This window comes from Cygnus olor, chromosome 2 (assembly GCF_009769625.2).
Source record: "Cygnus olor isolate bCygOlo1 chromosome 2, bCygOlo1.pri.v2, whole genome shotgun sequence".
In the NCBI taxonomy this organism is placed as follows: Eukaryota; Metazoa; Chordata; class Aves; order Anseriformes; family Anatidae; genus Cygnus; species Cygnus olor.
The window spans coordinates 16,330,558-16,566,901 of NC_049170.1; the positions used below are offsets into that span (position 1 = coordinate 16,330,558).

Sequence of the window (236,344 nt, forward strand, 5' to 3'; positions counted from 1 at the left end):
CAACATGTAGGGTCTTTAAAATAGGACTTGGTGAGGGGGCTGATGGATTTTATTTGTTTTGTTTTGTTTTTCTTTAAATTGTGAACATGAAAACAAATGTTTGCAGGTCAGTGGAAGCCACGGTGGGACCACATGTGTTTCTAACCAAAGGCCAGGAAGATATGTGTGTGTGTGTCTGTGTGCTGGGCAAGCTTTGTGCCAGGTGGCAGCTGGGACTGAGGCATTTTTCTTAGGATTTTTTTTGCCTCAGGCCCTCAGACTGCTGGGGTTGGAAGAGTTGCTGGAGTAAGAACACGAGGTGAAAGCTCTGGAAAGCACAGCAAGGTCCCACAGGTTTAATTTGAACCTTCTCAAACCACGTGAATTTGGCAGGTTGAGTTTCCAAGTTCATCTGGCTGAGACACAGAGGAATCAAAGAGAAAGAAATCTCCTTTTTAGTTGTTTCCAGGTGGAGCGAGATAACTTGTCTGGCAGCCTCTCAGTGTCCCAGAAACGTGTGATGATCGGTGCCGAAGTGCTTGCCCCTACCCTCTGGGGGAGAGTTCAGCATCTGCAATAAACTTGCGTTGCCTAAAACATGCCCAGAACAAGAGGATGCTTTTTCAAAAGAAGCTGGCGAGTTCTCACCGCTGCCTTCAGCGGCTGCAGTTCAGCCAGCTGATTTAATAGGGGACTTCAGTGTAGGCTCTGCTTCCAAAAGAGCAGACCCCCCTTCCCATGCAAAAGGCAACAATCAACCTAGGGGGAAAAAGGTGTTTGCAAACACGACCGTTTCCTTCGAACTGTGGGCCGCACGGCTTTCATTCTCAGCTGGCGCTGCTTTGACAAGCGCATGTGACTATTTAACGTGGTAATTAAATGCCCTGTGCCACCAGTGCTGGCCCCTCTTAGCACTGATCTGAGCGCTCCCAACGGAGCTGGTGCCTGTGAGAGGTGCAGGGAGCAGCACGGTGCAGCCTGAGCTGGGCACTGTCCCCCAGGGCAGCGGCCCCATCCCGAATCGCAGCAGCTGCCAGCTCCCTTCAGCTTCTCCAGGAAATGTCTAGCCCAGCAGAAAATGAGAGCTGAAGCAGGAGCATTAACTCTTTGCTTTTCTTTGGGGAAATCCCAGGGAAAAAAAAAAAGTTAATTCCTCGGTCATATCCTGGAAGAGTGGTTCGCGTAAGGGATGTTTAGCGATACTGAGAGACATTTACACTTCCATACGTGATAAAATATCATGATGATTTATTACATGAAGAACCTTTTGATTATATTTAATGAGCTCCCATTATACCCATTTATTAGAAGGCAGTCCTCATTAAAATAATTTCCAGAGTTGAACTGGAAACATTATTAGACATATTGGGGGATATAGAAGTGTCATATATGGGAAACGAATGTGTTCACCTGAATGTGAAAGTATGGGCATCCTATTAGATGTGAGGAAGGCAATAGACAGCAATCACTCAGCTTCCCAAACTTAAATTTTAGCTCTGGTCAATGCTTATTTTCGGGTACTGCATTATTTCTGCGAGCAGCCTTGTTTTCACATTAAGAAATATGTTAGCTAAGGTTTGGAAGTAAAAGGATCCCAGCTGCAAGTGGATAAGCAGAGTTTGTAGTAGATGTTAATTCTGCAGCCTGAAAATAAACGATGGAAGGGTTTTTGTCCCAGGGAAGCAGAGTGACAGCTTTGTGCCTGGCTCTCAGAGCACCTTGGGCTTCTCTCAGAATGATTTATTTTTCACTTTACTCTGTATTTATTAAATGCTTTGTATGATGCATTAGAAAAGCTGGAAACAGCAGAAAAATCCATTTTCCTCATGCACTGCAGATCGCCAGCTACAGGAACACTTTGAAACCCAGCGTTACCGGAGCAGGGGTGAGTGTCAAACACACTTTTGTTTCCTGAGTTACACAAGAAGGGAAAACTCATTGAAATGTTTGCGTGTTTATGCTGGACAGGACAGCCTGAAAACTTGGTTTAATGACACAAGAGGAGTTTAATGTAATTTAAAGACACTGATCAGTAATCACATTATAAAGAAAGTCGTGGTTTTTTTTCCTACTTCCCCAGCTCCCACTGACTTCATTGTCCACTGCTGTCAACAGGAATGAGTGCACTGTGTCTGCAGTGCTGAGTCTGACATTTTAATGAGCCGAAGTACAGGATTTGAGCAGCACCGAATACCTCAGGCTCTATAGATTACACAGATTTGGGGGAGTGGGAGAGGAAAAGAGAGAGAGAGAGGGGGGAAAAAACACTCTTTTTTCGGCTAGCTCTACACCAACTGGAGTTGAGAGAGACATCAGCAGGTGATAGGATCGGATCCAAGTCTGGAATTTTTCCTTCAAAATGCCTGTAAAAGCCACAGCTTGCAAAGGGGCTGAATAAAACATGAGGAGAAACATTGTGCCTGCCTCACTTCTACTGTGAAGAGAAACTAGTGGTGGAACTGGGGTGCCACTTCCCTGGTGTCTTTAGTAGGTGCAGTCCCAGAAATCACAGCTTGGCCACTCCATAACTGACCAACAGATGCTCTCAATACACTGGAAAGCTTATTTGAAGATTCCTTTAATTGTCTCACAACTATTTTTTTCTAACAAAAGTATTGCACTTGAACCACACAGTGCCTGGACATTGGTTTCATTTGGAAAATAAATAATTACAGTGGATGCTTGTGCTATACGTGTTAGACAGCCATGTTGCAGTACAACTTGGAGCACCTGAAATGAAGCACCTGAGTTGTCTGTGTGGTCATGGAACCACAAGTGACGTCCACAGGCTGACCCAAAGCGTCCAAGATAGGTGTTGAAAGGTGGGAGGTGTGACCTCACCTTGCCTGCATCAATTTGAGTGGGAGGTGAAGGGATCTATGCTCCTCTCATGAACCACCTTTTCATCTGTAAGGTGAAGTAAATCTCTTTGATGGTCTTTTTTTCTTTTTTTCTCTTCTTTTTTCTCTTCATTTTTTTCCCTTTCCCTTCCTTTCCCTTCCTTTCCTTTCCCTTCCTTTCCCTTCCCTTCCCTTCCCTTCCCTTCCCTTCCCTTCCCTTCCCTTCCCTTCCCTTCCCTTCCCTTCCCTTCCCTTCCCTTCCCTTCCCTTCCCTTCCCTTCCCTTCCCTTCCCTTCCCTTCCCTTCCCTTCCCTTCCCTTCCCTTCCCTTCCCTTATCCCTGACACCACAGTGCCAGGTGTGTAGGATTTTCCTCTCCATAGCTCCGTGGGATGGTCCTCCCATTAGAGCAGTGTATGTGTATCCTGCCTCTCTAAAATAGTTTCCCTCCATTGCTTCATTTCCCAGAGGGCGATCAGCTGCCATGGGTTAGGAGAAACATTTTGCCACTATCACCTGACTTAATTTGGGTTTCATCTCCAGGAAGACTGCAGGGTGACGAAACCACCTTGCCACTGCTGACATGCTGCCAGTGGTGCAGGGATAACCGACCGTAGCCAACTCCCCCTTCTTGTGTCCTGGCTGTGCTCGACAAAGCCCACGCAAAGCAGGCGCTGTGCCTCCCAAGCTGTACGAGCCTAACGTAGGACAAGTTTCTGGTTATGACGCACATTATTTTTATACCCGGAGCAGTTTTGTATAGGCCAAGGGGACTTCCACGACCACTCTGGGCAACTCCCAGCTTCTGATACTTCTCACCGTTCAGAGCGGTGTGTCTTCACATAACACACATTTTTTCCCGTCCACAAATTCATCCCATTACATCTAATCTTATCCCAAAATGAGCCACCCTTGGTGTTTATAGCTTTCGAATACTTGCGGAGGGTTATCATATCCTCCTCCTTTAGTCATCGCTTGGGCAAGCTGCTTGTGCTGGATTCTTTCAGGCTTTCCTCATCCAGCCGTTCCCTCCCACCTCTCGCTCGTGGGGGTGTCCTCTGAAGGCTCTCCGGGCTGCCTGCAGCACCCCAGGCCTGAGGAGCACAGAAACGATGCCAAGAGCCCAGGTGCATGCCCCTTGCCTGTCCCCAGCACGTCCTCACCCTGCCAACCTCTGTGGGCAGCCCCAGATCTTGTCCTCTTCTGCACTGCAGCAAGGGGACGTTAACTAACGCACCTGCTGTCAGTGGCCTGCTTTCCAGATTTCTCTGTCCTTTTGATGAGCAGAGTTTGGGATTATTTCCCCCAAATGTCTTAACTTCACTTTTCCCAGGCACAGTCTAATTTTGTTTAACAAACACCCTTTCTTTTTCCAGCCTACCTGGTCACACAGGCAGGAGCCGCAGCGGTCGCCAGCTGACCCACGTGGTCATGCAGGGTGAGGATTTCCAACTCCTACAGTGACCTGCAAGGTGCCCCCGGGTCCTCAGGGGAGATGATCAGGGGTTATTTCCGCGCAGTTCTTTGAGATTAGACACAAAAAGGAATGTGTCCTGATTTTTAGATGTTGAGCGCTTGTAGTTTTTCCACCAGTGATTCCGGCCATCCCACTGCCTAAAGAACGGAGCTCTGGGCATGACTCGACCGAGAGCAGAAATGTTCACCACTCTTGAATTTCACCTCTGAAATTACTTTTGCGGAGGTGACCAAATTTCAGTGATTTTGGAACCGCTTGCAGGCACGTGTGTGCGTTACTGCGTGTGTGCCTGTTCTGGTTTTGGAGACAGAGACCAGGCAGAGGGGCACTGGTACTCCCCGAGAGCACAGGGGGGAAGAGAGGCGTCACTGGGAGCCTGTGGCCTTGCTTGGGAGTGGGGGGGCTGTGCTTCAGCCAGCAAGCTGCTGCATATTTTCCTTCTTCAGAAATAGCCTGAACCGTCTCACACCTCCATAAGCTGCTTTCCAGGAGGTGACCTGCTTTCCCGAATCCAACCATTTAATCAAACTGGGCTTTATTTTTTCATTCTTTATGTAAAGTTACTCCTGGTTCACGAACATTTTCAGCAGCTGTTCTTAGCCTTTCATCATTGCACCTCTTGCTTCCTCGGGGCTTTTTCCCACTTGACAACGGAGGCATCGTGTCTGCCAACACGAAGGGAGCATTCTTAATTTCACTGCCGTGAGCCTTTAGAAAACTGGCTCTTCAGCAGAGAATGGCTTACGTTTCACTAGACTGCAAACGATCCTGCAAACTCATATTTACTAAGTCAGACTTAATCCGTGGAAGGTTTCCCACACCCAGCTGTCTGGCACCTGGGCAAGCAGGGCCAGCTCCACAGAGAGGCTGACGTGATGTGACCAGCCTGCAGATGACACAAAGGAGTCACACATGCACGTTCCCCCTGCGTCAGCCTTCTCCCTTCAGCTCTCCCCCTTCCAGCTTCTCCAGCACGCAGGGGAAGAAGGTCATCACACGGTCAGCACCAAATGGTTGGGGAGATGACCTAGAAGAAAAAGGCTCCGCAACTCCTCATGCTGGACATCACACCCAAATCTCTCCACAGCTCTAACTAGTGTTACAGGGTAAAGGCAAGCCCGTGCTGCCTCCACCAGCTCTGCTTCAGCACGAGAGCAGCCAGGGCTGGTGCGCCTTGTGCAGAGCTACTAGTGGAGCACCAGGTGTCTTGGGGTCCTTCAGGGAGGGAAGGAGGACCTTCAGCTCCTGCACAACATTAGATGGGAAGGTGAGGCGTCCTGCTGCAATGGCAGGGGTTCAAGGCAAATTCCCCATGTATAGCCCTGGGTTACTGGGAAAACTTAAGCACCTGTAGCAACAGTAGGATTCCTCTCTCTTCACTCAGACTGCCCTAGTGGAGTCATACACCCCGGGCTCCTTCAAAGTCAGTGGGGAAAGGGAAAAAACATTTGGATACAGTTCACTTGGTTTGCCTACCTCTTTACAGATGAGACAATTCAAATACTAGAATCCAGCAGCTGAGCTCAGTAGAGCTCTGCTGGCTACAGATCTCACCCATGGTGAATGCTTCTCCAAAGCATGGAGCCATGAGGTGGGCTCAGATGCAAACATCTCTCAAGTCTGAAGGCTGAAAATGAACAAAAGAAGGGGTAGGCAGGGCATCGCAGTGGTCACAGTGACAAAGCCATTTATAGCTGGTTCCATGCCCTCTCTTATCTTACCCATTCCTGGTCACCTCCTCTGTAGGCAGGAATAAAAGCTGAGGAATTATTGGGCTTTCAGCTTCAGCAAGTGCCACAAAAACTGAGGAGAGGAGCCCGAATAATGTAGCTACCCTGGCTTTCAAGTCTGTGCTTACCCAACACCAGAACCAGGGGAAACAGCCCTGAGGCATCCTTTTGGTGGGCTGAAAGCCAGTGCATGTCCCCTGATGTCAGTGCAGTGCTGCGCCCAAGCTAACAAATCCAGGGCTTATTAGCTCAGGTGCAATGCCAGCAAATGCGTCAGTACCGCCTTCAGACCCACACTGCCATGTCTGTGCAACACAAGGCTGCACGTTGTGCTGTTACCAGCTCCCTGCGCATGGGCAGCTCTGGGCTGCTTGTTTCAGGGTGTATATGGTTCATAACCACTGCTTGCTTCAGGCCAAATGTGCAAGGCTCACCTCCCTCTCACTTCTATATACACAGTAATAAACTCCATAAATAAGTCATAGCAAATGAGAGAGAAGAAAGTCCAAGCCTGGTTTGGTCACCCATTTGGATCTGTGCTTTGGGAATGAGCAGACTGCCAAAACCCCACTCTTGCTGCTTCCTTCGGGGTGAGTGGCTTCACCTTGGCCACAAGCATCCTGTCCCCCTGCCTGTCCACATCTCTTCCAGTGCACCACATTTGTCCCACCACTTCTGCCCTCCCTTTACACTTGCCTATTTTTAGCCTTCAGATTTCTGGAGACACCCGTGCCTGTACCTCATTACCTCTGCTAGGAGGTTTTTGGGACATGTGTTGCTCTGCCATGCATGCCCCTGAGTGCCTGATGCTCTCAGAGAAGGAGTTGGACTTGGTCAGCCTTGCTTGAACTGAGGGCTCTCAGTTCGACCTCACTCTCTTAGTTCTCATGTCCTAGACAAGGTACTAAAAGGCGTCTCACAGGTTGAAATTGTTGTGGTCCCAAAATACTTTCAAGAGATATAATGTCCATATGTGAAAACACACACTGTCACCAGTGCAACATGACAGGAATACTGCTGTTGGTTAGTCCATTTAGTCCTTTCTAACAGCTTTCCCATTGCAACGTGTGAAGCACTTGAGTATTGTTACTACTCAAGTATAAGTTACTTGAGTAAGCACATGAAGTGCTTAAAAATAATAGTTTTGTGTGTGTGATGGGGAAATAGTTTTGTGTGTGTGATGGGGACCAGTTTCTCTGCGAACTGCTGTGCTGCTATGATCTGGTTGTGGAGTAAAAGCCCCCCCAACAGCTCTGTCGCCGGCCACCTGCAGGAGGAGGTATTCAGCACCAGCCCTGCTCTGAACCCAAGCCCCACACGCCAGCAGGCGTTTCGCTCTCTCCTTTTATCACCTCAGCCGAGCTGACATTTCCTGCACATTTCCAAAGCTTGTGGACACGAGGGTGCCATGGGGTGAAGCGGCTGGGGGGGTGGCAGCAGTTGGGCACAGGGAAGCATGCCCCGGCTCGGTTTGGTGAGGTGAGAGGTGCCTGTCAGGATAGGGGGTGACCTCGCCAGCTCTCCTCGAGCAACTCTGGGAAGAAGGGAGGAAGGAAAGAGGACAGCAAGTTCAGAGAGAGCCATCTGGGAGCCTGAGAGCCACGGCTGATCCGTGCCAGGGGCAAGCCACCGCTCTGCCCGCCAACGTGCCAGATATCCTGCCAGAGCAGGCAGGACGGAGCCACCAGAAACATGCACTCATGGGATGGATGGAGGAGGGCTGTGTGGGTGTACAGAAGTGCCTCGCTGCAGCGACCCACGCTCAACACAACCTCTCTGAAGCCCTGACCAGCCCAAACTCCCAGCTGGGGCAGGAGAGGGGAAGCGAGTCCGTGCTCCCCGGCCCCAGGAGCCTGCTCACACTGGCTACCAGACGAACAGCCGGCAAGGGGACGTGCTCAAGGGCCCACACAAAGCCCCCTCGCCTCGCCCTCAGGGCCCGCTGTAGGGCCGCCGCCCCGAGGGGGAGCCGGGGCACGGGGCCGGCCATGAGGCCGCGGGCCGGGCTGGGCGAGGCGGAGGTGCCACCTGCCGGCCGCGGGGCTCCATGGCAGCGGGCCCACGGGCTCGGACCCGGGGCTCGGCCCACGGCAGGGCGGCCGGCCCCCGAGGCAGCGGGTTGCCGAGGGCCCAAGGGCGCCGGGAGGAAGGGGAGCCTCACAGGAGGCCCCAAAAATATGGGAGCGGCGCCAGGGGCTGTGAGGGCACCCAGCCATTTCCGCCGTCTCACTGCTGCACCTCAGACTTGCAGCGTGTTTTTTTGTGGTGTGGTTTGGTTTGGTTTGGTTTGGTTTCTAACCATGTTTTTTTGCGTGCCTGAGGTGCAGAGGAGGCACGGTGTCGGCGCCGTGCGTGTGGTGCAGCCGCCGCTCATCTGCCCGCATGAGGTCCTGTGACCGCGGCTCACATGATGTGGTGTGATGGTGAAACAAGAACAATCTGCCATTAAATTCAAACAAGGCTGGCAGCCTTCTGCTGCTGCTTCATATAAAATGGAAACGCATTTTAGTCACTCAGTGCTGGCATTTCCCCAGCAGTTTTTCCTTGTCTCTCCCCTTCCCAGAAGGTACGATCGTTATCCCATCTACCAGGGGCATCTTCTCATTAGCAGGCATCCTCGGCCTGCCTTCCCTGGGCTCTGCTGTCCTCCCCACACACAGCTCGGTCCTGATCTGGAACATGCTGCTTTAAGGGGTTTAAACATTTCTTAATGAGTTTGGCTAAGCGAGGGGAAGATTTGGTGGATACCATTTGGGGGGAACAAGGCAATAGAAGACTTGCTGAGGACAAGTGAGGATGCTGCACGCACTGGTGTATTCCCAGAAGGTCCACTTTTACACTCAGTCATATCCAACATGGGACATCTTGCTTTAGAGACATACGTGGAATCAAATCTGCTGCTACCAGCATCTCACAGACCAGTGCCTGTTCTGTGTTATTGTAAATGAGGCAGCTGCAGGAAGATCCTCAAACGCAAAAATGCATGTGCTTCTGGCACTCAGTCTTGAACACCAGCAAGTAGGGTTTATTGGAAAAGGTGGTACCTTATTTGACGAACCTATGCAGGCTCCTCAGAAACCTCACCTTATGAAGTCTTTGCACATATTTTATGGACAAACTGTAGCTCTTCTTCTGCAGAATGTACTCTGTCCAAACTAGTAGCAAAACATATACTGGTGACCTTACTGAGAGAAAACAAAATATTAAAAAAAAAAAAAAAAAGCAAAAGGATTTAAAGCAAAAGGATTTTATATTTGCTGGTCAGTACCCCAGCTGTCAGAGGTCTAACACACTCTGCTCTCCTTGCCTGTGCACATTCCTGCTCCCCTGCACACAACACACACCCGGGCTTTTGCCTGCTTGCTGGTGTGAACCACCTGAATAAGGAAGCAGGGAGCCTGTGGAATCATATTTTCTTGGGTTTGGTTAATTATTTTTCCCCAATGGCCCAGGCAATGAGATTGACTTGGTGATGGTTCAGAGGATCTCATCTTCACAGGTCATTCCTGGAGGGCTCTAGCTTGTCTCTCTGTTTTTCAGGCTCTGGACTCCCAAAGTTTGTTCCTGTGCTCTGTAATTTTGGTGTAATTTTGGCCAGTTTTTCTGTGCCTCACAGCACTCAAGAGTGTTGAGTGTTGCATCTGCTTTTGCAAAGTTCATCTTGCAAATCTTAATTCATCCAGTAATCATGTGTTGGCAGAATGTCTGGCTCTATCTAAACCAAAAAGCATTATAAAAATTAAGTCTATTTTGCTGGAAATCTTGATTCTAAAGTAAACCAGAGGCTCCTGGATAAAGGCAAACCCCAGGCTATTTCTGGTAGTTTTCTTTTTGCAAAGTGTGCTAAACTGCTTAGTTTTTATTCCTCTGGTGTGGTACAGTGTGGCACAGTTCTGCCTCTGGTCTGCAGCCAAATTTTAAAAATCCTTTCTGAACTAGAGAATCATCTTTCCCAGATCACTAATAAATCACGTAGAAAGAATCAGGGAAAAAAAGAAAAAAAAAAAGAAAAGTTTTAACTGTGCATAAAGACACCAGCAATCATACTCCTGAAAGAAAAAAAAAAAAAAAAAAGGCAAGATTTCAATGAAATGAAGGTAGCAATCAGAGTTGGAAAAAGGAAAAGTATTAGAACTAGTTTAGATTTTTCTTGGAAACTACTTGCATAAATGACTGAAGTTCAAAAAGCTCTAAAAGTAAAAGAATAAAATATTGCCTGGGCCCCCATAAATAAGCCAAGCCAAATCAATTACTTTTCTCTCTATAAGTCATGAGCAATTTATAAAGCGCAGAATGAACAATGATTTCTGTGAGAACAGAGGCACTTATAATAAAGTGTTACCACTTCAACAACATTATTATATACAGCATCCAATTTATGGAGCTGGGAAGCAGGAACCTTTCGTTGCAGTAAGTTGCCATTACCGAGAGTAGCGATCATATCAAGGCTACTATATGTTTATTGGCTGCATAAAGACAATTAATAACCACACAAGTAAACAGTTACCAGTTTGCATAGTAAATACCTAAATTAAAGGGCTTAAATATGAGTGCTGCTATCACAGCTCAAGTGGCTCAGCAATTGCCGCAGGAAAACTGATGTGCTGATTACTGCAGCCTGGAACCAGGGGCTGCAGAGGGGGAGGCCGAGCAAACACAGCCCCCTTGGTAAGTGCGAAATTGAAGCCAAGCAGCTTCAACTCTAAGTTAATTCATCAGGCATGAGGCAGCATTATGGAAAATGGGGACACGACAGGTTGCTTTCTCCTCCCTCCCCTTGCTTTCCCAGCATTGCACATTGTCCAGGACTTTTGTCTAATTCACTCGGCTGGTGGTCAGGTCTGTGTCCAGGTCCCTGCAGAGGAGAGAGCAGAAGTTTGGGGGGGGGGTGCAGGTCATGTTTGTAGCATTGGCATCAGCAGCCAGGCTGGGTAACCCCTCACGGCCTCTTCCAGCTTGGTTGGGGTAGTTCAAGTGAAGCCCTTGGTTGGGGCTTCAAATACGCTATTTGAAGTTTTCTTCAAATGCCCCAGTTGCTTATTGTGAAGAGAGAAGACAACAGAACTGTTCCTTATGCGTAAATATCGTGTCTTTTAGCAACAGGATGTAAGAAACTTGTCCTTGCTGTGGAAACATATTCCTGCTCTAGCCTAAGGGGTGACCCCGAGCAGGAAGGCTTTACAAAGCTTTGTACAGGCTGGGCTGTAGGGTCTTGCCAAGAGAAACTGGTGCTTTCTGCTGTTTGTCGGTGAGTCGGGACTGCATATGAACCTCGAGTCTTGGGGCTGCCCTTACATTATGACTGTGGCTGTAGAAGCAGGATGGGGCCATCTTTGCTCCTTGGGCTTAGGGAGAGCACAAGATTTGGGGTGGAAGAGTGTGAAGATGCAGCCCCTGCTGCAGATCCTGTGTGCCTGCCTTGGCTGCTGGGCACCTTGCATGGGTTTCCTGAGGAACTGAGGGCAGGGAGCACACGAAGGCAAAGCAGCCCAGCTGCAGGAAGGATGATGATGTGCATGCAGCGTGTGGTGCTCCCTCCTTTGCCCCCTTTGAGTGCAGAGGAGCATGCAAGAGGGCTGTCCTCCCATGAGACAGGGCTGCCAACTCCATGGCCGATGAAATACTGCCCCTTGACCACGTATCCCCATCCCCAAGTACCACAAAAACAAACTGCACAAGCTGTTGGTACAGAGCAGGGCTGGGGGCTGCCAAAGGGGGAGTTTAAAACCACGTGCAAGTTGCAGAGCAACTGCAATGCCTTGTGAACAGCAAAACAGCACCTTTGGTAAATGAGGAGTGCTTGCAAGAAGCCAGCACAATGTGTATGCTAAGGCTTAACATGAAGAGGAAAAATAGGAAAATATTTCAACTCTTTTTGTTGTTGGTTTTTTTTTTTTTTTTTTTGGTAATACTATTATTATAGGGTCAGGACACTTTGCTTAGAGAAAAACTAATGCTGTGACTACACTACCCCAGTACAGATACAGGATATAGCAGAAAGCCGCAGATCCAATGCAAATTAGGAAATTAGAAAGGTTAGGAATGTTCATCTGTGCATGGCAGCATCCTGGACTCATATGATCTGCCACATGCTGCTGCCCCATGAGAGGCAAAGGGGACCCTGTACCCAAAAGGGATTCCCTGCAGCATCAGCCATCAGCTGCCAGCACTCCCAGCACTGGGAGAGCAGAACAGTGAACACGGGCCTCGTGTTTGAGCGATGACCTGGGTGTGCAGGCTGCTTTCTCCTATTTCTGGGCTGTGATAAGCTATTCTGCTCCCACCAGAGCACCACAGGCTTTCAGAAGAGTTCAGAATCAGCTTTCACCATACTACATGTGGGTCCCCAGCTCCTGCCCCACTAAATACATGTTTGTGAGACTGGTGGTGTACAGAAACAAGCCTCCCAAACTGTGAAAATTAGTTTTTAATCTCCGCTGCCTCCCTTCTATCTTCCTTCCTCTTCTGGCTAAAGCATATGGGCTGCAAATTTTTCAGACAATGTTTTATTTGCTGTTTTGGCACGCTAATGCGTTCTAGTGTCCAGCCCATTTCACTGCTAGCAAAGCCTTACATGTGCAGGAATGTTTGTGAAATCGAACAGCTGTATTTTTAAGTCAGTACCATCAGTTTTAAACCACAGGAGATAAGATTCGGAATCCTGGCTCGAGACCTGGAAGCTGCGAGATCAACAGAAAATCCAGAATGCCGTGTTCAAGGTACTGCCTTTTTCCAAACACAGAGCCCCTGCGCCGGATACTTTGCCTTTGAATTCACCCTAGACATTAAGTGGGGGTCTATCTGAAACAAGCATACAGCATTAAATACCCCAAGCACACAAACAGCTCCCCCTTCCTTCCCCCCTGCCCATGCTGTATTTCCTACATGGGGTTGTAAAATCCATTCAAGACAATCGTAGAGGCCCCTTCCAATTTCTAGCCATAAACAGCATCCCCACGATGGAGAGAAATGGCAGCAAAAATTACAGTATAACCCCACAGTTCTGACTGAGGCCTTGCACTGACTTGCTTTCTACTGTCAGCTCTGCATTTCAGCAAAGCGTGTTGATAAATAACAAGTATATTAAGGACAATAAAAATATTTTATTTTCTCCACAGCTTTGAGTTGCCTTCGAAGCTTTCCTTTACAAAGTTAGGAACAAAGCACTAAGAAAGAAGTTGGGTTCTGCTCCAGTTCCAGGAACTGGGACACAAGATACCAAAATGTTTTAAAATTACGGGAACTCCAAAAGCTGACAACACTTAATTATATTTCACTGCCTGCAGGCCTCTGTGCCTGCTGTCACCCTTTTTAGCTGGGTTTCCAAAAGCTTTAGAGGTGGATGTTGCCCTTCAGCAGCACTTGGAGGACTGATAGTGTTTTCAAAAAAAACAGAAATAAATGATGCTACACTGACAGAGGGAAAAACAAGGTCAATCACGCTATGCAAATCAGCTCTGTTAGAGAGAAAATCAAAACAGAGGAACCTGCTACCCTCACAGTATAGATTGAACATGAATAAACAAAACTTAATTCCTGCTTGATTTTATCACCAGAGAGGGTGAAAGAGAAAAACACATAGGTGCAAAAGTACTTAGACAATAGCATGAAGGCAGCAGTGACTTTGGAAACCTCTCAGTGCTTGAAAAAATATCTTGTCACTATAAAGCCCTGCATTTTCAAACTAAGAGTGTTATCTCTTCCAGAAGACATAGTTGAGGATTTCTGAGGAAACAGCAGTATAGGACACTGTATAGGAAGAATCCTGGCTCTAAATATTGTTGCTGCCCTTTTATTGTGTTATTTTCAGTTCTTGACAGAAACCAGTATGAAAAGAAATACACCAGTTCTGAAAATTCACCTGTGATATCTCGCATCAGCTGAACAGTGTTTGTGTGTTTCTGTACTTTTGATTTATTTAGTTAAAGGCTAGCTTAATTTCTTAACTGATCTTTCAGAACAAGACTAATTTTAACTACGGAGTAATATTTACTGCAGACCTTGAGTAAGTTTACACCTTCCACACTTAGAGATCCTACTTCATTCCCTTGGGCCTAGGAGGAGAACTACAAGACCAGCAACAGTCCCCCCTCCAGGTGGTCACTTTTCAGCGAGGCAGGAGGAGTTTCAAATGGCTGCACTGCAGAAGACAACTTATTCATGCTGGCAGGAATCAAAATGTGAAATCCACTAGGCCACCAGAGGGGAACCACACAAGTTGTTATAGAAATGCCAAAAGCCTGGGAAACATTTCAAACAATAAAGATTTTTTTTTACTTGATATTTACCCAATATGCTAATTAGCTGAAAGAAAACAGTTCGGACTTCAGTGCTAATTGAAAAGAATGAACACAATGCCACGCTCATTTTCAGTTCAAGTTTTACTCCCAATTGCACAAAGGTTGAAAAGGTTTTTCAAAGGTTGAAAATCAGCATAATAATTTTGGTTTCATGTATAAAACAGGGCAACTCAGAAGATACAGGAGTTGTGTGACTGTTCCAACATGCAGCATTGAAGTGTTGTACAACCTAGTTTTATCTCATACAATGTATTTTTTTTTGATTATCTGCTTCCCCAGTTATAACTCCGTACAACACCCGCAGACACCTAAGGTTAAAGTATTTTGATAAAATACCATGTTATGGAAGATTCCAATGAATTAGTACAGTTTACAGTACAAAATAATGACAAGTCAGAGCATCGCTAAGAGTTTATTCAGAAGCTTTTACTTTCAGTTCTTATATCACAAAAGACATGTTTAATGTTTACAACAAGTATTAGAAACTGAGATGTTTTTATTTCTACTGTTATAAAAGTAATGTAGGAGACCGTTCTAAGCCATCTTCAAAATGCAGACCAATCTTTTTTTGTATATAAACTGTACACAAAAAACAAGGCACTATACATTTTTGGATATTAAAGTATAAAGGTTGATTCGCATAGTTTCTCAAGAAATCCATGCTATAAATACAAACGCTTTGTTCAGTTTAGCACCTGAAGCAGCACTGAGAACAATTCATTACCTATTGCAAAGAGAAACTTTTCAGAATGCATAAGAGATACATGTTGGTGGTATAGCTAATTCAGTACAAGCAACTGCCATCCAGCTACTTTTCTGTATTTCTGACATGAAAGTCTCGAAAGTGAATATATATTGCATTGTTAAATACATACTTGTTCTATGTGTTTATATAAATATAAATTCTTTGTAATCCACAAACTAACAAAATAACACTTTACAAAGAGAACTTCTTCAAAAACAAAATGGCAAGTATTGTATATAGCCAAAGGACAGCTACAGCAGTAGCTCAAGAAACTACTGTTTAAGTGCATAGGAGAGCAGAGCTTAAACACATTACCTTTAAGAGTCAAAATCAAATTCCATTTCCAAAGAGTTCTCTTGGCCTTTTATAATATTACACACCTCCAGATAGGTAGTCACTAATAACTTCAGATTATTTCTATTTATTTTGTAAATGTGGGGTACAATTCTGCTAAAGGGCATAGAAAGTGAAAACAGACATCCCTTTAGAGCTCACTCCAATAAACACAGCTTAGAAAAGTCCTTTTGCCTTCTTCAGATTAACCTGCTTCCAAGATGGCAGTGCATTGTACTCTTCTCTCGTCATCTCTAATGCAACCTGCATTTAAAACAAGAGGATACGCTATTAGTAAGAACACCTACATGTAGCAAAACTGCCAAATGACTTAACAGCAAGGGTAGACATACATGCACAGAGTAACAGTGCACCCCTTCTCTCCTTACCTCGAAGTCCTCATCTGAAAGATAAATTTCAAGCTTCAGTGGGTCAACTCCCTCAGGTAAAGGCCTAGCCAAGAGATCTGCTAGTGGATACACAGTTTTACACAGCTTGGCCAGCACATCCTCTACAAGGATTATCTGATTAGAAACATCGGCATCCTGTGGGGAGAAAAGGGAAAACAGTAAGTTCAGGATCACAGTACTGAAACCATCCGATAAAAGCAACTGTCTGTAGGTGCCATGGGATCAACCCATACCACAAAGCTATACCTGCAGATCCACACAGCTTACCAGCCTTTGCCTACAACAATTTCACAAAAACGCCTGTGCTTTGCAGAAGGACATTGTGCACTTTAAGAATCCCAGTTTAAGGCTGAATTCTGTGTTTAGTCATAAAGCCAGCATTTTCCTCCAAGGATGGCTGCAGAAGCAGCAAATGTCATTTGCCTTGAGATGACCCCTCACTGAATGCTTTTAAAGCAGTCACGTGTAATTCGGTGTGAGTGTGCTTCCCAGATGGGGAAGTCAGTGCTGGAGCAATTCGAGCAGCTGGTTCTTTGCATGGCATTTCGCTCCTCAGCTCTTCCAGCTTGGAGGACTGAGCAGAGCTGCAGGTCGGTGCCTGTTCCACAAAGCCGAAACAGCTGTTCTGCTAAACTCTAGCACATCTGTTTCTAAGAAATGATTCAGGCACCACTTCTCTCTAGTCCCCATTTTTAAAAAAAAGCAGTATTAGAAGTTACATGGAAAACAACTGGAAATGCCTCTGATAGCCACACTACCAGTCAGAATTCAGCTATGTTTGTTGTTTGTTTGTTTGTCTGTTTTCCCCTGAGCAGATTCCTAAACTGTACTTAATAGGTTTATCCTCTGGATTTTGGGGCTTGACAGCACAAACCAGCAATGCTACTGACAACACAAGACACACTTACAAGCAATAGGCAACAGTGCATACAATGAAAAGATTTACCATTTCTGTGATCTCTGCAATGTCTTCCCTGTGTTCCCAACTTGGGAACATATTAGTGAAGGTCAGAGGCTCTAGGCCAGCATGAATTAGGTAGGATTTTGGGGGCTTCTTAACATTTTTTCCTAAAAAGCCAAAACACAAAAAAGAGAAATTAAAGATTGTACCACATTTTCTGGGGTCACCCACTACACAGAACTACTTTGTAAGTATGTTTAATGGATTGTCTCCTAAAAAGCTGAAGTAATTTAAGGCCTTAGGAATAAATTTCACCAGGATGTTTTTTTTTAATCTAGTATGGCATCTTTTAACATATTTTTCAGTATTTTTAAGTAAGTTTTTCACTTGTATCTGACCACAAAGATCAAACGATGTACACTGAAAAAAGAAATCCACATTTTCTTCCTAACCCAATCTATGTCTTATCTTACAAGAACAGAGCGAGAATAGAGCAAGCAATCTGGTCTGAAATTAGTCAAATTCAGGTAAATAAAACCTCCTAATATGCTCAGCAGAAGTGTCCTGCCAGCAAATCAAACTTAAGCTTGAAGGCTTAAGTAAGAATGTGTAATTGCCCTTAAATCAGGATGCTGACATCATTTTGTTACTACAAATTCAAAGGAACAGGATCTGAAGAATACCAACGGTATTGCAATAGCTGGTTGGTAATTACTGGTGATCTTCAAAGGCAGTCCCATTTCTATAAAACAGGTACGTGTGTACACTACATAGGACATGGCAATAGCCCTGACTGGGAGAGAGGCCCTATCAGAGAAGTAGTTGAAGTCATTACACCCAGTACAGCAGAATAAAGGCCCTGTTGTTGGTCGAATTAATTCATACCACACGGATTCAAAAGCACTGATAAACTCCAAATGTTACTGGAAAGAGGCAGACAAAACGGTTAGTGCTGGGAGGAGCTACTGTTCTAAAAACTCTTATACCTTCATCTTAGCTGGATTCAAACTCAATCAAATCGTATCATTCTTTCAGACAGGAGAAGGAAAATCTGAACATGTTGCTAAGTCCAGAATCAAAGCAGTATTGCTAACAGAGCAATATTACACCAACTTGCTTCTGAAGGCTGTAACTTCATGCAAAATTCTACATTCAGTCTCAGAACATCTTTACTACACTAAGATTTCCTCAAGAGTATACAAATCTACTAAAGATGAGCTTGCTTACTGTAAGCCACCTACACTTCATTTGTGTGGGCTGCGAAGTGTGAAGATCGAAAAGAACAGGGCCACCTACCCACTGCCAGGGAGCACCCCATGGAACTGATGTAACACCTATGCTGAATGCAAAGAGAGAGCCTGGCTGGACATCATTGTTCCAGTTAGTTGGCAAAACCTGAACATAACAGGTTTGGCTTAACATCAGATATTAGTAGCAAACTGTTCAGAGAGAATATGTTAGCATGAAACTCTGAATACTAGAGATAAAAGCTCTGTGGAGTAGTCAAACAAATGTATCAGAATGTGAATGTTTTAACTACATAATTTAGACAGATTTATCATCTCCCACGTAAGTCCTCTCTTCCACATATTTATTTTCCCCTATGGTTTATTTGTTCATTCAACCATGAACGATTCAAGAAGTACTTAAAAACATTGTGTTCAAAAAATTCTGCTCTAATTGAACTGCTCCAGTCTCAGTAATTTAACCAAGAGATAAAAGGGAAGTAGCATTTGATAATGGTCCAGTATAGGTGTAACCCTCTGGTAAGACTGACTTCATACATAAGCAGAAAAATATTTTCATTGCATGAACTCTGCCCTCATCACAAGCTGATCTCCTCAGTAAAAATCCGTAATGGTCAAACCAGATTCTTCCTTCTCTTAGCTGTCTGCGGCTCAGCTCTCCAGACTGCTGATTTAGCAGATAAAAACACACAAAAAATTTCAATACATTTTGACAAGTTAAATAAAATTTATGCACAAGGAGAATTGATAAGGTATATTCCAGGGGTATTCAGAGTTGCTAATCAATCTTTTTCATATCATCATGTAGATAAAGCCAAGAAAAAGAAAAAAGTGAGACAGAGGACAAAAGAAATGGAAAGAGAAAAATAAGAGAAAAGTCTTTTAATGCTTTTGATCACTCTTCTACATTCTGATAGTCAAAATATTTGCAACATTGGTATCTCCTGGTGTTTATTTTCTCCACCTTGATAAGTTAGTCAGCCCCGATAGCCTGATACAATGAAATTTTGAATTGGTTGACAGAACAGCCCAGTGGCAGATCATGAAAGGACCAGCAAAACAACACAGCTTGAACAGTGAAAAACTGCCAAAGATCATGTTCTGTGACTGTGACATCAACTTTGCAATTGACATAATGCAAACAGAATTGGTTTTTTAAGAGTAGCAAACTTGCTTTGTACCTATCCAACCACATAGCTCCAAGCTCTTGAGAACAACCCCAAGGCAAAGAGGGAAAAGCCATCACTGCTGCAAAGTTATGGCCAGGGGCTAAAAAGTTAGTAGCCAGAAAAAAACAATGATATGTATGCTAAACTTCAGACCCACGAGGACTCACTGAGGAGCTTTCCACTGTGCAAACTCAGACGCAGCAAAATTATCCCAGTGCAGAAGGTAGGTGTTAATCCATCTTCCCATCATCTAACTCAGTGATGTTCAAGCAATGTGGGAAAGTATCCAAACCTCAGCATGTGTATCAGATTCCAGCTTTGCTTGGGCCAGAAAATACGATTTTCTTTACCATAAGATGACAGCTCTACATGAGGAATACAGACTGGGGGATTCTTCCCTCTCTCTCACCAGCCTGCTGGGCAACTCTAGGCACTTCATTGTACAGGCTCTGTTCCTCTGTGCTGACATTTGCTTCTGCTGTGAAGACCACTGTATGAAATGATCTCAGAGACACATCTTATTGCTCCTCTGGACTTGCAAAAAAAAAAAAAAAAAAACAACTGGGGGGGATGTAGGAGGAGAAGGAAGTAGCTAGCTTCTTCTTTAGGAATTTAGCAGTCACTGCCGAAGACTTTTCCAACTACTACCTTGTCTTTAGCACCCCATTCCTAAAAACCTGCTGTTTTCGATCAGAAGGTGAACTACACAGGTTAGTAATATAGTCTCATAAGGATCAAATTTCAGTGTCTCCACTACTGGTTTTCAGCCATCTCCTGCGAGGTATTACCAATTCCCCTCAGTGACAAGAGCCAGCTGAACAGAAACACAGCAATTGCTCCTGCTCTTATTGGACATGCTTGGGAAGTAGAGACTGGCTTTATCCTCATAATGGTGGAATCCAGCAAGGATATCGTTTTCTCTCTTCAAACATACCAATGTCCATGTGAGAGGATGACAGTTGCCAACAGCTGTGTCACAAGTTGTAAAGCTTTTGCTACAGAAAAAAAATCAGTATCATCATGAGGTCTCAAGGTCTCTAAGAGATACGCCTTTCCTTGCAAAAGGACATAGTTTGCACCAATTAAGGCCTAGCAACTTATTCACAGTGAGAATTGCTCTGAACTAACAGAACGTGGCTGTTACTGTGCCTTCTTCCCTGGACAGTACCCCCACACCTTTCTTTGCTCATCCGCCACTGGAAGTTGCAAGGTCTGTTTCCAGTCTCACGTAACCTTAGATGAAATGAAAGGAAAGCATTACAGTGTCCCAGGGAAACTACACTAGTGCAGAAGAGAATCTGGTCAGAGTACCCTTACATGATCATCAACTGCAGCTTGAATCACTGCTCACTGAGCAGCAGTAGCTCTGCCTTATAGAAATTAATCTAGGAAGCTACTGAGAAAATGCCTTAGCTCTGTGCTCCAGCTTTTCCAGCAGCCACCTGTTTCTGTGTGAGACTTGCTCTGGATCTTCAAAGACTTTCCATCTGTCCCACTAAATCAAAACCCAGTTACATCAGCAAACAGTATTTTCCTTCAGTCTTTTGACACACAGAAGCTTATGAAATCAAAGAAGAGCTAGACAGAAAGCATCAGGTTTAAGCAGCTCCGTTCTCAGAATCCACTTTTAAAAATCTGATGTCTGAACTATGCTCCCACAATGAGGGCACAGAGGGGAAAAAAGCTTTTCAGAAATGGGTCACCAGAGTAACGTGGCAACTTGGGAATAATGCCATTACTGGGCAAATGGTTTGCTAATGAAGAGTGGAGAATGTACTTTCAAATACACTTGTGCTTATCAACACCATTGGGGGAGCACCTGAGCGACTACCTTGGGACAGCAATGCGTGGAAAGGCACGACACACTCAGAGCAGCCAGGCACAGCAATCTGTTACCTTTGCAGTACTGGAGCACTGTCTCCATCGCGCTTTTCCTGTCTGTAGCCCACCTGATTCGAGCTGATCCAGCAATTTTGTTTTCCACAGGCCACCAGCCTTGCCACAGGTACACTTCATGGTGATTGTCAACAAGGAACAGTGCTATAAAGACAAAAAGCAACAAACCCACCATTAGCCACTTATTAGTTCTCTGAATTCTGCAAACAAATTCAGCCTTACATGTTCGTCAGCATCAGAACAGGATCATTTCAATGCTTACCAATCCCTTTTGTTATTCATCCAGCTGAACTTCAGCTGAACCCAGATTTTCTGATATAAACAAGGTATTTTTATAGCAAGCTTTTGGTATACGTGCACGTTTGATTAGTTCTCAGCATCTTTATTGGGGAAAAATTACTTTTATTGCTTAATGCTGTATAAGCATCACATACGCACATTTTCCTGCTATGAATTGAGTTAGAAGTGATTACAGTAACTGAATTGCTGCCCAAGGCACGATACAGTTACCTATTTGCTTGTTACTGACATATATTAAAACATATACCTGGCTGCGGGGCAGTGTAAAGATCCTCTTGCAAGAATGGCATAGAATTGATGACAGCAGGGTCTCTTGAAGGGTAGACGAACTCGGTGGCTGAGAATTCTCCCGATGAACTACTGAGGCTGAACAGGCGGGGGGTGAAATTAAACTTTCCAGGATCTTGAAAGAACAAAAAATTAAAAAAAAGATTTCCAATAGAAAATGATGGAGATGAATGTTAAAAAAAATAAAAATCAACTTTTAGAGTGACTGTAAGTTCTCAGTTTTTTGAAAAAATCAAGAAAGATAACCAGATGTCCTGGGGGACTGGCAGCAGCTGTGATGAACTTGAGCTAAAAGGCTGGCTGCCATCAGCTTGAATATGATCCTGGCTACTTGCTATCAGCCGTTTCATAACTGGCTGTTTTGCAGTTCAAGTAAAGCAAGCCCATCTCAGAGTCTACTTTTCAGCTGACAAATTTTTCACTTTATAAATCAATCCCCCTGCTACCTTTGCTGGCAGTTCCGAGCAAAGACTGGACAAGAATGTATGCAGAACCACTCCCTAATCCCTTCAGAAGAGAAGGAAAATGTGTTGTTAACAGCGTTAAGTGTTGCTCTGTGCTGCTTGAAAACAGAGGGGCTGCAGAAGGGGGAGAGAAGAAAATGAAACACTTTGTGTTCCAGCACTTTCCTTCTGCCTTCTTGAACAGTATTACTCGACTCAGTGGAGGGTGGCTGCTTTTGGGTGTTTTTTTGGAAGCATATCTCTGAAAGGATCACCTCAACTGCTGAGAAGTTCTTCAAAAGCTTTACATTAAATCTCATAGCACTGTAGACCAGCAAAGTACACAGTAAGTCCAAACCCAGAAACGCAGGCCTACCTTGCAACATGCAGTCATAGGCCTTTCGATCTCGCCTTCCCAACGCATCCCAGAATCCCAACGGCTCTGACCCCTCATCACATTCATGTATTGTCACCTTGCTGCTGCTGTGCAGCCCTGCTTCCAGCGGACATCTACGAAACACAAAGAAATAGAGTGAACCCAACTTTCCTGCCCCAGTCACCACTACACACACCTGCTGACCCCTCGTATTATTAGAGCCCCAAACCACCCTATAGGCTTGTCATACATTCCATGTCAATAATCTTTTGGAAAATTACGACAAAAATTATCAATAAACAAGGCAAAGAATTTCAACAACCATTCTCATAGCATTTCTGATCACATACCCAAGGAGGAAGAGATGCTTGCATGAATTCACTCGAGGGATTCTCACTGTACAAATTTGTAACTACTGCTGTCCTCACATGCTTTCTTAAATTCATTTCCTCTCCCTTATTCACAAGGTTCATCTCCCTTGGTTCTAATCCTCCTATCAACTGGGCTTTAGTTCGCTACTCAAACATTGAGCATCTCCCTCCAAATGGAAAGACAGTATTTTTGCAACTGTAATTAGTACAGTAGGATGAGTAAGTGCATTTGACGCCAAGTGAAAGTGATCACAGAACATGTGTTTTCCCCATTCCAATGAATAGACTACCTGCCATTCCTCCTCCTCAGCAAGCATGTATATGCTACAATTGTACTCAGAGGACAGCTCTTCTTCATTTTTTCTTTGAGGCAGACAATTTTAGTCTGTATAAACATCTCCAAAACATAGGTTAGACACTCACTGTTCTTTTATTTTATTGGCTGCTGTTCTTCCTACGTCCTTGGTGTGAGATTGTGCTTTGCAGCCATGCCACAGGTAGATAAGAGCTTTATTTATATTGAGGACAATCATGGATGTCCGGGAACGCAGGCTGCTGCAGTGACATGCTACTTCAAGTAAGTTTCCTTCATTGGGAACTTCTCCTCGCACGCAATATAGTCTCCAGTCACCTGGAGCAGACAGGAACAGCGCAGCGGTATTATACAGTCATGTGGAACTGAAAATTCAAGACCTCTGCTCTGGAACATTTGTTCTGATACTGGGTGAATTTCACATACTGTACATCTCTATTGTCACAGAATAAACTAGCTAAGCATCAGGTTTGGCTAACATTTCTTGAGAAACTCTGCTGCAGAAAAAAATGCCCTATGAAGCCTTGCTAGTAGAGAGACTTGAAGAGTCACGTCTGCTCTGTTATGAGCAGAAGAGTCAAGTTTTTTTTCTGTTGTTCCATACAGGAACAAAAAGGGAAATAAACCAAGTAGTCCTTCTATTCAGCTTCGCTTCCTCTGTGCACCTTAGGCACAGCAGGTCACATTCAGATGTGAGCTGGAACATTTCCAAGCTCCATCTGCTTTGAAATTCCCCTACCTTAACTGTAGCATTCAAGCAATATGTTGCAAAGTGCAATGAATGGGTAACAAAAACTTAGTTTTGCTTTAGTCACAGAAGAACTGATCATAAAAATGATCTTTTTCCTAGACTATGTAGAAAAGAACATACTGCAAACAGGCACTTTGCTCTATTAAAAAACATCTAGAGCAATTTATACATGTATCAATACAACAAAGTCAGCTTGCTCTTGACTGACAAAATCCACTCAAAGCTCAAGGAAGAAACAAACGACCTTGAAAGCAAGGCAGTCTCATCGTTTTCATGGCATTCATTGCTCTTTTCCATAGAGTATGGAAGTTGAGACTTTCACAATAGGTAAAAAGGGATTTGGGGGCAGAAACTCTAACAGTAATTTACTTTGTGCATTTTCTTCCTCCTCTTCCCTTCTTCCAGCATGCACAATCATTCCTCCTTGGAAGCACTGCAGGAAGCATGGTGGTTCTTTCCCTTGAAGCACTTGTACCTGAAAATTGAAAGCACCAGTACTCATTAAAAAAATGAAGCAAGTATATAGACTTAAAAAAACTACTCCCTGTGGTTTATTAAAATTTATATAGTTGTGGCCAACCTCGAAGATGGCTTTCCTTGTACTTTGAAACTGCTGACTATTGTTTAAGTTACCATGTATATCAACATGCAATGAGTTTCATATGTGACCTGCATATTAAAAGAAACCTCTATCTGGAATCCAACAATCCAGAGTTTTAGAGGATAAGAAACACCAAATAAACTTTAATTTGGATTAGATTAAATTAACTGTTGTTTGAATTCTTTATAGGACTAGGCCATACTGCCTAATATTCTTTGAAACTATTATGGACATAACATAGGAACTGAAGTAGGTTTAAAATTTGCTGCAAAACTGGCTTATGTGACAACTGCATATTCTTTGCTTATTAAATTTTATATATAGCTAATCTGCTACAGCCAATCATTAAATCAGCTAGCTTGCACAGCATCGCACACACTGGGCCAAGTGTATTTGTACATCTGCCCTGTGAACTACTGGCTTACTAGGCATGTTTATACTGCTGTTGAAGAATTAATTACAGCTTTATCAAGGTACTAACTTTAAATCTCCTATTTTGTGTGCTAGTAACAGTCAAGCCACAGCAACAGTTAGCTCAGCCTAAAGACAAAGCAAGCAAGCCTGTGCTCTGTCTGATCTAAACTGTCTGTATCTGCAGTTGCTAGAATCTCTGCAAAACAAGGCAATCTCCGCCATAATTACAGAGGAAAGAAATTGAAAATTTGATTTCAAATGTATTTTCATGTCTTAGCCCAACAGAGAGAGTGCTTCTGACAGAGTTCAATGAAACAGAGTGCTTCTCCTGTTCTCAGTGCTGGGAAGACAGTCCTGTTACCTGAATATGTACTGGAAGGAAAGGCACAAATTTCTTTCACTGTGCTTCACCTATCCCTAAGTGGGGAGGAGAGAAGACTTCTTCAGCCATTCCCAGAACCATCTTCTTCATAAGAAGGATTGGGAAATAGCCATCCATAAAGGAGGCTGATGTGTCTCTGGAAGTTGGACTAAAGCTAAAAGTAATTTTGAGGGCTGGCTATTTGTACCTGCAAGGACACCTTAACAGAAAGAGAGCAGGCAAAAAAGATAACCCACGTTTACTGCCAGTGGCCACTTGGGCAGGCAAATCTTACCAGGACTTCCACCCAGGTCTGCAGGAAACTCACCTGTGCTCCTCTTTCTTCATCAAGCTCCACTGTCATCAGTGCTGATGTCCCTTTCTCACTCACTGTGGAGTGTCTTCCTTGCCAAAAGAAATATACACATTTCTCCTTTCCAACAGCCCTTACTTGTTGCTCTCCTTTTTGCCTGCTTCCAACTGTAAAACAGAAAGCACATGCTGAAGAAAGAACACTGGCTATAAATTTAAATAACACGTGGTTTAATCTCATCTGCCAGCTCAGCACTATCCCAGCCAGAACAGGAAAGATAAAATGTCCAATTGGAGGAACATTAGGTCACCAAGCCAGTATAGTGTGCCCTTGTGCAAAGCTGGTATTGTCTCTTCAGGTGGAGGTAAGCCCATGTGGGCCAAAAAGAGCATTAAGGAAGAACTGGTAGTATCTGGAGAAAAATAACTGACAATCACTTAAGCAAATTAGCCTGTGAAATGGTATGTCCCGTCATGTTACCAGAAGAGTGCATTATGGCTCATTTTCCACATTACACACTGTTCTTTGGCAGCAGACAAAGTAGCTGGCTGCTGAGTGATACTGGAAACAGCAACAGTTGACAAAGCTACAGGTATAAAAGAAAAATCTTTCTTGGTAGAAAACCTACAGAACAAAAGAACACCAAAGCAGGATTTTGCAGATTTTGCAGCTGTAAAAAAAAGTTAGGATCGGGTAAGCTTCTCCCTTGTTCCCCTCCCTCTCCTTTTAAAATTAACTCAATATTTCATGTTGGTTTGGAAACAGGGTTAGCAGCAACATTTTTTTAGAGGAACGTTATTTAGTTGTTATAATAAGCAAACAATGTTTAGAGTAAGTGAAGTTCAACAATAAAAACAGTTATAGAATATTTTACTCTTTCCAGTGAATACTACATAAACAGATATAATTAACTGAAGATTTTCAAAACCAAGGAGCTTTCAACCAGATTCCTAAAAAATCATTAAAACTTCAGCAGTGCTGACCAGCATCCAACTGAAATACTTAGGAGAGAGCATCCTGTTTTTTTTCAAGTTGAGAATACTCAAACTACTAGTCATTTCTAAAATATATGGTTTCACTGTGAACTGTACATCCAAGCCCATAAAAGTACAGACTCTTACATAAAAATGTATTCTTTTTTGGAGTGATGGAATACGTTTTCATCCATTTGCAATAAAAATCTGTTTACAGTTCAGTATTAGTGTTACCCACTTCTCCTAAGGCTTACAAGCTATGGTATTTTTCGTGGATTCACAGTATCTGAACTCAACGATCCTGAATAAGGCCTACATTTTTTGGCTAAAAGCCTAAAGCTGTATAGCTGTTTTACTCCTTTGAACCAATTTTGATATTTTCCTACTTGGAGCAATCATTTTTTAGGCTATTTCTATTTTACTTACCACAAAAGCCACTTCTTATTTTAGTGCCAGAAGGGAGAGTTCCAATGAGCATACCAAGTTGACTGACTCTCAACATTTACCTGCTGCTCTCAGGCATTTTGTCAGGACACAGTCAAAATTTTCCACTTGCGACTGAAACCCATAGCAAAGGGTTTCCAGAAACAGCAAAAAGGACAGCAAGGGCAATGAGTTGGTATGGGCTTTTCCTGTCATTGTTACTGTTCTCTATTACCCAGCAAAGGCTTTCCTTGTTGCTAAGCCTACCTCTCTTATAAGACATTCAGCCTCTGTCATTAGCCCAGCTGCCTAATTATTTTGGTGTTAAGTTATGGGCACAATTCTGGCTTAATGAGCTGTCTTGTGAACATGTACAACACCACCGTCTGGTAAAAGCAGAGATGGACAGTATTACATTTGACGTATGAAAAGTAACTACACTTTTTTTTTTCCCTTAAAAAATAAAAGTTCTACTACTTAACAGCCTAGGAAGGCTAAATTAGCATTTCTAACCTTTGAAACAGTTTCACATACAAGGAAGTCTAGGTCTGGATCTTGCCACTAACGGCAGCAGTTTTAGCTGCACTTATCCATGTTTCAGCAGGATGAAATGGAATTGTTCACTAACCTGTAGTGCTCACCATGTACTTCCACTTCACAACATATGTGTCTCCCTCATGGAATTGTCCTATGCTTTGTTTAGGCAGTCTACTATAATCGAATTCGAGGATGTGCCAGACATCCACAGATGCAGTGATAATTTCAAACTGCCTTCCATCTTCTCCTTCTACAAGTCCATAGCCCCGGCCAATGTTCATTCCATCTAAGACCGTGCCTACAGTAGTCTGAGGCACAGCTACCATTAGCATGACATCGTATGGTTTAGTCTCAGATCTGGATTCTTCCTGTGAGAAAACACAGAACAGATTTCTTTGAGCATAGCTTTTTTTTTTTTTTTCCCCTTACCCCACAGTTCCACCCAAACAGTTTGACTCCTGCATATTTCAGTACTTTGATACATTGTCATCACTTGATGCCTTGTCAAAACCACCTTGCCAGTCTTAACTGAATTGCTCAGCACTAATAAAAAGTAACTCTGTGGCTTCACTATAGGTGGTGATGCTCTGACCTCAGGTCAAAGCCAGCAAGATAAAAAGAAGTGCTCTGAATCCTTAAGAACAAGCTTCCCTGGCTTCCATCCCAGCTAGGCCATCTAGTTTGAAATACCTATCATGCTTATTAAATGCACCTTCTGGTGAAGGGATTCGCTAGAATTCTTCTCATTGAGTTTCTTCAGCTCTGTCCAATCAAGAAACTTTTCTTTGAACAGTATGGTCTCATTATGTTCTGTGAGTCTGCCAAACACAGCCCAGTCTGGACGTCCTTGTCCCTTTCTGTACAAGGGAATAAAAGAAATAGAATAAAATTAAACACTGGGCGATAAGGTAAGCGATAAATAAGGGCAAGAAATCTATGTTTCCGCAAAGATTAAACTTGAGTTTTGGTACCTGGGTATGATGGGATTGCATTCTCCTGGGTCCAGAGGATTTATGTCACAGTTTGAGTAGTCAAAGGTGCCATTCCACAAGTGTTTTGCCAACTGGAATGCCACTTTTCTTTGTGCTAAAGTAACTTCCTTTCCATGCCACACATACACTTCACTGCCAAAATCAAACACCAGCACCTAAAAAACAAACCAAACCAAAACCAAACCAAAAAAACAATTTAGTAACATACAGTTAGGTTAGCTGATGCCCTGTTCCTCCAGTTTCCTGACACTGCAAGCTGACAATGTGTCCAACACAAACTCCTCCGAATATCTGCATTTCTGCAGTAACAGTAACTGCTAGCACTATAATGAAAGTAAGGCCAGGGCAGTGGTCTGCACCATGATGGCTACTTGTTGCTGATACTAGAATCATAGAATATCCTGAGGTGGAAGGGACCCACAAGGCTCATCGAGTCCAACTCCTGGGTCTGCACAGGACCACCCAAAAAGATGACTAAAGTAAATACTGGGGATGCTGTGAGGTGTGTCATTAGGTGATAGCTAAGTCACTAGCAGACTAGAGAGCTCTGACTTCTTAAAAACTGATTCTGATGCATGACTGAATGCTGTCCAACTACAGCAAGCTTCTCTGAGGTGTAGACCTGTACTTCATCCCAGAACAGGAAGGCTGACAGAACATACAGCCTGGGTAACTGGCTCAGCAAACAGGCTGCAACTTGAATGTGTTCAAAAAAGTACATCATGCCTTTATTTCAGAAATCTGCTCTAATTTGCACTTAGAGGAGTGAAATGGTTCTTTGAAAGAAAAAAGGCTACTAAGGATATAAATAAAAATGCTTGAAATGGGAAACAGTTTTTTATTTTTTGCTTTTCTGAAGTGCTTCTTGTTTTCTACTTCATAATTTTGGAGTGTTAGAAGCCACCGTTGACAAAAAGATCTACACTTCCTAAAATAGTATTTCACTTTAAATATAACATGCTTAAGTTTCTTGAGACCTGCAGCACACTCTATGCAGCAACATGTTCAGAAACACAGAAGAACCAATTTTCAGTGAGCCTCTCCATGAGCATTTGCAGTTACTGAAAGTCTTATCAGCTGTATGTTCCTGCACTTACCACAGGAGCAGTAAGTGGCACGATACCTCTTTTGGTTGTAGCAGGGTACATTTTGGCATCTTTCCCCAGTAGTCATCCTCAGGAATGAGTTTGTCCTCTACAAGGCGGTAAATGCAATTTGTTTCTATTATGGCAGCTTCATACATTTCATCTTCTTCAGGACTTCCAGCGGCTTAAGGGAAGGATTGTCAAACATAATCGGATATTAATTTTTTATATATATTTTTTTCTAGACAGAACCAACTCAACTATTTTATTGTGGTAAAACAGCAGATATCGTAACCATAAGAATGCTTACACTGGTAATTTGTCTGGCCACCAAGGAGTTTCCAGAAGTCTTTGGCTGCATGGGTATGGGTATTTATTCCTTCTTCAATAGTCTGTATATAAGAAGCTCTACAGCCAAGTTCCCTCTTTGTTTGAATTAAAGTTGCAAGTTCTGAAGCCTAGGAGATTAAGAGTTATCTGAACAGGATTGCATAAGCCTTTGGAACACTCATGCATATGGCATTCAAGGAGAAGGCAAAAGTAGATAATATATAATACCTGAAATAGCAGTAGAAGTAGTTATTATTTATTGCACTAAATAAACAGACACTAGAGAAAAAGTTACAGAAATACATTCATTCTTTCATTTGCCTTAAAACAAGACTTGATCTTAACGAACATGGGAATAAAAGGACATCCTGCAATTCAGACTATTTTTTGTTTGTGTGCAAATTCATTTCCTGAGGATATCCTCTTTTCTCTTGCAGCTTTGCAACCTACACACTCCTATGTCAGCTTTCATTCAGTACACAGGCTAAAACATGTTTATGGGAAACCTGCATATCTACCTGACTTTGTAACACACAAATTTATTGAGACAACTGGCACCACGGCTCAGTTACATCAAAGAGATGTATGCTGTGATAGTTCTAAAAATAAATAGTAAAAAAAATGAACTAGTACTTACCTTTGCTTTTTCTATGACATTTGCAAACTCTCCTACCCACAAGAAACAGAGATGTGGAGTTAACAACAGGAAACAGTCTCCACTGTTCAGTGATGAGGCCCTTGGTTCAACTAATCTTGTTTGAACATGTCTTCTTCCTAAAGATAAAACAAAGCTAATTATATTCCTATGAATAATGCCATCAAATGCCAAAGTCTAATTGTTCTGAATGAAAGACAAACACTCCTGGCACATTTAGCAAACTATATGGAAAAGAACTGTTAAAAAAGAAGAATTAAAAAAACATTATGGTGGAAGAAGGGTTTACTCATAGGAAGCAAAATTTGTTGCCTCCTATCAGCTAATAGTTCTATTATTTCCTGTTCTTGCTTTAACAACTTTATGCCCTTCTGGAAAGAAATCAGTTGTAAATGGCAGAGGAGCAGCCAAATTCTAAAACCATTTACATATGCTTAAGTGAAGGTATGAGACAGTTTCAGAAGTCAGTAAAAAGTTTTAAGGATTTTACTTTGCCAAAAAAACTAGCTATTATTTTGCAGAATCAGACACATTGCTATGTCATGTAAAAGGAAGTGGAGCAAAAACATTTTCAGTTCACCTCCAAATTACACTGAACGCTAGAAAAATGGAACAGTTCAACAATTTCCACGGGAGATAGCTATAATTCCTGAAACATTCTGTTTTCTCCTTAGAAAACATACACCAGTAATGAAAATGTAAACCTATTTCTAAGGTTTTGCATTTGTCACACAGTTTTCACTTAGTGTGAAAAGCTAAAAGCTTTTGTGCATAAATCTTGACCTGGAGATCTCCTAGAGCAAACTAAGCATTCAATTGTGATGGCAACTCCCACATAGTGCAGTCAGCCCAGAATGTACAGAAAGTAAAAAAAAAAGCTCTAGCATACCTTTAATTTGCAGCAGCATTAGCTTCTTGTATGGCACAGCACTGTTGTTAGAATTTTGCTCTGTTAGATTAACACTCCGCAGGCTAACATTGCTGAAGTTCTCCTTGCTTGCCAAGCCAGCAAGTGCTACTTCTGAGAAATTTGAGTTTGTAGACACTTGCACATTAAAAAAAAAAAGTTGGAGAAAAAACACACAAAAAAGACAAAATTATATTCAAAATAGCTTTGGTTGCTGTATTACAAAAAATATTTTCCCTCAAATATTTCCAGGTTTCCCTTCCACAATAGCAATGGTAAAAAACAGGTTGAACTTGCATTAACTGCTACCCTCAAAGCTTTGTGGGTTTAGTAGTACCTAAGTCTCCAGATACCATCCAAAACTAAACTGTCAGTGTCAGAATTATGATCCTTGGCAGAAATACTAACTTCCGTAGGAAACATGACTTACCCAATGTTTTGTGAAGTACTGTGTAGATCTTCAATGCCATATACGTGATTAATGATGAAAGAGACCCAAGTAGCCAAAGCTAATGAACTCAAATTCACTTCAGATTTGTCTCGGCTAGTGTGACGCAACAGCCATTTATATTTCAAAGAACTAGTCATGTTTTACTGTAAACTTAAAGCCTTAAATTCTTGGCTGCTTTTGCTTATTTCGCAACCAAAGACAAAGCAGTTTATGAATTTATAATTCAGGGAAATGCTTCTCATCAAATTGCAATAAAGTATTAGACATATAATTAGTGTTTCATCAATACAGGCAAATTTTAGAAATGATCTCCCTTTATTCAAATTTAATGAAGAAAACTTGGACCCCAAATTTTAAAAGTGGCTTGACAAACCTTTGATAAATTTTTACAGTATCATCTCTTGCTGTCAGTCTGGTTCTCAGGACAGAGCAATGTCACAAGCAAAACACGAAGACCTGCTACAGAGCACAGATCCTTTATGGAAATTAACCTTTGGGAGTCAAGAAGGCTAGTTCCAGTTTGAGAGAATACAAGGACCCAAAATTGAGGCTAGTGTACTCGAACAAAAATTTACCTATTCTTTCCAGCTCCCCCTAACCCTCACAGCATAATATTTTGCTAGATTTGCTTTGCTTGTTCTTCTGCCCTCACCCTGCAAGTGTAACAATGGTACCTCTGCACAAGGTGACTGCTAAAAATAAATAAATATGCACAAGAGGAGGCTGCAGGTAGCTTTCCCTGAGGAAATAAAACATGCCCTTTTCTCCAGACCTCCTAGGCCAACCTACATTCAACCTTATACCTCAGGTAATTTATGGTCTCTTGGAGAATATGTTTTATTCCTTCTATATTTTTTCTTTGTTTTGTTTTTAATTAAATTAGCATGACAGTGGCTTGTACAAACCATCCTGTTAGCTTACTTTTTTCTACTTTCATTCGCTTTGACTCCATGAAGGCAACATTCAGTCTTTGTTCAGTGTACTCATGAAGTATATCTTCTCTTGCTGCCAGCATTTTCAGGGGATTTCTTGAAGACTGAACTCTGCGCATAGGCCTCACTGCACGTTTGTGCTCTGCTACAGAAGATATTAACCTGAAAAACAAACAGTGTTTAAAATCATTAGTTGAGTTTAAGTTGCTAGACAGAACATCTAATGACAGGAGATTTGCTTTGATTTGGGGTGTGACATTTGTAATGAAATCATAATCAGTTTACCAATCCAGACCAAAGGGTGTTTTCAAAAATATGTAGAAGAAATGGACATGCCCAGTACTAACATATCTACTACAATATCTACTAAAATATCTTAAAGCCGAATTTGTGACCACCACCCCTATATCTCCTTTCAAAACAATGAAAATAATAAATCTTACTTTGGTGCATAGGGATCAAAGATGGCATCAAAGTCCTCATCAAGGTCCAAAGGCACTGAGGAGGAAGGGAAATCCACATGGCGATAAAATTTGGAAAATGTTTCATCATCATCCAGCTTCATCACCTCTTTCACAGATTTTCCTGTAACTGTCAGTACTGTCTCTGGCATCCCAGCAACTACAGGAAAAGAACCCATGCATTAAATAATTGAATTAGAGTTTCTAACTGTAGAAGAGGTTAACATGGTCATTGTGGTTTTGTTTTGGTTTTCTTTGATTGATAGAATTTAAGGGAAACATGGTAGAAATGTCTGTAGGAAAAGAAATGATAAAGTGGGACTGTAAGTGCTACTGATATGCAAAGATCTTTGTTACAAAATGGTTGAAAAAATGGCTAAATACAAAGATAGGTGCTATCAAAAATTAGTTGTTTTGGTAGGATGTTATATGCATTTTATGGTCTTGTGTATTCCATGGTGCCTCTGACCAAATAAATCCTTCCCTTGAAAAGATCTACTAAAACTACAAGTGGAAAGTCACTGCTTGAGATTAGTTAGTATAGTGCAATCATTATACAATGCTAGTGCCTCTGCTGCTGAAATGTGAATACATTTATTTTCAGTATTTGACACAATTCACAAAAGAATTTTTGTCGTACAACATGGAAGACCGACATATGAGATGGAAACAGCTAGAGGACTCTAGACAGCTTCATATACGGCCAACAAATTGTTCAAGGAAGCTGTATGAGCTGCTACAGAAAATCAATTTTCAAAACTCAGGAAGGTGGATGAATTGTGCTTGGGAGCAGCTTAGTGTCATATCTTCAATTTAGTAAGTTTAAAAAACATTTAAAGCTGTTTCATGGTATATGTTCAATGCGGTTCAGAGTGTCTTGAGTGTGTAGATTTCAGAAATTTTGCTCTCAAGAAGAATGTGTACATCGTATGTGGAGAAAAAAGAAAGTTGCATTTTTTTGCATTTGTGATTTATTCTGTTGTATATGTGTAAAGCAATAGCTTTTTTTTTTTTTTTTTGATAAAATTTAGCAAAGACTGAATCAGGAAAACAAGCTGTATAATCAGAAAGTATTGTCTGAACAAAGCAATATTCAGCTTCTGTTACCAGATATTTTAACTTAGAAGTACTTCAAGTGATTTAGTGACGTCTGAGTGAATACATTGCCTTCTTTGGTAATTGTACTGACCTTTGTTATTCAGCCTTCCCAAGAACGACTCCAGCTTGTCGAGCTTCATATCGGATTCCAATTGCATATCAGGCCTGGCTTCAATTTCTAAGCAAAACAGAAAGTAAAACTGGTTAAGTCAAGGGAAGTAAAAAAGTCTGAACTTATTTCAGCCATTTTTGTTCCTTACCTTCCAAGGGCTTTGTCACTGGAGTGGTAGACTTCTGCCTGTTACTGAAAGGGGATGCTACTGGTGTTAGTGCACTTGGAGAAGCCAGGCCTGCATAACAACAGAGAACATAAGAAACACAGTCTCATGTCAGACCACATCTGAACAATAAGAGAGCAAGCCATATAGGGAAAAGAGATGAGCCTTGCCATTTCCTACAGTCCTTTATACTACCCCAGCCTCCACAACTGTTTTATCAGTGATGTTGGGAGTGTGCTGCCCTGCCCATTCCTTAAATCAACAGCAATCTCAGAAACTGCCCCATTCACAAGAACAAAGCTTTGTTTCCAACTGTCACTTGGTTTACATTTTGGACTCGAGTTCTACCCAGGCCACACTCTAGAAACATGCAACCATTCTGAACAAAAAGATACAAAAAAAGAGCAAGGAAATTACCCAGACCTTGGTGTTGTCTCCCCTACCTGGACCCTTTTTTAACCAAAATTTTTTTTAACAAACATAGCAGGATGCATCTGACCTGTGAATACAGTCCCTGGATTAAGCAGTAATTCTTGCGCACAGCTGTTTTTTTGCGTGTGTTTTTGTTTTGTTTTGTTGTCTTAGAGCACATGGAAGCAGAAAAGTAGAAATGGAAGAATCCCCACCATATACAGCAAAATTGTTGAATTTGTACTCTTCTCCCTCCTCAGTAACTATCATGAAGCAATTCATTTTCGACTCAGTAGATAAAAATCAAAGGACATTTTTGTTCTTTTGATACGAATCTGTTGCTCTAGTTAAACAAATTGTGCTCTATGGATTTAGTGCTTTTGATTAGGTGAAAAAGCATACTGTAGTGAAGATTATATCTATTAACCATTGCTGCCTAGGTTTTCAGTGAGGGAGGAAAATGATATTTAAGCCTTCCTCTAATAGCTGTTCTCCATTTAGCCATAGCTTACTAATTACTGAGTCACATAAGTTTAAGTCATTAGTTGTTTTGATCAGATAAACCAATGCTGTGCTGAGAGAAACTACGCTAACCATGTTTCCACCATCTTTACTGCAAGTCCTAGCAAGTCGTAATTGCCAAACACCAGCACAGATTTAAAATATAATCAAGTAGTTTTTCCACAAACACACTTTTCCCTGTTACCTAAGAGACTCAATTATTCATCAGGTTTTAAGTCAATTGGTAAAGCCTTCAACAAGATGTATTTGAGAGGACACAGCTTTTAAGCAGCTCTCCCAGGACTTAATCCACAAGACCACAACGAGATCTGCTTCAGATGTTAGTCAAGAATCACCTTCCGAGTAGGACTGAAAAATTTTAAGCTGTAAGAAGCAATTAAAATACAGCATCTGTGCACCCGTATGTAACAAGGATTTAATTTTGCATTGCTTTCTCATCATCCCTTAAATTAAAAACCTATCATGATAATTTCTTCTTCTAGGCAACAAAAATAGCACACATCTGCATAAAATCCCACTCGGACTACTTTTATTGATGTCACTGTCACTGGATTACCTTGTTTCTCCACAAGACTGATCACAGTACCTAAAGAGATCCTTTCAGGATATTTGTCTTTTCATATTAAGAACAAATGCTATCACCTTCTCTTCCTTTTGAAAGATCAATGTATTTGGCAAAATATCTCATCCAGCAGTCTGTGGGCAACTGATCACATTTTATTGGTGACCCTCCAAAGCAGGTTAGTCTTGAAACACTGACCACTAGCATTTTTCGCAGCAAAACAATGTAAGCAGAAGCTAAAGTACACTGCTAATAGATGCAATTGCCAGTATCATCTATCTGTCATATCCGTAAACAGAGTATGTTCTAGATTGCAAATAGCTTTACTCCCTGTTGCAATGCTGCTTTCACTCCACAATGAGTTTCTTGGGTGGTTGTCATGAAACTCAGGGTTCATTGTTGTTGCGTTTAACAACCAGTTTCTTGTCACAGAGCAAACTTTAGTATTCTCTACTTACAAGAGATCAGTTTAGGTACCTTCTTCCAAAACTATCATCTTCCCAGAACCACTGCATGAACAGCTGTATTCTACCATGGACAACCTTCACATATTTCTCTCCACTTCAAGAGAATAATTGCATCTGGAAACAGTGACGGGCTGAATTCAAGAGATCCCAAAAATGTCAGCATTGCTCCCATGTCATTTCTACTCCCTGGTTCTACGCAGAAATCTGTTCAGTGATTTCTTGAGCCAAACACAACACTTAAGTTGTCGTCCAAAACAGCATCCATAAAAATAACACGTTTGCTAAATATTCCCAGAGATCCTAGGAGTGGGGCAAGTGCCAGCAACAGCAATGGCTAGATTTCACAACTTTTCTCTAGAAACTGCACCTGGGTTTTCAAATGAGAAATAAATAAGAAAGAATAATCCGACTGTGCCCTCTGGACTGTATTCGAAGGAAAAATGAAACATATGAACATTGAAGTGATTGATGATCACCAGTCAAGACAGATCCCGGTAACAACTGGATGGTAGTGCAGTAGTGCAGAAAAAAATGGATCAACACCAACAGCCACAAGAAGCTAGAGAGAACAGCCTTATGGTGTGATATTTGGTTGAATATAAACAGCCTTCCTCTTGCTAAACATGGATACTGTTTCTGCTTAGCTTTAGCCTGACTTTATTTTGACTAGACAGATAAGCAGCGGCTTGTTTATATTGGGATCATTTCATCACTGACCTTTTTTAACCATTCGGCCAGCTACAGTGAACTGCGTGGAGTCATTGGCTGCTCCTTTACCCTTGGATTTCCAGGCTTCCTCTCGAGCTGTAATCAGGTGTTTTCTTTCTTCAATGGTCATTTGACTCTCCTGATTATCTGCTAGCCTCTGATTTTAAAGGGGGAAGAGAGAAAGAGATGTTTAACAATAAGTAAGCCGACCAGAATATAGCAAAGTACTGGGTGAACATTTCAAACGCCAGCTGTAGAGGCAAGAGAACAGGAGTAACAAGCTACTAAAGGAAAGTCACAGATAGAGCTTAGTGACCCTGGCCCTTACAAGCCTCATTGTTTTGCTTCCTCATTAGACTGTGAAGATAAGGTTTTGGTCTATGTTCTTTGACCTTTTCTTGAAACCACCAGCCAAGGCAAATGGCATCCCTCTAAGCAAAACAAACCATTTACTCTGGATGTGATATAATTTTCCAGACCTTGTTCTCTTGAAATGTGACTTGCTACACTACTGAGATCACTAATCTGACTTTCAGCAAATGTTTTCCAGTGTGCAAATTTGCAGGTGGCACAGGGAATAACAACTAAGAACCGGAACCTCAGTTTGTCATTTCTGAATCACTCTCTTACTGCAACTTAATTTTCCAGGCAGGATTAGCTGCCTTATCTCTCCAGAGGCTGCTCACTTTAGGTCCTAGGTCAGTTTGCTCTTCTGAATATTTTTCCAATGACTGTGATCATTTCCTCCCTCACCTTTTTTTATGGGTCACCCTCAGCTTTTCTTGCTTTCTTTACAGAGTAGCACCAAACAGCTTGAGCGATTAGATGCAGCTAGGAGCATTAAGCATCTTAGTGCCCTCCTAACACAAAGGATTGATGAAGGTACATTAAACAGGAAGGAATTTACATACTAAGCTGTAGCTAGGTTAGGCCATGGAAACATTGCTTCAATGCACTTTGCTTAAGAAAGTAGCAACGTTTCAGGGATTATATGGCATAGAAATCATTCTAGTCCATGGGGCTGTCAGCTCTAGAATTACTTCCAAGTTGTGTGCTATTTGACATTTTTTTTCATAACTTAACTGCTAGATTTGAAAAACCACATGAAAATGTAAAGCTTTAGCAAAGCACTAGCTCATACAACTACAGAAGAATTGAAGTGAAAAAGAACCCAAAAGCTTGTGAATGTGAAGTAAACACTTTTCTTGATGTCAAGATACAAGGAAGGGATATAAACCCAGATATTTATTTATTTTCCTTAAATCAACAGCACTGAAGAAATCGATCCAAGGTTAACACTGTAAATAAAACTAAACAAGAACTGTTGTGACTACAGGGGGCACAGGGAAATAGAGACTTTCTTATGGCTTTCAGCATGTACCATGGGCAGCATCCATCAGGCAGAAGAGTAAAGACAAGCCAAGAAGTGGCTTGTACAAGGACTAGAACATGCAAGCCTCCCACTCCTCCCTCTAGTTCCATGTACATTTACAGCCTTCTGCAGTAATGTTTGCACCCAAGTTATCAGGAAAGATAGTTGGGCAGCCAGACACTATGCCAATCGTGATAATCAGGATAAAACACTCAGAATTTTCCCTAGAATTCCAAAATGTTCAACAGAAATATCAAAATGCAAGTCTATTCAAGTAATGCTTCCTCTTCTGTAAAAGCCTCTGAATACTTTAAATGAAAACACTGAAAGCAACCCCTATTTGTTTTCCTCAATCTCCACTCATTCCAGTGTTGGAAGCACAGCCACCTCTGGGATGAGCAGCTGGCAGAAAAAATCATAGCAACACATTACAGGAGATCTGGTGAGGAAATTAATGAACACCCTCCAATGAAACCACAAGTGAAATTTGAAACACAAAACAAATATTTTTAATTTAGCAAGGATGCTGTCTTTGATTACAATACGAAAGGAAGTGAAGAAGAGGCAAGACGACGTAATATGGGTTCTTTTATATGTTGGTGAGTTTTGTTTGTTTGTTTTCTCTCTCAAGTGATAGGGGGCTTAATTTCACATTTTCCTTCCAGAGAATACATGAAGAATGTGCAGAGCTACCGGAAATTCTGAAGGCACAGATCTGGAATGTGTCTGCATTAATCACTGCACACATAAATTTTAAGAAAGGTCATGAGTAAATCTGGAGCAGTGTCAAAGAACAAAAGAGAGTAAGTAGCTCTCTAACAGCATAAACAAACTTCTTCTTAATGGAAGATTTAAAGCTGCTCCATTGGGCAGAACATCCTCGAGTTCCTAAAAATCAGACTGGATGCGTATATCACAAAACCTGAAGCAATTTCATATCAGATCTCTTCCTAATGCACAAAGACTCCCACCTTCCCCTATTAATGAACAAATGAACTTAAAAAATGATGAGCTGAATAGAAAGCAAGCAATCCCTAACTCATATAACTCACCATAACAGTCCTGGTGAAAAACAAAAGCATATGCTGTACTTAAAAGAAAGAACTATTTTCTATAGCTAGAAAACTAGTTTGAGCCAAGGCAATTGTCAGTAAAAATTTCATAACAAATACCCTTGGTAATTGGGAGTAGTTTAAATAGCTTGCACAATTGCCAAAGGGCAGCATTTCTGGAGGAATGAGCTGGCTAAAGCCCATTCTGCTCGAGAGAAGATGTTGTGAGAAACATAAGCCTTGCCAATCTTCAAAGTGCAAATTTTATTTCCAAATAGAAAACAAACAAAAAAAAAAGAAGAAGAAAGATATAAAATAAATAAAAATCTCAAATTCATACCTGTGACTTTTTGATAAAGGATGCTGGAGACCCCAATAAAAAAAAAATAAAATAAGTAATTATTTTAGAGTATCAGGAATAAGTTAAAGCTTTGGAAGACAACAGATCTAATGCTGCTTTTCCCATTAAACAAAACAAGTACTTATATACAATGAAACATTCTAATTTGTAGTGAAAAATACGTCTATGTTTTCACTGATACCTCTTGTTACAGAGAAATGATAGAATCTTAAAATCAAGTTAAATACTGAAAGGGTCAGAAGAATTGGCATCCAGCAACATGAAATAACAGGAATAGGAGATGCCCCAAACAAAAGCACTGATTAAAAAACAACACTAAACCAAACAAACAAAAAAAAAACCTTTGAAAATGGGAAATGGCGTAGGATTGATAAAAGCTAAGATGGGAATAATCTTTAGCAGAAGAACTGAAGAGTGTAAGTACAGGTCACGTAAGCTGTGTTTCGTTCCAGACAATCATGGGAAGACTGCTGTAAGACAATCAATAAAGAATCAAAGCACAGTTGCATAATTAATGCCGTTCCACATGGCATTATGGAAAACAGGTTTAATCAAAATGGTAAGTTTGATGAGATCAAGTATGATTAAATATGTTAACACGGTTACCTCTGATTTCTTTAATATATTTGACTTAATCACAGATGACATTCGGAGCTTTTTTTGAGCAATATAAAAATATCACTGCAGCTTGCAGACTACATACTAGTTAACTGACAGAAAAAATACTTCTAAACAGGACATGGCCATGCAGCAATCTGATTCATCCCAACCCTGACCAGTATGGTTTCATGCACGTGGAACAAAAATCAGTTCTGCTGAGAAGAACCTCGGGGTGTCACCAATGCACAGAAGAGAAGGGTGGGCGATAAAGATGAAGAAAAAATAATCACACAGGTTTAAAAAAGGTTATGAGAAAAGCCAGGCTTTTAAGAGCACTATCAGCTGAAAAGAGAATCAAGGAAAAAAAAAAACCAGCCATTTAGAAATATAGAAGATGAGGAAAAACGTGGAGCAGTAGTTCTGAACAGATAATTAAATGAAAAAGGGATTACATACAATGGTAGCTAAGAACCGGTATCATCTGCCATTACTGTATAAACAAGAATACTGAGGAGAGGAAGAAGATGGTGATTCTCCATACTGAGATCTTTACTGAAATAACTCATCCCATTTCCAGCATCTACACTTCTATCCAGGATCCCAATAGTTTTGGAAGGTTTTAGAAAAGATCTGAAATAATTTTTCAAGATTTGAAAAAAAAAAAAAAATCTACCTCATATTAAATCAGATTGCAGTGCATTTTTCATGTTTGGACAGTCAAGAATAAAGACCACATATTTAAAGACCACATAGTCTGAGGGAGAGTTATAGACTTGATGTAAGAACAGCTAGATAAAGGGATTACTTTTCTTGCACTGCTTGCCTGGGCTGGTTGATGACACTGGTCTCTTCCAGCACTGCAACACATCTAGGCAATGCTCCATTTTGTACCCTAGGATTTTCTAGTCTAAGTAGTGCCACATCGGGTCACAAGAACACAATTCACAGTGGTCTTTGAGCCTGCCTTATATTTTTAAGCTTCTTTTCTTTTTTATTTCTATTTTATAAACACAAGAAATACAAGTATTGACAGTTTTCTATGTTAAGGTCTGTGTTGGACCCTAGCTGGAGGAGTCCAAACCAAAAATGGACACTAAAAATGTATTTTTCAAAGTGGGAATCCATTTAAAACCAGTGTTATGAATTATATAAAAGAGGTATGTATTTGCCTTGTAATACAAATAACTTCTCTGCTTTTGGGGGCAACTGATCCTCATTTAAGATAAATGAGGTGAACAGCCACTGAAGGACTTTCTCTCTCCGCTGACTGTTGAGGGGATATTAAGTTATTAAGTTAGATGATACATTTACGTTCTTGATATATAGAGCTGGTGAACTCCATCATGACAAAATGAATAGGTCATCTTAAGTCAAATAGTAATAAAGCTATATTAAATTCAGAGCTTACAGAGTAGAGGTAACAATAAGCCCAAAATTTAATTTTTGATTAAAAAAAAATCGGAGTAAACATCCCCAGAAACTTCTATGAAGGTGAATGTGGAAATGGTAAATATCAGTAGTCAAAATATTTTAACATTGTTTCAGTAGTATCTACCATAATCATCATCCTCTGTTCTAGCAGTGAGTAACTAACTGTTCCTGGGGTTCATTACCATTACCCACGCTAGCCAGAGTGCTCCTGACGTGCGACACATGCTGTATTTTGGCAGGGGGGAATTGAGAACAGAGTGGATTCCTGGTAGTACTACCACCACAGATCTGAGCTGGGAGGCAAGGCAATAAAGCAGGATTAGATTTGCATAGATCTATCAAGACCTTCCACTGAACTCTCCTTGTTTTCTTGTGTACAGCTTGCTTCTTTGCCCACTCCTGCTACGTTTCTTTAAAGCAGCATTTATTAAGCTGGTTAATCAACTAAGAGGATTATTAATTCCCTATGTAAAAAGAAAAAAAGTCAAAATGTGTTTACTTGATATTGTTGAGCATTTAAACTGTGCAGACTTTTGCTCACCTGATTAATAGGTAGAAAAGGATGAAATTTATGGACAGCGGGTATAACAGGAGAGTAAGTAGAAGCATATACAGGTTCCTATGACAAGGACAGAAGCAAAGTAAAGGAATTAGAAAAGAAGTGGACTGCCAGAGATGAAGATGGGGGAAAACACACTCGTTTTCCCCAGGATCTTGAGATGGAGTAAATCTCAATCGTTTAATCTTCTAGAAGCATTTTCCCTATTGGAAAGCCAGAGACCAAAAAATATTTTCACAACACAACAGCATGTTTACCAAAGCCAATCCATGCAAGAATTAAAGATGTTAGTAACAACATCACTACAAGTCAACACAACACTAAACAGCCCAGGCAGGAGATATACATTTTGTATGCTGGTAATCTTTATCACTCTGCTTTCATGCACCAATAAAGTGATGAACCATGTCAGCCATGATGGAAACAATTCTGCTGCAAGTTTAATCAACCAACAAACCACCTATGTTCAGGACAAAAGGAAAGAACATCTACTAAAACTGAGATACTCAAAAACCATCTGGAGGCAACTACTAAGCCCATGGCGCTTAGCAAAGGTGAGTTTACCATTCTAAACGAAGCCTACAAATAACCCCTGCCTCAGAGCTGGGCTTACCCAAAGCTGATTAAGACATGGCTTTAACAACGATAATTCTTCTTCCTTTCTCTAGGTTAAAGCAAATACAGAACATTGCACAGCATGGGACAACTGCAGCTCGTTAGAGTGGCCCAAAATGAAGCCCAGCCATTAAAGCTTCAGCTTTGATTAGAACTGGGTACAAGCACTTGGTGGCTGCCTTATCTGAAATGGAGAAAACTCTTACCACAGGAGGAGACTAATATTTTGCCTAAAGGTCACTTTTTAAAGGCCTACCCCCTTTAAGATTTTTATACACTTCATCTCTGAGTAATCTGGAATTGACTGCTCCGTTCTGGCCTTTAACACCAGTACTGAGCTGCAATACAAGCTTGCCATAAGAATTAAGTGCATTTCAAATGTCATTCACTGCTTCAGTGCTACTGCAGTGCAGCTGGTAATCCCATTAATCAGGGACACCGTTAAAATGGCCAACTATAAAACAGGAATTTTCATTCCAGTAAGTCTCACTCTTTTGATACTAAGGAAAGACTTTAAAGTTAGTTATGTTTTCTACATAGAGAAAAAAATATATACCAAATCCAAAATATTTTTCCAAAATAAAATGGATTTTTTTCTTTGCTAAGACATTCCACAGCCTACAGTTTTCCCCTGACGATAGAGCAATTCTTTAAATTGTCCAAGTATGTTTTAGCGTACATGTAAGTAATTTAAGAAGTCTCACATCTTCCAACAAATTTTCCTCCTATATGCAGCAATCATTAAAACAGATGCTGGACCTCCATGTAAATCTCAACTTTTTTTTCTCCCTAAGTCTGTATCTCTTTGAGTTAATTCCTTATTCTACTTTTTTTTTTCCCCCATGTTAAGTTGCTCTGTCAGCTTTTCCATGAATTTTATGGCTTTTCTACAGTTTAGCCTACATATAAATGATTATAGTACCTTTAGAGAGAGATATCAACATGAATACACTGTGAAGAAGCATTTTGACTAGAAGTGATCAAACAGCACTATTTAAAGTAACTATTTTAGTAATATCTTTCAACTTTTGTTGATTACAAGAAATCTAAATGTACTCTAACTTCTATTTTATATAGCTATGCTTCAATAATTAAGCCTCTAGAATGAGTTAAACAGCCTTTCTAAAGACAAAAAAAAAAAAAAACTAAAAAGGTGAGCTTGACCGCATTAAGAACAGTGACATACCACAACTAGAAAAACTTCTGTTATGCCCTGCTGGTTAACAATAATGCCTGAAGTGTACACACTCTTGCTGCCAATGCATGACTGGCATGTGTGGAAATTGTATTTTAACTAGCTCAAAACACAGTAGTCAATTCAGATCCTGCACTTTTATTGCAAATTCAGCAACAGCAAGCAGTAAGATTCTTAAGTACGCTGTAGTCTCAAAGCTCTTCTACAAGTAGGTACTTCAGTGGCATGCTGCTTTGTGGTCCTCACAGGGTAATAGCCACCACACTGAAGACTTATAGATAGTAATATTTCCAGATGTAAGGACATCTGACAGTGATGTGTTGAAAGCAGTGTGGTCAACTTGGACAAAGCTTTACATTATTTGTCACGAACATAATGAATCAGCATCACAAATATCAATATGGTTGTGTGTCTGACAAGACTACTGACATTTTTTTCTTATATATCCAAGATTCCACCCACATTTTGGCAGAAGTGCAAAAATCCTCTGGCTCAGGCTCTAAATGGCCAAGAGCTAACATGAACCAACACAGTGGGTGACCCTGTGTCACAGAAGCTCCCACTGCTAGCATTGTCACATCAAAGCTCGTACCCTTCAAGCACTTCATGCTCTCTTACTTTAAAAGCCTAACTTGTGCTGTGCTGAGTGATGTTGCTGCACATGGTAACACAACAGGGAGGATATGGGGGCCAGGGAGTAAAAAGAGAGAACAAAGGTTTCATCTCTGCCTAAATCTTGGCAGCTACTTAAAGCTTTTTCTCAGCCCCATTGTCTTCAGCTTCAGAACATTTGTAATCTGACCTCAACAGTTGTCATTTTGAAGACTAGCCTGTTAAAAATGTGACCACAATTTTGCTTTCCTCAGTGAAACTATTTGTGTTTTAGGACATCTTCAAACTAGCGACTGAATTTGTGAGCAAGTCCACACAGCAAATAGAAAACAAAACCCACAGACCAAACTGTAAAGATCAGTTTTCTTGATTTTCTGTACAGTTAACACACAACCATTGATGAACTGCAAGTTGAGGCACAGATATATCCCCAGTAAGAACAGACTGTAACAACACCTTTTTTGTAATATACTGATGGAAGAAGTAGTCTTTTTACTGTTTGCTTACCTATACTATTCAATAGAAGCAGTATTTTCACAACTAAATGATTAGATCCCAAGATTATTGTTCCCAGTGGTAAAATTTATAATACAAATTTTATCTTCACTTGTCCTCTGTGGAAATATTCCTTGAAAAATTAAATGCTTTTGGAACAGCCATTTTATCTAACACTGTAATTTCTGAAATACTAGACTCAGTAGAGAAGCGAATCTACATTAGTTGGAACTGGGAGTCCATTCTTGAAGCAAATCTCTCAGTAATCCATCCATACCTTTCTACCCATCTCCTGCTCTACTCACTAACACCGACAAGACAGATAACATCCTTGTCCAGGAGGTTCTGGCTATCCACAAACACCAAAGATCATGCAAGATAATCAAAGGACGAACTACTCATGAATGCTCTGATACCTGCATTTCCTTAGTGCTTCTAGGATCCAAAATTATCGCTCAAAATAAGCATATGCACAGAGGCAACACACCTTTAGGAACATGAAATTCTTCCAAGGTCACCCTTACTACAGAAAACGCTTCAAGTCTTAAGCCAGTTTCTCATACATTGGTGCGTGTGTAGGAGAACCTTAATCATTATACCTGTAAACATTCCAGAAGCCTTACAGGCCAACTTACTGCTCCACAATCTGCTGATGTAAAGGCATTCTAACCAATATTGTATGCACCAAGACAGTGAAGGCATTCTTGTTTAAAGAGCTCTCATGTTGGGAGAATTGTGTTTTAAACGTGCCTTTAAACAAAAGGAGTAGCAAGAGCTAGTAGCTAATATTAGGCATGCCTGTCTTGTTGGATGCATCATCAAAGCTGAAGCAATTCAAGCAATATGTTTTTTCAAAAAAAGGATAGAATTACCTTCTTCAACAGCTGCTCAACTTCTTGCATTTGTGCACTACGATCAGTGGCAGACACTTTTGCATACTCTTGCTTTTTGCTGAGCCTGCTCTTCCAATCCTCTTCACCACTCTTCTTCAGCAATGCCAACCTAGAAGAAAAAACATGCCAACATAGTATCTTTACCTCCCATCATCCTTAGAAACTACCCTTAGTACCTCACTAATGATGCATTCAAGAAAATCTGAAATTAAGTTTTCTAGCTAACCATAGTTATTTACATTTCATACACATATACAAAGCTCACCAATGAACAACAAGCCTTTACTGAACATGTCGAATGGGAATCATCTGACAAAACACAGACATCTAGTCTGTGACAAGCACTCCAGTTAATTTGTACAGTCAGTGCAAATTGCCAATACAGTCAAGGGAGGCCAAGGTATAATGAAGATCATCCTGAAGTAGACATAAAAACAGTTAGATGAATCACTGCTCTCTTCCCCTCCTTGTCGATAAGGCACAGAGATTGACTAGCTCAGCTATGGATGCTTCTGTTGTAGATGTCCGAAGTTAATGAGATGAATCCTATCACTGCTGTTTATTAGTCATTAAAAAAAATAAAATTTATTTCCTTTAAAACCCAAGAAGGAAGAGGTTTATTAAGAGCAGGCAGCCATCAATTAGGTCTCATCAGGCACATCAAATGATAACTTTGCAGTTAATGCTTGGACTACAACTCTGATGACTGAAGTTACTATCAGACTGCTAGGGATCATTTAGTATCTCCTTGGTCATTTCAGGCATTGCTGTCATATAAATCAGTAGTACCAACCCACTAACAACTTGGTGCTATGATACTACAGCTGTGAAACCCATCTGCAAGATTCAACTGGTTTAAAGGAAGCCTTATATTTAAAATGTAGATTACCATTCATCTCAATTAAGCAGGATCTTGTAAAAGTACTATTTTCTAATCTTAAGTAAAATTCTGAATGCAGCACAAATGGATGCTGACTGGCCCAGCGGGCACAGCATGTAGATTTGTTTTGCTGGAATTAGAACCTATCAGTCCATACAAACTCTGAGGTGATTAGTTTTGGGGTCAGGGGAAATCAGTTTGGAATATAAGGTCCACAGAGGCATGATCTTCAGCTTACCTCCCTCAGAAACTAATATTTGAATTGATATATGAATTTGAATTAATATATGAATTTTCTAGCTTTTAGAAATCATTCTTAGCATTCCTTAAATGTGTATCTGTAGCAATTATGTAAACAGTTGTGCTGGTCCACTAAATCATTTTTATTTTAGCTGAGTTGTTAAATTTTGTTATATAACTTTTATTAATCTAGGGCATTTCAGTAAGATTATACCAAGACCCTTAACCCTATTAATATTTGCACAGGTTCAGTAGGCTGGCAACTTATTTCCATCACAAGATATGGAGATGTGTTTTCAGAGATGTGATTACTGTCCAAGTTTTGTCCTGTAACTATGAAAAGGAAGAGATAGGACTGTTTCAGGCAGTTGCTTCCTGCAAAAATCCAGGGAGTGTAACCGTGCTACTGACTTCCTCAAGGAAACCCAACTGGTCCTAAGGCAGTCAGCTGAGAAAAACTCAGAATGCAGAAGACAGTAAATCCAAAGAATACAATGGCAATAAGAATGCTAGTGTTCAAGAAAAGGTGGCTAGTGTTCAGTTATTTCCTCTCTTTCTCTTCCTGCCCATGCAGGCACCGCTGGCAGGCTTCACGTTGCCTGGCTTCTTCGTACCTAACAGCACAGCATGGGTAGGGGTGAAGAGGACCCAGGATAAAGAGCTGAGGCCATGGTCATTGCTTCCAGCACGTATACAAGATTTCACTGCCCAGAACTTATCTTCTGGAGTATGTCCATGCATGTGTGAAACTGTGGAGGAGACCAAGATCGGACTGAATTGCCACCACACTGCTGAATTATCTTCAATAGTCACATTCTCTCAGGTCAGCTTTGCTTAGAAATGATCTGCACTAATTGAAGCTGTAAGGCGTTTTGGTCAGCTTTAGCCTAAAATGGGTTTGTTTTTAAAAATGTCCATAGCTGCACAGCATAGTAGGCAGATAAGATCTGCCCTGTTTTTGACCCTGCAGTTTGACATTACTGCAGGGTATTTGCCCTAGACCTTTGGCCCAAACAGCTTGGCAGATCAGAAAGGGAAAATCTCTAATTCTGAGACTGTTTCTGTGTCTCTGGAGACTGTTCTCTTCTTCATCGTAAGGATGGATTCATCCCCTCCACTTGTATATGCAATGAAAGAACTCATTCCTACAGTAAGGTCATGTGTCTGTCTGCCTCAAGCGATTAAATAACACCTTTAAAGGGATAAGCATGCCCAGCATGCCCTTGAAAACTTCACTGCTGCGCAAAACCTAAAGCCGTGCATTTGTCTCGAACCATGGAAACAGCAATAAATACAGGCCACCTTGACTCAGCAGCCTTTGAAGGGCATCCTTTTGTATAAATAAAGATGCAAGAAATGCTGAATTGGATCACCCAAGCAGGCCCACCAGATCAGTAGCTTTACTCTGAGAGTATAGAGCAGCTGATTCTTTGGGAAGTTTGAAAAACAATAAAAAAATTGTGGTCTAACGTTTGGATTTATTTAAGGCCTGCTGCCTACTAGTTTCATTGCATCTCTAGTTTGATTCATTATTCACCTTCATAGTTCTTTTCATACAACTTCCTCCTTTGCATCCCAAAGTTCATTTTCCAATCTGAAAAATCAGTATTACACTGTTCTCGGAAGGAACATCTTTACTATTTATCTGTCCATCTTTGTCAGCTTGCTCAGTGTCTTTTTTTTTTTTTTTTTTTTACCTGCTACTCAGGTACTCAGATAGAATGATCCAGAGGTGTTGAAGGAAAAATGTCAGATTAGTACTGAGGGGAAATACAAGCAAGATTCGAACAGTGGTTTTGCCTAAATAAGGAGCATTGTCTGGTAAAAGCCCAGGCAAAAATGAAAAAAAAAAAAAAGACATCTTTCTTCTGTGGCAATATTTTAGTGTCTTTGCTGCTAGCGTCATCGTTGAGATGACATGAACTGGACACGGGTTTGGCTTTCACATGGACTCCATTGGCTGCACTTGACCAGTTCTTTTTAGTTGCCTTTCAGCTGCCTGGAGGCCAATTTGAGTGCAATAACTACAGAAAGGAAGCCGATGGTCAAAGAGTTCATAAATTCACTATATATGTGTACTAGCCTCCAGAAGGTCTTGTTCAGGCATCCATTCACCAAAAAAGGTTGAAACTAAATTTTAGATTGGGTTTGTCCTGACAAGGACTAGATGAAGGCTGGAGGTCCACCAGCTACTTATCTGTAGTTTTTGAAAATGGTGTTCATGGTGCACAGCTGACTTCTGAAGAGGAGCAGGCAGGGTGGCTTTTGAGAAACTCTGGTCTCTGTAAATGTACAAATACAGGTAGCTACATGTAAATGACACTCTGTTCAAAGTCCTCCAAGACATTCCTCTTCCTGAAGGCCTCTCCCAAACTCCTAATTTGTCTGGCTGAATACAAGACAATTATAAAAAGGTTTCCAGCGCTCATATATAACACATCAGTGGATTGGCCCTGTCTGTCTAACAAAAAACACAGCCTACTGTAAGATATGAGCCTTTGCTCCCTCCCACCTCCAAGTGTCATGTTTGCAGAAGAGAGGATAGGCATATTTTCTTTCTTGAAAAATCATGGTTTTCATTCTTCCATAAAATATAGGTGATTTTGAAAATGCTAGGTATGCACTCACCCCACAAGGATAATACTACTTCAGTGAAATAAGTCTTTGTGGAAAATCACTTTCATCCAGACCAACATGCATGCATCCTGCCCAAATATCATTACATCTGTGGAAAAGCTGTTCTTCCATAAGGTGAAAGAATGTCTGACACAGCCAGAAAAATCCACTGGATGGGAAGATGAAGTTAGTGAATGTAAAAAGGAAAGAAAACAATCCAACCCAAAAAAGCAAAGTGTAAAAGTTAATCTTTAGCAGAAATGTTCTTTGAGGTTTATGAATAGTTGGCATCAGAAACAGTCAAGCAAAAGAAAAAAGAATACAACCAGTCTTTTTTTTTTTTTTTTTTTTTTTTTTTTTTTTTTTTTTAATTCTGGGCCAAGAAGTAGACTACTGTAGTATTTTGGAATGCTAAAACGTTTTGATAGCAGCTCTGCCATTTACAGATGTTTGCAGAATCAGAATACACGAATTCGTGACAAGAGAACAGGTATTTTCTGGTGTTGGCTTTCGTATTGAATAGACAGTCTTGGAGGCCCAATGAAAGCAATTCCTGATTGTGAGTGTGATTGACAGTCTGACAGGAACATCAGTTCTTCAAGAGACTAACTCAACTGAAGCATTAAATTTAGGATTGAAACAGCTGCTAATACTTGGATCTTCCCCCTCCCTCCAATCTCTTTTTCCCCACTAGGCTCAGGGAAGGTAGATCATTTACTACCCATAAACCAGAATTTACTGGATTTAAGTCTTATCTGTCCAGACAGTTGACATATTTGCAGAAGGATGAGGGATGAAAGGTTGCTTTAAAACAAACAAACAAAAAACCTGAAATGCTAAGTACATCTTTCAGAAAGGGGACTAAGACTGTTACAGCTGTTTTAGTCACTCTGCTCTCCTTATATTAAATAGATAACAGAGAGTGGGAATGCTAAAAATGAGGATGACTCACACACCTCCTAGAAATACATGAAGCATGCTTTGGTATCTTGTTGAAAAAAATGGGTTGGAGTACCGAATATCACACCCACCTCACAAAGTGATGGAATACTTTGACACAGTGAAAGTTCGATGAAGCAGCTACTTTGATTTATCAGTTCTACCTTCACTGAACAAAAACTGAAGTATGAATAAGTCTATTTGTCAACCTGAAGCAAACCATCATCATTTTACTCACTGGACTGCTACTGCAAGCACAGAATAATTAACATTTGATTTCATTTTTGAATGATCTTGGGCTGGAAAAAATGCTTCTAATACTCCCACAAACCTGTCCAGCTTATTATCCTTTAAAATTCCTGAGTAAGTTCTCAGACATCAAAACAGAAACTATATATTTCTGAAGTAAAGTGTGAAATATCACAGTCTATCCCTGATTCTCTGTACTTGGCTTACTATAAAGAGACTATTTCCACAGAGCAACAATGAGACAGCTAATTAAAAAATAAAATTAAAAAAAAAACACATTATAACTATTGTAACTGAAAACAGAACCTGATGAAATATATTGAGTAGAACAAACGTAACTAGAATAAGTATTTTACTACTTTCATTTTCTGAAGCTCTTATTGATTATTCAGGTGGCTGTTTCAAAATCAGATCATCATGTTCTCTTCAACAGTAATTCTCATTCATCATGAGATGATAACGCTTTATAAGCATGTCAGTCAGATTAACTGCATGTTTCTGCTGTTAGTTTTTGACAGCTAATAGAGCCCAATAAACATGGCTTAGCTTTTTCAGAAACTGGCTTAAAGCTTCTTTTTATAATCATCACTCTAATAACTGTATTTATAGAGACCATTTCAATAAAGTGAAATTTAAGTACCTTTCCTTAATTGACATCGTTTTGCTGGAACTATCAAGGACATCTTCAGCTGCTTGTGTTTTATTCTCTCCAACAGAAAACATCTCACAGGAATTCTTATAAAATTTTCCTTCCAATTGTTCGGAGAGCTCCTGCAGTCTACAGGATGCCACAGCTGCAGTCTGTGAAACAGTCCTCGTTGCTGATGTGCTGGTGAGTTCAGAAGTAGACTCAACATGGTCTGCCCGGTCAAAAGAAATGTGCTGAATTAGACTTAGTGCTATCTCAAACTAATTTTACATTACCTACACTGAAGCAGTAGATCTGTTTTTTAATATTCAAATCACAGATCATATGCTATCCCAAAAGAGAAAACAATTCTGGCTGAGCTAGCACAGAAAGATTAATTGTTCAATATTATCTGCTGAATAGACTCTCCCTTTTTGACTGAAGTTCACATGAAGCCACAGAGCTTCAGTGTTCAATACACAATCCTGAACTTCATATGGATGAGGCACAAATTGCTGCTCCTTTCATCATGCCAACAGGAAAAAAAAAAGGTCAGATGAAAGAGAGAAGAGAAAAAAGGGTAGGGGAAGAGAAGCAAAATTTAAAGAAGAAATTAATTTACTGGTTAAGCATTTAATGCATAAGTACTATACTAGGAGAATAATTTAATATGTTTAATAATTTAATGAAGATCTTATTTTCTAGGAGGGTGTTAGGGACTTTTTTGTTGTTGTTTTCTTGAGCTGCAATTAAACCACAGGAAAAACTGCCTTGAGAAAAAATAAATGCACCATTAGAGCTATCCTGAAGGAAACAGAAGTTATCTTCACTCTTTTTGAAATTTTACAAGCACAATACCCCCGATACACTACTGCTCCTGTTTTACTCCAGTCTCCATCTCCTCTGTAGTCACAGAAAGCTAATTAGATAGAAGGGACACTGCTTTTGATGAATACAAGCAGAACTATACCTTCCTCCCTACATCTGTTTGGAGACCATTTAAATTCAAAATGAATTAACTTCACGGGACAAAGAAAAAAATATTTCTAGCACTATAGGACACATTGGTCCTGTACCCCCAACTTAAAACAGAAAACTGCTCTGGAATTACTCGGTTTATATTTTGTCACAACATTGAAGGGAAAATAATAGTAGTGTTTCAAAAATCATATAGCACTACTTGCTATATATGTACATATGTAGTTAAAATATAATATAGCTATATATGCAGAAGGTGGCAACAATTCAGAACAAATACTTGACCCAGAGCAACAAGTTCAGCTTGTTCAGTATTTTGGAGTGCAGAGGCACGGGCAGCAGAGGAAACAACAAAAAAATTTAACTTCAGTATATACTACCACTTCTTTAAAGGTAAGAAAATCTCAATAAAATTGAGCCATCTGTAAGGCCTGAAGAGTTACAAGAATAGCTAAGAGAAAATTGTACTTGCAAAACTTAAGTTGTCACAACTTTTTCTCTACCTTTAAGCAGTGTTAAAAAAGAAAAACTGTCTTGATAATATTTGAAATGAAGATGTTTAAAAACTGAGAAACTCTGCTGTTTGGTGAACTAGACTACACCAACAGCAGGCATATACTGCACTTCTTTGCAAAGTCTTGCTTTGCTCATCACATTCCAAATCCATGTTTTCTTCAAAGGACTGGCCTTCTTTGGCTTCCCACTTACCTTGCATGCTAGTATCCATTTCCTTATGCTCAAGAGGCTGAAAAAGTGCTTGTGAACTAAACAGTTCCATGCTGCCCTTCCTCAGGAAGCTGTATGTTGATTCTTTATGGTAGTCCCCTGTTTTTTCAGGAACAGGATGTGTGGTTTCTTCCTCAAAGGAGCTGTACTTTCTAATTTCATTAGCCTCATGTGCCAGAAACCTCTTTCCCTCTTCTTCATGCTTCTTTGATGATCTTTTGCTTTCTAGCACTTCTGATGAAGGCTGCCACTGTTCTGACTTCTGCATGTGTTTTCCTGAAGACTCTGAGTTTTCTGCTGAAGTGTGGAATCTCAAATCAGCTTTTGTGGCGGCACTCACGCTTCCATCTCTAGCTGGCTTCGCATGCAGGTCTCCAGCAAACAGTGCAGAAAGGGCAGAAGCCATTGTTGCCACTGATGTTGCGACTGCAGTTGGCAGGGGAGCAATTTTTCCACTTTCATTTTGCACCTATGGACAAACATAAAAATAAAAAAGGACCTGAGAGCTCCAAAATCATCCATTCCCAAGAAAAGTCTGTCATATAAGTTCTTCAGAGCAGAAGGTATGCTTCCACATGAATACAATGCTCTACAAATATACACTCATAACAGTTAGGGGGAGCAAGAATGCCCCATCATTTGGCTGCAAATGGGTGATTCCACCCAGGGTAAAAATGACTGCATATGAACAGCAAAATCTTCAGCAATAGAGGGCAGGTGTGTAGCATGCAATATGACATTGTGTCGGAGCTCCATGAAAAGGTCCGTACTGACATGGTACTGCACAGCACCGGGAGAAGGAATTAGTTCAGGTTCCAGATGCCGGATGACATGCCATGTGCTCAGGCTAATCAACAGGACTAATTAGCTTTGGCACAGCTCTGCTCTGATATGGTTATGCAGCTTGCAGCTCCAGAGCAAGCTCAGCACCGAGAGAACGCTCCGTGCTGTCTTACATGGGGCACGCATTCTTGCCACTTTCGCCACATAAATCACCTTCACACAGGACTGTTACTCTTAACAGTTTTTCAAATATCAAACATTTGCTGTCTCATACATCTCTGAGAAAAGTATTTGTATCTAAGAATTACATATATATTTTTTAAGTCCAAATTTGCTTTGCCAGCCTCTACAGAGGAACAATTAACTTTCATTACTCGAACGTTATAATTTTATACAGTTTACTTAGAGACAGTTAAGATGCAAAATTTCCCTGAAATGGACAGCTTGGGTTTGTCTTCTCCAAAGGGGTAAAAGCCATGAAATAGTGACAAATATGCCTTTATACAAATCAGGAGATGTTTTTTGTTTGACTTTTTTGTTGTTTTCTTTAACTGCAGGGCTAGTGAACAGCATGCAAAAGGAATAGGCAAACTCACACCAGTAGGAGTAAGTCAACTAAAAACTTAAAAAGCACATGCAAATTCCATAAAGCATGGACAACACACTCATATATTAAACAAATCAGAAAGCTGAGCAAAGACTACTACACTAGCTCAAAGATTCCAAAGAAACATTAATAACATAGTTACCGGTTTACTCTTTTTCCATTGCATCTATTAGAATTAGAAATTTAGAGGAGATCAGCAAAGGGATTTCAGCTTCAATTACACGATTACATTTGCAATTATGTATTTCGGTAATTAAACCTCTAGTTGTCTATTTTCTTACCTTCCTTTTGTTTCTTTCTACAACAACCATAACTACATCTCAAAACTCCAAATGCACAGCTCACTATGTAAGGTCGTTTTGACAGTACATTCCCACTGTACTCTGTTCAGAGGCAACTCTGGTTTCTTTTGCTAGGTTCAAAAGGATATGACAAAACATGCTTCCTCTGCATTTTCTTGCTTGAAGCGTAAGTTCATCTTGTAAAAATCTGACAAATTAATGTGACTGTCACTGGCTTCTTTCCTATCTGCTTCAGCCCATTTCTGTTGATCACCTTCCTGGCTCCCAAACAAGTTAGTGACATGATCATTAAAGCGTTCAAACTGTGACAGTGGTTGGCATGTGGAAAATGAATGGAAATTGTACTCTGTAATGTCTGGAAATCTTGTTAAGATAAATATGCCAAATATTTACTACTACTTTAAGCCTAAGTAAAGTAAGCATAAGGCACAGTTATGTATTCATGCAGATTTGCACCAATATACTTAAAGAAATCCTACCTTCCCACAATTCTATTATTATATGGAAAATGTAGAAAGATGAATGAAGCATTATAGAAAGAGTACGTAGGGCAGGAACCTTCTAACACTCAGATCAATCCAAACCCTTAGAAATATAACATGCAAAGGAGTGATCCTTCACTGTTAAAGTGATTTCTTCTAAAGCTGTAGTGCTAAGGGACTGATGTTTCTGTTGTTGCGAACATTAGATCTGAAAGATTACTGCTTGGCCATCCTGTTCTCAAGCTTCACTAAAAAGGCATTCCTTTTCAGTTCCAATTATATGAAGGATTCCAGACTGAGAAGCCCAATTCACTGCAAGGTTTAAACCACTTCATTTTGACTGTGAATTTCTGAATTTCAGAAGTATTCTGTTTTGGTGAAACAAAAAAATTAAAACCAATGCCCCCTCCCAGTGGAAAACAACAGAACGATGTCATAATACTGGAATAAATAGTGCCTTCAGGAACAGATTTGAAAGATGCACATGACAAAGCTCCAAAACGAGATGCACCAGTTTTCACCCTTTTGGTCAGGAATTTACTTTTAGAAGTTGAAAAAGACACCGGAAAAGACAGAGACTGTGAAACGTACAGCGTGCACTCATCAGGAAGATGATATACCCCTAAATTACTTAAAAAAGGAAAACACATCAATGAACTTGAGCATTTTGGAGGATGTTGTTTCTCAGTGTCAGAAGACTGCTTCCTGAAGCTTTTTCCTGTGAATATGTCATGACCCCACTGTGTAGCTCGGAGCAAAGAAAAGGGCAACTGTCATGGCATCTCACACTAAAGCTCTTTCTTCCAATAAAATAAACAAATGAAAAAGAGCTAAGATTGCACTTACCTGCTCAACTTCTCCAAGAGTGACAGGCTGGGTCTGGTAACGAGCATTCATCCTCCTGTGCCTAATATCTCCTCGACTCCTCGTGGAGATGGCCCTGGATACTGGTTGAGACAGTTTGTTAAACAAAGCCATCTTTTCTGCCAAACTTAATGTGGAAGAATCTGGTTCATCAGATTGATCTTGCCCCATCGCCTCTTTGGCTGCTCTTATCTCCTCTTTAGCTAAAATTTTTTGGTGTGCTGATGCCTGCAAGCTGAAGAAACAGAACTGGAAATGAGTTTTAAAGATGCTGTTATAAAGTTTTAGAATCTTAACCTGATAGAAGCAGAAGAACTGCGTATGAAGCACAATAGCCAATGTAATATAGCAGCCTAAGTGATTATGCAGTGGTTCAACATTGGCATGATGGGTTCTAATTTAACAGCTGAAGATTTAAAAAAAAAGTTAAAATTTTTCATTCGCAAATTCATTTGATTATGACATAACAACTTTTTGAAAGGAGAACTCAAGATTGAAGACAGACTTTTCAGACCAATCGCTTCGTACAGAATACAGTTAGAGACATTTACAATGCTGCTGTAGAACAAACACTTGTCCTACAATGCAATTTATGTAAAATTCAGTTTTATTAGAAATAATTTGTGGATCATATATGATAAAAACATGTAGAAGATGGATTTAAATTCCAAGTTAGGGCTTCTTTTAGGTTGGCATAAATTGTAATGCCTCTGATAATTTGAAGGAGAATAGAGTTCAGTTTTGTTTTTTGTTTAGAGTTATTGGGGGTGACTCTAAAACAAAAAATAGTTTTGCAATATACTCCATTAATTTTGAAGATTTTTTGACCAATGCTGAAGGCAGACACATTCATTCATAAAAGCTGTAACTGCATTTGTCTCTACAATAACATTTTATTCACCTCTAGCTAGATTCAGCCACATTTATGGAATTAGTATTTTTTTTCTGTCGTGCTCTCTTTGCTAAAATTCTCTTGTTCAGAACGTAACAGTATTCTGCAACTTTACCTATAGGTGGTGCAATTTCTTATCTTTCCTTCAATTTTGCAAACTAGAAAAAAAATATATGTAGAGACAGACAAAGAGGATATGTACTGCTTGTGAAATCAAGCACCCAGCTTTGGTATTTTCACGTCAAGACGACATCGCTATATATAAAAGTACAAGAGCAAAGAGGGTTCTGCCAGGTTTGCTCACATGCATATTCATTTCTTTCACATATAATACACTTCTAGAATAGGTGAGTGTGGTTAGAGAGGTCCTAAAAACAGATGCTTGACCAAAAAAAGCTGCGATGTTTTATCATGCAAACGTAAATGAAGTTGACAAATGTTTTAAATATTCTTGAAACAAGTATTGACTTGACACATTGAAAAGGCATTCAAGATTTTAAAGATGCATCTGCTATTGAGGAATCTTGTGCTCCATGTAACATGCATGTTTATCCCCCCCAGTACCTGATAGGTTGTACAGTGCTCTTAACTACAGTGGGACTAGGTACTCTTGTCACTACTGTGTGGGTATTCACAGAACGTGAAGCAGGGGTAGGTTCACTTTAAAGAATTGCCAAGGAGGGAAAATTCACAGGGAGAGAGAAGAAAAAAGCATTAAGAAAAGCAATACATTAAGTGTTAACTACAGAAAAGACCAAAAACAAAACAAAACAGAAAAAAACAAACAGCAATGATTTTTAATTAACTGCTGTGAACTTTGCAAAATAACATCAAATACTTTGAAAGAACTAAAAGCCTAGAGGAGCAAACAGGTTGTCTCTTGAAGATGCTGTTACCCATAACATAAGCCATCTTTTAGCAGATCATCAGATGAACATCCATTCATCTTTTTCTCCATTTTCCCCCAAAAACTTTTTTTTTTTTTTTTTTTTTTAGGAAAATTTCATGATGTATGACCAAAGTGCAAGAAATGTTTTCAGGAAGTACATTTGAGATTTCAGAGTTTAAAAGGCTTTTCCCAATACAAACACATTCCATAAGAAATAGTGCAGATTTCCCTCAGTGCAAAGTATCCTTTTCGTTTGAGTTACAAACCAATGCTATGATTAATGCCGTTTACCTAATCTACGGCTTCATAAACCTTCGGCCAAATTACAGTTCATGCAATTTATGCTTTACTATTCCCTCTACTTCTAATAAGGAATTTCAATATAGCTTCCCTTGTGGTTCTCAAGGAAGTTGGCCCTTAACAATAAACATTTTCCCTGCTACAAAGCTGTAAACACCACATATATGGTACTTATTCCCAGATTTAAAAGCAGGAACCAAAGTTAGAGCCAACACATGAACAAGACTTACGAAGCTGCAATCACCACTTCCTCACTGGTAATTGGTTGTGTGTGCGATCTATCCTGCAAACGCCGCAGTCTTCTCTCTACTGCTGAACTTCTTGTAGGAGGTTTAGGAATGTTCTTTATTTCGAATGATTTTTCCATTTCCTAAGTGGGCATATGTCAATTAAAACCATGAAAAAAAGTTCTAAAACACTACTTTCTTTTCAGCTTTCCTGGATGCAAAGTATTAATTTTCCTGATTGTCTACTTCTGAATTAGAAGCAGGATATAATCACACAGTAGCCATTATGGAGTTAAAATTAAATGCACGTTTCTTTAAATGTTGTTCTCAAAGATGGCTTTAAAGCAACAGGTCTGCTGTGTAGGTAGACGAGATGAAGTTAAAAAAAAAAAGTATGTGCTTGGACTTGGTTAACTGCATTACACTTCATTCTAATGAACCTAACGATCTTCAGCATCTTGAATATGCAATGTTTAGCTCTGTTTTCTATTAAGAAAATGTAATACTTACTCTAAAAAGCAGCCTCTTTGCAGCTACACTTAGTTTGGCTCGGTCATCTAATTTTTCTTCATCTACAGAAAGAAAAAAAAAAGCTGAATGTAATGAATGTAATGAATCAGGCTCATAGCTTGTACTAAGTGAAAGTTTTTCTGACTAAATGATTTCCAAACTCCCCCAAAATAACATTTTACTAATAAAAGAAGCATTTGCAGCAAATAAATTGGCTGTACTCCCTTTTAATGAAAGATATATCATGAACCAAATTGCATAAACTTTTACTTATATTTACATATACTGCATCAGAGAAAAATTCTGAACAGGATTTTGAGAGCAAAAGGTTTTTCTTCAGGACAGTTCATGTGATTTCAGATTAAGTAAAGAAACTTTTATTTATAATCATATATGTATTAGTCTATGACAACACATTGACTAAGAAAATACTTTAGACTGAGAGATCAACCACTGTCTTAAGCTCAATATTCATCCTGCTGAACAGGACACCTATTTTCTCTCAGTTGACCAGACAAGAGAGTCTCTCCTGGCAGCTGGTCATTCTGATTACCATCTTGTATCCCCATATTTTAAAAGTTCAACTGGTATGCTTAGGAGCTGAAATCAGCATCCTCCAGATCCAAGAGCCAGCATCTCAAAGCTGCAGAGTATCAGCTTTCAAATAGCATAAGGCATTAAAGTCTAAATTTAGCTACTCATGAGATTAGCTTCTTAATTTGTGCCAGAGTTGCCAAGAGTGACATGAAGAAAAGAGAAGCAAGATGGCAGACGATTATATAATTTAATAACCAGCATCTTGCAACATCCTTAGCTGGAAAATACTTTGCTAATGTCAGTTTCCTACTATAGTGAAAGCTTTTTAGTTATTATTCCTAAACTACTGATTAAAATGTGTATTTTTTTCCAGCTAGCAGTCAGATAAAAGCAATTAAATTAAAAAAGCATGCCACTCCACCCTCTACTCCCTGTATATAGTTAGGAGTCCACAGATAGACTTCTGGACTTAAATTAATCTGAAATTAAGTCTGTAGCAGACACGGCCCAAGGAAAAGTAGTACTTCAAACATATTATAGGAATTGATGCTTATATTCCGGTGGACTTTGTTTGCATTATCAAACACCACTTCAGTTAAAAAAAATACATTTGTTCCCATGTCTTCCTTAGAAAATTGTATAGTGACATACCATCAGCAGTTGGTATTTCTGCACTCAAAAATGACCTAGTGAAAAATAATCAAACAGGAAGAAGTTAGCTTGAAACGAGACATCAAAAATGAGATTCAAACTCCATCTGAAGCAGCAAGACATAAAAAATTCTTAAGAATACGAAACTTGTCTATTTTTCAAGTTTCAACAGTTTCCACTTGTAACATCCTTCAATAAAGCAGAAAGGCAAGCAATCACAGCCACACTTACATAAACTAAAAGTAAATGATTTCCAGTTCATCTTGCAGAAGATCTAAGATTTGATGCCAGGTCTTTTAACACAAAATCTGTAGACTTTTTTAATAGTAAATGATAAAGCAGGGTAGATGGGCTCTTTATTTTATATAACTCTTCATATAAAACCAGACAAAAGCTTTTATCATTAGACAGAACCAGACAGCTGTAATACTTTATGATTCACTGTTTACCATTTTACGCAGGGGGATTTGCAGCAAATTGGTTTTTGTTGGTTTTTATTTTATAAGAAACTGCATACTCAAGTCAATTGGAATTTATCCTATAACCAATACTCGATTATTTTTAAAGAGAAACGATAACCTTGTAAAATATTTATGCTAACAAATGAACACATTTTCTTCACAAGCTTGTTCATGCCTACCTGCACCAGAACACTACACAGAACCACATACATGCCTACCTATCCGTCTCCTTTCGTTCTGCTGACGTTATAGGTTGAGTTTTAAATCTCTCAGAAGTCTTTCTATTTTCACCAGGAGTAAAATAGCGCCTCGGCCTTCGTGGCCCTCTTTCACGATCACCATTGGCAGACAAAGCGCTACCTGACGTTGACATCTCAAACCGAGATTCGCTTTTAAACCACATGATAGAAAGCGCATAGAAAAGAAAATAGAAGAGAGAAGTAAAGCATAGATGTAAGCATCTCTACAATCCACTAGAGATCACTCTGCATGCTCCTCCAGTACCATGCATGGACGTACACATCCCAGCTACCCCCATCACAACTTGGACTAGCAAGCAGAAGCACAGAAGCGGCCTTCAGACCATCTCAGCCTCCAATACACACTGGTGAGAGCTAAGCTGTGTGCTTTAAGTGCCCAACACAACTGACAACTGATGTTGAGTGTGTGTAATTTTGCCAAGGACGTGCAAGTTTCACACGAAAATATGTCTGAAATGTCACCTACAGGTCTGTTTTCTTGTTGGCATTAGCAGTTTCCAGAAAGACATTACGGAGCTGGGCAACAGAGACTTTTGTGTCAACCATGCCAATCTCACCATTTGCTGCGTTTGCTTCCGTGCTCTCCTTACTATGAAAAGATGCTAGCTTAGGAGCCACCGTATAGTCAGACATTGAGCGAGTCAGGACTTTATGCTTTGCTGTTGACACTTTCCAGACGGGACCTTTTGCCTTGGCAGGCTGCGATACAGACCCGCTCTGTATGTACATAACAGCTTCGCTCCTTTCTATGTTCTCCGGGGCCTTCAGGGGCTGCTCAGGACCCTGTCTCCTATTGCACTCTAGCTCTCTCTGAACTTCCGAGTTAACCTTCGGCTTGCTTGCTGAAGAGGAGCTCCCCATGGTGGTATCCAGTTCTCCTCCTCCAAAGAGGCCTTCGTGGCTCTTCCCTTGCTTGCGAATCTCAGATGGCAAAATCGGCCTTCTGCCTTTGGAAGCCTGCTCACCCTCCAAGGACTCCTCTTCATCAGGCTTTGCTCCATAACCGAGCGCCTCTTTCTTGTCACTCTCCGATGCAGGGGCTGCTGCTGATTTTGTTAGCAGGCTGACGCTGTCTGCTAGGAGGCGGCCGCCAACAGGGAGATTTTCTGGTTCTTCTGTTGCCATCAGCTGAGCTGTGTGAGCAATGCCAGCAGGCTGGATATAGCCATGTATTGGTTGGCGGACCGCGCTGACGGGCTGATTTATAACCCTATCAAAGGCAGACGTTTCTGTCTGAAGAGGCATGTAGTGGGCTGGCACTGGATGGGATTTTCTCTGAGGGACACTGTCTGTGACAGGTTCGGGGCTTCCACGCGCGCTTTCCTCTTTCACCAGTTTCTCTCTAACTTTTACTCTTTAAGAAAGAAAAAGGATCAAAGCTGTGAACGGCAATACCCAATCTGGGAAGGAACACAGACCGAGGGTACAGACAGCAATATCATATTAAAATAAAAAGCAATCTATATAAAAAAGAGAGCAATATTACGGTGCTACCCCTTCCTACCCCCCAGTATTAGCAGTAATATTGCTCAAAAACATTCAGGTGATTCACAGGCCCTTGAACATGCATGGCTCCTGAGAGGTAACCGAGCAAGCCCTGAAAACGGCCAGCATCTTCCCATTCGGTCACAACTGCATTTGGCCAACAGCACATACCCATAGTCTCAAACAAATAAAAAAACAAGATAATCAAACTCATGTTTATGTTATTAAAGTGTTGGGTTCATATTCTGTTGACAATCCTATATTTATTCAGATTTGTAAAGGTTTCTAAACATTGGGCAGCTTACTTCATACTGAGATACTGTTGCATACTTGGGGAGAGGACAAGAACACATGTTGGTATCTCCACCTAAACCTTCTGATGTTGTCTGAGATTTTGTTTACTTTTGTGTATCATGTAACATTTAAGATGTCTTAAATGTAGTATAACTTAGTACAGTGAGAAAAACATTGGAAGTGCAAGCCTTGAAGCCCCAGGTGAAACTATGGCATGGCTGCTGTTGTTTAGTGGGCTTGCAGGAGATCAACAGATACAAAAGAAAACCAGAATCAGGCATTCTGTTTTAAAATGTCTCACTACATTCCAACATGCAAAACCTACAGGAATGTTCCCAAAGGTTACCTTACTCCAGTATGTTTTCTAGAAACACTTCTAGACTTGTGGAGCACACATGCAAAACACAGAGCCATGTTCTACCTGTAGACACTTAATGCAACTCCGCTAACAAAAAAAACAAGCATGCGCACCTGGAGGCAGCCTTTGCTTTACAACTATACAAAATTATATACATATTATAACATATTATTAATATATTATATTATATTATATACAAAGTTATTTTATACAAAATAACTGCAGCTCCACTCTCTAGCAGTTTTACAGCCACACCAGGTGGTCATACAGCTTACAGGGTGAGTATTAGTAAATATCACATACACATTGCAAATGGGTGTCAAGAATGATTTTAACTCTGAGCAAGGTTAGAAACCCTTTGGTCAACAGTAATCCAGCTCAAAGTACGTGCAATTCCAGGTTTGCTGCTATGGGACTTTTTGAAGCTTATATTATTAAAAAAGCACCACTTACATAAAATGAAAATTAATGTCTGAGAGGATTAATTCAGGATATCCAAATTTATCTGAAACACTGACCTTTCTAATATTTTGGTGTTTCTTATCTCTTAGTATTGGTGCACTTACCAGGGAACCTTCTCAAGTTTACTTAAACACAGAAAGTTTATTCACTGTTAAAAAGTGATTCTGTAAACTATAATGCATGTACCAAGCATGCTCCAGAACATCCACAATGATGTTAGTAACTGGGTTATAAGAATTATTTTAACCAGGAACATGGGAAAGAGTCTTCCTGCAATGCTTCGCATGGTGGGCTAACAGCATGTGTTACCAAAGTGGGAGAAAGCAGCTGCTTGTAGCTCTGATCAAGATCTTGCTTTACCTTCCAATATTAAATTTTTACTTTTCTTGCACTATGCCTTTGGAATTCAAGGATTTTATTGTAAGGAATGCTAATGCAGATTGGGTTGTGGTAGAAAAATCTGTTGGTTTGCAGAGTGCAAAACGAGATAGAATAAGGAGTTACAAAAAGTAGTGGAAGCCAGTATGATAATAGCAGTGGAAGAAGTGAGGGGCATTTTGTACTCCTCCATCAAAATATCAGTTGGTTGCAAGTCACAATAAAAGCAGATGCTTCAGAAAAGTTTCAACAGCTGTTTATCCGCAAGAACTGATACTTTCTAACTCACTGCTGTTAAAGGAAAATAAAGGACAAATGTTAAATGATGCCAGGGTAAAGGGGAGGAAAAGGGAGGTGTTCAGTCCGATTGTTAGCCACACAGCTACGTTTTATGATACCTGGAGGGCCAGCTGATAAGTGAAGGTGTGTCCCCTTCCGAATCTTTCTGAAGAAACCACTCAGGTTTTGATTTCCCTGCACTACTACAGAAAACAGAACTTCAGGTAGTTTTGGAGAAAATCTCAACATTTGCTCACTCTCATCTCCCACTCTTCCCTCCCCCCGTTTGAGCTCAAAACCCTTTCATTTTTAAACAAAGATGCAATTACGTAGTTACAGAGAACTGTTCAGGAAAATAAAAGTACAGCACATTAATCAAATTACAAGGTGACAAACTGTGAAGCAGACTATCGTGTTATTTCCACAAACAGCTAAATGGTGTTCTGAACATTAATTTTTTGTTGTTGTTGTTGTTTTCAAAGGTAAATGTGCCAAGTGTACGCTGTCCAGAATTTGAGAAGGGAAAGCAACTCTACAATGTCACATTTGCCATTTGCCACTGCAGGTCAGTTTGGAGGATAGATTTAAGGACAGCTCTAAAAGTTGCTCATATCACTCCTTTAACTTGTGATTTACAGTGGTAAAAACCTTTCACTACCCGGTGGGTCCAAAACACAGAAGTAATATGAATTTAATGAAATTAGAAACTTAAATGGCTCTATCGTACTTCCTAAGAAATTCTCTGGAACAGCTGGAATCCCTCCCTCTTTTTATGACACCGTAACACGGCAGCTTCAGCAATGCAAACCCTGTGAGCTCTGAGACCCATCAGGTAAGACGTGCTGTGTCACTGCATGACTGGGGAAACAAAAAGCTTAAGAAACAGGCAAAATAATCCCCAACCTTGATCTGGTCTTCATTTCATCCTGTTTCCTCACTGGATTTAAAGGCAAAAAAGAAACAAAGGCACTGCAGACTCAACAGCCCTACAGGAAACAGCGGTTGCGGGCTCCCTACCCATAGTTTCTTGAATGCTTTCCTCCTGTCCGCTTTAGTTCCCAGCCCCTAGCAACAGCAGGTCCTGGCAAATGCTTTTAACCTTCCAACCACAGCCTGCCCGGCCACACTCATGTTTACAAACAAACCCCTGGAGGTGACAACAGGGCAGGCTGCTTCCCATTACATGTAGCTAACTCTGAAGGAACTCCTCACATTACACTAGAGCCATTTGGCATCAAAAATCCCACCAATTGTCGAATTGAGCTGAGGGTACTCTACTTTGGTTTTTATTAGCTGGTCATTTAATAAGAACGGTTGGAAAAGATCAAATCAGAGATTCTTAAGATAAATTGATTTGCAACAAATTCTCTGTTGAATTTGAGGACTCACCCACAGCTGTCACCAAATCCAAATCAAGCTCAGAACAAAGCCAAGCACTGACTGTAGAAACAACTTTCATTTTCTTTCCCCAAATGTTTTTGAATTCTTCAAGGAGCTGACCAAACAGGAGGTTTTCACAGGAGCTTTACCAGGAGCTGGCCCAGTAGCTGAAATTGCTCAGTAGAAAGCAAACTTCCCATTTGCTTCTTAACGTGTACTTTGGCACATTTTATAGTGGGCAGGGCGCAAGCAGGAATTATTTGTATTTGATCATTCATCCTTTGAAGAGAGCAGTCAGAAGAATGCAAGCCATGTTTTGAATCTAATCAGCCGCTTTATTCAGCAGCAAACTGTACAAAATGTCAACTGCTACTTCCTCAGCACTTTGTTGTCTTCTCAATGATGGACAATAGGATTGATTATTGATACGTAGGAGACTGAAGTCATAGGAAGACCAAAGGCATAAAGCTCCTGTGCTTACTAAGCTGCATTTATTTTCCAGTTTGAATTCAGCACACTAAAATTTAACAAAAACAAGTTTGCCATACATATAATGGGAAGCTGCTGTCAAACTGGCACCCATCTGGAAATTGGGCTTTACTGTGCTTGTGTAAATGGCCTTGTGAGAGACATTAACTTCAAACAGACCACGTGGAAACAGGCAATGACTTCTTTACCATTCGGAAACAGGAACAAGTGTTTCTGAGGGTTATCTGTAAATCTCTGAGCATCACACAGTGGATACACACTAGCACAGAAGTTGTCAGGGCATTAAAACAAAGAATGGACTTTTGGCAACTTGGCCTTTAAAATACCACCTAATGTCTACACGTGTATCCAAACAAGAAGCCAAATCCTAAATTCAAGCTTTTGGCTGCTGTAAGAGCTACACCATGTCTTTGCAGGTGCAGACGGTTTCCTTTAAAAGATATGAAAGACAGTAGTTGAGGGAAACCTGTTGTACGCTAATACTGACCCAAGCCTTAGCTAGAAAGAATCTGATATTCTTTTGCAGCCAGCATTGTAGTAAGCTCCACTTTCTTTCTCCCACTTTTGCCCCAGTCTCTCATTTGTTAGTACAGAACTTCTGCAGAGCAGCTTAAGTGAAAACCAACCACACTACAAAAGGGATGGAACTGTTCAGTTTAATCTCAGGAACTGCGCTAACAGCAGGATCCACCTGAAAATGGATTTTACCACTTTATTACTTGGAAGGGGAAAACAACTAAGTCCCCCCAAAAAGAAAAACCTTGCAGATGGGGCCTGTCTCCAGTTCTTGCCAAGCACAACTGATCCCATAGTGCTTCACACAGCACTAGATCTCACAGGGACATATAACTTCTAACAAATGAAAAAGTATATCCCCATTAAACAGACTGCTTCCTTAGTTATTTCTCTTCAGCCCAACTTTTGCAGTACCTTTTGTCATAGAAGGAGGTAATGCTTGAGGTGGCAGCTTTAATAAGAAGCAGCTGGAATTAGTGAATGATGTGATAATGCTTTTGCCCTGCTCAGTCTGAATTTGTAACTGGTTTATAGAGCTGCATTAGAAAAGCACATTGGGCTAGCTCTGATTCCTTTAAGGCACAAATTTTGGTAAACTGCTTCACGAGAACAAATCCTTGCTCTTCAAAAAGCAGAATTTAAAAGTGAAAAGATCTTTTTAAAGATACCTGACTTCTCCATTCTGAAAGTTCATCTCTGAATGAGCTCATTGAGGTGGTTCTCTACAGCCAGTATGATGTTTTGCCAGGACAACTGCCACCCCACCAATGCTGCCAGCAGCCTAACTTCTCTTGAGCTGGAAGAGAAAATTATCTACAACGCATTTCATTGTTCTGCGTCTCATTGGTTTCCCTTTACAGAAAGGGAGACTAGGGTTGCTTTATGAAAGTAAAGAAAATGAAACCCCCTTTTACACTGCAGCAGACACGTTCTCGGCTATAAAGTTTGATAGGCTACTCTCTTTGATTTCCTAAGGATGAAAACTTGGTCCCTTCCTTCACCTTATAAAACAAAGAAAACAACTTATAAAACTAAGAAGGAATCAGCCAAAACACTTCCTCCCAATTTTCAATACCCCTTCCTATCAGTAATTGGAATAGTCAAGAGATTTATCTCAAATTGACTGTCTGAAGCTAAGGAATAGTATTTTGTAGTATTTGAGTTGAGGCTGCTTCAGAGACAAGTTTTTGCAGTCTGGAATAACCCAGTCAGCTCAATGAGTTTCAGTACAACTCTGTTCTCAGTTCTGTGGATGATTTTGCAATGATTATTTTCCTTACTATAGTAGCAGAATTGTAAGATTACAATATAAACTAAATAAAATATAGTACTTCCTAAGTATGCTGGCTTTCCTCTGAGGGCTTTTTGTTGTTTTTTTTTTTTTTCTTCAAATAATTATATTCCTTTAAAACTTCAGTTGAATTGTGGGATTCCAGTGATATCTCATACATACATCTATCCATGCAAAAGAAGGTGAACAGATTACAAATCACCTGAATAATGAAAGGATATGAAAAAAAATATTAGAAGACTCTCAACAGTGTGTCCTATTCAATAAAGTGAAATTAAAAAAAAAAGAAAGCGAAAGTACCTTTCAGCAGTTTACAAGCACTGTAAATAGGTGATTTGATCAATCCACCACGTTGTTAACCTTTGACGTGGAAGATTGCTTCCTCATTCAAACTTTAAGGGAGTTAATAAGAAAAGTTGCAACCATTTAATGACTTTTAAATAAGGATCAGATTTTGTGATTTTGATGGAAAGGATAAAGAAGTCCAGTCAAGGTAGTTTGTTTCTGAACTCACTGCTTCTGTGGTTAAGATGGAAAAAAGTCTAAACTTTTCAGCTTATGCCAGTTCATCTCAGCTTAGAAACACTTCTGTTTAGAAACTGTCAGCAAGTCTCTGCATGATGGAGATGTGTTTGCAGTGGAATTCCTACTACAATTGGTATCCTTTTTGACTGCAACACTCCAACATATCTTCTTTTTACACCTGTTATTTTTCGTATATGCGATGATCTAGAAATTGAAGAATCAGACTTAAAGAAAAACATAAGATTTAAAAACTCTTAGTCAAGTGTTGTTTTTCAGTTACCGTAACACCTTGATAGTCTGTTTTTGCATTACCATGTGGAACTACAATGTAAAATTAATGAAAGCTTTTCTTTTCCTCTTGGAAAAATCTGGTTGCCCTACCGCTGGATTAAATTAGTCAAATCTGAAGTAATTCAGCATACCAAGAAAGAGACTATGTTTTCCTATTTCAGCATGGAATTTTAACTCCCCCTTCTGCCCCTTCACACATGTACCCTGATACAATCTGAGGGATCAACTATCACAGTTCAAAAGGGTTTTCACATTTCACAGCAAGAAAACAAGTTGTCTATTTTTTCAACTAACCCAAGACACTTTTCAGTTTTTAACTCTGAGACCTGTTTTATCTTGGCAGAAACTGTCATAAAGCTATTCAAATCTTCATTGACAAACAACTTGCCTTTACTTGGAAACCCTGACCAAACAATTACAGGATACACGGGAGAGAAGTTAAAGGCTTGCTATAACAATTAATGAAAAAAAGCAGATTTAGAACTGTACCTGCTTCAATTTCTAGTTTGTATAAATATCTTAAACATCAATTATTCCACTCTCCCAAGAGGACCTAATCTTAGCATAAATTCTCTAAGTATAAAGGTAAGTCAAGCGCATAACTGATCACAGAAATACAGATACCCACTTCCTTGTATCAGAAATTCAATAAATCCAACCAAACCAGCCTGAGACTGTATTGCTGAGGGCTGGTGCACCTCTGCCAGGAAGAGAGGCTGAGGGAGTTGGGGTTGTTCAGCCTGGAGAAAAGAAGGCCCCAGGGAGACCTTGTAGAGGCCTTCCAGTACCTAAGGGAAAGCTGGGGAAGGACTCTGTCAGGGAGTGTAACGATGGGACAAGGGGGAATGGCTTTAGAGTAAAAGAGGGTAGATTTAGATTAGACATTAGGAAGAAATTCTTTACTCAGAGGGTGGTGAGGCACTGGGACAGGTTGCCCAGAGAAGCTGTGGATGCCCCATCCCAGGATGAATGCTTCGGGAAGCCTGGTCTAGTGGAAGTGGGGTGGGAATTAGATATCTTTAAGGTCCCTTCCAATTCAAACCATTCTATGATTCTATTAGACATTCAAAACCCAATAAATGCATTCTTCAAGGGCAATAAATATATTCTCATAAATAGTATAGATACTGCTGCAGAAGGTGAATAAGTTAAACAAGCAAATTGTATAACCAAGCAAAAAAAATCATGCTTACCTTTGTCTGATGTTACTGTGCAAGGGCTGGTCATTCTGCAAATGGATTGGTGAGGCTGCCCGCTTTGGTGAAGAAAGGGACTCTCTGGGGGTTTGCTTTGGTGATATTGGCACTTCGTTATAAGAGGAAGGTTCTCGTCCAGAAAGGGTATGAGAGACGGAACCATCCAAGTTTGCTGATGGGTCAGAAGCCTGTCTAATGGCACTATCATCATCTGCCTTTTTATCACTCTTTTCATTTGAGAGCTCTTCTTTAGCTGGGATACCATCTTTTTCATGGCTGGAGTACTCCTTGGATTCAGAAATCACACTCTTTGACTCCTTCGCCTCAGTCCTAGATGAATACAAGGAGCTAGAGTCCTTACTTTCATCATCTTGCCTTTCACTTTTCACTCCCTTTCTTTCCAAACTGTCGGGATCTTTCCTTGCCCGTGTATATCTAGACGAGTAGTCAGAATCCAAATCAGAATCAAGAGATAATCCGTATTTTTCTGCCAGCTGACGCCGCCTCTCTGCCTTGTACCTAGCTATTCTTTCAGCTTTAGACTCTAGTTCGTGGGTATCCATGTTTCCTGTATACAAGGGCTCTGTATTTCCTCCGGTGATTTCTGCTCGGTATCTGGATGACCTGGGTTGTTTTTCTACAGAAGAATCTGAAGTTTCCTCCTCTTCATTTGATCTTCCTGTCAAAAGTACAACATATATGGGCCAATCCATCCCCAAACTCCACCGCGTACCACACCCACCCTTCACATTAAGTGGACTAAGTGCTTTCCATTTTCTTACAAATCAAAATGTACTAGTGACTGCACAGATACATTACACTTCTGCACTATAGTCTCCGAAAACACATAAAAATGATTAAGTGTGTATTAGTCACAATCCTCTAAAAGTCTCACATCAAATTATTCTCGTAAAGCAATATATATAATTGACCTTTTTCAAATAAGACAATCATAGAACTAAAAGACGTTAAAAAAAGTCTGATCACAGCTGTCCTATAAAACTCTTCTCTGTGAACTGAACGTATGATAGGGGTAGAAAATAAGTAATTTAGCAACAGAAGATTGACTTATATATACTACTTACCTAAGTGGTGACTGTATGGATCAGTTGCACGCATATATCTTGGTGTATCTTCTTCTAGTAAACGGTGTGTGACTGACCCTGGGCAGTTTTGTAGAAGCATAGGTTGTGTATCATTTTCAATTCCTTCTAAGCGTCTAGCTATTCTCTCTTTTCTGAAAAAGATTTGAAAAATGTGAAGTCAAATATCTTTGAAGATTTGAGGGGGGAGTTTCTAAGAGGAGGAAACAAAACAAGCTGTGTGTTTTGTTTTATGGGCCAAAGGCTTTTTTCTTTTTTACCTTTTCATTTCCAAAAAATCTTGGTTGTTTGGTTCAAACAGTTTTCTTAATTCTGAAACTGAGACAACAAAAGATTATACAGTTTATAAGCCACTAAGTTTCAGAAACTCAAAGAAACTTGCTAAAATAGTTCAGAATAAGAAGGAACAGTCAAAAAGTTAAGAGGTTTCTCATAGTTTTTGTCTGGTAACAAGTATTTACCTCTTGTTTTGCTACATTACTAAGCTTGCTGTCACAAGTGCATTAAGCACATGGGCACCGAGGAGTCCTCCAAGTACTTCAAGGCTATGCTAGAATCTGCTATGCCACCTGAGCATTTTTTGAGATCTAGTGTAAACTGGACAAGTTATATTTTGATTAGGTAACACCAAGCTTACATGCTGTAGTAACTGCTTCCAAACCAGGCAGTATGGAGTTATTGCTTACCCTGTCTACACAAAGATTGGTGACCATGTTTAAAGAGAAAAATGGTGTCCCTTATTCCTTACTTCCCCCCCCCCCCCGCAAGTGGCTCATGACTGGAGAAAACCTGTGCAAACTACCATGTACTCTCATGATATTTCTGCATGGCTAATCACTTTCTACTTTGCTAGTTTTCCCATTCAGTTTTAGTTGGACATACTTTCCCTCTCTTGCCCTAAACTGTTAGGTGGTGTTATGTGCTAGTAGACAGCTGTCACAGTTCACAAAACAGCAGTGAACCAGCAGGAGGCGTGATAGATGAGGTAATCCCTATATATATACATATGTGTGCATGGTTATCAGTGATGTTCGCAAACCACACTGGAGCAGTGAGTGCTACGTAAACAAGTGTGGTGTGATCTCTTACCACCAGGAAGAGAAACCATCCAAGCTGTCAAGGGATGCAGTGGATTGGAGTGGGGCTGGGAATGTCAAAAGTCCCCTGAATGTCATTGCCTTAGCAAAGACATGGTGCCAAAAGGCGTGCTTATGTTTGTTTGTTTTTTTAAGCCAGAAGCTGAAGCTATTTTAATGCAATGCATCTCTAGATTTCTGATCCTGTTTACCCAGGGATCAGAAATGAAAGCAAACTATAGTCCACAGCCTGATAAATCAGCCCAAGACTGCCATCAGAAACACTTGATGACTCAGGAGAGTCTAGAAGACCACACCAGTGTAAAAGTAATTCTATCAGCTCTATTCCCTACTGGACTTCATAGCTCTAGATACTTGTTAAACATTATTGAAACACCACCCTTTTAAAGGTCAGGTGCAGTTTCTCTCCCTGTCTTCTTAACTGTTAGAGTTTATGGGCAAATCTAAGTCAGGTTTTCAGCTGAGCTGCCACATACCCAGGTGGTTTTCTGTAGTCAGTATCAGTGCTTGTACATCATAGTGCTAGATACAGTTAGTGCTAGATACAGACAGATGCCGTTAACACTGGCTTTATATTACCCTTATGTGCTGAAAAGCCACTAGGACTCCAGGTAAAATGCCTCTGACCAGCAAGACTGGATGGATTCTTATCATGACTACTCAGGGAAGCAAATGAGTGAAGTATTAATACAGCACTTGAGGCTACAGATGGATGCCTACAGGGAATACAGGATACACGGGGGGAAAAAATCATCTGGGGCACTCTGAAAAAATCCCAGTCTACAGTTTTACAGAACAGTCTAAAACTATCCACTTGAATTTTTCAAGCCAGGTTAGTCAAACTGATTGTCATCATGCAATGAAAAATCTAAGATGTACACATTTGATATGACTAGAAGCACAGAGCAGCTAGATATAACACAGCTAACCCATGGGGTTACCTCTTCCATACCTAGCTTAAGCACCTGCAGCAAAGCAGATTGAAGCCTACACTATTAACCAAGCTGACCTGCAAGTGAAGATAGTCACTGAAAGCCAACAAGCTCCAGGTAGAGATCGCTGGAGACAGATGGGGACTGGACTTGGCCAATGGAAAATTTGCATGCTGAACCAAGACTAAAGCAAAGATGAGCCCTTACACTGCGTTTTCGTAGACTTTTCTCCCAATAAACGGTTTGTTCCCACTGCTGCCCTGCCTACTCAGCTGTGCTAGCGGTGGAACTGTATTCAGCAAAGACTTTATCCATGTGAAACCAGCCGTCTCACGTTCACGCTGAAGGAAATGATTTCTCATAAATACTTTGCTTTCACCTCTGCCAAACCTACTTCTGTTTAAGTTTGTCCTCTGGATATTAGGGTTTTTCTGTTCCATCTGTTGCCTGTACATACATAAAATGGTTAACACAAAACCCATAATTGTTCTGCCACTTCAGACAGGTCAAAGACCTCCATAGCTCACAGTTAATAAAACCACATTCCATCCAAATCCTGATCATTTCACTTCCCTAGTCACCAATTTATATGGTCCTTAAAACCATCAGAGAACAGGCCTTTTACATAGTTTTAGTCAAGCTCTGAAACTGAGCTTCATGTAATCAATCTTTTTTTCTCCTCAGAAAAAAGGAAATTTGCCTATAAGTCATTCTGATACAAGATATTTGGAACTTCCGAAGAGCTCCCAGCAGCATTAGTTCAACACCCTCCCACTATGTGTTAGCTGAAGTTCCAGAGATTCTACTACAGCTCTGCAGTCCTAAAAAGAGCACTGGACTCATGAAGCATCTCTCCAACACCTTCCCAAACAAGATGGGACAAAAATAGCATGGGACTACTCTAGGCTGCCTTACACTTTTTCCACACTTGAGATTCCAGACAGTAATTTCAGCTGGGTTGGCCAATATCTACGGAGCTTTTCTTGTGAAAACAGTTTCAGTAATATTTTTCATCTATACAACAAAAAAAAAAAAACAAAACCCATATACAAAAAAAGAAGAAAAATGCAAGATGTCTTCTACTACTTTAGTGATTTCTTTTTGTTAAATAAAATATAGGACTTCAAATCATGAAAGCTAGTTGGAAAAGTTTCTGTCCCAAGGACTTTGGTTGGCCCTTGCATGCTAAGGTGATCAGGTTTCTCTTTTTCGGTTTGCAGTTTGAATATGCTGGTGCCAGCTTCCAATCTGTTCATGAATGGTTTTCCACATTACCATCAGAAACCATAGCATCTCAAAGACATCCATGACAACATAAAGAATAATAACACCTCTACCTAAAAGGTAGCACAAAGATCTGATTCAGCAAACATGATTCTGATATAGCACACAAGAAACAACTAAAAAGCTTAAAATAATTTGTTTCACAGTAAAAGCTCCTTATCGAAGATACTTCATGCCAACACGTCATAAGCATTGTTGGTCAGGATAGTAAAGGGAAAGAGGAAGAACCACAACAGTTTAGGAACAGCCCTGGGCTTCAAGCTTTATTTTAGAATGTTGAGCAGATTTCTGTGGTAGGATATCCTCTAATGCAGATTGTCAAGAGGCATCTTAATTTCGGTAACTGTAGACCTTCAGAGGTCTACAGTAACTGAGTAGAAGGTCTACAATTACCTTGTCAGACCAGATACTTAGCAAAAGCAGCATTGTTCCATGTCTCATCCCATAATAATAATGAAAAGTACATTTGGAGTGCACCTTATAAGAATTTTATGAAAAAAATCTTTAAAGTGATAGTTTTCTTACTGAATTCAGAAATCTTTCAGAATATAAATGTTTTTGCTGAAAGCCCTCTTTGATAATAGCAGAGCAGACACGTGCTGATAAAGTTGCAGACATGTTCCAACACATGCAAATTTTATTTTTAAATACACAAGCTGTGAAAACTGAGTCAAGCTTTCCAAAAGTCTCTAGCAGAGGGTGGAGATATACGTTTATAAAGCTTGCACACAGGTATAGGTTTATAAAGTTTGTATAAAGGTGGTTCAAAATGAACCTGCCACAGGCATGCTTCCTCAATTGCAACACGGGTATAAACATTTTAATTTTGAGGAAAATGTAACACACTAGTGAAGCCAACCAATCTTGTTCCTTCCTTCTCCTCTCCCCACCTGAAGAGGTGACAGTCTACAAACCAGCCTGGGGAAGCTTTTACCTTCTGTTTATGCTAGCAGAGGTATGCTAATACGCTTAATGCTTAATTGCAGGCAGTGATGTGCTAGACTCTTTGAACATTAGTTCTGTCCCTGTCAGTTGAAAATTAAATATACTCCTCTCATTTTCCAGCAGATGCAAATGTGGACCAAAGTTAACCCCTAGATGGGGCAAATAGCCTAGATTTTCACAAAGTGCTTGGACTCAAGTAACGTAACCATCAGCTCCCATTACTAACTTTTGTTGGAGTCTAGTCTGATGCCTTTATCTGATGCCTTTATTACAAGAATAACATCTTAGGAAAAGAAGAGACATCCTGAAATAGAAACTAGTTCACTAAGAAACGACTTACAGAGAAAATTTCTCAAGTGAAGGCTCTCACAATTAACTTACTGCCCATCTTGGCCAGCATAATTGTGAAGCTAAGTACACGGGGTAACAAGGGACTATTTATTCTTACTGGCTGGTGCTCTCATGTAGTCTGTACTGTATAAATGCATACAATTTTATTCTAACACTATGCCAACGAAATCTCTTTCTAAACATTTGTAATGATTATACTACAAGAGCAAGCATATTACTTAAATGTTATGTTGGAAGAAGTAAGCTGCAACAAATGACACAAAAGAGAAAGCCAGTTAGTTTTATTTCACTGGGATTAGTGCATCCAGCCCTGTATTTTGTGTGAAAAGGGTAAATACCATCAGTTTCAAAAGAACATAAACACAGTTTTAATCAAAGTTCCAACAACACAGTTTTAATCAAAGTTCTAAGATCTACAACATGCCTGAGTGAATGGAATATGCCATTTACATGGAGCTCCTCCTTCAAATGCCATCCTTTACTGGTCAATAACTACTTCCAAAAAGATTGTGATTTCCTCTAAATAATAAAAGAGAATTTCAATTCTCTCCAATACCTCAACTGTATCAAAAGATAAAGATGGCAGCGATGTTTTCTTCATAAGTTATTCAAAGTAAGATAGAAATTTGAAAACAAAAACAGCTGTTTTATTTCTTCAGCAGTATAAGGAGAAAAAAAATCTAATGAGAGACAGGATATTTGAGCTATTTTTCTTGCTTATAAACAATGTTATGCCAGAGTTGCTATTTCTAGAATAATTGGGCTATTGTGAGATTTACTACCTACTGTAAACAAAAGTTCTTGGATGGCTCAAGTCACAAAGCTAGCCACAACCCACCTCCTGAATTGTTTAACAGAGTTAGTGGTAAGAGTGTTGGGAATACTGCTGGTCTACTTTTCTCCAAAATGGTCTCATTAACAACAAAATGTACCTTATGTAGTACATGCAAGATTAAAATTCTGTGTGTAGTCAGTTACTCATGTAAACAGTGATTCTACCAACCACTGGGGGTGACTGGAAAGAGCTACGACTACAAGCCAAATTAATGCCTTTGAATTCAGTACTAATCTACTTAGATTACCTCTCTGAAGTTTTGAATTTCAACCACTTTTTAACCTATTTAAAACTAGCTAAACAAAACTGAGCCTTATGAAGCAGGGACATAACAAAGCCTTGTAAAAGAGCATTGTGATTCATCCCATTTCATCCCCTATCATACTTCACAAGGAAAACCCATTTACAAAACAGCTGTGCTTAAGTGATTTTAACTGTGCTGTGCACTTGAATAGACTAAATTTCATATGCTGTTAAATTATCACTTGTGTTCATAACATGTCTCCCTTACCTACCTTTTGGAAGTACTGCTAAGAGATTAGCATCAATATCCTTTGTGCTGTTTGCAAGTTCTTCTTTATCTTCAAATGAGAACTCCTTCTGAAAACTGAAAGCAACATCTGGTTTACAGAACTGTGGCTGTTTCTGCTACAAATCAAATAAAGCCAAGATGTAACCAATTTACTGCAAGATATTTTAGCAGAGATACTGAAGAAAATACTTTCCATAAGAACGAAATAAGAAACAACCCCAAGAAACTCACAAAGCCAAACCCAACATAATTTGAAACTTATTTGGAACTGACTATGACACATTTTTGCATTAAATTACTGACCAGAGACTGCTTTCAAAATGCTCTACTAGTAATTACATTTGAAATAATCTACATAGAATGATTCTCCATAAATACTAAAACGTATTTCATCAGATGCAGTACAGTACTGTATGTACACTACACCTAGAAGCCTTCTGCATGACTGCCCTGTTGTTGTTACTGCTCTGATCTCTGGATATTATTTGGCTCATAATACACTAATATGAGCAAGTCATTCAGTTTTATACCTTGTCACTTCAAAACAGCAAAAATGCCTATTTAGATAAGATAAAAATCTCTTTAAATATGTTCATTAAACATACAAATTCTAACTCTAAAATGGAAGTATTGTAATGCTCTACAACAGATGCTAATTGTCTACAATGACTTTTTTTTTGGAAAGAGTATTTCTCCTTGTGGGTAAACAAAATGAGATCTATTCTCCATTTATTAAAAATGGATGAAGACCTGCTGTATTCTGCCATTACGACTTCTAATCTATCCCAACCAGGCATAGAAAAAATATACTAGTCTTAAGACCTTTAGTAAATTATGTAGACAGGTGTAAGATATAAAACCCCACAGTGATTCTAGGCTCTTCATTTTATCATGGAAGTGATGCACTATACAAATTGCTGTCATTCTGACAAGATAAATTACAGAGCTTTACTACTGGAAAATCCTTTCTTAGGACAGTTTTTAAATTTTTTGTTTGTTCTGAATCAGCTGAATACCCTTTCATCAAGGATATTTGGTAGAAAAGAAGAAATTGTCTTTTTTTTTTTTTTAGTCATTATTCCAGATGAAAATTTCTCATTGAAAAGTCTTAAATATAATGACCAATAATATTTTACATTAACTCCAAGAAATATTTGCTTCTTAATCATTTACAAATAATCTTCCCTTGTAGGAAGACATTGTGGAGAGAATTAAACTCTTGAAATGTCTATAAGGAAACCGGGCTGTGTCACATCCAGGCACCATGCCACCTGCTGCAAATTGTCTCCAATAACTGCACTTAAAGAAATTATTCCAGGTGCTGCCAAGAGAAGCCATGCTAGCCCCCACAGAAAAGCAATATCAAATAGAAGATTAATAGCGGCAATAAGCTGTCCATTACAGAAGACTGTGCATCCATCCAGGGTGAAAACACTTTAATGGAACTTAAAATATATATATCAGGTAGTGGCCACAAGCAAATGGGTGCATGTGTCATCTGAGACTGGGCAGAGACTAAGACAATTAACTGCAAGTTTCCATGTGCCTAACCCCTCACTGCAAGCACTCATGGCTTTTATCAGCCTCACAGTATGTTATTTTCTTACTGAGAACCCCAAGGTTGAGGGACTACCAATTTCCATATGAAACCAGTTTCTACTCCTTTTGGCTGAGGATGACTTTGAAAAATGTGAATAAGACTGCACTATGGCCATAAATCAGAATCAAAATCTATGTTGTCAAAACATTTTTTATTACTTAAGACTTGTCTCCAAGTGTTGAGGGACCCAACTTACGACTTTCGTATACCTGGGGTTTATTTGGCAGCATCTCCAGTTGCTTCTGTAATGCTTGTGACAACAGTGCAATACCTCAAGTTTCCATTAACACAGGACTCCTAACATTCACTCATGCAGCAAAATCCCTGTTTAAATTAACTGTGCACTAATATCCACCACTGTGCCTGTGTCACACATGAATTTCCAAGGAAAAAAACATACAGAATCAGAACTGTTAGTAGCCCATTGGTTATAAAAAGGAATAACGTTATTGGATTGCTTGTGGATCTTCAACAAAATTTCAAATATTGTAAACTAGTTTGGTTTCCCCTCACCCTTTATTCAAATTGTTCCAGGGACTCTGAGGATAGAGAGCTTTTAATCGTAGCCTAAAAGTCTTTCACTGGGTTTACATGCATTTGTTCTCCTGCCAGTATAGTTGGTTACTTTACTTTTTTTTTTTTTTTTAACAGAAGTTTTCCACATCTACTCAGTCTCCTCAAGACAGGCTCTCCATTTGATTGACCGTTTTAAAAAATATTCTCTACTTATTCTCAATTGTAAGTCTTATTTTTTTAATATGGTGACCAGAATTGGAAAGTCTTGATTCCAGAGCTGGGTCTCACTAGTGTCTTGCAAAATCATGACTTCTAATGGAGAAAGCACTATTGTAGAACCAGCCAGATGAGTGCTGGGGTCTACAACATGTTAGCCTTTTTATAACTACACTGTATGGGTTGCTCAATCCTGCATGAGAAACTAATATGCCAAGGCTTTGCTTTCATCAGTTGCAAGTGACAGAAAAATTTATCAACCCCCAATGTACAACTGTGCACTTAGTATTATTACATTACATCCCTTTTCTATTACTCAAGGTCATCCAGTTCTTCCTGCATGTGAGCTCCCTCCTCCTTTGTACTGAGGGTGGCTTCCAGCCTCTGCTCACTGGCAGATTTCATTCAAGTTCTTTTAATAATTACAGACTTCTTAAGCTTAACCCTTGCTGGGCTACATGACATCACAGGTTACTTGCTTTTTGAAAGTCCCTTCAGTTTCCCTTATGCCCTCCTTTCTCCTTCCCCTCAGGACAGACTTTCAACAGTTATTCATTTATTTTAATGATTAGCTGTTTTCACATAGTGACCATTTTATCCACAGAATTTTTGCTTTTTCTCTTCAGAGGCATTTTTGCACGCCCACTTGCTCACACTGGCGCAAGTGACATTGCTTGTTTTAAAAACCGACACATTAGAAAAAAATGTCTTCAACTGATGCATCAATTACATTGCTTTCACTTGCACAGAGAATTCAGGGACAGAGCACTGTTCTGAAGATGATACAGTCAATCCAAGCAATTACCTATTTATAGATACATATATAAAATTAGTTCTAAAAATGAAAGTAGGTGTATTTAGGACATGTCACATATTCAAAAAGAATGTTCATTAGGAATCTAAATTGAGTCAAAATGATGTTGGAGTAATTCCAAGTAGTTTTAAAAGAAATAATTTCAGGAAATTATTCAAAAGGGTTTTTAAAAAATATCTGCTCATAAGTAATTCCTCAGCAAGACTTCCCTTTTTCCCCTCAAAGAGAGCTAGCTAGATATCTCCTTGTTTTATTAGTTTATTTGATAAAGGAACAGTTTCATCATCACTATAGTTGCTTGTACAAAGTCAGTCAGACTTAGACTGCCAGGTATACTGTACCTTCAAACTCATCAACAGCTCTGTTTTACAAGTATCTCAACTGTATCTACTCAACTTCGTTTTCCTTAATTTCTCACGTCATGTTACAAATGTAGGTGCAGATTCTGACCAGCAGCATCAGGAGCTTCTGCGCTCCACAGCTAGGCTATGAGCGTTCATTACAAAAATAATTTAATAATTTAATAATTTAATAATAAAATAAAATAAATTAATAATTTAATAATTTAAACTTGGGTTTCTCTAAATCAAAAAAACAAACAAAACAGGTTTTAGAAACATGAAAGAATGCCCTCTTCTTAAAGTCCCTGCTAAAACTGACTACTGAAAGGGCAACTCCTCCTCCTTTGCTTGCCTGGGCTATAGCCCATGAGTATGGTTCCTGAAATACAATCAACAGCATGAGGTCCCACAAGCTTGTTTCACATGGGATTTGCGTGTAGTTCGGCCTGAGGTTGCCAAGGAACTCATACTCCTCAATTTTCAGGATTTCATATGATTCCTATAAAAACACAGACAACAGCATTTCACAACTTCAATAGTTTTTCTTTAAAAACAATATATAATGTGGCATCAGTAGATTATCTACTAGTTACACTGCTCCTGCAGGTTCCCAAATGCAGGCTCCTTTTATACATCAGGGATTCCAGTCTGAAAACTCCTTCTGCTGCAGTGGCAGCATACAGTTTCTAAATAGCTGTCCCACTAACCTAGTTACATGCCCAGAAGCAAGCAGGAGTTTGATCCAAATGCCACTAGTAACGCTGCTCTGCCATCTGGGTTAAAGCTATGGGATATAGTGAGATTTTGTGATTGAAAGACATGCATGACAATCCACTTGTGCACCTGCCAGACAGGTGCTTGGCATGCATTATTCTTCTCTTGCTCTACCTCCAGGAGAATTTCCTTCTCTAGATTCTTAAATAACAGATCTGCTCCATGGCTGCATCCTTCTCCCCTAGTCTTATTTTGACTTTCCCCTACCTGCCTTTTGTAAGATGATGTGTCTCCTACACCTATTCCCTATCTTTCTCTCCAGTGCCTAAGAGACACAGCATGGCAGAGAATCAGAAACGCTGAGGAAGAAAAGTGTGTGCTGATGGGGAGTCCCACTGTGAGGATGTTTGCAAATGTGAGTCTGGGTGAGCCAGCAAACAGCTGGTTTCTAGGGCAAGGGGCAGTTCCCAGCTCCCTGACCTCCCCTCCACTCTGCAGTGCATGAGTCCAGCAAGCATGAAAGTGGAAACCAGAGAACAATCGGAGTAAGGATGGGAAAAGAGAGGGAACACGACCTGCCACCTTGCTTAACTGTGAACTATGTCACCTTACCCAGCCTCGTGGAACCGCGCCCTGAGCCTGCAGGCATGAGGCAGCACTGCCCTGCATGGAAGCGGACACATCACCCCCCCATTCATCTCCGTGAGGTCCCCTCCCATGTGCTGACAAAGCTGCCTGCACAGCTGGAGAAGAATTCCCCCCACCTCGACCACCTTATTTGTTAGACAGATCAGTTTTCCAAGCTGGTTCACTAAATGTCTGTACTGTGTCCGTGCCTTTTAAGAAAAGAGGGGCACTGCTGTGCCAGGAGGCTGAGTGCAGAGCAGGACTCTTCCCTTGGCAGTACCTGTCGTAAATCTTCACACAAATATTTAGGAGGCAGCTGGTGTTTTCAATAACTGTTCAGAGCATCCACCAAAGCTTGGTCTTATGAGACGACCAAGAATCATCTTTCCTGACAAAGAAGTAAGTGTAGATTCAAGCAATGACTGCAAGATACAGTTATGCAAGTGGTCATCTTCACTAGGAAGACAAACTCTACCTTACCTTAACGCTCTCTTCCTTTGGAGCAATCGTGAAGGTTTAAATCTAACCGAGTTTCCTTTGCTAAAATCTGTGAAAGAAAAAAAAAATAACATAGTGAAGATGCTTTAATAAATGGGGAACTTTTAGGAAACTAGCCTATAATTTCCAATAATAGTCCTTTTCCCCTGGCAAAGGCTGTACAAAGGCCTTGCCTCTAGTCAAAGGAGCATGGGCTGGCATGCCCAAGGTGTGGGTAAACCAAACCTTTGCAAAAATAAGTACAGACAGTAAAACATACGGCAGTTCCATAAAGCGGTGAAGCTTCTGCTGTTCTAATCCTAGTATTCAGTGTAGCACTGCAGCCTGAGGCTATCATTTAAACCGCTTGACTCAGTTTCCCTGCTTATAAAATGGCCAGTAGATACGTTTATAAAGCACTCTGATAATGAAAAATGCAGCAAGCAGCAAGAGCCTTTTTGGCTGCAGCCTAGCAATACTATCAAAACTGCATATTCACTGCAGAAATCAGAGATGCCCAGCTGAAGATTTGTTGCAACATTATCACACCATCCATGACAAAAATATTTCTGAAGGTTGTCCGCTGTTTCCAAGCTCCCATTTATTTATTTCTTCTGAATAACCTTAGGACTTGTTTGTTATCAGAGTGGAACACATTACATATTATGCTGAGAGCAAAATCACATGAGATACAACCTGAAATTCAAGAAGGATGTAGTGTATTACAAAACCACCAGTTCCTAAACCTTGCTTGTTGCTTCCTTTGATTCAGAAATCTCCCATCTCCCTCCCCAGATTTGACTTCTTCAATTTTTCAGTCAGGAGCACCATCATAGGGTCTATAAATGATGACCAGCAGCAAGGGGGACCAGTGCTCCAAGTACCAGGCGCCTCCATTCAGCAATGCTGACGCTATTAAGAGACCTTACACAACTGCTAGCCAGGAAGCAGGGCAGCCTGGTCTGTAACTGCTGCTGAAAAACACATGAAGCTACTAAAAATGTACTCCCAATGGGAAAATGGCTTTGGGCCTCCATCTGCGTTAAGTCAGCTACTCTAAGACCCAAAATTAATAAACAACTGTTCACTGACATAGTGATCACCTTATTTTTCAGTCAAAAACTTCTAAACAATTCAAAAGCAGCAACATTCCTTTTACTCTAATGTAGAATTCAGATTTAACTATTTAAAGGAAGAGTTAACTGGGCAACAACATTTTGTAACATAGTCTTGCGTTATTAAAAAAAATTAAATTTACTTTGCAAGCAAAAAACATTTTAAAATCTAGGTAGAATGTTTATTATTTTTGCAAAAAAGGTTTTATGAAGCTTATTATAGCAAACAACATGAGCCTTAATTTAAAAAATGTATCTTTTCTCTATGCCTTTCAAAACTTTACTCCTTCCTTTGCTCTTCCACTTCTTTCCCCCTGCCACCTCACCAGGTACACAGATTAAAAAAGAAACGGAAAAAGAAAAAAGATAATTTTAACAGCTTTTATAAAGCTCTGTATAAAGCTCTTTATAAGAGACTAAAACATGCAAAAGGGCATTTTTTATGCATTTGCTACAAGTCACTGAAAAATTTCAAGCGATTTTGCTAATGGCTTTCTTCAGCTTTAATAAGCAACTTTTTCCTGTTTTTGTTAACATTCAGTTTCTCTTTCCAAGTAAATGGAGAATAAAGCACACAGATTACACAGAAACATCTTGTCAGACTAAAACAGAGTATTTTAAGAAAAACAGTATGAATGGTATATAAATCACTGTATTTTACACTAGAGCAGTAAAAAGCAAAGAATACTCCATACTGTAAGTATCTCTAAAAAGGCCAGCTTTACATTACTGTAAGAACAGTATGCAATAATTTAAAAAGCCTAGCTCAATATCAATTTAGCTAACCAGAACCAGGCAAATCTTAAATTTATAGCCATTCTAACGGGATAACCACCCATCGTATAGTTTTTGGCACTGAAACAGCTGTCCACCATGAAAACCACAAGTAGACCACAGAGAAATTCTCCCTACCCTGGCCAAAAATAAAGAGGGGATGTGAGAGGGGAAGAAAGTAGCTTTCATTGCTTCGGTGGAAGAAGGGAAGGAGAAGGGCTGCTAAGACAGGGCAGACAAGCCGTTCTGACTTTTGGTACCCATTAAACACATTTTGCAATATTCATACACACCACATTTATAATGCCTCCAAAACCTATTAAAACTCTGTCGTATTTCATAGAGCAAGCTGCTCTCATCCCACACACAAATAAACAGAAAACCCAACCAGAGAACTATGTTCTACTACACAGTTTTGATATTTTATGCATTTCCTCCTGTTCTAATTAAACCCCATGTGGGAGGATTAAAGCCCAATAAAATATACTCACTATAATATGGAAGCGTTAAAATCAAATACAAACACAGGAGAAAAAGTAAAACAATTCTCCTTCAAAAGAAAATAAATAAGCCCACAAAAGAAACATCAGTTTAATAGTCTCATTTCAATGGTTAATTTAAAAAACCCTCATAGTACCTCAAACACAGAAGGAAAATGATTGCAACAGCATTTTGTCCTTTCTTTCACTGAAGAAACATAAACATACACGTAACCCCATTAAAATAATTTTAAATACTTGTATTTAAGAGTATATTTACTAAATCAAACTTGCACATAAGTTTAACCATTTGGTTGGTCTAGCCCCCCCCACTCCCTCCCAGGTACAAACTATCAGATAAAACAACTATCCATATCCAGATTAATACATTGGAAATTAAAAATGCTGAATTTAAATATATATATATATATATATCAGATACAACCTTCCACTGTTATTTAGTATATTTAAAGGCCCTAAATCGGTAGCAAGCTAAGCTAATTAGAAGATCCATCTAATCGGATCTTTCAAAAGTGTCCTTTAGGAAATAATGAAATAGCCTCGGTGACTAACTGAATACTGATCAGTAAAGTAGCTAATGTAGCTGTAGGAGATCCAGCCAAACAATATTTACACATACAAGCACACAAGAGAGATTAAAAGCACGCAAATGAACTACATTTTCTCCTATCTACTTTGAACTCTTCTTACCTTGCTCTTCAGAGTATTTAACATTTCCCAAATAGCTGGAGATCCAAGGATTTCTGAACATGGTTGCACAAACAAAGGATTCAGCAAAGAGAAACTACAATAGCAGCTAATTCTCCACCAGCCACAGCCCTTGGGCCTGTCTTAGCAATATCGTGTAGAGATTTTTCATAGCACAGGACTGGAGCTGTCAGGCTATCGCGTCCCAGGGAGTACAGTAAATGCATAGCAATAGGCTGCAAGCTGGAGCAGCTCAAGCCAGTAATCAGATTACAAACAGAAATTAGGCACATGAATGCTAAAACAGATTGGGCAATGGTGATTGGAAGATTTATAATATTACCACTTCAAAGATCCAGCCAAATCACACATTATATTCCTGCAAAATGAATGCAGAACCCCTAAATCCTCATATTTAAAAAAAAAATCCTCCAAAAAGAAGAATAATTTCTTCCTATCTCTGACCAGGATAAACTGCAACGCTTGCTGAAGAAAAACAGTATCCAGGCTGCCAAAAAATGGACTCTGTTAATCATATCATTATGCTAAACGTTTGCCCAACTATTAGTTGGAACGTTTAAAATAGACAAGATTTATGGATAACATATGAGCAAAATTACTGGTGGGGGTGGGAACTTAAGAACAGACACCGCAACTCAAAATATTTTAATTTGAGACAGAAGGTGTAAAATTGCACAAATACTGTCTGTCTAGCTACCATTTTTTTTTATTAAACGGAGTTGATGGATTTTGGATCCAAGCGAGGAGTCAGATTCCTTTTGGAAAGTCTGGAAGTGTTTGCTCAAAATGGTGCAATAACCCTGGCTCGATCTTCCCCACCGAACTACCTGATCACCCACAAAGCACGTTAAATACCTAACTGCAACAGATCCGCACGCTTAACCCCAGCCAGCCAACCAAAGGCAGTGACTGCCTGCTAGCTTCCCTGCCCCAAACACACTTCTTCCCTTCAGAAGGATTTCAGCCAGCATCGGTCGAAAACTCAATGCAAAGCTGGGGGTGTTAGGACAGTGAGGAGATGGTCTACAAATACAGGACTGAAGTTCTTGACTTTGCTTACCCATTTTTATGGTATTTGGTGTAACAGGACCCCAATCCATGCTTGGAACAGACAAAATATAAGCAATAATGCTGTGAAAGAGACTGGTGAACCACAAGTGAAAACCATAATCTCTCAGAAAACTACTGATTTTTTGTTGGCTCACCATGAAGTTGTATTTAGCCTGTCTAGGCCATCACAACTACAGCTTTTTGCGCAAACAAGTTTTTGCAATGGATGTAAGAATATGCACTCCATATTGTCTAATGTCACTGCTGTTTTTATTTATTTTTAAATGTGAATAATCTTAGAGTGGCCTTAACAGAAGCACAAATATTGGCTGTGAGCCTTTCAACCATACAGAACTCCTTAAAGCAAGCGTAGCCCAAGACCTGGGATCTGTCATTGAAGCTCCCGATTCCCCAAGTAGTAACTCTGATCAAAAGTATCTGAAACTACACGCTGTGTTTTGTCCTTTGCCTGTAACCTTACTGGCTCTTGCATCTAACTCTAACCACTTCACCACACTATCACACAGGACAAGGGGCCCAAACGCTTTTATGCCCTCTGCACCAGCTGTACTCAGGCCTAGAAAATATAAAAGCAGGAACAAAACATGTCATTTGTCGACACTTGTCCAAATTTGCCACTAACCTGAAAATCCACTTTATAGTCTAGACCTAAGTGCTGACACGCTTAAAACACACAAACGAGACAGCGAGTGCAGTGAGTGCAGAGATAACAAAGAATCTGCAGGTAACACCTACTCTGGACACTGTGGACCAGTATCTTTGCAGGTGAACCAATAAAAGATACGCCCAGGTAGGTCCAAAAAGGTCCCTTCTTTCTGAACCCTGCTCATATGAATACTTCTTGCTTGATCTGGTGAGTGGATGCATTACTACCTGTAGCATTTTTAAGCACCTGTAACTCATTTGGTACACAGTAAGGGAACTGTTTTTCATAAAGCACAGATGAATAACACTCATTTGATAAATCTCATGGCTGCGATCTTTAGAAGGGTTGGAGAAGAAGTTAGACCTGATAGCTGAGCTGGTGCAATAGCTCACGGCTGCCCAGACAGAAAGCCCTACCCGCAGGACCTCTGCTAGGCCTTCACCTGTCTGGTGAAGGAGGTACAGAAGGTAAATCACACAGAGCTGTGGAAAGACAGAAAAGCTCCTGATACTGTGCACAATCTGTGACCCCCAGAGTTACTTCTGCTTCACCTCAGGACAAAGTGTATGTGCCAATACTGCTTCCAATATTAAGTCTTAAAGTCATGAGGGTCAAAGGGGTCTGCTGTTGCAGGAGAGGTCTCTGTACTGACCCTTAACCAGCTTTGGGAGTGGAGAAGATACCTTGGTAAGAACAGTAAGTCAGCAGTGTCAAACAATGGTATAAAGAAAGGAAGCCTTGGATTCAGTTTTTTTGCTGCTTGTTTGGAAACAGTGGGTTTGAGAGAAAGTCTTTTCCAGAAGAGAAGAAATCCATCTTCAAGCACTTGATGAAGGAAGGAGGAAGAGTATTTTCTCCTTTAAAGCGATCCAGTCTGCAGGACCCAGAAGGATGCTGAGCCAAACGACGTTATCAAGTCTGAGTTACAAATCAGTAGTAATGTTCTTGTCCTCCCTGCCATGATTAATTCTTGAGCATTTGTGGCCTCCAACATAAGCAAACAAAAAAGAGAACAACAGTTCGGCTGTTGGAAAGGGGGGCAAACCCAGCTGGAAGCTAAGTTTGCAGTCATCTGGGCAAAGAGCTAGAGGTTAAACATGCATACATTTCCAATCTGAGACCACTCATGAAAGACCAGCTGGCAGCTAAATGTTGTTCTGAAGCTTCCCACAGGAAGAGAAGGAAAATATCTTCCTTTTGTCTGGCAAAACTAATCATTGTAATCAAAGCTGGAGTTTAAACGGCTTGCAAAGCTGTTCCCAACTTACAGGGCTGCCAGCCCCAAAGCACTGAAGAGTTATGAATCAGGTCCCACTAAGATCAAGTCTTTTTTCTTTCTAAATTTTGATCACTTAGGAATTTATATTTAGATACGTTCCTGTGTAATAAGGAGAACCAGATACTTTGTTATGACTTGCAGTTATCATAAAAACAAAAATCAAAGAAGCCCATGACAGCTGTTTGAAGGAAGTCTAAAAATAAAGTAAAAAAAAAATCAAGAACACTGAGGGGGAAAAAAACGCTACAGTGATTGCAAAGAAACTTTCAGCAAATGTGCTAGTTAGGTAAACAGGATTCTGAGCAGCATGGAAAACTGAGATGATCTATATAAACAAGATGATGAAATAATATTTACATCCACACTTCATGCGTAGAGGTCTAAAGGAGCTCACGAATTTTATTCCACTGCTCTTTTCCGCTCCTGGACAAGGAGAGAGTGCACTTGGAATAGCAATACCCTGAGAGCTGTGTTGAGATCTGAGATGCTGTGGAAGATCTCAGGAATGAGGGTCAAAAAAGAGGGCTAGAGCAGCCCACTCTTTTCCATCACTCCACCTGACCTTCCCCAGACTCCAGGCCACACACACACCCCAAGCATACCCTGCCACTTTTTAGCATGCAGACTTGGACTTCCAAAGGTAAGTGAGGAGGTACTGGAAGAGCCTCTCCTATCTCCTCTTTCCCCCACCTTCCAGCAACTTCTGCCAAGGCAGAAGTAATTACAAGAAGTAATTTAACCCAAAGTTAAAATACATGTCAAAAGTCTAACAGAAGATTTCTTAAGTAGCATAATCACTTAACAGCAAGTTATTGTCTCAAGACATGTGCAAGCATCACTGGCATCCTTGCTTGCAAATACAAGACATATCTGGGATTGGCAATGCCAGTCAATTTTGTCCTCTCTACCCAAACCCCATGTACACAGGCAAGCAATATTCTCATTTCCTAAAGGGAGGCCATTTGTACAGATTTTTAAACCAAGATAAAGTTTCCTGACATGTTACCATCCCTCCAACAGGAATCAAGTTTAATCCTTTTCACTTTGCTTTTTCTCATTGTCACTGTGCAAAAGTTTTTGAAAAATGATTCTGTCAAGATGATGCCTGCTGCTTGACTGCTGATTATGTTTTGGACAAGTCTTCCGGTAAACTGCAGCATTGTAGCACCTGTGTGACAATTTAAAACAGGTCACATGCACAGAGCAAAAAAGCTGATTAGTTAGAGTCATAAAGAGGACTAAATTTTTTTGAGTATAACGTGACAGATGTGTTTAAAAAAGAATATGGATTTTTTTGTTACTGAGTATTTACTCTTGTACTGGGAAATGGGAGAACAACAGGTATTTTCTGTACATACTAAAAAAAAAAAAAATCAGTCTGATTACTATTTCAGATTTAACAAAATCTCACTCGAACCATTAATTTTAGCAGTGAATTGCTCCTAAAGGGAGATGTTGGTACCTTTCAATCTCGTAACACATTTTCAGAATAAGAAACATGAAGGTAATTTCCCCTGATATTCCCACATCTTGTATCACTGTTCATGAAACTGTATGTCAAGACTAGCAAATTTAAAGATCTTCAGGGTTTTCCTGTTTAACAGTAGGATAAGCCTACACCAGCTCCTTAAATGAAGTTGAAAGGCCACACACTGCTTACACTTCTGTAATCAGATAGACCAGAGATGGCACAGAGCTTATACAAATTGAGTCAGACCTGTTTGTCTGTGAGCCTGAAACTGTAAAAGAACACGTCAGATGTGTACCCATGTGTACTCCATCCCATGGTCAGGGATGGACTTAGCAAATGGCTGGAAATGAGGGATAAGGCAGGATCTCCTGTCCCAGCAGCATGGACAATTTATGTGACAAAGCAGCCCAAGGACTTTGAGGAAGAAGCATTTTTACCTAGCCAAATAATGACTGAGAGCATTTCACATCGTGGCCCACTGTAAAGAAGCTGCGGTTCAGATTGTGGAGGCATGGGGTCAGCTTCTGTGAGCACTCTGCAATGAAGTCTTGCCACATGCAGCAGCTTCTTGTTTACTAACAGGGTGGAAGCTGTTGCAATGACCAAGGGTACAAGCTTCTGTTGGGAGAGACTGCCTGCAGGGCTCCTGTCCTCCTAACAAGTCGTTGGGGTTTCTAGGACAGGTTTCTCCATCTTCTGACACTTCCAGTCTCTTCAGTCTCCTGAGCACAACATTCCCAGCACAAGGCTGTCTCCTTCCCTGCAGTGGCAAGCGGCCCTGGGCAGCTAAGTGACACTAAAAGCACAGCTATGCTACGGAGCTTCCTCCTGGCTGCTCTTGAACTGCATCTCTGCTCGCAAGTAAAAGCCCAATAAGGGAGCAGAGAGGAGTGCATACCACAAGAAAGAATTTATAACAAAGTTCTTTGGCTGTTCTCAATAGTCATCTAAGGAAAGCGTCAATTTTGTTTACCACAATGATGTGACATTTCACAGGCCACTTAACACTCCTGCATATTTACCTTGAAATATAACCATCATTTTTAAGCCTCAGGCAGACAGCAACCTTGCAGACACCAAACCTATGACCCCAGCTCCCATCCTGCTTATAGCATGTTGCAATACTTTCTCAGAAAATTAAATATTCAATAAAGGAAAAAAAAATAAAAGCATAAAATGTGCTTTGCTCTAGTGCTGACGGTCACTGACGGTCAAGGTGGGCTAGCTTTGCTACAAGCTCTGTCACTGAAAATAATGTCACAGTGAGTAAGCACACATACAAGGCTTAATTTGCATCCAGCACAGCTAAGCAAAAAATCATGAGGAAAGAAAACCTGGTTAGCAGTGATGCTGCAGTTCTGGAGCAACTTGTCTAGGGAGCAGGTTTAAATTCGTAGCAGCTAGGACCTTTTCTCTTTATTTCTTTATTGTCCTCACATGCTCTCAAGCCCCCTACAAAAACCACAAGTGTGTGCAGTGCTCGGCAGGGCACCGATCACTAATAGCGAGGTAATCACCAGTCAGATCTGAGGAGCTTTACCAGAGCTGCACAGGAAGCCCGCGCAGCACCTGGCTGTACTGTACTTGACAAGGTCTGGGGGGATTTCACTAAAGGAATAACACACAGCCTTTTTTTTTTAAAGCCTTCTTCCACATAAAAATCAGTTTTTATGAGGTGGGTATGATGAAACCTAGTCAAGTCTTGGTCTGTGTGCAGGCAACGGGTGCCAATATTCCCCTTCTCCAGGGAACAGGACCGTTCCTTTAGCCAATAAAATACAGTCTTCCAATAAAGGGCATAAAATTGCACGAGAAGAGTGGAGAAACAGTCCTGAAGTCACACAAAAAAAACCTCATTCCTCTTTGTTCAGGTGTCTCTCTAAAAGCACACAGCACAATAAAGAACGAAAACAGACTTCTTAAGAGAGGGCACTGCAAAGAACTCGGTATACGGAATAACAACGTGAATCTCAGGATTACAGCCAAGCCTGTGAAAAAAACACTTCAGGAAAGCGAGCTACAGCTATGAACGTTTACGCAGCAGGGTTTTTTAAGCCGCCTCTAGCACAATTCCCGGTATCTGCCACACGCAGCTCGGCCTCCTCTGGGCGCGGCGGTACTGGGTCGCATCTCCCGGGGTCTGGGCTGGATCGGATCGGGGCTGCGCGCTCCTCGCCGCCATCCAGCACGTTCTGTCCCCAGACACCACCACCGCAGCTTGCCTAATAAGGCCACACGCGCGTTGAGTGGCTGCCTTGTAGGTCACCCTGCGGTTCACTTGCCACCCCAGCCCTCCTCCGCCACCCTTGGGTGCCCAGGGCGAGGGCCGCACCTCAGCGCGGGGTGGGAGAGGAGGCCATAGCTGGCGGCGGGGGGAGGCAGCACAAAGCCGCTGGCAGCTCGCCATGCAGCCCGTTTGAGGATCGCTGGGCCGGAGAAATAATGGGGTTTCTCGTTACGTGAACTGCTCGGAAGTAGGCCAGCAGCGTGGGTATAAACAGCCACCTTCACGGCTCCTGACAGCAGACAGATACTTGTCGAGCATGAGAAGCAAATGAACTAGATGAAAGGAAGGAGCAGACAAGCATTTGAACAGTGCTATTTAATTATTTAGCACTGTTGATCAGTTACAGTGAGATTTGCTGCAATTCAGACAGATGGCTTCAAAAGTAACTATCTACTCTCCCCAAAATAACTACCTGGCAAAAAATCTGCTCCTGCTGCTTGCTGCCTCGCTTGTAATTCTGACTAGCTTTTCCTTTGCACCTCTCCCAGGGTAATTTCATAGAATGGCTCGGGTCGGAAGGGACCTTAAAGATCATCTTGTTAATCATCATTAAGCATCATTTCAAGATGCTAGATTTGGACACCATCTTATCCTCTTTCACAGTGCAGGGTCTGCAAGGAAAGCAAAGAGCCTGCTCCGAGGCTGGAGCCAGCAGGCAGAGCGCGGTCACCTCCGCCGTGGGGCTGCCAGCCCCCTCCGGGGCGCCCAGAGCTGCACGTCAGAGCAGACAGTGTACTTCAGGCCAGACAGGGCACTTCAGTCCCTGTCTGGCACCGTATAGTAAAATATCAAGGCAATTCAACTGCTGCTTGTACCTTGTTGTTTCTAAAATCAGCATCCAATCTTCTAAGTGCTTTGCGGCCTTGAATGAAACAGCCCCGCTGAGTGCACTGCCCGAGGGCTGCAGGGGCTGGCTGTCCCCTTTCAGCAGAGGGCACAAAGTCTCCAGAGGACGTGGGAGGCACTGGAGAACAAACAGGGGACGCTGCCCATTGTTCTGGAAACTTTTAGTCCTCAAAATTTGGAAACTCAGTACAACAGCTTTGAAGTACTGAAGAAGCACTGCCCTGTAAGGGTTTAATACCTGCCTAGGACAGCTAGCGGTAATGATGAACTTACCAAATGTTTCTCACAGTTAGAAAGATCTCCAACACACAGTGATTAAATGAAGCCATGATTATCACTCCACCGAAAGAAACCAAACCGCCACAGGTATGCCCTATTCCTGCAATAAACCCTAGGTTCATACTATTAAGAGGCAAAGTGACAGCATATATGGCCAACTCTGTAGATACTCTGTAGATACTGCACGGTGAACAATACAGCTGCAAATCACGCTGGCAGTTTGTAAGCTTAGCCATTAGCATCTCAGGTTGAAGCTGTGCCCAGATGCACTCACAGATCCTGGCTCAGAACTGCTGATTTTCTGCTAAAAGTGCTTTCTCACCCAATAAGCTTCAATAATACAAAGAAATGGGACACATTCAAAAAAGGGTCAGAAATGATTACACACAAGTAGTCCTAAAATAAGCTAACTCACTTTGTGTCCAATTTGCTTAGATCAGCAGCACAGTATGTTCTCATTACTATTTAATATTTATAGCGAAAGCTGTATAAAACTAAATAACAATGAGATGGATTGTTGCATGCATGCATTAGACAGATCTGTCAGCAAAGTCTTATGAAGAAGAATAGCACCGTGGACTATGCAAGTCAGTCACACTGCACAGACATCCAGGCTGGGCTGAGAGAAAACCTACCAGGCTTGCACTACTTTATAAAGGAAATGCATTTCAAAACATCAACATTTTTCTAGTCTCTCAGAATACACACTGACAAACCCAAAGTACCAGGAGGAAATCTGTCTTTCTTTTTGGTTAAAAAGGAGAATAAAGTCAGACACATCCAAAAAGCCACTCACAGGTAATTATTTGGCATCTGTTAATTTAGGGCCATTTGTGCAACTGCACACTAGATGCTATTGTACTTTCGCAGTTTTAATTTCAAATGGAGGTAAAGTAACAGTTGACATTTTTCCATTCTAACACTCCCATTTTCCCATCTTAGCTCACAGACATTAAGAATTTATTTATCTAAACTGTCCTATTTTGGGGACAGTTTAGAAATACCGCAGTATTTTCTCCACTGTTATTAAGAAAAAAGATGAAGAAAAAAAACAAGAATTAACATTTTTGTATCTATATACTAAATATCTTAACTGCAAAAGGATACTTGGTTGGTACAGAAGTCACCCTCACTAGGAAGCATGGTATTCTCACTGTTCACAACAAAGCAGAGCTGTTTGTCAGCTATACCTGATCAGTGCAGATCTAGGTAGTAAAGATCTTGTTGAATTCTTCAAGAAGAGGATTGGAAGATAATTTCAGCAAAATCTATGCACATCAAAGGTGACACTTAAGGAAAAGGCTAAAGGCTCACACAAGTCCTCTGCTTTAAATCAAGGCTGAAGAGTTTGTTTTTTTCACACACTCCCCCAAGCAGGCCGCTTCCTCCAGTGACCTTACAACAGTCGACTCCCACCTCAGACCTCAGTCATATGGGAGGAAATACATCTACCACAATCAACAGTTACATGCTGCAGGCACACATTTGGTCAGACGAGGGATGGGGTTTCAGTGAGGTAATGGGGAGGTTCTTCCCCCTGGTTTAAAGACAGTCCCTTCAAGCTGGAAAGCAAAGTAGCGATGCTACTTTGGTCAACTGAAATGTAGCAAGCAGAGAAAACAGAGATCCTACAAATCTCTGAGTGGATGCAGATGTATAGGAAGTTGAGAGGTTCATTATGCTCTCTCCCAAATGCCCCCCTGTGAATGTACAGGGTACAGCCACCAAGGCTGGTGCAACCTGGATGCCTGCGTGCTGGCAGAAAGGAGCACTCTGCCACGCTGCAACTCGTCCCACATGGGAGCACTCGCCCCAGATTTCACCCGTCTTGGTCTTCCCAAGACCAAAATTGCCTTTCCCAGCTCCACTCCTTTTCCTCTCCTAGTTCTCATCCTTGCCAATCCCTCTTTTCTGGTTCTATTCCTGCTGCCCTCTGCATACCTCCGCCTTCCTCCTGCACCCCATCCTAGGGGTAATCCCACCACACTTGCATTCTTCAGTGCTTCCCAACCTATTTCCACTTCTCCCCTGCCTCTTTTCCAGCTCCCACTGCAGACTCTCCCATCACACCCAGTCCCACTCTCGTGGCTCCCTTCACCCACTCCACCCCTGCCCCAAACCAGGCCGCCTTCTTGAGCAGGGTTTTGTTTTCCTTCTCCAGAAGGCCAGAAGGTTTCAGCACAAGACTGTCCAGTCCAGTAGTCTTGCTGCTTGATATTTACCCTCCCCTTCATTAGGAGAGATCTGCACATTGTGAGAGCTGTACCAACCCAGAGCACACAAAACTCAACTTCAGCAGCACACCACCAACTAGAGGGCCATGATGTGAGCATGCTGATGGTCTTGGACACTTCTGCAGGTGAATTCCCTTCATCAGTCAACTTGTTTGCCCCATGAATAGCAACGAAGGAACACTGTGCTGTTTGAAGAGAGGCACTGAGTGTGTGTAATGGAAAAAAGAGACATCCCTTAGAAGAAAGGCAAGACGGACAGCTTAAACAAATTAGATTTGGAAAGAATGAAGGACTCCATGGATGTCTTGATGGTCAGCAGGTATTATAGTAATACAGTCACAACTAGTTACAGGAAGGATTCCACATTGCTGGGTGCTGGACTAGGCCTTTGCAAGGCAGGCTGTGCCACCCAAGTTCTGAAAATATACCTACAGCAGCATTTGTCTTGAAGCGAGGAAGAACACTGCTGAGGAATAGCACATTATCACCTAAATCACAGACAGGCACAGTACAGAGCTTCTTAGCCAGCAGGCACAGTGGTACATAGCCCTGTGCCAGGTGATGCTACAAAACCCTCTGTCACGTCTGGATGCAGTCTGCTGCTGAGCGAGATATTCAAGGCTTGGCCAAGGCAGCAACAACACGCTTAGCTGCAGCAGGACAGAGCTCAGCATGGGCTGCAGAACCCAGCAAGGAAATGGGGCCCACGCTGCAGCAAGACTTCTCTTCCCACCCACACCGCCTTCTCCAAATCCAGGTCCTTGCAGTTCTGCAGAGCGATGAGAGGTGGAGAATTTGGGGGTACATGGACCCTGAGAAGCCTTGCTGTTAAAACACCCCATCATCCCTCACAGGCATCACAGCCACTGCTAAGGCTGTACCCTCAGCTCCTGATCCAAGCACCAAAGTGAGATTTTATACGAGCTTCAGCACTTTAACAGCATGTGTGGGGCAGTTGCACAAGAAATTCACTGAAACACATCTAGTTTATCGTTAGAACAATGCCCCGCTCACAGAATCTGCGGAAGGCAATCTTACGGCACAAGAATAGCCCTCCTTCCTGCAGCAGGGAGCCTCCGGGAGCCGTTTGGGAACTTTATTTCAGCACACCAGCAGTACTGGCACATTTGCTATTAAATTGATATATCAGCACTCCATGCAAAGCATTTTGAAGTCCAAGCAAGATGCTTGTTTTCCTCACTGCCTTTCTACACCTGGCCTGATCTATATATGTGCTACACGTGCTAATGAAAAAACTGAATAAAAGAAAGCAGTAGAAAATCTAGGTAATCATCAGTTTCTCCAAATAAATGATTTAACAATTTGTATCACACTTCAGCATAAACATATCTTGCTTTGACTCCAAAATCAAGTTCTCAAATAGTCAAGTAAACAGAAAAGAGCTCAGTCAAGGCTACAATTCAAGACATTTAGACTATCTTGTAAGTGTATTGCTTGCCAATGGCTTTAAGTCAAACTACAGTAGTAGTTTAAACTCCCATGGAAAGTATGCCTGCATTAAAACCCAGTACAAGAAACTTAAACATCCTGACAGCATGTGGCCATGCATGAGGTCACTACGAAAAGCTGCAGCATTTTCTTCAGGTCTTTATTTTTGTTTCCTGGGAAGTCTGAAACCATAATCAGCAGCTTATACCCAAAGTCTGTATTTCAGACAGCACAGACTGGAGCAAGTCCAGGAGTTGCATTAGCTCACAATATGCAGTAAAATAACAAAACCCTATCCAAGAAGATCTGGAGCACCAGAATGCTATTTAATAAAGGCTGACCAAAACTAGACGACCGCTCCTAGAGAGGACACTATATAGGGATTTCACTTGGAAAGCAGTTTCATTTTTATAGTCAAATTCACACTTTTCTCCCTCAAGGGAGGAAAAAAAGCATTCTATTAAAGACTTTGGCATATGTAAGTTCTCAGCTAGTTGATTTTTTGAGCTTTTTTGATTGCCAAGATTATCTTTATTTCTTGCAAGTCATTATGAGGAACAGTATGAGAGTGTCCACAGTTTCTGATATTTCAAGGGTCTGAAGGTATGTAAAAACCATCCGCATAGAAACTGTTTTCTACAGAGGGCCCACAGGAAAAAAAAAGATAGAGTTATGCTGTGTTTTTGTTTGTTTATTTCTTCTTTTCCACTTCTTACATTTGTTTCAGCTACAGACTAAGAAAATTTTCTGTTAGAATAAACACAAAGCCTTTGATGGAAAGGGTCTTATTTACCCATACAATCTTCTCATCCTGTAATCAGGAAGCAAAGAGAAACAGGAGGCAGGCAGCTTGGTAAGGAAACTTGAAAAATGACTTCCAAACATAGAAAGGCAGGGAAAAGAATCGAGGAGACTAAATGATGCCAAGGTGAATCAGCAGCAGGAATGCCAGAAATCTGCATCCGTGTACACCACTGCCTGTTTTATTTAAAAAGTCAAGCAGTTGTTTCTTTGTGTTAGTGATAAATTGGTAGTCGAAGTACTTTTTTTCCTAAAGGGTGAAAGCATGTCACTGAGGGCATTTCACATTCACTACTTTGTGGCAAGTACCTTAAAAGGAACATCCAGTAACTTGAGTTGTTAAATAACGTGACAAATTTACTGCTACCACCTCAAAATAAAGCTTACATTTTACTTCTGTTGCCTTACCTGAAGGCTTAACTTCTCCTGTTCTGAGAGACACTTTTTTTTTCCCCTTAATAACTTACATTGCGAAGAAGATAAACAAGTACAGACTCCATACAGGATACTTCAGTTTCCAAATTTAGAGACTGTAGCAGAGCCTTGACTTCTTTTCAGTGACCCTTGCTAGGAGGCAGGGTTTAGAAAATAATATAGCAAGAATGAGAACTCAGAACACATTTGGGGTTCCATTATGTAAAACCAGTGCATAGTTATACCCATCACAGTCTACTGGAATTGGGAATTATTTTTTTTCTTCTTCCCTGCTCCCATTTAGAATTCCTCTTATTCCAGCTTTACAGAGCATGCTGCCTACGTTTGCCATAAAGGAAAGCCACTTCGGTGATGCGCGACCAGCACGCGGACAAAGCCCTTACCTTTGTTAAAACCAAGCCGCCACTCTCCAGTAAGCTCCAACTAGATGACAGTTTTTCCTGTAACTTGTTCCATATCAATAATTATTTGAATGTGTAGTGCTGCTACTTATTTTTGGTCAAATTTTAAAATGACATATTAGTGTAAGCTTTTAATATTAGTTTCTCCGTGTGTTTGTTATACAGAGGCCATACTCAAGCTATCTAATGCCTCGAGACCAGTTGCAGGGTAGCTTGGTGTTCAGTTTAGGTTTTCAGGAAATCTCCTGAGATCCATAAGCCAGGTTACAAAAGTAGGCAGTGGTAGAAGGGATTTACAAGTAGTTACTAGTCTTAAAGGAATTTGAGAGCAAAACACAAAAATGCCGGCTCCAATTCTAGCCACCATGACTGAAGTGCCACGCGAAAAGGATATTTAAGCATACCTCAATATGGGGAGTTTCTGAAGAACTGCCTTCAAGGAAGCTGAGACACAGATGTGCCTTACCCTACAACATCAAGGATCACAGAGGATGATGTATCTGATGTATCCGATACATGTCAAGCTGCTCCCAATACATGACACTTTTTTTTTTTCCACTGTTGGGTCACCAGGTTGGAGGAAGCTGGCTTCCAGCAGAGCAAGACAAATGCTAGCACAACTACACCCCTTTCCTGGCACACAATTTATCTAAATTAGATTAAGCCTTTCCGACCTCCTCCACCTACCCAGAGCTCGGGTTAAACGCAAGGGTTACCTCTGCAGCCCCTGCAGTACTGACAGGACACAGCTGAGCAAACAGCTCTGCCCTCTTAGCACGCAGCAGTGGGACTCAGGAAAGAGAACAGGCTGCTTTCCGGACCACTCAAATGGCATCAATCGTTTTGAACCTTATAACTGAGATGCAAAGTCAGGTTTGCATGATGAAGCCAGATATCATAACTTTAAAAGCAACTGTTAACATATACAAGGGTTAACTTAGAGGGCATTTGTACAGACAGCCCATTAAAATGAACTAAAAAGTCAGAAGATAATGACTGCTCCTTTAACATGTTTAATCTGACGCTGCTTAAACTATAACAATCATTTTAGGGTACAGCACTACAGAAAAAAAGTGAAAAGCTTCAGAAAGAGCACTGAATAGTTTTCCTCTGCTCTCCTCCACAGCGTACAGCCTAATATACATTGACAGTGCATTGCCAGACATGTATTGAAATAACCACCTTGATAAAACATCCTAATTCAAAGCCTAAAAAAACATGTTGTCAGCTCCATTAGAGCAAGCAAAGAATCTGTCATTTTGCAAAGCCTTGAAATTGTTTCTTAGCATTTCAACTCTGAATTTTGTTCCTATTGAGGAAAATTATAGGTTAAAAGGAACAAACAACCCACTAACATTCAGAGGTTCTGTTAGAATAGATTTGATCTGATTTTGGAAGCAAGTACTTTGGTCTTTAATAAATAAATAAATAAACAAACAAACAGTATTTTTTTTTTTCCATTTTGCTATTAACTTTACAACAATTGACCACTAGGTAACCTCGTACTTTAATAATGGTAGGCTAATAATGGAAACCTGTTGACAAAGAAGGCTTGAAACTACATTTGCCTGATAAAGTTCCTTTAAATAAACCCGACTATTTATCTAAAAATGAATCTGATCTTGCAATCTCAACTCTCAAAAACAAAACAAAACTAATAAAAATAAAACCTTCCAAAGAGACGACAAAGAACTGAACTTTCCTAACTCCCCTAGACACGAAGAAAAGCCGTGTGCTCACCAGGTAGTAGGTTTATAGCCTCTCCAGACCATAAACTCCTTCTTTTTTTCTCCAGTAAATCAATTACCTTCCCCACCCCACCGAAGGAATACCATACCAGCAAGCTCCTCTTTGACAGTTCAACCCATATCTCATTAAATGGAGCAGTTTTTTGTAACTTCTGTTTAACCTTGAAATCTTCTGTTTCTATTTCAGACGCGACGAAGTGCTGGTGTGCCTGAAAGCTTGTCTCATTTTTTCCCCCCCTATACCAGCTGGTCTAATAAATTACCTCTTCCTAACAACCTTATGTTAGCTATGCCCTTAGAACATACAGCAAAAACGTTATTATGCCACTTCAACTTGGAATTAAACCCTGATTAAAAGCACTTCTGGCATAGAAAGAAAAAGAAAAAAAAAAAGCCTCCCAAACTACTGCCTTGTCTTGTAAAGGTACCTGTTCAACTTCCCACTTATCATGCAGATGAGAGTTTATATACAAGGAAAAACTCACTTACTAAATACCTTTCAGGAACACAAACATTTCCGATCTAAACTGCTCTTTTTTTTTTTTTTTTTTTTTTTTTGATTGTTTGGACATTTCAGTAAGCTTGAGGTGACGTCAGGGCTGATGGTTAGGTGCTTAAACTATTTGCTACAGAGCATGAACATATAACCAGCTTGCACTATTTAAGTTTAAAAACAACTTTTTTTTTATCTAATTTGAGAAAGAGAAGAGAGTTGGGGAAGGCACAGTTTGTTGCAGATAAATCACCTCTTTTCAGTCCGTGGGTAAAGGTCCTTTTTTTTCCCCGAGGTCCGGCAGCTGGAGGCTCAGCTCCCAGTGCAGACATGCCTTTATTTGGGAACAATGCACGAGCAGGCAGGGCAGGGCTTTTTCATACACGGTGCCCAGCCACATGCAAAATAACAACTTGGCAAAACGAGGGGCAGCCCTGCACCATCGATACAGCCATATGCTCCTCTAAACAACCCTGGACAAAAAACCAAATGCGGGATTTAGTCTGACAAAGCAATCAAACAAAACCCCTTTGTAATCGCTTATTAATCATTAAAGGGAAGAGGAGAAATCTACTCTCCGCTTTTAGGCAGAGACAAGAGCACCACAGAAATCCTATAAAGCTTCAAGTTCACCCAGCTGTAACTCCTTAGGATACTTGTTGCCTGTATCGTAGTGCTATCTTCAGCACTGCAATGTATTTGCTTGAGAGCAGGGGCTGGATCCAGATTATGCAGCCACACGTAACACACAAGCAGCACTGGTTATGAATGGGATAGGGACAAACAGCTAACTGAAATGCTGCCAAATGACTGGGAATAAAGCCTCAAACTGGGCACCATAGATGTACCAAAATGCAGGAATCACCTCAAACGTTGGCATTAGTGCTCATGGGCTCACTGTAATACCTACACGATGACCGCTTGGGATCACATCCCCGTCTTCCCACAGACAGGGAAGAGATACTATTTTTACACACCTCCTGACCAGCCCACTTTGACAAAAATAAACAGAACTAAGACTGAAGGCCAGCCATATTCCTTATAGTCCCATCTTCCAAGAGCCTCAGAAACATAAGCAGCAGAGGAAACCAGAGGAGAGCAGGAGACCCTATGAATTTTAAGTTGCTCACCTCGGATGCTCACCCTACCTCACAGGCCACATGAGATCTGTTTGCATTTCCTTTCTTCACTCTGCTTTCTCTCACACCAAGGAATGCTCTCAGTTAGGAGAGTTATCATATCTTCAGCAAGTTTTATTTTATTGAAAAAGACATGATTAAGTCCCATCCAGGCACCCTCACCCCCAATCTCCTTCATCTCAGATCTTGCCAAGGTCATATAAAAGAACCTTAAAAAAAGGCACTGAAGCAAAATAGAAATCAAAGGTATCTATTTAAAGGCACTTTCATCTTCCTCAGAAAAAGAATATTTGTTCCAGAAGCTGAAGTTCACGTTCTGTACAGTCTTTAGCTTGGATTATCCCCTGTGCTCCTCCGGGAGCACTGGCTCAGCGTTGTTGAGGTAAGGAAAAAATGTTCACTTTCACGTTGCTATCCAGTCACTGCAGATACCTCCAGCACTTGCACTGGGTGCACCATCACCACCAAGCCGGCCGCTCACTTCCAACCTTTCCAGACCACGCCGTTCACAGAAACACCTGGCTGCCATGGCAGACACAAAATGTCCTAAGAAATATCCCACCTGCATCCATCCTTTGATGGACAGCAGGTTTGATTACATCAGTCGCTATGCCTGTGGATACTGCTCACCTTGGGAGGGCACCCACAGAACCTCTTGAGCCAAACCTGCTCTGCATCTACCTAAAAATGCCAATTCCCCATCTGAGAAGTCCAAACAATTCAGACAAGAAAGCCAAATACAACAGCAACATAATAATGAGGCTGTAGGAGAAAGGAGGGGAAATAACTAATAAAAAACTTAATTTGCTAAGGAGAAACCTGGACTTCAAACAAAGTGGATTTTCTTCCCAGGGGACAGACTAGTGATGGAGGCTCAGCATCTGTTCAGTCCTTCCTCCCTGACAAGCAGCCTTGCTGTCTCCTGCACAGATGCAATCGACACAATTTTGCCTGCCTGCAAGCTACAGTCCAAAGGCTCTTGTCCAGAACAGCTGAAGTTTGTTTTCCGTCATCAAACACATCTTCCAAACGTGTATTTTTTATTTTACCCAACTGATCTCCAATAGGGAGGCCACACAGCTAGTGTCTTTGGTGAGCCTAGAGCAGGAAGGGAGAGAGCAGAAGGGTAGGGGAGAGACGGAGTCTGCAGCGAGTCACCTCGTAAGAGGGGATCCAAGGCCGAGGAATAAGCACGGAAGACTTCGTACTTAGTGATGCAAACTGTGACATTATATACATGACAAACATATTTTCCTCTTCCTCTGAAGGCAACTGTAAAAAGGCAGCCCAACTTTACACCCAAAAGCTGACATTGCCTCTTTAGTCACCCTACAACAAGGGCTGCTGAAGGCTGAGGTAAGAAGTGATCTTCCTTTTCTCAAAATTGAAGCAAGTCTCACTGGACACTAGCGATTTCCTGCTGCCCTCCCCCAGCTTGTGAGAGCTCTTACAAGCATTATTTCTGGTATGTCAAACTTCAGGGCTTCTTGCAACTTTATGGCTATACAGCATCTCTACCACTTACTCACAGCTGAAAGTTGCCTCTTTCAAAGTAAGATTTCAACTTCCTAACAAGTCAGAACTCTTTCTGAAGTCCTCCCAAACCTTCAGAATCCTACTCAGCATGTTTTGAGATTCGCAGTTGTTTTCAGACTTTTTGCTGGTATTCACGAACTGCTCCATCTATGCTTACAGCGTTTGCTGTTCCTTGCTCTGGCAGAAGACGGGGGATAATCAGCTGTTTCATTTAATTCCTTCACCCAAACAAATGACTAGTTTAGTTTGGTTTAGATTTTAGCTTTACACCACATACCAAAAAAAAAAAAAAATCCAAGTATTATTTTTATTCCTCTTCCTCCTACCAGTTGTGCCGTTAAAAGGGTCCTATGTTACAGATCTTGATTCAGGAAACACAATAGCATGTTCTTTTCTAGCACGCTCTCTATTTACGGAAGGAAATGTGTGGGGTTTTTTTTGTTGTTGTTGCTGCTTTTTTTTTTTTTTTTTTTTTTTTTAAAGTGGAACATCATTAGTTACATTATAAGTAACATTAATTCAGTAAGGTCCTAAAATTTAGGACTTGACTACCTTGATTCCAAATAGTTCATCATTTTTGCCCATCATACCACAACAGAATCACATATGAGGGATTTGCTTTGGCAGTTCTAAAGTTTCAATCAATACCACGGAAAATTAAGAATACAGTGACCACCAGCAAAAACTAGAGATTTTTTAAATTTGTTTCTGCCAAATGAGACCAGAACCGTGACCTCTGGAGGTCTCTCCAACCCTCAGCAATTCTAAGAGCATTATAAACTACTTCTGTCCTACAAAACAGAAATTATATTTTTCATAGCTCTTTCAAGAGGCATAGTCTCTTAAAAGAAAGCAACAATCATTAAAACTGATCACTACCAGGTGTGAGTACAGTTACTGTGGTATTGGTGTCCCCCATAACAAGTCTAGTGAATGACACAGATAAAACATCACATCTACCGACAACTGGCAATTTTTGAGAGCCACCACAAGCTTCCCAACCCAGCAGGGTACTTTATGGCAAGCAAGCCAGAAATCGTGAACAACTCGGTAACAAAAATAATCACAAAAGACACAATCAGCTACTCAACTACTTGAAGCCAATTTATTTACACAGTAGCGAGATGTAAATACTTCTCCTCCTCTAACCACTAGACTTTTAGCTCAGGGAATATATCAAGAGATTCAGAGCCTACATCCAATACTGTAGCTCCCTCTGATTGCCGTATTGTGTAAAAACTATTGTGAGCGTATGCTCAGCCTAGTTAGCCAAGAACTTTACCATCTCTATAATTAACTCCGCAGTCTGACATCATCACCCCCTCAAGGTTCTCTTAAAGTTTTAATAGCCTGGTTTATGAATATTCATTTGCCAGCGTTACACTTCCAGGGATTTATGAAAACCCAATGGCACGTCAGTTCCCAAATAGGTTCCATTATTCCTGCTGCTTCCTCAGCATATTTATTACAAACCAATTTTATGCTGACAGAAAGTGTATCAAGCCTGCAGTTGGTCCAGCCACCTAGGTCATTTTGGAGAGATTAATAGGCACAGCAGACATCTGAGTGCTACTTCTAAGGATGCCTATTAATCCCCCCGCCGGACAGGGTGCTTCTTCACAGGCCTCGTTGGTTCTAGCCTTTAAAACCTCTTTCTCCCTTATCTCCTCCCGTTTCTCTCCTCCCACATGGCGCAGGAATTAGACGCCAGGCATGCAACAACCAGCCCTTCAAAGTCTGCCACCATGTAAGAAAGCAGTCTCGTATTCCCAAAGCCCAAACCACAAGGGGTTTATGAGTTTTGTACAGACAACTATTTCCTGCAGTCAGCTTGCTTCAGCAAATGCTGCAGGTCGGACGACACTGGCACACTGCAACAGCTATATAAAGTTTGTGACACATTATTCCATTACCAAGAGGCATAAACACTTCTTCTGTACTGAAATATGTAATTTGCTTGACAGTTGCGTCCCCCCCTCACATCACCCCCTGAACCGTGACAGTGCTTGAAACCATTGGCTTGGGCATTATTGTGTTTCACACATGCGTGGTGACCCAACCTTCCTCAGATGTTAACGCATCTCCTTATTCTAAAAAAGGAGCTCAATGGAAGTTCACAGTACAAGTAAATCAAAAGCTCTTATGAATTGAATTGTGCGACAAATGTTTAGAGCACAGTTTGTAAAGGCATGTGGATTTAAGGCCATATTAAATGTATTAAGCCAGGTGTATTTTTACTCAGTTATTCAGAAGCTTCCTCCTAATATTCATGCAAGCTGGTAAGCAAAACTAGAAAGCCAAATAGTACGTGCCATTTCTCTCATCTCTTCCCTGACCGGGCTCCTCCTTTGTCAGCAAAGCAGAAGCTCAAGAAGTCTCAGAACTACTTTTGTCATTTCCTAACAGAACGAATTTCAATAGACCTTTCTGAAGGCATCATCAAGCCTTACCGTAGAACAATTTATGCAACTATGTGATTTTCCCCTCACCATCACCACTACAGAACAAACACGCAAAGAGTTTTGATCTGCCGTAAACAAGCATTCAAAGTTTCTGCTTTGTTTGAGTTTCTGCTCCAAATATTTAAAAAGCAAAGGGAAGATCTCAACTTCAAGGAGTCGTTTCCAGTAGTACTGTCTGGCAAATGATTACATTTAAAACAGAACCTGCAGACTATTCAAAGTTAGCAGGGGAAGAGGGGGACAGAAACACAGATAAAGAATAACAAGTAATAAAAAAAGGATTTAATCCCTGGAGGGTAAGGAAGGGGAAATTAGAGACCAGCAACTCAAAGGCAGTCAGGAAGAAAGGTCAGAAGTCTTGAGGGATGTAATCGTGATCCTGTTTTAAAAAGGGAAAGGCTATAATTGTGACTGATACAATGGCCTATTGGCCAGTCCTTAAAGTGTGAAGTACCACAAATAAAATGCTTTACAGAGCATCACTTGAGCTTTTTTTCAGTCAATGCTTCCTTTAGGTCCCAGGCCACAGCTTTGGGAATTGGGATAAAACTGTAAATTCTTACCAAAATCTAGAGAAAAACTCTGGTACTACAGACAGTCCCTGACACTGGTCAGACTACAGCAGGCACACCATCACTGTGGTTAAACTACGCTATTTTTGTTTTCCTTCTGTGGAGAAACCAGGCTATTTGGCCTCGTTTTTTTCTCTCCCAGACCTCTTTGGGGAGGGTAGGGAATAATTTATGCTATGTCTTCAGAACACAAAACCCTATTGTCGGTCACAAGCAGCCTGTTTGCCCCAAAAGGGATAGATTCTTTGTGGTGGAGGGGGAAGGGGAACCTTTCCTTTCTAAGCAATCTCCTTGAGAAAGAGAATGCTTTTATTAAAACAACAACAGAAGGTTAAAATAAATTACTTCAAGAATCCCTGAGCTAAAAGCTAGATTTTTGCTTTTCTAAGAGCTCCAATTGGAGGGGGGGAAAAAACAAACAAATCTGTGCTGCAAAACTACACCACCACCACCCATTTATTTATTTTTATGGACTTGCAAGCTAAATCCCCAGCCTGTAACAAAACTATGTTTGGGTAGCCAGCAACCTTTAGAGCTAAACAGCCACAGCACTTGGCAGGTGGTTGTAGGAAGGACTTTTAGCTACATGGAAAAGAACAATAGGCTCGGTAAAGCTGAATGCCCAGGTTTTTTTGGCATCCAGTGCTCTCGTAGGATATAGAGCCACATTGGCCAGGGTCAGGGTCCTGCGTTATGTAAATATTTCCTAACTTTACAGCTCAACTGCCTTGCTAGACCACCCACAAGGAGTACAGCTTGATGCCCACGGGAACAGTACTACCAACTCCATTGTTTTTTACTGTACTCTACTTAACCCCCGTGAACTTACAGAATGGCTCCTCTGCCTCGGGAAGTTTCACCTGTCTGCCCAGCGTGATACCCCAGAGCATCACTTGGTGGGCAGAAGGATGCAGCTCAGCTCCATCACCCTGCACGTTTAGGTTTCAGCCTACCAGTCTTGTAATGTGCAAGGGCCACTCTTAAATTTTGCTCCCCTGCTAATGGGAAGTGGCGTTCAACACAAAAACCTAGTTCTGCTGAAGCAATGCAAACGCCAGAAGACTACTTTGTAATTCAAGTAATTACCACGTGCTGCAAAAGAAGAGCAATTTGGAAGTGTTAATCAATCTGGAGCCGACTTAAACTCGAGCTACCCAGTACGTCCTGCAGTCAGGTTGCGTTTCACAGCCACTGAATAAAAGATGAATAAAGATCAAAATATTCTGAGGTACTGAACATTGTCAGGGTGCACGACATGTGAGTGAAGTCATGTCAAGCACCAGCCATTTACACCTCCTAGGGTGTAATCCCATGACGCAACACCCAGATTAAATCTCAGACTATTATCCCAGCATATCAACCCTGTCTGTTCCCAGCAGAGAGGTGACCCAAAGATCCTGTTTAAACTAGTCCATTTATCCAATCAAGACAATGAAAACAAAAGCATGGGAGAACTTACCTAATAAATTCCCTTGGTTTTCCTTGAAACCAGCCCTAGGTTTCAGTCTCAAAGCCTGGTCTCTAACCCTTGATCTGTCTCAACCCCTGCTTTCATGCCTCTCTGTGCCTCTGTCTCCTTGAAATCTTGCAGAGGGACCAAGCGGCCTGCAGTGACAGGCTGCTTGCTAAGCCAGGAAGACAAGCCAGGGCAACCAAGCCTAATAGTCCTCGCTTTATCTTATGTGTCTGCTGAGAGGAATGTGCATAGAGTCACTTTCTTTCCTGACAATTACTTCCACAGAATCGTGCTGTCATGATATTTCACTGTCTGCATACAGTCTCACATCATCATGGGCAATTGCAAGTCACTCATAAAAGTCTACTCAATTACTGGCCCTGGGTTTAACTTGGAAATACTCATCCATTCAATATTTCAGTAAGAAACTAGCAATTTCTATGCTGGCTTCAATCAAGTTGTGAAGTTTCTGAGATATCAAATAGAAGTCTTTGGTATCTGCACTTCAAAATTATGTCCTAGTTTTACTTTTACACCTCTTTTTACTTAAGTCCGAAGAAATCAGCACAGGCAGCATCTAAGCCTCTGTAATTCAAGACAGAAGTTTATTTAAATCTCAAATGAAAGGTGCAGAACTGACTAATTTCAAGTAGAAGGCTGTTCAGACCTAAGTCTCCACGATGCTCTTTCAGATGCACGGAGCAGAGGCAAGCAGATAACAGGGCAATTTGAGCACTGGGCTAGGAGAAACAGCAGTAGGCTTGGCTCAAGAATCAACACTGTGTCTTAGATTAAGAGAGAAGTTCTCTTTGGCATAAGACATAACGTGTTGTCCTATCTGCCTTACCGTGGTCTGTTTAGGCCTCTGAATTCAGCAGACTGAGGCTGTCAAGAACACAGTATAATAGTGCCTGAGCTGTACACGTTTAGTGCTGACATTTCACCTGATGTGAAAGCAATGCAAGTCACTGAGGCATCTCACAACTCACAGAGCCCACGGTTTTTGTCCCTGCTCCTGCCTTCCAGCCTAAGCGATGTTGCCTACTCGCTTGTCCTTCACTCTCACTTCCACATGGAACACCTCTTTTCTCACCCCCACATAACTCAGCACAGGCACTGGCAGAGCCATGGTGAGCAGGGCTGGGGAACCCATAGGGCTAGAGAGAAGAGAATAAAAAGCCTTCAGACAGCAGTTCCCTGACCTGTGTGGCCAGGGGGCAAACTGCGGCAGGTGGAGAGAATGGGTCAGGAGCAAGCTGGGGGATGACAATGGCCTGGAGGGCTTCCTAAAGCAGTGTTTTAAATCAGGGTTGTCACTTTCACTGTTCTCATCTGTAAGTCCAAGCCTTCAGCTGCCTAAAGGAGTCAGAAAACAACCTTGGTAAGCCTAGCCTTTAACATTTGCAAGGACATGACCCAGTAGGTGTGCTTGGGTATACCTAACATAGCTGGGCTTTTACTCATTGCTTTTACTAATGCAGCTGACAGTAGGAAAGAATGTTGCTGGCCTCACCAAATGGTGTTTGAACTGTCTAGGCATTTCTACAAGAAATGGAGAGACCTGAATTTCAAACTTTCCAGCCAGAAACCTGCACTCCTACTTCAAGTGACAGTCCTGAACAGCAGTCTACAAGCACAGGAACTGCATGGCAACTCTTGAGCTCCCTTGTCTCAAGCTGGGCAGCTATGACAAACACAGGAAGTCTTACTGATGATTTTGTTTTTCTGCAATTAGCAATTGCTATAAATCCTCCTAGTTAATGTTCGACACATTACTAGCTCAGAGAACAAAACGTTGGACTGAAGTGTGCTGAGCAACCTCATGTCATATTTTCTCCTTTGACTCAGCCATTACAAATCATTATATCCAGCATATACTTATATGTATATATGTATACAATCCTAATATCCCAGTACATGATTAACACCGGAAATACCTTATGGCTTTGAGTAAGTGCCAGGACAGATCATTTTTTTTTTCCTGTGCCCACCTAAAGGGAACCCTTACATGTTAAGAGTTGTGACTTCATCTGATGACTGATCAGCAAAGACTTCCAGCCTCTGGTCAGAAGAGAAATGACAATGGCTTGCGCGTATGGGAGTTCTCTAAAATTCACAACTATTCAAGTTACCAGAGCTCCTCTTAGCTGAACACTTCTCTTTCTTACCTGGCACTCAGCATGCCACACATAAGTTTATGACCAAAGCTCTTCTGTTGAGCTCTGAGATACTTTGAGACAAGCAATTCTTTACTGCTGCTTCAAAGAACCTAACCTAACACAGTGCTCCACAGATCTAATATCTTGCTCCATGTCTGTGAGATCTTCGGCTGGACAGGTCGCTTCAAATGCACAGGGCAGGAGGTAGCGAGATGAAGACTTGGCATAGATTCCCACCTTTGATCCTCCTCTACCTTAGTTGGCACCAGAACTGTTAGCCTGCCTGGCTCTTCACTGCATCAACTTGCATCTGCTGAAAGCATCAATACATTAACATCAGTCTATTTACCCCTTTACAGACATGCCTTTTCCATACATATGTACCCCTAAGGCTGCCTGATCCACACCCCCCAAAAATCTCGAGGAGATGTCGGTGATAGACTTACATATCATTTCAAAAAATTAAATTGCCTACATAAGTACATGTGGTTAGTTCAGTTAGTCATTCTTGCTCTGAAGGAAACAAGCCAAAGACCCTACTGCTTCCTAGAAACTTCAGCAAGGAAAAAAATACCAAAAGTTGTCCACACAGCAAATTTTTGCGAATAGAATACATATCTCCTAGGAGTGTTGTCATTCACTACTGCTTCTATTACAAAATAAGTGCAACCAGCTGAAGCACTATTCTAGATGATTGCTATATAAGCAAAATTGACAAGAAAAAGCTATTAATGGGTTTATTCATTCTCAATACAATTGGTTAAGGATTACTGAAAGTACAATGTTCTTGAAGCTCTGCAGAGGTACAGAAACATTTTCTGTAACTGCTCAGTTCAGTTTTAAATGGCTGAGTAGCAGGACTCACCCCAGCCCAGAGACTAACACACTAATTGTCAAAACATCAGTATCTCCACTACTTGCACATATAAACTGACAAATGCATTTTGACAATATTGAAATTGAAACACAACCTCCAGCTATTCATGTTTGCTTGCCGAGAGGACCCTTCCTATCTCATTGTTGCAATTCAGCAATTTTCCACAGGGCTCAAGTTCCCACTGAAAACAACATAACATTTGGATATTTCCTTACACTTTTGACTGTCCTTGTTCACTGCACAGTTTCTTCAGTTTCTTACCTGCACGCTTCAGTGGTATGCAACCTTAAAACCTTTGAAAATAAAAATTAAAAATAGCTAGTTGTATTCACAAAGAATAGGAGAAAAAAGTGAAATCCAGTGAAGCTGGAACCTTGTGGCTGCAGGATTACCATTACTAACTCCTGGTTACCAATGGAGTGCCAATAGAGGACTGAGAAACTGCTTCCAGCAAGACCTCATCTTGTTTCCAGTTGGTACTTAGTGGAAGATGACATTGAAATACTGTCCTTTTGTCTCTCTCATATAAGCAGCTGGGGCAATTACCTTTATAGCAGAGTTATTCTAGCTGTCTCAGAGGCTTAGTTCCATTTCTTTTCAGAAACAGCAAGACTGAAAAAGTCACATGTAAAGCACATACCACCTGAGTACATCCTAGACCATTTTGTGCAGTCGTTTTGATTGCACACTCCTCCCTTCTTGCCCAGCAAGCTCTCAGGAGACAGTGCTAGCTTTGTTTTATGCTGGGGAATATACAGCAATTTTGACCAAATCTAACACCGATATGACGGAGGAAGAATGAAATCCTGAAGGTCTTTGCTGACTGCCAACATTTTTACAGGTATAAGCCCCGAGGAACACACTTGGCAGCCATTAACTCCACGGAAGCAGTATTCCCTTCGCACATGGCTTTGGCACGCAAGCTCAGTTCTGTGGGGAAATTACATATCTGCCTAATGGTCTGATGTAGCCTGACATGCTTTTTTGTGTGTTTGTTGTTGTTTGTTTAGAAAAATACAGGGCCTTAGTTATTAATACACATGATGCTTTATGTCCAAGTTCATCGTGACGTTTGTTGTTTACCTGAAGAGACACAACCCTGGAAATCCGAGTTAATTTTATCTGGTTATTTGAAGTCTGATTTTACTTTTTTTTTTTTTAAATTTTATTTTTTAAACTCTGTAAACTGGCATCATTACAGCAAACAGGGACCATTTCATCAACTACATCCAGAGAAATCAGCAAATACTTAATGCATAATTGTTCTACCCTCTCTGCTGAAAGGCTCCCTTGAACATAACACCATGTGAGCAAGTGACATCAGAAGCATTTTTATCACCACTTACCCAATGCATTCTTATCTGCTTAAGGCAGATTCCAACTAGGACATGCTTTGCTCATTAAAAACCAGAGACCTTCCAATGCATCGGTTAACTCTAAACTGCCTAGCTGGGAAAGTAGCAAAACCAGGGAATTCATAAGGGAAGAGAACTTTGCCTACTGCTTCTCTTAAGAGCATACTATTCCCTTCCATTATGTCAAACGGAGGCTTCCAAATGGAGAAAAAGAAGCCTGTGTCTTGTGCAAGAAAACAGAGCAGGCACAGCGATGCCTCTGGAAAGTCAACAATCTCAGCCACCCTGTTCCTGCAAACTATTCCAGAGATTTTTGCCTCTTTAAAGTTGTAAGGAGATTGCCATGCGTAAGAGCCAACAACTTGGAGAGCAAAAACGCACTCCAGCAGTGGCAATTTAAACTAAACGTGCTTGTGCAATTTTTGGTTATATTCATTATATGAAAGGCTTCATAGATAAGAGCCTGTCTTGTGAATCCGTTCCAAGCATGGAAAATGACAATGTTGCATTTAAACAAACAAGAAAACAAATAAATTCTACACGCTGTGGCGAACAGTTTGCTTAAACAAGTGTACTAAGACTGTAAAAAGCTTTCAAACCACTTCATCAACATAAATCTAAACAAGACAGAAACCTCAGCTCATAATGCATTATGACGCATGCATTATAACACACATACCCTTTCCACACAGCAAACTGGCAAAAGACACCTACAGCCTCTGCCTGAAAATGTCTCGGTCACAAATGGCTCAACACCACCCCCTCTGAGTCTGCCTTGACTCACTGTGAAGGAGAAATGTGTAGTCTGCAATTTCATTATTCCTTACCCTCTCTGGGGCTCTACGTACAATTAAATTTATGCTGTAATCTGTCTTCTCCATATAAAAAGCAAAGACGCAATACCCAGATTAAAACTCCTTGCCTGCTCCCCACTACCTTTATTCCATTAACACTAACAAATATACGGAATTTGGGAAAGAAATACCAAATATAAAGCTGTATTCGTTCTGAATAAAGCTCCTAGAGATCTGAAAATCTCCCTCACACTGAAAACTTCTCCCAAGAATGTCATTTAGCAATGCAGTCAAGACAAAACTGCATTAGAAGAGGTAGAATTAATGCTTAAATTGACTAACTAATCCCCCCGAGATACCAAGGAAGAATGTGTACCTGTTCCAAATATTTAAGCATCTGCTGCACAAAGAGAAGCTGATATTAGTACCTCTCATCAATCAAAATGTTTGCTGCATTACACCCGTTGTGCATTTCAGCCTGAAACCCAAGTTAAGGACTCCTGCTCTTGTGCAGACCCAGGGGTAGCCAACTTCTGGTATCTGATGTCTTTGTGGTCTGTTTCAAGGCCTTTAAGGCACTGACCTCTTCTAACAGGCTCATAGGAGCACAACACAGACAGGCCAAAATGTTGGAGGAATTTATGTCAACTTGCTTTCAAAGTGCAAGCAGCAAAGAAAAAAATCTGATCATACAAAAAAGGATGGCTAGTAAAAATACTAATTTTACTGGAAGCAATATAAAAATATTTTAAGTCAGGAGCAAATCGAAGTTCAGGTCTGTTATTCCAGACAAAAATTAACAGATAACCTGAAGGAGAATACTGAGATCCTGCAGGCTTCCCCCACCCCCTGCTTGAAGGATTTGATCTCCTATAAAATCTACAAATAGAAATAAGTATTAAAATGGGTGTCTGCCAAGGTTCACTTGAGGAAGATTAAAAATATATATCTATTTTTTCAATAAACACTCCTTACACTAAAATGCAGAATAAAGAACACAGAATTCCGAACAAAAATTCTAGAGCCATTTGTCAGACAGATACAAATACAGATTTGCAATCCAAAGAAAATGGATGATGGCCTTACATTGCTAGCTCCTGAAAGGGGAATAGAGACAATGAGTAGAGCTATTTTTAAAACAGCAAACTTATTGGCAAGGACACTCTACTTGCATTTCTGGAGATTAAAACACAACATCTGGAACACCCTTGAAGCAAGAAGCCTCCTCTTTCCCCCCCGTCCCTCACCGTGCTCCCCCCTTTTAGCAGCTGATCCTGCTGCAGAAGCGGACGGTAAAGCAGTGCCAGTGACTTTCACCTGTTGTGTCCCGGTCACGTTTAAAAATAAGAAAATATAAAGTTGGAGGAAGCTTTCTTCAGAACACCCCAAGAGTCAAACTGTAACAGAGTTCTCTCATGTAACAGTATTCACATATGTTTATAGTACTTGTTAAACAGGAGAAAATCACTACTGAAAAATTTTGTTTTTATGGGTGTTCTTATAGCTGCCTGTAGTGCTGTGGCTAAGGTTAACGTATTAAAACTAAAAAAGAAAAGAGTCACCTTACACACAAACCAACCAGCAACAGCACCTTCCATTCATAGCAGAATGAACTCATCCTCTACGCAAAACCACAAGAATAAAAACACAAAATGCCTTAAGGAAGGCTGAATGACTGGCATGCACAGGCTGGAATAAACCCACTCACATTTCAACCTGACAGAGCCTCAAATATTCTCAAACAACTGGCTCCAACGACTGCGTGCGCGCTCTCCGAAGGACATGCTACTTACTGCTGAATCCTGAAAAAAATCCACTTGTCTGCCTTTACACAAAGGAAGAGAAATTGAAGGTACAGATGTAGCAGGAGGGGGCAAAGTCTTCTCAAAATGGTTAGAAATAACTCCTGAAGCGCTCTTTAGCCAAAATTTTCATAATTCTTGTTTTAGAGAAGTTTCTTACTTCAGCTAAGGCTCCTTCCCAAAGGACTTAACACTCACCGCTAAGAAAACAGAAAAGTGACTTCACAAAGTTACCAAATATCAACACACAAGGCTGGCAAGTGCATGTGCAGTCAAGATGATTCAGATAAGTCAGATAAATTTAGAACAGCGCTTTCCTAAAAGCATGCGTTCACCAAATGCAGCAAATATGCAGGAGCTATATTCCAAGGGCTGATTCCAGACATTAGAGCAAAAAATTTATTAGGGAAAATCTCCTTTTAAGAGTTCGCTGCGATCTGAAGTCCTCAACAACGTTACTCCTCGATCTGCCTTTAGTACTTCCATCCATCCCTGGATTTATCCACAGAAAAAGCTATAGGCTCTCCAAGCTCAGAGGACTAAGCCAAATGCAGTGTGGCAACTTCACATAGGACCAACCTTTTATGGTTGGAACAGTAGAGCTTTGATACAGCTAATCTACCATAAATAGCTCTTGAAACTCAGAAGGATCAAATCAGCTGTTTGCAACAGTCCCAGCCTGTAGCTGCTTCCAATCCAATTAGATTGTCAACTCTACCTTCCAGCTTTACTTTTTATTCCCCCCTCCGGTCCACGACTTTTCAAGTCCTGCTCCTGCAAGAAATTAAACGCTGCACAGACAAATGCAGCAGAATAAAACGTGTTTAATAAAAACTGAAACAAATGAGTAAGTATTCTTGCAATTATCTCAAGGAGCAGAAGTTTTAAAACAGCTAGAGCATTTGATGCCTTTTTTTTTTTTTAAATCAGCCCTGACTTGTAACGCAAACATGTGATTCAAAATAAGCAAACAGCTCTGAGAACAGTAAGCCCAGCTTTAAAAGGTTGGTTAAAAAAAAAGAAGATAAAACTTCATGGAGCACTATCCGTGTCCCAGATTAAGGCACTGAATTGCTTGCTTATTTTTTCTGTAACTTAGACACAACTGCGAAGCACTAGAACTCACTGTTATGAATTTTTATATTACAGTGTTTCCTTTCTGGTATTTAGAACCATTTTCCCATAAAGAAACCCTAACTTCAGAATACTTAAATAACTGGGAATGTTCAAAACGCACGTTTGCTACCAATACAAGCCAACAGATCTCCAAAAACCACCACAGGGACTACTAGAGCACAGTGACTGCCGTGAAATTAGTGCAGGGCCACTGCTGTGAAAGAGGATACCCGTTTGGATCCCGCGAAGCACAGATGAGCAGCATTATCTTTATGGTTCACTTCGCAGTGCAAAGGAACAGCACACAAGCATGTAAGTGTACATAAACAAAGGAAGTATTTTTAACTACATATTATTGATGTCTCCCCATTAACTCTTTCCAAAACAAAGAGTTAAATTACTCCAGTACAGTGCAGGAACTCCAGCACTTCAAAGGGAGATGTGTCTTGGCTGTACGGCCTGAATCCATACCTCCTGTGACCACTGACACCCTGAACATTGCCAGAGCATCCTCCTACAATACTGGGCATAACATCTAGTATTTAAACATTGGTTCTTCTTGCACAAGACAGGAAGAAGAGGATTTCTAATTCCCAGTATTCAAACTGCTTCAAGAAGGGCCTGGAATTCGGCTCCTCTGGAAGCTAATCTAATGAGAATGACAAAAAAAAATCCATCATGGAAAATTCTGTATCCCTTTGTCAACTATCTGCCACCCTGCTCCTCTCTGAGCTTGTGTTAAATGTTATCACCGCAATTAAAGGACCTGGGTTTTAACTGCTGTGCAAAGTACGTAACACACACTGAACACAGGAGGAGTCGCTGGTTTCCATCTTGCCTGCACAGATGATGAATGATGAAGTAACTTCAATTAAGTGTGGGTGGGTTAAATGAAGAGGCTTGTGTTTAGCTGTAACTGTGCATGAAGAACCCAGCTGTGCCACTTTCTGGAAGTGTCAGAAAAGTCAAAGAGTTGGAACTGGGCACAGAGGGCTGCCCTTTAGGCCCTACTAAATGCCCAACCAAATTAATTCAGATGCACAGGGGACAGCGAGCTTTTCATTAGCGTGGAGTAAACCGAGCATGTGACAAGTAGATTAAACAGACCTGCAAGATCTGCCTGAATAAGTTTATCACTTTGAACACTGCTTGTAGAACTTGTCACATTATGCTGCTTCTGCACAGTGGTGAAAAAAGTAGCCGAACCCATTGCTGACAAAAGTTCAATGGAGCTCTTAGAATGCAGCAAGCATGCCTGCAAGTGCTGAAGAGAAAGAGCAGTCGTGAGCACGCTGCCAGAGCACAAGCGCTGGCGCTTCGTGCCCTATCCATAACCATTTCAAATCTTAGGTCTTTTATTACTGAGGAATTTGAAGGATGTGAGTTATGACATGGGAACACACCCCCTCTCAAGGAGCAGGACTGGGATTCCTTGTTTCTTTCATACAAACCACTCCACATCTTACTGCTCGCATCCATTCTCCCTATCACACAGGGCACTACAGTAAAGATTTCACTTTTGCAGCTAATTTAAAAAAACCCACAACTGCATATGCTCTTTTCACACACACTTCCTTGGCTACAAACTCACAAAACAGAACTGACTGTCATGGAAATGCAGCATTTTCTTCCTCTTCCTCCCCATTACAAAATTTCTCTAAGCAGAGCAGAGGAAGCCACATCCAATATATTAAATCACCTCTAGCTCTTTAGAGCTAGTGTGAGATCTGGCTTGTACTGTACAAAGAGTAACACATCTCTTACCAAAAGGAAAAAAAAGAGATGCTGTGCCCTTTTCAGGCCACAGGTTCTGTCTCGGTGAACACAGAAGTGCACATGAACAGACACAACTTTGGTACCATGGTCTTGCTTTGCAAGATGAGTAACAGTCAAGACAAAACACAGTTTGAAAAGCCTGAAGTGAGCAAGCATGCATTCATTTAACATTTCAGCTTCCCAGTTTACAGATATCTTCTTCTTTTCAGCTGGGGATGGGAGGGAAGGGCAAGACTTCCCAGAAAAAATCAAAGGCAGATTTAATAACGAGTGACTTACCAGCATCCATTGTCAGAATCATGACCCCACTTCTGCGTCCCAGAAAGCAGGAAGCCTTACCCATCCAGTGCGTGCGAATGACTCAGAAGGACAGCATGGCTTTGTTTCAGCTTATATCTTCCAGCTCATTCACCCCTCCTCCCTCTTGTGGGATAAAAGTGTTGCCTGTGCCTGACCACCCCCATTGGCTCAGTTCGGGAGCCACTCATTCAGCACACTCAAGTTGCTGTGAGAGCCTAAAATCAGCCATAGGGAAATTCTTACTGATTTTTTTTTTAAACCCAGCCCCCTTTTTGTACTTCTGGGAGAACAAACAGTTCATTGTTTCGCTATCAGACACATGCTACAGCTGGTGGTGTTGTCACAGGGCCAAGCAATTGCCCGTGCTCGGAATCGATGAGGAGGTGGCCAGCCGGGGAGGGCTAGCATCAGCCATCCCCAACGCCAGGCACTGCCTGCCCGTGGAGGTAACGCCACGTGCCTTGTGTCAAAGCCTACTCCCTACAGCTTCTCTTCAGCGCATCTATATACACCCGACAAACAGGATCTCATGGTTCGCCAGGGAGGATTTACCCTTCCATTTTATTTTTAAATAGGCAGAATAGCAAAGGGCTGCTGTCGCACACCTCAACTCCGCATGTTAAACTGCAGTGAGGAAAGTCTTCTTTTTTTTCTTTTCTTTCGTTTAAATCTGAAGGGTTTTTTGAATGTAATAGCTAGGCTCTGCCCAAGGAATTTGGAAAGCTGCTACGATCTATTTGTGAACCACCACCCCAGTCAGATAATACAGCGTCAAAAAAAAACTCGCCACAATGCAAGTGAAACTCTATCTGATCAAAAGACATCTCAATCCTTTGTTAATTTCGATCAAACAATAAGACAGCCTAAAAAGCATGCACTTGGGAGGAGAGAAGGTAGAGGGCATTTGTTCCTTTCTGTACAATGCAATCCTCAAGAACTTCCAGTGCGACTTTGGGAGGCGAGTGCCTGTATCTCACAGTGCGAACTGCTGACAGACGTGGTATCTGTGCTTGGAGGTTCAACACACACAGTGAATGAAACGCTGGCCCTCTTCATCTTTTGATAAGAACTACCTTTTCTAAATAAAGCATGGACATATTAGGCTGCCATCTCGCCACGTTAGTCACCGCTAGATAACCTAAGATTCATAACTCCGCGATACGGCCACGAGTGTATTTTGGAAGTGTTGCTTGTGCTTGTTGAAATAAACAGAGCTTCCTCTCCTCCCATCCTCCATTTTTAGAAAAGGTATCAGTTGCAAGTCTCATACGCTAACGTTTGCAAAGGCACTAATGAAGTTAGAATCCACAATTCAAGGAAATTAGCAGAAGCAGTATAATTACATCATCACTTCTCAGATTTCTTGACCTTCTCTTGCTGCGCATAACTTCACACCAACAGTCCTGAGCCATTGCAGTTTGAGGGAAACAAAATATTCCTAAAACCAAAAGTTTCTGATATTTTCAGTAGGAGGCTGCAACAAAAACATTGGAAAGAGGCAGGGGTAATTCAGATTCTAGAAACAAAAGCAAAAGTTTTCAGTGAATGGAGATCAGGAAGCAGCTTCCTAGGTGGACAGACTGCTCCTCAAATACTTCCTACAAGGTTTTTGCTTTCAGAAGGGCTGTTAAACAGAATCAACTAGTGGTTTCATCTAAAGTTTACAACTCTCAAATTGCCAAGATGCTATTTCGTTGACCGTAATCAATAGCTACGGGCATTTGTCACCAATCCAAGCCATGTGCAGAGATGCACATTAAACTTCTGGGAATGACATGTGGCATAGCTTACTTCCTTACCAGTAGTCATCCATTTGAAGAGGGATGCAGCAGTATGGAAGATGCTTTTGCACTCTCTACCTACCCCATACTTTTTCACTTGGCATCATCTTTACTAAAAATTCACGACAATCTGGACAAACGAACAACAACGAAAAGGATTAAAAAAAATCAAAGTTTTGAGTATTGCAGTTCAAGCTGTGCAATCCCAAAGCCCGAGAGGATCTAGGTAGAAGATAACTGAAGACCAGTCCTTACCAACAAGATAGAAAACAAACAGCGAGAACCCCACAGCCTGCACTAGGTACCAAGCTAACCCAACACTAACACGTTCATCCTCAGGCAAACTGAGTGCGAGTAATACAAACTGTCAGAAAATGCCAGAAAACTCTCCAGTCACCAAATGCACATTTCAAGAAAACACTAGCATTTACTGTACAAGAGCATACCACTCTCAAGAGGATGATCTTCCTTGTATGCTTGGCTTTTGCAAGAAGTCCAATACTACTGCTCTGCAGCAGTAAATCACAGAAGTTCAGACAAAGTATTCTCAAATCAGAAAGAAGATTAAAAAAAAGTTCTAGGTCAGTAGGAGATTGTGAGCTACAGCCTGGCATTACTGCTTAAACAGGCTACTTCTGCTCACTTTCGGAAAACATACAGCTAATAGCAGATGTGAATATGCTCGTTCTAAACATTTCTGGAAGACACTTTACACAAATGCTTTTATTCAAGACTGTCAAGATTCAATACATTTTTTCATGACCATGCAAACCAATTTTTTATATTTTTTTTTTTTTCAAATCTTGGTCAAGTTTCATTTTTCTACTTCAACTCCTTCCAACTTTTCAAGCTGCCTAGCATGTGTGAGAGGACAGTGACCACTATCCCTACTCCTCCACTTGTTTTTAACATCTTAAAAAAACAAAAATGACAACAACAAAAAAACCACCACAGCTTTTGTTCAAATTTCCACTCTTTACAGCATGTTCTCCCAAGCCTTCAGAAGCTAGGAAAGGACCTTCTATCCCTTATTTTGCAGACACAAAATAGTGAGATCCTGATCATCTCTAAGAAATCACAACGCACAGAAACTACATAATTCTCAGAGCAAGATTAATCCCATGCACTACACAAGTAGTGGGAGTTGTCTTTATGGGAGTGACAGAACCTAATAGACACACACACACAAAAATAAAAATAAAATAAAAAAGGTACCTTTTGTTCTTGGTTTGTGTGGGAAAATGCTTTACCACTTTCTGTGGGGAAAACAAGTGTAGTATATGTGAAAGATATGGCTGGATTAAACAGTACTTCAAGCTTTCAAATAACAGAAGGAGTTGAAATGTTCTTAAAATGATTTGTCCCAACAACGTTATACTTCCAGGGTGATTTGAAAACAAAATGCATTGCATTTATACTCTGCATTGGTTTTGAGTTCCCCGAACAGCTGTCCTTTATAAAGGAAAGAGTAGGTGCTACAGGTGAAGAAATATTTCTCTCCAGTAAGGGGGAAACAACAGCTGAAGGTGGAGGAGAAAGATTCTCTCATTGTGTCACCCCACCATTTGTTTCCAAATACAATGACAGCATGGGCCTTCCAAAAAGAATCAATTCCTCAGTGTTACAAAGCAGGAAGGACTCGAAAGCATAGCTCTGAGCATGACAAGGATACTAAATGAGGCTGGCATCAAAGTGCTCTACTGGTCACCTTCATAGAGCAGATCTTTGATGTCTAACACTATACGCTCAGGTCACACAGCTGCAGCCTGCTCTGTAAGGCTAGACAACGTGTACTAGACAACCTCACTCATTACAGAAGAATCTAGAAAGTTATTTAGATCAAAGTACATGACATAGAGCCATAAGGCCACATGTGGTAAGGGCGAGATTCAAGCACCTTAACAGGCAAGAACCAAAATAACTGAATTAAGTCTAAGTTGCAAATATATCCTCAAAAATCTGAAAAATGAAGACTGTAGAGCCTAGAGGGCAGGCTATAGACCTGCAATTAATTAAAATGTTACATTTCAAAGAATTGCCATTAGAATGGCTACTTATTTTAACATGCAACAATTGGAAGAGTGAGTGACAGAAGGTCTGGAAGAAGGGATCCATCCCAGTTGCCTGCTGGCTCTCAGTGCATGCTGATGTGAAGTTTGGGGAACACCTCTTGTCACTTTCACATTGAATAACATTTCTTCTACACATACACAAGGAGGTACAGATGGATTCTGCTTTAAATGTTTTGTACAAACTCCAGGAAAAAAAAAAAAAAAAGACTACAAAAAATAGTTCGTGGTTCAGATCTACGCATATTCTTCAGCGCACACTCACCTTAAATCCCAGTCATCCAGGTCTGACTCTCAAGGTACATCTGCATTAGCATGTCCAAGTGGCTCACAATCCAAAAGGCAGTCCTCCTCCTACAAGAAATAAACACAAAAAAGTATGGGTAAGAACCACAAATGCACATCCCAGGATATGAAAACAACTTTAGAAATACTAAGCAGTTGGACAAAGGGTTGACTACATGGAAGAGAGCGGTTTAGAGTATACAGCTACCTCATCCATTCATATAGACAAGATTGCCACCACAAGCAACAGCACTTTTCAGAGCCTATGTGCTGTAGCTACATTCACATGGAAAGAGGGGTTTTGCAAGTTTAGTAGGAACCCCAAGGAGCCTGACCCTTCAGTTACTAACGTCAGAGCCTTTAACGAGACACGTTCTTGAACTATTTAAACACTGAGCCTTTACTTAACAACCTCACAGAAAATAGTCTGTATTACACCTTTCAGTAAGGTCATGTGGCACTGAAGATGACAAGACCACCGCACATCTACCAGAAGACTACTATCTTTAAAATCCAGTTTTAAACATCAATGGATACAACCGGAAGAGCCATAATAAACCATCTCCAGGTCTGCCTGTAACACAAACTGCTTTCCCAAAAGGTGACCTAGCCCAGGTGTGGTGATTCATGTTGATGAAATGTTCAATTCAGGTTGTTTCAACCTAGATTCACTATCCCGGCACTACATTGTCCTTAAAGATGCCAACCCCTTGAACTCATAAACCCACAGTAATCAACTACTCAAGGCTTGCTACTGTATTCTCTACCACTGATGAGGCTGTTTCTTCCCACAGGGAAACAAACAGAGCTCCAATGCAGATGGAAAATAGTCCATGAAATATTATAATATTATATATTATATAATATGAATAGTCCACAAAATAGTACCTGCTGTTAAAGAGATTATTGTCTCCCCATTGCAACAACCAGCTGCAAAAAACATATTTTTACTCTTGCAGGGTGAGGTTCAGCTCACCTGCGTGGTATTTTTAGGTGGCAAATATACCGCTCAGGTCTTTCACTTTCACAGCTGCTTCACTAAACTTCCTTTTTTAATCTAATAAGAGGCACCAAATGACATCATGATATCCTGAGCAACCAGAGCAACAACTGCTAAGAGCAGCCAGATCGCTGCTCTGCCTCCACTGCAGCTGCTGAACATGTCAGACGCTAAGAACAGCATCTAGAGAAGAGGTCACAGCGTAAATAATTCATTGAAAAGACAAAAAGACACACAACACGGGAATTTTGCTTGAGTTTGGAAAATATCTGAGTTTAGGAGGCAAACAAAAGCCCAGATGTAGGCTACCTTAGAGCCTATGGGAACATTTAAGGGAGCAATTCAGCCCGCTCCGTAATGTCATGCAGCTGTTCATACATGTTAACCAACTGAGTTTTTATGGCCTACCCACATTTATCTTTGTATTTCAGATAGGAAACTAATCTAAAGTTCCTTGAATATGGTAAACCACAACCTGTTGTTTGCCCATCTCCAGCTTTCTGAGGAATGTTCCTCTGAGGTGAATGAATGGCAGAGGCCTGCTGTCCTCAAATAGACAAGCCAAGGGTTTGAAAAGCAATAATAGTTTCGGTCAACTACTTCAAGGGTTTCCTGGAAGTCATCATGAGGTAGGAAGAGATCACATTTATAATGCACAGAATGTATTAAACCTAGTCTGTGCTACTACTGTTTCCTTGGTGTATTTCATTATTTCTTCTGATTTGGCAAATGCTATGTTTGTGTATTGGCACAAAACCGAGAAAATAGCACTGCAGTTTCGAAGGCCTGTATCTCTGAGGCCTGATAAAGTCTGTCCTTGCAAAGGGACCTTGAATATCCAGTGTGAGTTGAACTATCTTGACAGATTTGGGGTGGGTGTTTTTATTTATTTATTTATTATTTTTTATATTTGCCTATGTCACTATATTCTGTGAACCCTTCTTAGCGTCTGAAGTCTTACAAGAAGTTTTGGCACGAACAGACAATGAGGCTAGCACAAGGCACAAGAAACAGAGCAACTATCAGTGAACATTTGAGATTGCAATCAAAATGTGAGAGCTGGAAATTGAATTCCAACCTTTTAAAGCCTGACCTTGGCTGCGATTTTCTGTACTCTGTCCAGTTCATCTGAGAAGTGTCTGGCGGGTCACTCGAAACACGTATCTGACAACTTCTGCATTGTGAGAGCTTAGAACAAAAGCAGGAAAAGGCACTCCAAATACTAATTTTCCCTTTCTGATGGGCTCTGCTTTGTTACATACTTCACGGCTCCTGGGATTAGACAGCATATTATGAAGAAAAGACAGACACCAACTCATTATTTGGATGCTGGATATTGGGACTTAGGAAGACAGGCTAGTGGGTAACTGCTTCCACTTAGCCACAAAGACACATCATTTTTGACCAAGAAAAAGAGCCAAACTTCCAGTTTTTCTAGACAAAGATTATCCCAGATGTGGATAACAACAGTATTTGCTTGGATTTATCACCCAAAAGCCAAACCAGGAAATGGTGCCACTTTGTACACAGCAGACAGAGCTATACCTGCTCTGTAAGAATGCACAGTGACCCATCGGGTTATCTATAGGGTGGCCACATGACAGATACGACAGCTTCTCTTCTTTAAAGAGCCTCCTAGTTCTGGAGTTCTTACATGCAAAATGGACTTTAAAGAGTTTTCCTGAAACAAGGTTAGAAATTTCAAGTGAGCGTCCGAAGCACAAGAATTAATTCCAATGCACCCTTTAATACCAGGTTTAAATAATGTCTGTGTCTGTACTTCATGAACAAAAAAAAAAAATTGAGCTTGGTCTGGTGGGAGGTGTCCCTGCTCACGGCAGGGGGGTTGGAACTGGGTGGGCTTTAAGGTCCCTTCCAACCCAAACCATTTCATGATTATTTTTATATATATCATATATATTATATTTAGGGCTATTATATTATATATAATTTTGAGAATTTTGAGAATTTTCTAATCAATTGCTTATAATCAGGTCTGCTCCGTTCCTCAAAAGGACTTTGAAGGGCTTGTGGAGTTTATGCTGTGTGTTTTCACAAGATAAACTTTTTCTCTGCGTCCCTCCAATGTCAAAAAGGACAGGAAAAGGAAAGAATTTTGTAGGGTGTTTTATTTATCGACTTGTATCACATTGTTCTGCAAAGCCTTCCTCTTCTCAGGCTCTTCAAACACCATCCAATTAAGTCTGAGCACACAAAACTTCTTAAAGATGTTTTGATAAGTCACCATTCTGCAAAGCCTTGGTACAGCTTCATTTCTCACAGAGAATAAGAAAATCCACACTGGAAAAACCCGGCGGAGAGGCAGGGGAGTCAGCAAGTTTCCCGTAAAGCAAGAAATCCTCAGAGGGAGCCCAATTAAAGCAGTGCCTAACACCTCTTTCACACTGTCTGAGCTGAGGTGCCATCCTTCTTCATGCTTCAGAAGCATGCAACAAAACATACCGGGCAGCAGCCAAGTGCAAAGGAGATTTTCAGCCTGATGGTTATGCTTTTACAGCATCCCCCCCGCCACCCCCCACCCCACCAAAAAGAAAGATCACAAAGATGTTCACGGGTCTGGGTCTCTCAAACACTGGAAAAATCTCTTAAGAACAGCAAAATTCAGCTCTGTCTGCGCTCACCCCCTACATTGGTCCTTGCCCATTTTTTCTTGCTCTCCAGTCATTCAGGAAGAACCCGATGCAAGAACACGATACAGACGCTTCTGTTTGTACCCAATTCTCTTAGAAAACACACTCAAGAGCTCAAATCCACCCTACTGTTATTTCTTCCATTCTGTCCTCTCACTTAAATTACCATTTATGCACACACGGGGATCTGCTCCAACCAGGACTCTCCTTCAGCAAGTTTCTCTTCCGTCTGACCTTACTTAACACTGTTGTACTTGACCATCTGGTTTAGTCCCCCCTGGCCAATGATGTTTTCAGAAACAATCTGCTTTTGCACATTCCAGATGTTGAAAGAAATCCTTTTTCTGCATTACTGAGGAAGACCTGCTAAGGAGCCAATCTCTGCAAGTCTTGTGGTAGAAACATGCATGACTCTCAACTTCCCTCAACACCCAAATGAGAAACCACTCACCCAAAAGTTACCCATTTATCCAGCTGAGAGCTACCCAAAGCATAACAGATACAGATACAATTCTCTCACCACACCAGCAGTAGGTTTATACAGTGCAAGAGTGACAGATGACTCCTAAAACTAGCATAGCTTATGGAAATATATTATCCAAACCAAAAAGTCACGTTACTGCAAAGCAACATAAATGTTTGAGGTGCATGTTGGAACAATCAAGTGTGCACATTCATCCTTACCACATTAAAGCGCTATTATTGATACATGCCAAATACTTCTCAAGCAAGAAGAAATAAAAGCAGGAAGCTCAAAAAAAGCCCTTTAGCCAAGAAAGTCACAAGACATGTTAATGTGAAGTTTTTTCCATAGTTGTAGGCTACAGTTTCTCTTCGAATCTAGTTTCAAATTTGATGAAATAGGATTCTGCAAGAAACTCTACACCACCTCACAAGCTGCCGTCATACACTGACCTCTAGTGTAATAAAGACTCAAAACATCAGAAGTCTCTTCAAAGCCTTACGAAACATTATCAAGTTATTTTCCCAACACTCTGAAGGACGCTTCCGTGAAATAAAACACACTTCAGTCAGATGGTGCCCGCAGGATTATTCTCAATTGTTTAAGAAAACTGTAGGACTGGTACAAAAAGCTACAAAACTTAAATTCTTTTAAGGAATGTGAGGCTCCTGCTGTGTTTACATAAAGTACTTTGTAACAAAGCTGTATTTAGGTACTTTGAACACCAACTTAATTTAACATCTAAATATTCTGGATGTACAGAATTGTTTCCTAACTAAACTTTCACAAAACTCAGTTAAAAGCATCTCAAATATAAACACTCAGCTTGGGCAAGCTCTGTACCCGAGAGACACGATTAGATCAGCCCAGGCTCTGTATCAGACTCTCAGATGGCATGTGGAAAGAGCTGTTGGCTCAGAGGTACTCACTGTAGCCAGCACTCAGGACAAGAAGTCTGCTGGAAGTAGAGGATACAAAAATCCACGTGGGTCCTCATTCACTAAGGACCAGCCAGAGCCACCCCAGGCAGAGCAAGGTGAGAGAGTGGCTGGTTGGTTTTGCCCGACAGCTTTTGAAAAAACATTGTTAAATTGTCATCTTAAAACCTGAACAGAAACAATTCCCCCCGACAGCTTTAACAATCGAAATGTCAGCATTTCTTTATGAGTTAACTATAGTTTTATTATAAAAACTACTTAATAAAGGTGGAACCAATTTTAAGAGAGCATTGCTGAAAAGGACAATTAAAATGGATGCCCAAATTATTTAGGGCCTTTATGCCATTTCTGGTATAAGCCCTAAGCACCTGTCCAGAAGACTTTGCACAACAAGTCCCAGTGATATTCAATTTAACTCAACCTCCCGTAAAAGCAGGGTGTCATTCAGAAACAGCTTCCAAGAGAAGTGTCATTTTCAAAGTGTCCAAGCGTTCCCATTTCTGTACACACGGCCTCTGAAATTCAGACATATACGGCTACGTTGGAACAAAAGCTTTCATATGCGCTCTAGAGGGCAAGCTCTTATACACTGAAATCTCTTTAGAACAAGACATTAAAAGCTTAGGAAATATCAAGTTCAAAAAGATTTCAGCACAGCATGAAAACAGCCATCACAATTTCAATGTACGAAGGAAGTATTTGGAAACCATCTCCAAGACAGTCGTTTGAAACCAAGTTCAGGTCAACTAGAGGAGGTCCTTCTTCTTTGCGTTTCCCTATCCGAGTCTGTGAAGGCAACCTAGAAAGTAAAGATTGATTTTTTTAAGGCTGGTTTTTAGCTGTGAGTACAATAAATCCTTATCGGCAATGACAACACCTCAAAGAACAGTTTTGCGTTAAAAACAAACAAAACACAACACAATTATTCAGTTATATGTTTAAACCTAAACATCTAAGGTTAAAAGCTACTTCTGAAATACACGTATGCAACTAGGAAGACAACTGTTGGCATCTATGACACTTGCCTTGTACACCACAGCGAGCTCCCTGCTGCCCCAGCCATGAACACAGCACCCAAAGCAGCCCCTCTGCATCCATCCTAGATTGGGTTTGGATGCGCTGTATCCTGCAGTCTAACCTGGCAGCCTCTCGTCAGACCTAAGACATAACACCGAGTACACAAACCATAATGAAGCACTGCACCCTTCAAGCAATCCACCAAACAGTCTGGAAGAAATGGGATTCCTGGCCACTGGTCCAGAACTGCAAAGGACGAATTTTACCTACAAGAACTGTTTTGCTTTTCTATGCCACAGCCCTTTTACAGCCAAACACTCATACCCCAGTTATAGCATGGAGTCAAAACAGTAGGACTCAGGATTTCCAAGGATCTTGGCCACCAAGTAAGGTCATTTCAGGCTGAGTTACATATAAGATGATGTTTTAATACGAGAGACCCTGGTCTAAGCCACTCAGCCACACTTCATTTCCAATTCAAGTATGCCAGCCTGGCCAGCTATTTACCTCCCATACAGCCAACGCATCACTCAGAAAAAGAGCTGTAACAAGAAGTCACTTATGCTGAACTGCCATTTCTGCCCACCAAATGCTTTGCCAGTGACCAGGAAAGCACAGCACTGCTCCTCCCAGTCCAAAGGGGGCAATGGCTAATACACCGAGCACATCAGGCAGATCCCTGAACAAAAAGTGCGTGGAGAAGTGCATAATTGACTTCTGATGGCTTGCACAACAGATCCTTGCCATTGTATTTGACAGAATGTGTTCTTCCAACTATTTCTGCCCTAAATTCTTGTATTTAATTCAACGCATGTGGCGATGGAATGACTTTTAGAACAGTGGTGTGCATCAGTACACAGATGTTCCACATTTGTCATGTCACATGAACCTCGTGGCTAACACCCAACCATTACAGGCTAAAAATCCTCCTACATAAAAATCCACATATGATGCATTTGTTCCTAGACAAACATCGGACAATATGTTGGGTTGCTAAAGACATTATTGGAGAAGCCGGACTTTCTTTTTTCTTTTTTTTTTTTTTTTGAACTGGCACAAGCATTCTTTGATTTCCAGAAATAGAATTAAATACATATTGACACACTCTACAATATACTAATCATGTCCAGAATTATTTTTTTTTTTTAAATGGATAGCCATTCTTCTAAAGAAACTAAAAACATGGGAGTGAAGCAGACGACATCATAGCCAGCAGAGATCTCTACAGTCTTCACTCAAGTTTCCTAGTTCGTTCCTTCCTAAATAAACCCAAACAAAAGGACGGCACAGAAACTGATGCCACAACACACTACCTAAGCTCTGCCCTCGGACCCTTACATTCAGCACTGTGATCATCACAAGGAACACAGCTCAAGTTGTGGTACCTACTAAGACACTTGTGCGTCCCGGACTAGTGAAATATTCCATGTTAAATGTTATATCAGGCAACTGGTAAAGTGCCACGCTGCAGGTTGCCTGAGTTATCAGGCAATTGTGTGCGTGACTCAATTTTTCCCAAACTGGCAATATAACACCATGTGCTAATTCCTGTGCTATCGAGGCAGTAGCCCTGAAACACAAAGGGGCTGTAGCTGGCAGATCACTGTCTATCCAACCACCACACTTCTACGGGAAAGTGACCTGAAGTTAACTCTGCGTTCCTCATCAAACGCACACAGCCTACATGCAGAAATCTACATGACCAGTACATTTGGATTTTGGCATACACTAGAAAGCCCCTATTAATTCATACCATACATCGGTACCTGCAAGCAAACAATACAAGTCAATCTAAAACAATAAAAAAAAAAAAAACAATAAAAGTCAATCTAAAGCCACTTTCTACCAGTTACTGCATGTCACAGATCAGCAGCCAGCACCCTACGACACGAGAGAGATGGTTTCAGTTTCTTGCTGGCAGAAGCTCGTGTGACCTTGGAGAACTTGGAGAAGCCCCTGGGGTCAATCCGTGGCTCTGCAGCAATCTCAGCTGGCTGCTGGCTGCCAGATCCTCCGTCCTCTCCCTGGCTGCTGAGCCTGTCCCTTCCCTGCTCCACGACTTGTTTGGCCCTGCGCTGACTCATTTCAGACCAGCAACCATAAAAATAATTCAATTCCTTCCTTACATGTTAAACACATAAATGACTCAGTGCAAGGTCAGAAAAGCAGAGCTGATGCAGAGAGGAGAGTTGGTACATGTGGACGAGGGCATGATACCATATTCCAGCTTCTGGTTCATAATCTGAGATTCAGAGACCCGCCCAATTTCAGAGAGGTGAGGTTGAAAAAACAGAGGTTAAAATGTAACTGTCTCGAACAAATTTTTAGATGCTACCCCTAGGGAAGGGAATTGTTTCACAAAATACCTATATGGGAGGAGCCTTTGGCTCCCATCACCTAGACGTCAAGGTTCTCCAAGGACTCAGAGTCAGACAATTACAGAAATAAAGTTTTCAGAGGAACCCTTGCTGTGGCAGGAGGCTCCAGGCCAAGCCTCTGTTTTGCAGGAAGCTGCAGTACAAGGGAGGTAGGAAGGAACAGGCACAGAATTGGTCTTCTCCTGTTCTGGGAAGCATTTCTTCCTCAGCCTGTTGCAAATGTCATTTATTTCCCAGTTCTTCTATTGACACAACTGTCTTAGGCGAAATAGTAAGACAGGATGTGTGGGATTAGAACAGACGCACACTAACAGTACCAAAGCAGGACCAGCAACGTCACAGCAAGTGTTCAATTTATTAGCACAATTTGAATGCAGCAGACAGAATGTATTTAGCAACGTATATTATCCAGCAGAGTAAGCAGTGAAAACCTGACTCAACATTTAGAGGTTATGGTAGACAGAAAATGAGAAAGGTGACCTGTTGGAAACAGCTACATCGGCAAAGAAATTCAGCACATATCTAATAATGAGTTTCTTTATTAAGCATTCTTTCTATAACCGCAGTGCATCTCCTTATACGTGCTTTAACCAATTAAGTAGCAGCCATCAACCCATCTGCAAAACATTAAGTAGCCTCTGGAGCCTTTAGTCTCCTTGTTTGTTTTAAGGAATCACATCACAAATCACAGAACAAACCATCGTCTTATTTATGAGCTAAGCTTTGGAAATTTTACTCACTTGGTGGACTGCATAATTATGGCAGAGACTGTCTAGTCCTGCGGGATTTGCTTAGTTCCTTGCTAACTGACTCTGCTATTAAAAAGCTTATGCTGCTTAGAATTTATTTATGGACTTGGGTTCTTATGTTTTAAGGTACTTGTCTCAAGTTAAAGCTCAAGTCTAATATCAGAGAAATCTTACAGTGTACTTCATTGTAGCCAACGGCAGCCTCGTTAGTCAGTAATACAGTCATGAATGCCGTATGCGGAAGACAATAACCTGAATTTCGTGGAGGCAATGCCATTACCACTCAATTTGCCTGTTTTGCATAAATCTGTTCAGAAGGTATCTTTGCTGTTAGGCAGTCTATTGAATAAACAATAAGAAAAAAAAGACACCAGATATGCAGCTTTTGTTGGAAAGGAAAGTTGTGTGTTTATTACAACACAACAAGCTCCTGTGATAAGATTTACATTTCCAGAGTGAAGTAGTCTGTCTCTGCTGACAAATTCTGTTTTGAAAACAGAAGTACCATAAGCCAGAACACCAGCAGCACTGGAAGCGCCGCAGTTGGATTACTCTGCATGTCATTTAGCTGCTAGAGGCAAGAAGCTTCCAGCCGTACAAGCGACAGAAGTACATCCTTGCTTGCCTCACATAACGCCTGGGAAAGCAGGGCTGAGATTCTCACAGCGTGTTTACCGTGATCACCACCTGGAGGCCTTATCATTCCTGGCAAGCGCTCCTCTCCTCCCACCGCACTGCTGGGTAAGGCATCTGAAGGAGAGCAGACCTCCCTGCTTCAGGCTCTTGAGAAACCGCAGCTCAGTCCGGCCCTGCACAGAGGTGTGCACGCTTGCTTTTCCCCATCTTTGTGCAAATTCATAACCTACACACCTCGGGCAGATGGTCAGTTCGTTAGCTAGCCAACAGTGGGGAAGTGCATTTTCTGAAACATACACAAAGGGCTACAACATACAGGGTAAATTCAACTTCTGTTTTTGCTTTATTTTAATTAAATTTTAGATGGCCTTGTTTCACATGAAATGATAAGGATGAGGTTATTTGTAGGCTGGTAACAACCTTCTGAGAAGCTGACCACACTGCAGCAAGGCAATTCCCTCTCAGATAGGTAACCCACTAGGCTGGCTAAAGAACGGCAAGAACCTCAACGAATGCAAAAGTTAACTATTTACATTATCTTTGAATTTCATTCAAGTTCAAGGGAATTTTCCTACCTACAGGCTAAAAAAAAAAAGGCAGGAAAAACACAATAGTGCAACACAAACAAACAAGCTTAAAATTAGGTTTAGAGCAAGCCCAGGAATCATCCGCTGTTTTCACTCTGAACTGCAAGGATGAGATTCTGTGCTGTAAAACACTCACCTCGTGTACTGGCCAACTGGCAGGCCCAAGAGCTCTGAATTTATGCTATCTGAGCATAAATCAGTCAGTGCTATCCAACCTGCACTTAGGTAGCTCTGCTCAGCCAGAGCTCAGTTATAAATCAGAGCCGCGCACACTTGCGGTGTGCACTCGTACCAAGAGTTACCTCTGACACGTGTGGGTCCACAACTAACAGGGGTGGGAACCTCTTCTGGCAGAGTGCTGTGGGACAGACACAGTGGCCAGAAACATACACTGGAGTTAGACCTTCAGTCATCAGGTCAGGGGGCAAATCATAGTGTTCAAACCCTCCTTGGCACACCTACTCCTTAACCTTCAGCTTGAATTCCTTCCTTATCAATACATACAATACCAACACCTATCAAATAGACACACCAAAATAAAAGCCAAGTGCTAGCTGCATAAACTAGTTCATCCCCAAAATCCAATTTAAAAAAAAGAAGTGAAGCACTTTAACTGTCACATGTTGTAGGCAGTCTGAGCGTGGGCGCCCCAGTGACGAAGAAGTCTGAAGTCTTCACACGGCAGCCCGTGCGCAGGGTTCACTGACTGCTTGTTCAAACATCCTCAGCAGCTTTGCCCAAGATACACCCGGCAAACAGAAGCTTTCTTTTACGTCCGTAAATTAGCTGCAAGTGATTCCAGTCACACAGCAGCCCATCTTGACCTCACATCCTAACAAAGGCAAACTCCTTTGCCTAATGGCAATTGCCATGCACAACTGCGTATTTGAGCAAGAACATGTTCAGCTTTCAAAAATTCCTCAAGAAAGACCTAGAACTAGAGCACAGCTGTAATTAAATAAATGCCAGTGTTAGCCAACACAAAATACAATCTTAATTTAAAGGCCCCTTCGTTATTTAATAAGCTTCTCTACAACTGAAATGGGACATCAGAAGTGGTTCCATTACAGTCTCTCTTTTAGCTCCCTAAGCAGGGACATCAGTTGTTCTGGGCACCTTCTGAAAGGGCTGCAAAACCAAACTACAATGTTCCTAGACTTGTTGAATAGTAACACTTACAGATATTTTATCAGCACGTAATCCAGTGACTTCTGTCAACCAGTGGAACAGATTTCCACACAGACTCATCAGATTGTCCTCCAGGTTCTCAGAGTAAGTTTTTAGAAACATTCTTTCAGGCTCATTGACATTTGCATGTTTTGATTTCATAAGAGCTTTCTTTTTCTCCTTCAAAAGACAAATTTTGTTATGCTGGAGGTTACAGTGCTTACACTCTTAAGAAAAAACATAAAACCCAACTGCCCACTCATTCCCACTATAAATATATTTTCAAGATTTTGTTTCAAATCAAACTTTAGTTTGATTTGTGTACTTTCTCTTATTCCTCCAACTCATTTTGCAGCCATGTTACCTCCCCGTTGTAACCTCATTCTATGGCATTCAAACTACCCTGAAGCTCCAGTGTTAATACCTAGTACTAAGGTCAAGAGTATCTGTTCCCCCAAGCCAGAACGCATTCCCTTTCTCCCTCCAACACAAATAAACTTTTACCAGTGTTCATACTCCACGTCTCCCTCGGCAGTTGAGTACAGGAGAAACGAGTACAGGAGAAATGCTGAAAAACAGGTGCATAATTGATTTCTAACAGGGTTTACAAACAAGATCTTGAGCAAAATTTAAACAAAATCTTGAGCAAAACTTAAGTGAGGAACTGCTTGGTTTCCATTTAATCTAGTCAGTCAAAAGCCATTTGCAGAATAATGTTTACTGCCAAATACAAAGCTTTCGCCGTCTTTGGTATGTTGAGCTTACCGTATGCTGAGGAATGGCAGTTGTCAGAGCTGCTTACCACGGGACTGCAGAGGGACAGATTTGCTGCATCAGGCACAGAGAGCAGCAGGTAGCAAGGCAGCCGATGGCAGTTTCACCAGGGGAAGCCCATCTTATCACAAGCAGTGCCTACAGCTTGAATGTGCTCTCATGAACAAAACAGGCAACAGAAACAGCTGTCCATTGCCAGACCTCAAGAATTAAGAGACCCAGGCAGTGCTAGCGGTAGTAATTGCACAGTTCTGACCATCAAGTTTTTCAAATTAGTCTGGAAGAGCTTTTTTTTTTTTTTTTGACTCTCCTTGGGCCTTACCTATGGAAAATGAACCTGTGAGACAGTATCATTCACATATCTTCTGCCACCTTCTGAACTCAGAGATTTTGGGGCTGCTGATTTCAAACGGGTAAGCAAAGGCTTTTAAATGGTTATATGCTCCTCCCCAACCACCCCCAAAAAACCTCAGTGGAATTGGACAACTGTGTATAGGTGATCCCAACAACAAGTACTGCATGAATTTATCTATTCATCTTCTCAGACAACAAAATCACCCCATCCTGCAAAAAGGGGAATTTTGTGCTTCAGCTCCAAAACCCCCTAGAGAGCTCCTGCGTCGCTGGACGTCAGGCAGACAGGCAGCTGCAGGAGCTCCAGGACAAAGCAGAAGGAAAGCAAGGCGGTGTTGGTTCCAGTACTCCCAGAACATCTTGTTTAGCTGGCAGCAGGAAGGAAGATGCTATTCTGCCAGGGAACACAGCATTTCCGCGCACACCACAGCCCCGGTCTAGCACAATCATCGAGTGGAGCACAAACCAACCAAAACACCCATGCTTACTTTTGGCCAGGAATGAAGATATTGCAAACACGGCTAAAGGAGAGGAAGAGTGGAAGGCAAGAAAAAGCAGAGAAGTGCTAGAATGGCTGGCAACTCCAGGTGCCTGGCCAGCCGAAGTAGAAGCAGGAAGTACAGGATTGTTGTATTTGAATAAAAAGTGGAAAGGGAGGGAAGTACAAACTGTGTTTAAAGTCATTGCTGAATAAAAGCCTTCTCGCTTGAATTGGGCAGTCAGTATCAAACTCATAGGGTAAGGACAGTAGATTCTCAGCAGTAGATTTCCATCAAACTGTGTGATATATGATAGATCACGTGGAGAACACTATAAAGTCTGGAAGGTGGCTGTGATCTTCAGTTACATTCAGCTATACTGTAAGGCCTGCTTTGTGCAGAAGCCTTACTTAGCACATGCTCCTTCTGCATCTCTACAAAAAAGGAATCAAATCTGGGTTTGGCAGAGACAGACTGGCATTTCCTGCCCCAGCTAGATTAGCAATCACTACAGCTCTGCACCAAAGCAGCATCATTCATCCGGTAAGCACAGCAAAGGCAAAATTGCTTCGTGCATCTGGACAAAACCAGGAACAGCCAAGTAATCCAAAAAGTTTTAAATGAGAATTAAAGCTGTGCAGCTCTTGAGAGAGAGGCCTGTAATACAAAAGCAGCTCTTTAGAAGTGTATCTGCTTTCAAGCAGCTCTTCTGAAGCTAGCAAGAGGCCACCTAATTCAGAAAGCATTTTTCCACCTCTTCCCCCTCTCCCCCCCCCAAGACAATCTCTCCTGATCAGGTTAGTATGAATCATCCTGAAATGCAGACGCAGATTATCCAAACGCCAGAGAATATAAGATAGCTTGGCTGCTGGGAACACCTGGATCAACTGGACACGGGCTGAGTGTCTAGTGATGAGGTCTTCATTGCAAGCTAGGGAGGAACACGCGGCCAAAGAGAACTAAAAACAAACAACCAAGAACAGGCTAATGACAGAAACAGACCATAAAATCCAAAATAAAAAGTTGAATGTCTCACAAAAGACAACAGTAACAAGTGGCTACAGTCTCTAGAAAGGCCAGTTTCAGAAATGGAAGGAATATAAAACATTTAGCTCTCTCAGACAAGGCAGAAGGACACAATTAATGCCATATGGTCATTAATCAGTAGGTCGTGCCCTGGCCTACTCAGATCATCTCTTGACAATGTATTCCAGGACATTTCCTTAGCGTTTAGATTTATTTCCTGAGTTTAAGCATCTTGTGATAGAATGACTAAGAACTCCACACTAATTACTGAAATTAAATGTAAGAATTCTTTAGTGAAATTACTGAATTTATATTTAAGAAAAAATACCTTTTAAAAACTAACAAAATAACTTATTTAGGGGCATACTGGATCCACGAAGCCTACTGCACTTCTGTTCACCCAAGCGAAGCCTCTCGATCTGTCAGGGACGGTGACGTTACGCCACGCTGGAGAGCAGAACTCTTACGGAGATGTGATCGTCTTCTGATCTGCAGCTCCTCAAAGCACCTCAGCTCCCTCAGTGACGCCTCAGACAGCTCTCTTCATTGAGCAATTACAGAACTAGGCTGAAGGCTTACTTATAACACCAGTGCCATAGCTGTAGTTGAAAGCCCCTCCCCAAAGTCTTGGAGATGGGTAGTGCCAAACGAGAAAGAAATAGGAATGAGGCAAAATGAAGCAAGGGCAATAGACAAGATGAAGCAAGCCTCTCAAGTGCCTAAAAACACTGGAACATCACAGTGATTCTTGGGAATTGGGTGCACCAAAAAATGCATGCTTAATCTGAACAGCGATTAGAACCTGATTTATTTATTTATTTATTTTTATAACCTGAAACCGCAGCACTCAACACAGAAGCTATTAAGAGGATTTAAAAAACAAAACACAATACTCAGGTTGCCATGAAATAATATCAGATCTTGTGCTCAAAGATCAAAGAAAGCTTGCTTTCTTCCCCTTCCATCCATTAGGATGTACTATTTAAGTAGAATGAATCAAATAGATGCTGCAATTAAATCTGGAGAAAACGGCAAGTAACATTTGTGAGCATAATCCAACCCCAAGTAAGTTCTAGCAGCAGATTTCTGGATAAGGGTCTTCCATGTCACATCTCTTAAGTCAAATACATCAGTGCTGTGAGACACCAGAAACTGCACCTGAACAGCTAGCACAGCTCAGCAGCGAGGGCACTCCTGTTAACAATTAACGCTGGAACATCTCTGAACAACACGGACTTTGACATGAAGATATTGCCTTTACTTTCAGCCTAAATCTCAGAGATGAGTTATGGAATAATCCAGAATTATGTACAAATTTAGATAAGACCACCAGATAATAATGTAAAAAAGAACTAATGAGAATCTTTTCAGGACAGTGCTATAACCAATTCAAAATGAAAGCTGTGATCGAGGTTTGTTTATACAAGTGATGTTCAGTGCAGTCAAGCAGTCGAGCTCTGCTCATTGCCAGATGGCTCTGAAATTGATTTTATCCACCTGTAATGCAGAACACTCTCCTGCATCTGGAGCTTAACACAACCATCAGTCTTCCCTCTGCACAGCAGCAGTGCATCTACTACCAGAATAGGGAGAATTCAAGTATATATATAATTAAAAAAAAAAAAAATAATCTTCAATTTATTCTAAAAAGAGTAAAAGTTTTGCTAAGATGTGAAAGAAGTCAGTGTCTTTTTTTATTTTGGTCAAAAACACATACATGAATTACCCTGGAGAACGTATGGACAGTACAGCACGGCCTTCTCTACAACACTTGGGCAATGCAACACCTTCAGCAGCCAGCCCAGGCGTCCCTTGCAAACGAAGCCTCACGTTAATCTGGAGATCGTGGTCTGGAAGATGATGTCTTGGGAGACAAGACCCCTTGCCGTGCAGTAGGGGCGCACTGCCAAACAACTTACCAAGCTGCACTTGTAGTGCTACAAGCTCAGCATACGCAAGCAATCGTTGAAACAGCTGGCAGCTTCTAGCAAGTCAGGATCACTTGGGACTTACAATCCACCCAGATGTCCCATTAAGAGTAATTCTTTTGTTTCAAACTAGTATTTTAAAAGAACAACTTTCACCCCGTGTTTAATTGTTTCTGAGATGTTTAAAAATCCAAGTTTGCGTGAGTTGTCCTAACTCCCTCATTGCCAAACATGCACTGGTGGCACCACCGGGCAGCTGCAGAAAGGGCTGCGCACCGACCACTGCTAGGATCGTGTCCAGCCAGGTGCTTGCATTATGTAGCTCAAACAACATGCTCGTCCCCCCTGTGCCAAAGCAAATCCCCATTTGCAAAACTAGGTGAAAAAGCGGGCCTTTGCTGATGATCACAAGCCAAAGCCAGCAGGTTAGCAGCACATATTGCTCTCTAGTAAACTTTAAAGCACTTGGAGTTGAACAAAGCCGCCCAAAACCTCTGATCTTGTAGGTAGAACAGAACTGCAGAATGAATAACTTCTAGCCAGTCTGAATCTCCTTCCTCGCCTACCATTTCCCCCCCTTAATTTACCCCACCAAGTACAGAAGAGAGACACTGTCACCACGACTATCCTAACTCCAAAACCCAACTCCTGCTGTCTTTAAAAAATGTTCTCATAACATCTTTACAGTCTGGTGAACGAGTAAAGGATCTGCAATTTCCCATCGAGAACAGTTCTGGTAGCCATACACAGTCACAGTCCAACAGAGCCAAACCACGCAACATGACTGCAATAGCTTCTGGCCTCTCCCAGCCGCGACCTTCCCTGATCGAAGCACAAAGCTTCCGTTAAACAAACAACTGTAAAAAGTAGTCTGTGGTGAAGGAGCCACAAAAATAGAGAAAAGGGGAAAAAAACAATCAGATTCCAGCATTTTAAGCATCAAATAAATACTACTTCAGAATCCGTTTGAAAGTCTGTAATTTGTCAAATCACAGCGAAGGTGTGATGGGAAAATCCCCGTTTGCACTATAGTTAAATGAAAAAAAAAATGTGGAGAGCATGCGTTTTGTACATTTCCACACCCCTTGCACCACCAGCGTGAAGACCAAGGCTGATGCCTCTGGCACCGGTCCCCGTTCCCCACCGGAGCTCCCAGGGCTTCCTTGGCTCAGCAGCACAGCAAACACCGACCTGCTGCCGACACCAGAAATGGAGATGTGGCAGCTTGCAAAGGCCCAAAGACAAGAGCCAGCCCAGAAGGAGCAGCACAGGCATGCTGCTGGAAGCAGGAAGGAAGGACGGGAGCGGGAGGAGCAGAGCTGTTAGGCTCATCCCCAAAGCGGTATTATTGCAAAGCCACATGCACACATAAAGAGCTGGCCTCAGAACTGTGATGTGGGTTTCAAAGCTCATTAAAATCGCCTCTGAAACAAAGTTCTCGGAGTAAGGTTTCAATGGGGAAGGGAAATAATTTCTCTGGATCACTCTCTGAAGTCTGCCCCTTCCAGAAACAAGCTCTGAGGCTCCACAGAGTAACCTCCCTCTGCTGTGCAGGGAATATTCAGCAATACTAGGACCTACGATGGAAGCGTGCAAACTGAGCAGCTGCCGGGACGCAAACCACGACCGAGAGGGCCGCCAGCACTGAGGCAAGGAAGAGTCCCAAAGCCCGAGGCGGTTGGCATGCAGGCCGCGATTTCCAGAAGCAGGAGAGGGTAGCACACCAGCAGGGTGCTGCTGGGGCGCATCCCAGTGCCCCTTGTGCCTGCAGCATGAGAGAGAACACAGCGTGAGTTTATTTTGTGCACGCCCTCCCAGCCCAGAAAGTTATGCCTGACCAGAAGGGAAAGTTAATTTGGTCTAGTTGTGCAAATTCTTAACACTAAAACTCTGCCAAGGTATCGTCCAGGCAACACAAGAAATAGCTACTGGCAAGTTCCTGCTCTCCGAAATCACAGCCTTTCCAAGAGCCGTGTAACCTCTCTGTAGCTTTATTTATTTGCAGTATTTTTAGTCTTTAGAAAGAGCAACAGCTACATAGGTAGAGCATAAAGGCAAGAATTGTTCTGGCTTGGCGAAATCAGACTCTAGACACATCATGACAGATGTCCTGCCTTAAATAGCAGCAGTAACGTTCCAGTACTTGACAGCCCAGCTAACACTCCAAAATAGTAGAAAGTATAAAACATTAATGAAGATGATGTGATAAATCAGTTTCAAACAAGTAGCCTGCTCTGCAAAGCAAAAAATCATTTTTATCACCACTAGCTTAAGCAATTTGCTACACCCACATCCATTGTTCTTTCATTAAAGAGGAAAAAAAGAAAAAGAATGGGCTGTGTAATTTGAGTTATACTTGTGACAGTGGAACAAAAAGGAGAGTGGAACAGAAAGGAACAAAATTAGGGTCCAGTTCTCAGGTAACAAAGAGAGGTTTAAATTAGATGAAGTCTGAAAAAATACAACAACAAAAAAAAACGAGGAGATTGAGAAGATCAGGTCATACTTCAGGATGAGAAAAACAGCGGTGAACACCCAGAATTGATCAGTAGAAAGCATAAAGAAGAAGAGGGAAGCTCGGTATAGCTTCAGGGAACTGACTGACCACATAATTTTTCAAGCCACCAGAATTTGAAGCTCCCAGCCTGCACTATACACATCACTCATGCAAGCCCTGTTGATACTGCACACACATGTTGGCCAAGTGTTGCCAAAGAGTGTGCACAAGCACATGTAAGTGTGTGTGTGAGCACACGTGCGCACGCATCCATGTGTGCGCACTGAGCCACCCTGACCCAGAAGCCACCCAACCACAACGGGCAATTTCCAAGTACGCCAGTCTCAGAAACCCTAACAAAGCAACTCAAACACAATGCTCTATTTAAGACACGTTCACTTGCCACAACCGTCATCTGCAGAGACTTCAGGGGGTAAAAATAATTGAGCAATAAAGATGGTCTCAAGCTTGTAGGTATTTGACAGGCATCCAAGCCACAGCAACGTGCACAGCGAACACGAGACTGCAAACATCTGAGCAAGTGATCTTGTGTTTATCAAAACAGCAGAGTTTCTTACAGCAGCTCTAGAGGCTGTACCGAGAACACCGGAACATTCTGCACAGCTTTCATACATAAAACTAATGCCTGTTTTACAAGAGCTAGAAGTTTTCCACAATAAGAACTCGTGGTTTCCTGTTCAAGGAAGAATGCCAATTCATACCAGCTTGTTCATGGAAAACGTTTTTTTGGGGGGCTTCCTTGAGCAACCAGCTTCTGTAACACCAAGATCACTTGCTTTGTTTCAGCAGACCGGCGCAATTATAAGTGCTCATGTCAGTCGTTGCATAAAGGAGATTTAATGAGGTAGCATTTGTTTGACTGGAAGGATACAGTCTTCTATTACACCATGACAGCACACATGTATGTTGCTCCAGGAATTTCACAAGAAATCACAATTCCTGAAGACAGTATGTAAGGTGTTGCTTCTCTATATTGCATTTGGAGAGATTTTTTGGCCAGGCTGAGGTTCGGCAGAAAAGCACTCAGATGCAGAGCTCCCTTATGTCACATACACATACCTGCCTTTTGGTTTCAGAAGCTCATTCCCAGCAAGCACCTCCTGGCAGCCCAGAAAGAGCAAGTCCAACTTTGCCTTAAAGATTTCTTTTAAAAGGCTACTAGGTCGAGTTTTCAGCAGTAGGACACATGAAACAAAATCCCAGCTTGCTAATCGGAAGGCAGATTGGGTTCCCAAACTACGGAATGGCAATTTATAACTCACCTGTAACGTTTCACCTGCCACCCCCCTGCCCACACAAATCCCTTCAAGTTGTCTGTGCCTGAACTATCCCAGCAGGGCACAATGCATTGTGCATTTCAGACGTGAAGTTTATTACAGAAGTAATGTCCAGGCATCACCCTCAAACTGCAAGTTTTAAGAACGTGCAAGGCATACCTAGCAGCAGTTAGTTATGCTACAGTTAGCTTTTATTAGCACCAGCCCTAGGAAGTTGTTTATCTGGGTTCAATGCCATTTAAATTCAAAGTTAATTTTATTCACAGCAATTTTATTTCAACCTGGAAGAATTAGGCTTGCATTGCATACCAGGAATCCATATAAACAACTTTCCATACTCCAGGCTTTTGCTTGGAGTGGGAAGCCAGAACAACTTTACTGCCAACCCACAAAAACAATACAAAATAGGCAATTGCATGCGAGTTGTAAAGTCAAACAAGCACCAAATATTATGGAGACAGGATAAACAAGCGTAATTAAGAATAACCAAACCCTTTGTCTGTCAATTCTCGGCACTCTACTACACGACAGGAAGAGGACAGACACAACATACTCCGCACTCAAGTCTGTGCTGGGGTTCCCCCACGTCTGGGGCACTAGGGAGAGGTGCGCGGGGTGAGCAGGACTTGAGCTCGCATGCAACGCCACGGTCGGGGTGTTTACAGAGTTCTGGGGAATCTTTACTCTGTGAGCTTTGCAAGGATCAGGCTTTGTACAAACTCCTTTGAAGTACTATTTGTCACAGTACATACTTCAAGCCACAAATGACAGAATACCCTAATGTAATTTAAGCCCAAAACCAACAGTGTAATCTAATCAGGAATACATAAGTTAAGTAGCCTTCTGGAGTGAGGTGGGAGAAGCAGCAGCAGTCACTTTTTAGCATGTAACACCTCGATGCAAAAGATTACAAAGAAGGGCGCAGTCTCACATGAGGCTCACAAACAATGCAAAGCATCTAGAACATGCAAAGCTATAACAGGAAACCCTAAAAAGATGAGAGAATTACGCCAGATCCTTACTGATAGCTATTACCTCAGGAAATATATTCTGTTTTCTTTTGGCAATTTTGTTCATTATTGCAACTTTTGCTTTAAGTAAACTTCCAAAGTCTTAAATCTTCCAGTGATGGAGAAAATTGTAACTGGATCTGTGGTGCCTTACCCAGGGCTGCTCAGCTCTTACGGGGCAGACTCACGAGCTGTGAGATAACAGGCACCCAAGCTCGCCACTGTGCACATCAAACCATGGTAAGAGCTGCAATAACCTGCCTGGAGAGAAACAAATTGCCAAAGCTGGAGATGACAGCTCCCAGCAAACATTAACCCGAGGCCTGGGGAAGCAGCTCTACCTGCCACTGGTCTGTTGCTGATTTTAAGTTAATACATTCTGTATATTTTATTTTTTTTTTTAGTTTCAGAGAGCAGTGGAAGAAGCAGCAAAGTGAGGCAGGCAAAGCAGCACTTACCACTAGCTGTGCAAAGGAAATTATTAACAACAGCAAAAGGAAGCAAAGGTTGAAGGGATGAACTCAAGTTACATTTTCAGAACAGCAATTTCCGGGCTGCTGGAAATGCTGCTCTCCTGTACAGTCCACAAGGTCTCCTCCTCTGCTAAGCCTCGCAGTTGCCAGCTTTCCTAGAGTTGGAAGGCATTGCATGGACAGACATGTCTTTAAACTGGCTGGGAAGCCAATTTAAATGTAGAGGAAACTTTAAAATAAATATTTTCCCCTTTAGGGGATGGAGCAAATTTAAGCCAATTTAACAACACTGGCAGAACCTTTCATTTAAAAGGAAAATAAAAGAGACAACAACATGCTTTCAGCAATGCTCTTTTTTTTATTTTTCTTTTAAATGTGTCTCCAGAACTTCCACCTATTTTTGCAGTTAAGAACTATTTTTGGAGGTGGGTGAGGGAGTAATGCCTTCTTTTTACCCCATTCCTTTGAACATGTTTAGCAAGTTAGTGCCATTAAAAAAGTCTCATCGCTTGGCTTCCCACCACCTTCCAAGAAAAATAAACGTTTCTCTTAGAGCCTTTAATAATTTAATACCTCTTATCAATCAGATATTCTCTTCTTTCTCTGCTCAACTGAGGACAAACCAACCCCCTCTTATACTTCTCAAATTCCACTCCTCCATGTCCATTCCCTAGACTCTGAAGAGGTTTATGAATTAATAAAAAGCACTTTAAAAAAAAAGACATGTAGTGTCTTATTCTATACACATAGTGTAGAAGTTAGTATCAATGACTTAGCTCAGCCTACCTATGTAACTAATACAATAATTTCAAACTATTGGTCTGTACTTCTGCTACGATTTCAGACAAATACTGGTTTAGTATTCCAACACAGAGTGTGAAAGAGTAATTTTCCAGAAGACAAGAGCAAGCATTTCGCCAAAGACAGCCAGTGTTTTAACTTCTTTTAAGACACTAGCATTTGAATGGCAAAGTTCAAAATCTCAGCAATTTGGAAATACAAAACGGATCCTGAAATATGTTACCTTAAACCAAGAGACTTGTGTTTTTTTTGTTTTGTTTTTTACAGGGCAATGCTCTATTATTAAGCCAGTCACCCTCCTATTAAACCCGAATATTACTTTAATCATGTTAACATGAACAAAAAAGCTATGACCATCTAGGACGGAATAGGCCTGGAGAAAGAAAAAAACAGTTAGGAAGAAAAAGAAATCTATCTGCAGCCACCTCAAAATTTCCTCTCTGAATAACCGGGTTTTCAGACCAGTTAAAACAGGTAACTAAGAACCTGGGGCAGAGGCAGCTTTTTCTGCTATCCCCAGCAAGAGCGCGCAAGTCATTCCCTTCCAGTTTCCTTCACCATTCCACGATTCACACAGCCAGGAAAATTCAAATTTACATTCTTAAACTACAAACTGTATTCAGTATGTTTTCACTAAAATGCCTGATTTATACCTTTGTAGGGAATACCAGTTAATGAAACCATCTCTAGCTTCTGAAAAGTTAGCTTTATCGCACCTTTAACAGTCTCTTGCAGCAACCAAGGATATGCTCCTTACCCAAAGTTTCAAACTGACATTGTAGAACAGGTTAAGTGGTTAGAACAATAACTTTGGGCATTAAATGTATTATCTCCCTTCTCCAAGGGTGCTGGAACTTACTCTGTTCAAAAGTTTTGGTGAAGTTCACCACATGAAGATAGTCTGCCTTTTGGCTTTTCTCTGTCTCCAGGGGCATAGCCGTGGACTCACTGGTGGAGGGAAGAGCACAAACAGCTTTCCTGGATGTTTCCTATCCCTTCCACGGCAGGGGCAGCAGGCTGGGTGGAAAGATCCAGCAGGCAGGATGCAGATGAGGGTCCCTCACCCGCAGGTACCAGGCATTTCAGAGCCTGCTTCCTCCTCGACATCCAATCCCAGCAGTGCTGCCACTGAAACAAAACTCCTTTCAAGAATAGGTAAGCAAAAGCCTTGGCTGACAACAGATCACAAGATGCCTTGGTAAACTGAACATTGTTCAGAGAAGCGGGGAAACAAAAGAGCTGTTGACATAGCTGTAAGGGGAGCCTTTTCATACCCTGCTTCTTTTAGATTAGTTACTACCACGGACATGGGATCTACATCTCTAGGTAAATACTGCCTTATATCGTATTTGTGCCAAATCTATAGGAAAAGACTTGTAAGCAATCAGTGCACCTAGTGGCAAAGAAAACTTCTCGTGACAACCTTGGTGTAGCAAGAACAGTCTACTGCTTTAAGTCCATTAGATGTAGTAAAGGGGCTCACGGCACCTAGCATGCAAGAAGAAGTCAATTTTATCTCCACTAATACTTAACACCAGAAAAGCAAATGCAGCTACAGTTGCCTGTGCTAAGCAGCTGGCAAGCTCAGAGATGGAAAAGTTGCGGAACAGCTGGGGAATGCGAGACCCTTTTGAACAGGCTGCTATGTGATCCAAAATAATGGTACATGTTTACACACAACACAATGGCAGCAACAGCCAAATGCAGGTCTGGCGAATGCACTACAGCTGCTCCTTCCTTCAGACGAGGCACAGCCAGCAGATACAAAAGAGTTCATATTCACAAAAATATGGCTTTCATCTTAAAAAGCAGCAGCTTGGTTTCCAAAATAGACAGCTGGCCCTCCAACTGGACTAAACGGTACGGTATTCTCTATTAGAAGTTGCCCTTTAAAACAGGTCTGGATTAGGGTCATAGAGCTTTCCAAACTTCTGCTTTACCACCAACAGTTACCAAAAATGCTTTATTCAGACTAACAGGCTGCCATCTAACATTTAAAAGTTTCTCCCATTACAGTATTTTCCAGCTAGTGCCAGGAAGACAGCAAACTCTTAATACAGACACTGACTGCTAAAGTTAGCTATTCACTTGAGAGAAAGAAATGTTTGGTGTGCTAGAAAGCAACGTTTAAATAAAATAGACCATTTCACAGCTTTTTTACACTGGTTTTGCACATTAGTGTAAAAGTAAGTTGGTACCTGAAGACAACACGTCCCCCTGCCTGCACTAGAGGGCCAGTCCTTGTTTACTGCTGGCTGTGCAATGACAGATAACATGTTGCAAGGAGCGCTGCCTGGTTTCACAACTGCCATCCGAGTACATGATTTTGTACGTGACCTTGCACAAAAATTGCATCACCTCAGTTCAAGTGATCTTCCCAGTTTTCAAGTCTCGGAAGCAAAGTATCAGTGGTACCATCTTTCTTGCTGAAGACAAGCCATGATTAACTAGTGCTAACAAACTGGCTACTATTTTATACAGTAACTGTAGCACTTCTAATTATGCTAGGCACCAAAACAGTTAGCAGCGGATTGAGACATTCCATTACATCTTGATTAAAAACAGTACAACTCAAAGGGAAGATTTTTTGAGCAAGAGAAGGAGACAGTATCGAAAGATTTCCTCTTCGACTTCCTCTGCACATAACTATTAAGTTTAAAATCCCAGTTAAGAGCTATCCAGAGTATGATAGTTAAAACTGGACCAAGACAGCTGTCATAGCAACAAAGACAGATGCAAGCACAATTTTTAACCTCCTTCCCTTTTATAAAGAAAAGTGCTACTAATAGCCAACACAGAAAGGATTTGGAAGTAGGGGTTGTAAGACTCTTTTAATTGCCACTCTGTCAGTGGCAAGTGTGTGTCTCTGCACACTTACCCAACAAAATGCCACATCCGTACACTTCAGTTTCAGACTTCTGATACAGACTTTCTAGTGAAATCCTTTTGTGAATTAAGCCATATTTCTAAGAATTTCCTCACCTAAATAGAACCTATGTGCTCAATAAGGAAGGAAAATAGAGTAGAGCCTTGAACCACAGTTACAGAGAAGATATTTCTGGTACCAAAATACTGTTGTGCTACAGCATGGTGCCCTTCCTGGAGGCAAAGCAGTAACAGGCATGCTACCCTCACCCTAACATTTGTAGAGGTAAAAAGACAGATTTGCTCTTCCAGCTGCACTTGGTACTAGCTGCACAGCTGCTAGTACTGCCACGTTGTGGAAGAGGGAGTGATGTCTCCTATCTCCAAGGGACTAACATTGTTGTCAGTTGTGGACAACGAGATCAAGTGCACCCTCAGCAAGTTTGCCGATGACACCAAGCTGTGTGGAGCAGTTAGTTGACACGCAGGAGGGAAGGGATGCCATCCAGAGGGACCTGGATAGGCCTCAGAGGTGGGCCTGCGTGAACCTCATGGGGTTCAACAAGGCCAAGTGCAAGGTCCTGCACCTGGGCCAGGGCAATCCCAAGCATAAATACAGGCTGGGCAGAAAATTGATGAAGAGCAGCCCCGAGGAGAAGGACCTGGGGGTGTTGGTTGACGAGAAGCTCGACATGAGTGGCAATGTGTGCTCACAGCCCAGAAAGCCAGCCGGATCCTGGGCTGCACCAAGAGCAGTATGGGCAGCAGGGTGAGGGAGGGGATTGTCCCCCCTCTGCTCTCGTGAGACCCCATCTGGAATGCCACATTCAGCTCTGGGGCTGTAAGAAGGCCATGAACATATTGCAGCAAGTCCAGATGAGGGCCACAAAGATGATGAGAGGGCTGGAGCACCTCTCCTATGAAGACAGGCTCAGGGAGTTGGGGATGTTCAGCCTGGAGGAGAGAAGGCCCCAGGGAGACCTTATAGCGGCCTTCTAGCACATAAAGGGGGCCTACAGGAAAGCTGGGGAGGGACTCTTTGTCAGGGAAAGGTTTTAAACTGAAAGAAAGTAGATTTAGATTAGATATTAGGAAGAAATTCTTTATTGGTGCTAAGGCACTGGCACAGGTTGCCCAGAGAAGTTGCAAATTCCCCATCCCTGGAGTTGTTCCAGGCCAGGCTGGATGGGGCTTTGAGCAACCTAGTCTAGGGGGTGGCATACCTGCCCATGGCATTGGGGTCGGAACTGGATGGACTTCAAGGTCCCTTCCAACCCAAACCATTCTATGGTTCTAGGACCTCAGAATGAGCTCTAGAGCACCATCTTTTTCTCCAGTTTTGAGCCAGGTCTGCTATCCAGACTTGTCCAGCTTTGAGCCCACCCCACTACTCTAGTGTCTCTGAAGTCTTGTTCTGAAAATAAAAAAGTAAAAATGAAAGCAAGAACAGGATATTGGAATGAGTTAAGACATTCATGAAGCTTAGCACAGTTTGGCAAACAGCTGATTTTTAACAGTTACAAGTAATGCACTGAGTCAACCAGCATGAGCAAGTGATACATAAATGATCCGGACCATCCATAAATTGCACTGAACCTCTCCCAACTTACTCTCCACACTTACCATTAGGGATTACTCTTTCGACCAAGACAGATCACAATCAAGAAAAAAACCACAACACCACTCCAGTCTCTAAGATTTTCTGTCAGTTAGTCTCCTGTAAACTACTTGCTGCTTTAAAAGAGAAGGTATTTATCTTAAAATTCCAGTGCTGTACTTGCCAGGTACAGACAAAATAAGTGTACTTGGAAATCATTCTTTGCTACCACTGCTCCCCTTCTTTGTAGTCAAGTCATATACCACAGTTTATTTCCACTGAAAGACTTATCGGGGCGTGCTTATATCTATCAGCAGAGGGGTGAGTTTCCATCTTTCGAAAAGTTCTCTTTAACAAGCATTTTACACATGGATGTAAATTCAGCTCTTTCACAAAGCAATTACTGTCATTATTTACTATGGAGGAACTAGGCAAACAAATCATTTAATACAACTACACAAAAGTATTATTTAAAAATTATTAGGAGGTGCATCCACACCAAAGTTTACTTGCCATAACAAAGATTTCCCTACCATGTAGATCTCCTGACAGCCATGTCCCAACAGGCTCTAAATCGTTTATACACATACCAAGTATTGTTCAAAGCAGACTTGCTTTCAGCAAGATTAAATACCTGTTCAGTTTGAACTGTCCCAGTGCCAGGATAAACTACACTCGACCAGTTCAGACAGTTATCCCACCAGGCACCAGTGGCCTTTGAAACTCCCAGTACCCCAGAATCTGCTGCTTCTGGGAATTTTGCCAGGAGCTGTGGGATAGCTCTCCACTGAAGACATTACAAATTAAATATTTTAGAAGTGTGCTTGTGTTTACATGGAGCAAGGCTGCAACAGTTCAGAATATGAGTCAGCATGGTTTGCATCCACACAGAACTGAGCAGTGCGGTTAGAAAACTATACGTTTTCAATAGAAACAAAGAGTGTGAAACGATTCCCCCAGCAGAATACACTCAGGCTGCACCTAGCAGAAGCTAACAATCACGTGAAGACAGGAATTTTGTTCAGAACATCACTGCTCGAAGGCACGCGATTTTCCTGTAGTAATTTGAAAAGTTTCTGTGCGGAACAGACGCTTCGGTCCTGCCTGCATCAGTGAGGTTAACAATGGTATCGTGGCCAGATAAACTGACAGGCACGCACATCCACACTACGATACAGCTTTTTAACTCTTATTTGCCTCATTTAAAGTGAAACACATTTCCCGTCGGGACAGTACAGAAAATAACTGAATGCATCTCGTTTCATTAATACAACAGCACCATCAAAGTCTCCAGGCAGATAAACAAAGAACTGAAACAGAGCAAACTACTCCTGTGCATCCCACGCCGTTACCTACGGCAGATGCACGGAAGGGCCAGGCCAACACCCTCTTACTGAGGCCTCAAGAGGCACGGGAGCCTCAAGAGGCACAGGAAAACAGCATGCCATACCAGGGAAGAATTTCTGGCGGCGGGAACAGCTGTCAGGGCTGCGTTGCAGGAGCTGAGCTGAACCACTGCCCCTTCCTCCCGTCTCCACAACGGGCCCCTCCGTCTCTCGCAGGCGTGGTGCACACCAGGACCGCTTCTCTGCGAACACAGAGGAAAGCGTGGACCACGCTTCCAGGCACAGGCTGGCGGACCCCTGGGACTGCGGGTCGCACAGGGCAGCACCCAGCCTGAGGACGGCACCTCCTCAGCTGGAGGTAACGCTGAAGCTTGCTGCGTCCGGCTCTGCTGTCACAAACCCCACCGGCTTCGTGAGCCTGTCAAGGGAGGCTTCCACTCCAAAGCGGCTTTTGTTTTCATTCTGAACGCGAGAGATTGAGATAACTGCAGGCTGAGAACATTTCTCAGTACGGTATAGTTCGGTTTGCTCCTAAAGAAACACACAATAAAAATAACCGGGCCGGCTGAGAACACTTTCCGTACGCTACCGGACGGCGTGCTCGCACCGGGACGGCCGTGCCCACCCGAAGGAGAGCGCTACCTCTCGGGTCACGAGATGCTACCTGAGCTAAGAGCGGTCAGCGACGCCACTGCCAGCTGTCGAAGACCTACAAAACCATCGAAACGAAGCGGATAACTCGCCCTTCCGACTCGCACCCAGCCTGCCAAGCAATCCACTCGAGTACACCCGACCTTTGCGGGACCACTTCCACCTCTCCCAGCAGCGCCCTAGCCCTGGGCCACGTGCGGGCATTAAGAGGCACCGTTCGCACAAGAGGCGGCCAGCAAGCGGCACGGGGCACCCGCGCCCTGCAGGAGCCTCCGCACCGCGCTGCTACCTGCCCGTCCTCCCGAGCACAACACTTGTTCCTCCCCAAAGCACGCCCAGCGGGGTCGGGGCAGGCGGGGGGTCCCGCTGCAGCTCGGGCACAGCCTCGGGGGGCTTCGGGGGGCAGCCTCCGGGGGCAACCCCCCGGGTGCTGCCCGTCCCCGGTGCCGCCCGTCGCCGGTGCCGCCGCCACTCACCTCGCAGCCCGCGGCTCGGGGGCAGCCGCTGCCTCCGGCGTCCGCGCCTCCGTCCGGCGGGGCGGGGACCCCTCCGCAGGGGGCGGCCTTCCTCCTCCTCCTCCTCCTCCTCCCCTTCCTCCCCCTTCTCCTCCTCCTCCTCCTCCCCCCCCTCCCCACGCGGGACGAGGGGCGGGGCTAGGCGGAGAGGGGGCGGGGCCAACGCTGGGGGTAGGACACGCCCCTCCCCGCCTTGGCCCCGCCCCCTCCCCTGCGCGCCCCCCGCCCGGCTCGCCCCGCTTCCGCGCGCCTCCTGGAGGCGCTGCCCCGCTCCTTAAAGGGGCCGCGCCCCTCAGAGCCCCCCTCATGGTCCCCTCATGTTTCGTCAACGCGCACACAGCCCCTGTGGGTGGTGCAAACGGTGTTACAGAGTGCTGCTGGGGAGTGCGGTGGGGTGAAGCCCCCCAGGAGCCCCACGGAGCGACACCTCAGAGAGCCCCGTGCCCACACTGCTGCTGGGACCCCTTTGGGGCCAGGAGCAGGAGGTGCAGAAAGTCATCGCCCCTGCTGAAGTAAATTCAGACCATTTTCCTTCCTGGCCGTGCTGGTTCAAAATCAAGGCATTGTTAGGAAGGTGCAGGAAACGTCTACGATGTTGTAGACCTTACCAAAGTAGCGCATCAAAGGTGTTGGTCCATTCAGTACAGGGTGAGCAGAGCATCCAAGTTCTCTGAGGCCAAGCAGCCCAGAAGGTATCATCCCTAGTATTATTTTAGTGACATCCCTAGTATCATTTTAGTATCATCCCTAGTGTCACATTTTAGTATCATCCTTAGTGTCATTTTAGTGTCATTCTTTTTATTTTAATCCTCTACTCGCTATCTTTTAGTTTAGGCAAACATTTCCCGAAGTGTGTTATGTGGAGTTCTGCTTCACTTGTTCTTATAAAGCAACCCAAAACGTGACCACAAAAAGAACTACCAGAGGGAGAATTGTTCGTAGGGTGTGTTAAACCTTACAGCTCAGGCAGAGAGCACATGGGACGAGGCAGAATAGCTCATTCTCTCCTGTCAGTTGCATATGCACGAGCAGAGCTATCTTCTCATCCTCACGAAGTCTGTGCAGAGAAGCAGAAGGGAAATCTTCAGGTGTGGAAACACACTGAAGTGAGGCAAACCAAAGAAATTTCACATCAACACCCCAAGTGTATCTCACAAGGCACGCTACAAAATATCTGCAGCACTCCAGCAGCTCCGTGCCCTTGGATGAGTTCTGAACTGAATACTGAGGGCTTAGCTCGAAACACTGCTGGGCTTTATAGCTCTGTGGCAGTGAGAATTTTCTTAATTGCAGGATAACGATGTGGTGTGGGCACATGCCTTTTGCCTAGTGGTTATGAATTATTTTGTGCAGCAGATACATGAAACCCACATCAAATAGAAAGCATAGACGTGTCATTCCAGTCTGGTTGAGGGAGAGGAGAAGGAAGGCTAGCACAGAAAAGAGGACAGACCAAAACTGTAGCAAGGCTCAAAATCCTGGACTGAAAAGTGACCTTAAAAGTATAACTTATCCTGCTGCCTTTCAACACAAGTCATGTCGTCCTATTTGAAATCATGAAAGGTCTTCACTCTCCCTAAGGATAAAAAGAGGCAGCAGCTTCTCACTAAAATCGTCAAGGTTTAGAGATGGAATTTTGATCTTGTAAAAAATGCCCTGTAAAACAGGCCTGAGAGAATTGTCAGAGTGGGAAAAAAGAAAAAAAAAAAAAAAAAAAAAAAGGGAATTGAATATTAAGTTTGCTTTTGTTGTGATTGACACGACACTGTCCTTATATATTTTCAAATATCAGAATGGTTTCTTGATGGAACTTTTACAACCAAAAACCCGCAATCCATTTACCAAGAGCTCTGTTTTTACCCCAGTTCAGATCTGATTTGTCTGGATTTAGCTTTAGGCACAGTCCCTGCCATCCTCTGCCAGAGGTTTTTCTCCTGCAGACTTAATCCATGATCCAGATACATCATTATTTAAAATTTACATTTAAAAAGGAGTAAAAGATTGATTGGAATTCCAGGGGAGGAGAGGGAGGCACAATGATATAGTGGAATCTTTTGTTCCCAGCAGAACCAAGAAAGAATTAAGTTTATTAAAGAAACGTAATTTGGGTCAGACCAAGCGTCTTAATCCATGTCAGTTTAAAAGATGATTTTCCCTACTTTTTTAATGTTAGACACAAGCATTTTTGATTTATGATGGGAGTCAAAAACATCTGTACTTTGGGGCACGAGCAAATGCTTATTTAAACAATGGGGCTGCCTGGGGGGTTGATATAGGGAAGAAATTACATTCTTTTGCAAAGAATTCACTGTGTTTCACTCCATGAAGTATCTGCTTTGTTTTGAAAAGCACCCTGCAGAAGACACAGTGACTCAATCTATTTTAAAGGAGTCAGGCAACTTTTACCTTTATGTGATTGGTATGACAACGAACAAGGTTGTCACTGATGAAATACTATTATTGTTTGCTTGCCTTTGAGTGAGCCATGTGAAAAGATTTGGTCATCTCAGTCACATTGGCAGCATATAAGTATTCACATCTTAAAAACATTTGGAACTGGTTGGTAATCTGAGGTCTTGTCTGCACTCAGGATTAGCTCTGATTTCAGGAATTATTGTAGCTTCTGGTACAAACCCACTGTAGACAAAGCAAGCTGTGATGTGCACTGACGTCTGCACCGTTCAATGGCTGATACAGGGCTAGTTTTAACTGCAGATGAGGTCAATGCAAAGGAACCGGTTTCTGAACGGTTTCCTGTCCCAAATCAGCTCTCATCATGTGCTGAAGGAGTTTGTTTGAAGTTTTTTTGGGGGAAAAGGTGTTGAGGGCTATCAGAAGATGACATCTGTAGCATTGTTTTAAGTTCTACCCTACACTGGGTGGAGATTCCATCTGTAACCAGATGCTGTGCTCCATATGGATCGATATGATTAGAAACAGGCTTGAAAATAGCATCTAGCTTTACTAGTCAACTTACCAGACTTCAGTAAGCCAGATCTGTGAATGAATGTTGTGCCTGCTGCTTCTTTTCAGTCCATAAACTCAAATCCAGGCGTCTCTACGCTTAAGGGACTTTCTTGCAAAGCTGTGGGACTGACCTCTGTAGCTCAACACAGTCGATGTGCTATGACAAAGATGTGCCTCAGTGTAGAGCCCAGCATAAACTGTTAATGTCAGCAAAGAGGCCAGAGGGGAGAGGCAGAAATATGTCTATCCTGCAAGGTTTCCACATGTGGAGAAAGCAGAAAAGAAGTAACAATCTGCATTTCAACTGCTTTTCTAAATGAATGCATTCAACAATGTGGCAGGCTAGTAGCTTTCTCTTCCTGCCTAAGGCTATGCCAAACTCGAGTGAGGAAGCATGGGTCTTTTAAAAGAAGGTGTGAAAAACTCAAGGGCAAGTGTAGAATTTTAGAAAACAGCCAAAGCCTCTGTCCACCCTCGGAAGAGCAGAATGACAGAGCTCTGGCAGCCATTGCAGCCACCACCGATTTATTTACGAGTTCCTGGAGTCAGTCCAGTGTAATTATGGGCCTGAACTCCAGATCAGATTCACCTGACATTTGAGAAAGTCTGTGGAAAAACAGTAATAATAAACTGATAATAACCATCCGTCTCATAAGCAACAGAAAATAAAGGGAAGGGAAAGGGCAGGTGGGGAGAGGGGAGGGCAATATAATCCCGAAAAGATCTCCTGCTTGTCAGGAGATACTTTCAGTGTATAACCCCTATATATTTTTTGAAAGGAGCTACAGAGAATTTTGGAGTAAGTCCTGAATCATGTCAGTACTATTGCAATTACTGCACTGGAAAAAATGAAAATGGTGGGTGCGAAGGAAGCTGGGATAGGTTGGGGCAGCAGTTTCTTTCGGTGGAGCAGATAGTTTGTGGCCCACGTGGCATTTATCCAAGCATGCTCATCACCTAAATTACGTTACCATGAAGCCATTGGCTTTGGAAAAAGATGTTCGAAGAAAACTATGCTGTAGCATATGATTTATTTTCAAATTCATGCACTGAATAGAAATAGACTTTTTGTTCTTTACTGCAAGTCTGATTCTGCTAGTTCATATCATTGGTATAACATCGATGAAAATCAGGGTTAAAAATCTTAGTATTTAAAACATCTGCAGTCTTACATCAAGATTTATATCCCACTGTTCGATCCTTTCCATCTGAATCACCCCATATTATTTTCTATTGAATTTCTGTAAGACAGCTTTAAAAAGCTAACTCGCTGGGAGTTTTCCAGAAAAAAATACTTTTCAAGTAAGATAAGTTGATTAATTCTGCTGAATGGAAAAGGCATCGTCTCTGACAAGAAAGAGGCCTGACATTTAGTTTACAGTTGTCTCGAGTATTTTATTTCAGGTGATGGAATTGAATTGCAAGTTATGAGTGAATGTTTAATGAAGCAAGAGCAGTTACGTTTGTGCTACACCTAAACAGCATATTGTGGGTTTCCCTTATGTAGGCTTTCAGGACGTATTAACTACATGTGCAGAGGTACACAGATACATATATATAAATGGATTTTCTCAGGGGGAGCATTCCAGTGAGTTGTTCTCATCAGACAACCAAAAGTCAAGTGCCCTGGCAATCAATACCGCAGTAACACTAGACGGTATCTGAAGGAAAAGGAATCCTGGATGAATGAATGGGGTTAGTGGCCCAGAACATGCCATCTTCAGGTGACCTGCTGTACCACACTCACCTAACTTCTCGGGAACTTCTCACTCACAGCATGGAGTGCGTGACTCCAACTGTGAAGGAGAAAGACTAGTGAAAAAGGAATGGCCACTGCAGAGCACATTCAGTCCTCAGGTGGCTGGTGAGTGTGCACTTCTTCAAGCTAAGTCCCTGGGAACTGCACATATTGAAGTGGGTTAGCCCAGGCTGTCCAGCCCATACTCCCTGATCTGACAATGGTATCAGGTTTTTCTGCTCAGGAACGATATGTGGAATTGGAGTTCTGTGTTATTTAAAGCTTTTTTTTTTTTTTTTTTCTCGTTTTTTTTTTTTATTTTTTTAATAATTATTATTATTTATTTAACTTTATTTAACTTTTTATTTGACATTTATTTAACACTTCAGGTTATTATTCTGCATGCTTTTATACTTTCCTCTATAAATATATGTCTCGCAGGTCTTAAGGAGATGACTTAACAGTCTGGGGCTCTGGTGTAAGGTCAACAACAAATGTGTAATATACAGGAATGGATTTTTTTTTTCCTTCTTCCCTACCATACAACTGGTTTTCACCAGATGTGTCCTTTTTTTTTTTTTTTTTTTTTTTTTTTTTTTAATTGTTGTTGTTCTTGGTAATTTTGTTGAGGCAGAATTTGAGAATACTGACAATTGTCTGGTACAGCCTGACCAAAATAGCAACTCTGCCTGAGCTGCTGGATATCTAGAAATCCTAGACACATCACTGTGCACTGCAGCTCAGCTCCACAAAGTATGCAGTGCTTCCACAGAGGTAGACCTTCTGAGCATATGTTGCCCAGATGAGCTGCACAGCTCATAGTAAACCCACTTACCGTGAGAAGTCAGATTAACTGTATAATTTATGCTCTGTACATCTGATACTTTAACATGCTGGGCTCACAGTTATTTTCTATTCCGCACATGCTCATAGCCTTCCGACGGGTATTTCTTGGGCTCGGAATGACTGACTTTTTATTTACCTGTTTGCATGTCTCTCTATGGTGAGACAGGGCTGCTTGGAAATAACCAATTTTTGTTTGGGATCCATTCATAACATTCTGCAAGACTTGGTTGTAGGTGGTCAGCTCTGCTGGTATCCAAACCACTGAGCTCAGTGGAATGTTGGAGCACAGGAATTTTGGAGGCACACTGAACAAACCTTTCAGCTACCGACAGCATCTGAAGAACATCAAGAAAATGTTGAAAGGAGCCTAGGTAAATATCTGTCAGAAACTAGCTGGCATTGCCATATGGATTTCAGCACAGGCAGTGGGCCTGTCTGCCACAGAGTTTTCTTCACATTATTTGGTGTAACGGTCCTCACATGGAGCTCACAGTTATTAAAATAAATAGTGCTTTTAGAATAATATTTGGGATTTTGAACTCCATCCTTCTTTGACTTCCAGTGCCATCTAACAATCTCATGGCATAATTCCACGATGACAAGAAACATCACCTCATATTAACAATCCCAGTTTGCTGTTCATAGCAATTGCATGAGTTATTGGCATCGAATACGGGCTCTCTGTAGCGTCTAAAAGGAACTGAATGAAGATCTTCCAGTTCCAGAAGTTCCACTGGCAATACCGGACTGCACTCAAGTGCATCCCAGAGACTTCGGGAAGGTACAGATCCTCCTTGCAGAGTGATGCAGTCATTCACCAACCTATGATTGTGGCAAAATGAAGGCTGTGATCTGTAATGTTAATGGCTTTGAAACACAGGTTTATGCAAGGAGCATAGGAAGAATTTCTCAGGCTTCCAGGCTTCAGCTGGCCATGTAGATGCACCATGAGTCTGTAGGCTGTTGCTGCTTTCAGGACTGACACATTTGGAAAAGAGATGGAGCAAAATCTGCGCCAGTCCACTTAAATGCAGGACTCTTCCCACAAGGAAAACCCTGCAGTTTCCAGTCCTTGGTTTAAGTCCTTGCATTTTGTAATTGGGCTTACCAGGTTATCTTTTTGTCTGAATGCACATCCGAATTCTGCTTCCACAGAGGTCTCATTCTGCATGGCTGTGTTTGTGTTTCAAGCACTGCAGGGGAGTATTCAACTTATAAACAATGATGCAAATAAAAACAAAATATTAAAGCAAGGTGTTTACTTGAAAACACCTACAATTAGAACTTTAAATGCTTTTAGTATGTGCAAGATTTCATTGCTTGTATGGGATAGTATGAGAGCAGACTGCCACCGGGAGCCCTTTTGTCTCTCAGTTTTGCAGAACTTGTTGGTTGTAGAGAAAGGATTGTTTTGCACTACTTTAGAGTAACAATTTTATTATCTTAAATAGTAAATTCTCTGAACAAGTTGCATTCAATGGAGCAAGAGTATTTGGAAAGTTCAAATGAGTTTTCTTAATTGTTTCACATGGAAAAATAGGAGGGAAAGAATCTGAAATATTAAAAGTTTAATTTTGATATTTTTAAGTGAAATGTTTTGACTTTGGATTTGGAAGTGATACGTCAATTTTATATTTGGCTTGATTTTTTAAAAGGTTGCAAAACAGTTAAATAAATCCAAGAATGAAGCAAAACACCTTGAACAAATCACAACTGTGAAAGTTTTCAAATTTTCGGTTTACCCAGTGCAGCATACTAAGTCAGGTATCCATGACCCATGTGGCCTCATGGGCCAGCTGTGACCACTACTCAGAGATCCAGTAATATTCTCTGCATGAAGCTGTGTCTTGGTCTCTTCAGCTGGAGCTAGACTTGTTGAGATCTGAAGCCAAGAGATGGAAGTGGAAGGTCCCAAATGATCTGCTACCAATAAGAATTTCTCTGTAGCACTCTCGTACAACTTAATCACAGACTTCCCATGAAGAGCCACAATGACAAATACTTAAATATGTGTGAGAACACAACCTTTAAAAATAATCCCAAGTCTTATAGCTGCCAATATCATGCAAACATATAGTATGAATCATGTTAGCAGTCTGGAAAAGCCTGAGTTTCTTGCAGTCTTTCAGTAGGATCCTGCAATTTAATAGCTCATTCATTATGTATATTCCCTCTTTCACTGATGTGTTATCAACAGATATGAGAGAAGCTAGGGAAAAAAAAAAAAGAAAAGAAAAGAAATCAGTCAAGTGTAGATATTTCTTATAAACAGTCTGCATCAAAGCATATTAGAGTGTAGAAGGCAAAACTGGAGCTTAGGGTGACTTCTGCCTGTAGGAATGAAAATATTTGCAGTCTTGCTTGCCATGTTTGTAGTCAGAAGAGCTATATGGAACCTTACATCTCATCTGTGTGAAATAAAGATCCCATTTTGGCTTGCCTAAAGCAACTTTTCAGGGAAATAGAATAAGGTTATTTGAATAGGAAAGCCCTAATTTAAACAAGTAACACTCTGTACAACTCAGAGCTTTTTCAGCAAACTGAATTCAAGAAGGAACAAAAAGACTAAACAGAGATGTTTTGTCTCCTAATGAAACACCCCAACCTCTTGGCTAAATAAAACTTTCAAGGCAGGTATTTAATAGAGAGACACATTTTATGAAGCAAATACTTGTTTACTACCAAGTAATGCAGTGAGCAGTTTGGTGACCTAGCAGTTACTCCTTCTTGCATGATTGTATTGTGAACTTTCACGTGAAAAGCATGACCAGTCTCAGTGTGTTGTACAATGGAAATGCTGTCTTTGGTATAAATTGATTTTGTTAGTGTTCTTATTTATTCACTGTTTGCCTGCAATATGACTCAGTGACATGAGATAGAAAACACAGCATGTGGCAGCACCTACAACTCCCATACGCAAAAAAATGGTGGTTAGGGTGACATTTGGTTGAAAACTCAGTCTCTCAATACACAATTTGCTTGAGAACTGCTGCATACATTTCTGAAGTGATCCAGAACATTGCCACTATACTGTAAGCAGTAAAGCACAAATTGCAAAAAAAAAAAAAAAAAGTTTTTAAAGGAAAAGCTTGTAAGTTCATTTGCAATGTTGACACAATTTCATACACGTTTCCCCCAGCCCCCATGATATTGTCATCACTGATTTGTGTCACACGAGAAGCAGTGGGAAAGCATAACAGTCCCATCTGTGACACTGCATCAAGGAGCGATTTCCATAATACTTTGCAAAGATCAGAAATTATTTAGTGATGAAATACAGCCTCCAAACCAACAGTGAAAGCACCTCAAACCAAAGACACATTCTTTTCTGACTTCTATCTTATTTACTTCTTTCATTAAGCCCCAGTTAAACATAGCAGTAGAGTACCTAGGAACTCTTCACAGTATACAGTAGTAATACTTGAAGATTTTAAGTTAAACGTAAGCTGAAATGATTTCCCAAATCTAGGTTTTACATATGCTGAGAAGTGATCTCAAAGTCCAGGACAAGCTATGATTGAAACAGGTTTGTGGCAAAAGATGTTGGTACTTTAAGCTGTATTTTTGCTTCTTTTTGTCAGATATTTGGAGGCCTAGCAAATACTATAACAACATAAAATTAAATAAACCAAAAAGCTGTAATACAGCATAATCCAGCAACAGATATCTCTTCACTGGTAGGTTGCAAAGACTGGTTACTGAAGTTAGAGATGACCACGGGAGCACCTATGCTTGGGAAAAGCCCTGCAGCCCATCTTCATAAACTACGAACACTGTCATCTTGCTGGGACAATAGGGAAGAGCTAGAGCAGGACCAGTCACACTGGAGAACGTTTCTCAAAGCTCCATGGGCTTAATGTCATGGAAAGGTCATGAGCAGTGAGCTGCCAAACTGCACTTTGAGACCTTTCTCCTACTGTAAAGTAATGGCTACATACGGTACAAGGCAGTGGAAAGCCAGGCTCCAAAGTTATCCTTCACTAAATGTAAAATGTTTACATTTTAGCCACTTAAAATATCTCAGTGCGTTCAAATAATCTGTAAACCCATGACTCTGGAGCCTGTCCAAAACCAATAAAAAAAAAAAAAAAAAGCCAGTACCTGTAACAAAGGCATCGTGAGTCAAGGAATATGAAATGTGCTGTACAGGTCTATATAATGAAATCCTGTCCTTCTCTGGTTTTTACTACTAAGCATAATTGTCAGCTATCTTTACACCCAGGTCCAATTTCCTATTTTCTTCTTAGCCACTCTCACTAATGCAAATAACCCTACCCAATCTGATGTGAGTATAATTGTGTTTTATTAAACCAAGCCATGAAAGAACCCTAAAATGTTGTATTTTACACTAGAAGCACTAAGGAAAACAGTGACTAATACCGCTTCCCTTGGATGATGCTGGCATCTGTGGATGGGTGGGGTTCATGGTGCTGCGTGTGTGCAGGCCATCAATGCAAAAACACGAGCAGGGAAAGTTAAGATAATCAAGGAGAAACATCACTGCCACAACAAGGGTGCTTCTGCAGATTTACCAAGTTATTTTTTCCCAGTGGAAATGGTGTCAAAGAGGAGAGAAAGCGTGTAGCTGAATGTCTTATGGATGGGGACAAGGACTGTAAGTTTGTTCCTCAGACATTGCTTGTTGTCTTATCTCCTGCTCCTTTATTATCACTTGATCTCAAGTGAAAATGAGTAGTTGTGAAAACTGAGGGAAGACTGAAGTTCTTCTATTATTGTATGGCTTTTTTTTATGCTGCCAAGGTGGCACAAAGTAGCACAAGTGCTGGGCAAATATTTTGTAAATAAATGTTTTCCATTTTGAAAATGCTGATTCATCAGTGGGAAGAAGTCAAGGTGGATATTCATATTGGAAATATTCATGGTTACTTAAAAGGAAATTTGGTTAGGGCACATTGCAGAGCTTTTGGAGTGGAATGTTTCTCATTTATTACTCCTCTTTCAGAAAAGCTCTTATTAAAAAAAATAAAATAAATGTGTTTTTTTCCATTATTATTTTAACAAAATTATATATTTATATTGATGTGGCTTTTTTTGGAACAATTTGTTTTATGGGAATTTACAAATTCTATGATTTTTTCCCCTGTGAACTTGGATATATTTAAAAATGTCAGAACTTCTTGTGAAAGAGAATTTCCCATTCTGACATAGCCCTGTCTGTTGAGCCTTTAGATTGGGGAATGGTTGTTAATCTCAGTCACTACCCAATAAACCCAAACTTGCAAGGAGAAACAAACAAAAAAATAAATTAAAAACAAACAAAAGAGAGAGAGCGAGAAGAAATAATTTATGCAGATTTTTGTAATGAGCATGTTCTCAATAAGTCAAGCATACAAACAGTTGTCCCTCTAACAGAAATTATATGTGGGAGCTTTCTAGCCATAAGCCTATATCAGCCCTCTGATGTTGTACAAAGGAGGCATCAGTGGTAAGGTACAACCCATTCTTCAAGTCATTTTTTTCCAGCAAACTGGAATAAGAAGATAGATTTTGTTTAAATCTGTAGCAAAAATAATCACTCAAAATCATGGAATCTGAATGTCACCATTTGGAGCCTTTTAAAGCTGCATTACTGTGCTCAGCTCTACTATTTCAACTGCTCATTATTGACATACTTAAATATTCATCTACAAACTTGGAAATCTCAATTTTCCTTCTGATTTGAGTGTGTGTAATTTATTCACCCAAAGTCTTCTATTTTTTTTAAGTAAATTTAACAAATGGTATCTCTCTCTCAAATCCCTTTTCAGAAGATTAAAAGAGGGAATAACTAAAGAGGACGTAATATCTTAAGGCATTCACCTGCTTAATAAGATTGATCCTTCCTAAGAAGACTATGGATAATTCAAGCCATCTGACCGAATTACTTTTAATTTCTGAAAATGCCTGCATTGGGTTGTATATACTAACAACATGGACAAAGGGAGAAAGATGTGTAGACATTAGTAAATACAGCCAGTTAACTTCTGGTAGACTGAAGACCAGAGAAAGAATTGTTAATGATTTGGAAGAAGATTCTGTGTTACTGATACTTTTCTTGTTCTTTTTTTCTTTTCTTTTCTTTCTTTTTTTCCCTTTTTTTATCTTCCTTTTTTATTTTTTTTTTTAAGTCAAAAGGAACTAAAAGAAAGTTCATGACTTTATTTTTTCCAAGAACGTGTAAATCTGGATGCACAAAGAAGTAACATGCTATCTACATAAAACATTTCAATTTGAAGGCTCCTCCTACTTGCATTTACTGGATTACAGCCAAAGAGTTGTAACTGCCAAATTTTTCTCTAACAGAAAATCCATCTGAGCAGAATTTAGTATTGGCAGAGGATGTTCGGAGACATGTGTGAAAAATTAGGGACCCTTTAAGGGAAGAAGTCACCCAATTAAAAACGTGAAGAAAATAATCTATCATACATTCCCATCAAATCCCTTTTGATTTCAAGCACCAAAATAATGACTGGATCAGACCCCAGTTGAGTTTAGAGCTGGCTGAACTGTTTGTTGTGGATTTAGCATTATTTTTTGGAGAGGGAAAAATTCTGAATTAAGCTTTTTAATGTTTTTGGTTTTGCTTTTTAAGTTCTTTCTTTGTGGAATATCTTGCACAAATAACATTCAGTCCTTTGGCTGTTAGAAAGAGCTTCCTTTGAGCATTTCAGCATATTTGTCTATGTCGTGTGTTTGTACTTTCACATACTGTTTTCCCTGACTGAATGACTCTTAAATATTAAATAGGATCATAAATCAATTAAAAAAAATACCAAACTGTCACATATTCTGTTTCAAGAGGATAATCACTTTCTTAAAATATTTGTAATCACAGGCTTTTGAGGGAAATGCTCAGTAATTTGATAAATAAGGCAAGAAAATAATAATAATAATTAAAAAAACACATTCTGCAGCTCATTAGCAACCATGTTTCCTACTTAAATAGCTTTTTGTTTTGCTTTATAAATACTGACTCCACCCTACTACAATGTATGTGGTACTGGACCTGTAGAATGGAAACCAATGAGTTACCTTTTTTTTGGAGAAAACCAAAAAAAAAAAAAAAAAAAAAGGAAAAAAAGTTTTAAAAGTTTGAAGTTCTTTTTTTTTTTCCCTGAAATAGAGCAAAATGATTAATTTTGCAACTTTGTAATTATTAATCAAAATTACTTTCTACTTTAAAGTAACAGCCCCCATTTTATTTTATTTTTTAGAAAAAGTCAAAAACATACATTTCATATTTCCAAAGGTAAATATTTAATTTTCAACATTATGAAACAGAAACCTTTGGGTGGTATTCATCTGACTCAGGTGTAAGCATCACAGTCTTAAATGTATGTCCTTGAATAAAGCAAATTGACCTCCAGACATGCCTGTTCCTCTGCCCTGACTATAGCTATGGTAGCTATCGGGTTAGACATAACGTGTGGCTTAGACTTGGCTACAGATAAATATTTTCCAAAAAGAAACCCCTCCCAAACCTGCCTCTTTTTGGAGTAGGTTTGAAATTACTTCACATATTGAACTCTTAAATTTGTGATTACTTGTCAGTCCAAGCCTGAATTATTCCACATATTTGGTCCAGCCCCACTTCTGAAGCATGCCCCAGAGAGAGAGAGAAAAATGATCGTAGAGTCTTTACTTCTCCACAGAATTTGAGTTCTATTATTTCATCTCCAGTTATATCTCTTTTATCATAGCTGCAGGGTACGTTACAGAGTTACTCTTTACTCTGCTAATCAAGAAGAATGTGTCTATTATTCTCCAGGTTTCTTTCATGGAGGCGGTCACCATTCCTGGGCGTATGCAAGCGAAATGTTCTCCTCACCAGACATATCACTGGAAGGCTGAGCAAAAGCAGCACAGTGAATTGCCAGCCTTGCAGTTTCTGTGATTGATTAGATAGGGATTTATGCATCCCAGAATGAAAGACAAACATAAAGATATCCTTCGGGAGCATCTTCTGTAACTGGTGTGAGACAGAGCTGATAAATTATTCTGATATTTGGTAGCAAGAACTTAACAAAGGTCTTGGCTTTGCTGGAAAGCTGCTGGATCTCAGGAGCCTCAGGCATAGGCAGTCACATCATCCCGGAAACTCACAGCCAGTGAAGACAAAATAACTTTATAATAAATATGAAATACATAGGCTGTATTCCTATATTGGCAAAACTACTTGAAATAATGAACATTATTTTAGTATTTCTTGTTCCTCATGCAAGTTGTGGTATGCCTGTCACCTTGTGTCTGGTTTGACAAGGAGCTACAACGTTTTTCATAGAAACAATGCATAATTTAGGTTAGAAAGGGTTTCTGGAGGTCATCTGATCTAATCCTCTGCTCAGAACAGGACTAACTCAGAATTAGATCAGGTTGCTCAGGGTTTTGGTTGAGTTTTGAGCCTCTGCAAGAATGAAGTCTCCACAAGAGAGACTTGGACAACTTATCTCTGGACAAATTTTCTGGTGTTTGGCCACCCTCATAGTGAGGAATTTTTTTTCCTATTTGGAATTTCCTTCTTGCAGTTCATCTCCATTGCCTCTTTTGCTGTTGACCTCTAAGAAAGTGTCTCCATCTTCTCTGTAACTGAATTAGAATTAGAATTGCTGCCTTAAAAAATCCCAGGCCCTTGAAGTATATTTTTATTTGTATAATTGCTGATACATTTGCTGTAACCTGATCATCCCAAAAGAGAACTGCCTGAAAAATGTAACCAGCCTTTCTGGTCTGTGGAAGGGTGGATTGCTCCATTGAGGCAGCCGAATTTAACAAGGAAAAGAACTGGATTTAGCAACCATATCAAAAGCAGACATTGTCTCAAGAGACATAAGACTCACATTCCAACCAGATACCAGCCAAGGCAGGTAGCACAAACAAGTTTCTAAAACCTTATTTAAGGGTGGATGGAAAGTGTATTTCTTATCTCAGTTTTAAATTCAGAATCAGTAATCAGTATGCATGTAGGGTTAAAAATTACACATACGTTTCTGGAGCAGTGCCAGGGGACAACAGTGTGATCAAAATTAAGGCACTGGACCTCTTTTCGTCAGAAAATATTCAGAGTTAACATAAAATATGGAACCACAAAGTGGTTTGGGTTGGAAGGGACCTTTAGAGATCATCTAGTTCCAACCTGCCTGTCGTGGGCATGGACGTTTTCCCCCAGATCAGGTTGTTTAAGGCCCCATCCAACCTGACCTTGAACACTTCCAAGGATGGGGCATGACAACGGGGTGTGAAAATGATAACACATATTAGTGAAGGGTCACTAAGATGGTTAAGAGACTGGAAGACATGACTGGAATTAAAATACCAGGTTCTTCCTTGACTTTAGTAGAACCGCACCAAAGTAGCCCAGCAGATTACTCTTCCCTTAACTTCACATTCCAATCAGAGAACAACCACTGAGCCCAGTCCTACTTCCATGTTCATGGGATTTGTTTTAAATGCCATAGAGGAAATTGGTCCTGTGCTCCTGGCTTTATCCATCACTTTCTCTTGCACGTGGAAGCTCCAGATTGAGCATCAAATGTGGAATTAAGTAAATTAATGAGCTGAAGTGAGGAGCAAGCCAGGGAATTCTCCTTCTCGGGACCCTTCACCCCCTCCCGGCAGCGGGGAGAAACTTAATCCCAGTTTCGGGAGAGTCCAGGGATGAGTGCTTACTTCTGTGGGACAACTGGTGGCCTTGGCTGCCTGCTGGTTGCTGTTTTGCTCCTGGGAGGGAGAGCTGAATGACTTCCCCTGACCTTGCGAGCGCCGGCCATGGTCTGAGGCTGAGCCGGTGCCAATGCGCTTCCTGCAGCAAGGCTGGTGTATTTTTATCTCATCTTTGTAAGCAACACCACCACCAGCTGCAACACCAGCTGCAGGGGAGAAGAGAACCCCTACCAGGTATGGGGTTGTTTTTATGCACAGTGGGATTTGACTTGTTTGAGGTTGATTTGTTGTGTCACAGCACTCCTGCCCATTTAGTGACCAGTGGGAAAGAGCCCTTTCCCTTCCAGTTAGACCTGGTGTCACTGCTGGGGCAATGGGCACAAGGAGGAAGTCACCAACCTCTTAACCAACCTGGCTTCTGACCACATTTCCTCAACTGTGTAATTCTCTCTCACTTGTCTAAGTAGAACTTGAGAATTTTACACATTTCTCCAGGACTCCTGAACCTATGCCCAGAAGGCAAAACCAATATATAACATAAATGATTAAGATAAATAGTATTATAAGTTAATATAATACAGCAATTACAACAATAATTATTATTCTATTTTAGACCCTAATATATCGGCAAATGCACGTAGCTAGCTTGGCTGCCAGTGTCCAGAATATTTTCATGTGTGCACTGTGCAAAGGCAGACCTTTTCTCCTGCTCTGGTGTGTGTGCAGCAAACTTAGTCAGTATCTACTACAAGGTATGCATCGTGCCATTGAGGTGCACATGTGCATGATGTCCATTATAACCCAAACATTTCAGATTTACATGACCCACAAAGACAAAGCAACTATGGCTCTGGTGAGTAGTTTATTCGGGAGAAAAAAAAAATAATAAAGAGCCTCAATTCTCGTCCTGCATGATTTTGTTAGTTCCTTGCTATTGAGCTTGTAACATTTCTGATCTTTCTTTCTCTCTCTTGATAGTCTTGCCACTCTGCCTGTTTTGTTTTAAAAAGGAGTTAGTGCAGAAGTTTCCAAAGGATAATTATCTGGGGAAATACTTGTGTTCTCTGGAAGCCAGCATCATGAAATACCTGTGGATTTACTTCAAAGGAAAGGAGAGTTTAAATACAGAAACACTGGCAAATTAGCTCATTTCTATTTTTTTATCTGCCTATTTTAGATTTGTAGCTACAGGCAATGCTTAATGTAGGGTAAACTTTGGCTTACGGAGGCACCATTGTTTGCTATGAGACGAGGGTCAGAAATAAGTTCTGGAAACCATTTGTCAATAAAATCCCGATAAAATTAGGAAGCTATTCGTGTGCTTTTGTGTGGTTTGACACTAAGTCTTGTAAAGCACTATTCATCATGGTGAGAGCCACCAAATAGATTTCAAAAAGGGACACTGCTAAACAGTTTCATAACTAAAATTCTGAGCTGGAGCATCAGACACTCAGCTGAGCCATATTCTGGGAAGAAGCTGGAACTGTCTCATAGCCACTTAACAAAGGGAATTGTAGCTAGGAAACCATATGGACTCATGAAAATGAACTTCGCTATGTAAAAGGGATGTACAGAGCAAAATAACAAATGATGCTTGCCACCTGTTCAGGATGAAAGGATACCTTGAAATCCTAGGAGGGTGAGAAAAGAAGCAGATGAAAAGAATACTTCACTGAAGATGTTTTGCAGTGGATTGTTTTCCCTGGAGAAGGATAGGTATGTCTTGACCAGGCAGTGATCCTGTACACAAAGAGCAGTTGCAATGTTAGCACCATGTCTGCCTTCCCTAGTACATTTAAAGCATCAGGCAGTGGAGCAAAGATTTGGTCATGGAAGAAAAGAGCCAGCAGCACTTGTAGCTTTGGGACAGCAGGAGCTCTGGGGCCTGGAAAATGAAAAGATGGGCAGTTAAAGGTCTTCTTTCTACCCAGTTCATTTTTTTTTTTTTTGTGCTCTTCTCTTCCTCTTCTCTTCTTCTCTTCCTCTTCTCTTTTGGAAAGACTTGGGCTGGCTTGGCTTTTGGGTTAGAAAAAGGCCTGGCTGCTCTGCCGACAGGTAAGGTGCAATGGTCTTCACCAAAACAATCTGTACCAGCTCTGACAGCATTCTCAAGGTTAGTCTGGCTCAAGGCTCCATGGGAGCATCTCAGGGTAGGCAAGCTGCACGGTTCCCTGGCCATTCCTTTCCCCAGGATAGTAGAAGAGCCACAACAGGTCCCTTCTAGCAACTGTGTGAAGAAGGAAATCAGAACGGCTGGTGCCCAGCTTTTTTTTTTTTTTTTTTTTTAAGAAAATAGTTCCTAGTAGAAGAGAGAGAAGCCATTAGTTTCCTGCTCTGTTGCTGTTGAATGAGTGAGCTCAGCTTCATCTCTTGCTTGCTTCTTGCTCTTTTGTATTCCCTCTCCCCACATCTCATTCAGGGTCCTGAGTGCACCAACAGGCTGTAATTGCCCCCATCTTTCCTCCTATTCCAATATTCCCTCGTCTCCTGTTTCAGCAATATTTTCCCCCTGACATCCCCTGAATGCAGGTTTATGTAATACAATTAAAGCAAACGAGTCAGAAAGAAGTGGAGCTAACAAGCCATGCATCTCTCATCACCCCCTCCCTCGATTTGTCCCTGCTATTATATCCCACAAACATCACCATTGTTTCTCCTTTTAACTTGCAGGACATTAAGGCCAGGAACTACATCTTTGTATGCATTAGGGCAGCAAACCATTCAGTGGGGACCTAATTTCTGCTTGGGGCATTGCCATAATATTAATTACAATAATTGAGAGTCTCAGGTGTGCTTTGGCTGCAGTTGAACCATAACAAAAAGCAAGCCTGTAGACTACAAGCACGGCAGAAGCTTACTCAGCCCTGATGTTGGAGTCTCTCCTTTTTGCCAAGGATGGAATAACAGGTCATATTTTTCTTTCCTAAATCAGCAAGGGAGATCCCCTGTAGGAAAGCATGGGGGACCTAGCCCAAGGTTTTCCTCACTAAGCTGGGCACAGAGCTGAGAAGTGCCACAGGGACACCTCCACACACCCCTCCTGGTACAACCGGCTGAAAGCCATCCTCCAGGAACTCCCCAACACAACCTCACACTCGATCCACCCCTAGGCAGAGCTTTTTTTTAGGATTCTGCCATGGCATGCAAGAGCTGCCCTGGGATTTACTCTCCAGTATTTCAGCAAGTCCATACTCAGTCCAGACTGCTTCTTTAGAGAGCTTTAAACCCCAAAGGGGGGTTGTGACTCCTTCATATTTGCATTATTAATCCAGGTATGGCTTGAACTTCTGCTGATTTTTAGAGCCTTGCCTCCAAGGCAATTAAGCAGTCTGGCATCAACTTTTGGACAAACCAATTCTTTTGTCAGGACACGCACATATATTTTGTCAGTAGCGCTGCCTGTATTGCTCTGTGAGGCAGCTATCTCGGGTCTGCACCTTGTAGGCTAAGGCACGTTAGGTGGCATTTACCTTTGTACACTGGCACTGGCCGTTTGTACCCATGTACACGGCAGCACTGCCCGAGCAGTGAGTGGCAGCTCCCTTTTTGTGTCATGACAGGGGAGCGTTTTAAGATTTGTCTGATGCTCACAATCACTGACTTCATTTGGTTTCCAGCTCCAAGACTGGGTCTGTCAAGCTGTCAAGCTGTTTTAACACAGCAGAAAAGTATCAAGATCGAGAGCTAAGATGACAGGAATGCACAAACAGCTAGATGGTTCATTAACTTGCAGACACTTTCTGGAAGTCTGGAAATAAGGCTGTGGACTAACTTTGACTTCAGAAGACAAGGCTTATTCCCATCTCTCTGCCACAGCCACAGTATGTGAGCCTAGGCAAGAGGCTTCCCTTCTCTGCTTTACCTTCTGCATGTGTTTGTTCTGTAAATAATCAGGCCTTGGTTCTGAATCCCTGTAAAATTCCTGTTAACTTATTTTTCAAATATTAAAACACATTCACAGGGAGACTGTAAACTGGTCTGAGAAGGCTGAATGGAAATGCTGTCCCCACTCTTAACACTCTAATGCGATGGGAATCTCTCCCTAAAGGACTTCCCAAGATTACATGGCAAATCAAGTCAGAAACAAGAACAGGAAGCAGAAGATTTTAGTTTCTAGACTTGTTCTCAGAAATCAGCTCCTTGTTCTCATTCTGCTGGCTATCATAGCTAAGATAGACCTGAGGAACAAGGTGGACAGAGAACCAGAGATGGGAGAAAAAAAAGAGGGCCTTGCTGGCATGGGGGGCACTCAGCTCTGGCGGAGCTGTTTTGGCCTTGCCTGCATCTCTTTGGAAAAAGGGAAGGAGTTCTGTAGAACTTGAGAGAGTCTTTCAGTATTTAAAATGTAGTCAGAAAACTGACCTAGCACGAGAAACATTTGCACCTTAATCACGTTGTACTTTCCGCATTTGATTAATGATCCACAGTATTTAGTTTCTGCTCTGACAGTGGTTAATACCAGATGTTTCAGAAAAATGTGCAAGCAACCGTGTAAGTATAGGCTTTAAGGTTAGCCTGCCCAAGGCACGTTTCTTCCTAAAGCCAGGTAGCTGGCTTATGGCCTGGCCCATGAAGGTTTGTTTCCCTGCAGTCACAGTTCAAACAAAAATGCAATGATACACTGATTCCATAGATTACCTAATCATGGCGCTGAATTAATTGTTATTCCAAAGTACAAGTTATTAGAAACAGAACAGGAAGGAATGTTTTGAACTGTCTTGGTCTCTAACCTATCCAGATGTACTGGAGACTTATTTTAAGTGTTCTTCAAAGGGCATTCTAAGAGTTTGAGGCTTGAAAATGGTGTCAGTTGCATCCATTTGGGTGGCCATGCATCTTTTCTCTACATGCTCCCCCCACTAAAAGAAAATGAATACTCAGAAGAAGGTTTAGGTAGTTTTCATAGTTTTCAGAGTTGGAGTTCAGTCAAGTACCTGAAGGCTAATGTTTATTTGGCATTTACATATATCCCCGTAACTCAGCAGATGAGGAATGAGTGAAACTTTCACTCACAAAAATTTCCAGCTCTCTGACTTCAAGCACAGGCCAAAAACCCTGCAAGACCAGCTTTTCTTGTGACATTCTGGCATTTTTGATCCTGGTCCAAGAAGGTAATGGGAAGTATAAAAAAATAATAATAACTTACTCATTTCAGGTAGTTACAGTCTACCTCTCCTGTCTTTCTCTCGAAATGTCCTCATCAGATGACACTTGTTAAATCCTAGGGTATTTCTTCTGGATGGGGTAGTTTTCTTCAATGAATTACTTCTGGAGTCTCTCCATGTCTTTGATAAGAGGGGAATGTTCAGGTTAAATCTGGTTTTAAATGTTTTCACTGTAGCCATTAGCTTGTTTGCTCCTTCATAGTTTGCACCTGTCTTCAAACAGACATCAGCCATACTCGTGTGCTTTTCCTGCTTACCTCTTTCAGCCAGTATATAGCTGAAGACTGAAGGAAAAACTTTTCCCCTTCTGATGTTCTCAGTCCTTCTCACAAGTTCCACAACAATAATGTCCAACGTTTTGATGCTAGTATTGCTTTTAGGGGATGGTGTCTGAGGAGCCCACAAAGCCAGAAATACCTACTTCTCAGTAACATCGGTGGAACTGGGGCACTTTTGCTTATGGATGTGCTCTTGTGAGCATGGGTTGGCTACAGCAGAACCTATTACTTCTCAGCTTTTCAAGGCATTTTCTGTGCCTTGTCACTGTGGCAAGCTCCCTTCTGCATTGTGTAAGTTCACAGTAAGTGAACTGTATGTAAGTTATTTCATAGATCACGCTTCAAGACACAGTGGGTACGCTATTTTGCTTTCACAAGCTAGAGCAAAGTCAAACTTAGCCAAGCTATGCTGAGTACTGATCTGAAAGGATTAACAAAGATGGCAAAGATGGTCTGTAACCACCTTTCAGCTGCTCCCATGTACAGAGGCTGCTGTTAGCCCACAGGCACAATTTCATTTGAGGTATTTGAGGTTTGGTGCCTTCATAAAAGATTAAGAAGCTTACACGGTATGGTCAGATCAGGAGCAGCTTCCAATAGTGAATTTAAATTCTTTTGGGGTGGAAGTGCATCTGGAAAAGCAGCACATTACCTAGTGGTGGCAGATCTTCCACCACTAGATCATGTCTTTGTGAGAAGTATATTTTTCATCACCTACTAATTCACCAGCCAGACTGGGAGTGGAAAAGACTGCAAATTACAAGCAAGGTGATGGGAATTTTGCTCTACCTCAGATTCTGATCAACTGTCTTCAGTTTCTCCTCCATTACATATTTTGAAGTGTCAGCCACCAGCTGGGAATGGGGCAGAGTCAGAAAGATATCCCCTCAAAAATTAATGAGATGCTGAGCTGGGTAAGCTGATGTCCCCTGCCTAGGTAAAGCAGAGAGACCAACTCTTACCATCACCTGGGGATTTTTTTAGTGTAATACAGCCTTTAGGATTTATAATTCAGGCTGCTTGGGACAATGCTGTCTCACTCTGTAATGAACTCCCAGTGTGACAGAGTGACAGAGGGCAGTACATAACTTCATGTGCATTCGTGTTTTCCAGGCCAGTTGAACAAGTTTTCATTTGTTTTAGAAGGAATCCGTTCAAACTTTGGCAGAGAAAATCAATAATTGTGTGTTTCCTTTCCTTCTCCCACTTGGAAGCCAGTCTGGATTGCACCCAGTGGTGGTGCATGGGGAGGAAAGAAAGGGACCTCCAAGAAGTGAAATGACTCCCACCATCAACTGAAGTAAAACAATCCCATGTAAAGCACCGCTCTACACAACACCTATATTAGTGCTGCACTTTACCCAGTAACAACCAAGTTGAGACCATCACTCACCCTGCTGCCGTCTGTTTTGGCTCTTCTCTGAGACCTTTTATCCACTCTACCCAGACAGACCTGAGGGCTGTAGCCCTACAGCCACCTTCTCCAAGGCCTGATCCAGATTTCTGGCCTTACTGCTCCTCCTGCCATTGGCTTCAGCTCCATCTCCAGCACAGTTTGGGTGTCTCTGGCATCCAGCTGCACGCATTTCAGCTGCTGCTGGTCTGTTCTTGCACTTGCACCAGCAGCTCACTGGTGCTCGTCCCCATTAGCAGCACACCAAGACACCAGTTTCTAGCACCATCTAACTGTAATGAGCTGAATCCTGAAGAAATGAAGCAAACTGCTTAAGGCATAAGGTAAAACAGTGGCTGCATTTATACAAACTTAGCAGTAGCTTCCAGCTGGTAGGAGGTGAAAAGAGATGAGGGATACATTCCCTGGGAATACAAACTCAGGGAAATGTGGGAAGTTACCGTAGGACTCTCATAACACAGCGTCTTGCTCCCGAGACTTTAAATGGACCCTAACAATAAAATAGGTGGGCCAGAAGCTTTCTTACATGAAAACATGGGTTTTAATCAACTGCACCAATAAGGCAAGCAGATCCCACTCTCAGAGCTCATCTGAGCATGATTTTAGAGGATCTTGTGAATGCGGTGGTGGGCTCTGACTAAAATCCTGATAAAATCCTCTAGGATGAAACCTAATTCATGGCCTAATTTTTTGCTTCATTTTAAACACTGAAAGTTTCACACTTTCACATACTGGCAAGTTAAAAAGAGAAGTTCACTCATCTATCTTGCACAAAGGCAGGGTACACTGCTTTTACCCATTTAACTCTTAAATGTTAGCTCTTAAAGCTTGGCATCATTGACAAAAACTTCACTTTCACAGCTGAGGAATTGAAAGGAAAAGGAAAAGGAAAAGGAAAAGGAAAAGGAAAAGGAAAAGGAAAAGGAAAAGGAAAAGGAAAAGGAAAAGGAAAAGGAAAAGGAAAAGGAAAAGGAAGGAAGGAAGGGAGGAAGGGAGGAAGGGAGGAAGGGAGGAAGGGAGGAAGGAAGGAAGGAAGGAAGGAAGGAAGGAAGGAAGGAAGGAAGGAAGGAAGGAAAAAGAAAGAAAGAAAGAAAGAAAGAAAGAAAGAAAGAAAGAAAGAAAGAAAGAAAGAAAGAAAGAAAGAAAGAAAGAAAGAAAGAAAGAAAGAAAAGAAAGAAAGAAAGAGAAAGAAAGAAAAGCAAAACCCCAGCAACTCAGAAGTTGTACCATGCCAATTCTCTCCTAAAAGTGATCTCTTTCAGGTTGGATCCTCAATCCATCTCCTTTCTCTGTTTATCCCTCAACTGTAAACCTCTTCAGCTCACATTGTTCCACTTCTAGAGCTAATTCCACGTGAGTCATAGTGCTGGAATGCCAATAAATATGGCCGTAACCATGTCCTAGTTTGTTGCTGCAGATCATTTTGGCACAAGATTAGGCCTGTTATTATCTTTGTTTGTGCAGCTCTCCTCAAAAAAGGAACTTCAGTCTGGGCTGTGGTCTTTTGGGTGCAAAAGCAGGAGAAATTTCGAAACAACAGGAATTGTTCATACTCTGTTGAAAGAGCCTATGGACAGAGACAGGCTTCTAGCTTCTGAGATGGTATATGCAACCCACAAAAGTGGGGAAGTCCATGCCTTCTTCTTCCACTTTTCTGCTAAGTCAAGTGAAGTTTTACTACTTGTTAATTGTGCTAGGGTCAGAAGAGGCCTGAGTGTGACTTATATTAGTGATAGTGCTCCCAGAATCTGTTCCAGTAATGCTCGTGTAGTTAAATTTGTTGCTCATCAATTACATACGGTAATAAAAGGTGAATACTTAATAATCCTCTTTCCTTCCTTCCTTTCTTGCTTTCTCTCTCTTTTGTATTCTCTCACTTTCGAGTTTTCGAGTACATAAGTACATCTTAAAACTTGTGGTTTTTTTGTTTTTTTGTTTTTTTTTTAAACAAGTATTCCTCAAGAATATGCTGTCAAAAAGTCCTTTAGCTCAAGTGAAATCAGGAAGAGTCCCATGGCATCCCCTTTCCTAACAAGGCTGTCCATATAGGCTGTGTAAGGCTGTCTAATGAGATCCATGACCCTGCGGCCTGGAATGCAGCGCAGTAACTGAGGCGTCTATTTATAAGCTAGTTCAGAGAAAACTGTGTTTATCTAATATTTAATCATTTGTATGAAGTTTTACAAATAAATCAGCATCTTGGATATTGTCCTGGTATGAAGAATTTATATCCAAAAATACAAAGCAAGAAATCACAGGCAGTGCAAAACAGTCAAAATGAGTTCTACACAGATCCCATGGAAAATAACTTTGGTTTCTGTTACATTATAAAAGCAAAGTTGTTTAGGATTTGTTAGGCCTGTCTAAAAGGGGCATTGCCTCTCCCAAATGCAGTGAGGCTGAGCTGTGTCCCCAGCTCTGCCTGGTTGGAGAGGGCTGAAGGCACGTAGCAGGCGGCGTGCTGCAGTGTGGAGACACCTTGTTCCCCCGCTGAACACACCCAGACCCTCGCCCCAGCACAGGGGGGATCCTGATTCCCACAAATCACTGCTGCGGTTGAGCAAGGCTTCTTAATGAATGAGCCATTATCTCGAAATTGCTTCAGAGTGAGTCCCATTGGCCCGAAGCCAGGGTGCTTTCCTCTTTTCATTGAAGGGTGTTATTTCACTTGTCAACATCCTTTATTTTTATGTTACCAGCTTCTTGTTTCTAACTGAAGCAGCATGCAGTTCCAAGGACAGATTTTAAACCTGGGTCCCTAAACCCACATCAGTCATCTAACAGTAAAGATGTCTAATGAGTGGTGTTCAGAAATGCTTCTCAAATGTGTCCAGGCACTCACTAGAGCTGCTTCCCGACTTTGTTTTCCAATGGCAGCTGAATGTGGGAGGTCAGCTGCAGGGCAGAGACATCCCATCAAAATAAAGGAGGGCATAGGGTTTTGTTTGTATGTTTTCTGGGAGAAGAAAATTTCTTCATCCAAGATTTCAGCATGCAGTGGTCACAGCTTCACTGCAGATTGCAAACTATTGGACAAGAGCTGGGTAAAGTAAATAGATGGTGTCTGTATTTACAGCACACATTGAAGGTGTAGGTATTCATGCCAGGTCAAGATCCCATTAACTCTATTTAGACTGGGCTTACGCTTATGCAGTACAATGCTTATAGATTGTTTTTCAGGGCAGTGTGCTGGGTTTGTGATTGGAGATGACAGTGTTCTTTAACGTCCTGCTCAGCACAACCACACTGAGGGAATCCTATTCCCAGCTACTGGGGTGGATCACAAAAGATAAATTAAACAAGCCTTCACAAACATGCTATTATTTTTTAAGGAAGTTGTATTTTCATCTCCCTACTGTGAAAGCTAAAGAAAATGCAATGCAAAGAACACTACCTGAGGTATCTTTTGTACTGAACTTGTGGGATAAACGTTATATAAATAACAGATATATGTAAGCATATGCATTCTCTATATATTTTTTATATATTTATATGAATGTGCATGAATGTGTGCATATATAGGTATATTGTTATGCCTAATGTGATGGTAATGGAATTTTTGTTCCACATAAAGAAAATTTTTCCATTTTGAACTTTCCCTAAAAAATCTGCCCCCAGAGTGGAACATTCCTCAGAGGGCAGCCTGTTACCAAGCTTGGCTCCATTAAAAGCAACCACTCTCCGTCTCGTAATTGACAGCAAGAGCCTAAAGGGATCTACAATTCACTGACAAGAAACAATTTAATTACCGTAACTGTTGTAACTTGCAGATCAGTCAGCACAGAGCCCCAAGATAAGCTCCGTGCTGAACGTACCTGGGAGCTTCTTCACTCAGGTGCTTTGCCCAGATGAACCCTGGCAGCTTTGATCTGGAGCCAGGCTCCCTGATGCACCAACAGCACCACGCAGCCCCATAGCCCAGCACCAAAGCTGAAGTCCTGGCCCCGACGGCCCTGCAGCAGCAGCCAGGTGAGGACCAAGAGGTTTCCTCAAAGTGGAGCTCAGGACCACTTTCACTTGATCTGTTTTGCATGTGAAATTCCCCCTGGAGCACATCACGAGTGGCTCCAGAAACGCGATCCCTCGGTATTCCACCACCTGTCGCGTGATGTATGGAGTCACTGGCATCCTGCATTCATCACTGGAGGAATATTCTCAGGCATCCAGGCTTTGATCTGTACTTGGATAATGCAGATGGTTTGAAATCAGTCTAGATGTAATGCTGAACAATTAAGAATATAGCTTTTTGTTTTGTCCTGGAATGAGTAGCACTCCTCTCTTCTTCTTGGAGCCTCCTAGGGAAGGCACCTATGCCAGATCAAAGTTTCTTAGGGCACACAAGGGCCCTTTGCTTTGAGAACTGCTACAAATTAGCAGCTGCAGTTAAAATAAAGCATGGAGTTACTTTTCTTAACCTCATTTAAAATTGTTTGGGGGTAATTATCCAAAAGTATATTGATAAAATGAAACAAGGTCCCTTAGGATTTGCCAATTCTACAGTGATCCCATTCGGCTGCACATTGTTGTCAAGTATCTGATCAGGACATGATGTGTTTGAGGCAGAGTGGAGCTAAACTGCTTTAACTGCTCACCACAAGACTGCTTCTGTTGCTTCTGGCAGCTATAATGAGCTTTAATGGTGGTACCCACGGGCTTCTCCCACAGCTAATGAGGAGAGAGGACTCGCACTATATGTTCCGACAGCATGAGGTGGTAAGCCCAAAGGAGGGTTTTGCAGCTGTGGCGCTGCTCCTCACTACATCCCTCAGCTTTAATTCAGCACAGGCAGTGACTGTCAGCCTCCTTGGTACTTCCATGGCCAAGAAGGCTGGATAGAAGTTGAGTAGGGGCAGTGGTGGGGTGTAATAGGCAAAGATATAGCTGCCTTTGTTTGGCAACTTAATGAGGAATGCTGTTTCCAGCTTCCATGACTTGAATCCTGTCTCAGGACTTCACTTTAATTGGTGAAGACATGATCGGGCTCCAGATGAGGATCTGACAGAGCAGTGGCGATCTGCACCGTCCCAGTGAAAGTGTTTATGGAAGAAGAGGAATCAAGGGCAGCCCAAGGCATCAGGGTAACCAGCTGGCACTCCAGGAGAGCAGGGTACTCTCTGCCCGGGCTGGCAAAATCCCTGGGACTCTCCTTTCATATGGGTTTGTGCGCTGCCTACTGCAATGGCCCAGTAGGCCCTGTGTGTACTCTGTAAGGGGATTTGGGTTCTGCTGCTGTTACGGGTAACAGGACAGACAAAGACATGCAAAGACAAAAAGGATTTGTGATGGATTCTCCTTGCTGTCCTGGAGGTCTTGAGCAAGGCTACAGAGGGGATGTTACTTCACTGCAAAACCTGGGCTGTCACTCACAGATCTACCCTCAAAACCTCGGAGTTCCTATTTTGCTGGAAATATTGGTGTTTAAAAATGCGCATTCTGAACAGGAATAATAACAGCTATTTTGAAAGTATCGGTAGAAGGGGGAGACAGAAGAAATCCACATGGAAAATGTCACAGTTTTATTGAAATACAGTTTAAAAACAAACCATATTTTACACTTCCTTAAATGTTGTTATTGCTTCATTACTTTAGGGCAAGTCACTAGTGGAACATAACATAAAAATGTAACAACAGAAGTATTATCTTGTGGTCATCACAAAATCACAGGGAAAGAGGTTGCTTACACTGTCTCACGTCCTATTATTTCAGGGCAACAGTAATAACAAAGTCAGGGCAGCTGCAACTGAGCATAAATTAGGGCTGTATTTTCTAGCTCGGAGTGTCTCCAGTTAGATTGTTTGTGTCCAGTTTGGCTCGCAGTTTCAGTCATAATTTCTGGTACACATGGGGACAGAGCACAGTGCTGGTGAAAACAGAGATTCATCTCAACACTGGAACCCTGATGGCAATCAAGCCTGCTGTGAAAATAAACAGGGAAACCACATTGCTGGGCAAACTGGGACAAGCGGGCCCCAGTCTTCAGCACATGGAAAGCCATGCTCTGAAACAGTTTGAGGACAGTGGTGTTGTCCTTTTCATTTTGGGTAGATATTGCTATGGCCACTCCTGGCTGGCCCTTCTGGCCCTTCTGGCCAAGAGGCCTAGGGCTCGTCGTGGGCCTTGGGCTGCAGGCCTCACACTACCAGAGCGTGCTGAGCACGCCAGCGAAGACGAGGATTTTGGCCAAGAGTAGCTCTAAGATTGTGCTGTTGACACACAACCAGGGCATGAACTTCAGTAACTGGTCCAGGAGAGTGAGGTTAGGGATGCCTCCCGTTCCCCTCTCTGTTTAGGAGAAGTGAGTTAATGCGCACACGGCTCCATTGCACTCACTTAACTTATTTATGAGAAAATCTCCCAGATTCAGGTCTGAAGGCATCCAGAGCACTGCCAGCCTTTATGCATGGTAACAAGCAGTTTCATTCCAATCTTTGATGCACTTCCCCACTCCCTCATTATTTAAAGTGTGGTTTTACTCTAAAGAGTGGCTGTATAAAATTGGCATCTGCTTCCTTTGCAGATATATTCCATGTGTGAAATCAGAATCAGCTCTACCGACTTCAATGGCAAGAATTTATTTCATGTACTCCTTTTTCGTGTTGACGGTGCAGAGGTTGAGTTGCACTGTCTCATCTCAGCCAGCAGCAGTACCACTCTTCCATTTTGACCCTAAGCTTTTAGTGAAATGAAAGAATTGTGGCCTATTTCCTTTAAAAGGAAAAAATGGTGATGAGGAAGGTGTTTCTTTTGATACACCGCTGTTAATTCACTAAGGGTATGCACTGGTCGCAAATCACAAGAAAGAATAGACTAAGGGAGATAATCTCTTTTCTTACATCCCTCACCCAGTCAGATACCCTTTATTTCTTGCACAACTTTTAATGGGGTGTTTTCGTTTCAAGTGCTGCTTTCCATTTTCTCTGCTAGCTCCCCTTGGCTGCTCTGCCTCATTCTCAGACACATAAGCCTTTGTAAAAGGATAGGCAGTAAAAGCTCTCCCCCCTTCCATGCCCCATGTGTACTTTCATCTTGGGCAATGACACATACTTGTGTTTGATGTGGAGGTTTCTGTAGGTTTAATTATATGGTTTCTTGTGGAATGTAATAGTTTCTTCAGCTATCAAGCGGTGGTCAACGTGGCTGGCCAAAGACAGTATTAAACTTCATTAATACCTGCTCGGTTGGATTCTGTGCTCATTCATCACTCTGCAATCCCACGGAAGACAAAGAAGGCCCCTGGAGTAGCGAACTGGAGTACAGTGGCATGCATCACACAGGGGTAATGCGGTGTAGTCTGGTCTGCAGCTTGTTTGGGGCTGGGAAAGAGAGACGAGTAGGGGAACCTCAGCTTGACTTTCATATCAAAAGTGAATTTTTTGAATCAGAAAATCAGGATTGCTTGAGAAAAAACTGCCAAAAATTTCAGAATCATGGTATTAAATAACTTGTAAGATTTCCCACACTTCTCTGGAGAAATCTAGAATGGCACAGGGCAGATTTTGTGAAATTTGAGGAAGGATGTTTCTATGGAAAGGTTTGTTGGGGGCAGGTAGGTTTCAGGAAAAGACAGTGAGGAGCTTTTGTGGGTGCTGGCTGCCTGATGTGCCTCCGTGCGATGCTCACACAGCACTTGGCATTGTCCAGAGTTACAGGCTGGTCACACAAATTGCAAAATATCTACTTGTACCTTACCTGAAGCTAAGCAAACGACAGAAAACATCTGTAAAATACAAGGAATTTTGTCTGTTTGAGGACTTGAAGACCTGACCATTACAAACCTGGGTTCAGCTGTGCGTCTGCATCCCTCCACGCAATAGGAGAGCATCCATGGATGGAGCCTCCATATAAGTCACGTCCTCCCCACAAACTTGGCAGTAAAACAGACGCCCTCTCCCTGAGCTGCCCTCTGCACCCCTGAGCCATTAACAGCCCCCCTACATAGTGTGGGGTTTAGAGCAGATGGGCCCTAATGCCGTCCGCACTAAGTCCTCCTCTCTCCTAGTCCCTTCTACTTTATGGCAGACTTTATTACTGCAGCTGTGTGCTGGTCTCATGGTTTCAATGATTTTTCCATAATACCCTCAATCCCTTCCTTGCTCATTGCTCTGGGTGATTGGTTCCTTGCCCTTATATTAAATTATGGTACATTTTTTTCTGCAGCAAACTACATTATACTGTATTACAAGCTGGTATTTACCATCTGGCCCAGTCACACTAACAAGCCAAGCCCTGATGAATAAAAGACATTTTTCCTCAGAATTTGTACTGCCTCCAATGCCAGTATTCTCTATGGACCTAAAGCACATAATTATTTCATGGGGTATCCTGCAAATAGGTCCAAGCAGATGCCAGGACATCCTACAGACTATACATGTGGAAATGAATTTGGAGGATTTAACCTTTCTACGGCACACAGGCAACAGAAACGGTCTTGCTACTTTCTTGCTGCCGTCTTATTTGCAATCTTCTTGTTGCCTGCTTGCAGTAATTAAAATCTCCTTTCACAGGTGCACTTTGCATCCTGATCCCGATCTGCTATTTGACATTGCTTCCAGTTTGTTCAGTTTTATAAACCAATTAGCCACAGGCTTTCCTCTGGAGGGCCATTAATTGCTGACTACATCAGAACCACTGGACCATTATGCTGGCTATATTTATTCGGGTTTATAAAAGATTCCCAGTCCCAAGCTGGAGTCCTAAGAACCATAAATGTCCCAAACCCAGGAGACCCCCTGCTCTCCCACCACCTCCTTCTGACAGTGACCTCTTTTAGCCTCATTGCTTTTGTTGATCTGTGTTTGCAGTTGAAATGTGTATAAAAAGATGAACTTCCAGCTCAGTCTTTGGAAGCTGTGGGGGGAGGGAAGGAAGGGTTGTGATGATGCTAAGAAATGACCCCGAGAGGTCAGAAAGCATCTCATTATCCCTGGCTGAAATGAGGTTGCTGCAAACCTGGGCTTTGGGAGTCATTTAAGAAAGGGTAAAGGTGGCCCCAGGCTAGCAGGATACTGAGAAGGTCAAAGTGGAGCAGGTACCTCAGGCTTTATCATGAATTCGCATACAAAAACCCTATGGCAAGATACCTTGTTTTAAAAGGTGACAGCTGAAACTAGCAGCCCAGGGAATATGTGTCTGGAGCTCGGTGGAGATTGCTTCTTTGTGTTAACAAATGTGCATTTTCTCCCATACATGGGAATGTGCAACCTTTGAGCCTTGCTTCGCAGCTCCTTTACCAAAAGGGATTCCTCTTAATCATAACAGTACCTATGCACAGAAACATCTGTGCGAGCCTCAGACTTGGCTGCCTTCTTCTTGTCCTAATTTCTGCTCTGTTCTACACCCCTTGACTGTGCTTGCAGTGCAGATTTTTAAATTGCTTGAAGTGTTATTAAAACATGGCTTGTAAGGAAAGAAACAGCTTCCGCAGGCTTAGGAATACAGTGTCAGCAAAAGAAAACTATGTCTATCAGCAGCATAACTGTACGTGTGAAATGATTTCTTGTAAATATGTCTGTACCACAAAAGAAAGCACTTCCATTTGGTACATTTGATATATTTCAACTTTTTTTTAGGGCTTCTGGGTTCTCGTCCAGTGTTTCTACTAGCTGGCTAAAAAAGAAAAAGCATACACATTTAAATATAAAAATGTGCCATTATGTATATTAATAAAATATTCAAAGATATTATTATAGTTTTATAATAATATAAGATCATTACATTATGTAATGTAATTACAAAAATGTAAAAAGCATGAGCATGTTTTGAATCATTCTGCCTACTGTTCAAGAGCAAGGGCTCAGCCTTCCCTCTTATGCTCTACATAACATGGACAAATAATAAACAAACGGCTTTTCTGCTCATCTCAGTCTCTATACCTGAGCGTGAGTGACCTGAGGGATAAGGAAACCAGGGAGAAGAGCCTGGGCAGAACTTAGGGACGTGCAGGAGAAAGGTTTTCTACAGGTTAGATGTTTTCTGGAGGCTTGGGAGATTCTTGGGGAAGTTTGCAGAGAAGCTGTGGTTTCATATCAGTTCTCTTGGTCATGCACAGTTTGGGAAATTACAGGGAGACAGCGGAAACTACCATGACAAGGAAGTGTGATAACCTCCACAGGGAACAGGAAACCAACTTTATTGGCAGGAGAAATGTGCTCCAAATGGCTTAGGAAGTCGGTTCCTAAGGCCGTCTACTGGTGAGGTTATCAGAGCCTTATACCCTCTCACTAACTTCTTTTGGATAGTCCAGATGAGAAGGGTTTAATATTTAATATCAAATTTACTTATTTTGGAGTATTTGACATTGCATGAGAGTTTGATGTACCAGAGTGACACAGCAATATGCTGAAATCACAGTGCACACAACACAACAATTGCAAGGTACAGCGAGATTGTGATACAAAGGTGATTTCCACCAGTGGTTGAACCCAGCTCAAGCCCGCTGATCTCTTCATGGTTCATTTGGTTGCTTAATTTTTAGACTCTGTGTTGGGCTGAGCCACAGATGCACTTCCCCCATGCTGATGTGGCTGGCTCAGGAAGATAACACTCCCTATTGATTGTTTTAGGGAAGACATTTACATAACTAGTTGACCCACTCAACTGATACAGCTATTTATCTAAAACAAAGGCCACCCTCCGGTCCCCTTCATGCTGAGATAAGTTCAGCTTCCTTTGTAACAGCTGCGGTTACTTCCTACATGTATTTATGAGCTTCATGAGCACATCATCCTGGCCTATCTTCTCTGAGCCTTCTTCCACTGGAGATCTCCACTGCCCGGCCACAGAAGTCCCCCAGGCTCCAGAGCAGGCCGTGGTTCCACACACGGAGAGTGTAAATAAATTCATGTGTAAATCATTCCTGTTAGAAAAGAGGCAGTATCCAGACATTCATGTTTTAGTGGCTGGATCCCCCCATCTCCAGCCAATCTTTAGTTGTTATTGACCAAACCACATAGCCCTGGCCAAGCTCTACTTCTGGTAGCAGCCACCGAAGGGGACATGACCTTGGGCACGAGCCCGGGCTGGGAGCTGCTCTGCCTGCCAAGCCAGCTCTTCTTCTGTAAACCCTGCCGTGCGCGGGGTCCCTGCCCTCCAAATAATGCTGTCCGGCATTTGTTTTATGGGTGGTCATCTTTCTGGGATTTTGTAAGCCATTTTCCCAGCTAGGGACCTTACACGGCTCAGATTTATGTGTATTTAGTTTTGACGGCCTATTCACTAGCTCTACAGGACTGCACATGCAGCACAGGGCACCCAGAGCTCTTTTATCCCAGGACGGGGGAAGAACAGGGAGAGGCTGAAGATTAAATGAGTGAGACCAATACTAACAATCATTTTTTTACAGCATTCTTTTGAAAGAATACCTTTTTACAACACATTTTTCTCCTAAATGATGTGTTCAGGCAGAGGCCCAGTGTTGTAAAAAGACACGTAATTGGCACTCAGACAGGTCAGAGTTATTGCCTGCTTGGTGTAATTTTACACCTGTCACTGCCTATATATTTAAAAAGAGTGAAAAAAACTGATCTGGGGTTGTTTCCATAGCAAGCCTTTGTGAAACATGGTGCACAGAGGGAAGAGATCTAGGAAACATTGGGTGCAGGTCAGCAAGTGGCCCCCAACTGCAAGTGCCCCAGGAGCATCTGACGATGCTTTCACATCACCTCTTGCCATGGGAGGGGTGCCAATGGCCGGAGGCAATGACAACACATCCCTCCTCCTGTGGGATAGGCACGTTCTAAGGGAAATTTTATTAATTTTTTTTTCTGGGATTTTCTGAAATTGCCCAGCCTGTGGCCTCAGCTGCTTTCCCTGGGCTTAAAATATACAAATGTAAGAATAGAAATCCAACAGTGCTGCCAGCCAAGGCTACCCAGCCATCAGTAGCATTTATCCAGGAGAATAACAGCATAACCCCAATCCTCCTTAACTCACTTTCTTGTGCCTGGGAACAGAAGACTGGATAGAACCAGTCAAAGACCCTGTCCCCTTCCCCATCATCAGTTTTTGGGTCAAAAGCCAGTTGCAGCTGGCTGGCTTTCTCCACCCAGAAGCAGAAGCCCCACGAGATGCTGGTTGCCCAGCCTCCAAGGCGAGAAGAGTCACATCTCTGCAGCCTGCGTGAGACCAGAAGAGCCTCAGGACGGTGGTCCTGGGGGCTGCTGGGGTGGGAGATGCTGGACAGCTGATGCAAATGTGGTCAGCATGAGTGTGGGGCCAGGGAGGCTCCTCTTGGGATGGGCAAGCCTGTGTGAGGGCTTGGTGCTCTGGGAGCTTTGTGCAGGTGTCCTGACCCAGGGGCTGGAGATGGGGGAGGCAAATCAGCTGGAAACTCAGCTCTTGAGCCCAGCTGTGCTAATCCCCTCTGTGGAAATGCTTATCCAGGTACCTCCCTGCTTCCTAATCCTCCTCCTTCATTTGACACAGACTGGGTTTTTTTGTTTGTTTTTTTTTTTTCTTCTTCTTCCTTCATTCAGTGAGCTACAGACAAAGTTGTCTGCAGAGCTCCAGCCATAGCAGAGGGGCTGCAGCACCAGGGCAATCAGCACAGCCTTGCAGCTCTTTGCTGAGAAGATTCATGCACCAGCGATTGGCCAGGTTACATTATTAGGGAGAAAATCAGGTTACCAACAGTTGTTAGTAGTTCTGTAATGCTGGAGAAATGCTGGTCTTCCTGGTTGTAGAAATGACACACCTCTGAGTACAGGCTGGTCAGTCAGACCTGATCACTTTGATTTAAAGTTATGATATTTGGTAGAATAACTTAGTTTGAGTACTTCTTCCTCTCAATTTCTGTGAGTCATTAATTACATTCAATTTGCATTTCCAGTGTTTTTGTTTGTTTGTTTGTTTGTTTTTTACTGGAATGCTGAGAGCAAGAACACTGTCTTGTGAACTGACATTTGCATTTCTTGCATATCCAGATGGCAAGTCTCTAAGGACACCCGAAATGGCAGGACACTTGTGGCAGCAGCCGGGCTGTCAGCAGGTCCCCTGCAGCAGGGAGTAGCAGTGCTCAGCAAGCAGCATTGCATACTTTGTCCCTCCTTAGCTTCAACTTTTTAATTTCCTGTGGCTATAAGCAACATAAAGGAAGGTCTCACTGCCCCGGGCTGGGCACCGTTACCTTTGTGTTATAATATATTCACACCTGTGATAAATATTAAAGATGTAGATCTGTTTTTTCAGTTTCTGTCTGTGAACCCTAGCCTAGAAAAGTAGTGAGGCCTGCAAGCCCAAACCACCCAAAATCAAGAGGGGCCCTTTGAAAGGGAAGGTTTTCCAGAACAAGCTTTCTCATTGTGAAAGGCAAAAATTATTGCTCTCATGTGATTTATAGTGCAAAGGCATTCAGTCTTGTACAGCACCTGGAACTCTCAGCAATAATTCAGAAACAGAGCAGCGTGTTGTTGATGCAGGATATCTCTGCAGGATATACAGCATCAGAATGCCCGCACATGCTTTACACACCGCAAAATTACCCTGGATGTGCTACTAATGTGTGTAAATATATTTGCTGTTGTTGGCATAATTCATAAGCACAAAATGAATGTGGGTACTACAGAACCCTCTGGCTGCTCCTTCACTTACCCCTCGTTTTCCAGCTGTGACTTGTATCTGCTCACATCTTCCTAGAAACAATGAATGATGAGAGATGAGAATAAGTTAATTTATGGCTTCACCATAAATTAAACCTCGGGTTACAACTATGTAATCTTTAACATTGTAAAGAAGCTGCTAATACAGTGAGGTTGCTTACGAGACAGAAAGAAGCACTTTGCTTCTGAGCGCCTGCGGCACTGCTCCCTGCCACGCTGGGGCTGAAGGCTCACGTTTCACCTTTGCACCTGGGCAGGACAGGGGATCCCTTGCTATCTATCACCTGGAGAAAGCCCTCTGCTCTTGAACAAGGTTTGCCATATCTCACCCAGTGCACGCTCAGGACAAGTACAGCAAGGCCATCAGCAACGGGGGGAAACTCCGGCAGGGCTGGGAGGTGACGGGTGTCAGAGGCACTGACCCACGGCCGTTTTCCTATACACTGCGTATTAAAAAAACCCTCTCACGGAGCCCCAACCACCTTCACCCTCACTCAGATGTGTCAGAAGTTCAAGCTTGCCTTTAATCTTAGCTGCTCTTCTGCTTTCTCCCTGGTCCCAGGTCAGCCCTTGGGGCGCTGCTGCCTCAGTGCCCACCCATGGGTGCTGGGCAGTGCCTGCTCGCTGCTTTCAGAGAAGGCTGCTGCCTGCCGGCAGGGCAGAACAGCCCTGAGCCCTGCATCCCCTTGTCCCACGGTAGTTTCCTTTCCCTGTTTCCAAATCTGCACACTTCACCCCCCAAGTCTGTGTTGCGAATGGGAACAAAAAAGGAGCTGCCCCCAGGGAGTCAGCAGGGATGAGATGTGGGACCAAGACTTGAGAGACCTGGAAGCGGTTCCTGCTCTGGTCCCGGTCTACTTTAGATACGTGGACACTCTCTGGACCTACAGCCTGGATCTGGGCGCACTGTACTTCTCTGGGTCTACCACTTTGGCCTCCACTTGGCCACTGTGCAGACTCAGGTACCGTCAGGCATCGGTGGGCACATACCCCTCTGCTCTCTTAAGCCACGAGAACAATCCAGAATGCCCTGCTTTTTAAAGTCTTTCTATAATGTTAAGCACATTTTACCCAGTTCTCTGACCTCATGGGGGCTGCTGGATGATTTCTTATCCATTCAGGAACACCTAAGCACTGAAGTAAGCATGTCCAAGCCTTTGCTGGATGATTTCCAAAAGTGTTATGGACCTGCAGCTACAGCAGGAAGCATCAGGCTGCCATTCCCACCCGTGACCTTGCAGTCGCTGGCCCCTCTGTGCTCACTGTTGTGCCCATTTCCACACTGCCCGTGTTTAACCTTACTTCTGGCGTGCAGCCCTCCCTCCCACCACTCCTCTTCCAGGTGAACTCGGCATGCCCTGTGCTCCCAGACACCTCTGCTCATCCCCGAATTTTTGGTTCTTCCTTTTTCTCCTGTTTGCTGCTAAGGGAGAAAATCTGTTTCAGACTGGGCACAGCCGCACTGTAAGTCCTGGGGTGAGGGATGATAATTACTGAGCTTTATATAGCCCTGTGAAACTGCCCTGCACGGCAGGCACCCCTTCATGCAGGAGGACCAGAAGGGCCACCAGGGAATAAAACGGGAGAAAGCCCCCACCATCAGATCTGCTGGATGGGTGAACCCACACGGCAGCCAGTGCAGAGTCACTGCCCCGTGGGGAACCGCAGCCACGAGACGGAAAAGGTAAGAAGATGAACCTAACACAATGCTGGTAGAGGCCTAGCAAGATTAGGGTTTATATGTCTGTTTTCCTAACAGTGTCATGTATTTTCTCAGCACCATTAGTAAATAGCCCATGCTATGGCAGGAGGATTTAACACCCCATATCCTGCCTCCGGGAAGCAATGTGTGCCCCCTGGAGCCAGCCCAGGGCTCAGGGTGCTGGTCCTGGGTGGCACTGGGGCTGCCACAAGAGCGGGCTCTTGGGTCTGCAGGGACAGTCCAGCGCAGCATGAAAGCCAAAACATGAAGCTGGAGGAACGTACACAAGGGAGAAATGGCAAAACCGTAGTGCATTTCAGGACAGCTCCTGACTGAGGCTCACTGAAAATGCGATCGGGACCCAGGCAATTTTGCCAGCACGGGTGGCTGGGACAAGCATTCGGTCTCATTTTTTTTTCTATCACCAAAAGAAGGCATGGAGTTCTGCACGGAATAATATTAAGGGTTGATTGATTGCAGATTAAGGGCCTGAATAAAAGCTTAATGACGTCAATGGAAAGATTCTCATAGGCTTGAGCCAGCACCAAGACACTTAGACTGATGCAACGAGATTTTCTTTTTTTAATGCAATTGTTATAATGTAAAAGCTTCTGTTGGACAGAAATATCTCATAGAAAGAGAATTATAAAAGAAGCCCTGAACAAAAGAACAGATTTAGCTGCCCAAGACTGGTGTTTAATCATGGATTAATGTTTATGCGCTGTGATGTGCCACAACAACGTGCTTCGTTCATACTTTGCACTGTACAGAGAAAAAGCTCAGGTGCACTGGGAAAGGGTTAGCACTGGGAACCTGGGCATGTCCCCATGTAAACTAGAACTGTCTCACACGATAAACAATTGTATTTATTTATTAATTTTTTAAAGGCTTTTCTGTACCTCTAAGGACCTGCCTGCTGTTGGGTAGATCTTTACCAGCCTGGAGTGATCCTTTTAGCCTCCATGCTCGCAGCACTGTGTCATGCTTGGCACAGACGTATAGGCATTGTTAGCAGGAGAGACAATGGCCTTGTCCCCTCCTGCCTGTAATGTATATTACCCACGAGAAGCACACATATAAATATATCCAACGTTATATTACAGGTTATTGTCCTCTTTCTTCAAAGCTAAGGAATTTTCATGAAGTGTGTATACATCTGGTATCGGATCAACTCAAGATTATGATAAAACGATTATTTATAGCTCTGCGTTGACATTTGTTTATTGTATAGATGACATCACTGTGCAGACTGTTGCTTTAACTCAACATTTCCCACTTTTATTGCATTTGTGATCCTGTATACGGCCACAAAACAAATCATTAAAGAGGATTGCGTGAAGGATAATGAGTACCATAATACTTTTAAGTCTCACATATACTCTTTAGCTGGATTCAAATTCTTTTGATCTGTTAAGCAAAGTTGCAAGAAACAGAAAACAACGGATGTTGAATGGCACATTTGCTTGTAATCTCAGATTTTCCAAATCCCTCTGGTGTACCTGTGTTCTCCTTTTCCTTACTAATGAATTCTGACACTGAAACAGATGCTGCCCTGTAAATTCTCTTATATTACTTTATTTCCCAGCAATGCTGCTGCTCCAGATTCGTTCTGTACGAGGCAAATGCTCAAGTATGCTGATCCCTTTGTCATGTCTCTCCTCTTCCCCTCCCCTTGCAGCTTTCCAGGTCATAGTGGACTCCATCCTGCATCACGCAACAGTGACATGGGGATGAACAGATTTTAATAGACAGCAGCTGTCCAGTTTCTATTATGGCTGCTGATCCAGCCGTCGCTGTGCTTCCCTCCACACCGATCTGTCATTGCACAAGCAAAAAGAGTGCACCCCCCATTTCGTTGCTGTGGCTGGAGCGTTGTTTTATATGACTTTACAGTTTTGCTTGTAAAACACCTTCTTTTGCATAGCTGCAGAAAGCAGCCTTTCTACCAAGGGACTTGTTCTGGCCAATTTTTCTTTCTGTGTTCTGAATTTTATGGAAGAGAGAGGTTTGTTTTGTGCAAAGTAGGAAATTGTTTGCACTGACTCTGAAATGTTTATATAAGGGATTTCACTGGCCCCAGTCTTGAACTAATTGGTCAAATTAAGTTGCCTCAGACTTCATTCAAGTATGGCATTAAGAATATTTGTAATTTAAGCACAAACAGTGTGGCACAAACCATTTTATGCCTCGGTACAACAGATCCACCCGTGGAGTCAGAGGGACTAGCCTGTGGCTTGTGTGTGGCTACACAAACTGGGTTAGGCTGGGCCTCTCATTGCTGTTGCCCATTCAAATTTCTGAGAAAAGGCCCATTTGCCATATCAGAATCTTTTGATCTTTTTTTCTTTTACTGCAAAAGAATAATGCCTGTTCTTCTCCCCATGCTTCATTTTTCTTTTCATTTTCCTTCTGCAGCTCTCTAAATTTTCAGAACTTCCTTGTTTTTATGATGTCTTGAAAACTTAGGGTAACAAAGGGAAAAGTGAAAAAATAGAGAAAAGTGCTACCCTGTGGCCACCGCTTAGTTTATTACATTGGGCAGCAAAGAAGAAACTCAAGGCTAAACTATCACAAAGTTGAAATACTAACATATTCCATGAATTGCAAAAAATGTAAGAATGTTCACCCCAGATTTGCAAAATTAAAATATTTTTTAATTCCATTCTGATTACTTTTTATATAACTATGTTTTCTTATTGCATTCATTAAGAGTCGTCATACTTGTTTGGGTCTGCATTGTCCCTCCTGGTGTGGACTGCAAGAGGAAGGTTCAGGAGAATCCCTCTGGGTCTGGCAGCTGGTTGTGACGTGGAAGGCGAGACATGGCTGTTTGTCTCTTTGCCATGGGATGGGCGTTGGTGGCCAAATCCTGTGGTTTCCCACGAAAATACATGAATTCAGAGGGAATTCCTGGAGGTGCTCATTACCTCTTGACCAGCTCAGAGTGAATTAGTTTTTCATCACCTCAGGCCCACTGGCCACAGTTAGGCACGACCACCGAGGACCCACAGTGGTGGTGGCCTTCTCTTGATCCATCACTGTGGCATCACAGGCAAGCGATGACCAAAAACTTCCCGTCACTTTGGGCTGTTGCACTCTGCCTCTCCTGCTGTCACAAGAGAGGCTGGCTTGAAACTGTTTTGCCACACGGATGTGCAGGCAGCCAGGGCAGCATTTTCCCTGCTCCCAAGTCCCTACACCACGTTAGGAAGGTTTTTGGCAGCACTGCGTTGTTGTCGGTGCCCACGATGCCAGCAATGTCAGCCTCCCTGGAGCACAGGGCAGGATGCGGTGCCTACCATCAGCATCTCTGTAGGTACCACAGAGGGGAGCTTTCCTCAGAGGACCTTCTGTGTTCACAGTCATCTGCCTCTAAGCACCAAAAATCCAAGCTCCAAAGTCTTAATTTTCCTAAAACCAAGGAGAGTTTTGCCTGAGTAAAGGACTGCCATAAGAATCGAGCAAGCGCTTCAGGGTCTGCTGTTCTGGCATCTTCTCACTGTGCCTTGGCTCCAGCCTACATATGCTCAAGGGACACTTCCAGAGCTCAGCTTTTGCTGCATTTGGCTGCTAGCTGTTAACCTTCCAGCCCAAGATCATATATGGTTTGGCTTAGGGACACATCACATGTAGCTTTACGTCACAGATGGTAGTTTGCCAATGTAGGTATAGTTAACAGACCGGAAAAAAACCCTAACAACAATAGCTTCAATTAGCCTCAAGCTAAGTTGTGGATAGAATATTAAATAGACCACATTTTCAGAGTGTATAAAGAGAACTAAATCTGTGGCTGGGGAGTGGCTCCAGACAACCTGAGGGGAGCTTTGGAAGGCTCATTAGCTTGCGATGCTGATATCTAAACTTTGGCTTCATTAAGCTGTTCAAGCCCAGGAGCATTTCCTGGGCTTACATGATTTAGACTCAACCTGATCGCTCCTGTACCCACTCACATTGAGAAATAGAGCAAATGACAGTTGCTGACTTGAGGACCCTCAATAGCAGATGACACCCCGTTCTGCCCTCAGGATTAATAGGGTAGCTATGCACATAAGATGCTCTTTGGGGATCTGGGACATTTGGGTTCATTTACAAGCTTTGCTCTGGTTTCTGTGGAGTTTGGCTTCTCTGTGTCTTGGTTTCTTGCCTGCAAAGCGGGGATAATAACAATTCCATCTCTCTGCCTTGTTTTACTGAATGTAATAACTTTAAAGAATAAAGAAACTCCTCTGGCAAAATGGGCTGTCAGATCTCAATGCCACTTAGGACTAAGAAGCACTCACAGTATACTTCAACGGGCATTATAGAGAACTCCGTATCAACCAGACACAGAAAAGCAGTGTGGAATTCAGGGCAGGGCAGGGACAGAATGGAAAATCAGGTAATAATAATCATTTATGGACATAAAAAGTCACAGAATCGTGGAAAAATAAGTGGGAAGGGACCCGAACGATCCCTCAGCATTTTCCTTTTCTCCAAATTTTTTCCATTCCTTATGGATTTTTATCTAGTCTGCTTTGAGCGATGTCCAGTTCCCCACATTTCCCTGCCTTGCTTACAAAAATGGCAAGACGCAGCACTCAGTGCCTGGCTAAAGTCAAGCCTCTGGCCCTCACCCACAAAGCCCGCCAGCCCATCACAGGACGAATTTTACTCAATATTTCTTACAACTTCTTGACAAATCTGTGCTGAGTACTGTTTATTTCCTTGCTATTGATTCAAAAATTTCTAGAGGATTAAAACGAACCTGGCTAGCTTATATTTCCCTGCTCTTCCTCCTTAGAGGGACACTACATTTGCTCTTTTTTTCAGGCTTACGAGACCCCTCCACTTTTCCAGAATAGCTTGGAAACCCAAGCCAATGGTTCTGTAATTGTTTCAGCCTGTGCCTTATGGACCTGAGGCTAAGACTAGTTAGACATTCCAATTTTGAAAATAGCTGAGTTCTTCTTAAGCTGTATGTTGACTACTAAAAGCCACAGTCTTGCCTCTTTTCCGCTAACATGCTGGCCACCTGGTTGCAGCAAAGACTGGCACAAAAACAGATAAGAAACTTAAGCCTTTTTCCAACAGCAGCATCCTCGCTGAGCTGTGAACCAGAGCTTTCCTTGGCCTTGTTCTTTGTGTGACAGCATCTATCAAACAGCTTGTTCTTCCTCTAGACTTCTCTTGGTAGCTGCTACCTGACATGTGCCACGATCTACTTTGTTGTCTCCTCAGGAAGGACCTTGGTGCCCAACAGGTCACGCATTCAGTCAGCCGTATCAGCTTGTCTAACAAAGCTGCTGCTTCTCTGTACAAACTCAGTCTAGAATGCTCTAGACCATCACCGCTTGCAAAGCCACCAGTGTCATGTCCCTTTCTGAGATATTCCTGTTTGGCTCCAGCCTTGCCTCTTTCTTCCAATCTTTATGCTTCACACAACATGGTTTTCTCTTTCTTTCTGTTTCCCTCTAGTGCCCAAAGCCACTGTTTTAGCCAAGTTATTCTTTACCCTTCCATCCTCTCCTAATTGGCACATTTGTCCCTGTGGCCTCACTATCACTTTTTTGAGGAAATGCGAGCCCTCCCTGGCTTCTTTTCTTTCTCCCCTCCTCTGGAATCTGTCAAGCAGTAGTTTTCTCCATTTATTTATCCTCAGACATGCAGTCCTTGCTGACATACTATCAAAGAAGTTTGGTGCATGTCCCAAGGACATACTTTTTCATTGCTATTCCCATAAATTAAAAAGAAAATCCAGACCCCAGATTAAAAAATGTAAATCTTGCTTGTCTTCATTAGGGATTCCATATAGACTGAGGAAATTTTCAGTCTGAGTCTTAAGGATGAACAACAACAATAAAAAAAATAAATACAAAGTCAATAAATAATGTAATGTAGCTTTCCAAACTTTCTGGCAAAGTTTAATAAATCCGAGTTACTTAGACACATGTTTATTGTATAACTGTTTGTAGGAACATGGTATATATCAAAAAAGTAAAATTTCCTTGCATTCCTATAGAGACATATTGTGAGGTGTGAGAAGAATGTCCCAGTCAACAACTGTTCTTTGCTTTTGAAGGCTGAAATATTTTCTCATATAAATAAAAGGACAAGCCAGTAAGTGAAGGTCATTTCAGTGGAGAAAAGTAACAGCTAATCCTGGAGTTAGATTTTTCATTGCAGACAGCATTTTACAACTTTGAAGTTTCTTTCATTCCAGAATGAATATTGCAAATGAATCCTAATTTTGAAAAAAAAAATAAATTACAAGATGGTTAAAACATCCTGTGCTAACAAAAATGAAGAGATTGACTGAAATAAGCTTTTGGGAAGAGGTTATTGTTTATAATGCAAAGAAAAAGAATGATGATATCCAAATAAAAAAATGTTCAATGTTATTAAAATTATATTTCCAATTTTTTTTCTTTTGTTGATTTTTTTTTTATTGATGGCCAAAAGTGTCCTCAAGACAGTTAACTGTAGTCAGCATTCTGCAAGAAAAATCTTTCCATTGGAAGACTTCCAGTCAGGTCTCCATTTCAGTTCTGTACAATATATAATTGATTTTTCCATCTAGTTCTAGTCTATCAGATGCGTTTAAATCTGTAGAATGCTGCCTGTTTGATGTGGGCAACATATTTTATCCATTTGAAAGAGTAATTTCTCATTTCCAGTTTTCTAAGTGGAGTTTTGCAGCTACTATTCACCATCTTGCAGAGAAAAGTCCCAAACCCTTCTAAGATTCTAAAAAAGAGTAAGAAAACCCCATATCCAGCTCTGTTACTGTATACGTTAGCCAGGATCAGAGATCTGGAGCCACTGTGATGGTTTGCCATGATAGTTCCCATGAAGATATAAACAGGAACTGAGGATTCAGAGCTAAAGCTGTTTCAAGGTAAGTTTCAGGGAAGTCCCAAACTTTCAATGGCTTATTAATGTTGACATTTCCATTCCTTGAAGTCTTGAGGATCATTACTCTCTATTCATATCACTTCACCATTTTAGGTAAAAAGTATGCATGATTAAAAGCATCATCAAGCTGTTAACAGAGGACACAGCAGCATTTGTACTTCAGGAGCTGCAAGAGAACAGAACAGTGTATTTCTCACTTCCTGTTCTCTCTGGTTTGAATTTCTCTTCCCACACTTCCACATACCAGCAGTGGAAGAAAGATGGCAACATCAAAATATCAAACTTCACATGTGTACAAGTTACACTTCTGAGTGTTTCCACTGTGTCCTTGGAGTTTTTAAATGGCACAGGCTGAGCACAGGTTTTATGCTTCCCTAGTCTGAAGATGGACACAAGAAAACTGCTGAGTGATCTGCAATCTTTGTTAGAAATTTTACAAGGTTACAAAACAAACAACAAATCGTGGGTATTTTATTCCACTGCGGTTGCTGAACGGTCTATCTAAGCAGCCTGAGAATTTTTCAGGAAAAATCGGTGCCAGTTGTATAACTCTTGGCTACAAAGAGTCTCACCATACATCTGTCTGGACCAGCTCCAGGCCTGATGTGGGAAGCTGTGTGATCATCCCTTCAGTATCTTCAACACACATGCTTATCCTGCTTCTGATAGCTTCAAAATAAACAAATTCTTTCATGAAAGACCGTGTGTGAATATTCCTTTGGATAATAGTTTGGTGCCAGTTACAGGGGAATGTTTGTATATTTTTTTCTAACTAATAAATGCCACCATGAAGGAAATCTTAAAAGAAAATGGTCCTTTGCTTGTTTGGTTACTCAGCAATTGTAGGCAAAAGGGATCCCAGGACACCCACTACAAGCTGTCTGCATGGCAGTTAACTCAGTGTTTGGTTATCTCAGCAAAGGTGTTCTATAACAAAACTGTTCTGTAACTAAACTAAATGGCATTAAACGTGAATTTTGCAACTGTCTCACCTGTTCATTCATCAACTGCATCATTGCAATTCTCATGTCACTCAGCTATAACAATGAATGGGAAATAAATTATTTTATCACTGGCAGAAAGAATTATGAGAGTAGCACACCTAAAATCTGATGAGTTAGTGTGTAAATATAGAGTGGCTACAGCATGGAAGAGAAAGGGAGAAGTAAGACAGCAGAAGACTTTCCTGTGCACACAACTTGCTGGAGAATTCCCAAACACACAAGCCAGTGCCACTGGCTGAAGTTATGAGTGGCAGGGAAATGTTCTTACATGGCACCGCCACAGACCTTGATCTGGGAAACTAATTTCTAAGACATCATTAGTGGCAGGAACTGTGGAAATGAACCAAAACCCATAAAGGTGACCCAAGATGTAGGGCATGTATAGGATGGCAAAAAACAAACAAACAAACAAAAAACCCAACATGTATGTTATGACACCTGGCCTAAATCTTTGAATTACTCACTATCTGGCTATTAAGAGGGCTAGCACTTCTTTTTAGGAAATTTGGGGTCTGAAGATGATTGGATGTTGAAACCTGATGCAAGCAGGGCCTATGTGAAAAAAATACCCACCTCACTGTAAAACCCCTCTATTTTGAGAGGAAACTCATGCCCCCAGGTAAAAGATATTGATATCTACAAATGTTTGTGCAAGGCATGAGCTGCCTTTGATACGTAGAGAAAAAACTGGGAATGCTCAACTCACCATCTACAACACAGATGAGGGGAAAGTTTATCATTTATGTGTGCCAGAAACACAATTCCACAGAATTTTCATTTTACTGAGACTGGTTTTAATGGGCTTGTTTGGGAAGTCTATCAGTTGTCAGTATCTACTGAACCTCCAGTTGGAGCTTTGCTTTCTCAGCTATATCCCTCTCATCCTCTGTTGGAAATGCTCAAGGCTTAAAATGATGCAGGCCCCTACACACCTTCAACTCTATGTTTGACATTGAACAATACGGGTCAGCCAGGGTCTTCAAGCCATACATCTGAAAGGAACCTGCTCATCAGCTTCTTCTTCCTATCAATGCAAAACAGACAAACAAACAAACAAATGAAACAGGTAATTAGAAGACTGTACCTTCATAACTGCTGTTGCACAAAGACCATTAGAAAAATGTGCTGATGAGTCGCTTGTTGAAGAAGAACCAGATGGCACTTCTGATCCTGTGCATGTACCACACAGATAGCTGCAGTCATTGTCACCGAAGCAAACGGAGAGACAGATGCACTGTGATGGTGGAAACCTGATGTTCCCAGAGCTGGTGATTCCAAATGGACTTGGAAGCAGCAGTGAACAGTATATTTTTTAATGCTGCTGCACTGTAACACATAAAATGAAAACATTTATTTTGCAGTAGAAGCTCTCTTCTTTTATCCTGTGCCAATTTTTGTTCACGCTGATTTTCCAGATATGCTTGGTTTTTTGTTCAGCAAATCAGTGGCCTATATTATTACCCAAGGTCTGTGAAGTGACATCTTTAGGCATTTTCCTGGGATTCACTTTTTTGGAAGGAAAAACTCTTTTCTTCCAGAAGTGACCCAGCTCATATCCTCCAAAATTCTTCCACGATCCCAATCAAAGCATGGCACATGGAGATGTTTGCTCCAAGTGCCCCATTAGCACTGAGATGCGAATGGTGACACAGCCAGCACGTGCCTGAGCTCAGGGGTCTCTTTCCATCCCCTAATCCAGCATCACAGGGGCACTCAGGGAGCTGAGGGAGACTGGGATTCCCCAATTTTATAACCTGTCTGGCCACAACTTCTGACAGTCGCAACACTGATAGCCTAATTTTCCAGTTTTAACAGGAGTGATGATGGCCTCCAGATCCATGAAGTCTGGATCTTTTTATCCCTTGAGCCCTTGAGCAAGCTGTGACACCACAGAATACAAATTAAGGTTATTCCTCATTCTACACCCATGTAAGGACATTCGTCATGAGGGCTCCCCTCACAGAAACTGAGGGGATATCGGCACAGACCCTGAGAACCAGCTGCCGCCCCCGCCCCAGCACTTTGAGGCCCACCAGTCCCCGCCGTGTGCTCGAGCCGTGCAGTTAGCGACCAGACAGAATAAGCACTTAGGCTGTGACTGATTAAACAGGGGTTACGGAGTATCTGAGGAGGCTGCCAAAATGCCTCATGATTAATCAAAATCTTAAAAAAAAATTCAGGGAATCTGAGTGCTGCGAAATCTCACTCTGTTTTTCATCTCCCGGGAAGGTAAACAAATGGGCCTGCTCCGCAGCAGAGCTTAACAGGCCCGGGAGACCATGGAGCCAACAAACCTCACAGCCTTTTCTAAGCAGATCTCTGTCCCTTTCCTAAAAACTGTTTTTTAGCTACCATGCCCTCTCCTCAAGGCCTCCTGGAGCATCTCCCTTAGCCTGGCCCTTTGTCCTTTCTCCTCCTGGCTGTCACCCACCACCTCTGCACAACACACAGGAGCAGAGGGACAGGACTCCTGAAAACACAGTGTTGTCTGGGCAGGGATCAGTCCTGTCAGGCCATAAAAGTGAGGGTAGCTGGGTCAGGTCACCTTCATACTTCAGGAAGATTTACGATTGGTGAAACCCAGCTTTTTATTCAAGGGTTCCTCCATGCTCCTTCCATTTTCTCAAGTGATGAAGCCTGAAATGTTCTTCCCCTGGGCTGCCAGCATGAAATCCCCCTGAATGCCTCCAGGCATCCCAGGAATAGGGCAGCTGCTGGTCTGCCATTTATTCCAAGAAGCTACCAGGGGTCCAGCAGCCAGCACACTTCAAACACAGGAGAAGGGTGGACAGAAGATGCCCTAAATGTGTTAGGAACCCAAATGTGTTAATACTGGACAGGAGCTGGTAATACCAGTTTTAATGGTGATGGGATTATCTGAAAACCAGAGAGAGCACCATGCCTGTGGTGTCGAGGTCCTGAGCCTGGGGTTTTTCTGTACCCCGGCCATTCCTGCTGGTGTTTCAGGGAGGCTGCCCTGTGCTGAGCCGTTTGCAGCGGGCTATCGGTGTCTGCTTCGTTATGCATTGACTGCAATCTGCTGATGGTGTCTGTCTGTTTCCTGCCTGCCCACTGCTGTCAGACACAGGGTGCTGGAAGCAGCTGGGAAAGCAGCATAGATGCCAGGGGCCTGGTGGGGTCCGTTCCTGCCCCCAGGCTGGGGGGATGCCCTGCACTGAAACACAGGGAGATGCTGAAAATGCTCCGTCACACACAGGCTGTGCTCTCTGCTTACACAGACTGGATAAGTAAACACGCAGACAGAATAAAGCCTTTTCTCTTAATCATTTAAATTTGCATGTCAGTACTTTGAAGTTTAAAACAAACATAGTGGGGAGGTCATTTTCTGCATGGCAATACACACGTTGGGAAAAACTTTGGGCTTCTGAGTAAATTGCATCCTTATCCAAAAGGCCAAGGGCATTGACACGGATCTGGGCCCAGAACTACAGGTGTCAGAGCTGCAGTGCCCGGCATCACAGGGACATTTTTCTCCTTGTGACTCTTGTATGCTTGGTGTCCCACGGCACCTCCTCACAGCCACAGCTTCTGTGACCACTCTGCTTGGGGAGCATCTTTTTCCCCACAGAAACAGAAAAATGAAATGTAATGAAAATATATTGTTTGCTGAAGTTTTGCTAATCTTCAGAGGGAGCCAGACAGGAAATTCGTACATGGGTCCTCGTTGACATTGCAAATAACATAAACTCCTTATTTCCTCCACAGCTGGCTGGAAGCTTGGCCTCTTTGACACAATGAGGGGAAATCTAATTTTCTGTTCGTTGTGTTGTTGGAGGTTCTCATTTTTACAGCTGCTATTTGAATCCCCCTACTTTTTATTAAAAGGATCTTGTTTCTCCTTCCATGCTGGTTACCTCCCAGAAAAGTAAACCTTTGGAAGATCTGCCATGCCACCCCCAGCTCTCACATCCACTGTGCTCACAGCAGGCATTAAGCAATCCGCCCAGGGTGCACATCCCACTCCCTGCACAGCATCCCACACGGCGGGGACTCAAGACCTCACACCCCAGCCTTCCTCTCCCTACCACTTCCCAGCACAGCGGCCACCCCCAGGGACTCCTCCAAAGGATGATTGAAAGCAAAAACATTGGCAAGAGCTGGTCTGGATGTGCCTCAAATATGTGCCCCATGATAGAAATGCTTGTGGTTATCCCATGAACCATCTTCCGGACAAATGTTTTGAATTATCTGTTTCCAGGAACGAGCTCTTGGGAATGGCCCATAGAGACTTTCCCAAAAGTGTTATCCACCTAGAGCCAAGCAGTAACCCTGCAGCACAGGTAAAACCCTGTTGCTGTGCCCTGTTTTCCCTGCCTGCAGCTTCCAGAGCCCATGCCCATGTTCCCCTCAGGACGTGACAAGGTCTTGTTAACAAATTGCTTCCCACGCAGCAGAGCTTGATCCACCTCTCCAAATTATCACGCTAAGGCTCCTGTATGCAGACTGTTAAGAGCCACCCAAATTAATATTGAGCAAAGTCCTTAGTGTCTTACAATAATAGCATTGGTTAATAGAATTAGGGGAAATATATTCAGAATAAAGCTGCTGTGTGTACACAAAGGCAAGATTAATACACCATTGTCGAGCCAGGGCTAAGTCAATAAAGTGGAACAGATTGGGAGCCAGGACAGCAGGCAGGTAAACATTAATCTGTATGTGTGATGTGGAGCTGAGAGACCAGATGTTACTTGAAACCTGTGCAGATGCATGGGGTGTAGGGGAGGGCACCACAGCCGCTGTTACCTTACACCTCCTCATGCCGAGCAGGAAGAGCTGCATTCTTTGTGATTAACCCAGCCTGAACTTTGAAATGTGACTCCCAAATATTTGCAAGAAACTTGCAACTAAGACAAAGGTTTGGGGTTTGAGAGGTCCTTTGGTTCTGCAGTGTGCAGCTAGCTTTCTGCAAGGCCTGGGGCCAGTCTCTGCACCTCCTGGGACCTCCTTTGCCCATGTTCAGAGCATGATTGCCCTCCAAATGTATTTCCTTTGTGTGTCTTATTTCCAGGGGGAATTAGTATGGAATTTTCAGAAGGGAAAAACAAGAAGTCAAAAGAAGAAATATTAAACCCTAAAACTAAAACTCTGGGGAAGTTTTTACCCATTTCAAAGGAGAATAGCACAGCTGGTCACAAAGTAGCAAGCAATTCCAACTTCAAAAGAAGTTTTTGCCTAAATACCCGGATAATGCTTCGTTACCCAGCTCATACCCACAAATGCCAGTATTTCACCACATCCTTTACACCTTTTTAATCAGCTCATCAGCAACTCAAGCTATTGTAATAGAAGGCACCCTGTTTCCAGGAATTACGTCTTCACACCTATAAAGTCTTCACACCTATAAATTTCTTCTGTAGAGAAAGAAGGTCTTATATTCCGAGGGCTTTAACAGAGTCACATGCCCCAGCTTTGACCAGCCATTAAAAGAATCCCCTTTCCTTCTCTCATCCCAGAGCAATCACCAGGGTCCCCAGATGATAAGCAGAGCGAGGAGGGCCCCAGTGATTTCATCCCCCATGGGTGCAGCATGCCCACCGTGACAGCAGGCGTGGGGAAGGTCCCAGCTCCCACAGCACACATCTCAGCCAGTGCAGCCTACTTATGTTACCCTTGTGAAAGCGCTTTAACTTAAGAATAAAATATTGTTTTACCCTCTGCCCTGCTGCTCAGTGTAACTCTAGTGTTAGCTTCCAAAACTATAACAAACCTCCTAAACAAACAGGTTTTAAGTTCTGCTTCCAAACAAGGCTGGATAAGGAGCAAGCAAGCTGAATTAGGTGCAGTTCATTGCCCTTTCCTTGGCCTCCTGCCCCCCAGAAGTGTGTGGACAGGCTGCCCTATAAATGTCCATCCAAGGTGGATGCACCACAGCAGGGTGGGCTGAGAACGGCTGGCATGTGAAGGAGGTCTCCTGGAGGGACAGCTAGCTCTTTTCTGAGGAACACCGAGGGACAGGATGTAACTCCCACTTTTACAGCTCACACAGAACTGAGTAACGGGGATATTTGACTCCTCATTTGCACAGGGTGGGGAATAACGTAATCACTTGGAGCCAGCACAAGGACTCTGATGTTTAAACCTGCGGGGTTGGAGTGAATCATTTCCCTGAGGTGGGCAAAGCAGCCCTGCTGTGGCTGTGAGCAGCTTGGGTGCTCTGGGCTGTGTCACCTGTGTGACAAAACAGGGCTGAAGAAGTTGATTTTGCAAGGTGCCAATGGTTGGTCAGTCTCTTTCCAAGGTGAGGGTGAGCTTTCCCATAGTCTCCCCTAAGAGCACAACCCTGGAGGCCAGCAGAGCAGGAGGGCAGGGAGGAGAGTGAGGTTATGGAAACTTCCCAGGGGAGGGTTATTGCAGAGACTGAGCAGGCTCTGGTATATCCAAGCACAAGTAAACGTAGCAATGTCAGACCCAAGTGCCCTGTTTTGTCTCATGACAGCACCTTCGCAAACATCTCAAACATTTGTTTTCCTTTGTGCAGCCTCACATGCCACCACGCAGCACCAACAAATACAAGCTCCGTACTTTTTAAGCACAGCCTTATGAGGAAATATTGTTACAAGGAGCCACGGCTCAAGCCTGGCATGAAGATAAAAATGAACGCAGGAATAGCAGGCAGGCAGGAGTGTGAGCAGAACAGCAGCTGCAAGGAGAAGAGAGGCCAGGAACAATTGTAATGGCTCCTGGGAGCCCTCTGGAGAGAATCCTTCCTATCAGAATTCCTTCAGATACCAGGAAATTCAGGAGACCTTAGGAATAACTTGCTGTGGAGTTGGTAAAAGCTGCTTTCTGACTCTCTGGACTAAGACAGCCATCAGAAACACGCAAGTATTTTTTTTTTTCTTAGGTGCAGTGACCTGTGTTACTGTTGTAGCACCATCCTCAGCAGAAGGAGCTGCCACCCTGCAGCAGGGTCTGTCCCATGAGCAGGAGCTTTTCAGAGCTCCCATGAAATGGGGACCATTAACTCTGGGCCCTTGGATATACAGATGCTCTGCTTGACGTCCACCAGGCCCAGCTTCAGAGAATAGCTGCTTAGCATACTCCAAAGTTCACATCTTTTTAAAGACATCCCCACTCAACATCCCAAACCACCGTTTTGCACATCCTGGCCTCAGGTCTCAGCCTTCTCAGCAGGCCCTTGTGCCAAGGACACCAGGCTGGCTGAGAGAAGCAGCTGATGGGGACACCATTTTGCCCCAAAGCCATGGATTTCACTGAGTTCAAGGGCAAAACGTCATCAAACTGCCTGCTGCTGAGGCACTTAGTAAAGTTTTGCTTGGTTGCTTGTCACTCAAGGCCATAGGCATGAGTTAGACAAAAGCACCTAAATCCTCAGGAAACTGAGCTGCTGCTTGCTGCCAGCAGGAAGCAGGATTCACCCCACTAACAGCAGCACCCGATTCCCTGACAATGGCGGTATAGCAGCAAAGGCAAGGCAAAATTTCCCTTGGGGGAGGGGGGGGATGTTATTCTGACGTGGGGGAAAAAAGGTTCACTTCAGCCCCAAATTAGCTCCCCAGTGTATGATCAGGGAGGACATCAAAGCAAGGGAATTCTTTGTCCACTTCACTTCCTGTCTCCTCAAGACTTACAAGTTTTTTTCCCACCCTTGGGTCATTCTGTGGCTCCAGTCTGAGCCCTCAGTTGTACTTCTACATCTGAAATGCAGACAAAGAAATGGCATCGTACAGGGCTGTGTCAACAGGCAGAATGTCTTCCCTGTAGGAGAAACAGGAGACCCTGGCATGTCCAAGATCTCCTTTAGCCCCTGTTTTGCCCCAGCCTGACGCTGAGCTCCTGCTAAGACCCTGAGAGCTGCTGCCGGAGTGATAACCCCAGCCCCTCTCTGAGCCACCACTTGACAAGTCCATGCCTCCCACCCTGGGCCTGATGCTGGTATCTATCTCCATCTCCATTTGATTTGAAGAAGGCTGAACCACCCACAACATCGGTGGGACCCTTCCTCAGCTGTGGGGGACACAGGTCTCGTACCTGCAAGGAGCAGGGGCGTCGTCCTGGGCCTGGCCCCTCTCCTGGAGGCCTCCCCGCACCCTAGGCCTCTGGCAGCCGCAGACTTGGCAGCTGGCGCAAGCTGGCTCCACCACACAGATCGTTCCCTAAATATTATGTTTTTCAGGGTGTTGGTTTTAGCTGTTGTATTTGGCAGGTTTCCTTTGCTGCCTTTAGGAGCAACGACTTACTGATAGGAAGAAAAATTTGACGACATTAGCAGCTTATTCCAGCCCCCTGCTTTGTCTCCTGCACATACACATGCCACCCCTTACTGCCATGCCCAGAAATGGGGCCAGATGGTGAGGACTGGTGCTCAAGGCAGCGTATTTCTCTATCTTCCTCCTTGAATAACATTTCCAGAATTAGACTTTCTCTCTGTGTTTTATTGTTTTTGTTAACTTTTGACAATTTCGTGGTAGGAAGAGATGTGGGGAAGGTCAGGAAGTTCAGATTTTCCTGCTGGAGACTTGTACAGAGTATTTGTCGTTCTTAGCACTGCAGGCTGGCATTTCAAAACTCCCTCTTGAATGCCAAAAAAGTAGCTACCTTCTCACCAGAGTTCAGATCCAGTGTGCTGGAGATCTGTGAGGATCTCAGCGGATATAATCCCTGCTCCCTGGAAAACTTCTGAAAAAGTTGATCTTATTTCAAGTTTACTTTAAATACTTCAGCCACACAAGTACCTGGTCAGAAGGAAGAGGAAGTGAGAGCTGGAGGATGGTGCAAGGAGAAGGAGAGACAAGAGTGATCTCTTTTTTTCTACCGTGGTTCTTCAGTCTGTGAATACCAGTTGTTACCGCAGCTTTGGGATTTGGGCTGAAGGTTTATAGTGAAGACATTCAAAACCCCTGCCCTATTCTGAGCAAAACATGCATAAGCGGAAATAAATACATAAATATTCAGCTGAGGCATCAGATGCTTACCAAGGCCACCCAGTGAGTTGGCTTTTATTCTAGACCATCTTTCTGTTCTGTATTTCTGCATGTCTTTCACCACGGGGTGCTTGGCTCCAAGGGGGAACCAGGACCTACCACTGCTGCACCAACGAGGGTGTGAGGCCTCCCGTGCTTCGTGCACTGAGCCTCGCTGTGTGCATCTCACTGAGTCTCCTCCAGAAACTGCCGGGAAGCTCTGCAGGGTAGGATATTTTGGGGAGGAGACCTGGCAGGGCTGATTTCTGAACACACTGAAGGGCTTCATCTTACTTAGCGTTAGCTGCTGGAAGGTCACTGCTTAGTGACTGGTCTTGCCAAAGTATTCCTGTTCCCATTAGAGCAAGTGCAGAAGAAGGGGCACCTCTGAAGGTAACTCCCCTTCTGTCTTGTCTTGGGAGGGGCAAATGACCCCCCTGAGTCCTCTCTCCTTGTTTCCCAGCAGAGGGAACCTGGATCATTTACCTTGGATCTTCATGACCTGGGGCCTCCCAGGAGGTGGGATGAATCCTGCTCAGAGAGGCTGTGTGGGTTTTGGTACAGTTTGCCAAGGGCAGGGAGAGCAGTGCCTAATTCTCGTCTCTCAGCTTGTTCTACAGACCTTGGCTTGGCTTTTGGGAGCTCCCAGTGTAGCCAAAACCAATGTCACCTCTGGAGCTGAGCCACAGAGATAACCAGCTTCCCTTTTAATGCTGCAGCTGCCTCCTAAACACCATTTGAGCATCCAGTTGAGAGGAGGACTTGTTGTACTATGTGCAATATATACAAGTTACAGGATAATTTCTGTGTCCAGGAACCCACAGTCTAAATTAAGACAGGACTGCAGTGAGAGGTCTCACAAGAACTGGCAACAGGGAGGAAGGAGGATGGGAGATAGGAACCTTGCTACAATCTTATCCTTCTTCTAGCGCTCTGCCTTTTTATTTAAGGCAAGCGTTCCTGTTTTCTAGAATGATCTCCCAGCACATCCCACTTCTCTCCTGTTTATATCTGTCAATATCTGGTGCTTATATTGCATCTCTAGATACATAATGCATCAAATTCACATATGGTATTAATAAGCAGTGGGTATCTGCACAGAATGGTCGCAAAGAACATCTGACTGATTGCATTACAGAAGGACGCCTGGAACTGGGCTCACTTTCCCAGATGAACATACACAAGACATATCCAAGACAATTTTTTTTTTCTCCATTCCTTCTCATCACATATTTTCGGGACTCAAAGTCTGGACAAGCAGAACATCACGATGTCAACCAAGGGAAGATGTAAATCTCCTTAAGTAATTTTTAATGAAAAAGAATATTGAGTTACTCTGAGTGCCATAGTTTCTGGGTGGCTGGTTTTAACTTTAGCAATCCATACTTAAAGGGAAATTTTACAGTCTTAATATATTCCAGATGTTCTCCTAGTCCCAGATGAAAGCTCTGTCGTCGTTTACTGTTAATATTTTTGTCAGCAGTAGAATTTTATTGTAATACCCCATCTTATTTGTAGTCACTATTAGTCATGAGAGAAACTTCCTCCAAAAGCAATCTTTGGGTCACTCGTTGAGTGTCCTGTCTCACTCCATTTAATTAAAAACCATTAACTGATTGTTGTGTCCAAGACTTGTCTGTATAAGGCACATACAAAATGACTTTTTACCTGATGAAAACCATTTGCTTCTAACAGCTAGACTAAAAAAATAAAGTTATATTCTACAGTAACAATAGTTGGCTTTGTAACAGCTCTCCGGTGGAATGAAAACAAGAGATTTGCTTTGAAAATAAGCCTCCATGAACTTGGATCGACAACAAGGGACATGAAGGTTTACTGCAAAAACAAGAAATGCATTTCACGCTGTCAAGCTTTGATCAGATGCTAGTTTCTCACAAGGAGAATAGTATTTAAACGTGGCAATTTTGATCCTTTGTAGTGACCGACAGTCTAATTACAGAGGGAAGGGAGCTGGGGGAACAAAATGGAGTAGATTATCAAAGCACCAGTCCTCTGGATGGACCTCAGAGGACCTTTCTTTTCCAATGAAGACCAGCTAGAATCAAAAAATTGGCACGTCACGATGATGTCCGCATGATATTCAGTCAGCAAGCAAGTTGGAAGCTGCTATGTTATTTTTTCCTCACTGCCATCTCTGAAGCTCAACCTGGATTTTGAAAAAAACCTGTCTTAATTGTTTCTGCTCTTGCCTCATTACTTTCTCCACAGGGCTCTGGAGCTGCTGTCGGCAGCTGAGAGGAGGCTTGGGGACACACACGCTCCCAATGCTTTGGCCAGCTCTTCACCGCCAGCAGCAGGGTTCTGCTCTCTGGGACAAAAAATAAAATAAAAGGCTTCTCTGGCTACAACAATGGTAGAGACTAGGTTTGCTGCATCCTGAGGTGTTGCACAGGGAAGTGGTGAGGCATGTCTTTTAGTCCTGACCTATACTATCAATATGAGCGTATTAGGCCATGAACCACACCAACAGTGACTCTCTGACGTGAGACGTTCTCATGTTGGATCCTGGGAGTGAAATGCTTTATAACATGATGAGAGCCTGAGCAACTATGCTGAAGCAACAGAAGTGTGATGTCTACTGCTGTCTACTCAAGCAAGTCCTGACCAAAGGGGTCTAACTGGACTGCAACTCCGATATTTGCTCTGCCCTCTGTGTCTTCTGCCTCCAGTTTTGGTGCTGGGACACCCATGCTACTGTGAAGCCCCGGGAATACAGATAGAAACATAACACTAGGAGACAGGATCTATTCCAAAGTCCTTGTTTGCATCATCTGGATGAATATGAGCAAATGTAGATTGGGATTTGTAGGCAAGTGAAGGTATGTAATAAAAGCCCCAGGCCTCTTGTCTTTGGGTGTCTAATCTTCCTGTGCACTCTGTTGGCACCTCAGAGTGTAATCAAAGCTTTTTTTAACCTTTTCAAAAGTCTCCTTTTAAGTTTACAAACATGCTTAGAGCAAGACTTAGAGTGTAAGCTAAAACGTTATTAGAGAGAGAATTATTATCCAGAGGCAGCATTCTGATTACAGCAATAATGAGATAAAAGTTTCTCAGGTTTCCTCTGTCCTGCAGCTGCAGCTGTGGTCATGTCTTTGGGAAGCAGCTAACACAAAGTGCTCTCCCTTCAGCTGAGCTCTTCACTGTATGAAGCTATTCAGAAGAATATAATGGAGTCACGACAAAGGAAAGGAAGAGGGGGATATTTTGCAGCTATAGAGTGTGTGTAATGAGCCTTTGTATCATGGAGGCTCGAAGAGGTCATGGCTCATCTGAATGTCATTGAGACACTAATGTGCTGTGAATTCGGAAAATTCTGAATTTCCTTTTGTACAGCAGTACTGTACACTGCTAGTAGTTTCAAGTGAACCATATCTAATCATGGATAGTAAAACTATACCTGCTGGTGGTAGGCTACTGGGCCAATTTCAGAAAGACTTTAATTGGAAGGGAATAAGCCCTAGTAAGGGGATTGGGCCTAATGCATGCCCTCCTTTTAGTTTGGCACCACCACTATCATCCAGGTGTTTTCATCCCATGTGAGCATATAATCTCCTGCAATGCCTGCATTGGGAGATGAATGACAGCTGACAACACAGAATAGACACAGCAGCAACTTCTGGAAGCAGTCTGCACACTTTTCTGGTGTTTGTGGTTAAGATGGTCATTGGAAAACATCTCTGTCTACATGGAAATTGCAGATCAGTGTTTACTACTGACTTAAAAGCCACCAGACTACTGAACCATCCTCTGATGCTGAACAGATGACACCACCACTGGATATTATACATTGCATTGTCTTTGAACCCTTTATGGCTTGAATCTCTCTGATATTTTTGCAGAGAGGAACCTTCTAGCTAGTTGAAACCTGTTATGATAAAATGCCCTTTGTTACTTTCTACAGACCCTGAGTCTGTAAGTTATAGACCAATAACTACTAGTATTTACTTGGCACTGGAGTTGGCACATGTTATGATTTGCACTGCATTAGGGGTGAGCCAGGAGAAATGTCAGACTTTACTGGATGAAGGTTAACTAACTGGCTGAATTACACATGGCCTGCTGGTTAACATCATCTCGTGGTATATTCATGAGCTGCTACTGAGCAACCCCATACACTGGCTTTCTTTTGCTGTTCTTCCACTTTCTTTTCATTCTGGCCTTTTTTCTTCAGTTGTTCACAGGATCTCTTTTCCTCAGCTGTGGCCTTTATTTTCTCTTATGCTTTCCTTTTCCGCCCCCATTCATAACCCCATCTCCCCACAGCTTCCCCAGACCTTTGTTGCCTCTCTGCCCCTTTCAGCCCACCAGAAGATCCCTCTTGCCCCCCGTTCTCCTCTCCCTGCTCTGCAACCCACCACTTCTGGGCCTCCCTCAGGCCCCTCTCTTCCTACCTGTGTTCCCCAGGCGCAGATCAGGGGGAGCTGTGGCTGTCAGCAAGCAAATGCCTGCTGTAGCAGCCAGGGAGGTTCATATTTGGCAATGGAGTGGTTGGTACCACGGCTTGTGTACTTGGTTGGTTGTAAGACACAAATGTGAACAATTCTTTTTTTACAGGGGCTGTCAGAGGCACTGTATTTCCCTTAGAGACAATGCATTTTCCTCTTATGTATGCATTGCTACTGCCCTTCAATACATAATTCAGGTCTTCTCATTTAAGATGGTAGTTAGAGACAGTTCTAGTACATCACTCTTTTCTAATCATTTTATAAAATTATCTGTATGTAGAGACCTGCCTGCTTGGACAAGGAAAATATTATTTCCACTCCTTCATATGACGAAGGAAAGGACATGACAAACTTAATGCATTTCAACAAATTACAGAGTATGACTCTGAAAACAGAGCTTATACCACTCCCTAGTACAATTATCCTTAACCATGCACAATCTGCTTGGTAATTCTCTTCCAAGTTTTTACCAACATTTTTTTCAATGAAAGTGGCTGAATCAATTAATGAAATGTTGTTTGTTGAAATCAAAATGTAAAGCCAGCTATTTGAAAGCTAGTATATGCCTGGAATGATATTGTTTTTTATCTTTTTCTGTTGTCATTATACTTTTAAAATAAGAAATAAAGACAAAACCAAGTAATGTGCAGATAATTTTTGGTGTATATTGCTTCTACATGTTGTGTGAAGCATGACAGTCTACAGTCATCTCTTCAAGAAGCTCTCCTGTAATACCTGCAGTAACTCCAATGACAATTTTTACTACTCTTACCTATCCATAAATTCTGAACTCATTTTCAACAGGGCAAATTCCTTTTGTCTACCTTCTAGGGCATGCATCTTGACAGGTCAAAGATGTTATCAGAACAGATGCTATCATGACAACAATTTACATGAGAGGTAACCTGAATAACTCAAAGTGCTTAGACCCATCTGTAGGTCATGCCGGCTCTGTTCCTCTGCACTGCCTGTGTGACGGGCATCACAGCTCCCAAGAAAATATGGAGTAAAAATCATCTTGGTACACCAAAATGTCCATGTTTCACATGGGGACAAGACAACTCACTGCACATTCACTGAACCTTTGCAAGAAAACCTGCTATCAAGTACAGGAGGCAAGCGTCTGCTATTTAAATACCCAGCCAGAAATTTTCTCCCATGCATACCATTCTTCTACCTGGCTTCCTTCACTGCAAGCAAAGTCTGCAATATTGTCGTGTTTTTACTGGCAAAGCCTCAAGCCCCAGTTATTCTCATTTCAGGTGTGAACTCTGTAAAGTCTGACAGTGATGAAAAATTGAGGGCCCTGTTTTTTTTTTTTTGCTTTGCTCTACAGTTAAGATTTGTTAAAATGCTGGGTTGATCCCCATCGAAATCTAACAAAAAACATCCAACTTAAACAGCAGCTGGGAGGCCTGATGTCACCCTACGAAGTCCAGTGAACTTTTCCTTCCCCTTCATGACCCAGGAATAAAACAAGAGAAGTTCTGTAGCGTAAATATCAGGTATCCCCTTGAACCAATAACCACGAGCTAATCTGCCAATAGACAATCTGAACGGAGTGGATAACTACTGGGAATGCAATGGGGTCTTTTCCCCAGATGAGACACTGGTCTGGGTCTCTCCCCTCTGTGCAGCCCCCAGGTTTTATGGAACAGGAAGGAAGAGCCTCTCTGGGACCCTTATCCTGCTCCAACCTGGCTGAATCAGCCGACAAGCTGAAAAGATGTGGTCCGTGGGAAAGGAAGGCAGTTTGACAGAGAGAGTGCAGCCATGTGAGCCTCACTTCCTTCCGTAAGCAGACTCGGCAGGAAGAGTACAGGCCATTTATTTTATTATTTTATTTTATTTTATTTTATTTTATTTTTTATTTTTTTTATCCCTAGAGATATTTAATTTGCAGCTACTAGCAACCTTTAGAGGAACTTCTGTCTAGGACTCCTCTTACTTTGCAGTTTAGGTACTCGAAGTGTAGTTTGCGTTTCACATCCAGGCAGCTGAGCTGGTGTGGGCACCCCCGTCCATGCAGAGCAGTCAACCAACAACTCAGAAACTTCAGGAGTGGTCACTCTAGGTGGACTCTGTGGCGTTTCTCTCCTTTTTTCTTACTCCTAAACATATATTTAATTTCTGTGCCAACCACAAACAAGAAGTGGAGTTTCAACACAAGCCCTTTGGTTCAATGAAAGCAGCCCCCCGAGTTCACTGCGTGCAGCACGTTCTCCCTCCCAGCACAGCTTTGGAAGAGCAGCACCTTTTCATAAAACAAGCTATTGTTGTCTGTGTTTGACTGCAAGAAGATTAATGACGAATCAGCTTGTTATGAATGCCTCTCTTCATCCCTTCCTTATCCCTGACTGGTGTCTTGCTTTCAAGACAGATGGTGTGACTTCCTTTGCAGCTCTAGTTCCCACTGGGCACTTCTTGTCCTGCCGCTGGGGAGCACTCCCAGGTAAACAAATCTGTCCTTACAATTGCTCAGTGACATGAGCTGCCTATAAGCAGTCCAGCAATGTTGGATAAGGAGCCGGTTCAAGCTGGAGACCCCTGAGCATGAACTGAATGCAGTGAATAAAGACAGCTGGGTGATAGGTTTCGCTGCTTTTGTAAAGCAAGCTTTAAATTAAAATAAATACATTAAATGTTAACTTAGCTATGATCCAAAACAAAATCCATGTAGAGTAGAGGTAAGAAGTGCCAGATACACAAGACAAGCAGTCAGCTACTTAAACAGAGTGCATAAATCAATAAGTGATTGTCATTTGAGGATTAAAATATGTAATATAATGGAGTCAGATGCATTACAGGAGTTCCTGCTTCAGTCTTTCATTGTTCCAGATTCATTGTTCTGAAAGACTATTGCAAAATTTCTTTTCCTGAAAGCACAGATGAGTGTAACTTGCAATACATTTCAGAAAACAGCATATGCAGTTCCTCACACTTGAGTCATTAGGATTATGTTAAAAAAAATCTATATACTGCAGAGCAAGGATTTTTTTTCTTTTACAGTATGGAACCCTGTTAAAAGACAAACATTACTTCCCCTAGAAGGTCGTGGGAACAGTTTCCCATAGAGCTCTGCCCAGGAGTTTCTAGTTAAATGGCAGCCATTTTATTAAAATGTCTGTTTTCTGTCAAGGAAACTTAGCACATCTTTAACTGTCAGAAATGGCTGTACAAACATGTGCTATAGGCAAACACAGAGTCCATGTACAATTACTAATAGCATTCTCTAACTTCCCCGATAACAAGAAGCTTATCAAGTCCTCGAGTTACCACTGTCACCATTAGGGAGCCTTGCATTCAGCCACAACTGACCACGTAGAGGTACTGCAGCAGTATTATCTCCCATCCTCACCTCGGGGTTAGCCTGTGGTACACGTCTTTGAGTTTGTTATTAATGTCTCATTTTTAACCGCGACTGTTAAAGCAGGAATGTCTTTACTTAATTGCAAAAGCTGGTTGAAGAAGAAGCCCGGAGGCAGACCTTGTGGCTTCCCTTCCCATATCAGCAGAAAGCCATTTCTTCATCCTGGCAAGTCACCCAGCTGCTCTGCTCTTCCTGCGCTGAACCTAACGCACACCATCGCCATATCTCAGCACGCCTCAGTCCTGGGTTCCCCGCTGGGATTCATTTCTCCCATGCTTGCTTTTCTTTACTCTCTCTTCCAGTGTATACAATGATTTGAATTTTCTAACACACACATGTTGTTATACATTTCAGGGGAGGTAACATCAAAGAAACACAGCCCATTCTGAGGGCAGAAGGTGATGAGGTATTTCCTGTGGAAGTTCATGTTCCGGTCTTGGAGCTGCGAAATATTATTGTCTGAATCTTCAGTAACCTTAGGAGTTTATGTAAGTTTATATTATGTGTGGTGTTCTTTAACCAATGTTTGGTAGGCAGTATGAGTTATTTGGCCGGGATTTTTACGGCAACCCAGTAATAGGGGAGAGGAACACAAACTGTAAATTTATGGTATACAAAAGTCTCTGAAGTTCCCACTTAAAAAGCCAGCGTTGTGCGGTGTGGCACAGTCATCCTTTGACATATGCTGCCCCGAGGCATTCTGCTTGAGCCCACCTTCTGCAGCTTTTGTTGTCAAGCCAAACACCGTTTTCCTTCGACTTTGCACAGCACCCAATTTAATATAGCCTACATACCAGTTAAGATGCTGATAAAGTATAAATATTTACTGCTGTTACTGGGTTTGAGAGACAGCTACTAAGTTAGCAGCTACGGGTAGCTGGATCTGGAAAAAGATGTCCCATGGCAGCTGAGAGGTCCAAGAGGTGGCAGAAGAGATGGCAGGAAAGATGCTGGGCTTCAGCAGAGGTCTGGAGAGGAAGAGGTCCAGCCAGGTACTGCCCAAGTACAGGATGAAGCCATTTGTGAGGACAGGTACACAGGTATCCAGTCCTGGATGCAAGAAGCTTGGAGCACAGACGAGGCAGGGCACAGGAAGCTGCCATATAGCATGACAAGTGGGGCTGGTCACCGGTACATGTGGGATATTTCCATGAAGTTTATTTTTTCTGTGGTGGACTGAGAAACCACTGCTCTGGGCAGTGCTCACAGTCCAGCACCTCCTGTGCAAGAACCCAGGGCCACAGAGGAGCAAAGCCTGAAGCTGACTTCAGGGACAAGATGCTGCAAGGGAAGATTTCCTCAGGCGTGAGGGGGTAGGTTCTGCCCTACTGCATGAAAGTTTAGATCCTTCCCATTGCTCTTTCAGTTTTACTGGGTGTAGTGCTAGAATGGAAATGGCTATTGCTTGTTTTCAAACCATCATTTAATCCTCACATTTGAAAATCTTTTCAGAATAACACCGCATTTCAACTAATAACTGCATGAAAAAATATATTCCAAAGTACAGAAATTATTGAGGATACGATTTGTTATTTTTCAGTGTCAGGAATTTCTACTTTTCCACTGGTTTCCTGTGTCAAAATTGAATTGTTTAGATGAAGAAGAAGTTACTTCAGGATTAGCATCTAAGATGATCGCTGATTGAGACAGGACCTAGCCCTATTTCTGCAGAAGTTCCTGATGATTTTACATGCCACACTTCCTTTTTATTATTTAACACATTTTCCTTTTTCTAGAAAGAGAGATACTCACATTTTATACCAATATTGTATTCTCACGGAGATACTTTCCTGATGCTCTGCATGGCAATTTTTGATTATTGTGATGATCCATGAAGAGTTTCAGCTGAAGTTACTGTTTTTGTTTCATTTGGCACCTACATTTGGGAAAGAGCCAAGGGAGGAAGTGACAAATCCATCAGCTTAAGATGGGAAACCCTGTGGTTTCAGAGCTGCTCATATCTCATTAGAAGTTGCTTTTCCCTTTGGCTATTTCTTACTAACATCCTTTCACGGGATAGCTTCTCCACTCACATCATTAAAATATGCCATCAAAATGTTTACTCATCAAAAAGTGACTGGACTAAGTCTAGTCTTGCCCTCTATGTACACTACCGTGTTTGCAGAGCACAAAAGACAGCAGTCCTTAATGGGACATGGGGGCATGGTCATATATTAAACATAACATATAATAACAGCTTTAGAAAAAGAACGGCTCATTTGTCTAATTGCTATCCTATTTATATATTATTTTGCCTGGAAGACACTAAGTCAATCTACAAGTACAACCTTTTATGTGTATGCGCTTATTTCGGTAGCATCTTTCCTCCTTTGCCCCAGGCACAGAGGAAACAAGCTGCAGTCCCTCACTCTGGCTCCTTCCCTGTGAATAACACCGCACATTTCAGTATCCAAGAAAGGGGGGTTTTCAGTCTGCTTCTCTCAGTAGCAATTCTCAGGGTCTCAAGATGCTTATTACAGTAGAAAAGCAAACGAGAATAAATGCATTGATTAAGTTGTGCTTAGCACAAGCCCTGGATAGTGATTCAGAATAATAATGAAAACATTGCAAAACAATATAAATACCAGTAGGATTAAAAAGCCTAGCTCTAAAGCAAACAAGTCAGAGCGCACAGGAGTGGTGTATCTAATAGCGGCCCCAAGTTGCACAACATCCAGCATCTCCTATCTGAGGCTCTCACCCTCCCTCAGAACAGCCTCCAGCAAGCAGAAGGCATTTTAGCCCCAAATCACGTCCCAGGAGGGCTTGGTGCCTCCACGTATGTCCTCACACTCCTCCTGTTGCATTGCAACACTATCAGGAGAGCCACGAGGGTGTGGATGGATCTCAGCAATGTTTGGAGCAGGGCTGCTTGAAAGAAGTGAAGGATTAGGAAGAAGGCTGCAGTGAACCAAAGCCCTGCAGTCACACCGTGGTACTCGCGCAGTAAGTAACCGTGCTAACAACCTCGCTCACCTTTCAGCACTTGCCCCTTTTAAACAATTCTGTAGTTCCTGCTGCCCTTACTCCTAACAACGTATCACCCTGGGTGCTGACATTTAACCTGTTTGTCAACAGATCCATTTGCATCTCATTTCGCTGGCACCCCGCGCACGAGGCCGGCAGCGAAGAGCATTTCAGCACGCGTGATGAAAGATGTCATTGCTGGTGCCCTTTAGCACTGCCTGCGCAGCCATGAAGTACAGCTGCCATCAGTAACAGGGACTTGAGTGCAGTGCCTACCTTCACCCAGCGAGGTCAAAAATTTATGGTTCTGACCTTTTCTCTCTCGTCTGATGTTGGAGTGGGCCCGGGTCACGTTCGCAAGAAATAAGAGAAAATCAAACAGGGCTGATGCAGGCTCAGTGTGAAGTGATGCAGAGAACAAATTCCTCCTCTCCCCAATAAAAATGGCTTCAACGACTTTAATAACGAGGGCCATAAAGTTCCACAAACTTTACAGAAAAGGTTGTGAGGGTGTTAAATGTTTCAAAGGGGCACAAGAGAGAACGCAATTACTCCAAAAAGACCTACATTTATTATGTAGTTTCTTAGATGTATTTCTCAAGATCTCACATATATGTTTCAAAGGCGAAGTGCCTCTTGTCAGCTGTATAAATCCTCCAAGTTTTCTGGACATTTTCCCTTGCCACTAATATCCCAGTGCTCTTTTTGGAGATACCAAGGATGCAGAGTAATTTTTCACGTGGTGCAACTGATGACTGCAGACACCAGAAACCACTGACGATGTCTGGTTCTCCGAGTCTTAGAAAAATGGAGGCTTTGCAAAGAGATAAGGGAGGATTCCCTGCCCTGACTCCCTGCAGAGCCCTGCCACAGCCATGCTCCCTCCCTCACCCCACTCTTACTGGCTCAGAAAAGGCAGGAGCCACCACGAGGTGGGGATGGCTTGAACAAGTCAGTCTCCTTGTCTCAGTTAGTCCAACTTAGTCAGGGAGCACTTAAATCAGCTGTTAAATAGGTAAGGTGAGTGTGGCAGAGGGAGGGGAAAAGCAGTTGAGTGTGGTAACCTTTTCTCCTGCGTGTATGGCCAGCAGTGTGACCACGCTGGCGTTAGGCTCAACTGGACTGATGGCTATGCTGAGAAGCCTGGGAATGTTAATGGACTCTTATCCTTATCCCTGATCCTTATTTTTAAGGCCAGCCAGAGCTAAACTGTTTGGCTGAGTCACTGTTCAGCAGCAGAGCCCTCCGACGTGTCCAGATCTGCCGCGTGGTCTCGGGCGCCCTCCCCTCGCCCCGTCACCAGCAGCTCACACACGAGGAGCAGGATCGGGGCTCTCATGGCCAGAGGCTGGGGGAAGGGGTGCTTTGGGGACTGTTGGCTCCTCTCTCTCTAAGTACGACAGATAGGAGTTGCAAAGTTCAGCCAAGACCAAGCCTGCTAGTGTTTAGGACTGGGGATTAGCTCAAACCATTGTGGACATGTCAGCTCAGCGAAAAAACCATTTTCCAAACAAGTTGCTTCATGGTCTTGCTATCTGCAATGTATCTAAACTGCTTTTTTGTTTTGTTTTGTTTTTAATATATATAACCAACCTTCCTTCCTTCCTTCCTTTCCTTCCTTCCTTCCTTCCTTCCTTCCTCCCTTCCTCCCTTCCTTCCTTCCTTCCTTCCTTCCTTCCCTCCTTCCAAGAGGTCAGTGCTGTCTCCAGCTGCGTAAATGCACGCATAACAACTATGCAGAGATTCAAGCATTGCCTGTGATGGAGTTGTCCAGCTGGCATATCGCACTTAATCTTAGTACAGCTTTGGTTATTTTCTTGCTATTTTCAACAGGAGTGAGACATCACTTTGGAAAGGAAAGATTTAGAGCAATTTTGGACACTCATATATAATATGCTGATACGAAAGATCTGTAGATGTCTTTTCATGTGGCTGTTTTTCACTTTCTACCTGTAAGTGCTCCCCCTGGCTGCAGTACCACGTTATATTATCACAGCCAAGCAAACGTAGCCTTCCTTGAAGATAATCTTTCCCAAACTTTCTGCTAGAATACATAACTTCATCAACTCCCCAAGATTTGCACTCGTTTGGGACTTTTGCCAGAAAATTTACTGTCTGCTTGCATTCAGACTGTCTGTTCAGTGCGCACACACGCTGTCCTCTGCTGTCATGGACTTCAGCAAGAGCTGCTGCTTAACAGCATCTTTGGAAATATCCAGTCATACATAAGCTATGAAATAGATTTGTTATTGTTATGGGGATATTTTTAACGCGTTTGAGCACTGAGCAATTAACAGAAACATCTTTTGATCCCTATTAGCTAAATCCCTTGGTATCTAGCATGCTTCCCCTCTGGCTTTTGTAGTCTAGCAGGAGAGAGCATTTGCACCAGCACACCCGGGGCTAGGGAGCAGGGACGGACGGGCCGTGTGTTGCATAACCTCCCTTGCCACTTGTCACTGCTGCAGTGACCTTCCTCTTCTGCGAAACTTCGTGTCCAGATTTCCGCCCCAATACCACAGGAAGCTGCAGTTACCAACTAAAAGAAATGCAAAGGGGGGAGGAAAAAGAAAAAAGAAAAAAAAGCGAGTGAGCAGTTAAGTGGAGATTACCACAGGTAACAAGACAAGTAGGAATATCTGTTACTCCATTTGGACGATTCCAATGCTGATCCTAACCCCAGGAAGGCCACTATGCGGGAGTATTATTTCCACTAATGTTCCCTGTCTAACTTAATGGATTGTAAGTACCCCAGCTGCTCCTTATATAGGTACTTTAAAGTCACTTTGTAAAACCACAGACAGACATGCTAAGCACCTACCTCTGGCCATCTGCTCATCGTTGCTGCGGCTCGTGACTTGCCTTGGCCACTGCCGTGCTCCATTGTGTCCGTGCTCAGCCCTTCCCTTCTTCTCCCGGACGCAGAGGCACAGAAAGTCCCCTGACTGTAGGGTGTCTCTAGCCATGTGGACATTTCCCGAGGAGCAGCAGAGCAGTGGGCTGGTTTTGTTACTACAGGTGGCCAACGCTTTCCCAGGCAGCCTGATGCCTCTGGGGAACGCTGTGTTTTTAATGCCACTCGGCTTTCATGGTGTTGGCTTTATATGGAATGAGTCGCCTCTTAGGAACTCCAAGAAACCAAAATCTTTCAAGTTTTGGCACTCCTGAAGGGCTGTTGGATGGAGCCTCGTGCTGCTGCTCCCAGGGTGCCCCCAGCAGTGATGCCTGGGGCACTGCCTGAGGCTTCATCCAGCACGGGAGCTGTGCCCAGAGGTGGCACAGGTACATGAGATGCACAAGTCCTCTAAGTTACCACTGTGGAATATACTTTTTTTTTTTTTTCTCTTCATTGTTCAGTTTTCTAAGTGGATATGAGCATTTCAAAACTCACTCCCCCAGTAGCTGCAGAGTGTTAGTACAAGATCACGACACCATGCTCAGAGATGCTATCCTTAGTGCACAAGTTACCCCATCACATATTTTATGCCTTTTTTTTTTTGCTCTGCTTTTTTGCTTAGCAATTAAAAAGTGCCCTTTGTTTGTGTCTTGACAGAATTACTGCAGTAAGACGCTCTACCAAAAAAGGCAAGAAAACTTCTTTCATGTCAGTCAAGAGTTTTTATTTTTTGGTGATGACAAACTCAGAAAAGAGGAGTATTTGAGACGCGGGGAATCTGGAGTTTGGTTAAACAGCAACGAAACAAAACCTACAAGTGACAACTTGCTCGGGTAGCAAAGATTGCCTCAAAAGCAGGAAATGTTACACAGCAAACCTCCCTTTGTTTGCATTTCCATGTGCTTGCTAAAGTGCTGCTTCTCTACTCAAAACCACCCTGCGCCCGTCTTCCTCCTGTGCCCTCCACAGCGGGGCATCAACAACTGACTTGCCCCACTGACTCTTCAGACCCGATCTGCCAGGGATTTTTGTCGCTGGTTCCTGCCCCTTGCTGTGTGGTTATTGAAGGAGAGGGGGGAGCAGTGGCACGCAGAGGCTCCCCCAGCCTCGCCTCCCCAGCAGCCTGTTTTCTCATCGCCGCATGACTAATGTAACCGCAGGCACTTCGGGTGCATGGGAACACTTCCAGCCGGTACTCAGAGGGCAGCAGCAACCTTCCTGCTGAGGAGGGTCTTAGGACATTTTTGCCTTTTGTTTTTTTTTATTTTTTCTTTCAGGAGAGAGTTTGCTGGCGCTGTCTGGGCAGCAAGAGAGACCCCAAATTCCTCACCATGGGAAAATGACTGTTGAAAATGACTGAATCCTCGATATACCCTGAATTTTGTGCCAGTGCAAGCTGCATGCACCGTGCACTGTTGGGCTCACACAGTTAGGAAGAGTCATTTTAACTCCTGTGTGTGCTGACACCGCTTTTTTGGGTCCTGGTCCAGTCAGGCTGGAGCCTGCCAGCCCCAGCACAGGGTTAACCAGCTCCCTGCTGGGGCTCTCATTAGGAGCAGCCGAGGCATCGCTGTTCCTGTGTGTCTCTCTATACATCTGTTTCTGTGTTGCAGAGGAGCCTTGCCAAGAACACCCCAATTTACTTAGCTCTCACGTCTGATCTGATTTGAAGTCTCTCAGCCCCTCACCCTTGGGGCTGGCCAGATCACTGGAGCAGGAGTCACAAGATTTCTTAAAAACAACAAGAAAAAAAAGCTGATTAGACAAAACTGTTGAAAATCTCCAGGAATTAATTTGCAGACAAGATGCGATTGCTTCCCAGAATGGCATCTTTCCAGCTGCAGTGTCCCTATCACTCCACTCAGTGATGGGACAGATTAGGCACTGGATTTCTGCCAGCTGATACACTGGAGCTTTTTGATTTGAGAAATGTTGCAATTTGGTAGGGCTTGGCCATTCCTCTGAACTTTGGATGAGCGTATTGCCCGATTTTGGCAAGTTTGCACCTTGGTAAAGAGTTGTGTGCTGTTCAAAATCCACACGACCGCAGCAATGACACCTTTTATTTATAAATGTCACCCACACGTAGTTGGTCTGGTGAATGGAGAAGGCAACTGTATTTCAGCATGAGAAGGGAGAGCTGGGCTAAACCTGGGGGGTGGGAGAGAGGACGTTGAGGATGTTTTGCATTTCTCAGTTTCAGTGCTGCAGGACTCCAAAATTCTATTGTGACCACAAAAATTGAATAGCTAATTAATTATTAGCATTGACTCAGATGACTTGGAAATAAAGGAGCATGCGGCTGTCTTCAAGGCTGACACTTCAGCTATGCAGCTCGGTGTCGTGTCGGAGGTCCTTCGCTCTGCTTCGCCACGAACTCTCTGTACGTGTTGCCAACCCAGCAGGAATCCAGTTCTGCAAAAAACTCTGAAGGATGCCACGAGTAGCAGCCCAAGGCTGATGTCTGCGAGTCAGGACCATCACGAGATGTTCCACAAAATAGATGTCAGCGAGCCTTACAGGAAAGGCTTCACAGAAAAGAGTTGAAACAAGTTTCTAGCTGTGATTTCTATGGAAGCAATGGTGTATGGCTAAAATCCCAACTATTGGCAGCTAAAAAGCACAGGATAAAACCAGCTCCTTATACTTTTGAAATATGGGGGAATTCAAACAGAACTCTTCAGGCCTAAATCCTGCAGACTGCAATTTCTGCTCCGCAAAGTCCAGCCCACAACAGGAAGAAAGGAGAAAATTTCCCGAGAGCAAGGAGAAAATTTCATGTGACTGGCTTTCCATTTTTTTCAGAACAGCTTACAGAAATTACAGTCCTTTCCCTTGGCTCGGTTTATAACTGGATCCCTGGGATAAAAATACATATTTAAGACCAAACTGTGCTTCTTGCAGCAGAAGAGATTGTTTTGTTTGACTTGTTTCCTACAGAGGTCAGTGAAGGGTGGTTATTTTTTCACAAATCCAAGTGGGTATCAAGTGATGGTTAAAATAGGAGAACGCCTCAGCAGCTACGTTCTCTCTGCATAGGTGCAAATCTCCACTTCAGCTGAACTCGTTTCAGAGCTGTATCGACCTGAGTGCAGGTCAGCAGCTGGTGGGGAGGGCACAAAGAGGGGCAGAGCAGGAGAGGAGAAGGGACTTGCCCAATCCTGGCCCTGCTGCTAGACCCCTGGAGCCCAGGGGCATGTCGGGCTGCACAAGGCACGAATTGATTTAGGTTAGAAAACCCGGGATGCAGTTCCTGGAGAGCCTAAAAATAACTCTGTCAGCATGGAAAAGCAATCTGGATTTGGCTGTGCACAATTAGCAAAGCTGCTTGCACCTCGAGCGCCAGGGCACGGCGTGGGACAGGCAGCAGCTTGCTGCGGCCAGGGGAAGGAAAAGGCAGAGGGGGGACCTGCAGGTAGAGGGAGGGGGCTTTGGGCTTTGGGCAGGCTGGCTTCTGTCAGAGCCAGAAACAATACCCCTGTGGCAAAAGAAAAAAGAAAGAAAGAAAGAAAGAAAGAAAGAAAGAAAGAAAGAAAGAAAGAAAGAAAGAAAGAAAGAAAGAAAGAAAGAAAGAAAAAGAAAGAAAGAGAAAGAAAGGAAGGAAGGAAGGAAGGAAGGAAGGAAGGAAGGAAGGAAGGAAGGAAGGAAGGAAGGAAGAAGAAAGAAAGAAAGAAAGAAAGAAAGAAAGAAAGAAAGAAAGAAAGAAAGAAAGAAAGAAAAAGAAAGAAAGAAAGAAGAATTTATCTGTACAGAAAGCAAACAGTAATTACATGTTTATAGAGCTCTGGTTCTCCAAAAACTCGCTCTGAAGCATGATGTGGAGGAAATCTGGTTTTTACTTCTGCAAGCAGCCTTGGCCAAATGTCTTCTCTTCCCTCCCCCTTCACTACCTCGCTAGAAATTCCCTTCGCTGCTCAAACACAAACAAGGTTGTTGCCATAGGAGTCTTCTTGAGCTGGTTAAAAAGTGATTCAAGAGGATCACCCGGTGGCTGAGCGGGCTTGTGCTGGGAGCAGCACAGCAGAAAGCGGGGCTGCTCTGGGGGCTGGGGTGCAGGGAGAGCCCAGAGCCCCTGCCGCAGCTTGCCAGTCGCTGGCTTTGCTCGGAAAGTGAGGCTGAACGGGAAATTATTGTGCTGGGTGACACGGAGAACAGTGCTAGGCAGCGTTAGGAAGATCACGCTGATGAAATGTTATTGTTCCACTTCCATGGTTAAACCTTTGGGCTTGTTTTCTTGGCATAACTCTCGTTTTACGCAGTTATTTAGGTTTTAGTGCTCTCCCCCTGCCAAGGGCAGGATCCCCTCCTCTTGCACTAACGCATGAACTCCGTGTCTCCATGGCAGCCCCGGGGGCCTGAGGAAGGGAAGGTGAGTCCTGGCACACACCGGCTCTGCTGGGGACCACCTCCGTGCCTCTCACTGCCGACCCCACGCCGGAGGCGCTGGCCAGGCTCCTGGGCACACACACGTGTGTGGCTTCGGGGACACACAGCGAGGAGCAGGGGGTGGCAGGAGGAAGGGGCAGCGATCTGGCAGGGTCTCACCTCCGTCATCCTTCAGGAACGGTCTGCAGCCAAGCGCTGGCACGGCAGTGGGCTCTGTCACCCAGAGACCGCAGTACAAAATAATTCATCCATTTCCAAGACTAAAATAAAATATACACCGCTCAGCTCCCTGTAAACATTAACAACCTCCCTCACAGCCCTTTTGATGAGCCTCCCCTAGCTACCACAGGGCTGGAGCTGGGATTTGGTGCTGCCATTGGAGATACACCTCTTCCAGGAGTATTCACCCGAGTTAAGGGTCCTTTGTGCCTTGGAGAACTTGGAGCTCTCTCACACAGCTGGGGACAGAAGCTGCCAAGGTCCAGCAGAGCCACGGAAGCAAGCCAGCCCCTGGCTGCTGCATGGGGTGGCCCAGACATGTGCCACCACGGTGAGCATGTGGCTGCTGCAGGCACCCTGGGACTCCAGCCTAGGGCTGCCCATGGCCACAAGCTCGCTGCTGGGCTCCCAAATGTCCCTCTGCCCACAGAGAGGCAAGGGGTGGGAAGCAGCATCCTGCCTTTGATGGTAAGTGAAGGACAGAGAAAGAAAGGAGGAGGAAGGAGAGAAGGCAGGGAGGAAGAGCCGGGTCTGTTGGGGTGTGAGAAGATGCCCAGAGAAGGCAGGAGGACAGCCACATCCTCGCCAGCTCCCCGAGGTGCTGGCAACTTGCTGCCGAGCTCCAGCTGCAGGTCTGTGGTCTGACCCCGCCGAGGCAGAGCAGGCTGCTGGGTCACCCTCTGAGGAACAGGATGAACCCGATCTCCTGATCAGCTGCTGGTTAATTAGCAGTAGCCTTCTGTGCCCTGGGTGAGACGGAGGTCCTGCAGGAAAGGCAGCATCCGGCCGTGCCACCAGAGGCTGTGTCACCGTGCAGGATGTGACAGAAGGAGGCACAGGAGGGTGGCATGGCCTCGCACACAGGCCTTTCCTAGCTCAGCGCATTCACTTGGTAGCTTAAATAGTTAGTAAGACATATTTTTTACATCTTATTTTATATGTTATGCATTTTGCTATGTTTGTGCTACGTGCCGTGTTTACATTTTATTATGTGTTATTTTATATTCTAAAACACAGCCAGAAGTTTATCACAAACCACTGGCACGGGCCTGAAGCTGAAAAGCAAGACAGGGCGCGTGGTGCGGCGGGTGCACACGCGGGTCTCATTAGCGGGGGCGCTTTAACGAAACAATCTCCCTCCGCTGAGGCTTACTGGGACTCCAAAGACAGCATCTGAGAGATGTATCTGACATCTTTAGAGTGTTAAGGCTGAGGATTTTTCACATATTTTTTTAGAGCTAAACATGTAGAACACATACAGTATTTTTTCCATTCTAATTAGCATTTTCATTGGCATAACTGTACCTGCCCCTGATCCTTCTAAGAGACATAGTAATTGCACAAGCTATTCAGACCACAGAGGAAAACAGATATGCAAAGGCAGTAATAATTATTCAGGATTTTAAGCAGCTTCCATTTACCCAGTGAATGGTGCAGTACTGATCTAAAAGCTTCAAGCAGCCTTTGATGTGAAATTTAACTTTTGACAGAGAGAGGAAGAGGGGGAGAGAGGAAAGAAACAGCTCTCTGTGGACCGTGCAGGCTGGAGATGGGTACAAGCCTCACGCTGTTTGATCAGCTGCGTGTCCTAGTTTGAACAGAAGAAGGGAGATGAAATATCCGCTTGAAAGTTGTACCCACTTGGTATTTAATCTGCGATATTGATGTGCTAAACTGCCTGCATACGCAATAAATTGAGGAGCGAGGAGCAGAAGATAACTGCCAGGGCCTACAGAGAGCGGCTTGCTTCATTTATTGCCCATGGAAATGAGTCCGTTTTGAAAACAGAAGTGGCATTTTCCTCTTACAGCAGAATTAAGTGCCTTACTACAGCAGGGTGATCAGGGCAAGAGGCTCATCGACCGCTTGGGTTAGAAGTGCCCCCATGATCTGTGAACCTAACCCGGTGAACGCCAGCCTGACCAGAAGTGGCCGCTCAAATCTCTTTGAAGGACACGAATAACGCCGGGATGCCAGGAGTCCTCAGCTGCTATTTACCTGGGAAACGATGTGTCTGAAAGGGAAAATAAAGGAGTCTTGACAAGCTGCCCCTGGCAAATGTGAAGGGCTTTGCTCTCTCCCGTGAGCTGCAGCAGTAGGCCTGAGGAGGAGGAACACCTTTCCCGGCCCGCTGGGCTGCAGCTGGGTTGGCAAACCGAGCCCCTGCCTCTCTTAAAACAGGCCAGAAGCGCCTTCAGAGCTCAAGAGGTGAAAAGCAAGAGGTACCTGCTCCATCACCCGCAGCAGCACTTCCGCACAAGCAGCTTTCGAGCAGCTAAACAAAAAAGCAAGCGTGGACTAGCACGATGTTGGACACATGGTGGTGCCTTTGCCTGTCACTGCCAGCCATCTCTCGTGCTCCAGGCAAAGCCGGCAGCCTGGTTTTCAGGTGAGGCTCTGCAAATGCTGAAGAGAGCAGTGCAGAAGACACAGCCTTGCTGGGCAGCACTGCCTTTCCCAGGGGCAGGCCAGAAGCCGTGTGCTGAATTTGCATGGGCTCATGACGGAGGCTTTCGGTCAGGTTCGCTCTGAACTTTTCTTGACCTGCCTGCAGCTTTGTTTCAGTTTGTTTTGCTTCGTTTAGCTGCGACAGCAATTTCTCTAACTGGCCACGTGCACAAAGCTCTTTTGTTTTACTTCTGTGTTATCTTTGCATGGCACAACCTTAGCTTTACACAGACAGAAGAAACAAGCAGTTACTCCGTGCAGACAGAGATATGTATGACTTCTAGAGAAATGATCAATGGCAACATCTCAATACTTCCAGAAAAATGCTCCTGAGCCCCTGGCCTGCTGCAGCACCCCAGCACCAAGCCCATCCACCTGTGGGTGCAGAGGAGCAGTGGACAGGGGTAGAAACCATGAGAGGGACAGAAACCAAGTGGGTGTGAAATAATTTTAACTGCCCTGTTATTCTTTCATTTTCTGTAAAGTTTAGATCTAGTGATCAAAATTGCCTGAATTAACGAAATGTGACAAAGAAGCCGCACGTGGGAAGAAGTCTACTGGCCTGCTGAGGTTTGCTCTGGGCTGCCACCATCGCCACGACTGAGCTGCGGGCATGGCTGAGGTCTGCACAGCACAACATGTGGCTGGGCGAGGGATGGCTGCCCCCAGCAGCAGCCACCAGGAAATCGCTGCCTCTCCCAGGAGAAGGAACGGATCCCACCACGGAGAGGAGGACCCTGTGATGGATGAACTGCAATGTGCATTATTTACGTTGAAATGCTAAAGATCAGGCTGGAAAATGCTGTAGCCAAATTGATTTGGAAGGGCCAAGCTGGATTCATGAGAAGGAGGCGAGCAGGGGACGGTATGTGTATAATTTGTAACCCAACCCAGGCTGCCGCGATATGGAGACACCAGCTGTCATACCCTTAGCGGATGCATAGAAAACACTGAACATGATTAAACAGGGATATTTGGATAAAGGGATGCTGAAGTTTGTTTTTCACAGGACCTTTGCTGATAGTGTTTTCTTTACGGACCTTCCCCTGCCAAAGAGCCGCCCAAACTTAGCAGGCTGCAATTTCTTTCCCATTTTCCCTGGGAAAAAAAGAAAAGCACTGTAATGCAGTGGGGCTAAGCGTACTACCAGGGATCGAGTCTTTTGCCCAGCCAAGGGAGCTGCACTGGTTACCTGCCAAGGGTACGTCTATTTTTTTATTTTATTTTCACAGATTGGGAAAAGGAATTTGCAGCTGCTAGGTTAAAACGCCTGGGCAGTACCAAGGGCGAAACAAATGTCTTTGGAGGCTGAGGGAGCCAGCAACCAATGCGTTATCATGTGGACTGCATCACACAGAGCACTGACTACCACTTCTACAGTCGCAGCTTTTATCTACTCCAGGAGCTGCAATGTGCTTTGAAGACCTAGTTTTTGGATGGACTTATCTGGACGCTGGATCCAAATCAGCCCGTCCAGCTCAGCAGAACGAAACGTGGATATCATCACCTTCCGGATCAATAGAAGTACAGGTCCCGGGCAGGGCTCCAGATGGGCCAACATTTTCAAAGGTCACGGCCAGTTTTGCAGTACCAGGTTTTTAGTCTAATGCTCTGACCTATGCCACCTGCTTTACAGACTCACAGTAAAGCTGGTCTTTGCTACAAAGACATAACTTTCTAAACAGATGGATCCCATACAGGCGAGCCTGCTGCTAGAATTAATAGTCTACTAATCATGTTAGCTTTTACTTTTCAGCATATGCTGATGCCATATTTCTGCAGCCAAGTTATCTGTAACATGATGGATAGTTTTGCCTGCTTCTAATTTTCAAGTAGTGGTGGGAAAAATTTAGATTTAATCAGAAGAACTTGACATTATTCTATGGTTTTGTTCTCGGTATTGCTTTCATGATTCAAAGACATTCCCGGAGCCCTGCTTTGAAACTCTTAATAGAGATGGGGGAGGGTACACCCCAAATTTCCTGCTTCCATCATTATGAGTGAGGCTTAGTGGAGCAGTGAGCCAGTTTCCTATTGCTCACTGCAGTGCCAGGGCCAGGGTTACTCACACAGACGAAGCCCGGCAGCATCTGTCTGCAAGCCAGCTGCCACCCTTGCACTGGGGTGATGGGGCAGGAGAGAGGCTGCTGCTGGGGAATGGCCCTCCTTGAGCCCTTCTGGAAAGCAGCCTAGCCACAGGAGCATCGTATTGCACTTCCAAAGCAGCTGGCAGAGGGAAGAGCAGGCACGGGGAATGGAGGAGCCTGGAGGGTGCAGCAACAGTCCTTGCTCCAGTCAGAGAGCATGCTGTCAAAGAAAAACACCGGGGAATGGTTTGCTGCCATGCGTTGCCTTTCCCATCCTGGAAAGATAAGTCACAGATCAGGGTGAGCTCATTATGTCCCATGTTCGTTGATCTAAGAATGAACTAAGACTGATTTTATTTGGCTGGAAAGGGCTGAACGGCAGCTAATATTAAACACCTCTCATGTGAGGCAGGGACATTGGTACTGAAAGAATTATAATGATTTAACGTGAACACTAATAGAGTGTTCATGAATAATACACCTTAAATTATTACCCAGATATTGACTGGCTGGAGTTCCAGCCTTAGCCCATATTTCTCTGGTGCTCTTTTACCTCGTCACTAATTTAGGGAATTAGAGGCACTAGAAATCCTTGCTTTGAGGGAAACGGATAGACTAATAGCATAATCCTTGTCCCATTCATACACTGTTTCTTCTATAAAAGAGGATAACAGATAAAGCAAAGTCCATGACTGAAGTCTGTAAAAACAAAGTCCACACTGAGTCTGTGGCCTCCCCACACAAGCAGACGATCTCAGGCCATGCAGTGCCCACAGGAGCTCGCCAGAAGCGTGGGAGCCATTCTCCTGCCAGGCTGCAAGTGCCTCCCGCAGGTCGTCGTTCCTCTCGTGTGCTGCTGAAGTGGTCAGTATGTGAGTAACTGCACGGTGCGTGATGGGGCAGACAGCAAATTCGGCCCATCTCCTTTCGATTGCCAGAGCGGAGATGGTGATTCATCTGGAAAGCATCCCGCTGGCCAGAATTTTCCAAGCAATGGACGGAGGAGGAAGATAACATCGTAATGTATGGGCTTGTGAAGCGATGCTTGCCCTGGACTTGTCTCCCTGCTCCCCAGCTGGCTGCTCAGAGAGTGCCTCCATTTCCAGAACCCATCCCACGCTGCGTGTTTGGACTGCACCTCATGCACGGCAGCTTCTTCCATCCATGAAACCACACCTGTAGCAAGTGCGTGAGTAACACGGGGCACGGCTCTGCACACACCGCTCTGAATGGAGCGGAGGTGTGGATTTACAGCGCTGCTGACGGCAGCTTCTCAGGGGCAGCCTCTTGTCCTGGAGCAAATTTGCCTTTAGGGCTAGGCAACTTTTCACTTACCACCGGCTGCAAATGGGACCTGGCTGTGGCAAACACGAGGTGATGTAAGTGCACATCCCGCCAGTCACTTGTTTGTATAGCTGTACCCTCAGAAGTCAGAGTCCCGACCAGAGCGGAGCTTGAAAAGCGCCCCGCTGCTGGCCAAACAATGCTTTCAAAGGACTTTCAAACACTGTCTCATGTGGGATTTGTAAATTGTTTTGCTCTATGAATCTCTGCAGCACTCGAGCCCATTTCAGCCTGGGCCCAAAGCGTGGTTTATAGTTAAGAACACCATGCAGCTGTAATACAATAACAAAGCAGTTCATCTGACTAAAACTGGCCGCGGTCCTAGGGGCTTTTCTCTTGCTTTCTCAGTCACACCCTTCCTTTAAATTCACTCCAGGGTCATGCAGCTGACCTCAAGTCCAAACCAGCAAAATTATTTTTGAGCCCAGACCATTTAGGGTTGGATATATAGATAACGAGTAAGCATAAATACTGTCTCATTTTGGACTCATGAGCAATGCCAAAACCTTACTGATGCGTCTCCATCTGTTTTGCAGAAACCGAGCAACTGGGAGAAACATTCATCCTCAAATTCCCAAGCACCAGAAGGCCATGCAGCATGCACACCCCCACACCTCTCCTCTGCCTTATCCCCTACACCGTGTGCCGGCACACAGCGGTCACCAGTCCCCATCTGGGAAACCCACAGAGCCAAGCAACTCCGTGGAGGACTGCACTCTGATTTGGGGCTGGGGAAGGGTTAATTAGAATGGTTATTTTCAGCAGAAAGGGGGTTACAGTAAGGGAACACTTAGAAATGGATCTCCACAGTAACCCAGTTTGAAATCTTGAATTTCAGAGGGGAAGGAGATGGAATGACGCATAAAAACCTCAAAAGTTTTCCTCTCTGCTCAGTGACCTCTCTTTAGTGAGCTAGGTCCCTGTTTTTGTCATCAATCCAGACATCACGTCACCTCGCAGTCTACCTCGCAGTACACAAGGTAGATGGACATAGATGAGTGCCCATCTTCAGCCAGAGCACAGTGAAGAAGTCCACAGGACAAGGTGTGTCCAGGACAAGTATTCCAGTAAGGGAAACTTATTGTTTTAATATTGCTGTCCTCCATTTCTCCGTCACTAAAGGGATCTTCCACCACTAAATCAATATGACTCAGCCTGCTGCAGGAACAGACAAAAAACCAGGACAAACACAGGCTTTCTAAAAACAAAATGGAGCCAAAGATGTCCTCTGAAATACCAAATTTTACAACAGCACCAAGCTACTCCAAGAGGCCAACAAATGAGGCGGGTAGCAGGAGAAGCTTGCAATTTGTGTCAATATGGCAAGTCTGGGTGAAAATCATCCCACTAGCCATATTAAGGGGGTGACCAGCCCCAAAGACTGCCTCAGAGCAGGCAATCAGGTTCCTTCAGCCCAGCATCCTTATCATCAAACTGGCCACACAGAAGGGTAGGAAGGTGTGAGGACAAGCATTTGCTTTGTGCTTTGCCCCTTTCTCTGTGCCCAAGACCACAAGGATAAGACCGTCACCTATCTCAGTGTCCACTGACAATTTCTTACCACCAGAGAAGGGAAAATTGGCTTCCTCAACACCCTGTCATATGGTTGGCCCAAATATAGGGCCCAAGAGAGGACAGAAATAGCATTTGCAGCCTTTCCCCACTGCCTGGCTGTGTGGGAGTCGCTTGGTGTGTCCCTACCCATAAGCAGCCTGCTCAGCTCCCGCAGGTACCTGGAAGTGCTTTATCTATTTCTCATAATGGGGAAGGAGAGCAATCTCTGATAGTATGTAATGCATTAAAAAAAAAAAAAAAAGTAAAAATATGATTCAGAGGGTTTACAACTTAATTAAACATTTTAATTCTTTATACACACTGTAAAACTGAAAATCCAGGGTAGGTCCATTTGAAAACAAAGCAAAACAAATAAATGTGAACTGTTTCACATTGGGCTATGCGTATATTTACGTCGAAGACTGAACAAATAAATTAGTGGTTTCTTTTCTGATAATGTAAATACTCCTGAGAACACTGCAGATCCCAGCGAAGTCATCTGGACGGGGATGTAATGTGCTGCAGATGTGAAAGTGCTCGAAGGGAAGGAGGGAGCGTCCAAGCCTTTCCTGAAACTCTCCTAGCACCCTCATGACAGGGATCTGCTTCACTGTTGTTGTTGGCATGGCTCGTTCAGCAGCCGTCACAGCCCAGCTTCATAATTGAAGCTACAGGCCCAATTCATTAAAAGAAGATTTACTGGTGGTAAGAGGGTTTTGTTATAGATCTTGTTTTCATAAATGGGGCTCTACAGTGCATTATGCATGTGATTTACAGCAGAAAGAAAAAACTCTGAGTTATGGGAAGAAGTGTATGTGAGCAAGGTTCATGGAGTGTGAATAGTTTAGTATGGAAATGAGATACAGATCTGGGGGAAAAGGAAGGCCATCTCCTCCCATCTGCTGGTGTCCCAGGACATCTGCCAGCCAGATGTGACTCTGCTGGGGCTGTTAAGATGCTGTGTCCACCAGCTACTGCTGCCATCCTGTGTGCTCCAGCAGCTCCAGGGGAAGGTGGAAAGCAGCAGTAGGGCCCCAGCTCCCACAGCTCATTGCCTCCAAAACAGAGCCTGTCCTGTCTGGGAGAACTGCTTGGCTAAGTGCTGAGAGCCCCATTGATGTCTTTGTACAGAGTGACTTTCCAGCTACACCTGGAAGAGGTTACCAGAGGGAGCAGCAGCTATAATGACTGGAGAGACACGGTAGACATATTTGTATGGCATAATAAATATTTAGCTAATAAAAACCTGGATAATTTGGTTAGTGGAGTCTTGAGCATGTCACATCTCATCCCAAACTGGAAACCTAAAAAACATGCCCCCAAACTGCCCCACACCCCATCCTTTCCACTGACTACAAAGGAAGCCAGGGCAATAGAGATGAAATCCCTCCACAGGTCCTGATTCAAGCTGAATTGCAGTGTTCAAATCCCGGTTGCCCACGAGGCAGAATACGAACAGCATTGGTACTTACAGTGTGATCTGGAAGGAAGGGGCAATACAACGGCTGGGAAATCCAGAGGACAGACCAAAATCCCTTCAGTCCCATTTCCTGTATTTTAAACAGCTTATGCTTATTAGCCTTTAAGTCTAAAGTGCAACAGAAATGACTAAAATACCCTGTTTCTTTATTGAACCCTTTATGTTCCTGTTATGAAAATAGCAGCTAAATTATTTTATTTAAAAAAAAATATATTTCTAATTTTTATGTGTTTTATCTCTCAAAACCTATGGCAATCTTGTACTTGACAAACTTAATGAGCAACACACAACTTAGTACCTGCCCTTTCAGAACTGCTCAAAATCCACTACACCCAGGGTTTAAGGGACTTATAGCAGTCAACAAGGGAAATTGTATATTTTGATTTATGATACTATATTATTGTTATTTTGCTCTTGCAATATTTGATATGCCGTAGTGACACACAGTTCTTCCAGAGGTGTCCTATACACAACCAAAGCAGTTTCCCTCTCCAGATCTTGCACATACAAAACACTTTCTGGAAACATTCATTCACATCTTTACAATTGATTCACTTAACTACAGGAATATCATAAAGGCCAAGAAGTCTGTAGGTACTTTAATAAAAAGAAAGTGTGAGGTGAAGCATTTACTGCCATTAATTTAAGCTGTTCCTCCAGCAATAGGAGCTAGTTTCCAGAGGCCCTGCAGGAGTTCAAATGCACATTAGATTTGACAGCGTCTATTGCTTGTGCCAAGCATCTTTTAAGTGACAACTGGAAATGTCCACAGAAAAGGGCAATTTTGGACTTGTACAATGGGAGTGATCCTGCACAAAACTTGCGGCTAAGTTTAACTTGCCCAATGGCAGAACGAGGAGCAAAAACCTCCTTATGAGTCAGGAATTCGGTCAGCACGGTCAGCGTCCACATACTGAATACTAGTTATAGACTGCTCCCAAATTTCTTTTGATCAGGAAGTTATCTACTGAGTAATTCTGATTAAGCAAAAATGTTCAAAATGGTCATAACCTACTTGTGGCCAATTCACACACACACACACACACAAAAGTAATAATCAAATACAAGAAGTTTATTCTGTTCTATTCACGTGCCAACACTGAGATACATGCATCCAAGCCACACACACCCACTGGCAAGCTACCAGCAATACGACACCAGGAAAATCAGCCTTAATGCTTCAAACCCATTTTAGGGCCATCTCTGTTCAAAGTTTTTATAAATGATCTGGACACAGGACTTGAAGGCATACCAAGTAAGTTTGCAGATGATGCTAAATTAGGAGGAGCTGTTGACTCCCTTGAGGGTAGAGAGGCCTTGCAAAGAGATTAGAGGGCTGGGTGATCTCCAGCCTCATGAAATTTAATGAGAGTTAGTGACGGATTCTGCATCTGGGACAGGGCAACCCCGGCTGTACGCACAGACTGGGGGCGAGAGGCTGGAGAGCAGCCCCGCGGAAAGGGGCCTGGGGGCTCTGGTGGAGGCCGGCTGGCCACGAGCCAGCGGTGTGCCCTGGCAGCCAGGAGGGCCAGCCGTGCCCTGGGGTGTGCCAGGGAGGGCATAAAGCTGTCAGAGAGCCTCCGAGGGAGGGCTGCCGAGGTGGTGAGGGGTCTGGAGGGGAAGGCGTATGAGGAGCGGCTGAGGGCCCTGGGTTTGTTCAGCCCAGAGCAGAGCAGGCTGAGGGGAGGCCTCATGGCGGCCTGCAGCTCCCTCACGAGGGGAGCGGAGGGGCAGGCGCTGAGCTCTGCTCTCTGGGGACAGCGACGGGACCCGAGGGGACGGCATGGAGCTGGGACAGGGGAGGGTCAGGCTGGGTGTTTGGGAAAGGGTCTGCACCCAGAGGTGGTCGGGCACTGGGACAGGATCCACAGGGCAGTGGTCACGGCACCGAGCTGCCGGAGTTCGAGAAGTGTTTGGGCAACTCTCAGACATAGGGTCTGGTTTTGGGGTGATCCTGTGTGGAGCCAGGAGTTGGACTCGATCTTTGTGGGTCCCTTCCATCTCAGGATATTCTAGGACTCTATGATGAAACCCATGATTTTCATTTGCAAACCTCTAAAGAACATGCAGTGGAGGGGAAGGTCCTGCTTTTCAAATGCAAGCTGGCTGACAGCAAGCAGTTAACTTGGACAATCCCCTCCCCCAGAGATGTTCCAGGGATCCACAGATGATGGCTGAGGCAACCACCATTTTAGATCAATCATCTCTGACAACCCAATTTCAGGGCTGGGTGTTTCAACTGTAAAGTTAGAAAGAGATTAAGAAGCCTGGATAATAATTGGCTTTCCAGCCTGTCAGAGCCATATTATCTCGCATAAAACCTCTATTAAAATAACAACACATAGGTTGCCAACTCAAGTATTCAAAAGTTGGGCAATACCAGAAATAAGGTCATTATTCTCTGTTGTAGCACTTCGAATGACAGAGCCATGTTATCCTTCTGTTGCAGTCATCACTGTAGCATCTGTACTCCACAGAAAACAATTATTATTTTCAAGCCAGTCTGTGAGATTAGCATATCTGTGAGTGAACATCCCATCCTACACTCACCCATATAAATCAGGACAGCCAAAGCCTGCTAGGAAATTGAGTGCTCAGTTTGAAGTGTGTTGCACCCAATGTTTCAGTATTTGCAAGCATGGCACCTCATCTGCCAAAAGCACTGCTTCTGCTGGCTTTCAGTGGTGCTGCCACAGTTTCTAAAGCCTATTTCAATGGTGTTCCCTGCATAGCACAGGGACAGAGGGACAAGGAGAATCCAGCTTTCTGGGGTGGTACTGTCTTTACTATGCATGTTCTTCCCTGCTGCAGTGTGTGCACCC

General features: G+C 42.4%; 1 protein-coding gene and 1 long non-coding RNA gene across 22 annotated transcripts; both read right to left on the reverse strand.

The window, feature by feature from the left end:
* Positions 1-14,388: 14,388 nt before the first annotated feature.
* SVIL (supervillin) lies at positions 14,389-152,185 on the reverse strand. Of its 21 annotated transcripts, XM_040546520.1 has the most exons (41): positions 152,062-152,185; positions 122,881-122,969; positions 82,888-82,954; positions 77,563-77,654; positions 71,864-71,921; positions 71,586-71,737; positions 70,498-71,179; positions 64,932-65,012; positions 62,023-62,910; positions 61,515-61,685; positions 60,836-60,870; positions 59,648-59,709; positions 59,141-59,280; positions 58,286-58,381; positions 56,812-57,064; positions 55,324-55,347; positions 53,774-54,260; positions 52,100-52,319; positions 46,515-46,644; positions 42,708-42,785; positions 37,360-37,507; positions 34,663-34,752; positions 34,494-34,580; positions 33,287-33,464; positions 32,833-33,005; positions 31,443-31,598; positions 30,536-30,672; positions 29,879-30,026; positions 29,607-29,752; positions 28,463-28,638; positions 28,204-28,348; positions 27,583-27,859; positions 25,573-25,724; positions 24,238-24,343; positions 23,228-23,435; positions 22,434-22,567; positions 21,574-21,729; positions 21,027-21,170; positions 16,760-16,881; positions 15,793-15,948; positions 14,389-15,667 (listed from the first exon to the last, which is right to left on the reverse strand). In XM_040546520.1, exons 5-41 carry the CDS (start codon positions 71,869-71,871, stop codon positions 15,581-15,583), a joined length of 6,633 nt encoding a protein of 2,210 aa, XP_040402454.1. In that variant the 5' UTR covers positions 71,872-71,921; positions 77,563-77,654; positions 82,888-82,954; positions 122,881-122,969; positions 152,062-152,185; the 3' UTR covers positions 14,389-15,580. The 21 variants fall into 21 exon arrangements, with proteins under 21 accessions (XP_040402454.1, XP_040402457.1, XP_040402440.1 ...); XM_040546523.1 differs by lacking the exon at positions 71,864-71,921; XM_040546506.1 differs by lacking the exons at positions 122,881-122,969; positions 152,062-152,185 and adding an exon at positions 118,745-118,889.
* Positions 152,186-184,394: 32,209 nt separating this feature from the next.
* Positions 184,395-225,165, reverse strand: LOC121064664. The gene is made up of 4 exons (XR_005816612.1): positions 219,930-225,165; positions 198,445-198,686; positions 187,756-187,796; positions 184,395-185,023 (listed from the first exon to the last, which is right to left on the reverse strand). It is a non-coding gene; the product is annotated as an uncharacterized LOC121064664 (long non-coding RNA).
* Positions 225,166-236,344: the final 11,179 nt, after the last annotated feature.

Coding starts and splice junctions, on each gene's coding strand:
- SVIL (XM_040546506.1), bottom strand. CDS start 118,808: ATGGGTAAGGCTTCCTGCTTTCTGGGACGCAGAAGTGGGGTCATGATT. Junction 37,508..42,707: donor CTTTTCTACCTATTAATCAG/GTGAGCAAAAGT, acceptor CTTTAAAATCAG/AGGCTAGCAGATAATCAGGA. Junction 31,599..32,832: donor GCGAATGAAAGTAGAAAAAA/GTAAGCTAACAG, acceptor TTAATGTGCAAG/TGTCTACAAACTCAAATTTC.